Genomic DNA, 288358 nt, shown 5'->3' with positions numbered 1-288358 from the left:
AAAGTACCTTGCCCAGCCAAAAAAAAAGATAATTTCAGGATGGTCAAGTTATTGTGTCAAGTACAAAACACAATTGAACTTTAAAATGACTAGAACTGGGTTAAGAACTGTCCAACACATTATTGACCTGGATTAAAGACTACCTCACCAGGACTCCACAGTATATCAGAATGACACACTGCACTTCTGAGACCATGGTCAGCAAGCACAGAAGCTCCTCAGGGGACTGTACTTCCCCCGTTCCTGTTCACCCTGTACACTTCTGACTTCAAATACAGTTCGGAGTAATGTCACATGCAGAAGTTCTCTGATGACGCCATTGTGGCGTGCAAGGATTGACAGAAGAGGGAGTACAGGAGCCTTGTGGAGGATTTTGTGACCTGGTGCAGGTCAAATCACATCCAGCTGTACACCTCTGTGACCAAGGAGCTGGTGATACCTGTCACCATCTATCTGCAAAACTTCCTACAGATGTTCTACCAATTAGTGGTGGCTAGTATTCTTTTCTATCTTAAAGTGTGTTTTTTCCCCCTTAAATGCAGGGATGCCACTCTACTGAACAAGGTGGAATTTGTGGTTGGCTTTAAGCTGGATTCACTGGAGCTGGTGCTGGAAAATGAAATGCATCATGTCCAACACCAGTCACTCACTGTATGGAACTTGTCAAGCAGAAATGCATGTTCAGTGGCAGACTTCCTTCACAGAGCTGCTCTATTCACAGATTCAGGAAATCCTTCATCAGCAGGGCTGATTTAACACCTCTTTATGGTGCATAGAGATGTCATTGAAATTCTTGGTCAGAGGGTCCTTCAACAACCAGTACTCATCCTCAGTTATACATGTTGCTTTCCTTCATAAGAGTTTTCTTTATGTACAGTCAGATTTATTTATCTATTCTTCATGTACCCTTATCTGCATTACCTCTTAGTAATACCCTGCTGGAGTCTTACACTATTCACTTCTGCACTGCTGCCACTTTTAACGGCCAACTCAGTGTACATCTCAAGTTGCACTAGTCTATCCACTAATATTTATATTCATTTACCTATATTTTACCATATTTTTAACTTGGTATTACTTTCATTCTTTTGATATATTTAGAAATATTTTATGTATCTATGCAATAATGGAAACTACAAAGCACTTTTGTAAGTCTCTCTGGATAAGAGCATCTGCCAATTGCCTAAATGTAAATGTAAATATATTTTATGTATATATTCTTTTTCTCTTAGTCATTTCTATTATAACATGGTAATTTTAGTGTTTTTGACTACACTTTACACGTTTGACAACCTACAATGCAACTACATGTTTATTGTCTACTATTGTTTAATGTTACTATCCTTTCTACTGGATGTTGAAAATTTCCTTCATGGTCAATGAAGTTTCTATCTATCTATCTATCTATCTATCTATCTATATATATATATATATATATATATATATATATATATATATCTATTGATCGATCGATACTGCTAAACCTTTAACTTTGTGGAGGAAATGTGGTCAGAAGAAAATCATGACTAAAGATAACTTAATACAGATGCATGGAAAAAATGACTGAAGAAATCACAGCTAGGTTTAACAGTAAAAGGAAGAACATTTACACACTTTTTTTTTTTTTGATCTGAGGGTTTGAAAGTTACATGTGAAGTTTGGTAAGAGGAGAGGTGAGAAAATGGCAGTGTTCCCTGAAAGTGTAAGTGTGAATGCAAATATTTGATAATATGCACCACAAGCATTGGAACCTAAGTGCTTAAGTGCTTTTGAGTTGGTGATCAGAAGATTTTTACGAGCTTCTTTTAAGATTATAACGAGGTTTAAATCCCATCGTTTGGCACGGAAACGAAAACCTTAACCTCACAAACCTTAACCTCACAAAGATTGTTGGTTTAAATTACGACACTTTAGTGCAAGACAATAATGTAGATGCCTCAGAAAAATGGATAAGCAGTCAAATTAGGTGGTCACCCTACTGTAACATAGTAGCCTGAATAAATGTTAAATCATTCACTGATATTATAATTAAATGTAACTTAAAAAAAAAATAATAATAATGATACCTCTTTGACTCCAGACATTTTATTACACCTCTAAGTTATAATACTTACATTGTGTATGGGTCCACTGGTAATCACTGTTTGCTTTGCATCATGGATGAATGGCATTAAATAAATAAATAAATAAATAAACCACCAAATCACCCACTTACACAAGCATACAATTTGCTCTGATTAGGATGAAGGGGTAATCCTTGTTACTCAGAATTTTCTTTCTTAAGTACAAGGTGAAAGTACAGCCAATACTACTACTACTACTGATAATAATAATAATAATAATAATAATAATAATAATAATAATAATAATAAAGTCTTCACTTTAGGAGACTCCAACTCAAATTATTAGTGTGCATTAAACAACTGAGATTTGAAATTGGAGCTCATTCAAATGCTTAGTAAAGACGCATTTATATAAACTGACAGTAGAAATCAGAGAAACCACACACTTAATGTGAAAAGAATTCATATGATTGAAATTAAACTGTTGTTTGTCCATTGGAAAAACATGTTAGTAAAACTAATCAGGAAAAAGAAAATGTATATTTGCTAGGGAGCATAAAAATTGGATTTTGGAGCAATGGAAAACTCTCACGTAGTCTGATAAGTCCAAATTGATCCTATTCCAGAGTGATGATTGCAGAGGGGAGGTCGTGCAAAACTCTGGGGGCAGTGATGAGATATGGGTCTGCTCCAGTTGGTCAGATCAAGGCACAGCAACATTTTGTGGCAATTGAATTAAGTCAGTTGAAGAATGTACTGAATGACCAGCCTATCACATATTTTTTCTTCCTGATGAAATGGCGTATTCCCGGATTCAGATTGGGAAAGAGTGGTTCTGGGAACATGAGGAATCATTACGACGACCTGGATTGTTCATCCTTGGCAGAATGTGATGGTAATCACCAACCACTAGTATGTTTTGGTTAAAAACTAGCAAATACTGATGACCAATACCAACCAGTGTGTTGGTGACAAGAACAAAGCAGCATGTGCTGGTCAAATGTGCAGGGGACAATCAAAAGAGAAAGCCTTATACATGTGTTTTTTTTAAATCCAGCATATATTGTTTTTTGATAAATTTATGCTTTGTTTTCTTGGTCACTAGAATAAATGCAGCTTCTGTTGATGATCAACAAGCCCTGTTCAAAACGTCTCCTAGTATCCCTGGCTGCAGTCTGAACTATCAGATCAAGCATGATTGAGCATGTCGGGATGTAGCTCCGCCCCCAATTGTAATTCTTGCTGCCACCGTGTGGTACAATCGAGAAATTACTTTAAAAGATGTTTTTTCGTCGAAAAAAGAACTAAACAAAGTGAATATAGAGTTTATTTTTGAAAATAAGAAAATTCTAGAAAATTAGTTAATTGCAAATATTCAGCATATTAAATAATATAAACATATAAAACTCCAGATTTTATTTTTTTTTTGTACAGCGTTTCTTGTCCTGATTTTTGGATGACGTGTTTTATACATTCATATTATTTAATATGCTGAATATTTACAATTAATTATTTTTCTGCGTAGTCACAATCAAAAAGAAACTTTATACCAACTTTCTGTAGTTTTCCCAATGAAAACCAGCATCTTTTGAAAATAATTACTCGATTACACCACATGGTGGCAGCAAAAAGCACAGTTGTGGTGGAGCTACAGTGCACATTACACATGTAGCCCCGCCCTGACATTCCCAAGCATGTCCGAAGTGTAGCCCCGCCCTAATACTGCTGCAGGCAGGTTCTAACACTAGTACTGTAAGTGAACACACCAAGCATGGGGCGAACATGCAAACTACATGCACACCAAGGCTGGAATCAAACCACAACCCTGGAGGTGCAAGGCCACAGTGCTAACCACTAAGCCATCAAGTTGCTGGATTTATATACCTATAATCATTATTATCGAGCATGACATCATATTAACATGATTTAATCTATACTATTTCATAGGTTAGTAATCTGTAATCTGTCCTTCTCGATGTTGTACATCTCCAGAGCCTGTGTAGCACACTCTCAACAGCATCTTCTCGGACATGTCAGCATCTTTTATTACCACCTTCCTGCCAAACATGAAAAAAAAAAAAGACGGTCAAACATGACTGCCCTGATATTGCTGAGTGTGCTCGACGAGAATAGAAAAGTAACAGGTATCCAAGGTGCTTATGTTACCATGGTAACGCACAGTAAAAATGACATCTGTCCTGCTGACGTTGCAGGGTGTTTCGAATGGTGAAATTTTGTCTAGAGAAGTTTCCTTAACTGACATTACCTGCACAGGGAGCAGGGAATAGAGAACACCTTTTAAAGTGCAATGTGGAATGGAATGCACCCAAGCACAAGGCACAACACATACTGGTTTCTAACTAATAAATCAGTAATCCGATTGGCTTGAAGTTCCCTGTGAAGTGTACTGCACAGGGTGTTTAGACATATTAAGTATGATGCCCAACTGCAGGAAGCTGGGAACTGTGAATGGTGTAGGGAACAAGTGAACAATGGGTCTTCGCTTCAACGGAAGTACATAAAAAAACGGCTCAATAATAAGTTCTCCATACATTTTGTACATAAATCAAATAATAGTATACAGTTAATAATGCTATCAGTTTTTGCTTCAATTAATATTCAATATTTAATTTCGGCGGTGTTAACTTTGGTGTTAGTTTGAAAGTTACAGCTCCGCAAGCTTATCTTACTCCAACACAAAACCTCCTGCTTTCCAGATTGGAACATTCATGTGAACACAGCAATCTAAACTTCACAATAAAACACATACACTAATACTACACTATACAATAATACACATATTGAATTCACTTATTTTTGACATCAATTATCCTGTACAGGGTCACAAGAACCCTAAAGCCTATCCCAGGAGACTTTGGGCAGGGGACAGCCTGGGCAGGGTGCCAATCCATCACAGGGCACACAGAGTGAGATATTGCTGAGTGCGCACGGCGAGAATAGAGCATGTTTACAGCTTCAGCAACAGGTATCCAAGGTGCTTATGTTACCATGGTTACGCAAAGGAATTGACGTCTGTCGTGCTATTGAAATTGATAAGTGAAATTTTGTCTAGAGATGTTCCCTTAACTGACATTACCTGCACAAGAAGTAGGGAGCACCCTTTATATTTTTACACTATGGAATGGAATGCACCCATGCACAAGGCACAACTCTAACTGGTTTCTGATAAATAAGTGCTGGCCTGTTTTTTACAGATCAGTAATCCCTGTTTTTTTCTGAAACATAATTTGTCTTTTTTGCCGCATAGCATCACATGCTGTTTGTCCAAAAAGCTATTCGGTTATATGTTGAAGCATAAGTAACTGTGAGAAAAATAGTTCATAAGCTATTAATTGCAGCAATTGTTAGTACAGGTTTTTCTTTTAAAAATCTTTAGCTGAAATGTTATACAATATCTGATGTGCAAGTATATAATATGTGCATTTGAAGATGAAATCACTTACATGGGGAAATTATCTCAATGTCATAAAAAAACTATCACCACAGCAGATTGAATTTATTTCATGCTTAACAATTGTGAAGTGTGGAATTTAATGCATCTCACAGCTTGACATGCCGACACAAGAGAGAAGAAATGCAGCATGTAAAACAAGCACAACAGGATATAACGGCTCATCGAACGGCTTATTTAAAGGGTGTACAGTATTGTGTGAGATGCTTGTCTTAGGTGTGATGAAAAAAATATTTCAGAAGTTAGCTGTACTTTCTATACACCAGTATATTATGTATTAGTATTTGCTGTGTAATATACTCACAACTTTGTAGTCCTGTACTAGAGGTAGAGCCTCTATTTTTCTGCACAGGGGCATGCAATAGTTTAATTTTAAAAATAATTTTTAAAATGGCCAAGAATCATCCACTTTCGTGGCAAAAGCAAATTTTATTGAAATTGCAAGTCACTAATTAATAAATCTTTGCACAAATTGACAAGTTCCCTAGTGTGTCATGTGTGTCTCCACTAACTGCTTCAAAACTTCTAAAATCACTTTAAAACCTGGTTCTGTGTTCTATAATAAAAATTAATTAAACATTCAGAAACAACTTTTTTTCCCTACCAAATGAAAGTCATGAGTTATATACAGTATACAGTATCTACTTTTACACAAATGTGGACACTGAAGAATATTGCAGACTTCAAAAATGTGAAATGTTTGTTTTGTCATTAGATATGCAATCAAGGATATTTAAATTTTTTTATTTATTTATATATTTTTTTATTGTAGGGTCATGTTAGACTTGAAACCTACTTGCATAACAGAGAAGTCAGGATACACCCTGCAAGGGTGCCACTGGATTGTAAAGCAAAGACACACACCCAATCATACTCTATTAACAAAATCTGGAAAAGCCAATTAGACAACAACTCATGAAAAATCTGAAAACCCAGATGAAACTCACATAGACTAAAGGCAGCCTCCGCATCTGTAGGTATGAGGCAACAGTGCTAACCACTGAGCCTCTGGTGTCCCTTATTAAATAATATAAAACCAAATAAGTTTTGGGTAACTTAAAATAAATATAAATATTAAATTCATTTATTTTATTATTTTATTTAAATGACACATGTGTCATTTACTTACTGTAAATTACAGCAAAAAACATGCATATCTTTGGACCGTGGGAGGAAACCGGAGTTCCCTGAGGAAACCCACCAAGCACGGGGAGAAGACGCAAACTCCATGCACACAGAGTCAGGAATTGAGCCTGTCTGGGAATCGAACCCAGACTCAGGAGGTGCAAGGCGACAGTGCTAACCACTACACCACCATGCCACCCAGTGCAATTCAATGCAGTTTAAAATTAATGTAACCGATATCCTCCTACTCACTTACAATTAGTTCTTTTAAAAAATATATATAATTATCACTTCTTATTTACTTTACCATCTATTGTCATTTTAACTGTCACTTTCGCAAACCTATTACACTAATGTATGCAGAGGCCAGAGAGACTTTATTACTACATGCACAGAATTTCCATTAACAGGTTCTTCCTGTCAGACTGGAACAATGTGATAGTAATTAAGACAGATAAAATACCTGAGTATTGCACCACCCAGCACCATCCTGCATCTAATACGATTTCTTTGGCAGTATACGGCAACTCTTCTTCTGAAAGGTTTCAACTTTATTTATTTTTTTTATTCGAAAATAAGTGCAAACTCAGCTGATGTGTCATAGGGATGTGTCTTGAGAAACTTGTGGCCTTTAATGTCTAATATTGCCTCATGTGCTTCCAAAAATCAGGCTGATGGACAGCTGAACTGATTAATTCAGTTCCCAACTTTCACACACACACACACACACACACACACTATATATATATATTCTCAGAACAATAGTTCAAAACTAAATGATGACTGGTGATTTCCTGCATTTCCTTAGAGATCGATCCAGTTATATCATACTCAGCTTCTATAACTGACATAGTGCTTTTCCAGTGAGGGGAAAAACTAAAATATCTACAATATAAGGACAAAAGTATTTGGCCAAACCTGTTAATTATTGAATTCAGGAGTTTATTTTGCTGTTATAATGCAAAATATGAAGTCATGCTTGAAACAGAAAATTATTATTTTTTCAGTTTGGCATATAAGTATAATCTAACACAATTTATTTTAATTAGCCTAGAACTAAATAAAGACACCGGTCCGAGGTCAGATTACACAGACACCAGGCACTTAAAGTGAAAGCGCGTGCGTCAGACAAGTCTGGTCTGAGATCAGCTACTGTAAGCGTTCTGTGACATCGACTAGCGCTTTGAAGCGCGACACTTCCGGTTATGAGTCAGCCTGCTTTACGGCAGTTTCAACAAACCGAAATGTCAAGTTTGGTGGGTTGATAGATCAGCTGGCTGTCATGGTGCTTTATATGGAGTTTCCATGGATTTACGTAAGGAAGAAAACTGGATAAAGCCAAAGACTCTTCAGATAAACAGCGTTTGTTGGAACCACGCGAGTTTTTTTTTAAAGGTTATCTCAAATAGACAACGTTAGCTCTTATGCTAGCTGCCCAAATAATTCCCAAGTCGGTCAGCTGACTCATAAGGCAGATAGGAAAGTTTGAAATGTTTCAGTGATAAATGTTGCAGCAGTGAAGTGAAGTGTTGTAGGTTGTACAACGTTTAGGACTTAACTTCATCCATAAAGCACGCTGTCGAAACGGTATATATCTTCCTAGCTGTGAAATATGACTTGTTTACTTGGTTGCATAACTGGTGAGGACTAGACTTATCTGTAAGTAATAATCTGCTAATCGCCTTGCTATAGTTAAGACTCTATTGTTGAATTAAATAATTCAACAGAGGCATTTAAGCGTTGTGCCGCTCCCACTTATATTCCTCAGGAAGTCATTTTATGACTTGGATATATTGTTTTATAGCTCACCAGTTGCTCTATACGTAGAGTAAAAAAATAACCACCGATGTGTGATTATTCAAAGGATATCCGATCTAAATCAGAAACTATGTGGCTTCAGCAGAGACTAAAGGGGCTCCCTGGTTTGCTCTCAAGTAGCTGGGCCAGGCGAGTCTTGGTTGTTCTGCTTATTTTCCTTATATTTTACTGGTACCTGAGCGCTGACACCATTTTCAAGCTCCCCAAGATATTCGGGGAGGCCGGAGGAGCCGCCGGAGTCTGCTTACAGACTGATATCAACAGATGGACGGCGCAGGTCGAGCGTGGCGAGGGCGTCATGAGCACGCCACAGATAAAAGTCTCAGTACCGTTCGTGACAGGTAACGGACACCTACTGGTGGATGTGGATTCTAACAAACTCTGGGTGACGTCGTCGTCTCAGCCGGGTTTTGCCCCGGTCCACCAGACTGAATATTCTCCCATAGTGCGATGGAAGGTTTCTGGAAAGCAGTCTGAGGCGCAGGCTAAGATGCTGTGGTACAGGAAAGGCTCAGTACTCTCTTCTCGGTGCATCCTGCTCGATACGTTCCAGTCCCCTCGTGATTGCGTGATCATTCGAGAGGAACACATCGCACACCGGAGCCGACCCAATGTCTACATTCAGCGGGTTCATATAAACAACCCAACGGATAAAGTGATATCAGTCGAGGCTTCTGTGGAATCACCGTCGTTTAGGGGCGTCACGGAGAAGGTGGAGGATAAGGAGTTTATGTTGTCCACTGGAAAAGTTCTAACAGAAAAGAAGGAAACGGTGTTGATGGCTGTTGGGACGAAGCGACTAACTGTACACTTTCAGGTCCCTGCGAAATCTGAACATACCGAAAACATAGTGAATGTAATTCACACATCGGAGCCTGTTGAGCCCTCTAAGACGGACGAGACCTTCAGCAAGCTTCGAGAGGATGCCAAAAGAGAGATGGTGGACTTGCTACGAGCCAAATTGGAAGATTTGGTGCAGGAGCACCAGCAGGCATGGGCGGATCTTTTCCTATCTGGCAAGTCTATTTAAATATTCATCTTTCTATTGTAATTTTTTTTTACTGAAAAGGTAAAGAATAAGGATGCATACTGTATACATGTTGGTAATTTTGTTACACAGGATAGTTTGCCTGAAACATGTACATTCCATCAGTTTTTTGGTGTAAGTTGAACCATTATAGCACAAGACGAGATATCACTGTTCCATACTGGTTATTTTGCGCTTTTTTGTCGCACCACAAAAAAACGTTTAAAATAGTATGCTGATCCACGCTACTGCACTAATACAAAAATACCCCTTCTGTTTTCTTTTTATAGGTATAGAGATTAGGAAAATCACAGATACACACACACCGTCGAGCCAGACGGTGAACACGACGCTGTACTACATCCTGTCCTCCTCCACAGCACCTTTGCTAGAGAGTACTCTCAGCGTAGAGGAACGTGATAAGCTTGAGTCAAGCCTGAACTACGCCGATCACTGCTTCAGCGGCCATGCCACCATGCACGCCGAGAACCTGTGGCCCGAGCGCCTGAGAACCACCGCTTCACTCCTGCAACTAGTTAATCTCTGGACATTAACCCTCCAAAAACGTGCCTGCAAGGCTCTGGTTTCAGCGGGTGCTCATGGCATGATGCAAGCCATGACGCTCAGTTTTGGTGGCCTCCAATTCACAGAGAACCACCTGCAGTTCCAGGCCGAGCCGAGCGTCCTGCATAATAGCTACTCGCTGCGTGGCTTGCGCTATCACCGTGACCGAATCAGCCTCTCTGTGGTGGCCGACTCGGAGGGCCGGCCCTCGCTGCACGTCTCTGTAAAACCGCAGGATGAAGAGAAGCCTGTGAAGCTGTACGCCTGCGAAGCGGGGTGCATCAACGAACCTGTGGAGCTCACATCTGAGCCTAGAGGTCACGTTTTCCCCGTTTTAGTGACACAGCCCCTGACACCGCTGCTCTACATCTCGACGGACCTGCAGCACCTGCAGGACCTAAGGCACACTCTGCATGTCAAGGCCATCTTAGCGCACGACGAGCACATGGCCAAGCAGGACCCAGGTCTCCCCTTCCTCTTCTGGTTCAGTGTAGCATCCCTGGTTGCCCTCTTCCATCTCTTCCTCTTCAAGCTCATTTACAACGAGTACTGCGGCCCCGGCGCCAAGCCGCTCTTCAGGAGCAAGGTATAAATCCATGAAGGATTGCTGATCAACTCTGGGCTTGTGTAGGAGCTTCTTTTTTTTCCTCTCCTTCATTTTCTTTCTCCTTCAAAAATTACTTTATTCCTTTTAATCAGAATGATCGGTGTTGGTACCCTGTCACTCTCAAAAATCTTGTTGAGGAGTCAAGAGATGGGAAAGAATCTCTCTGTCTGATAATTCGCCTGGGTGTGTCCCCAAACAAACTTCTTGCTAACTGAAAGCACCAGTTCATTTGTAGCTGGCACTGCTGTATGAAGTTCTTCAGGCTCTTGCTGAAAGTTTTTTTTTTTTTTTTAATTCTTTGATTATTGTTAATGCTATTAATAATTATTTGTGAGTCATAAAGTAACAAATATTTATTTTTTATACAAATGCATCTTAGTTGGTGACATTCATTTTTGTCACCAAAATGTTTAATTAATGTGACTTTCATTTCCAGGCGACTTCTTCCTTATCATTTAATCCAATCAAATAGAGTTTGGGTTTGTTAAAAAATTTCTGCTTAAATTCTTCACTGGTGCCTTCAAGTTTTTCTTCTTCCAAGCTGGTGGACTGGGTGGGGGCTCTGTCTGTGAGCCCCACCTTTTTCCCTTTGGCTTAGGTGTTCTTGTCTTTTTTTTTGTTTAGACGATTGTTTTTACCACCAATGAAGTGTAAGAGCTCAAGCTGAACCAAACCCCCAGCACTGCCTTGGGTTGTATGACTAATCCAATAGGCAGAAAAGCAAACATGCTTTAGTGGTCGTCAGTTAGAGTCAGTTTTCTTATCCGTCTTAAACGTTGATGCAAATAAACTGTGGGTTAATAGACAAACCATGTCAACCATGTATCTGATTCTGAAACTCTAATTTCATCATCAGAATGTAAATATGTTAAACGTAAACCTTATCATACATCTTAAAATCAGTTTTCAATTAAAGAAAATATGGACTTCATTAAAACCAAGCCAAGAATTACGTGGTGGTACAAACCAATTGAAAAATAAAAAATGAAAAATAGCTTTCACTTTGTTCTATCTGTTCCAGGTTATAAATGTGAAACTGCATCGTTAAAAACTTTTTTTTTCTGTGAAATTACAGGGTGTAATTGTTTTTCTCTTTGTTTATTTGCTTTGTTTTCCTTCTTTAAGTATCAGCTTGGAAATCATTGGGTGCATTTTTTTTCTGTGATTGTTGCATTTGTTTGCGTCTTGATTTCTGTTTTTATATTGACTCACTATGATTAAATTAATGAATCCAAGGTGATGGTCATCTTTCTTGATGCATCTGTTGAGACTAACTTACACACAAACGTGATTATCATGACCTAGAGCTGGGCAATTGATATACAGCTTATATATAGTGGTTAGCTCTGTCGCCTCGCATCTCTAGGGTTAAGAATTCAATTTCCGCCTTGGGGTCATTGTGGGTAGAGTTTGTATTTTCTCCCTGTGCTTTTTGGTTTTCCTCTGGGTACTCTGGTTTCTTCACACAATTCAAAGACATGTAGATTAGACTAATTGGCATTCCCAAATTGCCTGTAGTGTGTGAATGAGTGTGTGTGTGTGTGTTTATGCCCTGCAATGGATTGGCACCCTGTCCTGGGTGTACCCTGCCTTACCCGAAGTCCCCTGGAATAGGCTCCAGGCTTTCTGCGGTATAGACATAGAATACATGCTGTGTTATACAAATATAGGTGATATTTAGGCAGATACCATACAGGTATATGATTTAATTTTTCTTTATAGTGTCCCTGGTAACCACAGATTGCATTTTTAAGGTTCTCTGGGTGCCTATAGGTTCCAGCTTTCTAAACATACTCCACATGAAAGCTGTAGAACTTCCTCCAAAGGCACAAAAGAATCCTCAAGTGTGCTGTTTGTCCCCTAGAGTTCAAGATTTAAACATCTGATTCTACTTTGAAAGAGCCATTGCTATAAATACTTAGTTATGAATATGAGCTAGTTGTATTAAAAATTTAGAAAAACAGCGAGGGTGAACATGACATTCAGATATACAGTATATTTCAGCTCCTTATATGACAAATTCCTATTAGGAGCTGAAATATACTGTATATAAATAGTCCTACAGATTTAGATACTTGATGCTTTCTACACTACTGTATATCGGAATCATGCTCTAATGTAAGCTGTTATTAATTACTAGAGCTTACTTGCAGCTCCGCCCGTTTACATCCACCTAATGATGATCTGGTAAAAGAAAAAAGAAGTCAAATTAAGTGTTATTATTATCATCTCACAGTATGCCATCAAAGTTTATGACGCTGCCTACTGTTATATTCTTTGAGAAACGCTTGAGACACGCCTGTGACACGCCTGTGACACACACACAAAAACAAGCAGCGGGCCAAACAGAATTCTGTTTTGTATAGATAGATAGATGTATATTTGTATTACATGCATTATTAGGAAACCTGCACACTGCACATTTATGCAATTATTCAGTCAGCTAATCATGTGGCAACAGCACAATTCATAGAATCATGCAGATACAGTTTAGGATGTTTAGGTAATTTTTTACATCATACATCAGAATGTGATCTCTGTCATTTTAATGTGCTATGACTGTTTATGCATGATGGGATTTTTATGCACGATACAAAGTGGTGTGGAAAAAAACAATTCATCCAAGTGCTTGAAACACCGATTGATGAGGAAGATGTTCTACAACGGCACAACTGCATCCAGTTCCAATGTTGTTGTTTAAACTGCCTGCCTTTAGTCGAAGTTGCTCAACATGCTTGTATAAAGTGCTTATTTAAGTTCCTGTCCTCTTAAACCAATCTATATATTCTTCTTCATCTCTCGCTCCTCAACAAGGCCTTCCTGTCTGCAGAACTCGCACTCTGAGAATGTGTTTTTCTTTTCACACCATCTTGTGTAAACTTCACAGACTCTTGTTTGATCCAAGGAGATCTACATATTCTCAGTCCATCTGGTACCAACAACCATGACACATGCAAAGTCAAAGAAATCAGGATTTATCTTCTTTATCATATGTTTATCATTTCATCAAGCCCCTTAACCTGTAGCTGCAGGATTTTATTCTGGGTACTTGTGCTGCTGCCACCTGATGGTTAGATTGGATAACTCTATGAATTAGTAGGCATACAGGTGTTCTTGTTAAAGTTGTTATCCATAATGCACTGACACGATGAAAGCCACATGTTATTTCTGATTTCTCCCTGTTGAATGTCTGTCTACAGTATGATGGTGAACTCTGACCCCCATCAGGTAACATTTCTTCAGCGGATCTTTAAGATGAAGCCTTTCCCGGAGTCCTGAGGACAGCGAGTCAAATTCTCATAGTCGCTTCATTCGACAACTCAGTGAATTTACGATGGAATCACTTAATAAATAGTATTATTATTTACTTAATTTAGTCATAAAAATAAATTTTGGTGATATAAAGCTGGCATTAATATATTTGGAATAAATAATTCAGTATGCAGACAATGTGAATTGAAGAATAATCATACAACAAAAATGTTTTATATTTTATAGAGGGGGACTGTTAATAGTTTTAGTTGTTTAATATAGTCTCCTGTCTGCAATTTCATACCATTCGGGATTAGATTTGTATATAAGTATGTAGTTGAACACAGGGCTTACTGTTCCACCTTTTTAAAAATAGCTTAATTTGTATGAAATCAAGTGATGGCAAATCATACTTCCCATTCCTTATTTGGGGCGATATAAATGTTCTTACTCCTACATTGTGTTTATGATTTTTAAAATTTTTTTTATTCAAGGTGATTTATAAATCCGCGACCCTGAATACAGGATAAAGCGGTATAGAAGATGAGTGGGTGAGTGGGTGAGTGATTTATAAATGAAGCAGAAGATAAAGTTAAAAGAGCTGCCACAAAACTAATTATCTAACTAGAGACTACACTGTAAAAGAATGAACAGACAGGACAGTAACTACATGTTAAGAGTTGTAGTAAATCTCCTAAATCAAGATAGATTAAGTTAGATTCTGTAATCCAGCGTTAACTCATTGTGGCACTAATCACTGACATAACACCATGTATTTCTCTGGGATATGTACATTTTAAAGAATGTTTTAAATCTAGGTTTAGTTTAAAGTAGGTCATGCTGTTGGGAATGTAAATGCATGCAAAAATGTAGGCTGACAACATTCAGGTAAAGTAATGTGGATTTTTTATGCAAATAAGCTTAGTAAATCGGCTGCATGGCTTGTGCACACTGAACAAATTCTTACAAATGAAGCCAGGTGAAAGAAAAGACTAAGTTGTGGGTGGGGAGGGATTTGTTTATATGATAATTATTTTATGCAACACTGGATGTTTTGTTTTGTTGACATTTTGTTTTGTAGGAATAAAGCTTTTTTCATGTTTCAAGTGATTCTGTGCAGCATCTAACAACACAAATTATTGTCCCTACATATCATTGTACATTAATGTTTTATATATCAATTTTATATATATCACACATACTGTAACAATTGCTATTGAGATGTGTCTGCTACCTATGCTCTGTAAAGCCTTCATAAGAGCTCGAACCTGAGGTGCTGTTTGTTAATTAGAGATTAATTAATTAATTCATTTATTTATTTATTCATTTTTGGTAACAGCAATATATTCTAATACACCATACAATGAGGAATTTGACTACTAAATACTAGTCATGCCTCATTTTTGACTGAATATGCTTATCCACTAAGTATAAAATAAATATACTATTATTAATAAATAACTAACAATTAATAAGAATAAATAAAATTTATGTTTGTGTGTGTTTAACAATAAATTGAATACCTACTATACAGTGTGATGACTCTTTGAACATCTGGAGTCACAGACATTTTGTTCCTTATGAAATGCAATATTTTTCAATAGTCTTACTTTAGACCCAAGAGGGCTTTAAAACTAACATTAAACAGACCCAGACCTAACACCACTTAAAAAAAAAAAAAAAATCTTAAGTCAGTAGTCTACCAGAACAATCAGTGCACTTAAGGAGGAAGTCTTCTTTGCATGGAACATCATTGTGCCTCATTAAGAAAGATTCAATGTTATTGTATTCAGTGTATATGCACAAGTGCCATTCAGTGTCAGGAGCTGAGCATTTGCTGTAATATTGGGTCACCATGTGTGTGTAACTATTTAATACCTCAGACCACTGAAATGTTCTGTGACCTTGAAAGGAAAAAAAAATCTGTTTAGTGTGTCCAAAATTCCAACTGAATGTGAAAGGTGAAACATTAATATAGTATAGTTTGTATACAATTACCTTTTATGTAAAAAAAAAAAAAAAAAAAGTAATTAAAACATAGGCAGCTTGTTATTAGCAGCACCATTTATTGTTTCCACAAACAAGGAAAATACTTACTAGACAATTCAACCTGTGAAACAAACCAATGGAAAGTTTTATCCTTATTGTGGCAAAAATGACCAAAATATTTTAAAGCCAACTAATTAATTCTAAATGAAAACGCGAGTTTTAACGAAATGAATACACTTTGAATTTAACGCTGAACTTGAAAACCGGTTTAAACCAGAAGCGCGGGATTAACCCGAAGCGCGCGCATCCTCCAATCACAACGCAGCGTCGCGCAATTACTCGATGACGTCACGCCTTGAGTACCGTTAACGTCCAGAAAAGGAGAGGAAGATGCACGAATGGTTGTTATATTTATGAAAAAAACGGCATATTTCCAAAAATATTTAGAATATTCCCGAAGCCGCGTTTGAAAACTTTGACCATCCCAGTCAGAGTAACGCAGGAGAGGTGTCTCATGTCCTCACTGGAGTCCATGAAGAAGGACTGTTTGGCATCCAGCACCTTGTCATCCACCTCTTTAAAAGGCACTTTAACCAAAATTCACAGCAGGAAACATGAAGCCCGGGAGAAGCTCTTAGCAGACAGCTCAGAGGACACGGAGGGAGACTGTAATACTTGCAGGTAACGTTTTAATACTTCATTCATGTCATTTCTGGAAAACACTTTATTTGCTGATTGTGTTCTGCTCATACATTATTTGCAACTTATTTATGATCACTTGCTTTTTTGGCCACTAAGTGCATTGAGAAACCTTGTGCTATTGACACACTGTTGATTAAATCTAGCACTGCCCATGATATAAGGTAATATATTGCATTAACGTTACTTTATGTCACATTGCCCCACATGATCTCTCTCCCCAGGTGCAGTTGCATCAGTTGCAGTCGCACGGTCCGCAGGATCCTGGTTGCCTGCGTCATCTCTTTCCTGGCTTTGCTTTGCTCCGTGGCCATGGACTTCAGTTCCTCCTTGGATCAGTGGCAGATTACTGAGATCTGCCTCACCGAACTGACCTCCTGCAGGCTTCAAGCGACACTCCGAATCATTACTCAACTCCAAATGATGAGAAACTCATGCTCGTTGAGAGAGACCAACCGTGAGGTTCGAGAGATTTTTCCAATGCCTGAACTTCCTGAATTGTCGACCATCAGCCACACGTGTGCAGGTGTAAAAATGGACGGTTTAGGGCAGCCTTGCGGTGCAGAGCTCACTGAATTTTGTGATGGAATTCAATCAGAGTTTTTTGGATTTGTTAGCGTGATGCAGGGAAATGATTCAGCATGCAGCAACGGGTCCTGGATTTTCACTCCTGCAATTGAAAAGATATTAGACTTATCAGGTATAAGAAGTGTGAACATTGGCCTTCTGAAGCACAGTGCAGACTGGACAGAATTGATCATTCTGAGATATCTAGTTATATTCCAAGAGCTGAGTTATCAATGGCTCTTAAATGAAGGAGGACCTGACATACAGTATAAATGGTTACAGACTTTAGACACACTTATAGTCCTCCAAGACATATCTGAGAATTTCCAAAGCTGCTGGATAGAGAACGTTGACCAGGAGCTCAACCTGAAAAACTTTTACCTCTATAGGTCTGGTTCCTCTTTGGAAGGAGCCCAAATGTTTATTCTTGCCTTGGGGAGCATCCAGAACTGCTTTCTTACAAGGAGCACGTCAACCTTAAAACTAAAATCCAGAGACGTCTCATCCGGCATGAGCCTGAAGATCTGCCTGCTCACCATTGCATGCCTCATTTACCCCATTGTGCTGCTCTCCTTCAAGCAGATGACAGGGTGGATCCAGGACTATGCGCAAACTCTGAAGGAGAAAACGGATGATTTGAAAATTCAGAGGCAGCTGGCTGAGGACCTCCTGCATCAGATGCTGCCCAAGTCCGTGGCTAGGCAGCTTCGCAAAAACAGACATGTTGAGGCTGAGAGCTATGACAGCGTAAGCGGCAGTTAAATTCGAAAATTGTCACAATGAGTTTTAACACTTATGTATTTTTTTTAACAAATCAAGCTGATGTTAGAAAAGCAGTCCATATTTATTAGACATGTTGGCAAGATTGGCGTATGCAGAAGGAGCACATGCTCCCATTTTGTTTGTTCTTATTGTTGTAGTAATTGCCTATAATTATGGTATTAAATATTCATTAGGAGATAAAACAGCTTATGGTGGAGAGCAGCAAATTGTGTGTCTCTCATAGAGGACAAATGTGGCAGATGATTTCCTCTCTGTTAAAGCATATAGGTTGTTCATACTTGTAGGATGGCTACGACATAAAAACAGACAAACAAACAGAAAGAAACAGACAAAACAATTCTTTGTAGAAATTTTTTGCTCATTTATTCTTCTTTTCTTTTTCTGTATTTAATTATTTCTAAACATACATTTTAAATTAGGTTTATTTTAAACAATAAATTTATACAAAGTTACCACTAATACACTCTGTCATTTCAGGTTACCATTTTCTTCTCAGACATTGTGGGCTTCACTGCAATATCGGCCTCATGCACACCTCTGCAAGTCGTCGAGATGCTCAACAATCTGTACATGTGCTTTGATACGCGCATCGACTCTTACGACGTCTACAAGGTAACCTACAGCAAAGAAGTAAACTAGAAAGTAAGCTTATATAGACATGATCTTCCAGTGTGGAGTTTTCTGTAACAGGTGGAGACTATAGGTGATGCCTACATGGTAGTGAGTGGGCTTCCTGAGAGAAATGGAGATAAACATGCCGATGAGATTGCCAAGATGTCTCTGGACCTGGTGGCTGCAGTGAGGCAGGTTTTGATTCCTCACATGCCCAACAAACGTCTTCAGCTCCGAGCAGGGATACACACAGGTGTGCGTTTTTATCTGCTCATTTTTCCATGTGCTTTGATATCGTGTAATCCTTTTGTTCTGTGCTTTTTATAATGTTTGATAGTGATCTTCTTCTTTGTCTTTCGGCTGTTCCCTTTCAGGGGTCGCCACAGCGAATCATCTGCCTCCATCTAACCCTATCCTCTGCATCCTCTTCTCTCACACCAACTAACTTCATGTCCTCTCTCACTGCATCCATAAATCTCCTCTTTGGTCTTCCTCTAGACCTCCTGCCTGGCAGTTCCAACCTCAGCATCCTTCTACCGATATATTCACAATCTCTCCTCTGAACATGTCCAAACCACCTCAATCTGGCCTCTCTGACTTTATCTCCAAAACATCTAACGTGGGTTGTCCCTCTGATAAACTCATTCTTAATCCTATCCATCCTTGTTACTCCCAAAGAGAACCTCAACATCTTCAGCTCTGCTACCTCCAACTCTGCCTCCTGTCTTTTCTTCAGCGCCACTGTCTCTAAGCCGTAGAGCATCGCTGGTCTCACCACTGTCCTGTACACCTTTCCTTTCATTCTCGCTGATACTCTTTTATCGCACAACACACCTGACACTTTTCTCCACCCATTCCAACCTGCCTGTACCCGCCTCTTCACCTCCTTTCCACACTCATAATGTTTGATAGTGATATAACTATTAAATACCAAATATATGATAACCTCAGAGTAGTGTATGGAACTAGGTGTATTGTGTGCATAGCTTTGTGTCTATATTGGAAGAGGGATTGAATATAACTAGAATAATAATAATAATAATACAGAAAAAAGTTGAGCCGAATGAGCCATTCTTACCTTATTTTAAGACAATGAAAGGCAAGGCATATGAGCTATAATAACAGGGAGTTATTTTATATTACATGCAAAATTTCTTTACTAAACATGTTTTGAGATTTTACCTGCACAAAAAAAAGAGAATTAAAAAGAAAATTAATTTGTGGTTCATGTGCTGCTACAGGACCATGTGTGGCTGGAATTGTAGGCTACAAGATGCCCAGGTACTGCCTTTTTGGAGACACAGTAAACACAGCCTCGCGAATGGAATCCACCAGCCTGCGTATGTGTCCTTACACTTTACACACTTTTACACACTGCCATTTTTATTTAAATGGCGCAAATGTGCTTGTTTGTTATATTGATTATATATAAACGGTAATCTCACTTAGTGACAGACACATACAGTACATACATACATACATACATACATACATACATACATACATACATTTATACTGGTCAGCCATAATGTAAGCACCTAACATTTATTATGAATTGTGTACCAGTAAACTGGTGACAGGATCATGGGCACCTAAGGCTCACCCATGCTTTTGTGGGTTATAGGCCAGCCTGTCTGGTCCGATTCTGATTATAGCATAAAATAAATAAATGCTAACTATGATAAAAAAGCACCAGAACACCTAATGCTCCTCAGCCCTCTGCACATAGGGACCTGCAGGCAAAGAGCCCAAGGCCACCAACACAGTCTCCAAGATCCCATGAGATCCGCTTTTATTGTTAATAAAATGTTGACACTATTAATGTAAGATTATTATAAGTGTAAATATTACATAACATGTACAATTGTAAATTTTTTTCTTTTATTGATACAGCTCAGAAGATCCATGCCAGCTCTGCAACCTACCTGGCTTTGATGAAAGACAATGCATATGAGCTTCAATTACGGGGAGAAATCGAGGTGAAGGTGAGAATCCATTTCGCAATATGCTGTATGCTCTAACGGTTAGTTTGAATTAAAACTCACGCGGCACAGATACGTTTCGGCAACACAGCATAGGTCAGTAATGTTAAAAAAATTGCTTACGTATATGAAAGCCGGGCTGGTGTGTGTTACCGGGGAGGCTTCAGACTTGTGTATTTGGGTTACCGATGGTAACACCAATGACAATTTAGAGAAAAATCACAACTATTTACAAAATATCTTCCATGTGTAAGACTACTGTACACGGTTTTGAAATCAATTAATTATTAGATGTGGTCAGTTTTTGTGCCCAATTTTGACCGTTATAATTATAACATAGATAAGATCAATGGTGGCTTAATGGTTAGCATCGTGGCCTTGCACCACTATGGTCTGCGTTTGATTCCCACCTCAGGTCTATGTGCATGGAGTTCGCGTGCACACACACACACGTCAGGTAGAACAAAAGTTATTAACACTTTTATAAAGGGTAAATTTTAACACTACCAAAATATGGGCCGCAAAAAAGTAGAACTCGCAAAATGAGTATATTATTATTATTTTTTGGTAAAAAAAAACGAAAACAACAATTAAAACGTTATCATGTGGATCTGTGCTATTTCTTTGCCTAATTTATTGCTTAGTCATGTTTGGGTAGTTTATCTAAATTAATCTATATTTAGTTAATTATATTGCCTATTTTGTGCACAATAAAGCACGTCACTCTATACTGCACAATCCTGAGTCCTATATATCTTTATTAAAAATAAAACAGCAAAAGAAATAATGACTAAAATGCTTCTAGCTGAGACTATAATCCGGAGAAAGCTACTGTATAGGAAACAGCAGCACAACAACAGACAGACACCGAGAAACTTTTGTAATGGATCACAATTATGTAAATTACCTTAGAAGTGTTTTGCATGACAAAGCTTAGATTCTCTGATTTCTTTTTCAGGGGAAAGGAAAAATGAACACCTACTGGTTAATCGGCAACAAAAACTACAGTGTCCAGAATGACAGCCTTGTGTGCCACTGGAATCCGAACCTCCCCAGAAAGAAAAAGACCCCCATAGGAAGTAACGTCTCAGTGGCAAATGTGAGTATGTGTATATCATTGAACATTATGAATCCTATGTTGTTTTATAGTTTTCCACATGATCAATATTGCATAATTGTAGATTGCAGTTATACCCTTGTATGCATTGTACCCTGAACTGGTGTCCCATTCAGGATGTATTCCCACATCATGCCCTGGTTTTTAGTGATAGATTTTGGATCCATTACCTTGACTAGGATAAAGCAATATAATGTAATATGATATAGTCTTGAATATCAAAAATCAACAAATATTAAATGAAATCAGTTATTTTTTTCAGGACTGCCACACCTTCTGATTTATCTTTATTTTCTCTTCTGTATGTGAAATTTTTCAGTCCACTATCACAGTACAGAGTGTGAGTGACAGAACCACGCCGGTTTCCCAGCCTGAGTCTTCTTATGTACCCGAGCCATCAGAGGTTACAATGTGTGTGTCAGCTCAGGTGGAGAATACTGTGGGTGACAACAGGGCGCTCGGTTCTAAGACGGGGGCTCTTCAGGATGAGGAGAACGCCGCCAACACGCAAATGAACAGAGAAACCTTGCTACCAGGCCTCGTGCCACACTGCTAGAGGGAATTTCCATAATTATATTTAATGCTTTTAATGATTTAAATACAATAGTACATCACAACAAAGCAAGAAAACACTTTACAGACTCTCACTATAGCATCGTTCTCTCGATAACCAAAATTAATCAGTTTTCTCTTCCTTCATTCTCTGGAATATTTTCAGGAAATATTTACAGAATGCACTAGATCTACATCCACAGGAATAGCACTTTTTATAAGCTTTGACAATTACAGGAATTTCTTACTAAAATATCTGAATTTTCTTACCCTTCTATGGTTAATCAACAGTATACCTTCACTTCTTCATTATTACATTTCATACAGCTGTCTGGGGTTAAATTTATATAGTTTTACAGAAGTAATATACCTTCTGAGTAGTCATTTATACTGCAACACAATGAACCTAGTGTTAATAGACTGGGTTTGAGCTAGATTGCATGCCCTTTGCCAGGCCTATGCTGATACAGTATGTCTATTTGCAGATAATTTTTACATGCAGATAGATATTATATATAGATAAAACTATATACAATTGACAGTTGACATGTTGAGATTTTAAAAAATCCTATACAGATATTTAATAATTTAGAGCCATCATGCTGGTGTCTCTTCATAGACAAGACATGGACAGGTATATGAGTGAACATTTGTTGTACACTGTCTGGGCGAGAAAAAAAAAGTCTCACTAATATTTAATTGGACCAGCTTTTTCTTTAATTATGGCCGTGGCATAATTTCAATAAGCTTATGCAACATTTATTTTCGTCCAGAGTCACAACAGTCTCTCGCCAAGAGCTTGTATTATGGATTAGAGAGTCAGACCATTGCGTAAAGTCTTCTCCAACATATCTGAAACATTCTCAATAGGTATAAGATCTGGACTCTGGACTGTGGTGTCCAAAGTACAGTATGTGTTAATGTCTCATCCTCCCTGAACCACTCTCCACAATTTGAGCCTGATAATTCCTTGCATTGGCATCTTGAAATATAACCATGCCATTAGAAAAGAAAAAAATCTTTTCATGGGAAAAACCTGGTGATTTAGTAGTCATTAAGGATTATTATGAGCATCCATCCATTTTGTGGGCATCCATTTAATCCATATTGTCATGTTGGCTGAAAGAGTACCATCTAATTTATTTCAGAAATAGACATGAGTTCGGATGCAAGTTCACAGAGGCAAAAAGGAGAGACAAAAATAAAAGTGGCAAATTAAAACCAAAACTGACAAAAAAGCAATGTTTCAGTAGTTCAACAACTACATTTATGCGACTAAGAATGACTGAATAGCAAAAAGAAACATAGGAACAAAAAGTTAGTGGAATGATAAGAGCAAGACTGTACAAAGATACACTGAGGTCTAGGTTGATTATGGGGAGTACATATTTGGTAACTGATGAATGAGGTAGTGGATTGATGGGGCACATATGTTGTTAGGCTGAGGATGTGTAAACCATAATTTGTGTTTGGAAGTAAATATCTTTAGCCTTTCCGACTATATTTAATTGTATTCAGGACTGTACAGATGGATGTCTTTATCTCTTGCTTGTCAGTGTGTATTTTTCCTCTTCATTCTTCTGTTTTTATTTGAATCAAATGTTTGTCATACTACATGATGGTGAGAGATTGTAGATAGGATTTCCTTACACTGTACATAACAAATACCTTAGTGGTTAACAAATTAAACACACAGCTTCAATCTCCCAGCAGTCCTGGTTTTCTGTAATAGTGTTTAATTGCCTCAGTCATTATGATCTTATGCTCCAGGTTCTCAGCGCCTCTCATCAAAGAGCATGAAATAATCTTCATTAGGAGAAGTGGAGTGTAATCCCATGGATAAATCCCAGCTCTTACACTGAGGGGATTTGGAAAGACATACCCCCTTATTTAGGTGCTATAAAAAGCTAGAGGCCTGTGCCCAAAAGGAGTCTTTTAATTTTAGTCAGATGAAGGGTGGGGATAATTGCCGGGCTGAAGCACACTTCACACAACAGCAGGCACGTACACAGCCATCTGGCCCAAGCCGAAAGCACCTGAACAGGAGGATTGTTAACGCGTAAAGGGAAGAGAAGTTTGTGTTGTTAACTAGATGTTATTGTATTCGTTTTCAACAAATTTTAAGTTCTTTATGATTATGACTGGAATCTTGCTGAGACAGGGTACATTAAAAGTGGTAGGCTCATCACTAGCAGAAGTTATACTGGTTTTACATTTAGATAAGAGCTTTAAAACATTTTTTTACATTTAGATAAGAGCTTTGTCTAATGCCAAAACTAACATTAAAGAATTAATTACTCCTACTAGTCTTGCTCGTTTAATCCTAAACTTAATTAATAGTTAAAATAGGTAAGAATATACAGTAATCATACTGCTTTCTATTTTATTATGATCTAGTGTTGTGCTCTAAAGGTGTTTTTTTTCATTTTTTTTAAGTCCCTCTGAAGATTTTGATCCTAAATTTATTAAAAAAGCATATTGCGGAGTACACACACACACACACACACACACACTATTTCTCAAGACTACATAAAAAAAAACAAGGAAGCCCAGCTCTTTGGAAGCACAATATAAAGAACTGAGGTTATATAATTCTACAGTACAGTATCTATACTGTAGATATTTAATATTTCAAATAATTATAAGATAAGAAATGAAATTGTTTGGTAGCTCTCAGAGACCAACAGCAATATAAAATCTAAGAATAAACAAAAGATAATTGCAGTAAAATATAAAAATATAAGTATAACTTAGCTTCTGTTTATTACAATAATCGAAATAAGCAATGTATTATCAGATCAGAAACATATTATATTTTCATATTTATTTAGGCATGGGTGATATATCTAGCTAAATAGAATTTCCTCCCAGTTCCCAGCAAGTCCTCTCTCTGTACACTAGAGTGCAATGTTGGTTAATTCTGTGCTGGGGCATGCAGAAAGACACTGAGGAAAGTATTGCAATGTCAGGATCAACATTTGGTTTTGTAAATCCTCTCAGAGTATGAAATATTTCCTCCTTTTAGGTATTAAACAATGGCATTATGGCATAATATAGAGAAAGTAATTATTAATGATTAGACAATATGTGGAAATTCAGACTGAAAAGTTTCTAGGTATTCCAGGAACTGTACAAAGCCAATAATAAAAAAAGCATCTAATCTAATCTAATCGCATCTAATCTAATCTAATCCAATCTAATTGAATATAACATAATATGATATAATATAATATAATATAATAACACTTATTAATGTTACAAACATTAAATTTATAATATCCATCCATCTACTGTCTATACCGCTTATCCTGTGTAGGTTCATGGGGCCTGGAGCCTATCTCCTGGAACTTAAGATGTAAAATGTTAGTGCAAATCTTTGGACTCTGGGGGAAAACGAGAGTGCCTGCATAAAACCCACCAAGCATGGAGAGACCATGCACATCAACACAAAACACAAGACAAAGGGGTAAAAGTTTACCATCAACCCTGGAGGTGTGAGGCAACAGTGAGTGCACCAAGAAACCATGCTGCGAAAAATTTCCAATATTTAGTATTTTGTAAGAATCGAATATACATTTTTATCATTGTATAATAAAGCAATTAACAAATTTATGTTCATCCCTGGGAGCATATCCGTGCATTTAAGCTTTCACTTGGTGACGTCAGAGGTAACATTAATAAATGTAAAATAAAATGATACAGGCCAACAATTACCCTCTGCAGCCCATCTTATTAAATGAGGGCCTGGAAGTCAAATGAAAAGTCTCTCTCTCTCTCTCTCTCTCTCTCGTTCCATCCATCCCCCTCCCCTCTCCCTCCATGTCAGTCACACTCACTTGTCTGGAGGTGTGGAAACTGCAGGGATCATTATTGGAAATGACTGGCTGCACATTCCAAAAGATAATACAGCTGTCACGGGGACATGCACCACTTTCTTTCCTCTCCACATCGATACAGTCTTTAGAAAACCCCAAATCATAAAGCTAAAAAGTCAAAAAAGTCTATGTTTGATTAGACATTCATTAAAACACATCTGGCAGTATTGATGTAGGGATGGTAATATTGCTATTAAGATAAAGAAACAAAGGCATGGTCCCTTTTAATCAGATATCACTAGGGTCAGGGGTAGCTCAGTGGTTAAGGCATTGGACTACGGTTCGGAAGATCCCAGGTTCAAACCCCACAACCACCAAGTTGCCACTGTTGGGCCCTTGAGCAAGGCCCTTAACCCTCAACTGCTCAGATGTGAAATGAGATATAAATGTAAGTCGCTCTGGATAAGAGCGTCTGCCAAATGACTAAATGTAAATGTAAATGTAAATATCATGTGTTTCAGTGTTTTACAATGCATTTAAATAGTCATAAAACCAGCTTGTATATTACCAAAACAATGGTCAGAGCGTCACCTTGAAACAGATTAAATATATAATGATTTATTTTACGGAATACAATGACAATAAGGATGATATAGTGTTCAAGCTAGTAATGGTTCTATCCTGTAACCCATGACTTTTATGTGTGACCATGCTGAAGGTGTCCACAGCATTCCACCCCAAAAATGGCAGTGGTGTGGGTTGGACAGCGCCATTGGTCTTGCCATAAGGTGACAAACACCAGATAGGCAGATCCCACCCTCTGACTTTTATTCATGTTTATTCTGTTCAGCTTTGCGTTTGAATGGCACGGCTGGCTAGGTTTCAAAAGAACCCCAGTCATAGTTTATACATCAAAAGAACAATACACAGCCATTAATTATGAGCCCACTATTTTGTACGCTTGTAAAATCTGTATGTACACGACTAATAGTGAGGGCCTGCCGTGGAGCTGGGAAACACCTAGATGAAAAAATTCCAATGTAAGTGTTTTACCACCAATAGATGCATGAATATGCAGATTATTCTGTACTCTTGTCACAGTAGAAGTTCAAAAGCGCAGTGTCGGAGAATAAAAGAACACGTGGTTGTGAACACATTTGCTGCTCCAACATGAGCCACGGTGGGGAGGCTCGAGCCCCACGGTCAGCCATTCATATCTGTCACTGCATTCATGGGGAGCACTAAAGACAGTTTAACGACTCTTAAAGAAACACTAATGGATTTATGTAGCATTGGAATATATAACCGAAGCAACAAAGAGGATGTATGATTTATAGAAATAGTAAATAATATCAAAAAACAGCCCCGCAATTTTATTAATAATATAATTGTATTTTTTACAGAAATGTAATTCCAAAATAATCTACATGCCTGTCATGTTTTATTGTTTGGAGGGTGTTCGAGTCAAACTGGGACTTTTGGCATCATAGACCTCAAACACAATACGTTGATGAGACTATTAGAAAAAGAAACATTTAAAAAGGGCAAACATTTTAAATGACGATCCCAGACGAGATTTCTCCAAACCCACTGCAGTCATTCCTGTTAATTCAGCAGGTATTCAGCAGGCGGAATACTTGATCCTAGAAAATCAACAAATAGCTTATCACCAACTTGCGGCTGAGATGCATCTGTCTATGGGAACTATGCCCACAATCATTCCCGAACACCACCTGTGTATTACAAGAAATCATATGGGAGTTATTTCCATATCCTCGGTACAGTTTACCCAGGAAGTTTTTACTCTCATTACTGTGTTAATTAAAAATCCTGGTTTGACTTGTACACCCCTCAAACATCAAAAGGGGACAATTAAAAACATCAACCTACAAGGAAAAATACATAAGAAAATCTGAAAACAATCCCCTCTTTTTACAAACAAATAAACAAAAAAGAAAACAATAAATAAATTAATAAATTTATTAATTTTTACCACAAGGTTTTTTGGAATACAACTTAGTCAATAATTATTATCTGAAAATCTACTGTTCTAAGGTTCTACATACCTTTAGATCTTAAATTAAAATATTTTTTCAAGACTGTACTCCAACCACAGGTATATGACATACTGTACAAAATGTAGCTACAAACAGTAAGCAAAAATTTTCATACCAAACATGCGCTACCATATGCCATAAAAAATGATGATGTCTTAAAATGCAAAGATATATTCTGTGAAAGCTATGAAGCGGTCTTGAAAATAGAACAGCACCATTCCTGAGTCATTCAAACTCCCGGAAGATGTTATCTGTCCCTGCTCTTGTGGAGTATTTCCCACATTAGCCCAGTTTAGTGTGTGGGAATGGAACATGCATTGACACTCACTTGAATGCATTAGTGTGTTGATGCTGAATGTGGAAATGAACCATACACATACAGTATCACAGTTTATAACTGGCCAAGCAGGTTTACATTTTCCTGAAACTATTTACATCATAGAATTAACAAGGTTCTTTACAAGGTTACAGTATACTTACTGTCCACTTTATAAGGAACACCTATACACCCGCACATTAATCGAATGATCTACAGTAATAAGCAAGTCATGTGGCAGCGGCATAATGCATAAAGTGTTCTGCATACAGTGATATGTGAATCTATTTTGCTTTTTAAAAATGCTAGGAGATCAGCAGGCCATCTGGCACCAAAAAGCACGCCAAGTCACACAGAGATTTACAGGTGTACTGTACATTTGTTCTCAATAACATGCATGGTGAGTGCATATACAGTATGAGATAAAACTGAGTCATTTTCGTTCCAAATGGACAATGATTAATCACAAACCATCTCTGTGCTGTATGCAATGACGAAAGGAACTTTTCCTGGTCCAATTTGGACACTCAAAGTTAAAAATAGGCATTAGAGAGGCTAAATATATCTAATTAGGTCTTAGTTCCGGTAAAATAGTGTTATCTCTGTAAGAGTTGTAGAGGTTATAGCACTCATGTCAAATGAAGGCCTTTCAGCAGGATGGAATGCAGGCAGATGGATAGTGTCTGACCCACGAGTTATGATGTAATTGAGGATCTGTGTAAGTGATATAAGTGGAGATGGGACGAGAGACTTTTTGACAAATCTGCTTTTTTACAATAATAAATAAAAACATTTAAAGGTGAATAAAACTTTTTTATAAAGCTGCTTGACACTCCATCACAACTCAAAAAAATTTTTTATTATTATTTTTACACTTCCAGTCCAGTCATCCATGCTTAATGTATATGAGGATTAAATTCTACACAGAAACTTTGAGTAAAGTTTTTTTTTTCTTATTTTCATGCTTTCATTGAAACCTGACCGTAACCAGTTCTCCGAAGCCCTGTTGTATATACCTGGTAGTGATTTAATTTTTCACCAGTAATTACCAAAGCAATTGCTTTTCTTGCCAGACCTTTTTCCTGGTACATACCAAGAACAGAGGAAATAAAATCAGATAAAATCGCTATGTGCATTTGCTAGATCATAATAGCATGCATGCCTGACTACGATATAATTAGATCAATTAAAAAGATAGATGTAATTAGAGTTACAAAGTTTGAAGATCATGAACAGGTTGTGACTGCCATTAAATTGGTCATTACACACATGTCATGACTGCTACACTTCAGCGAAACCTAAAATAAGCTTTTGGCTGATGATTAAACATCATCCAGACGGTCCAGGTTACATTCAGGAAGGAGCTTCCTGGACAATTTTAGCCACAGTCATTAATGATTTCTGGGTTGGACATTAAATACCAGCAAAGGGGTTTGTACGTCAGCTGCCAAGCATTTTTGTTGAGCCGCAGCCTTAACGATAAGTGTTCACCGGTGTCACCCGGCAGTGTGAGAAGACGCTGATGACATATTCAAGTCTGAAAAGACTTGTAACTTTTATCAGCTGTGAGATTCCTCTGAGAGACATAGATATGTGTGAGTAATGCAGAGAGTCAAAGTTCTCATTTTTTAGATTAGGAATGCCATTGAATTTTTATTAGTTAGTCAATTCTCTCCAGAAGAAATATAAAATAAAGTTCATAGACTTTTGTTTTTGAAAAGCAAACATACATTTTAATAAAATCACATAAGAACTCTTATAAGAATAATAATTAAAAGATGTTGCTGAAGTGGAATTCAGATCCTGTAGAATAAACACAGCAGTGAATTTCATAATGACCTTAAAAATTGGATTTGCTTTTGGATTCGCTAGGTAGACTGTATGGTCAAATGTTTGTGAACATTTTAAGATCATGCACATGTAATTTTTGCGCATCCAATCCCATATTTAACCTCCTTTGTTTGAACAGAGGCAGCACAGTGGTGTAGTGGTTAGCACTGTTGCCTTGCACCTCAAGGGTCTGGGTTCGATTCCCATCTCTGTGTGCATGGAGTTTGCATGTTTTCCCCGTGCTTGGTGTGTTTCCTCCCACAGTCCAAAGATATGCAGGTTAAGCTATTTTGCGTTTCCAAATTGACTGTAGTGTGTGAATGAGTGTGTGTGTGTGCCCTGCGATGGATTGGCACCTTTTCCAGGGTGTACCCTGCCTCATGCCCTAAACCTCCTGGGATAGGCTCCAGGTCCCCGCGACCCTGCCTACACGATACATTGGTATAGAAGATGAGTGAGTGAGTGTTGGAACAGGTTTGGGTCACTTAGTTCCAGTAAAGGGAAACTGTAATGGAACAGCAGACAAGGACATACCTATAGACCTGTGAGCTTCCAAATTTGGTTTAATAAAATGGTTTATTAAAGACTTACATATGGGTGTGATTGCAAGGCGTCTAAATACTTTCGGCCAAACAATCTATCTTAACTGGAACCAAAACGGTACAGAATAACACTTACACCAGGCTATGAGCCACCACAAAACAATGCACAACAATGCCAGTCAATTTGGATTTAAAACATACAATAGACACATCATGTTAAACAGAAACAAAATTAAAGGAAAGGTTTAAGACTAAGACTTGTCATAAGTCAACTATTCCTCTCATCACATGCACATGTAACATTAGGAATGAAATATAGCTCTATAGTAAAGGATGTGCAATACGGCAATACTGCAAAGTCAATAAATGCAATAAAAAAAGAAAAAACTCCCTTTAACTTTTGTAAAATAATGGATTGCAGTGACAGTAACAAAATGAAACAATATTCAATGAGATAAGATGACCAGATATTGGACCAATATAATAAAGAATCTAAAGGTCTGTGGGAATTAATTGTTTTTGAATCTGCTCAATGCAACCCGGATGGTCTTTAGCCTTCGTCCAGAAATGAGAAGTATTAACAGCAGAGTACTCACTACATTCTTTTCATGACAATCCTGTACTTTTACTCCCTACATGTAAAATGGAAACTTGTTACTTTTTAGCTGACAATCACACAAAAGTGCATGGATTTTCAAATCTAAATATCAGCATTTATTCTGTAACTCATACCATATCATGACATGACTCATCTACACCCCATGTAGAAAGAACAGAAACAAACCAATTCCACCATTCCAAATAGTCCAAGCTTTAACCAGAATTCACAGACATGAAAGAGCAGATTGGTAGTTGTCAAAATTGACAAATTGACCGTTGTCTCGACAGCAAATCCCGCCCACTTGGAATCAATTTTCCTGCCCACTTGGAATGTTTTGGCTGGTTTTTCAAGTCTCTTGAATCAGTGCATTTGTCAAGGAAAGACTAGAAACGATCTCGCTAACTATCTTATACACTAAGCAAAATGGTTTGTGTTTAACACCAAAACCAATGTTTTTTTTGTTTTTTAACAAGCTTGGTGCATCCCTTAACTGTAATGTATTGTCTATGCTTGCAGTTATGCCCATATTTAATAGCACTGTATACTCGCATTATACAGCGTTGAAATAATAGCAACGAGCTGGCTAAGCTACCAAAGTAATGTGCGATGCTAACAATGCTATCCGCCATTTGGTTTATTAATATCAAATTTTCACTCAATTAATCACTACTAGACTTGCACTTTCATGTGATCAACAACATTAGTTCAAAATACTTTAAAATACTGTTGGTAAATCTGTTTCTCTGTGGAGTTAATATACTTTTGTACTTAAAGAGTACACTTCAACCTAAAGTTGCAAGCTTGTCAACTCATCTATTCATTTCCATGTTTCATGTTTAATTAATAAGGATTGGCTTTATTTGTTGTCTATCCTCTCCCTTCTAAATACATTTTGGTTCTACTACGGTATATATATATATATATATATATATATATATATATATATATATATATATATAATTGCTTTTCACTTACAGAAACTTTTCTGTTTATGTGAAATAAAAAAAAAAAAACTTCCACATTGTTGGGGTTTGTTCAAATTTATAAGAATTATTAATGCGATCAGGTGCAGGAAAATGATAGGCTTTATGATCAAATTCCTGTTTCTTAGCTGTTTATGGCTTACTAGAATTTTCTTTTTTTTCTTTTATTTTGCCTTTTTTTTGTTGCTGTGTACAAAGTGTGAGAGTCTCAGCCTTAGCATTCATGCCCTGAGGCCCATTGCCATCCAGCCTGAGAGAGGCAGCTAGAGAAAGTCAGCATGAGCGATGATCTCCTGCTAGCTCTGAACTAAAGCGCAATGTGGAGGCAGACAGCGACTGATTAGTTTTTTAGTGTCTGTTGGCACCTACAGAACAACTATTAGTGAAATGGCTTAGAGCCCATCTGGCACATTTCTTCTTGTACCAAAGATTATAATAGAGAGTATGTTCTAGAAATGATAAAGTATTTTTCATTTTCTGCAAGTGTTTGTTTTATTTTCCCCACGATGGGGTAGATTGGACCATAATTCCTTTCACATGTATAAAACCTCTCATCTGGATTGATTAATCATGTGACATTTCAAATGAGAGGTCCTTTGGATAAAAGGATATGTGACGTGGTTTGGGATACTCTGGCCTGCCATTAAAATCTTAATTAGCTCTATGACTCTAAATACTGACAATGAGTGGTGCTCAGTGATCTGTACCAGGGGAGGACAGAGGTGAACAGGTGAAATGTGTATGCTTGAAATAGATTCAGGAAAGCCCTCGGAGAAAACACGCCATGCACGCCTCACACAGACACAACTTGATGAACAGAGCTAACCACAGCTTATGTGGGCTTTTGTTGATGGGTGGTGCTCTCTTATTGTTCGTGGTTTAGTAGCATTAATGGCTTTAATGGAACCACTAAAGATGCCCATAATGATTTGCCCTTTTTTAATGAAAATGACGCATAAGGTTTAGAATGAATACAGCAACATTTCATCTGTATTTCTACATACTGGTACCAAAATGACCAAACAGGAGCATCATAGAGCATTTGTTTTAGTTCTGTTTATATTGGTTGCCACTTCATGCTGCTGAGTTTTATGTTTAAGAAGTTATGAATTTTAAATAGTATGTTTGACAGACTGAGCTGCTCTGTGGGGCGTTCAAGTCAAACCAGGACTTGAAATGGACGTGTAAAAACAGCACAGTACAGTGATGTCAGAGACTGGAGTCTCTGAGCTTCAGTAAAACATTGGAATGTTGCATTTCTTTAAAAGAAGGCTATATGTTCATGAAAAATCCCAGCAAGTGGAATATCTGATCCTTGCAAAATGATGAACAACTTGTCGTCAGCTTGCAGAAGAGACGCATCTCTTTGTGAGAATTGTATATCATTCACAAACACCACTTGCACATTACAGGAATGCAGCTGGGAGTAATTGCCACATCCCCTGTACAGTCCTGACCACCCTCCAAGACATTTTCACATGTGTATGCAATTGAAGGAGTTCCTGGGAGGCCAGGGTTTCAAACCATGGCTCTGGTGTACTGAGAAAACTTGATTGTATCCAAGCACTGGTAAAACACTGGGATCAGTGCGTTAGTGTAGCAGGGGATTATATAGAGACATTAAGGTAGTTTTTTTTCTTCTCATAACCGTTTTCTGTTTTTCTGGACATTTGAAAATCCCATTTTAACTTGAATGCCCCTTGTGCAAGCAACATGTATCTCAGTGTTCAGTGCTTGCTTTATTGCAGTGGTCTCTTTTTTTGTGACAGTTTCTCTTTACTGCTGCATGTGTATATGCGGTCAATTCACAGCACATTGCCTTTTATATATATTTTCAATCATCAACCAGCTCTCAGGTTAGAAAATGTCCAGGTACAGTACCTTTTCCTGATGTTTTGGTACTGTATCTCAGCATAGATACAATAGTGATAAGATTGTTTTTGTAATCTTGTGTATTGCATTAAAGGACAAGTGCACTGGTCCAGCTTGTCTAGAAATCTTTTCGAAATCACTTCCAGCTAAGAATTCATCGCAATCCAAAAAATCAGTTGCAGAGCAAAACGCAAATATGTTTGATGGGAAACTGATGTGGAAAGTTGCGCCAACTGGAACAATCTATGACATGGCAAAAAAAACAACATCCAAAATAAAGAGATTTACGTGTTCATAGCTGGATTTCATACTTACAATGAGCATGCTGCAAATCAACTGGTTTCACATCCTATAGGATCAGATACACTTTGCTTGCACAGCTGATGGATACATTTGATTAAAATTGTGGCATTTTGGAGACCATCTGTCTAGAAATGAACTCTGGCTTCAGTCTGACATTCACACTGTAGTGTTACCAAATGTACTGAGCTGGTCTGATTCTACAAGGTTGGGAAAATATGAATTCCAATGTGTTGTGTTGCTTTGTGTCAAAGATTCAGTCTATTGCTGCAACTCTTGTCATTCGTTTGGATAATTCGTCTCTTCGCGCCCACACAGTGGAGGTGGGTTTAGGATGAAAACGAATTGAAATTTGCCCTGCTACACCCCCTTCTTTACTTTACAGCTGGTTTGGTTTCTTTGGCAGCCCGTGACGAAATCCGTGCGTATATATAGTGCGCACCTGGAGACTGCGCTCGGGCAGCGGACGTGAGGAGGAGCGTTTAGAAACCGGACACGCAGCCACTGCAAACGCAACATGACCGCCAACTTCTGCGTGTTCTGCCTCTCCTCGCTCCTGCTTCTCAACCTGATCGGAGCCAAACCGCTCTCCGAGCTACAGGTGAGCAAACACGGTGTGTGTGGTGCGCGTTCTGTGCCGTTTGTCATTGGGGGGTGTTTTTGGGGATTATGTAACGAATATCCATTAAAAATATATTTTTTAATCTATTAAAAATAAATAATATGGTCAGCGGAAACGTGTTTTGCTTTGTAGGAGACCCTTAAAGAGCTCCTGGAGGAGGAACAAACTGCGAACGCGCCTTTCCCCGGCGCGGGGGAGTCGGAGGCGGCGTCCGAGTTGGAGTCGGAGCGGGGAGGCGGGACGGCGGAGCGGCGCGCGGTCAGCGGAAGCGCGTGGACCGTCGGCGAGATCAGCGGCGCGCTCGCGGCTAAAGAGAACGCGCTGGATCGCCTCATCGGGGACATCCTGTCCGTGTCCAAACGCAGCCGCTTCAAGAAGGGCGGGCTGAGGAGCTGCTTCGGCGTTAGACTAGAGCGCATCGGCTCCTTCAGTGGTCTCGGGTGCTAGACGCGTCAGGTACAGTATTTGGCACTCCACTGTGTGTGTGTGTGTGTGCGTGTGTGTGTGGGAAACATCACTAATGTGTTTACATCCGTGTCTTACAGGAGCGGGTTGTACTGGAACAGGGCACTGAAACTCCTTACTTGAACTCTTCGGACTGGGCACATGTCTTATTATTATTGTTGTTTTTGTTTTTATTTACATTCATTCGGAAGTATTGCAATGTTTACAGTTGTGCGCAGAGCCTCGTTTGCTGAGTGTTATTTGTTCTGTGGTAAATTGTTTAGAATTGTAAATAGGGTGGTTTTTTTTGTTTGTTTTTTTGTAAGCCTTCTAAATCTTAGAAGTATATTCTAAAGCTTTTTTTTGCTGCTTCTGTGTGTGTGTGTGTGTGTGTGTGTATTTATTTCTTGTCTAAATTGATGTCATAGACTGAATGGTGGGGAATCATGAATAAATATTTTGCATAATAAGTGTGTCGAGTTTGTCTAATTCCCACACACTGGGTGCAGATGCAATAATATGAGGCGGAAAAAAAAGGCATGTGGTGGGAAAAACAAAACAAAAACAACAACAAGAATAATAGCCTGAAGTATTTCAACATGTAGATGACAATTTAAAAACCTTGGAAAAAGAAATCACACATACACACATAAAACAAATTGACACATGATGTAGTTTTCGTACCTCAAGGTTACAGGTGGAAAGTCTTCACACTACTGAGTATTCTGCTTCTATTTTAAAATGCTCATCTATGAATTAAATATGTATTAAAACATGTTTTTTTTATTTTGCTCATTTAATATAAAGATATCAAAAGAGATTTGCAGCTTAATAGGCCAGAATTTATAACAGTTCAGAAAAATGTTGATTTATAAAGTAATTTATTAACTACTCAAACCCTATTTATTATTTAATTATCCACAGAAAGACAACAGATGTTTGAAGATTAGGCTAGGGAAATTAAAAGTGAGAAAGAAGAGTAAATGCCAGTGGGGTTACTCTGCAAAGAGAGAATCCATCAAAACTGAAGTCAGACATAATTAGGTCTGGGGTATAGATGAATGCCAAAAGTTGATCACTTGATTGCCATTTTTTTCACATGTAAAAAAAAAATCACTCTTGAAAAAACATGTAATGTACTGTATATTATGCACATAACTCAATTCATCCATGTAAAATGTTGCAATCTGATTGGGATTATGGGTAAAATAATTATTTGTGTAAGATAACTGAAAAAGGAAACATGTACAGTACAGTATGATACAGTGGTCGCAAAACGATATTAAGACAAAATTCTATGTTTTAAGAAAACTCTTAAATGTTTAAAACAAGAACAATTAAGATAATAGGAATAATTTGTTGTTTTTATGCAGTAAAATTGCTATACAGCAATTAATATTTAATATGAAGTGCATAGACTCAAAAAGACGTCTGCAGTACTCTGGTGTGACTCGCTCAATTCATGTCTGCTTAATTGCTTCCTGAAGATCATGTACAGCAGACAGTTTCTTAACTGCTACTGCTTTCTTCATCATAGTTTAACAATTTTCTATTGGGTTAAGGTCTGGAGATGACGCAGGTCATGTCTCAAAAAGCTAAATATTATTGTCACATAGCCAGTTTTTCATTAGTTTTTTAGTTAATTAGAACAACTCTTTAGCCAGAAAGGCTACATCTTATGAGTTACATCATCTGTTTTGTAACCAGGGAGAACTATAATACATGCCATGTGTTGCCAGATGTAATATTAATATTGATGCGCTTGGTGAGTTTTCCCTCCCGGTGCAAAGACATACTCAGGCTGATTTGCATTTCCAATTTGAGTATTGTGTGTGTGTGTGTTGTGGGTTGATACTGGGTGGTACTGGTTAGTTCCCTGGCTTGTGCCCTAAGTTCCCTGGCATGGGCTCAAGGGCCCCAAAGGCTCTAGACAAGATAGAGGTAAATACAATAAATGGCTGGCTGGCTGGCTGGATGAATAGACGAATAGTTTTAATATCCAGAAATATTCATAAAAGGTTACATACTTTTATTTTGTAAAAATAAAAGTAAAAACGTATTATATGTAATCTCAAATATGAGTGAAATAATTGCTTTAATCAATGTACACAAAAAAGTGCACATCACAATTACTGGCACACCAGCATTTACTGCTTTTATGCATCCTTCTTTTGTAAACATAAGAGCTTCTAAGCTGAGGCTTCTGGTATATTACTGGTAAATTCTCAAATACAGAATCCTCCATGGTCTTCTCCTCTACAGCTTACCTCACAGATCTTTTTAAAATGGTGTATAGGTCAGGAGATGGAAAAGGTCATGTCTAAAGCTTGACTGTGTCATTGTTGAACCATTTTTATTGTGTGCATTTGAACCCATGTTTTGGATAATTGTCCTGCTGGAAGAACAGCTCTTTCAGTTCTTGGCATCAACAGTCAGATTATAATTTAAAAGCTCCTGGTTTGCCATGGACTCCATCCAATGGGCTTTTTCAGTATAAACAGCCCCACATTACAACTCATTCACCATATTTAACAATGAAAATTAATTTTTGTCTATAATTGGGCTTCTTTCTTTTTTTTTGCCAACATCACCTTAAGTATTTGTTGTGAAAAACTGTTCTGTTCTGTTTTTGTCTCATCTGACTATAGAACCATGTTCCAGTCAAATCCCCTGTATACATCTACTGTGCTCATATTTGTGGTTAAAAGAAAATAAAAAGTTGACTGCTGAGACACTTTCCACAGTTTGCTTGGTATGGGAGCCCAATTGCAGATTTGGAAATAACATTTTCTGTACACCTCTTACAGCAATAGAGGCAAAGTACACTTCCCTTAACCCTAGGTTCATTACAGAGAATTGTTTTACCTATTGATACCAACATGTTTATATTATTCCTATAGCCATTTACAGTAAATACACTGCTGTCTCATAAAATAAGTGTGTTCTACAATCTTTCCAACATTGATGATGAGTGACTAAAAGAATTTGGTCTCATATTTACACTGCAGCAAAACAGGAAGTCATGAATGACCTCTTACCTCTGACTTCAATCAATTAAAAAAAGTGAAATCTAAATGAAAACAGTTACTATTTCCTTAAGTTAAATGAAGCTGGAGCTGACTGATGACACCATAATGCTATAATGTCTATGTATAGGCTACACAGGTCTATATGTGCTACATTATATCACTAAAATAAATGTGTGTAAACGGTGCATAATTTCAGGGAAACACTTTCCCAAGCTCAGTATCTAAACAGAGCACATGGCAGTAGATGTCATAGGGCTTGTATCTGCTACATTAAAGCTTTAAAAGGAGTTATTTCCGACAGACTGCTTTATCACTGGAGGTGTTGGAATGCTGCCTCTAATTCCTCACATAACTTTTGTGAGTCAGACCTTATAGTATAAAAGAGCTCCATCTCCCAGCTTGAAGCTATGATACACAGACAACGGACACAGCTTAAAGAGACTAAGGGATCGAGTCCTATTCAAGCAATTCTTAAGGGAAAAAATGTCCCCGTTTTACATTCCATCTGTTAGCTTTGTACTGCTTGTAAGTCTGGCACTCACAAGTGCACTACCGCTACAAAACACGGCCTTGACTAGTGAAGACTTGGATGTCTTGAAGGTAAGTCTAGACTTGTACTACTGTATGACAATATTAATTCAGCACTGGAAAAATGTCTTTTTATTAAGTGTACATTATTATTTTCCTCCAGCAACTGCTTAGCCAACTGGAAGAATCAGTTGCTGCTCAAACCCTGGAACAGGAAGTAGAAAAAATTGCATTTGAGGAAGATGTACCTCAGCCTGAGGTGCTTGCAAGGGACTTCCTCTCTGCTCGAGATCTGAAGACGGTTCGCCAGGACTCTGGTTCCAAGAAGTACTCGGGTTGTTTTGGCCGCCGGTTGGATCGGATCGGCTCCACGTCCAATCTGGGCTGCAATACTGTTGGTCGCCAAAGTAAGTTAACTTCATTAGTCTATATGTTTATATTTATCAGGAATTTGCAGAATTTTACAAACTCATACTCCAGCTCATAATAAATATTCATGTAGTATGTACATATTCACTGTAGCTCATACTACATACATATTCATTAAAAATAAATACAGTAAATACTCGATTATCTTTTGTGTTACTTATCCGTTTCTTTTTTCCTTTATGTATTTTTCAGGTCCGAAAAGAAAATGAAGTCTTACAGTAAAACTGTTACAGCATTGCCTGTGATGACGCCAGAGTGAATTTTTAAAAGTGCATTTATTTATTAGAATATTTATTGATCTGCCTACATATATGTTCAATATTTATATTTGTATGCATTCTTTATTTATGCTCAATAGTCAGTTGTATATCTAATTGAAATATTTAATAAATGATTTTGGGAAAAGTCGTTGTTATGCCTCATAATTAACACATTCATTCATTAAACCTGAAGCATTTTAAAACTATTTTTCTCCTCCATGATTATAAGTTCTGGGCACATTTTATTAAAAATGTGGATGGTTGGCTCTATATGATGTTTTCAGTTCACATCCCCACCTGTGTTACCTGAAATGAAACAGGAACTTTACACTTTCCAAGCATTACACTGCACTAGGCGCTGCATGATATCGTTCAGCACCATGGAGAGCGAAATGTATCTACAGGTGGACAGTGCTACAAGATATTAAAGTCTCTCTCTCTTAATAGGTTAAAATAATAGATATAAAACATCTACTTACCTCATCTTACAAGGATAAATAAAACATTTTGCCTTACCCAATATTTTTAGGGTTCAGTTGTGTCTGAACATGGGTTTTCAATGTGTCTTAGTAAAACAGACCTTTTTGCATTTTTAGAAGTAGTAAGAGAAATAGTCCTAGAACAATTGGATGTTTAATTTAAAATTGAGATGATGGCATTTAGTTAACCCCACTAAATTGTAATGAACAAAGACATTTAATCATAGTGCTTGGAAATCAGATCACAATATACAGTATAAACAAATGAGATTTTAATTTCAGGATGTTCCTGGCGTTCAATTACTAATGTCAATCCAATGGGCAATCCAAGTGCTTCCAGTAGAAACAATCTACTTTATTTTCTTGGTAAAAAGACAAGATTTAGACAAAAAATATATTATTATTATGAAGAATATTTTTATTAATTCTATAAATGACAGTTTTAAGAGTCAGCAACATACAGTACATGTCTCAAAGCACTAAATGGTCTTAAAACGTTAGGAGATTAACATCAAAATTTGCTTAGATGGCATAACATGCAGACAATGTTAATGACTGATGGTGCCACCAGTGGAAACACATTGAATCCCTTGGTTTAAATTGGACAATCCATTGTGTTTTTCTGTTAACAAGAATTACAGGCTTAGTCTTAATATGGTTATCAGCAGCTACAGTAACTGGTAAGAGCAGATCTAACAAACCCTTACACACCTTTATTCATGCTAGCATAGATTTAACTTCTTAAATTCTCCATTTATTTTTCAGTAAAGGAAATTATTTATAAACTGCTATGGATTATTTGGTTACTACAATAATCCACTCTACTAAAGAAGAGTACAATATTAAGAAGTCTGCACTAAAGAGCTAAAGCTCTTGTGTACAAAACTTATAATTCAAATATCTGGGTCATTTTAGAGAGGTGATTTCCTGTTTATCTTTAGGTTTACCCACTACAGCTACATTTTTACCAGGATCCTTTCAGGTGTTTTTGCAAGATATTACACTTTAAAAAAACAAACAAACAGAAATGTTAAAGGATTTCATAACATATTACTGCGCTAAGGATTTCTCAGTCTAAATATGGAATGTCCATGGACTTACCATTCAAAAAGTATATTTAGTATAGGTTGAAGTTATCAGTTCTGACCTGATGCTTCAGCAATGCAAGTCATGTGTAGTGGACGAATGCCTGATGATGGATGTCATGTCTTCCTTCTGCCCTCAAAAAACTGTTCCTGAGGTCACTGACTGTTTATGTCTGACTTGTTGCCCACCATAACCTCTCCCTCAAAGGCACATCATGTAGCACCAAACAGCCACTTAAAAGGAAATCTACGACAAGAACCTATCGGAGGCGAGGTGTTGGAATGCACTTCACGTGGCTTGTGAATGGATGATTACTGGATGGTCGAGTGTCCCAATAAAAGAAGGAGCCAAGCATGCAGCTATCACAGAAAGTTACAGGCTAGCCTAAAAGGACATCAGGGATGGTTAAAGGACTTATTCTAGCAGGACTCCTGGTCCTGTTCTGTCAAGAGCTGACTGTACAAGCTCATGTGTTGAGTAGGCACAACTCTGCTAACAGCATTGGCAAAATCAAGGTAAGTTTAAAACTTGACAAATGCATTTAAAATAATGGTAGTTAATCTGAGTAATGCTTAACTAAACATCTGGTGGTCGAATAGATGTGAAGAAAATATGTGATCTTGGTTTTGGTATGTTCAGAAGAACTTGCTAACTTAATAAAAACTAGTTATCAGAGTTACCCATCCAGTCGATTTGGTCTAATACCTGCTGTAACAAAAATTATAACTTATATAAAAAAATGCGTTGGTATCTGATAGACCCCTCTGCAACAACAGGATATCCATCAGAGACGCACTTATTTTGTATAATACATCAGGATGACCTTAAGAATACAGGAAACTTTTGACCCACCAGCCACTAAACCATTAAATCTAACACTGAATTTTCCTCATGATATGCCCCTCAGAACTTGCTCCAGCAGCTTGAAGAAGCTTTGGTAGCTGAAGAGGACACAGAAGGTCCTGTGGATTATGAGGAAAGGAACATAGCACAAAGTCAAAACCAAGCTTCTCTAGGAAGGGAGGACCAGGCGGCTGCTCCAGATGTGGATGGCAACCCTGATGAGGGACTCGAGATGCAGAGGAAGCACCTTATGGATCTTCTGCTGTCCACAAGAAGCAAGAGCTTCTCAGGCTGCTTTGGTGGAAGGCTGGATCGCATCGGCTCCTCCAGCGGCCTCGGCTGCAACTCCATGAAAGGTTAAAACTTCTCCCAAGCTCTGCTGAGAGACTGGATCTGTTTGAGGACAGCATGAACAAATGTAACAGTCCTTCAAAAGCCCTGTTGAAAAACTGCTGAACTGGGCAAGCATAAATTTAGAAGGTTGGTGTGAAAATGTGAATGTTATCCGATGATTTATAGTTCTAATTTTGCTGAAGAATTTTTCTGCCTTATTTGATTTATTTAAATTGATTTGAGCACAGCTTGTGTCTGGAGATCCTTTAATTAACACGTAGAACTGAGAGCTTATTGATACATCATTGATTTTCTTTTTATAGAAAAGAGTGATATACATCTATCTATGTATTCACATTTTATTTTATTTTATTTTATTTTATTCATATGTATTTACCTGGTGAGTTTTTTCTCTGTTAGAATCTAGAACATTCTTCTGTTTTGAGTCTTTTCTTTGTATTGCACATCATAATCTACTTTATATGTATGTTCTTCTGTTTCCAGTCAGACCAAAATGACTGTGAATTATGTCAGTGTAAATGAAGAAATAAATACTTTCTACTGTGTTAGTATGAATAAACCTTTGTGATGAACAATTTTCTGTTTCTGAGATTTTATTTCACATTTTGAAATATTTCCTCAGTGTACAGTAGGTAGCACCATGTGCACTATATGGTAGCTATACAGTATATTAAATGATAAAAAACATTGGACTCAAATACAGCTACTTTAGCATAGCACGTTAGAAACTTATTATAAATATGTACACATTAGAAACTTCCACCTACTCATCCAAAATATCGAATGAAGTCTTGGCTAATGGATCGGGCTTATTAGTGGGTATATCGCTAAAATATGACTAATGATATCCTGCCTAATGGATGTAGGTTATTAAAGGATGCAAAGCTACAACGGAATAAGGACTTGTGCTACAGCAGGGGGTCATTAGCATTGAGCTTGTTGACATCTGCGCTAACCTTTACTGAAAGCCCGAGCTGCATCGCATTTAATCCTATTACCCTACCCTCCAAGGGGCCCATTCCTGATTACATTAATAATGCTCTGGTTCTCAGGCTACGCCGTGTCAGACAGCTCTGATTAGAAAACCGCCACGTTTCAGTCCGCCTCATCAAATTCTAACAGACTGTCAATGGCTCATCACAAGGAACTTTTCCCGCTTCTCAAATTACCTCAGGTCCCCAGAAGCACACCGAGGAGAGTGCTGTGAGCTGTCTTGTCCAATTACATAATAGAAGACAGAAGAAGACTCAGGTTTTGGCACGCTAGCCCAACACCTGTTGAAGATGAAGCTTGGTGTAATGTGTGCAATTAGTAAGCTCTGTGGTGGCCTTGACAAAAGAGTCCAGAGAGATGTTGAACCACCTGCTTTTGATACTGAAGTCATGGTGTAGTTGTCAGTGCTGAGAAAGTGCCCTTGTTTGTTATTGATAGACTCACTCGGTATGTTAATTTGGTTTCCGACTTGAGTAATAGTTCTCCTATTGCAGTAAAAATTCAATTAAGCAAAAGTGGAAAAAAAAAAAGAAAAGAAGAAGGGCGTTCAAGTCAAACCAGGACTTGTGATGAAATTTCTCATGGACAATAGCGTAACACCGATTGACATTTACAGAACACAGAAGCACAGTACACTGGTGAGACTCTTAGTCCTAGTAAAACATTTGAATGGTGCAAAAGTTTTGAAGAAGTCTGTACGTCCGTGAATGACAATCCCAGCCAAGGTAGCTCAGAACCATTGCAGTCGTTCCTTTGAACATTCAGTCAGTGGAAGAGGCGTGTTTATCTGTGTGAACTGCATCCCTGGTACAGTCCTGACCTCACTCCAAGCCATATCTACTGTACATGTTTGAGCCATTAAAGGAGTTCCTGGGAGGCCAGTGTTTGAGATGTAAAGCAGGCGGTCTAGTGCACTGAGAAAACTTTCTACCTTGATGGTATCCACGCATTAGTGAAACACTGCGATAAGAGCATTAGTGTAACCGGGGATAATCTAGAGAAATTAAGGTCGTTTTTATTCTCATAACTGTGTTTTTTCATTCTGTACAATTAAAATTCCCGGATTGACTTCAAAGCTCCTCGTATGTACTAGAATACATATATTGTCCAAGTTAGAAATACTCCAGTCAATATTTTACATACATTTCTATACACTGCCTTTTTTTACGTATATACTGTATTTAATATGCACTGCCTGATTTAAAAAAGATTCCTCATGCTGCCAAAAGCACTCTCTAACAATCTGAGTCCTGGAATATACCTGTTCCATCAGGGAGGAAAACAGCCATAGATGTGATAACCTGGTCATTCAGTACATTCAGGTCATCAGCTGACTGCATTTTATTGCCACATAATGTTAAAGAGTCTTATTGGATTTTCAGTAGCTTGGTAAGATCTTTAGCTAGCTCAGGCTAAATTATTAAATCATTAAATCAACTTTTTTATAGCAAATTTCTACCTTATACACTAGCACTTGGATATATGTATATTTAACACTACAAATGTTAACACACATTCGAATGACTTTAAGTTTAATACAGAGCTTTCTTACTGTACATCTGACTAGTCAGGTTAGACGTTGGCATATTTTCACATGTCTCTTAAAAAGCAGAGACATTTTATCATGCTGTACAATTTCCAGGAAATTGTTCATGTAAATGAGTTTCTTACACAGTGACATACCCATTGCTTGAATACATGATGACAGCATGAATAAATTAGACCTCTCCACAAGATTGTGTTTGCTAGACACTCGGTCTTGATTGTCCAGTCAGTTTTATCTATATCAATTAACACCTCCTACCCAAACATCAACCATGATTACAAGCTCCCAGTTAAAACACATGACGCAAATCTAACATAGATTCACTCTGGAAGTTCATTACTTCTACATCTTCTGCAGGCAGAGTTTTTAATGGCAAAACAGACCATGGTTGAATAACTGATGGGATGTCTGATTACTGACTGGCATGTCATTAATCTCATCTCCGAAACGTCACCGTAGTCTGACACATCAGCACCGTTAAGGGACGGCACAACAATTGGCCAGCTGCTGCTGGCAGTATCATCTTCATTACTAGCACAGTTAAAAAAAACTTAATAAAAGACAATAGAAAAAAACAACAACATATACATAATACACACTTGATAAAGTTAAATGGTAAAGCAATAATTTGATTTCATTCTTCAAATGCAAGTTCCTTTTATTTCTTTTATTTTTTGGATCAGTTAAATATTTTTTACATTTTATTAATCAACTAACATCTTATCTTATTTTTTGTCATGTTATTTCTTATACTTCTACAGCCCACGTGAGCTGTACTGTAAGTAAGTGGTTGGTGTTCTGCTTCATTGGACTGGAGGTTGTAACTTTAAATTTCCTTTGACATGGAAAAGTCTAAAAGAACACTTTCTAAACTCAGAATTCCTACTGAAGAATTGTACAGTTTAAAATCCAAAGGTTGCCAAGTGACGTCAAATCAGCAGGACTGCCCACTGGGACTAAACAAATGAGCACTTCTTATATTTAAAGGCGTTATGCTCATAGACTGTATATGAACTGGACAGACCCTCTGCGACATGACCCATGGGTTTTAAAGTTCAACTGTGGGAGCTCCAGTCCTTGCCATCTTGGCAAGAGCCGACTCTTCCTAAACCCTGGTTAATCCATAAATGAGCTAATGAATGGAACAAATTGAGTCTGACTGTTGTTTGGAACACACCTACTTACCTGTTACCACAACCTACAGTAGCTGGCTAGCTAAGCTAAACTGCTAAGGTGGCTAGCGTTAATTTATATAGTAATGTTACTTTGCATTTGATTGAATTCGATCCACACTACAAATTTTCCTGTCAACTCCATTTCTTGTGGTAAGTTAATGGACACTATTAAACTACATCCATTTAGTCATCACGCAATGTGGCCATGCCCCTGAATATCTACACTACCGTTCAAAAGATATAGAACACTTTCTAACTCCATAATAGTTCCTGATTTTTATTTCTTTCTACAATGTAAAGGAATGCTGAAGGCGTCCAAAAAATGCATTAATTTCCTTTGAACAGTTAATGGTGAGATGTTTCTGCTACTTCTGCTCTGTAAAGACTTCATAACGCCTCTAATCTGTGGTGCTGTTAATTGGTCATTTTTCAGGCTGATAACTTTAAATGAACTTCTTGTCTGTGGCAGAGGTAGGTTTTGGTCTCGCCCTCCTGGGATGGCCTTCATGAAAGCCAGTTTCATTATGGTGCTTAACGGATTTTGCAAATGCACTTGACAATACTGTTCTTGCAAGAACTATTACAGAAAGGCTGACCTCTGTGTCTTACAATAACAACTAACTGTTGTTTTTTTTGTCGTTATGTAATTACCTAATCTCATATGTGTTACTTTATAGTTTTGAAATCCCCAGTATTGTTGCAGAATGTAGAAAATAAATAACTAAACAAAAAAAAAAAAAGAAATTTGCAAGTGTTCTAAAACATTTGAATGGGAGTGTATGTCTTAATGCAATTTTAGCTGATGAGTTACATTAATTCACCTTATAAAGTAAACTACGGTGGCCCTGAAGCGCAAAACAAATTAACAAAACTGAAAACAAAATAACAAAACCCAAAACAAAATAACAAATTCAAAATCAAATAAACAAATCCGAAAACAAAATAACAAAATCAAAAACAAAACAACAAAACTCCCCCCCTTTAAAAAGAAAAATAGTTTTGGGTTTTGTTATTTGGTTTTTAATTTGTTTTCCGTTTTGTTAATTTGCATTGCACTTCTCGGCCAGTCAGATATTAGTTATTTTGTTTTCCGTTTTGTAAATTTGGTTTTGAATTTGTTATTTTGTTTTGGGTTTTGTTATTTTGTTTTCAGTTTTGTTAATTTGTTTTGCACTTCACGGCCACCGTAGTAAACCTAGCTAAGGAGACCAAAACATCATTTTTGTACCAGACTGCAAACATGCTTATCTGTTGTGTTTTTTTGACATAGGGGTCTGTGGGGATTGGCTCACTTTTGTGGCCTCCTAGTGGTCATTCAAGGAATTCAAAGAACTGCAGGTTTTGTCACTTTATGAATTCCAAAGGAAAATTGTATAATTGGGCTTATGCTTTAGATCAGTTAAGATACAGACATATTTACTAGTTAATTCAAGAACATACTGGCAATAGTGTTTGCTGTAATGTGTAAAACTGCTGGCTAGTTTGTTGCTAATAAGACACAAGCACAAAGGCATGGCATGTCATTGTAGTTCAATAATACATTGTCAAAAGTGCTCACCATTATGAGACCTATACATTTAATTCCAAAGATCCGATCTCTTCACACCAAATTTGTGTTCACTATAGGACTTTAAGAGTAGCAGTTTTGAACAGTATTATACATCCATCTACTATTCTGTAACTGGCTGGCTATCGATTACTTAAATGGATGAAATGCATCAACCATCAGATTACCGCAGACATTTATTAAACATTAAAATGACATGCAATCACCGGTGAGTCTTCATTCAGGAGTTTGCACTAATGTTTATTATAAGTCAGGTAAAGGCACAGGACTTCGCATCACTCTCAATGCGTTTCAGTTACAGAGAAATCAAGGCAGGACAACTGGAACATAAAATCATATCAACCAACTGAAGCAAAATCACATATCCTCCTTCAGGAGGAACTGGTCAAAAGGTCAGTGAGCTGACTCATCAATTACTGTATTTTCCACATAAAATGTACCTTGGTTATATACTGTAGTACTGTGCAAGTTTTGAGCCATACCCAATTGCTTTATATTAAAATGATTTCAATTAGGTAGATAAAATGTTTATGTTTTACATCAAAAGGTTAAAAAGATAATTCTCACCGGTTCATGCTTTAAGTTAGACTTTTTCTTATTCTTATATGATTCATAGCTCTGTGTGGCTTAACAAACAAAAAGAGTCCTCTGAAACTGGTCAGGGACTGGACTGAAAATAAAAGCCAAAAAGTCCTTCGGGAAGCCTGGAGGATTATTCCTCAAGACTAAGACGAAAATTCCTAAAATAAAAACAACAACAATATTGATAAATAATAATAAAGTGCAGCTCTTTGGAAATAAAATGTGAAGAAATGAGGTGTGGCTGGAGACTTGTGCACAGTACTGTAGATATGCTTTTATTTCTAATGGTTAGGGCCAGGGATTCATTACTACATTACTAATGTTTGGACATATGAACTTGATGCAGTTCTGCGTAGGTCTGTGCAGGTTTATTTAGTTCTGTGTATTCTCTTGTAAATCTGTGTTGTTTTATGTAGCACAATGGTCCGGGAGGAAACGTTCTGTATATTGTACCAGGTGCATATGGTCGAAATGACAGCAACACCACTGGACTTGACTCATTTAAGAGACAGAGGACTCCATGGGTTCAGAAATTTGCTTGCGAATCTCAGAAATAGATTAGCTGTAGCTGACTAAAATGCAGAAAGAAATATAAATACTGAAACTTTATATGTATAAACCAAATAAACAAACCCTAAATCATTTAATATTGGAAATGTTAACAGGACACACTGGCTAACATTTTGTTTTGAACAATTTTACAAATAACACAAACAAATTGAAATCCAGTGTGTAATGGAATAAGAAGGAAAGGAAAAATTATAGTCAACATGCTTATGTTAGTACATGATAAAAGTTTGGTAACAAAAGAATTGCAGGAAAGGTCCTTTAACAACTTTTACAGTGTACTTGGTTTACATTATCTGCTTCAGGAAAATACAACATTTGAAACATAATCAATGGAATAATGCATTAAAAAGCAGGGATTGCACTTTTTCAATCTGTAGCTTTTCACATACTCACATTGCCAATAATACTGATTGGTTTGATCCATATTCAAGCATTAAAAAAAAAAAATCATTAAGCAAGGATATTTCACAGAACCTTCATCTTAAATACAGAATGTAATAATAAAAACAATGCTGATAAAAAAAAAAAGAAATGCTTAGTGTAGTTCCACTTCACTATGTACATCACAACATCATGAATGTGAATAAATGATGATATGCCTAAGCAGCTTTTCCATTTTTATCACAGTATTAGACATATCATTAGTAACCTGTCCTTTAGTGGTGGTTTGATCAGTTTAGAAATACAGGCACACCCTGAGCAAGTGTTTATTTGCCACCATTTAATTATTTGTTTCTTTTGTAAGAAGTGTAAGGGTTACCAGAACAAAAATTTGTCCAAAAATTCCTTCCAGTATGATGACAAATTCTATTCAAAATTGGAAATCTTAGCATCCAGTTCCTCGAGGAATGCTTAGATTTAAGCTGTTCCCTCCAAGTGTTTAGAAAATGTCTTATAATTTCTTGCTACAAGTTTAAATGGAAAGATTCACCTAGGAAGAATTACTTCAGTGTTTTTCAATCTAATCAATAGAGATGAAATGGATAGAATAATGGAGAGAAAAGAGCAAATTATAATAGAAGTCGAAGAACAGTTGTTCGGGCAAACACTTCTTTATTTTACAATGGGGATGATTTTATCAAAGAAAACTATTCAAAAATATGCCTTGCTAATGCTTAGGTTGCTCAAGGAGTTTAAAAAGATGTTGTTTAAACTCCTGCTCACAACTGAACAAACTTAAAATAAAATAAAATAAAATAAATACATTTAAAAAAATCTGTCTGCATATGTGAGCTCACAAATGACTGGCTAGTAATTGGCAAATAGGGCTCTGACACGCATGCAGTGACCTTGCCAGAAGCTTTGAATCTTAAATTTAGTTAAAAGAAATTTCACTTATGGATGAAAAAGAGCAAGCCAAATAACCTAATAACATAATAAGTCATGACATTGTGGTATGCTATAATAAAGATTTTATAAGCATAAACATGAAAATGTGATGCCAAAAATTACAGTCAGTTATTACGGCTTTATAATGTATGTTGGCTTGGATAGTGTCATAACTTTACATAAAAACCTCTTGATTTTGACAACTAGTCAAAACCTAGTCCCCTGACTTTTCTCCTTCTACATTTTAGAAGGTATGCCCGAAGGTTTGCAATGTTTTTGCCTTGCGTTCCGTACCGCCCTCGTGACAGCTTATGCTTGATGGAGTAAGCCATGGAGTAAGTGTTTATTTAGGTGTGGGTCAGTTTTCATGATGTGATCACGTAGTGCTAGGAAAAGCGTGGCCCCATCAGCTGTGGTAAAATTGTTCTCGGATGGCCATCTTAACTTAAAATTTGTATTATTTTATGGTTGTAATCTTAAAAATGAGATTAAGCTGAAAAACACTGGAGTATTCGTTTACTACTTAAAAACCATTTTAACAATCTACTAGAGAAACCGCCCTTCTTGCGAGATGAGGTGTTTAACATCTGAAAATGAACATTTATCAATGAGTTAAATCGTAAACAGGTTTATCGAAATTTACTGCAATGATCTGATACGGTATATTGTAATAATGCCATACTTTCAGTAACCTTTCCTTCTGACTTTGTTTCTGACATACCATTCTTTCTGAACTTCACCTTTAGTGCAAGAACATATTAACACAAACACAAAAAAATGTCAAAAACTGAAACAGAAATACAAAAACATATGTCAAAAAAAGTGCGACACTGCGGTCCATAAAGCAAGGCGAAAGTTCTGTTCACGTCTCACAAGAGAATGTGGATAAGGTTTCAGCATGAGTTTGCGTTCAGTTAGCATGATAAATGCTGCCCGTGTGTGTGTTTCTGCGTCAGTCAGTACGAACATGCTTTACCATGTTACGGTGGTCCAGGAAGTAGCCGGAAATGGCTTAACAGTGAGAGATACAGCTGGGACTGTCTGCGCAGGAGCCGATAACAGATGATGCGAATGCTTCCTTTCAGATGGTGATGGAATGCTGTCTGAGCTTAGCCATTAAGAACTCATGGGTCAAGTTATGTCTTGTGATTATGCCTACAATCTGAAAAAGAAACAAAAAAAACATAAATGCAGACTATTCATTTGTATGTTTGTAAACATGAGAACAAAATGATAATCTGACACACATGCATTTTAATAGGAACACCTGTACAACTGCTTATTCATAAATATCCAAGCACCCAATCATGTGGCAGCGGTGCAATGCATAAATTATGCAAATCCAGGTCAAGTGCTTCAGCTTCAGTTAATGTTCACATTAAACAGCAGGAAAAGAAACCATGTGATCTTAATGACTTCCATAGTACTATTCTTGTCAAAGTCAAAGAGTGAAAAAAACCCAGCAAATGACACCTTATTAATAAGAGAGGTCAGGGGACAACGGCTAGACTGGTTGGAGCTGACTGGAAGGTTAGAGTAACTCCTATTATATAACCCGTCTTCACAAAAATAAAATAATCTTAGAATACTTTTGTCATTCAACACTCAAGCGAACGGGCTACAAAAGCAGAAGGCCACATCCGGTACAACTTTTCTCAGCTAAGAACATAAATCTGAGAATACACTGGGCTTAGGCTGACTTAACCCTTTAATCTTGAGCAGGACAGATCCCGGCAACACACTCTCGGTCAATGACCACTTAAAAAAAAAATTTGATTTTTTAAAATGGAATTCCTATCGGTGTGTGTCGACCGGAAACGCTTTAGATGTCAAGCTATTTGTCTGAGTTCTTACATGAGTTATACATCATGTATAACAAAAGTTATTTTAAAATGGGTCATTTTGGGTAACCTGTAAAAATATAGAACTTACAAAATGCTCATATTACTATTTTGGGTCACAGAAAAATGACAATACGGTGAAACCTCAATTTGCGAGTGTTCCGCAGGACAAACAGAGATTTTTAATAAATTTTGACTTGGAAAACGAACAAGTCTTCGTTTACGAGTACCAACTATCATGTTTCACGCATGCGCTTCTTGTTTTGATGCTGAGTGATCACAACTAAGCCAATGTTTTTTCTCTCTCTTGCGCTGTGGAATTGTGGATAATCATCTCCCCTGCTGGGTCTTAGTGCGCGACTCTCACTGGTAGAATTAACATCCATGCACGCTTGTACGGTTTACTATAACACTGTGAGCACGTGTGTGGGCGTAAAACATATTTTATTTTGTGTCTCTGTATGTGTGTGTGTGTGTGTGTGTGTGTGTGTACAGCGCACGCGTAAAGCAAAAGCAAGTTTCACTAGAGACATTAAAGATTCATTTTCTCTCCCGGCTCAAGGCTTAGCCTGCTCTTGTGTCTGTGAGCGTGCATCATTGGACACCGTGCATTTTTTTTAAAAAGGTAAAGTGCAGGTTAATCTGTTTTTTTTTTACTTTATATTTTGTTAATTATATTTATGTATTAATTTTTTTGGCCTGTGAAATTAATAATTTGAGTTTCCATCATTTCTTATGGGACAATTAAATTTGGTTTATGGTTTATGAGTGTTTTGGAATACGAGCCTGCAAATACAATAATCCCTTACTGCTTCAACAGAATTTAAGAAGGTAAATTGCAGCTTGGCGCTGCTAATCATCAGCCCTTAATTAACCATTAATTGATCATCAGCAGTTGTGCAGACCTCTATTAAAGCAGAGGTTTCAGCAGTTCACTGGTCTGGAACATTCAGGTGTGTGTTAACACAATGTCAAGAGGGAACGAAAAAGGTCTTAGAGAAGCAATTGGTGCTGCACATCAATGTGGAAAATTTTATAAAACCATTTACTAACAATTTGGAGTTCAACATTCTGCAATGAGAAAGATTATTCACAACTGGAAAGCATTAAAGACAGTTGTCTTCCTGGAGTGGACGCTGCTGGACATTCACTGCAAGGTCAGACAGTGCAATGCTCAGAGAAATACAAACAATCCAGAGTAACATCCTCTACATGCCTCATTGAGCATATTAAATGTTAAAGTCCATGACAGCACAACTAGAAGAAGACTGAACGTGTATGGTTTGCTGGAAGGGCTGCCATGAGAATCCTCTTCTTTCTAAATAGAAGTTCGAAGCACAAGTAAGAACACTGTCCTGGAACACTATCCTATGGACAGATGTGACTAAAGAGTTGTTTGACTGATGTTCAGTACCATGTTTGGCGAAAACCAAACAGCATTTCAGGAGAAACACCTCATACTCAGTGACAAGGACAGTGGTGGAGGGGTGAGGACCTGGGCTTGTTTTTGCAGCCACAGGACCTGAGCACATTTCAGTCATTGAGACATTCATGACATCCATCTGTATATCAGAGTTTGGAGGCAAACTGTCTGACAGCTAAAACTTGGCCAAAATTGGGTCATGCAACAGAACAATAATTCAAAGCACATCAGTAAATCTACATCAAAATGGCAGAAAAATAAAAAAAGAATCAAGGTTTTGGTCCAGAGCTCAACCCAAATAAAATGCTGAGGCAGTGTCTTAGCTGTGCACAAGCAAATGCCCAAAAACCTCAATGAACTGAAGCAATGTTCTAAAAAAAGAATGGACCAAAATGATGTTTTGAGTCCATTAAGACTGATAACGTCATACAGGAAATTATTACTTCAAGTCATTGCTGCTAAAGGTGGAATCATACAGTACAGTATTACCTGTATGATTTTTGTTGCTTTTTGGTTTTAATTTTTTGTTTACCTCAGTCTAGCATGTGTCTTCAACCTATCTCTGTCAGGTCTCACAGACCAAGATGCTTTTACTCACACAGCAGAGGCAGATCTCCCAGAAACCTCATCTACCCTCCAGTACTGTCACATTGCCCTGCACTGGTGGTAGGTGGGCTCTGGAACTGCCAATCTGCTCTGAAGAAAGCAGATTTTATCTCTGCCCTGGCTACCCATTACTCTTTTGACTTTCTAGCACTAACTGAGACTAGATAGACTTGGATATCTCCTCAGAACTCAGCTACACCGGCTGCCCTATCCTCTGCCTATGTATTCTCTCACTCCACGAGAAACTGGCAGAGGTGGTGGTACGGGTCTCCTGTTGTCCAAGAGATGAGGGAGCACTAACTTTAACATTTGACTGTATATATCCGTTAGAACAGAACTGCAAAAAAAAAAAAAAACATCTACAGTACTGTAAAATGCTGTGGTTTAGAGAGTTAAACGGTAGAATTAAAGATAAAAAAGACCAGGCAATGTTTGTCCAATCTTTATCCATCCAGTTCATGTACTGTACCACTCCAACATTGATTACTGCATGAATGCACAAAAAAAAACAAAAAAACAGCAAAACAAAACACCAGGATACTGAAACTGCTTTATATTCACACACCCTTAAAACCTTGTATATACAGGTACATACCACACTTTATATTTATGTTAAATACAATAGTTAGTGCTTGGAGTTATGTACCTCTCCTACTGCATTGACCACAGGCAGGTGCCGGAGCCCCATGGTCCTGAACAAGTTAAAGACCTGAGAGACGTGCGTGTTTGGAGAGACCGTGTACGGACATGGGTTCATGTATGGAGTCACATCCTGCAGTAGAAGAGAGACAAGCATGAGCAACCTACAAGAAAAGAGCTTGCGTGGAATTAATTAGGCTAATTAGTTCTCAGAGTTTAAGGGACATACTACAATGAAAGCAAACCCACTTCAGTGAAAAGGTACTCAAAAACTAATTTATAACTAATTAGTTACCAATCACCATTGGCCAAAACTTGTGCATCCCCTTTTCGCTCTCTATTCCTGCTCTTCATCTCTGATCCTCCTTTGAGTTTATTAAAGGCGACACCTTTTCCAAAAAAAGTCTTACCACTATCATACGTGGGTTTAGGAGGGCGAGGTCAAGATCGTGAATATCAGGGAATCGTGGATAATCCTCCGTCATCTCTGCATAGGAGAGCCGTGGTTGAGATGCACTCTGGAGGAAAAAAATTAAAATGTTAAAAAAAAAAAAAAAAAAAAAAAAAAGAGTTAGCGTTAGAGAGGGAGGGGAGTAAATCACAAGCTTTGTGGCCTGGAGTCAAGTGTACAGTATGTAAATCATCAGGTTTGTGCAAGCGGGACATCGGGAGAGGTCGAAATTCAAATTCCAGGAGTCTAAGCTGACTCAGCTTTTGTTTTTAAATGGAATACACTCTCTCCCCTGTCAATCACAGCACTGCACAACATAATTATAAAACAATAATAATAATATAATATAATAATATAATAATAATAATATAATAAAACAATTTTTATGTATACAGAATAGAGCAATTTTAATTGTAATTATGTAATTATGATTGCAATTATGGAGGAAATGATGTTTGTGCTTATAGTTAAGACTGAAACTCTCTGCTGATGTTGAGAATATGCTAAAAAATATGTAATTATAAAGAATATGATGGACATTGTGATGAGATGTAAACACTCACCGACTGGCTTTCAGCATAACACACTCCACGGATGAGCAGGTTAACAAGCTGCGAGCGCAAGATGAGGCCATGAAAGGTGAGTGGGCGGAACCTCTCCTCCATACTCCACTCCTCACTTGGGGATTGATCCGGGTATAGACTTGGGTATGGGGCGTGTCTGAGCAAGACAACACAGATATCTTAGCTAAAGTACTGCATGGGTTTTACTGTACTGTATACTGCATTCTGTCATTTTCCAGTATAAAAAAATAACAATAGTTAAACACTGACATCATGCTCACACTCTCTGTGTACGGTTGAAAACCCATCACAAACTATTTTATGATTTATAACAGCAAACAGAAACCATCACTGTTTTACCATTATGAGTTCAAATGAGGTTTTTCTGCTATTTACAGATGCGAGCTTGCTGCAGGAGGCAGACAATATGAATGTCAAACTAGCAGTACGTGAAAGCTGGGTTGCAGACCCTGAAGGCAGAGCACTATTTAACGAGCCGTAACAAACTGCACACTCTAGTGAAACATTATGCCTCTACTAGACTTTGCTTCTAGAATTTGCAGACTTTCAGATCAAGCCCTTGCACCAGCAAATGCCTTCATACATCAAGGACAGGTACTCATGTTCTTCAGGTCTTATATGAAATGACTTTGGACGTTTACCACTTATGTGAAACACTTGTTAGCTTCGCAACACTTCCTACTGAGCAGACTCACAGATTATTTGCCTCTTGCTGATTTCACTCTCTAGCTTAAAGACTGAACTCCTAGAAATAACGCATTTCTTTTCCAAAACCACCTGCCATGAGGGTTTGTTTTGCTTCTAATCATGTTAACTCCTTTTTAGGGCTTTGTGAGGAGGATTATTTTAATCATAATAACTACAGATAGATAAAATGGTTGGGGCAGTATATTGATAATATCTGGTGGTCTAGTATCTATATTTCTGTAAAATAGAATTGTAGTCTGGTGCATATGTTACCGCATACTGTACTACAATATATTGTTAATGTTTTCTGTATATCCATTTTGTTTTATTTAATTCACTTTGTTCTAGACAGTCTTCTCAATGACATTCTGGACATTAATGGACACTTATGGACACTGCACACCTGCACATTCATGCACATTTACATAATTCTATTTCTTTGCTCGTTGCACATAAGTCACTTTCAATAAAACACTTTCATGCATATTTCACTTTTATCATCTATGCTTTGAAAAAAATAAAACAGCCATCTGAAGCAAGACTTTTTATTTTTCGTAGAGGATCAGTTTAGTGTTTTCCCCTGATTCATCGCACTCACTCAATTCAGAAAAAGCTGTTAATTAGCTGCTTAGTTGCATCATGTATGCTGGGAGATGAGAAAACACTAAAATGTGCACGACAGGTGGTTCTCCAGGACCAGGGTTAGGAACCACTGTGCTAAATCACAAGGGCAGTGGTGGCCTTGGCCCAAGTTTATGACTCAGTGACTGGAATTGTAGAGCACTCGTAGTGTCGGATGAATTTTTTTAAATCAGCCCCTTTTAAAATCAGACGAAAAGAGAATTTTTTTTTCTTCTAAAAGACTGTATTTTTCTTTGTTTACTAAACATGTTTGAATTTCTGAGCATCCATACTTTTATGATAAAAAAAACCCATATTTCAGAATATGCTATTTCTCTCAAAGCTCAGACTGCAATATGCTACTTATCAGATACCTTAGAGTAGCTGGGTACAAACTGTTTCTTGTCAGATTATGCAATTTATTACCTCTGTACACACATATAAGGTGAATAATAAAAAAAAAATTATTAGAATGTTTATTCTCTATATCACATTTCACCTGCTATTATTTCCACACCATAATGCATATTTAGTTACCTTCTCTCTCTCCAAACGTTAGTCCACATATTTAATTCCATTTAAACAGATATCCTTGACTCTACAACTGCATTAGAATTAAAACTCAGCGTTGCTTTAATAATGAAACTGATACTTTTAGGCAGTGGGAAAAAGTCTTATATGAAGCATAAAAAATTTATAAAGACGTATCAATACTCAAATTTGTTGATCTAAATTTTTTTATAACCTTCAGCCTTTTCTTGAACTCTTAATGCCATTTTAAACCCACCAGAGACTCCATACTTTGCAGAAACCCATGTAACTTGCACATTTATTTTTGATAAAGTTAAAGCCATTAGATCTGGCATTCTTCCACCAGTGTTTGTATCTTCTGATTTCACTGATCAGATGATAGAAACAATTCTCTGACTTAGTCTGTGCATTCTCAGCAGTCCTACAGTATGTTTTAGAGAGAAAAAAAAAATGCACAAAAGAAAGAAAATAAAATCTACAAATATAATTTATATGTAACAAATAGAACTACTAACAAATTAAAATTTTTAATTTGTTGTGGATTTTTTTTTTTCTTCTATTATTGCATGGGAAATCTTTCTTTCTACCTTCTTATGCTATCACATCTTTCCTATTTTAGTGGTATAAACATTTCACTGCACATCATATTTTGTATAGTTGTTTAAGAGACCCAGCTTGTCTCTTTGGTACATAAATATTTAATTTCCTGATATTGTTAATCATGTATCTATTCAATCATTTAACAGGGACATTTATGCTTTGTTTATCTTATTTTAATTTAGTGTGTCCTACACCAATACATTTACCCTTAAAAGTGATTCTGTAAAACAACAAGTGCAATATTTCACAAGGTGTAGCAGACTGCAGAACTGACTTCATCTAGTTGGATTTATTCCCACAACACCTAGCCTGCATTCTTTACCATCTGCCTCACTATTCCACTATGGCAAAAACAGGGGAAGTAAGGGAAGATTTAGAGATTCAAGTACACTGTGCATACAATGTCTGGTACGAAGTGGCAGTAGAAGTAGTAAATTATTAAAATAAGGCTGCTTGATTTTACAGAAAGTGTGTCACAGTGTTACAGAAACACTGCTTACCTCCTGTCCAGCATCTGCTGCAGCATGTCCTGTCCTTCCTCAGCTAGTTCCACTCCCACCTGCTCATCACATACGTTACGCAGTTCACTGGAAGGGTACGATTTCATCGATTGGCACCTCCGTCTCTGCTCCCCTGCCCGTGTCAACACGCTCATTTTCTACACAGGGGGGGCAACATGATTTATTCCCATATATATTCATAAACCATATTTAATTCATGTGTTTATATTAAAGTGAGAATTGCCATATAGTTCAAACTATTTCGTAACATATCGACTTTTATAAACTGAAATGAAAAATACTGTCAATGCTTTGCATGTACTTGTGATTATCTTACTTGCTTTTATAGTCATTGGTTTATCTACAGCTTATGCTACAGTTTACAAAAATTACTCATTTGTTAATACCTTCTAATGTCCACTGTTTATATAATCCTCCTAAAGAAAAAAATAAATCCATACAAAAACAACAATCTCCATACAACCAATGTATGAAAAGAAGGTCACTTGCTCCATCATGTGGAGAAAAATGGCACTGTATGGATGCAACAGGTTCTTTAGAACTAATTAAAAATGTATTAAACCAATTATCATTATTAATAATATATTCCTGTGAATTTATTCAGACATAAAAAAATAATCATCATTTATCACTATTTTGCAACCTATTAATCTTTCTCTAGTTGCAAGTCTATATAAGTCTATATACCTGTCTATAAAAAAAAGGGAGAAATTATTGGGCTGCATCAACCACTCGCTTTCACTCACTCATCTTCTATACCGCTTTATCCTGTATTCAAGATCGCGGGTACCTGGGGCCTATACCAGGAGACTTGGGGCACGAGGCAGGGTACACCCTCGACAGAGTGCCAATCCATCGCAGGTCACACACACACTACAGGCAATTTGGGAACTAGCCTAACCTGCATATCTTTGGATTGTGAAAGAAAACCGAGCCGTGAATCGAGCCGTTTATCAAATTCTGGAAAGATAGTACTAACCCGGCAACTTTGTGGAAGAAAAAAAAAAATGCCTGGGGATATCTTTTTGAAGTTGCATGGAAAAAGAATCAACAGTAAAAACCATAGCATTTACACACACACATGCGCACACACAATGTGAAAAGAACTGTCGGGATTGGAGCTAAACACCTGTGAGCCCATAAGAAAACCACTTGTTAGTGAGACTAATCCCCAAAAAAAAAGCTTCAATGTGTTATGGAGCAAAAGACTGAACTTTGGATCAATGGAAAAATGTCATGTGGTTTGATGAGTTTCAGATTTCAGATTGACCCTATTCCAGAGTGTTGGATGCAGTGTTAGAAGGCGCATGAAGCTTTTGGTGTTATAATCTGGGGTTGTTTCAACTGGTAAGGTCTAGGCTCAGCAAGATTATGTAGCAATCAAATACAATAATTTTACACAAATGAACTCACCACTACATTGTGTGCTGTAATCAAAGTTAAAGGTGACCAAATTAAATCTGAGACACTTTACCATTTACTGAACTAAACTTAAAGAAAATAATCCATTTCTGTATTGTTGATAATTATACTAAAACAGCACTTCCTGTAGTTTTTTTTCATTACACGGCTGATGAAAAAATTACAATAAGCACATTTAAAGTATGATTTGAAGGACTTACTTGCACAATAAAAAACATAAATAAAAAGAAGACAAGCAATCTGTAATCATTACTTCGCTAAATACCTTAAATCTGATGTTGTTGCTGACGAGAATGTTCCCCTTCATGAACTCTTTTTCATTATCCCGGTTCTCTGTGACCACGGGGAAGGCGTGATACACGGTGGTCCTCAGGATGCTGACCAGAGACTGGATCCGTGTATGGGGATACACATAGGTCAGGTTAGGCTCCATGATGTCACTGGCGGTGAGTCTGAGAGTGGGAGTAAAAGTAATGAAAATAATTCTAGATCAAGGCTACACCTTTTGTCCATTTCATTTTCTGTATTGTTTCAAACAACCATTGTGCTTTCAAGTAAAATTGTCTAAAGAACAAATATGTTCGTACAGTACTAGACTACAGTACGTTTTTTGTGAAATAAATGGGAAAACATTAACAAAAACAATATAGAGAAACTTTATCTCACTTATCCATTTCTACTTCAGTCTCCCATTCCAGCAGCGGCACTCCTTTGAGATGAATATGAATATCATAAATTCCCCTATTAAACAAATCTCCTGTCCATTTAGCCACCTGAAAAAAACAAGATGAAATAGAATCTGCATGTCTTCGCTAAAGCACTACTAGATTTTTATTATTGTACTGTATTATTCTCTAAAATCTGACTCTGTCTATATGGTTAATGCCATGAGAAATAGTTTAACCATGTAAAGGTTTGTGCATACCATTAGTGTAATCATGATGGGAAGGCCGTATGTGATCTCATTGGTTGATTCGATGAGAATGACGGTCAGACTGATGGTCATGCGTACCACGCCTCCAAGAAAGGCAGCTGCCCCAATCAGAGCAAATGTCCCTGAGTATATTTGCATACCAAGATTCCTGACCCATAAAAGAGAAAATAGTCACTTCTAAAAGTACAAAAAGTTGGAACAAAGTAAAAAAATTGATGTGAAAGTGAAGAGCCACACCGAAAAATGCTTGCGAGTGAAATACATTTTTTATCTATATCTATCTTTAAAATATCTCAAGATGTACACAGCTAGTCATGGCTGTCCTAAAAGAAATACTGTAGAAGACTTCCCCTCAGGTCTATAGTATACACACACACAAAGATTGGACATTGAAACTGAAACGCCTGGTTTTAGGCCACAATGATTAATTAGTATGGTGTAGGGCCTCCATAGAAATTTTGAGCCATCCTTCTTGTGGAATAGTGGCCAGGTCACTATGTGATGCTGATGGAGGAAAACGTTTCCTGACTCGCTCCTCCAAAACACCCCAAAGTGGCTTAATAATATTTAGATCTGGTGACTGTGCAGGCCATGGGCGATGTTAAAAATGTTCATCAAACCACTCTGTATTAGTGCATCATCACCCTGATACATGGCACTGCCTTCAGGATACAATGTTTGACCCATTGGGTGCACATGGTCCTCCAGAATGGTTGGGTCGTGGCAGTGACGCGCCCATCTAGCATAAGTATAGGCCCTAGGGAATGGCATGATATTGCAGCGCAAACCATCACTGAGCCACTCCCAAGCTTCAAACTGAGCATGCAACAGTCTGGGTGGTTCTTTGGGGCTTCTTCACATCATAACTCTCCCGGATGTGGGAAAGACAGTGAAGGTGGACTCATCAGAGAACAAAACTTAATTGGCCAGTGTTTCAGTTTCATTGTCTAACCCCCTGTATGTGTGTGTGTATGTATTATTTATTTATACACTCTCTGGCCACTACTATTAGGACCTACTGCTACATAATAGCCCAATAGCACTAACTCTTCACCACACTCTTCACATATTGCTGGAAACGTGTTGTTTCCTTGAGCTGCCGCTCCATATTTAAATGACTGTCACATAATTGAGATATGTGTATGCACGTATTACAGATCCGCAACAAAGACGCTCTGTTGGATTCAGATCTGTTGACTATCGCCACTAAAGGACACTGAACCTGCCTGAGATAACACAGTGTATTATCACATTAAAAGCAGGCACTATAACCTGGGTAAAAGGTTGTAATAAAGATAGAATGATTACTAAGTATAGAGGGGTCTAAAGCATACCCAGACAACCTTTTCTTAAACCATTACACCAACACACACTTGTAGGTTGACAGAAGACACTGTATGCTAAAGCAGAAATCAAGATTTATCAGAGCATTTTTTCCAATTGATAAATCGGTCAGTTTTAGTGAGTCTGTGCCCACTGTTGTCTTAGATTCCTCTTATTGGCTGTCCAGATGTGGTCTCCTGCTGTTGTAGCCCATCCACCTAAACGTTTGGTGTGCTGCGCAAATAAGTGTCTTTATTTGAGTTACCCTTCTCCTCTGACCGCTCTCACCTACAAGGCAATTCCACCTACTGAAATTCCCCCGAAACTGAATGTTTTCCTTTGTTTTTCACACCATTATTTGCAAACAACAGAGTGTTGTGTGTGAAAATTCCAAGAGAACAGCAGTTTCTGAAACATTCAAACCAACCCGTCTGGCATCAGCTACTGTGAGACTGTGGGGGAGGTCACATTTTTCCCCTATTCTTGATGAATGATGTGAACATTAGCCTACTGCCCTTGACCTGTATCTGCATGATCTCATGCACCTGCACTGCTGCCACACACTTGGCTGGTTTTGTTCCTAATAAAACGTGTATGTTCCCAGAAAATCGGTTAATACCGTATACGTACATTTTGAGGATGTTGGCGACTAGACGTCCAAGAGAGGCTCCACAGAGTAATGAGGGGACAAAGAGTCCACTAGGGACAGAGACACCGTATGTCCAACAGCTCAGCAAGAAGTAGAGTACAAAGAACAGAGAGAGGGTGACTGGACTAAAGGTGGCTGGTGAAAGAAAGAGAGGTAAATAGACTGTAAGTGACACAATATATTTAAAAAAAAAAAAAAAAAAACGAATAACCAGACATTCTTAATTTCATATACATCATAGTCAGTTATGGGTTTCGATGCTAAACATATAGACAATAGTTCTACCTTTTATTTTATCAACTTACATTATTATCATCACCGCAGCAGGTACTATGAAGTTTACATGTGATTATGGGTTAATTGATAAGGAAGGCAAAACACCCGGGACGACGCGGCCTGACACGCAATTCCTTTGAACATTGCACTTATGTCACCACAGTTAATCTTTCTCGCTCAAGGCTAGACCGTGTGTGTGTGTGAACAGTCAATGTGTGTCTCACCATCTTGGTGGAACAGCTGATGTATTGCAGTCTCCTGAGGGTTGAAGAAAAGTGTGGCCATGTCATTGTAGGTCTTATTCGAGCAGAAGAACCGCCGTATTGTTGAGTTTACCTCATCACTTGCTGACATCTACAAGAGGAAGATAAGGTTAGGGTTGGGCAATATGACCTTAGGAAAGTCACAACTCCTAATACAAACTATATTATATATTAGTTTTATATACTGTATATACTATATATTATAGATTAGTTAAACTCTGTCATAATTTATCACGATATTCATAATACCTATATCACCATAACACCCAGCTCCAACAAAAGAAATAGATAATAAATGAAAACATGATTTCTTTGTATAATCTTACAATAACTGGAGCTGTTGTGTTGTTAGCTGCTACGGAGACTAAGTCCCTGCACTCTCCCAAGGTCATGGAGGACATAAAAATCACCACGGTAGTGACCAGACACACCAGTAGACTCTCCAGCACCCTAAACATGAAGAAAAAAAAAACATTACCAAAAAGATATACTGTTTCTTTTTATGAATTATTAATAACCGCTGAAACGGATATGACAAGCCAACCAACCAGCTTTATATATTAGTATGTGTACCTAATGAATTTGGCTTTGGGGTGGACGTTCTTCATGCGGTACTTGGCGAGTCGCTTGTTGATGCAGTTAAACATGGCGCCGAGCAGGCCCCCCACTAAGCCCATCAGCACGAAGAAGGCCAAGTCCACCGCTGTCCATAAATGACAATTCTTATCAACATCAGAACACTGCAGAGAGAAAACATCCACAAGAGGGGTTCTACTTAGACCAAATGTAAAAACTTAAAAGGAAAACTTTTTTTTTTTTTAATGGCTAGGCTTGTGAGGACTGAGTGGCGCAAAAGAAAAGTGTTTGCCTCAATGAGATCTTGAGGAAGATTGAACCTGAGTGCCTTCACAGGCCAAGTCCAAGAGGGCAAAACTGGCCATGATTTTAGGGAGCAATTGCAATCTTGAAATGAATTTTCTCCAATTGCATTACAGACCCAATAGCAATTTAAAAAGATGCATCTGACTTCACATGTTTCAGAGGAAGGAAACCGCTACCCTCCTGGATTGAATTAAGGATAATGAATAAAGAACAATCCAAAAGGACATCCAATGGTTCTTAAATGTGTAGGATTATTTTGATTATAGAATATCTTTTTCCCCAGAAATGTTTAGCCAAGGACTAGAATTAAACTCTAAAAATACTCAGTAGTCACTCTTTGTACGAAAATTAATGGACTTTAAAGGGAGCCATAACTAATTATCTTATTTAATCTACTCGTACCTTGAACTCTCCAAAGTTGAGCAGGCCAGGGAGCTGGAAGGAACCCCATTTACCATAGTTGATTCCGGAGCGAAAAAAGTTGAGAGTGAAGGTGGCCGACATGGAGCAGAACAGCTACACACAGATAAGGAGTTATTTATTTTTTATTCTGCTGTTTTTTTTGTTTTTTTTTATACAAGTTTGCCAATTCTTGCCTGTCCTATCATTAACACAAAACACCACTGTATACATTCTAGGGTTTGTGCCTCTCTTTTAATGTGTACTACTTCCTCACCACTTTCCATGTCAGCGCTTGGTTCCAAAAAGATGATCCTTCTTCCAGACTGAAGAGAGTACCTCCGATGGGAGCCCCGAACGCTGCAGCCACTCCGGCAGCTGCTCCTGCAGATACAAAATCCCTCTTATCCCTAAGAGTAAAATTAAATAAAAATTAATTAACACAGCAGTATTAGTCGATAGAAATTAAGGAAATAGTTTCTCACCTGTCGCTACGGAAGTAGGGAAACTGAAAGCGGATTTTCTTGAAGGTGATGCTCTGAAACTAAATTCAAGGGCATTTTTTGACACACATACACACACACAAAAAAAATCAATATCACATTTAAAAATCACGTTAACAGTGGCTCTGACAAAAGATCTGTGTTTAAGATTTATATTAATGAACTAGTTCTCTAACTAATACTTTTTAAAAAACTGTTGTAAGATGCACACTCCCCTTAAACAGATAACAATGTGTGTAATTGTTAATACGAGGGGCGTTATAAATAGGACTAATGATGAAATTTCTGTTGAATGAAACATTTTAAAGAAGTTGATGACAAACCCAGTTGATGAGCCCATAGCAGTTCCTGTAAACATTCAGCGTGTGCAACACACGATCCTTAAAAATCAACAGATAACTTGTGGAAGAGATACATCTGTCTGTGGGAACTGTACACATAATCATTCCTGAACACCACTTGCATGTTACAGGAACCCGGCTGGGAGTTACTTTCTTAAACACCCACCGTATATACTAGAGTACATACATTGTCCAGTGAAAAACTATTTATGTTGGGTTTAACAGCCCTCATGTGTTGAGGTTTTGTTTTTTAAAGGAGTCTCCAGTTTAAGGAAAATCTTCAGGACAGTGGTGTCTTGGTAACATGTCAAGCAGCAATTTTTATTTACTTCGAGAGACGGGTAAGGAAATAATTGGTTAAAGCTGCTGTAACATACCATAAGTGATATCGTGAACTTATTTCACACTGTTAAATGTTGTTCATTCCCAAGTTAAAATAAGCTGGGGCTTGAACCACAGACTTTCTGAACAGTAACTATTTCCTATTGCATGACCAAATGATATAATCAATGCTGACGTTAAGTATTAAAATCTATGATATTTAGACTGATGCTCTATAAGGTTTATTGGAATATATGTACAGTATATAAATTATATGTACCTGGGGGAGTCCAGCTCCTACAATGGCGCCACTGTGGATCATGGGTCCCTCTTTCCCCACAAACAAACCTGAAAGCAAAGACGGCTTACATTAACCCTGTATAATCAATCCACGTCAATCTATATACAGTAAATATATAAATCATTTATGAATGGGTAGGGATCTAGAAAAACTTTTCAACAATATAAATTACAGCTTTAGCTCCATCACACTACCTCCAGCTACAGCAAACAGAACCCCCATGGCTTTGCAGATGAAGGTGCGCAATCGCACGATTCCCGGAATCTTCACACCATTCAGATAACTTTTGATTTCTGGAATACCTGATCCAGCAGCCACAGGCTGAAAAAACACATTAATGTCGTTAAAAACAAACTATATCCATTTGGTTTTTCAACAAGTGGAACAAAGTATGAACACTGTACCATATGTTAAGAATAAGAAATACGATACTGATCTTTGGTGCATGATTAGATTACTCTTAATTATTTAATTCTGGCTCTAAGGTTATCATGGTGATGTCATACAGTTCCCAACATTTCCCAACCTCATGATGCCGACGTGGTGAGTAATATAATAAATTCTCATCGAACACATGTGTAATGGCGGTGTTACCTCGATCAGGACCATGACGCTGGCAATAAACACAAATGCCATATTGAATGCTAGCAGTTCAAGCAATGACAAAGCAAGGCAGCCATTTTCACTGCACTCCTCCACAGCTAAAAGATATGTTAAGGAAACTGCCTGGCCAAAAGCTAACAAGGACAGAAGAATCAAGACAGCATAAAAAAAAATAATACAGAATGTTAATTCAGTATAAAGGATACATTTTACCACCAGACTGAACTTCAGCTGCGTGAAAAGGTGCACGAAGAAATCGACAAAAATACCAATCTGAAAAAGACAGAAACCTTCATTTAAAACCATTTAAAGATTTATACTTTTATCACTGAACCTACTCTGACACACCTGGTTCTGTTTGACCTCATGATATTGGGCTCTAAAAAAACATTTACAATCTTATTAGAGTGCTTATTTAAGGGTGTGTATAATTCACAGCTTGTTCTGACCGAGCAATCTGATTGGATGAGAGACAGTAGCATCACTGAGACATATAATTATAAACATAACTCCATGTCCCAAGTGCTTTACAATCGTTAATTACTCACTGTTGCCCAAAGCTCATGTGCATGTAGGTTGGTATGTAGAGGGCAGCTACCTGACAAAACCTAAATCCGTCACAGATGCATTGTAGCAAAGAAAACACATCTGATAACATTATGTCATCTTAAACAACACTTTGTCTGTTAATGACATCAAACTGTCGGTTGCCACCTTAACAAGCAAATCATAATCTGTTGACAATAAATAATGTTTGTAAAGCTGTCGTGCAAAAGCAATATCAATAAAGAGGGAATGCTGTGGTGCTGGTTATCAGCGCAGTTGTGATGTGGCTGTCCAGCAGTACAGCATGACCTCAAGTATGAACTGCTTCATATATAATTTATCATACCAGGCCTGTAGATACTCCAATAGCAAACACCAACATCCACTTGACAGCTTCAAACTTTTTGGCTTTCTAAAAATGAACAAGCATGGGAGGGGAGAAGGCATTTTTTTTTTTTTTTTAAATCACACAAAAAATCAAACAACAACTCAAAAAAAAATTAATAACCAGAAAAACACCACATAGCAATCAGATATTAACAGGTACCTTATTGTCCATCCCCTCCAACACCTCCACATACGGTTCGTTAATACACCGGTCATAATCCAAACTCTGCAAATATAGGAAGCATTACATTTGTCTCCATTTAAAGGATAAATGAGCGGAGTAAAAAAATAAACAGTCTCACCTCGTAGTCTTTCCGTGGGAGTATTTCATCTTCGTCTTCCCTAGTTTCACCCAGAATTGTCTGGCAATGTAAATGTGAAACAGAGAACAAGATATAACCTCGTAATTGAACTTATCCCAAATGAATAAGTAGAATGCTTGCATAAAATAAACATTGTTAATTAACTAAGAAAATCTAACAGTTAGTGACATTAGAAATAGGAAAAAAGAGAGATTCTTTTGTATGGTGAAATCATACATCAACTCCAAAAATTATTAAATAATTCATTCATTCATTCATTCATACATCATCTGTACTGTTTATCTTGTACAGGGTTAGAGGAGCATGTGACCAGAAAACTTTGAAACAGAGTACACCCTGGACAGGGTGCCAATCCATCACAGGGCACACACACATAAATATAGTATAAGTAATTTGGAAAAACCTATTAACCTAATCTGCAATCTTTGGACTGTGAGTTAAAACCCATGGGGAGAGCATACAAACTCCACACACAGACCCAAATCGGGAATCCAACCCTTGACCCTGGAGAGCCGAGGTCACAGTGCTCATCACTTAATCTATTTTTAAAAAATGTATGCATGTTTGAATTTGAGGTGGTAAAATGCTGCCTTTCCTCTAAAATCCTACAGGTGGTGGTATGCTCTAAACTATTCACACTTTTTTTTGTGAAAAATTATTTGTGAAGTGTGTTTAGAATTGTAACAAAATCTAATAATAATAATAATAACAATAATAACAATAATAATAAGAATATTAACTCTGGATATTTATAAAATTATGACACTTATAGAATCGCAATAGAAATTAAATCTGCACCTAAATATTGTGATGAAATCGTATGTCCCTGCTATATGATTCCTATCCCAAGTTGATATAGTACTCGGCTTTGTATCAGGCTGCATCGCACCACTCTGGTGTAGATCATTCTCCAAGAACTGCATGCCAACATATGTTCTGATAGAAATTCACCCATACTGTATTCTGTAATGATCTTATCTAATTAATTAATATGTGAACCGTGACATCATACATGACATCATTTTTCACCCAGACCTTTAAAAAATGGCTTAAAATTAGAAAGTCAGGGTTTTTTTTTTTTTTTTTTTTTTTGGTGATACTGAGAAAATCCTCAGTCGTTTGGATGATAATCGTCAACCTCTTTTAAGTGAAAAAGCTATCATATTGTTGACTATGTTGACTGGTTCATATGTGAGGTAGTGCACATGTGTATGGAATGAGAAGTCATTTGGGATTCAGCCCTAAAACAGCTTGAGTTATTGATGTGGGCTAAAGTCAGAGAGCCAGATGGTCAGTTATTCCTAAACAAAGGACTCACCCTTCCACAACACAGAGTGACATTTCTATTTGTCCCCTAAACACTGGTTTAAACACAGAAACACTGCAGTTCTTTTTGATTACATTTACAGATTTGTTTATCCTGGTGTTATATCAGGTAGTAATTAACTGTCTAACTCTTAAACAAGCAGGTCTGAGAGCTGAGTAATAACATCATTTAAAAGTCAGACACCCTGATCACTTCTCTTGGCATCATTCCTGTTAGAGATAAAGAGCCATGATGTTGTTCCGTTGTGCAGAATGAAAACAGAGGGTGGAGCCTGGAGAGGAAGCTCTGCTAACTAGCACTGAGACAAACACACAAGCTGTGGACACATTTATAGACGCTAAAAAACGCACACACAAATAAACCGACATATTATTTCAGAATAAAGTGAACATGAAGCCTACCAGCTCTTCTGGTGTTCTGGTTTCCCCCTCTCTGCAGCAGCACTGACAGCACAAACAGCTCCCACAACACGCCATCTTCAGCATCACACACTGGTGGGCGTGCCATACGTATCACGTGGCATGCAGGGACGCCAAAAAGGGTTATTCAAGAGCCCTGTGTCTGCGCACAGTTTGCGCAAAAGTTCTTGAAATTCATATTTGCTGGTGAAATTACACATAATAAACCCAAACATTTTTTTTTGTCTAACTTATTTATGTACAAGTAAATTATGATGGGTACATACATGTTTTTAATTAATAAACAGTGATTAAAACCCAAAACCAAAGAGAAAAATATTTACATTAATAAATATCTTCTTTGAAATCAGTATATTCTTTAGCACATAACTTTATAACACAGAAACATCTGTTTGCTGTCAATGTACAGTGACAGAAAGGGGTCGTCCTTATTACTTATTGTTAATACAAATAGTCACATAAATAATAATCCTATTATTTTTAATATTATTATTAATCACTAATATTAGTGATTAATTATTATTATTATTAATATTATTAATTATATTTAATATTATTAATAAGCACATCCTCAGCTTTAACTAAATACATATTTTAATAAGGTTTATAAAATGAGTAAAAAATTATATAAATGAACAATAAATGATATAATTTTCAATTACAAATTGCATAAACACATACAGATATAATTTTAGGTCAGAGACACCAAATCAAAATAAATGCGTAAAAAAAATGATACTTTTTTCCATTAATGACCCAGAAGGCTGTTACGTGACTAGGGCTCATTATTATCTAAATAACATATTTACTAAACATCATAGAATTGGCTGTCCAGGCTTTCTGTGATCCTGTACATAGGATTAGCAGAATAGAAGAATATGTGATGTAATTAATTAATGCATGAATAAAATACAGTTATATTTTAATACCCCGATGTGATCGCTATGAAATTTTATTTTATTAATAATTATACTCGTCTATCTTTCTTATGATCCGCGCACCACCGCTAACTAATCTGCGCGGTCTGATAGAACAATATTTCTGCGTAACACGCTTACCCATAATCCTCCTCTCACACGCGTGCATCCGCCCGCAGGCCTTAACGGGGCTGTCCTCCTGTACTCCGAGGCTCCGCCCACTCTAATCTAATTATAGTACGCTCTGCCTGCGCGTTACGCGGAGGCTGGACCGTCCAGTGGAACACGTCGCTCCTGTTCTTGTATATTTATTTATTTAAATACCCAGTGTGTTGATTGAGGTAAACACACCGCTTGCGAAGTTTTTCTTTTGGATCTATTGTTAGAGTAAGCCATAGGGGAAGCGAGTTTGCGTGTTAACTTTTTCAAGCTAGCTGGCTAACACACCGACGCGCCGGCGAGCGCACGTGCTCCTAAAGATGCTGGTGTTAGTCATAGTGTAGAGATGTTTCTAAAAAAAAAAAAAATCTTTTATTAGGTTATTTGTTTGTTAATAATCATTATAAAACCGTGTTAATCCGGATAATGCTGTCCTTTAAATAATACCAAGCTTATTATGGAGCACTTGTGTATCGCACAGGTGTTCTTAAGCAGTTTTGTAGCTGAGTTTATGTCGTTGTCTCATTAGTAATCATGGTGAACCAGCGGGAGGAAAACGGCTGGCAGCCGTGTAAAAACGACTCGAGCGGGGCGAGTAACAGCGGCGAGAGCTCGAAGGAGAGCTCCAGGTGCTCGACCCCTGTCGGGGAGGCGGACCGCGGACACAGGCTGAGGGACAAGATGAGGCGACGCATCGAGTCCGGTGACCGCTGGTTCTCCCTCGAGTTTTTCCCTCCACGCACAGCCGGCGGTGCCGTCAACCTCATCTCCAGGTGAGCTCCTCGGCTTTCACTGTTTCGCCTGCGCTTCCGGGTTGCCTGGTATTCCCCCAGCTCGAACAAGCCCATTGACAGCTGTCCAAATTATAAATTACAAAGTATAGTGTTTTTCAGTAAGATTAAGGGGACCCTGTGCAGAGTGACACCATGTGGCATGCAGTGACCTTCATGTCTATAAGTGGGTCATCTCGCAAACTTGGCAGCATTTGAACAATTGCATAGGATAAAAGTCTTTTGTGTGCTGTCTAAACTAAATCTAAACTGAGATCCATGGAGACATGGTTTGCCAGATTGGGTTGGGGGATAGGGTCTGTCCACGTGCCATCAGACGACACATGCTTCCCACCCTGGAGATGTATGTGTCGGTTCTGTGGCAGTTACTTCTGGGATCGGGTTGCCAGATCGACACCTGATTATGGTTGTATCTGAGCCCTTGGGGGTGATGGATCTTGCTCAGTGGCAGCCCGGCAGTGCTGGGGCTCGAAGTGGGGACATTCTGGTCAGCAATCTGTCTTCTTGCATGACAGACGTTAGCAGTAGTAGGTTATTATAACAGCAAAGAGAAACTACAAACAAGACATTCATAAAGAGCTCCTAAGTGTAATGGTAATATTTAGGTGTCCACTAACGTTTGGCCATATACCATATGAAAATCCGGGACCGTTTTCCAGTTCTAGGCTGTTGAGCGTTTTTGAAAATCTTAATGCACTTGCCCTTGGAAAAACAGCGCTAAGCAGCTGAAGGGATAATCATTTTTAAGCCTTATGTAATGTACAGAGTCATATCGGCTTGTTCCTTAAATAGCAGTCAGAAAAACAAAACAAAACCAGTTTGGCCTATAGTTTAATTACTGTCATTGTTAACTGGATGTTAAAGCAGTATTAATGTGCTTTCTGTTTTAGATTCGATCGCATGGGATCCGGTGGGCCTCTTTTCATCGACATCACTTGGCATCCAGCAGGAGATCCTGGCTCTGACAAAGAGACCTCATCCATGATGATCGCTAGCACGGCAGTCAACTACTGTGGCCTGGAGAGTGTGCTGCACCTGACTTGCTGCAAGCAAACAAAAGATAAGCTCACGGCCCATCTGAGCAAGGCCAAGCACCTGGGACTAAAAAACATCATGGCACTTAGGGGAGGTTAGATACTCGGTTGCACCTGAATTTTTTGGTCAGAATTATGTGCGTATAATATCGTGTTAGACTGTGCATCACAAACATCGTTTCTGTGCAGATCCAGTGGGAGCAGACTGGGAAGAAGAAGAAGGAGTGTTCAATTATGCTGTAGACCTGGTGAAGCACATCCGCAGTGAATTTGATGACTACTTTGATATTTGTGTTGCTGGTAAGTGTTTTAGTAGTCAGCAATCACAGTGGTTCACAGATCAAATTTTGTACAGCGTCATGTGTTCCCTGATTTTAAACCACCTGATCCAGCCTATCAGCTATTTTTCAAACCCTTTTATATGTTGGATCAGAACTAGGATTTGGGAAAGTATAAAAATGTTTTCAATCAGTTTTATTTTTTTAATTGAGTCAAAAGCTCTCTTTCTGTGATAACTATAGGCTACCCGACTGGGCACCCAGAGGCCGAGAGCTATGAAGAGGACCTGAAGCACTTAAAAGAGAAAGTGGATGCAGGAGCACACTTTGTTGTGACTCAGCTCTTTTTCAGAGCTGAAACATTTTTGAAATTCCTTAAGGATTGCAGAGCTATTGGCATCACCTGTCCCATTCTTCCTGGAATTTTCCCCCTACAGGTACTTAAAACCAGTCAAACACAATGTTAATTTGAATAATAATAAAAAAAAAAAACAGCAACTGTTCATTCACAAATTATCAGTCTCAGTATCTTTGACTATAAAGCAAGGTACAATTATAATCTGAATTGATTAACACATTATTGAGTCATATAAATGTAACTGTAGAAGTCTTTGAGTCCAATATGTGAAAATGTTTGCGATTGATGCAGGTTTATGGCCCAATTCCTCCTCCCTATCGGAAAACTACTATTAGGAAAACTAAGAAATTCCAGTTATACCAATTTGGAATTAGGAGGCCCTATCTTCTTAGTTTTGCACGTGTCCCCACGTAACTTGTATTAAAAACGATCATCCAGGCCTCCATAGTGCAATAGAACGATTTTAACCTCGGCACAGAACGCAGAATTTTCGACTTTTGAGGATCTGCTTGGTACGTGTGCTGAACCATTTTGCTTCTCTGGCTCCTAGCTTGCTTGTTTTTGGTTCAATCAATAATAATATACTCCTTTAAAAATCACTGCAAAAATGTTTGCAGTGATTTTGCACTCAATTTTGCACACACTCCCACACAACTTGTATCCAAATGGGATACCAGGTTTCCTGCCAAGATCAGTCAAATTGTTTGTTTTGGAGCAATCAAGCATTGTTTAGGACTTGACTAAACTTTTTCCATTGTGAAGGCTGATTTTTAGGGAAAACACTATCAGATATTTCTTACACCCCAGTGCTGTTGAGTTCTCTAATCTGGTTGGTCAGAAGGTGTTAAATAATGTTTCATATTGTATGTTCTTACACTGCTCTTGATTTACTGCAATTCAGATGAATTCGACATATTTCCTTGTTCACAGGGCTATCATTCACTACGTCAACTGGTCAAACTATCAAAGCTGGAGGTGCCAGAGGAAATCATGAAGGTCATCGAGTCCATCAAAGACAACGATGATGCCATTCGCAGCTATGGAATCCAGCAGGCCGTGGAGATGTGCAAGGTGCTACTAAACAGCGGCGATGTGCACGGTCTGCACTTTTATACACTTAATAGAGAGGTGGCTACAACTGAAGTGCTCCGGCAACTCGGCTTATGGATTGAGGACCCTCGGTGAGTAAATCATTTTAGTTTCATACTGCGTTCATGTTGAAAATAACAGTTGAAATTTCTTGGTATCATATTTAATATAACATTAAATGTGTATCAGCTGAGTATGTGGTTTAGTATTTGTCTCTGGCAAAATTGTTGACTCGTATGTAATCTTTTTAATAAAAGACGACCTCTGCCCTGGACTGTGAGTGCTCATCCCAAACGACAAATGGAGGACGTCAGGCCAATTTTCTGGTCCACAAGGTCCAAAAGCTATATCTATAGAACACAGGACTGGGATGATTTCCCCAATGGAAGATGGTACCTACATCATTTTAATATTTATGATGTATTCTAAATATTTTTGCGCTTTTTTTTAAATTTTTTTTATTTTTTACTTAAATACATTTCTTAAAATGACATCAAGATTTTTCATTTAAACACGTATGTAATGCACTATACACCATACTTCCTTTTTAGGGGCAATTCTTCATCTCCAGCCTTTGGTGAGTTGACTGATTACTATTTGTTCTACCTGAAGAGCAAGTCGCCTAAAGAAGCTTTGTTAAAGATGTGGGGAGAGGAGCTCACAAGTGAGCAGAGTGTGTACGAAGTCTTTACTAATTATATTACAGCGCAGCCCAACCAAAATGGACACAAGGTAGATGTATAGTGATGTATGTTTTTTTTAAGCTATATTCTATTCTAAATTCCATTTAATTTATTGCTATTAACTAGTTCTAATGGTCCTATTGCACTGCTAAAATTACATATGCTAATATAAAAATATGTTTATAAAATGTAGTGTACGTATCTTATTAACAATGACATGAAAGTGCAATCAAATACGAAAACTTGCATGGCATGCTGCAGCGGGATATTTTAAGCTGAAAAAAAGTAGAGAAGATTTTGATTACATGTCATATTTTGTAAAAATATTTATAAAATATTAAATAGTTTATTTTAATTAGGTGATATGTCTGCCATGGAATGATGACCCCCTGGCTCCAGAAACGAACATGCTAAAAGAAGAGCTGGAAAAAATAAATCGCAGAGGAATCCTCACCATCAACTCGCAGCCCAACATCAATGGCAAGCCTTCCTCTGACCCCGTTGTAGGTTGGGGACCCCCAGGAGGATACGTCTTCCAAAAGGTAGGGGGCGGGGAAGGAAATTAAGCATTATTGTGGACACATGTATTAAATATATAAAAAAAAAAGTATAATTAATTACTGTTTATTAAAACATTATCCATTTACAATGCTATAGCATGACGGTTCTATTTTATTATGAAGTAGTAAGTTACATTATTGTAAATGGTAAACATGGACAACAGGCCCATAAAAACACATTCTCTTTTTGAATTTAAAGGCTTATCTGGAGTTTTTCACATCAAGCGAAAATGCAAACGCACTTCTTAAAGTGCTGAAGAAATATGAACCTCGCGTGAACTATCACATTGTCAATGTCAAGGTAAATAACGCTTCCTGTTCTCTCTGCTTTTTAAACACAGTTTGTTTCAACACTACAGTTTATTTCAACACTACAGTTTATTTTCTTTATTTGTAATCATTTCTACATGACCTTTAATTTTTTCTGTAGGGTAAGAATATTACAAATGCCCCTGATATGAAACCCAATGCTGTAACCTGGGGGATTTTCCCTGGCAGGGAGATTGTACAGCCCACAGTGGTGGATCCAGTCAGCTTTATGTATTGGAAGGTGAGAAACTTTTCTAGTAGTATAGTAGTAGTAGTTTTTAGCTGACAATTTTTTGTGAGCCTGTGCCCTCTGTAGAGTTTGAGCTTGGCTGATGTTAATGGAATCAGTTTAGTCATCATCAGTTGTAAACCATCAGTCTCGAGGTTTGACGTGTCCTCCCATTAGCAATTTCTGAAAATTTTTAAATGAGTGACAACCAGTGTCACTGGGATCTAGGGATATAACGGTATTGTAAATATCGTCGTACCGCAATAACAAATTTTTTTTGATACTACCGTGGTCGCATGACTCGATAAAACGATAGGTCTTCTGAGAAAATGGCGAATGGAGCGAACGGGAGGTAGCGGGAACTACAATTCCCATCGGCCCAGGCGTGGCCATCATTTTTTGCGGTTTGTTGTCGCTACAGATCCAGTAATACGCACATCCGGTTTTAAAACCTGCTTACTCCGTAATGGATAATTATCCCATCTCTTTTCCTTCGCCGCTAATAGCAGCACCTGCCATTTCCGCATAACTGGATCTGTAGCGACAACAGACGCCTGGGCTGATGGTAAGTGTAGTTCCCGCTACCTCCCGTTGCTCCATTCGCCTGAGCAAACTTTTCTCAGAAGACCTTTTTGTTTTATCGAGTCATTTCGGTTTCTCTCTGAAAAGAAATAAGAAAGGGAAAAAAAAATCCTGTCTCTGTCTGAATAAGTCAGTGAATGAGGTGAGTGTTCTCAAATACTCACACAGCACATTTACATTTACATTTAGGCATTTGGCAGACGCTCTTATCCAGAGCGACTTACATTTTTACCTCATTATACATCTGAGCAGTTGAGGGTTAAGGGCCTTACTCAAGGGCCCAACAGTGGCAACTTGGTGGTTGTGGGGTTTGAACCTGGGATCTTCCGAACTGTAGTCCAATGCCTTAACCACTGAGCTACCCCTGCACATGGGCTAGCTGCAATAAGTAGGCTGCTATAAAGCAGTATATTTTGTTATTTTAAAGGGAATTAGTTATCCACCTTCATCCAGTTTAAACATTTTTCTTTCCATAGACTTATCTTAATTGTATAGTAAGAAAGCAAAGGTTGCTTGTTGCTCTGCATATAATCTGAAAGGGAAATCACTTTGCCAGTGGTAATAATACTGATTAATAATAATAATAATAATATTTTTTTTTCCACAGGATGAGGCATTTGCACTGTGGATTGAGCAGTGGGCGAAGCTGTACGAGGATGAATCCCCCTCCAGAATGATTATTCAGTACATTCATGATAACTACTTTCTGGTCAACTTGGTGGACAATGAATTCCCCCTGGATAATTGTCTGTGGCAGGTCATCAACGACATGTTCGAATTGCTAAACGCACCTCCGGAACCTTTGGAACAAAACCTTGACTAGGCAGATCTGCTGCTGTTTCATTTTAGGACTTTATTAAACACCCTATATAAGCAGTTATAATAATGCCACTAACCTTTCAGTTGTTACATATCGTACTGTGATATATCAGTAATATTCAAATCAGTACCGAGTGGATTATTCATGTTGAGTGGGTTATTTTAAAAATACCATATTATTAAGACATATGGTTGTTAACCATTGTATATTACTATAGTTCAAGCACTTATTTTACTATTATGACTCTAACTTAACTGATTTTAAAGCTATTTATCAACAGGTTTCAGCAATTGCACAAGACTTTTGGGAACTTATGCAAGCTGGAATACAAATGCACACAAAGCAAGTGTGTTGTTTTTAAAGAGACTGAATCAGAGGTGAATGCACATCATCCAAGGCTGTGGAGGCTGACGCTGATCAAGATTAGTTATAATCTGACAAAAAAGGTGCTTGCCCATAGCCTTGGATAATTTCATCTTTTATTTTTTTATGCAAGTTTTTTATTTTGCCAGTTTTTCATGGATTGCTGATAAATATCAAAATAAAAACCGCACACTAAGACTGTTTATCTTACTTGAGTTACCTTTGTGTTATATTTCCCAAGTAATTGTATTTATCCTCTGTATTATTTATCAGCCATGCGACTTTATAACAGCTGTAGATTATTGTATAGAATGAGAGTAAAGGTGAAACCATATCTATGTAGAATGATTGGACTTTCTCTCATCAGCAGATGTGATGTCATGCATGATTAGTCACAGACATTTATTCATCAAGTGAAAATGTAGCTAAGCCAGAAACATGAAAAGATGACAATTAACAAATAACTTTAAAATAATCAAAGATTGAATCAAGCATCAAAATATTTAAATAAATTTTTGTTAGTTACAATTTGTTGCATTTTACAATTTCTTAGGGCAATTCTGCTTTCATATGCATCTGGCTGATGCAACATTATATATATCCAATCAGCCATAACATTATGTGTAATATTAAGTAGGTCCCCTATTTTGCCACTATAATAGTGGTGCACTGTGTGTTCTGACAGCTTTATCATAACCAGCATTTTCATCATTTTGACCCACAATCTAGCTTTTGGGTATTGGATCGGACTACACAGGCTGCCTCCATTCTACTCTATTTAAATTGAATCAATTTGTTCTGCTTCCAAAACATCAACTTCCAGAAAAATTTCAAGACAATAACCTGTAAAACACAATAATATGAAGAGATACAATGATACAAGCTGACGTGATTCCGATGATGTCATTCTTGTCTTTAAATCTGTTGGCTGAGAGATTCTTGCGTCTCTTCTACGTTTAAATAAAAGAAAATATACCTTTTCACTAACAAAAATGTCTGTCCTATTCGTTAGAATCAATAATATTTGTGAGGAATTCTTTTTACATCAGTAATACTTGTGAGGAATGTAACGCTGTCGGATAAGTGGTTAGCGTTAGGCTTAACTACTGTACACTAACCGTCTGCTGTCTAGGGTCTAGTTTCTTTAGGGGACACCATGTACCTGATGGGTGCTGTACCAAGCCCAACACCAGTTTCCCCTGCTTTAGTGTACACCACAGACCAGGGGATCAGCTATTTTTCACCAAACCTGTGCAAACTGTCTGAATTATGTTTTTATTACCTTCAGACACTATTCAAAAAAGAAAACAAAGGTAGAGAAGAATTCAGATGCTGGCAGACATCCATTATAAAGCATAAGCTGCTCAGAATGTATACAGTGCATCTTTCACTATGGTCTTTTATAATCTGTGGAGCATGGTGGCCTTGCACCTCCATAGTTAAGGGTTCAAATCCCATCATAGTTCTGTGTGCATGGAGGTTTCTCCATGTGTTTAGTGCGTTTCCTCTGGGTACTCCAGTACCCAGAGATACAAGACATACAAAGTTGGCTGATTCTCAATCAAATTGCCTGTAGTGTATGCATGTAAGTGTATGCTTGTATGCCTTGCGGTGGATTGGCACCTTGTTCGTAATGTGTCCTGCCTCATACCTCCTATAGCCTCCCGTGATCCTGAACAGGTTAAGCTGTATACAGAAAGAGTAAATGAGTGAGAGTGCTGCGTTACAAATAAACACAGATACACACATACTGTATGTAGTGATATTTCTGAATATTGATATGTATCAATAATGCAATATTTTAATGGAAGTTTCTAATATGTGTTATTCATGATCTGTTATGTAATGACATATTTCCATTGTACCATTATTTATTGCTATGTTTAAGTTAAAATACCACAAATTAAATGGAGGATGGCATGGTCTGTCGGCACAAAGACAAAATCTGTAAACAAATATCTGAGCTGATAGAATATTTACTCCACACCTACTATCACTCATATATTATTACATTATTTTAGATGAAATATGTGTCAGAATAACTTCTGTATTTTAGATTAAATAACTTTAGACGTTACCCTGATCATTTATTTTGTTGCTAATAATTGTCGGCACACTGGCTTTGTGGGTCACATGAGATGCCAATGAGTCGTGTTGGAAATGCACTTTGGTCGATCTCTCTCTCTCTCTCTCTCTCTCTCCTTCTACCTGCTGAGATTATTTTCTGTTGCCGCGGACAGTCCCACATGGGTAGCCTAAAAATAAAAATTTTAGCATACTTTAAATGAGTTTTAATTGCAATCCCTTTCTCAGGGCTACAATTGTGCTTCATTCAATTACAAGTTATTGGCACATGTTTTTCTGCTGCAAGCCACCCATTTCTCCAGATTTGGGACTGGCACCGAGGATGCCCTGCTCAGCCTATAGCTTGGTGTTTTATATGGGCATAGGGTTAAAGGTCTTGCCCAAGGGGCCTCAACCGCCTGAGACACCACTGCCCACTTTAAATATTTACATTAGTTAAAAGGATTTGTGTTATTAAAATATTTATCTAAAAAATATCCTACTTCATCTATATTCCCATAAAATTGTTTTAAATTAAATATACATATTGTTATTTTTTTTAAACATGATTTTTTTGCCTTCTAGGTCCGACAAAAGGTGGAAAAAAACATGACATGATCTATTATGGTTGTGCAATTTTAATAGGAGTGTGTATCTGCTGTTGGCTGTTGTGAAGAACCTTTGACCTAGATTTAACTCTACTTTGCATACTTATTTGTTAATGTAATATGGCTTAGACATAAATGGTATCTCAAATCACGGAATCACCCTGGCATTACTACCTGTGCACGGATTGTGTATACCCCTTATCAATGCTGTGAAATCTGAAATCTGTGCATCGAGGTAAGGGTTAAAGGCTCCGTGACTTTCAGGAAGTTTGGCATGGACAGGGTGTCAGGTTAACCTTCATCTGCAAAGTTCTCCTGCTCCGTGTCACTTAGCACTTTGGTTACAGCTACAGAGTTATACTGAGCTTTCCGTACTTTGTTTTTTAGGTGAGCAGTTAAAAGAATTTGCTGTTGGTTTTAGATACCAGTGCTGTTATGATGTTTACATTAGCAAAAAAAATAAGACAGGCTTATTGTAATTTTTTCTTATGCTCGGTCCCTTTTATCATGGGGTTCGACCCCCCCACCTTCTAATAAGCAGCTCAGAGCCACAACTGACACACAGCTACAAAATTCATTCCATTTTCCAGAGTTACTAACAAACACCTTAAAGGACTGCCACAAGGGTTTAGTTGTCTAGGGGGGAAAACTAACACTTGCACCTCCAGAAAAAGGGAGCTTGACTGATAGATCTTTACCCATTTTCATTAGTGCCAAAGAGAAATAATAATAATAATAATAATAATAATAATAATAATGACCCACCATAAATACTTTTGTGTAACAACAATAAACCACGGTAAAGAATCCTAGAACAAAAGGAAATCGAAAAAGGCTCTCTGATATTATTATTATTATTATTATTATTATTATTGATGCTGCTCTCTTACTAACATCAATCCATATGAAAAGTCTTTTTCTTTCTTGTGTCTGTATCCGGGAACCTAAATGTTATCTTTAACAAAAGAAAAAAATAACATTGTCCTACTTTCTGTTCCCTCAATCCTCTATGTCACACTTGATGTTTATATTCCAGCGTATCTTTCACAGGAACATGTTGCAACCCTCAGTTTTAAATAGATCTTTTGTTCTTATGCTTTGTATATAATGTTCTGTCTGTACAACAATCAAATGACAAGGTGCTTCTCGTTGCTTCTGAGTGGGTGATTTGTCTATCGCAGAACACCATGAATGACCACAAACATGCTCACACACACTGATTCACAGTCTACCTACGCAATCAAGCTCAATAATGCTCGCTTAAACAAGGGGAAAGAGTGTATAACAGGGAAAACAGTTAAAAAATACTGTAAAATGCATAAAAGAAATTCTTATGATGAAATTTTCTGTGAATGAAGATGTATAACCAGTAGCTGCAATCAAAATTTCAATTGTGCAAATGTAAAAGAAAACTAGTTAAATGATGAACATGATGAATGATGATTCCAGACAAGGTGGAACAACGCCTACCGCAGTCATTCCCGTGAATATTCATTGGCTGGAACTCCTGATCCTTGAAAATCAACGGTCAACTTGCCGAAGAGACACATCACTGTCTGTAGGAACAGCACACACACTGGGTCACCAGCACCGCTTGCACATTACAAGAACTCGGCTGGGATTTATCGCCACATCCCCTGTACAGGCCTGACCTCACTCCAAGCCATTTCCACATACTTGCGTCATTAAAGGAGTTCCTGGGAGGCCAGCGCGTTTTAGACGTGACACAGGCAGTCCCATCATGGCTCCAGTCTACTGAGAAAAATTTATGTTAGAAATCTTGATGTTATCCGAACACTAGTGAAACACTTGTTAGTTCATCAGTGTAGCAGGAGATTATATAGAGAAATAAAGGGAGTTTTTACTCTCATAACTGTCTTCTGTTATTCTGCACAATCAAAAATTTGTCTTTTTGAACACAAGACAAAGATACAGGTTGTGCAATGTATGTGTGTGTGTGTGTGTGTGTGTCTTGATTGGCAAGTTAAGGTTTATTTTAAGATATAAACACACACACACACACACACACACACACACACACAGCTGTGTTCATATTTGTTTAAAGTTGTCTATTTACTTATCCAATTCTGTTAATAATTATTCAATATTACATTGCATTATTTACAATGCTGGTTTGTTTGGCTGATTCTGTGTGTGTGTGTGTGTGTGTGTGTGTGAGAGAGAGAGAGAGAGAGAGAGAGAGAGAGAGAAAGAGCGCGTGGGTGTGTGTGTGTCTATTTTATTTGACTTTGTGTGCCATTGTTTTGTTGTCAGCCTGAGGTTCACTTCTGCTGGTGTGTGTATCTTATACACTGGGTGGCACCAGGTTTCTGTGTGGCACTCCACACTCTGATCAGAGATAACCAACTCCTGCGCAATCGAGTCAGGACAATTAAGAAAAACACACTAAATTGCTGAAGAGAAAATACTTTTTTCATGAAATGTTTAAACTAGTAACCTAGTGGATTCAAAAAGTGCAACATTTAAATAAAATATGCAACAATATAAAACAAAGATGTTTAGAAGTGAAAGAAAATCAATCATATAAGTGACTTATGACTTCTTCATAATATAACTGAGATGGTTCAATACATAAAACATAAAATATTATTTCTATTATTATATAATAAATATTATGATCCAAATAATTATTATAAATGTCACCCATGCAGCAGTGCTTCAGAAAGCATGTTTTTGATTGTTTGGCATGAGCGCCCTCTACTGGTTCTAATCAGATCAGTCTAAGAAAAAGTATTACAATACAGGTTTTCTAATTAATGAGAGTTCACCTACAGCCACAAACAACAAAATATGACAAATATTAAAATTAATAATTACCCTAGAAATGCTTCTGAACAAAATTACTAGAGGATGTCCTCATTTTTGTTAATTTGTTCCTCATTACGAGTTCCCACAGACATTCATTAATTTGGGAAAGGGTAGAAAATAAAGAAATTAAATGAGGCTCCAATGAATAAAAACTTGGCTATAAATATAGATCTGAAATTGCACATATTTTATTTGTTCAAACCGTCCGCCAAGATGTCTGGGTTTAAATCCCGCCTCAGGGTCTGTGTGCAAGGAGTTTGCATGTCGTTGGCATTTTTAAATTGCCTGTAGTGTGTGATTGAATGATCTATCTGTCTGTCTGTCTGTCTGTCTGTCTGTCTATCTATCTATCTATCTATCTATCTATCTATAAAAGCATTTATAATTCCATATGAGATGAGCTAATGATCAGAGTGTACTATTAACTAAATAAGAATGGTGGACATTTGCTTGCTAGTAACTGACTAGGTCTGTTTTTCTTAAATAAAAAAATGCATTTAATGCATTAACTAATTTACAGTTTTTCTCAGTGGCTTTGGTGCGTTTCTCAGAACACTTTTAACATTTGTACAGCAGTTAGTGCATTTCTCAAAACAATTAGTGCAAACTGCAAAACCTAGTGGATAGCCTGCAAAAGCACGTCACATGCTCAAAATTGATAATCCATTCCTCAAAATCAAGTATTCATGTCAATGAAACTGTCAGTGCCATCAAAATGAAAAGTCTTGACACCATCTTTATGAACAAGTTAGTCAAATGGCTTTGTCATGTTTTCACTATGACAGTTTATAATTTCAGTGTTTTCCATTGCAAAAATATTTGGTGACACCTGAAAATGCTCAAGACAGCACTATGCCCTACTGCACACTTCCATTTAAAATGTGCAGTGTAGATGTTATGGGAGTTTTGGGAGTAACTGAGACACTGAATACGTACGTTTGACATTTTTACTGTATAGAAGTGTTTGTAATTCTACAGCATTGTGCAAAAGAAAAATATGCTACAGTCACTTGTTTACTGTAGAATACATGAAAACATAAAATCACCCTTTTGGTAGAGCTGTGCACAAATGTGAACAATATACAGTACATGTAACAGTACATACAGTATTGTACAGTACTGTAACATACAGGTACAGTAAATCATTCTGGCACATCCAGACGTTCCTGTCTGTCTGGCCACATATTTTCATCTACATCACAACGGATGTTATCCCTCGCAATGCAGCGAGGAAAGTATCTCTTGGAGTGGCGAATCCATCCTCTGCAGGACTCTGCTGTGATGTTGTCACATGCTGCATCCATGGCTGCTAGCAGGGCCATTTGCTCATGTGGATGCCGGTCAATTCACCTGAGATCAAATCAAGGTGAAATTCACCTGAGATCAATTGTTCAATTTAGGAGACATTTCCAGGAAAAATGATAAAGAAAGGTATAGAATTTGCTTGACAGATGACTAATATTTGACATTTGATAACTAGTTCAACAATTTTGTGTGTAATGACTCAAGCAATGAAAGTAAGACTATTAGTTTTATTGAGAACGACTATTCAGCATCCATAAGTATAATTAATTTTGACCGACATGACATAAGCAAATGGAAATGTCAAAAAACAGCAGAGAAATGTATGAAAGCAACTGATACATGTCCAAAATCATTTGCAGTTTGTTCAGAGAAAGGAGAAATTGCTACTATGATGTGCACAAATGACTAAATGTTGTGGAGGTTGAACTAATAGTTATGAGAATTTTAATTCTGATCTGAGAAACGCACCAAAGCGACTGAGAAAAACTGTAAATACCAGTTATAATAATAAGCTAAATTTATACAACTGTGGGGAACAGGATAATAACAACAGATTACAGAGCCAGGATCCCTTTTAACACTGACAAAAATCTAAAGCAAAAATAAAAACCAAAAGCACTGTCGCCTTGCACCTCCAGAGTCCGGGCTCGATTCCCGGCCAGGCTCGATTCCCATCACTGTGTGCATGGGGTTTGCATGTTCTCCCCGTGCTTGGTGGGTTTCCTCCGGATACTCTGGTTTCCTCCTGCATTCCAAAGATATGCAGGTTAGGCTAATTGCCGTTAGTGTGTGAATGGGTGTGTGAGTAGGTGTGTGTGCGCCCTGCGATGGATTGGCACCCTGTCCAGGGTGTACCCTGCCCTGTGCCCTCCTGGAATAGGCTCCAGGTCCCTGCAACCCTGAATACAGAATAAAGCGGTATAGAAGATGAGTGAGTGAGTGATGAGTGTGTGTGTGTGTGTATGTGTGCGAGCAGCAAAGAAAAAAAAAAAAAAAAAAAATTTATATATATATAAAAAATACAAAAGTAGGACTTGTCAAGTAGATGAAGTGTTGAAAAGATACATTTTTGATAATGATAGAAAAATCATTATACGTAACTATACGCATAATTACTATATGTATATTAACTATACAGTTTATAATAGTCAATCTGTGTAAAAACGCCTGGCTGGTCAAGGCTGATGGAAAACATGAGCAGATATGTATGGGTGTATTTGAATGTATATGTATGCGTATATGTATGGGTGAACTAAATATCAATTAAATTAATAATAAAAATTCAAATTCAAAATAAAAAACAGTTCTTTTGCAGAGAACCCACAATACAACTTGCTCTTGGACATCTTCCATGCGAACATTAATCCGAACATTTTGCCCATCCCACATAGACCATAGAATCAAACTTTTGACATGGTCAGCTCAGTCCCCTGACTGAGGGACGAAAAGGAGAAAAAGTCCACAAGAGATCACCCTAGAAGATGTGGAGAGATTCTGTATTGATTTCTTGCTCTGGAGTCTCAAACATCAAACATTAGTCCATGACTGATCAGTCTAACTAGAGCTCCGAGAGTGCTGTGGCCTTCAGGGTCACGGAGAAGGACGAAGCTGCAAAAAGAATGTTAGATTAGCAGAGTGAGACTGAGAGTGAAATCTCAAGCCCTGTGTGTTTAAGGCGTGAGTAGGACAGAAAGCATTTCATGAATTAAACTGTATTATCAGTTATAAATTATATACCAGTATACAACTGGTAACAGGATCATGGGCACCCAAGGCTCATCTATGTCCCGTCTGATCCCACAGAAAAGCCAAAGCTGCACAAATTGGTGAAAAATGCTGTTAATGCTGACTATGATAGAAAGGGATCAGACCACCCAGTACATCACAGCCTGGTATGTATGAGGCTTAGTTGGCCAGGAGCTCATGGTTTTTGATCCGACCTTCAAATTCTTCAGATCTCAATCTGACTGAGCACCCTGGGATGTGCCGGACAAACAAATCCGCTCCATGGAGACGTCACTCCGCCAACCACAGCACCCAAAGGATCCGTGGCATCTAAATATAAACTGGTTTCAGCTTCAGTTAGACGTGATGTTCAGAACATCCTATTTCTCTGAAGCTTTGTGTAATACAGTTATGCTGAGTTAAAAGACTCAGATTTATACCATGACTCATTTTATAACATAGACAGATATGTCATGTGCCTGTCCAGTGATGCTGAGGCCAGTAGGGGGCAGTATTACTCTCTCTCACTGTCTCTCTCATTGTGTGTGTGTGTGTGTGTGTATTAAATTGTTACTGGAGCCTTCAGCTCTTCCTCTACAAGGTTAGTGCATTGCTCTGTTGCAGTGTTCATCAACGCGCCTCATGAACCAGCTCCAATAAGCAGAGAATGTTTGATAAGTACTCGTTATACAAGTTCATGGTTTAACATCAAAATAAACCGGATCAATTTAAAGCTTAACAATTCCATTAAATCATTATTGTCATTTATTATCATAACCATATACACGTGGGTTGGTCAAACCTGAACTTGTGATTGAAGGCGTAAAATCACATAACATTTACAAAAGATGATGTGATGAAGCTACAGTAAAACATTTGAAACATTTGAATGGTGCAAACGTTTTGAAGACGCCTATACATCCGTGAATGACAATCTCAGGAACCTTGAACCAGTCCTCATGATCATTTAGCTGATTGATCTGATGATTTGTAACTTGTGTGGATTATTCACCAACACCACTTGCACGTTCCAGGAACTCAGCTGGGAGTTATTGGCACATCCTCTATACAGTTCTGACGTCTCTCTAAGCCATTTCCACTTTGTTTCGAAATAAAGGGAGTTTTCTGTCTCATAACTGTGTTCTGGTAAAAAGTCCTGAAGAAACTCAAATAAATAGTGATATTAGTGATCGAGTAAAAAACAGTTATACTTTTAATACAGCTATATGGTAACATAGAAGGAGAAGAGGTTTCGAGCCATCCCAGTCTCTACCTAAAGCTTAGGATCCTGTCAGGAGTGAGCGTGTGTGTGTCACACCCTTGTCTAACCCACACAATGGAGAACAACCTGGAGGGGAGAGAGAGAGAGACAGAGCGAGAGAGAGACAGAGCGAGAGAGAGAGAGACAGAGAGAGAGAAAGAGAGTAGAGGAGTAAAAAAACAACCCACATGGAAAGCACGGTGAAAGAAGAGATAAAGATAAACAGAACGATGAAGATCTGTGTGATTGTGTGTGTATGCATGTGTATAAAGTGTGTGTGTGTGTGTGTATAAAGTATAAAGTGCACACATGCATGCACTAATTCAATGATGTTCTCTGACCGTCTCTTGTTTTTTTTTAATGCGCTAGACAACATGATCTACTATTATGCATCATGCACTAATTGTACATTAAATATTGAGGAGTAAAAAAGGGGATTATACTGTATTAATAGACAACAAACCAGAAATGATGTGGTGATGTTGCTGTTGCTGTTGTTAAAAGATACAAGTAGGAACATGTTCGCAAGTGACTTTGATGGATCTGAGGCTCTGAAGTGGAAACACACACACACACACACACACACACACATTCTTATAGTTAAGATGTATTGACATTTTTAAGGACACTGAGTGGTTTAGAAATGTATAAATTTATCCAGTTACAACCTGAGCAAAATTGATCACCAAGGGCTCATGGGTGGGTATAAACTTTACAAGTGAGTGGCCGACAGGTAGTGAGTCTTACACTGAGGACAAGTGGTTGTACATTAAATGCTCCTTCCAAAACAGATGTGACAACACTCTGCTAATAAGGAAATTCTATCATCCAGGAGAGAGAGAGATCTAAAATTCGAGCCTGTGTCAGTGGACCTGCCTGCTCCATGCTGACAGCATCAACGATACTGTATTTTGACCTCCAGGTCCTGAGTTTGATTTCCGCATCGGGTCTGTGTGCACTGAGTTTTCATGTTCTCCCCGTGCATGGTGGGTTTCCTCCAGGTTCTCCGGTTTTCTCCCACAGTCCACAAACATGCAGATTAGGCTAATTGGTGTTTCCAAATTGCCTGTAGTGTGGGAATGTTAATGGTCGTACAAATAAGAATAAATACAATGGTCACCACAGGCCTCCACGTTCCCTAGTTGGACTACAGAGGTTCCTGGATGGATGGATGGATGGATGGAATATATGATTTAAGAGATGCAACAGTTGATCAGTCAATGACTGTTTTTCAGCTTGATCAGCCATGACCGATCAGCTTTGGACAAAGTGCACGAGCTTTTGCGTGGTAGCACAGAACCTCATTTTTATGGCACTACATTATCAAAAATTAAAAGCCTCTGATCTGCTTTTTTTCTCCAAAATCTGCAAAAAAATTGCTCTCAAAACTGACTCATTACACACTCTTACACTGGTCTCAAAACACTGCATGCACTGTGCTCAGTTCATTTAAAGTTACATGCTAAACTTTAGTATATTAAGTAGTTTTATTGTGTTCTCCCAATGTGTGAGAGTGTATTAGGCGACACGGGAGGGAGGCGCAACTTTACTGGAGCTCCAGCCTCAGGTTTACATAATCACATTAAAGAAGAAAAATACCAACAGGTAACAGGTCTATCCCAGACTCACCGCTTTTGCCCCATCAATAATGAAACCTCATACTTGTGTCCTGCTGTCTTATTTTTTTCCATCTTCTTGCTTTTTGGCTATTTGGGGTTATTTGGGTATACAGTTCGCACTTTCTCCACAGATGGAGAGGAAAAGAAATTTAGTAAAAATGTGTTACTGATTCATTCAGTCCATGCTACAGACTAGCTCTTTCTTGACACACAGCGACACACTCTATAATTACTTGGTATACATGCTTGGAAGTGTATTTGGATTGATTTTCCCCTCTGGTCCCCCGGAGAGATCGTTAGTGCCTGTTTGTACTATGGGTTACTGGTGGCAGTAAGGTTAGTGCAAAGCTTAATGAATTGTACAAATAAAACCACACATGCGTTCTCAAAGACCACAGTCTTCTTTATTTTCATTTTGTCTTTTTGGGGGGGTAGGTAGGGGATCATTGGGGGTTTTTGGCTTCATAGCTACAGTATTCATATGGAGCAATAAAGGTGAGCAGGAGACACTTCCTACAAATTTGATATTGATTCTTTCAACGCATACTGGTGACTCTTTCATACACAGGGATACACGTCATAACCACTTGTGCCGCTTCGGACTATTGGTTGTTGGTGTCAGTAAGGTTACTGCAAAACGTAATGGATTATGCAAATGAAACAACACATGCATTCCCAAAAATAAGACCCCAATTTAATCTATTTTTCAAGTATAAAACTTTTTATGTGTCCAACCCAGAGCATTATATGGAAAAAGCAATGCCTGTTTGGCTGACAAAACCAGTAATACAAATAAACTAAAGTGCTTATTAAATCGTAGTATTAGTATTAGTATTAGACCTTAATATTGCGTCCACAACCTACTGTATGTCGATGTTATAAACGTCTTCGCACAGCCCTAAAGTCATTTTTCATTTCCTCTCCTCCCAGTTCAGTGGCTTTCTGTCAGCTCCGGTGTGCTCATGCCCTCGAGCATGGTTGCTGTCAGAAGCTACAGCTGACAGCCACCTACAGCTACACTGTCAGGCACTGTTACAGAACACTGCCAGTCAATTGAGGTGAGAGAAAAGGGAAATTGTTTTGGATGTGCCAGTCTCACTGGACAGAATACAAATAGATAGAAGCTGCTCGTTTGCCTGGGTACTCTCCCTCGGTACGGGAACGCATAAAAGAAAAAGAAATACTCTCTATATACTGAGAGAACTGTCACTTAAGGTTGAATAAGTCCTCAATTGCCTCTACTCGGCCTTGAATCAAGACTGTATTGTCAGTAATATCAAAAGCTTTGAGACAAACTAAATGGTTTGCACAGGTAACTCAATTGCGCATTCATCTTCACCATATACTTGATTGTGGTGAGGGTCGTGGTGGGTTGGGATCACATGACTGCATATCCTTCTGCGTCTGGTGGAATTAGTGCTGAGCTGGCGACTGACAGTTGGCGTGAAAGTGGTTTTAAATTCTAAAAGGGAGGCGAATAAACCATGGAGGTGGCCGATAGTCCTGAGATTTACTTTATATTTCCAATAATTCCAGTTTCAATATCAGACAAATATCAAAATCTAGAATTGAACCCCAAATAGCGTTAAATGGAAAGCTATTGCATTATGTATATGTAAGAGGTACAATCCTTCGTTCCACACACCAAGTAGTGCCATTGATCAAGAGGTAGCGCTCGCCCTATCATCACGAGGTCTAGAGAGAGCTGATTGGCCGAGCTCTCTCAGAGAGGAGAGATGAGAGGTACTCCGTGCTCCCACATTAATCACAGCTAATCAGGGGCGTCTATGAGCTCACGCAAGCGGAAGGAGTTAATAGCGCTGTCCTCCGAGTGTATTGCGGCTGTTTGTTTCTGAATATGAATTATTATTAGGCTATATAAACGTGGTTATTATTAATTAATTTGACCTAATAAAGTATTTTTATACTGAGTTTACACACTTAATGGTAAAAGCCAGTAAACTTAAATCTGTTATAACTGGATAACTCACGGCTAATGGGTTTTAGAAAATTCACTGTAACGTTAAAGTTGTGTAGCCTGTTGAAGCTGAATACAGTCCACTGATTTCTTTCGGGTCAGTATTTTTAGCCTTATTATATTTTATTATATATTTTTTGAAGTTTAAAACCCCAAATCCCCAGAGTTTAACTAAGTCTTTCTAACCTTGAGCAGAACATCTGCACCGTCTGCACAGTGCTGCAGACTAACTGGGTCAGATGTAATTTCAGCACAGATTTTTATTCAAATTTGCTCTAATTATGTGAAAACTAAGGACTTACAAAGACAAAAAATCCCAAGAGCTCTAACAAGTTCAAATCTGGCAGGGAAAAAAGTTTTGCAAGGTGCAAAAAAAAAAAAACAAAATATGCAATTAGCTTAAGAAAAACGTGTTCTTATCCATACATAACCACAAATAGGAAATGTGTGTGTTTGTCTTTTTTGCATAAGAGCCAGTACGAAAAAAAAATAAGTAAACACCAGTCAAAGATCTTTATAGAAAAGCAGACAAAAATGAAGCTTTATGATGGATGAACAGATGGCGGTGAAAAGGAAGATTGTGCTGCCTGAGGACAAACACCATAACATTCATATTTTTTTTTCTTAGTATGACCAAACATCGACCTCACAGGTCTTAATATACAGGATAACCTCATAGACCTGTGTGTGTTTGCTGGAAGGCAATGACCTTGACATACATGCACTGCAATAGTCTGACAGAGATATATACAGCACGGACGTATACTGTATATATGTGCATATACTGTATGGAAGCTGCTATCTTTATTTATTGATAAATGCTTTACAGAGCTCAAATTTCCCTTAGGAGAAACCAAAAGAATTTACTAATAAAACATTTAGTAGGTTAGATTTTACATATTTTTTCTTTATTATCTCAAGCAAGAAAAACTTATATGTTTAACAATATAAAATTTAATAAAGTCTAAAGGTTTGATTCTCCTTTATAAAGAAAAAAAGGACACATAATTATGTTTCTTCACATTTGGTTTGACTGAAAAGGCCACGGTAGAAACCCTGCTGCAGAATCTTTCTTTTCCCAAATGTCTTAATTGGGTGATGTCATAGTTTTGCATGCAGTCATAAATTTTATTATATAGAGTATTTATTCTTACTTGTGTGCTGTAAATTTACAAGCAAGCAACCTAGGCAGTTCTCAGCATAGACAGGCACAAGGCAGGACTAACATTGCCCAAGCATCTGGCTCGTTTGAACAAACATATCCACAGCAGTCTGAGGTGAGAGGGTGTAAAATACCTGAACTGAGAGCCCAGTATGACAGAGCACCCAGAGTCCTTTAACAATCATCCACAGCCCAGCAGCGTGCAAATGAAGATGTTCATACCAACACAAGGAAATATACAGTACAAGGCCTTTAAAGTTTAAACTGTCCATGTTAAACATAGTTACTGAAAACTGGCAATAAATATTATTGGAATGCTATTGAAATTTTAAACTTAATTTTTTATAAACTTACAATAACTGCATATAAAGAGAGATGAATTCTAATATAAACATAAAATCCGGAACTCGGGTCGAAAAAAAAGTTTGCATATAGAACATATTGAAGAAAATAAAGATTTTGCTTATAAATTAACAAAATAGGTTATGTTATAGCACTTACATTGATTTTCCAAATTAGGTAAAATGATGGGCTCAGAGGGTCACAGAAAACTTTATTATAATAGAAAACTCTATTATTTTATTTAACAAATTATTTTTTTTTTTTGTAAAAGCATGTTCTTTTTTCTACTTTCAGGTTACACACTTGACCTAATCTAATGCTAACGGCATTCCAAGGTTATATATCAAGCTGAATATAGCAGTAGCTGTACTTTTCTGTGTAATTTCTATGGCATTTAACAGTCGTGTGCGATAGCCTACCAGGCTGAAAGATCACATTATGATAATGCTGTGCCCCTTAAGATGCCACCTAAGACCCTTTTATGCTCAGCTGGTGTGAAAACTATCCAAGTATTAGTGCACTCCATCTCCTTTCTGCAGCGTCTGCCTGAGAACAATGATGCAGAACAGCTCGCTGGAGACCGAACGGAGCCGAGGATGGTTCTGCTGTGATGATTCTGCTGAGCTGCAGTGGGAGGACTGAGCCCAGCACTGCATGTTGTAATTATGCAGCACAACAGCTAATGGATGCCTGAAACCTGTGAACACATTTCATGTATATTTATTTATTCATTCATTCAGCAGATGCTTTTATCCAAAGCCTCTTTAACCTGTAGCACGTTACTCCTGACACCCATCACAAGCCATTATCATTATCAAGACACATTCTTAGCCCTGAACACATGCAGCAACTTCATTGGAATTAATCCTTTTTCACCTTTTGAACCTGACCAGCTTTATTACGGGGGTGTTTATACACGCCATGGTTTCCTCCCAGTAAGCACAGAACATTTTTCCTTCAATGGACATGCACACAACACTAGGAACCCCTGCCTCCAGCAAAGTGATGGATCCTGAGACCATCGTGACTGTGCTCACTTCACTTAACAAGTATAATGATAGAGCGACATTACCAAGTTTCCTACAAGTGTGCTCAAATATAAAGTCTGACAAAGTATACCTATTCCTCTGACTGCTCACCAGGAAAGCACCTGGGAGAGCCACTGCCATGCCTGGGTCACTGAGCTGCTTTTTAATGTAGCAAAAGAAGTTTGATATCTCATGTCCCTAAAAAGGCCTGCACTTATTCCTGCTTACCGTGGAAGAGATAGTTGGCTTGCGGAAAGCAAGGGTCTTATCCAGAGCGACTTACAAAAAGTGCTTTGAAGTTTACATCACTGGATAGATTCTTACACTGGATTACTAACCAAGTGCCATCAGTCAAACACAACTGGGAAGAGGGTTTTTTTTGGTGTTTGGGGGGTATTGAAGAAACAGATGCGTCTTGAGTCGTTGTTTAAAGACCGTCAAAGACTCTGCTGTACGGATCAGACGTTCCACTCACTGAGCACCTTCCACAGGATCATCGTTCATGAATAAACAGACCTCTTTAAAATGTTTGTACCATTCGAATGTTTTACTGTGGGTAAAAGTCTCATAACCGCACTGTGCTTAGAGTCTTCTGTTAATGTCAATTACTTTCATGCCATCATCCTTCTGCTCATCTGACAAGTCCCAGATTGACTTGAATGCCCCCCCCCCGTATACGAATCAACATTGTTCAGTGCACAGATTACCACTGTTTGAACCAGACAACACAGCCTCTGGTGTCTTCAGTAATAGACTGGGGATAATAATAAGCAACACTGCAGTGTCTGCGGCAATTCCTATACTGTAGCTTTCTATACCTTTTCCTACATCCTGTACACACTGCAGGTCATCTACACTAATATAATTCGAGAAGATAAACGATGCCAGAAAGTGCCCCGCCAAGACGAACTTATTATTGCACAAACATCTCATTTGCAAAGATCAATGATCGAGAAGAGGTGACAATATTAAAATTATCTCTGTAGAGGACAATTACTGGCTCAAATTCTGTGTGGCTCGGATATTTATTTTATATTAGAGGAATGAAAATCACCTTGGGGCAACACTTTTGGGATTATGTTTAATAAAAGAAAATATATCCATTTTGGTCATGGAGTTCTTTAAGGAAATAAAAAAAACAGTTTAGAGGACCATCTATATTAATATGCTCAATTACTGATTAAGCCTACTTGTGAAGTCACAAAGTATGTGGTCTGTACAGTGGTTCATTATTAGTATTCCACATAGTCAGGTGTACAGTTTATCCGGTAGATCTACTGTATTTGGTGGGAAAACCCTAAAATGTTATGTACTTATGAAAATATACTTCTATATTTAAAAACCTGTGATGAAGTAACATTGTTAAAGGGGAAATATTTAACAAAATGCAAAATGTGCACACAAAATTTTTATTATTTGCATTGCAGCCCCTCGGATGAGTGGTGAAATGTTTCAAAACCAGCAGAAGAAAGTCTAGTTGCCATGACTAGACTTCCAGGTTATCTGAAGTCTTCCAGGTGGAAACTTGCAATAGCAATACAATGCTGTAAAAAAGTATTTGCTGACTTATTGTTAGATTTTCACAGTTAAGTGATTGAGATCATCAAACAAATATTAATAATAAAATTCTCCTAATTATATCTCGGGATACAGTATTACCACCTGACTTCTGTTGATGGGAGAGAAATAACTAGGCCTGTATAATCAGATACCTTGATTTGTTGTGTTTTCAGATTATGTTAAGCCTTTATTTATCACGCACTCACTCACTCATCATCTATATCGTTTTGTCTTGTATTCAGGGTCGTGGGAGCCTGAAGCCTATCCCAGGAGGCAGGGGTTACATGCCGGACAGGGTGCCAATCCATCGTAGGGCACACCCATTAGCCTCCTTGCCATATCTTTGGACTATAGGAGGAAACCCACCAAGCATGGGGAGAACATGCAATGTCCATGCACACAGAGACTGGAATCAAACCTGGGCCCTGGAGGTTCAAGGCTAACCACTGTACCACTGTCACATATCATTTTGTACAAAATAAACTTGCTTACAATGCTTGCGTAAAAGCTCACAGATGCTTAATTAAATTGTATTTAATTTTTCATCATACCAGGAATAAAAAAAAAATTAAAGGGTGTGAACATATTATCACCCAACCCTTATCTGTTTATAATTTTTATTTTATTTTAAAAGACTCACTTTTCATGTCATCTCGTAGATATGACAAACAATCCTAGCTGGGCACCAGTGAGAAAAGTGCTATTATGCTAATAGTAATTAAGACACAGAGATATCTTCAAAAGCATTAAGATTATATTTCAAATGAGAAATAATCATCCTTTAATGGGACAAACTCAATTAAACGTTATAATTAAATTCTAAAGTCATTTGCAAATATCAACACCACCAGCCAGATGAAGCTGTTTATGAATGCAAACATGATCAATAAATTATTTAATACTTCTCATTTCATTTCTTACAGCTGCACTCCTAGACATCCGTAGCTCTTTACTTTATTCCCATACTCAATCAGTAATCAAACCAATGGGCCATCAGTTCAGAGGAAACAAACAATACAAATTCCAAAGTAATCCGTTTGTCTGTGCGGTTTGTCAAGTGCAAGTGTGGTCCACACACACACACACACACTCGCATCTCTGGCTTCATCGGAAGGAAGACTTTGTTCTGGTTCTTGTGAAAAATCCCGTCATCTATTTGTAACTTCTCAGATAAACCAGGCGATGAGGCTGAAATTTCTCACGACACAGCGGGCACTCAGTCTGCAATCACCAAAAAAAAATTATAAATAAAGTTTTTTTTTATATATATTCTCTTAATCCTGCTAATCTTTTTAACAAGATTAAACAATTTAAACATCTAATTATTTTACCAGTTAACCGTCTATCCGTTCCGATAATTTTGTTAACCGATAATTGAGTGGTCCCTCACTAACGGGGTCATGTTCTGAAGTGTGAGGTTAACACAATTGCAATCACATGTAAATATTAAGCAATAAAAGCAAAAGTTCAGATCCATTGTCTGAGCTTCATCCTTTGATCCTACAGTTGAAAGATATTCTACAGGCCGAGTTTAGAGAGACAAACATGTTACCTTAGTGTTACACCATTCCGTAATACACTCCCAGCAGAAAAGATGTCCACAGGGGGTTGTTGTAGAGTGTCTCCGCTCCTCTAAACACAGGATACAGCGAGAAGCTCGAGAGGATGAAGTATTCTGTGGGCTAAGGAATGAAAAAAAAAAAAGTTGCAATTGTGGAGAAAAAAAAGAGAGAAAGAAATCAGGGTCATTTTATCATCTTCCACCAGTGTTACAAGCTAATTCATTACACTACTTTCCAAAAAAAAAAAAAAAAAGTACTATGCAAAATCATTACACAAGTCATTTGTTTTATTCCATAAGATTTATATTAATGCACTCTTTTTGTTTTTACAGAAAAGGATGAAAAATTAATTACTTGTGTAATTGATATTGTGATTTCTGTGGGAAGTATGAACATACAGTGTGTGATGTACAAAATATTAAAAAGTTTAATTTAAGTAATAGCATTTATGAAAGGAGTCTCTAATGGCATTGCTTTTTTTTTTTTTATATTTAATGCAAATTTAACTCTTAGATGTATGGATACTGTATATGGTTAGTTCCCGGTTTGCCCCACTAGTTCCGATTAGTCATACACTTCCGAGTCTGCGCTGTTATCAGCATTATTTTTCTGGTTTGTAACGCTAAGGGAAAAAATGTACAATTAAAATTGGTTGGCATTTTTCAAAATCAACTTCTTAAAATGCAAATAAAATCAATGATCATCTTCTTCTCTAACTTTTTATTAATATTTCAACTTGCTGGTTTATTCCATGCATGGGTACATAGAAACAGTATATTCGTATTATCTGACAGCATTTTTACATAATTAATACACCTTCAATTTAAATTTTTATTGTTACTTTTACTTCACCTTTACCTCACTGTAATTCTTGCTTGTTCCTTACATGTTGTATATTGTTGAAGATTGTATTTAAAAACCTCAAGGGACTCGCAATACTTTCGGGTCATTGTTCAACAGAATAGGCAAAATAATCCTCATAATTAATAACAAACTTACCCAAAAATACCTAAAACTGATAATGGGTTTTAAACTGGCAATGAGATTTAATGATTTTTATGTATAAATGATGAGATGCTAATCATTTCCTCTACTGCCAGGTCCTGTCTAGTTGAGTGTGCGGTGTTTCTGCTTCATACCATTTATTCGATGATTGTTTGCTCTACACTCATTGCTCCCGCCTCCTGCTTTTGCGATTAGACAGCTAGAGAAACTTCTGCCTATTTAAACCGTATCCATCTACACTGCTAGAGACCTGTGCCTTTTTTTTCCATTTAGATATATCTACTGACTAGGTTCGTGATTTGCCCTGCATCTTACATATTCTGTGTATGTTTCTGACTACATTGTGTTTTGCCCTTTGAACGTGCTTAAGCCGTCCTGTAAATAGAAACTTTGTGTAACTTGTTACTGGTTAGTGGAAAGTTGGTGCTATTTGATTTCTATACCTTTTATTCTTGGATTTGGTTAGTCTCGGAGTAATGGAAGAGCTGTACTGTATATTTTTTATTTATTCAAGTTTTTTGGTAATTTTAGTTATTTCACTTTGGAATTAGCTGAAGGGAATTGTTGTTTATTGTGTTCCCCTTGTCAGTTCTGAAGCTCACAACCACTTTTGAAAAACTTTACAAACACACTATAAACAATTTTTGTATTGTATTTGCATAAAATGTCTTGCATAAAGCTTTCATAATGGCTCTAATCTGAGGTGTTGTTATTTGGTGATTTCTGAGGCTGGTAACGCTAAATGAACTTCTCCTCTGCAGAGGTAAGTTTGGTCTTGCTTTTCCGGGATGGTCTTTATGAGAACCAGTTTCGTCATGGTGCTTGATGAGTTTTGCAAATACACTTGACAGTACTCTTCTTGCAGGAATTATTCCAGAACAGCTGACCTTGTTGTTGCTGTTACTTAATTACATAATGCCATATGTGTTGTTTCATAGTTTTGAAATCTCCAGAATTGTTTTAAAATGTAGACAATAAATCGTAAAAAAAAAAATCACAAACAAACATTGAATCAGAAAGGTGTGGCCGAACCTTTGACTGATTCCGTGTACACACACTAAAACTGCTTTTTTAGTGGAGAAGTGAAATAAAGGGCATTTGAGGTGTTAAAAAAATGCATTGTTTACATGAGATATATGCTAACTTGATTAAAACAAACAAAAATAAAAACTGAAATATGGGACCTTTAAATCTCAGGAGGTTTGCACATTGTTGGACACCAATATAAATTTGAGGCGTTTATTGTTTATCCTATACCTATAAATATCAACTAAAGAAAAAAATCAATAAATAATAATATAAAAAAAAGATTTTAAAAAATGAAATAAAAGAAGTAGTTCTTGTCTTACATTTATATTAGCTGCTAATATAACTCACTCCTCAATATATATTTGTATTAAATTCAATGTTGCTTCCTTTTGTGCATTAACATTTGATATAGCGGCAGTGATCCTACCTACCTTGTGGGCAGATTTCTGTGCTGTGTCCACTCCTGCCTGGCACGCTGTCTCTGTCTCAGGTTGTTGAACTGCAGAGCGAGTGTGATGGCCAGTTGCACCAGTGACACACACCCTAAAATTCGGTAGCTGGTCCGGATGCCTTTATCATCCATTGCCATGCCCTGTACTCGGAGCTGAAAGAGAGACATAATCTGTAGGGTTCATTCCAAAATCCCAACTGAGGGTTGTTCTGCTTGGATTGTTGGATATTTTATGTGGGTTTTTTTTTCAGGCAGTAAATGTTTATCATGTTTGAAGATCTTTAATGGAATTTATCTCCCTGCATCAAAGTGTCCATTATCAGAAAACTACCAAATGATTTCCCTAGCTGTATTGTGAACTTTGGATAATAGTGCATGGTGTAAAGGGGGAAATAAATTGAGAATCTGCCTGACTATAAACCAGTTACTTATATTATTACCAACTTAGAAGTGTAACTCACATAGCTAATCCCTGATGTCCTTTTGGCCAGATGATAAAAAACACCATTGATGTAGAATAGAGCCACATGGACCCTGTGCAAGATGGTGATTCCTTGCTGTACCGCAAACACCACAGGCTTTAAGGATTTCCTCTGCTGGCTATTTAGCATCCTGACCATCCTCTGGATCCATGCCTTAATATACGACATCGGGTTCCAGGTTAACACCATGTCTCGCTGGGCGTCCCGGGAATCCCATTCCTCCATCTCCAACTCATGTTCTAGACAGACCAGGACTTTATCCAGGAGATATGGGACAACAGTGTGAAGCAGAACAAGAGCCAGCCTGCGTGTCCGGGAAGGAATCCTGCGTTTGGTGGGGTCGACCTGGATGACATCAACATATTCTTCGCCTAATGTCTGATATCCTGCAACGACATGCTATAAGTTATTCCTGTAGGAGCTTCACAGGGAGGCTATTTTACAGTACGGTGATGTGTTGATACCTGAGATGGTGGTTAGGGCATAATAGGCAAGATCTGATAGGAGTTCCACTTCTTTCCTCCACTGCAGCCATAGTCTTGATCCTACATTAAAAGGAAAATGCACAGTCTTAGATCACATGTTCACAACTCTGGAGGATTTCTCTGCTCGAAACTTTACAGTAGTTCAAGCAGGGAAACCTCTCTACTGTAGAGGACAGAGAGAAGTCTTCTGCACCTAGAGCTAAAAAAAACTCACACACACACTACCCAAGATCCGCGTGTAACTCACCGGCAAGTGTTTGGAAAGCCTCGTTAGCGTGATTTCTAAGACTGCTTTGATAAAACTCGTCCTTCTGAGAGGAGCGGATGAGCTGCGGCTGGTTAGCTGGGACGAGCGGCATAATGAAGTCTGATAAACTTTAGCATGCTTTATTTAACAAATACCGTCGTGAGAGCCTAAAAGGCTTATTTAAATATCCAGATAAAAATAGAGCTTTTTTTGTAAAAACCTAGGTAAACATTGTAGACCATGACATATGCTGCACACCTTTCACTTCCGTGTTAGTCACGTGACTTCATGATCGCCTTTTTATTGGATGTTTAGACACTCCATACCAACGCGACTCGGACTTTTTGTGCCAAACAGGGTTGCCGGGTCTTTTTTTTTTACCCTCGCATTAGCATCGATTAAATGTTGGAAGTTTACATTCTTTTGTTGTTTAGTACTAAATGTCTTCGTTAGACATGATGTTTGTAAATATTGCATGTAATAAGTAAGCAATCAGTTTATCATACAAAATAGCAGGATTTTCAATGCGTTTTGTGCCTCATACGAATGCAAATAAGTCGCCACCCGGATTTAACTAAGCAAACAGGTAAGAGCTTTTAACTGGATAATTACTGCAGTGATTAATATGGGTCACCTGGCAACAAGCTCCTGTATTTAACCCTGACTAATGCACTGAGTAGCTTCTCATTTCTTAAACAACCATGATAGAGGACATATCCTATGGTCATGGCAAAGTTGTGGTCTGTAACAGAAGTGTACAAAACAAGAAAATGACTGCTGACACGACTAAACATTGGTTACATCCATCATACTGTACATTATAACAGGATCCATCCATCTAGGAACATCCATCCATCTAGGCACATCTGTCCATCTGGGAATATCTTTAGTCCAACCATGGAGGCCAATAGTGACCATTGTATTTTTTCTTATTTTTACGACCGTGGTAGGGTCTCTGGTCAACATTCACACGCAATTGCAATTTAGGACTGCCAATTAGCCTAATCTGCATGTCTTTATACTGTGGGAGAAAACTCAGAGTACCCAGAGTAAACCCACCAAGCACGAAGAACATGCAAAATCCACGCACACAGACCACAAGGCGGGAATCGAACCTGGACCCTGGAAGTGCAAGGTGACAGTTCTAACCACTAAGCCACAATACACTGCAAAACACTTTCATTAAAACCTGGAATGATACTAATGAATCATCATCTTTGAGGAAGTAATGTGGTCAGAAAAACTTCCTGAATTAGTGTGATGGAGTTCAATTAAATGCTTAGTGAAATCAAATCATTAAAAAAAAAACAACAGTTTAACTCAAGGCTCTGTTTAATATGCAAAGTAAGAGCATTTCCTCATACACAATGTGACAACAACTCAAGGAAATGGGACTAAACAGCTGTGTAGCATTAATCACACCACTTATCAATGAGGCTAGTCTGAAAAAATAGCCCTAATTTGTTAAGGAACATAAAAAAATGGCCAGTTCCAAAATAATGGCTGCATCAAGGTAAGAAGACAGGCAGATGATGTGATCATGCCGGGTGCCTACAGTACAACCCAGTGAAGGCAGTGATATGATCTGGGATTGCTCCTGTTGGTCAGGTCTACATTCAGCAACGTTATGGTGCTGAGAAAATGAGGTGAGCTAATGACCTGAGTATACTGAATGACCAGGTTTTTTTTTTTTTTCCATCAATGGATTTCTTCTTAAATTATGACACGGCCAATTCCCAAGACGATGATGCCAGGATTCATCGGGCTCAAATTGTAAAAGAGAGGCTCACGGAGCAGGAGACATCATGTGATCTTTCCTATTTAATTTATTTTTTTATTTATAGGATATAATATTATGGAATGTCTGCCAGACCAAAAAAAAAAGAGGTTTCTGACGCAACTTTCCCATTCTATCTGGGCTTGGGACTGGCACTGCATCCAGTGGCTGGTTTGGGCACAGGGTGGGAATTAAACTTGGGCCATCCGCATGGAGCATTTTTGAGCATTTGAAACATTTCAAAGCAAAAATTTTAACTTCTATATGTCTTCATTGTATTTATTTTGGGCCTTTACAGTATGTGTTATGTGAAATAAGATATATCGAGAAGAAATCTCACAGCCTCATAAAATTCAATAAGCTAAACGAAATACAGCTTTAATAAGACAAAAACATATAAGACATTGTAACATCCTTACAATAACCTTACCAGACCAACAATAAATCTAAATGTCTTTAATCCTTATTACACTTAGAATATTTGGGTTTGTCCACTATTCAGGTCCCTGTGAATGACTTATTACTATAAAAACAATAAAGAGTTAGAACAAGCACATTCCTATACATCATCCGTCACTGTAAAGTTGCCTGGAAGTACAAATTAGCACTCAAAAGTTGAGTTAAAACCTGTCTGGAGGGTCTGTTCGGATAGACCCCGGAGCTATCTACTGTAGCTTCCGTTCTTTCACAGCAGGCTCAGGGTTTTTTTCTTTCTTTTTTTGTCATTTCATCCATTTACAGTACCACTCACTTCTAACACTTTTTATCTCCTACCCCCAAGCATAAGTGGCAGAACCGGTTTGTTCTCCCTCTTTCTCTCTCTCTTTTCAGATCCACCCAGATCAAGAAGCACTATTAAAATTCATACATAAATACATTTGAAAAAATCCCTTTTTTACATTGATGGTTAAAAACGCCTCCACATGACTTGTCTTCAGATTTTGACTATGCTGAGGCAAGTCTTGTTTGATTAAAGGCTTGTAGCGTCTTATTGGCTCTTTGTGGCAGCCGAGGAAGTGTGGCCAATGTTTACACATGAGGAGGGGCAGAGGTTTTTTTTTTCTCTTTAAACTGGAAGATACATGTGAGTTCTTGCAATGTGAGATTAAATGGTGTACAAGCCAGACAAGATGGATTCCTATTGATACAAATTACAGGCATGATAAGGTATGGGTGCTTTTTATTTAAATTTTTTTGTTTGAAAGAATGTGTTTTTGTTTTTTAGTTTAATTTTGCGTAGGATGATTATCGCTTGGGACAAATCCTACTTTATCTACAGGGTTTTTTATTCATTTGAAAACTTCAATATAGTTATATTTAGCTGCAGTGCTTGCAAAGGAAGTAAAACTGGTTTGACCGTTTATGAACTTTGGTAAGTCTATCATAACTTTTTTTTTTTTCTTTTTTTTTATTCATGAGTTTCTACGCGAAGTGTAATTTTGTAGGCCAAGGAGCATGTGGCAAAGTGAATCATTCTGTATCGTGCATGATTCATGGGCAAAATTCGTTTTAATTAGAAGCAAAGTGCAAAGTCTTTCTTTACACTTATTTGTTTGTATGACTGCAGTAAAATCAGAACGGTATAAAGAAGGACTTTGCCCTCTGGACTGACACTGTGAGCTTTGAAAAGACAGAAAACTAAACTTTAATGAATTTTTGATCCATTTCCCATTAGACTTCATTAAATTTATGGCGGTACGAACTGCTTGATCGTCTTATCCTGATTTGAGTGTGTACTGTAAATCAGTGTTCTCTAGAAAGGCTGAAGAATCTGGTAGGAAAGTGTGTACATACTGGATGACAAGTGGGTGTGAAATACTGGAGTCGGAAGCCTGCTTGACGGAGACTTGGGTGAAAAGTGGAGCTGTTATAATATCTGATTTGTTCGAGGTTTTCTCCAGCGATCTCTCACACACACCGGATTTTTCAGTACATTTTCCATGTGCTCCTGTTCTCTGCACCCCACCCCATTGCCCGCCCCCTCTTGTGAAGACTCTTTTGCCTTTACTTGTCCGATGTTGACACAGTTGTTACCCCATACGGCAACACCCACTGTGGACAAAGAACTTTCAGATGACATCAGTTTCCATTACCTGAAACATGGAGCTGTACATTTCAGAGGTATGAAAATCTAAAAGTATATTCAGTCCGAAAGGAGTGGAGTAGCCTGAGGAGTGTGTGTGTGTGTGTGTGTGTGTTTCACTATCACAACTCCACCTTCGCTCTGGGATTTACCGGCACCCGTCTCAGGAAGGTTGCTTTTTTGGATTGTGTCTCACAAAGGTAAAATAATACCCGACGATTTATTAAAAATGTATCTTAAGACACTGTGAAGTGATGACATGAACACCAGGTGTATCTGTGAAGCTGGATGGCTGATTTCGTACTCTGGGTTTTTCGCTGTTAAGGCTTTACTGCTCTGAAACTCTATACTCCTTACCTGTGAGAGCAGAGAGAGAACAAGGGGAGCTTTCAGGTGAGCGATCTGACTAGGGATCAGAAGTTTTTTTGTCTTTCGGTGTCTTCCATGCTGTCATGAATTCAACAGCGATCATTTCTGACAGGTACAGCACTTCGGGCCAAACTGTGAACCAGGCACCCATTTCAGAGAGGAACGGCACTTCGGGCCAAACTGTGAAATCAGGCATCCATAAATTATTCGTTAACTCGTGTATCTCGACATGAAACACCCCCACGACTATGTTGTTAAAAATCTTTTACAGCATGTCCCATTGTTTATTTAAATTTTACTTAAATCCTCACCTGTTGGACCAAAGTGGGGTTTCTATGGACTCTCTTTTTGTGAGTACGTAAAAAAAAAAAAAAGAGGAAAAAACCCCAGAAAGAATCTAGCTCTGAATGAACCTACGCTTGAAATCGTCTTGCATTGTGAGGTGCAACATAAACCGGTCGGCTGAAGGGATAATGAAAAGACTGATTGTGTCGGGCAGCTCCGTGTGCCAAAGAGTGACTCGGAGTTCTAGAACTGCAGGTTGCCAGCTGGTGGCCCACAGCACTAATGCGCTGGCAACTCTCTGTGAATGAGAATGAGATATTTCTTAAAATGTAGGAATGTATTCGATATGTAAATTAACCAACCGGCACCTTTAAGTGTTCTCGCGTATTGAGTAATCTCTTATCTCAATCTCTTATTAGAGCTCATGCATGGTGTGATCTTGCCACTGAACGACAATGACATTGGGTGGTTGAGAAGTACTACATGCTTTGAGCTGAACGAGACAAATTGTGGAAAAGTAATATGATATACATAAACGGCAGATATCATACAAACATAAGAGTAATTTAAGAATCCCGAAATGAGACATTGTGCTACTTCCATCTTACAAAAATGATCTTTTTGTTACTAATAGAAATATAGTAAAGGAAGGCATATTCATTCTTTGAATAGCCACTGATTTTTAATTATACGCAATAAACATGAGTATGAAATTAAGGGTTATTTATTGTCCCCCTGGGCACTTTTCTCATGACTACTATTATAATGAGTGTTCTAAAAGAGTATTATGTGGTTGGTAGTTTATGGCAAGACTAATATATTCAAGAGGATATGCATTAACAAGATGTTCCCAGAGGTGTTTTTAAAGGATTTTTCAAAACACTGTCGTGAAAAATCATATAGTGTGATATTAGCTGAATTTGTAGGTATGAGGGGCATTTACTGTAAGTTAAACCAGGGCCAGGACTGAATGAAGGGGCAAATCTGACTAACGTTTACAATAGACTTTGAGTCCTCTATAGTGATGGGACTGACGTTCGTTGTACGGCTGTACGATCCTGTTGCCGACTTGCAGATGAGGCACATCTGTTTGTGTGAACTGTACACACACTCATTCACCAACATCACTTGTGCATTACAGAAACTTTTACAGTAAGTCAGAAACAGAGACTTACTGTACATTTTATCTCATTACACATCTGAGCATTGATGGATAAGGGCCTTGCTCAAGGGCTCCAAAGGTGGCAACTCGGTTTTGCTGGGGCAGTTAAAAGAGTTCCTGGGAAGCCAGCGTTTCAGATGTGAAGCAGGCAGAACGATCATGGCAACATTTTATGTACAAGCGCATTAGTGTAGCAGTGGATTATATAGAGAAATAAAGGGAGCTTTTATTCTCCATAACTGTGTTCTTCTATTCTGCGCAATCATAAGTCCCAGTTTGATTCGAACGTCGCTCATAGTTAATCTGGAAATTTGTTTGTATTTAAATGTCCATATCATGTTTTGAGTGTGACCACCAGAGCAGATAAAGTTGTGTACAGTGTCTTCTGTCATATGGAAATTCCACGGTTAACTGCATGAGGATGAGGAATTCAATCCCAACTTTTGCATATTCGCTTAATCTACAGTACCAGCAGTGGATGAGTTAAACACACAAAAGGCTTTGGAAGATTGCATACAAAGACAATTGAGTGCAAGGGTCAAACTGGGATCATTGTGTTTTCATCTGGCCAGATCATCTTACCTCAAAACACAATGCTGTGCGGTTTAACAATCTCCGTTTCACACTTTCTGTTAAGGAATCTAGCACCTTGTAAAAGATTAGTTTTCAATTTGTATTGTTTTTGTTCTGATCCGCTTCTTATTAATGGTGTAAAATATCTGCTTGTTTTCTTTACTGCTCAGTGGACCATTAAATGAGTTTTTCGAAACAGCTTGTCTTTAGTGCATGCTTTAAATAATTAGCATGATGTGAAAGCCTTCGAGTTGCAAATAGGATTAAAATTTTTTTTTTAATTGTGCAATATTAGTACATAATTCCCATCCTGTATTCTGATTAGACATCAGACATATTTGTCATGCTTTTAACTTCAGGCCCCATGCGTCTGGGTTGGGGGGAAGGTTAGGATTGTTGGTTTTTCTCTCTGGTGAGTATCCAGGTGTTGTGTTTGCTAACATGTCTCCTCATGTGGCCTTCAGGCCTAAACTTGTCCCATCACAACACTGTCCCATTGTTCGGCAGGGTGGCCGAGTTTATGTTTTGACTAAGCCATAACCTCTCGCTGTACGTCATTTGTTGTTTTATCTGATAAGATAGGACGTTTATCAGTGAGGTGATGTGTAACTTGATACAGGAGATAAGAATTTGCGTACTAGTTGTGCTGGTGCATGTGCATTATTATTATTGTTATTGATTCACTAGCAAAACTGTGCCTGTTACATGCATGTATGTGTGTATGTATGTATGTATGTATGTATGTATATATGTGTGTACTACTGTATGTATGTTTGTGTGTGTGTTTGGTGCTGAAGGTGAAGGTGTGTGTCTTTCTAAGCTTTTCTCTCGAGACACTAAAATCCCCAACCTGTGAAGAAGAGAGAAGGGTTCTATTAAATTGTCACTTACATATCAAATTTTACAATGCTCTGTGCACACTCTCTAATCTTCTCCGGGGATGGGAGAAGGAATTCCCCTTAAAGACAGGGACAAGTGTGCTATTTAGGGAAGACAAACTACTATACACTACTGCATACTGTTATTCAGGTATGGACAATAGAAAAGAGAGTGCAACAGAAAAGAATAATAATAGAGTTGTCGTTCTCAAGGGTTTGCCGATCAGTTCTTACACTGGCGTAAAAAGAAAAAAGAAATAGGAATAGATCTATTATTAAAGACATTTAAATCTAAATCATAGACTGTATAATTAACAAACCCCCCATGACGTCACCCCTAGGTTTTCTAAACAATGGTTTTGAAGCTTATATACATAGGGAGCACTGGTCGCCATCTTGGCAGGAGATGACTCCATTTAAATCCTGGTTAATGTGTCTAACAAACATCTAATGGGATCAGGAGCCCGTAGATGCCAGGATAGAAGTATGACCTTTTAGGCTTAAGCATGGATGCCTGTATTTTGAATAGTGGGAAAATGAGAGACAAAGTCTTTAATAGTGATGCCAGAAACACAGCAGAGCCTCATTTGATTTGAAGTTCATTTGAAATAAACAGTTTTGTAAGTTTGATTGCTTTATGATTAACACATACAGTCCCTCGTATCACTTTTGAAGTGTTGCCACCTGGAACTGAATTGTAATTAAATGGGATGATATGTTTCTTCGACCATTGTCCCCAAAAGCGATGGCTTAATCAAACAGCATTATAAAGTTTATTATATACGCCCCTAATCATGCATAACTTTATGGCCTAATGTAATTTTAACTGATGCGTTAAATCAAAATTCACCCCCGTACAGGTGTCATGAATAGGAAATCCTGCTAAGGAGGTTTAAACTTAGCTGCAAACATTAATTTCTGTTGGGCATATTGAAAGTTGGACATTTTAATGTGGGGATCTTTGTGGATTTTCTCACTTTTAGAGCCAGCTTCTTGTGTTCATTTTAGGAACTTCATGTTTCGGAATCCACTTTGATCTCATTTTTCAAAACTGTAGGTTGCCCATGTGGGTAGCGTAGAGGTTATGTACAGTATGGATCAGAAGGTAATGGGTTTAAACCCCATCACCAGCAAGCTACTACTGTTGGGCCAGTCAGCAAGGCCCTGAGTGGTGGCAGCATCATGGTGTAGACATGCTTTTTATTAGCATGCATGGGAAACTGGTTGAGGTTAAGATGGATAGTGCAGGGTAATTCTTGTCTTACATGAGACTTAAATCTGGTGCAAAGATTTGCTTTACAACAGTCCATCAATCCTACTTAAAACTTGAATGTGTTGGAATAGCCCAGTCATAACATAGACTTCAATTGAATTGAAAATCTGTAGCAAGAATTTAAGAGATGCTTTTCATTAAACAGTTTGCATGCCATCTTATATAGATTGAGACATTTAGCAGCAAAGAAAAGACTGAAATAGCATGATACAGATGCATGAAGCTGCCAGAGACATATCCCAGATCCAAGGTTTGCACAAGTACAGCCAAATTACAGAGGTTCTAACTGATACTGGCCTAGTGGATAAATCTTATGAAATAGAAAATATAGTTTTTATATTTGGTTAGTTATTTATTGTATAATAATAATAATAATAATAATAATAATAATAAAAACTTCTATTTCAAGAGAAATTGTGTAAATCAGATCTTAAAAGTTAATTTCAGGGTGTACCACTACATACATGTAAGCGTGTTAAGCATGATATTGCATGCTTTATATATTAATTACATGCATAAATGTTGGTTGGCATTGATGATATTTTAAGCAGCATGAGTACAGATAAATTTTCATGCTATTGTCAAAAACTAAACTACTTATATTTTTTTTAGGTACCTTCTTGCTCCAGCTTGTCCTAGCCTTGGCGATCTGCCTAGGAACTGAAATGCAGTGGAAACAGCTGCAAAGGATTTCCAGATAACCTCGCCCTATAACTGTTATCAGCCCATCAACCCCAACCAGACATCCTGCTATCTCCAGACATTTAACCACTATAGGCTCCATAAGAACATCTGCTGAAAATCTGCTACCTATCAGCTTCAGTCAGACTAAGTGTCACTGGAGATTTCGGCAAGGTCCGTCCTGTGTACAGTGCGACAACTTATGGAGCTCTTGAGTTGACGGTTTCTGATACGTGGCGATACCAGATCATATGTTATTTTGATGCATACTGTAGTCCGGCACCTGTGCCTTTAAAATCCCTGCTTCAAGGAGTGATTATTTATATGAAAATGGATACGGACTCTCTTAATACATCCCTGCAGTCTGGAGGTTACAGCATGGGCACGGAATCTCCAAATCTATCGATGAAATCATGGGGTTTCACAAATAACAGCGATACTGGACGGAGCCAACACTGGAACTTCTTCTTGGCTGCAAACTTCCTCGACGTTGGTAAGTCAAAATGGCTAAATGCTGTTGCTGTTTTACATGGCAAAATTCCTGGCCTTTTGTTCGGTATAATAAAATCTAGTTGATTTATGAGTTCTAAACTCTGCTTCAACCTCATGGCATAATTTGAGGTCAGTTTTCATAAGCAGAGTTTAAAGGATTGAAAGGATTCAAACACTGGTGTTTACACAGTTGTGGTTGAAACCTGATTGTTGATTGTTGTAATGTCTCAGTACTCCGTGATATTTACTTTGAAAGTCTGCTGTCTTTTTGAAGCCTACAGAGCCTGTACAGATACCTACACTCAAATTGTTCTATGTTTTCACAGATCTTTATAATTTTTTTTATGCTTATGACTCACGGATAATCGAAATAAATGTAATGAAGATCTGTCTGGCTAATGTCACATTTAAACTCACAGCAATTACAGAGGGCAATTACTGTTAATGGTTTGTTGGCATTCTGTTACAAATGCTTGTCTGACAGGGTATCCTGGTTTTCAAAACTGGTGTATATGCTGTAAAACATGGTGTTTGTGTGTGTGTGTGTGTGTGTGTGAGATTACATGGATTCAGATCACATGCACATCTTTACTTTAAACAACTTCAATTCATGCATTCAGTCTCAGCAAACAAGAAAATGTCCAGTCAATAGTAGACTATGGCAGCACGGTAGCTTAGTAATTAGCACTGACGCCTTGCACCTCCAGGATCCGGGTTTGATTTCTGCCATTGGGTTTTGTGTGCATGGAGTTTGCATGGCCTGCCCGTGCTTGGTGGGTTTCTTAAATGTTTCTCTGATTTCCACAGTCCAAAGACGTGGCGTTCCCAAATTGCTTGAGTGTGTACTGTAAATGCGTGTGAATGTTGACCAATGGTTCTAACATTGTTCTAAACAAAATGGGAATAAATACCAAGGTCACCAAGGTCCCTAGTTGGACTACTGAGGTTCCTAGATGGACGTATGGATATAGTAGGGTGAATTGTGGTAATTGAGCAATTATTCAATCCCCTGGACTGTCTGGAAATGCGTTAGTTATGGCACCACTACAAAGGCAAATTACTTGAACGGTTGTGTGCTTATGTTCTCTCATCGCACAGTTACAGTAAATAAGATTCCCTGAAGGTCATTTTGCTGATGTTGGATGATGAAATTCCACTCGTCGACACTTATTAAAAACGGAGCAGATTTGTAATAAGCAGTAGAATGTTACCTTGAGAATCTATGTGCCTTTATGGCAGCAATACTGTATGTTCATGCAATTCAAATACTGAGTCAATAAACATTCAACAGGTTTCCAGTGCACTGCCCCAGAATACGTCCTGTGGTTTGAATAGTAGCCGAATGCTCAAGTAGTCTTTGCAGTCTCTTAGTACCTTGAAAATAAATGTCAGAAAAGGAATGAATACAGCATAAAAAATGCTTCACAATAATAGCTAGTTAGGTGTAGCAATTATAATCTGTATTTAAGCAGCAATTGCAGGATCTGAGAAATAAGCATTTTAAACTCTGTTTAACAAAATACCGGTACTACTGCAAGATATTTGTGGGGAAAGAATCAGCACATGAGCTGTGCTGTTCTTCAATGCACAGATGCAGTAATACTAATACACTAATATTATTGTCACGTCGTGCACCAGTGATGTGCCAGTGCACCTCAATCTGTTGTCGCTCTTTGCTCACACTTTGGTGGACACCAAAAATGTTGAAGAGTGGCATGCGAGCAGGGTGATGTAATAAGCCCCAGGGACTTCAAAGGCCGTAGAACTAATTGCAGCCGTTTGATCCTCATGTTGAGGACGGCCGGGAAAAGACTGCTCGAGCTCCCGTGGCACAGCCTTTAGGATCCTGCCCAAAAGAGAGGGAAAGGCCACATTATGCTTCACATTAAGGCTTACGTTCCCAGTCGAGAAAGCTGCTCAACCACTTTCCTGTCAAAAGGCCGCACCCAAAGGAGAGTTGGGAAGGTCTGGTTGGCCAAGTCAGCAGGAAGAGTTGCTTCAGGAGCATGCAGGAGCCGCTGCCCATTGGGCACTGCCTCCAGACCTGCACATTCACTATTTTCCATCGCCATTATTCCTAATAAAATTACTCCTTTTCCGTAAGACCTCGCCCCGTGTCCATGTTTGTGGTGCCACCCGGGTGTCAAACCCGTTACAATTATATTTAATATAATTATACAATAATAATAATTATTATTTCCTTTGGGCGCACAGCCTTCTCAGCATTTTCCATTCAAGACTGCTGTCTTTCCAGGCACTGCTGTGTAGTTTCCTCTGAACCACTTGACACCAGCTAACCGCATCTTTTCGAGCTGCATGCTCACGGCCCATTCGGCCGGCGTTACACACTTGAAGTACAGAGCTATCCGCTACTTCCACTTGCGTAAACTCATAAAGACCAAATAAAAGGCAAATTGACTTTTTATATACCAGTACAGTGGTGGTACCTTTGCAGCACCAACTCACGATTTTTCACCTTAAGAATAAAAAGCAAACGAAGCAAACTGAATGCTGGCTAAGGTGCGCGTACGTCTGCGGAGCCATTCAAAACTCATTTGTGTTAGTGGAATGCCATGCGAAGCGAGTTGTCATATTATTTCATAGTTTTTTGCATTTTGTGCAAGATTTTGTGAGGATATACGACCATGTTTCCCAAGAGCAAGAAAAAAAGGCAGTCACTTTCACTTCCGTTTTTTTTTATAGAAAAAATTCCTTTCGCCGGTTTAAAGAAAGTGAGGTTTATTTATTTCTTATTTTATTTTATTCATGTTTTTTCTAATTGTTTTGTTTGTTATTATATGCAAAAATATGGTTACAGTGTTTGGAATTTATAATATTAGTAATATTTTTGAGAGGGTGGAACGGATTATCTGCATTTACATCTTTTCCTATGGGAAAATACGTTTTGCAATACAAAATTTCACCTTTAGAGCTCGTTTCTGAAATGGATTTAATCCGTGTGCTGAGGTACCAATGTATTTTTCAAAAGGGGGATTATAAGGGTCACTAGGGGTCCTTACAGGTGCTATAAGACTTGATTTAAAGTACCTGTATTATATGTATTAAACATATAATCAAGCCTGTTTGTGTTTAAGGAAGACAGCTTAGCTCTTTAACCCCGACATGGCATTTACCAAGCTAGCATGTATACGAATTAAATTTTCTACTTTTGGAATTTGCTAATTCTCCTGACGACATGTGTAATATTGCAATTAAACTTATCTCCAGTACGGTTTTACCCTCCAGAATCTTCACTTTAGGTTACAAGCATGGCTGCTGAAGATACAAAGGGATAATACTCTGTGTACACTTTCTGTGTGTACGTGTGATTTTTGATCTTATCTTTCTTCCTGGTTTTTGCATTCGCCATGTGTTCTTGTGTTGCTGTTGGCTCATTGCCTGACCTCATGCATGCTCTTGTTTACCTTTCCTCCATGTTGGAATTGTTTGCTATTTTTAATTCATTCTAAACTGCGTTTGCATCCGTCTCCAACACCGTCTCATGACAGGCGAGAGCAATACAATATTGGTTCTGCTCAGAGTGAACTGTTTTTGAGCCCTGATCTATCCACTGACTTGTGATTTTTTTGTCACATTCACATTGCACTGTTGACTTAGTAGTTTATTTTTTAATAGGCGGCTGTGTGTGTTCATAAATTTGGTTTCATCACACTTTGTTCCTGCTCTATCTCAAAATATTAATAATAAAATGGAATTGTATTGGAATATATCAATAATTTCTGACATGTACATACACATATGTATACTTTATGCTACAAAACCACGAGGGCAAAAGCTAACATGCTTCCTCTGAGGCATTTAAAGCCAGCTGCCTCCATCCTTTTAAATTGCTGCTGATGCAACATTAGGGCGGTGTAACAGTCAATCCACCCACTTCTGCTTCTGCACTAGCCCACGATTGCTAATGCCCTGAGAGCATGGCCGATTTCGCTTCCTTGGACTCCTGGCCACAGAACGGGATTCATACTCATGATCTCCAGATGCACCACTCAGGAGCCTCATTAGTACATTCTAGTAGGCTTCATCACCACGGAAAGATCTTCTGACACCCGTTTAATCTCCCATCTGCTGTGCTGGCGGGCTTTTTCTGTTTGATTTCCAAGCCGTAATTGTATAACTTGCATTAATCTGAGACACACACACAGCATGGCTCAGCAGCTCTTGATCAGACGTGGCCAAAAGACAAGCTGTAGCTGTGTCTAAAACTACATGCTACCGTCATATCTGCTTGGTCACAATTACTAAACGTCCGAACCAACGAGTGTGGTTTTATAGACTCTTCATAAGTGACGTATTGTCGCATTAATTTCTTAAAATGGAGCAACGGCTACGCTACAAGTGTATGTTCCTGTACTGTATGTCTTGTACTTTCTACGTAAATGCATGCCAAGACAAGAGTTCTGACTCCTTGTAAAGGCAGGATATACAGTATGTTTTACATTTACTCTTATGAGTTTATGGTTACAGTAGTTTGAGTAGGTGGTTGATTATGAGCACTTACTTATACTGTTAAAGGTGTACAGTAGTAAGCATTTGTGAAACGCACAGGCCTCATTCCTCTGTAGCAGCCAAGGGAGTAATTATAGCCCATCTGTTTGTTACACACTTGTAGGAACTCTGAGACATTGCTGTTCGCAAGCAACCCATGGCTGAATCCCAAATGGTTCCCAATTGGACTAGAAGTGCACTACACTGCTACATCTACTGTATGATGTAATGCACTAATATGCTGAGTCGGGCATCACCAGGGATTTGCTTACTTGAAATTTTTGGTATGGGTATGGGCAAAGTTGGGAAAAGGGCTATGATTGGTTTAGGGGGAGTCATGTAAGGATCAGAACAGTTGTCTAGACGATCCATTTGTAGGCATCTGCGTGTTGAGCTGCTATTAACGGAACAGTTGGCTGTGGAGTTAATGTGATTTGCGAAGCTGTATCACACCTTTTAGTGCAGCTTTGCCCTCAGTAGACTGTGAACCTACACCTCATCTGCTTTATGAATTATACTTCCCGGGAATAAATATGATATTCTTTGACAGTTTGCACCATGCAAATAATCTTTTGATACTTTATAAAAAAAATAAAAAAAAAAAGAAATTCACAGTCCAAAAACATGCAGATTACGCTAACTGGCATTACAATTACATTAATCCAATTTATTCCCAGTAGAGGGCAGAATTTGTTTTATTTCCTGTACAGTGCAGTTTTTCACCCTTATGATGACTAACAATTATAACATCATTCATTTTAGAGCATATATATATATATATATATATATATATATATATATATATATATATATATATATATAGCTGAGTAGTCCTAATATACCCCACACACTTTCAGTTACACTCCATTTCTTCTTTTCTGCAGTATTTTTTTTTCTTCTTCAATATAAATAGGGCAGCAATCCTTATGGGAGGATCTGAAGCTTTAAAGCTATTAAAATATAGTATATCAATTCTGAGAATCTTTTTTTCCCTCCTCATAACAAAAAGAACAAATAGAGAATAATTTGCATGTCTTCCAGGGAATTTTGAAACCATTATACTCCACCTCATTCTTTCATCTCCCTGCACATCTGTTAGTTTCTGCTGAAATCTCCTAACACCATTCGGTTTGGCTTTACATTGGGAACCTCTATGGAGCATCTGCCTCCAGAAATCCAATTTAAAAAAAATAAAATCTTTGACAGTTATTCATGCCCCGGAGAACTGAAACAACGTCTGTTCTAAAATTACATAGCTAATTTTTCTCCTCATCCAAAGTTAGCTTGCTTTATGTCCCAGAGGACTGGATATTTATCCAGATAAAGCTCATGTGCTGCTGGGCATTCTTGTGTAAAAATCGTGTATTACGACACGCTGACATGGCCTTGACCACTTCTTCTCCCGTGTAATATTTTATATAGTTCCATTTAGGGGTACAACTAACTTTCCAAGGGCAGGAGACGTCGCAAAATTGCGACAATGCATTTCTATCCAAGGGTACAGTATATACAGTACAATATATTGCTCTTACCAATGTAGGAAAGCTATTTATTTTAGTAATAATAAAACATATTCCACAGACTTATACCATTTTGTATTTTTATATTTTCTTGATGCCTGTGTTTATATTTTGATTTTATTGATTATTTTCATATCCTCAGATTTCAGTCCAAAAGCTGTAGAAGGAGACAGAATCAGCTCTGAGCGGTGTTCAAGTCAAACCGGGACTCTGCACTTGATCGTGCAAAATAACAGAACACAATTGTGAGAGTAAAATCGAATAGTATTTCTCTACAGTATACAATCCCCTACTATACTAATGCATCCTAAAATGTCTTAAACTCTAGCCTCCCAGGAACTCCTTAAAAGGCTCAAAGATGTAAATGGTTTGGAGCGAGGTCAGGATGGATACGGAATGTCGAAATAACTTTAATGTGCCTGAGTCGTTCATTAATGATTGTGTGCACAGTTCCTACAGATACATGCGTCTCATCTGCAAGCTGGCACCAAATTATTCGTCAGTTTTTATTTATGGGCATACAACCTTCTTTGAATCATTTACACCATTCAAGTGTTTCAAGAGTCTCTTTAAGTTTAATCAGTTTTATGTCTACCTTCATGAAAAATTTCATCACAGCATGACAAAACTGTTCCATGCTTGAATTAACATGTTGCACACCCTTTTGCTTAACACATGACTCCCATGCTGACACATTAGCGCCACCATGCGTTAATAGGAGACATGTGTCACTTACTAGCATGACTAACAGGATGCTCTAACAGATCTCCTTTTCTGCTCAAGAGACAACAAGTCCTGGTTTGACTTGAACGCCCCTCATAGATTATGAAATGAAAAGTTTCTGCTTCAAGCTGTTTCACTCGGGTCTATTAGGCAGAAATGTGCTTTTTCTATAAAGAGTAATGGGTTTAGGAATGTCGAATGCATTCGAAAGTGACTGGCTTTCATGCATTTGCACTTCATTTCCATCTTCACTGACACTAGCCCGATCAAGTTTCTGTTATATTGTTTGAATGCTCATAGCTATTTTTTTCAAGGATTTCCGTTAAAGTGGCATCTGAATATTCATGTACCGGTTAATTTGGAAGTAAAAGAAAGTGCTTTAAACATAAAAATAGATTTAAGTTGCATAAAATATATGAATTCATTGGCATGCATGTGTGGACTGAATAAAATATAAATGTATGAACGCTGCTAAAAATCATAAAATAGGACAGATTTACATTCGTCATTGCTAAAACAGATTTGAGGTGAAATATAAGAAGGTCAGAGTTGTAGTATTGAGTTTTAGTATAATTTGTAGGTCCTCATGCTATTTTCTAGACTGTGTGATAAAATGTTCAGTCCCACTGTCTCCATTCATCATCTCCACTGAACGTTCTATAATATTGACCCAAAGCCTTTGTTTGTCAGAAATTCTAAAAAAAAAAAAAAAGGTTCAGGTTTTGTTTTTTGTAAAGCTGAAAGTAATGTAAATAGTGACTTTGAATAATGAGCACCTTCTGACCAGATTGTAAAATAAATAAACGATTATAATTAATTTTATCCTGTTTGTTCTGATTTTCTCGTTTAGATAATAACATGAGACAGAACGTCATGTGACATATGACCACACCGGTTTAGAGCGTCTCATAAAGCATCCACTCTAATAAAAAACATGAGAAAAAAATCAATATTGATATCAAGAGCTAGAAATGGAACTCATATTTCATAATTCCACATCAATATATAGTACATTTAGGCAAATTGTTCAATCAGTGGCTAAATATGGTTTAGCAAGTACAAAACGTCCTGTGGCCCTTTTTTATTTTTTATAGGCGATTTCATCATTAGTTCTAGCCTATCTGAATGAAGAGTTGTGCTAAATAGCTAAAAAACTATTGAAGAGCCGGTTATGTGACAGTATAGTAAGTATTCAGCTTCTGGAGCCATGGCCCGGGTCGTCTCCAAACCTACTGTAAACCCAGTAAAAAACTCTCGGACAAGAGTGAAGAAGTTCAAGAAAGGCTTCTGTACATGATCTTCAGGAAGCGATCAATTAGGCATGGATTGAGCGAGTGACCTCAGAGTAGTGCAGACGTCTTTATGACCCTGTCTGACTCTGGTTTCAAAGAATAAAGGACTTCATTTGTATTATCTTGTTTGTCATTATTGGAAAAACAGTACTTTTGTATCCCTATATGTTTAGGGCTTTTTCATTTACTCCCGTTACTGTAATTGAGTAGTTATTTGTGTACTTCTACTTTTTAAAGTAGTTTTTAAAATCTGTAATTTTACTTTTACCTGTTTTGATTGAAATATTGTAATTTGCTACATTTTAAATCATATTCGTTACTGAGTGAAAAAAAAAGGACGAAAATTAAAATAATAAAAATAATGCAACGAGAAGAAAAAAAAATTGCACCCCGGAAACCACTACACTGATTGATGATGGGCGTGGCTAAACTCACAAGAATGATGGAGACGGACAAAACAGATGCCAATGATGCAGACCCAGCTGAAAGTGAAATGCCTTCAAATTTTTATGAAGCAAACCCCAGCTCATATATATATAAGCAAAAATCATATATATAAGCAAACATTTCTAGAAAGGCAACATCTTTATTATACAAAGGTGTTCCTCCAATTAAAAGCAACTAGTTTGAGATTTATATCCCCTTGTCTTTTTTTATTACACTAGAATTCCCCATCCCACCCTTGCTGTTAAAAAAAGTAACTCGGTAACTTTTACTCTAAATAAATTTTTAATGAGCTACTTTTTACTTTTACTTGAGTAGATTTTTATACTGGTACCTTTACTTGTACTTCAGTAAAATTTCACTGAAGTAACAGTACTTTTACTTGAGTACAAAATGTAATTACTTTTACCCCCTCTAAGATATATATATATATTGTATATATATATGTGTCATTCTGCTGTGGGCATATATCTGTGTGACTTGTTTATTTTTTATGCACTGATGAGTGTTGGGAAACGGAAAGACCCAAATTGTTAGGTCTTATCAGTGAAAGCAGATGTTGCTGTAAATATCCGTGGTTAGTGCACTGCTTGTGGCCTCAGCAGGCTTTAATGTTGCATTTAGGTTCCTATCAGACAGCCTCATCAGGGCAACGCGAGCGACCATCAATGGAAATTCACGACCATTTCGCTCTGAAACTGTAAGCGTCGACTGGTTATTCGCCACAGAGATGTGAGTGCATGCTGAATTGAAGATGCTCTTCTTACAGTTATTGGCTGTTTTGGCTCAATACCATGCTTTCGCAAAGATACTATGGCCTGTTGGGAGCATTTACCCCTCCCCCTCCCCAAGACTTAAGCATGTTTTTAGCTGACTTACTGTATAGATGGGTTCTGTAATAGGATGATATTGACAGATTTATGATGAACCTTACAGTATATACCGTCTAAGCAATAAAGTAAATTACTGAGACGCACACATCATAAAAAATTTGCAGAGTTGAGCAAAAAAGACATGTAAAATATTGTTCGTTTTTAATTCTTTCATATTATTTTCGATTTTGCTACAGTACCAGTGTTGTAATAAAGTGCCACATTTAGGGCTACACAAAGCTTATACAATACAATACAAATGCATAATACACACTTAAAACAAACCTTTGAAAGAAAATCCTTTTTTTTTTTACATGGTGGTCGAAAGGGTGGGAGATTTTTGACCTGGTTAAGGATTGACTAAATGAATCAATGTGTGTGTTTACGTTCTTGTTGACCTCTGCTAATTGGGAGCATGGAAAAGGAGAGTTATGAGATTAAAATATTAAAATTGAAATGTTCAATTCTGATTGTTCAGAAAAGTAGTTAATGAACAACTTCTAATTAAACTGATTAAGAACACAACAACTCTGTAGTATTGAAAATTTATATAAAATAAGAAGAAAAGACAAATACACGAATGAAATCAACTGAAGAAGAAATGTACTGTTCCAATTTATACATCTATCCATTAAAGCCATACTGTATAGATGTTTAAAAGCTTTTCTGAAAAATATCACTTTCAGTTTGAATTTTTGACCGTTCACATGTAGATTGTTTTACATTTAGGCACTGAAATGAATTTAACAGTGCCATGTCCAGAGGCTATAATAAATAAGGAGAATTACTGTACAGAATGTCACTTTCCGCGGCTCCAGTTTAACAGTGCAACAGTGGATACCTGGGTTTGCATATTTGATATGTCTGGCACAGCTCTCCCGAATTTATCCTACTTTGTGGTTGGATTGATTATAGAATCTCACTATTTCTCTTAAATAATATTGCTAAAATAATTCTATTATAGTTCTTTCGGTTGCTCTTATCAAGTGGTTGCCACAGAGTTGGCACAGGTTTTATACCTTCCTGACAAAACCATCCCAGGGCACTAAAAATGATCTGCATACAGTGGCCAGGTTTGGGCATTGAACCCAGGCCCTCCACATACAGTAGCAGACAAGAAGACTAATGCTGAGCCACCAATGCCTGTACTGCTGTACATGTATATGTGTTTAAAAAAAAACCCTCAGATTTTACATTCTCTTGTTTTGCACTAGTCACAGGGCTAAAATGACTAATTACACAGCCATCAGTCATACTGGGAATGATGCCATATTACAAGAGAGGGCGAGCTAATTAACAATAGACTGCAGCTATTTCACAGATCTGATCGCTGTCGTAATCAATGTTTCATTTTAAGTACTGCTGCTGTACAAGAACAAGGCATTTAACCCCCAACCGCTTTGCACAACTTAATCTGTTGTTAAAAAAAATTGAATGGTAATGTGCTCTGTGGGAAACTGGGATATACAAAAAGAACTCATTTTTTTGAATGTTAAATGAGAGTTTTATGACCAGGCCTACAGGTGTCCAATTTTGAGTGAACGCAATACTTTTTCAATTTGAAACTTGCTTATAGCGGGAGTCGAAGGGCGGCTGTTGAAATATGACTTAGCAAAGATTTAGTTATAGAACTTTTCAGCACTGAAGCAATACAGTACTCTTTACTGTAGGTTTTTTTTTTTTTTGTGGTGCAATCCGGATGTCATTTCATACATATGTGGATCAGGATTAATAGATTATTGGATTAATAGAAGTGTTTTCCAAAAATGTTTAGCATGACACACTTAGACAATACAAGTGAGTTTTAATTGAACACAAATTTTGTACAGATCCAGATCTGAATTGATGCATAAGAAGCATTAGTAATTAGATTTAACTGCTGCTGTAGAGACTTAAAAAAATAATACTTTTAGAGGTTTGTATGGTGCATTTGACTGAAACTTGCTCTCTTACTGGAATTTGGAATTCCGAGTCGGACCCTCAGGACAGTTCAAAAGTGTCTGCTTACAGCATCAACGGTAAACAAAGCAGCACTTCTTTTTTTTTTTATTATTGTTTACCCGATCCTTTAGATCAATGGAAAATTGCTATATATTAACAAGTTCTGACCGTCATTAATTGATAAAAATCAATAAAACATAATAAGTGGTGGAATTATGAATCACACTTATAGTGTATGCTACTACAATATTTGTTCCTCCTTTAACACCTGCTGTTGGAGTGGCAGCCCATGAAGGTATACGTTCCAGGGATTCATATCATATTTTTTCTGATGCCCAGCAATGAAGCAGTGTTTAATTTAGGCATTATTCTCTCCTTCCAAGCCGCTCACTGACTCGCTTCAAACAATAGAAAGGCTCAAGGCAGACGCTGAATCGCTCATTTGTCACAGAAAAAGGAACCCGTGCAACGAATAAAGTCTCGAACGAAACTGTTTTGAACAAATTCAGTGGATATAATGTGATATTGTAAAGGATTATTATCAAGTAAGACTCATTTTATATGGAATTGAAGCACAGAAATGAAAAACTGCATAGTGTACTTCTATGCATAAGCTATATTCCACTGTCTTTAATAAAGACATCCATATATATTTAAACCCTTTAATCATTGTATTTCTGTATATTTCACATTCCACATTCTATGTGCATATCATTATTTGGGGAAAGGTCCGCTAATAGTCTTCCAGGCTTGCTGCAGTAGTTATACAGCATGCACATGTGGTTTCCTTCTTGTGGCAGCAGGTTATCAAGATCTAGGAAATGTTATTGGAAGGCATGCTGACTCAGCACACCTAAGTGGGCTTTTTTAGAGAGGGGTAATGACAGCTTATGTTACTCCTCCCAAGAGACAGTGATTTAGCTCCATTTGAGTTTGTTCCCTCCATTATTGTAAATGCTTCTCTCCTTTTTTTGCTGATGGAAAAAAAGCTTTTTCCAACATTAGCTAAGTTACTTTACTTATTATGTACTGAAAAGGCCTATCGACAGCACACCATGGTGATCATGAGGCTACAGGGCTGGCCAGTGAGAAATATATGAAGGTTCTCTCTCTCTCTCTCTTTATATATACATATATACACACACACACACACACACCACTTTGCCAGACAGCACTTCGGTTCATACAAATGAACAGGTTGATAACAGAATGTGATAAGCCCCAATTTCTGATTTGTTCTGAAACTTCCACTTCCGCAGTTTCCGCAAAGTACAACACATACTGTAGTGGCCAGATATTTTTAAGCAAAAGCCGTCCCATTACGATGGTTGCCAGTTGCTTCAGTTCTTTCTGCCACGTCATCACTGAAGCAAGGATCTAAACAGCGGCTGCCGGGAATGATTTAAATGTGTTCACTTGGTTTTTGGAGAATATTGAAGCCAAGAAAAAAACATTTACACTCTGCCGCTACTGTTGCCCTCACTTCAGTGCTAGCAAATAATATGCATGCACAGCTTATTGTCCTGATATGTTGTGAGAAACAGGACAGTGTGATTTGTGTATAAGTGACATGAGATGCACACGCTAGTCTTGGGAAGCTGTGGGTCAACGAGTGCATACTTGTACTATGATAAAAAACCATAACATGTTTTTTTTTAATCAAAACTCAACCAACATATTATTAATATTAAATTGCATACTTAAATAACCACAAACACAACTTTAATCTGAGTTATCCCTTGTGGAAGATGGAGTTATCGCTTTTTAAAAAAACACACGACATTTACACAACCCAAACAACTGTGATAAAACATTTAGCTATTTCTGAACATCCTTCCGATTAAAAGAAATAATGCACAAAATATTAATTAGAAATAAGAAGTTCTCATTCTGCTCTTAAACGGTTGTTTTATTTACACAATTTTTCCAATGTTTCAGTGTTTCCACACAGTTTTCAGTGTTTTATTTCAGTTTTTATTTTTATTTTCATCCTTTTTGCTTATACATACATTGTATTTTATTACATTTATTCTTTTTTTCTCCCTTTTTGCTTTATTTAGTTTTTTTCCCTGTTATTATTATTTTTTTTCTTCGTTAATAAATAAATTTGTTGTAGTCTGAAACTCGTGCTCTATATGGACTTACCATCGCTTACATGGTATTTTCTAAGTCATGTGACAGAAGGTATTTTTTATTTCTAACTGTAATTGACTTACCTGAATATAAAGATCACCGATGTGAAAAACAGTGGTCAGTGAGTATACAGCACCTAGTAAGCGCTCTTATCATATATGCACATAATAATCTGAAAAACAATAAACTTCAATAGTTATCATAAACCTTACATGGGTAAACGAAAACAAATGGATGTCCACCATATACATGCTGGGCTTTGCATTTGTCAGAAGTGGCAGTCACCACAGACATTTAATGAGCGAGGGCAAATATGAGCCAGGCACTGACCACGACTTCAAACCAGGCTGAATCGCTCTATCTAGGCCATCAGGGTACACATTGTTGTCGGCTGAACTGAATTCGTAACGCACTTTCTTTCCCTCGATCCAGCCCAGCATACCTGCATTGTGCTGCCATAATAGGGACGGCTGGCTTTTGTAGCTCGCTGAGGTCGGAGTGATTGGAGGAAAGGGGACAACACAGACGAGGTGCCTTTTGAAGTGCTGCTAAGCTGGCCACGGGAGAACAGCAAGGTCTCTCTGTCATTAAACCCTTAGCACAAAGTACAGACAGTGATAAAGTAGATTTAGCACGGAACCATTACCGTAGTGCCAGACACCACTTCGGCACAAATGTAGTGTCTCTTTTTTACACAATGAGCCCGATCTTTAATAATTCATACTCACCAGTGCTGGACCATAGAAACTATGGAATCTTTTAAATGATTCAGATGTGAAAAGTGAATGTTAAAACATGCTTTTACAAATGAATAAGTTATTTCTGACTGTAAATAATATGCGTACAGGATTATATACAGTAAGCGATTCCAAAAAAACCTTTATGCCTTTAAGCATTAAAAAATATTAATATTTTCGTATAAATATTAAGCAAATACTAAAATAATGTTAGCACTCAACATAAGACTCTAATTATTTACTAAAAATTTATTGTTTTTATTAATTATTTCAATCTAGAAGTAAATGTATTTGTAAGTCAGGACGAAAAATATCATTTAAAAAAGAAAACAGAATAAAAGTCTTTTTATTTCTTCCTATGATCTATTAAAAGTCTGTACATTTCCAATGTCAGATAAAACTGATTTGTGGGATATTACAAATATTTCTTATTGCTGAATATGGTTAGGTATTAGAGTGAATAATGAAGAGCGAACATGTAAATACTTATATAATATAACCTCTATAATCAATGATGCATTTAAAAGCATGTTTTAAGCATAATGTGAAAAACAATATTTATGAAGTACTTCAGCACTTAACCCTTTATGGGGCTCTCAGTGAAATAGTTGACAATGTAATTTTTTGTAACAATTGCTTTTATGTTTTTTTTTTTTATTATTGTTTCATTTTTCTGTTGCAAATCAAGGTCAGTAAGTTAGTTACTGTAAAGTAAGTTACACTTACAGTGTATGGCTCCACACCCATCGAGTGTACTAATTAATCCAAAACATGTACATATATACAAATGTTATTATTATTATTATTATTTTTTTTTCTTAAATAAAGTTTAATGCACACATTAAAACATAAAAATGTGAAAAATTAAAAGTACTTATTTTCTACGAATACGTTTTTTTTCCTTCTTACGGTATTGATGTTGTAAGTTACCAAAAGTCGTTCTTCATCTGATTAAGGATGAAATGTCAAAGTAAATGTAGTTCAGGAGGCTGTAATGGGCAGCATGCTAGAGTTGTAAAATGTAATGTGAAAACTCCCCATGGGTTGTATAGGATATGTCATTCATTCTTCTTGTATTTCAATCTTAAACTAGTAAACATTACATTTTCAGGCACTGTTATTATTATTATTATTATCATTATTTTTATTTGCAGGATCACCTGGAAGATTTAATACTTTGAACAAAAGAAATGTCTTCATGTTCTTCAGTCATTAAGTCAATAAGTCATCCATTGCTTATTTTAATCACTTCCTCCCTTAAATTATTCCTTCTTTCCAACACTGTGAATAAAACACCACAACAGCTGTGTCGCACACTGGGCCAGCCTGGGCCATCCAGCTACACATTTATAAGAAGGATAAATAAATGATTTCCCCCTGTGTGCTGACTTCCAGAGATCAAGGCTAATCAAAGCTAATTTGCACGACGGCATGAATACAACGCTGCATATAAACCAGCCGCTAGTGCCTCTAGCCTACATGAGCGTTCTAGATGCCTGGCCGTGACGATCTGGGTGCAGATTCATCTGACTCATAACCAAGTGGAAAATATCTGCAGATTTGTGCAACCCTGACCTCATTGCGCTGAATTTTAAAAGAGGCTCGAGATCAGGCTTCGAGAGAAGAGATGCAAGGAAAGCTGAGATAGCTTTGCCCACATGCATTAGAATTAATGGCAAGATGAGAAGACACGAGGAGTGTGAAGATATACCGGCCATGATGCATCACAATGGCATTAACTTTCACAATAAATACATTTTCAAAAATGAAAGGAAAATACTGCATGAATCACATCCATATGGAAGGAAATGATATAATATATAGAAATTGTCCTCAGCAAGCTCTGAAGAGATTTATATTTCACATATGATGTGCAGGTATTTATAAAAAAGGTTGCTTTAGATAATAAATATCAATTTTCCGAACAAAATGGCCAAAATATGGAACGATTTAGATCAGTTCGAACCTTTTGTTTTAAGGTGTATCTGCAGTAGAACACGGTGTAGAAGCCATGCTGTGAAAATCACACCTTCCATTCTAGTAGGGCAGAGCCACCAACCTACTGAGAAACACCTGGTTCAAATTGGTGTCATTTCAACGATGCTTGACGATCAAGTTGAAACTGTCTGAAAGAACAGTTCAAAAACAGCTCCAGTGGACATGCAGACTCACACCTCCCAGGTCATCTGTAAAAGTTCTTGAGATCTCAAGACTCCTTAAAAAGTCTTTAGTCCGTCTTCTGGATTCTCAAAGACATCTGGAGTATTAATATTTGTAGGGCGTTAATGGGTCCTTAAGATGTTCCCCATTACGTCTTTAGTCTAAAAGTGAGTTCAAATCCCAGCACTTCTAAACCACCCATGCTGGGCCCTTAACCATTAAATGCAATGAAATGAAAGTTGCTCTGGACAAGCGTGTTTGCCAAATGCCGCAAATGTACTCCCCAAGACGTCCTACAGTTCCGGCGCCTGCTGGACGATTACAACATAAAATAAAGAAAACAGGATAAAAATGTTATTCCTCCCTCAAGGGCAATGACATTTCTAATAAAAATCACACAGCATCAAAACAACCCACAATATACATAAAACCAGAGATTAACCAAGTCAGTATGTAAATACCTGAAAGAAATACACTGAAAAGATCTGATTAAACAAAATGAAAGAGGAAACAAAAGAATATTTTCTCCAAATGTGTTCTTAAGAGAGCTGTTCTTTATTCGTTGAAAAAAAAAAAAAAAAAAATATATATATATATATATATATATATATATATATATAAAACACGTCCCCATCTCATCCATCCTCTCCCACTGTTTCTGCCTCGTTCACAGCACTTTTTTTTCTGCAGATGTCCAAACTGCAAACGTGTAAAAATTGCGTGCGCTGTTCTTTAGGGTCACCTGGTGCATTCTGCAGCTCGAGGATGCAGGATCTCCAGCTCAGTTTATTTCTGCGGTCGCTATGGAAATAAGGTTGGGGTTCTAGTGTTGCATGACAAGCAGTTTAGCCTGGAAATGTGTCTGAACTTCAGCAGCAACAGCATCAGCATGGAGTTTTGTGCTGGAGAGACACTGATGTTGAGGCATCTGCAAACAATAATCTACGGGTCATTGTGGTAATTGTGGTGCAGGCATGATTAGGAGGCGTGAGAAGAAAGTGATTGCACAGCAAAGATACACCTGCACATGTGGGTGATGGAAGACAGAGAGAGAGAGAGAGAGAGAGAGAGAGAAAATCTCATTTGTTTAAATCATTCTTCCTCACAGCCTGTTTTTGCTAATAAAAGCAAACTGCTGCAGCATTTTAGTTCCTTCTACTTTTATTTTGCTCTTTCACTTTGCTTTTCCTTTTAATTTTTTTTCCTCCACAAAAATACTTTTAGCTTTATTCCTACACTGTATTGTATACTCCTTTTAAGTATCTGAATTATTCTGCATAGCTGTACTTCCAACCTGCTTTCTCTTTCTCTCCCCACACACACACACACACACACACTTATTCATACACACACAGACACGTGCACACTCACTATCGCTCACCCCTTCCCCCTTCACAAGCACACTACCATCATTTGGTTTCAGCTGCAGAAGAGCAGATAGGTGTCTCACACACGCTTGCACACACTCTCACAGATGCGCGCACACACTCTCTCTCTCTCCACGACCAACTTACAGAAGAAGCAGGAGCATGGAGCTGGGAGCGCTGCCAGAGAAACACAGTAGGCTTCTTTCTCTTGTGCGCTAATTGCTTGCTTTGGCTGCGTGCGACATCGTGCTTGCCTTGGTATCACTTTTAGTTTTAATTGCCACTTTGTTTCTCGGATTCGCCGTAACCATGCGTCCCTGGTGGAGGTGTAGCTGCGGGCATCTCCAGTAAAGCGTATGCTTGGCACAGTTGTGCAATCACATGTTAGTTGTGCTGTGGCGTGCTGGTACTGTGCATTCCTATACAGGGCTTGTCCGTGATTCTGACTTCTCTTACCTTGGCATACTTTTTCGTCTTCAATCCTTGACACTTGTTTCATCTTGAATTTTGTTGTCTTGTGCAATATGCCTGGCGCAGACAGTTCAGGCATTGTAGACTTTTCTAATGAGCTTAGATGAGTTTACAGCAGGAAGAAGAGACATCTAGCCCAGAGCAATGCAACTAATAAGAATTTCGGAGGGAATCTATAGAGTAAGTCTTAATTAGACTTTGTTGGAAGAGGGGGAAAAAAAAGCTTGGTGCGTTAATGCACACCAGATGCTGACACATTCGCCTGGGTTTAATAACCGACTCTTAAAATTTATATTTTTTCAGTTTCCTTCTCTTTTTTTCCCCCCACTTAGCATAGAGTTATTGCAGATTGATGGTGATAATTTTGTATAGCCAAAGAAAGCGGAAAAAAGGCAGCTTCTGCCAATACTTCAATACTGTAATGTTTGTTGGTGTTGTTTTTATTTTTAGACTTGCTTCTGAGAAAGAAGCTCTAATGCCAAATAATACACTGTTTCTCTAGTGTTTTATTGTTTTTCTTTTTTAATCTTTCATCAAAAAACTGTTAGTGAGAATTGTCATTATGCCAGAGCCAGAAGCAGCAACCTCCTCAGTGTTATTGCTTATGGGTTTTGAAAACTGCAAACTCTGGATGCTGTAGATTTATTTTTTCTTACATTTTCAATCCACTATTTACGAAAAAAAAAGTGGGAAAAAAACTACTGGGATGCAAAAAAAAAGAGCTTTAGCTGAGGTGCATAGAATTCAGCACCAGAGTGTGTGGATAGCTCCTCATGGTCACAGGAAAAAAAAAAGACTTTCCTTCTTTTTTTCCTGCCTGACTAGAAGTGCTCTAGTCTATGTACAAACACCCATCACCTGAAGATTGAAAATAAAACATCGCCTGGCCCTTTTCCAATCTTTATCTGTCCAGTTTTAGCGAGCTTGTGCACTCTGTAGCTTCTGATTCGTGTTCTTGGCTGACAGAAGTGGAACCAGATTTGGTTTTGTGCTGTTTTATCCTGTCCATCTCATCAGTTTATGTGCTTTGTGTTAACATTCACCTCATCTCCTGTCCTAAACCTGCACAATTTCATGCATTGTTCTGCTGATCTAAATTAATAATGACATGAATGAGCAGGTGACCGGTGACTGTTAATATCATTGCGCTGAATTAATTCTCAGATTTTATTGCAGCCGAGGAAGTCTTCCACACTGAATGTGATTCATGATCCCTTTTTATAAATGTAGAACGATTATTCAATTATTCATCATATCATTAGTTAAAGGTGTACAATAATATCTTGGCTGTTTGTTTAATCCACTTTGTCAGCACCAACAGAACTGAGTTATTGAGGTTCGTATTAAAACCTATTTAATTCACGCATGCTGTCGGATTTAGCTAATAACTCTAAGAACTTAAACAAAATAACCTGGATCATTTTCAGCTGTAATTTCACCTAATATAGCATTTAAAAGGAATTCAGGGCAATCTTAGTTATGCTTCGCAAACCCAAATTTGAGAACATCTGCCCTTAATTACTGAGGATTATAAAGAACTATAGAGAGCATACAGAGCTGAAGGCAAATTGGTGCACTCACTGGAATATGAAAATGAAAAATAAATCTGCGCATCACAGAATAGCACTTCTTACAGATAGACAGTTCATCTTGACTCAAAGTGTGAGTTAATTGAATGTTCTAACATTCTTATATTACTGTATATCCTGCATGTTACAGTTTTGGTTTTCTCATTGTGTCTTTCTGCATGAAAACATACTGTAGCTGGCACCTGAAAAAAAAGAGGAAGAATATTTGCTTTAGGCTTTATACCTGGATGTGAGAAAACCACCAGGATAAAAGCAAGACTTCACCATCGGAAGCTCCTTCCAATATTTATGGTGTTTCAGGAGTCTTAAAGTACACAAAGAATAGCTGTAGCTCTCAGTCGGGTGTGTAAAGATTCACCAGAATGACCAAAAACCTGTATCTTGCTTTAATAATATAAACAAACCATGCCTTTCTACATGTCTATGCAGAATCATGTGACCTTTTTTTTTTTTTTTTTAAAAGTGTATCATACCATCATTTCTTTACATAAGTGTCTGTCAGCGTGATATTGTTCTGAGTTTTTCAGTGGGAGAGTTATAAAGAGCTGCTTACTAGAAATGTTTTGCTGAAACATGTTACTATTGCCAGGAGGCTTTCCCAGTTAACGGTGGTGTCCAGATGTTCTCAGTTATCTGGAGTCATCTAACAACGGGCCACTGAGCTGCATCATCACGTCCACCATCTGGCCTGCTCTTGGACTCGGTTCAGATACTATGGCTGACTTGTAATTGTTTTTACTGTCGTTCCCATTAAGCGTAGAGATCATCCATGTCATTTCGTCCAAATGTGAATGATCATTGTGCAGGGCTGATTGGCACCGATAGGAAAAATAATCGACACATACTGGAAGGAAGACAATCGGATTTCGATTCAAATGTCTAACAGATTGTGTTATTTTTAAACAAGCATGGCTAATAGTTAAAATTATGTGAATTGTTTATTTATTTATTTTTTTACTAATGTGTTGTTGTAATTGTTGTTTTCCCCCAAAGCCCTTAGATCATAAAGTTCATTTCATTCATGATGCACAACATTAAACTTGGACTTAAAAGGATTTTCTCTAAGCAGTTAATTTACGCAGAAACAAAGCTTAATCGTAGCTTGGAAAACAGGCCCTTAGATATGATCATTTAAAAGATTTACGAAGCACTAAAACTACACACAAGCCGATCAGGAACATCTTGACAAGCATCTTGGTTTGCGCCTTTTCATTCTGTTGTTCTTTTTTTTTTGTCCTCACATGCCTTAGGTGTCTAGGATATAATCCATATGCTTGATTAAAAAAATAATAAAAGACACATAGTGTCAAAAAACCCAGCAATTAAAAAGATCAAGAATAAGATCCTCATCGTGAAGCTACATTAAAGTAAAGAAGTCTCTCATCTTTTCATTTTTGTTTCTCAGAATATTGCAAAACAAATTAAGTGTGCGGTTTAGGGGTTCTCATAGACTCAGTGTGCAAACTGATAAATAATGACCTGTTCTAGGCGATATTTCTTCAGTTGAAGTTAAAAAATAAAAACAAAACACAGAGACAGAGAGCGAAGTCAGAGCCCCGTGTAGCTTTCTCCGTTTTCCGAAGGCTGATGTTTATTCCTGTGCAAACCCAAGTAACACTAAATGTTTCATGAGACCATTGGCATAGTCTGAGCTGTGGACATTTAAGATGGGTTTATCGTTTCTGGGTGGACGGCGGAATGATTTCCTAAACAGAATAAACTATCTTAGTGTCGACGTTGGAAAATCGGCGCAGCACATTTGGATGGATGTGAAACATAACGTTAATAATACAAACTAACTGTGGTTATTTAATGGCGCCCCTACATTATTTAACTGAAAGGCTGGGTAGAATCCTTGCTGATGCCTCGTCATTCATTATTGCTAACGCTTAGTGCCCAGAGTGCTGAACTACAGAGCATTTACAAATACTATTACTGTCTAATTACTGCAGCGAGTACTGTATGTGCAATCACTGTACCTCGCTCAAGATAACATACACTCCTCCTGCTTCACTGCCGAGGCTTTGGCTAATTATCGTGACATCTCTGACAGTTTGAGGTTGCAGTTTAATTTCTGCTTTTAAAAAATATTGTGACACGCTCGCACCTTCTGAAGGAGGTGAGAAAAAGAGCCTATTAACAGCCAGCACCTGTCTCTAATAACGGCTTTATACTGTACATACTGTATGCATTTTTAGCCTTTTAGAATATAAAAACGGTGACGATCATAACAATAGGTTTAATTATGTGTACTATGCTTTTTTGTTTATGTGCACAGTCTGTGCAAATGTAATTTATTATTTATTTTAAGGAACAAGCAAGGGCGCGACGGCGTAGTGGTTAGCACCGTGGCCTCGCACCTCCAGGGTCGGGGTTCGATTCCCGCCTCGGGTCTGTGTGCGTTGAGTTTGCGTGTTTTTCTAGTGCTTGATGGGTTTCCTCTAAGTACTCTTAAGTACTCTAGTGTTCCCAAATTGTCTATTGTGTGTGTGTGTGTGTGTGTGTACATGTGTACTTTGTGTAACCTGCCTTGTGGCATAATTCCCCTGGGATAGGCAACACTGCACAGAATCAGCGGTATAGAAGATGTTAATATGAATGTAAACATACTGTATGTCTACAAATTGATTAAAGTCCTACTCTCACTGACTAATTCATTACCTACACCTTGCTAGTACTGGGTTGGACCCCCTTCTGCCCTTACAACTGCCTTAATTCCTTGTGGCATGGATCCAACAAGGTGCTGGGAAATCCTTTAGAGATTTTGGTGCATATTGGTCTGATAGCATCACGCAGTTGCTGCAGATTTCTCGGCTGCACATCCATAATGCGAATCTCTCGTTCCACCACATCACTAAGGTGTTCTATTGGATTGAGCTCCTGTGGTCATAAAAAGAGGTACAATACTCAGGTACCATGCTGTGGTATTTAAATGATGCTGAACTCTCAAAGTGTCCCAAGAAAATATACCCTACACCATTAAATCACCACCAGCAGCCTGAATTGTTGATGCAAGGCAGGATGGATCAATGCTTTTATGCTGTAGACACATGTTTATATAATTGCATTGAGTTGCTGCCATGCCATGTGATTGGCTGATGATGTTGAGAAATGCATTTGATAACTTTTTCATGATCTCATGATCGAGACTGATGATATACTGATATTAGGCGGTGGTTAGCACTGTCGCTTTGCACCTCCAGGGTCTGGGTTCGATTCCCGGCCAGGTTCGCTTCCTGCCTCTGGTTATTGAGTACATTGAGTTGGGTTTTCTCCGAGTACTCTGGTTTCCTCCTACATTCCAAAGACATGCAAATTAGGTTAATTGTTGTTACCAAATTGCCTGTAGTGTGGGGGCGATGGTTTGGCGCCCTGTAAAGGTGGACCATGCCTCATGCTGGATAGGCTCCAGTCCCCCTGCGACCCTGAATACAGGATAAAGCGGTATAGACACTGAGTGAGTGAGTGATATACTGATACTGTAATACAATGTATTCATACAGTATTTTTTGGAATGAACTATTCTGTAACCATTGTGGACCCATTCCATTTATTGGAAAGCTTCCTACAGTACGCAGGCAACGATATTGGGCAAATAATTGAGAATAAATGTACCATTCTGAAAAAAGATGAGTTTAAAGTTTGGGAAAAATAAATATTAGGTGTTCATCTATTTTAAATAGGTATGTAAATTATGGAAAAAATGTGTTATTTATAACAGTTTTTGTAATGAAAAAGAAACATCAAGTGGTCAGAACCTAAAGCATAATAAATAATTAAGCATAATAAACAGTTATTGTAATTTAAGGTTGTATATCATTGCCACTGTATGCACGGGAGAAGTTTAGTGTTCCACTTATCTGTATCTGATTTAAACCTGATGTAGCTGTGGTCCAAAAGTAAAAATGCCGGCAGCATCAGTGTGAATTCTGACTCTGTCGATTCCTCAACCTCAGCTACATCCCTTAAGTTGATGACTAGAGATAGGCTCTGGTCTGTTCAAATCTCGCTCATGCAACTCTTTTTGTGAACTGCACCAGTTTCTGATATGCAGTCCTACTGCAATCCTGAGCAGGCAGTTACTAAGGATGAATGAATGCGATGCTGTAAATGCAATGTGCATTGCTGCCTGCTTTTGTTAATAACCATGGTGTTTCTTTCTCCTGTGAGCTTAATTTTCTGACTCCTCATAAATGTGTTCACAAGATGTTTTCATTGTGATCCCAGTCCAGGTACAAACCTCCATCGTCACCCATTTGCCTTGAGAAACACTCGAGCATGTATCCATAACATACACGGGTAAAAAAAAAAAAAAAAAGGCACACACTCTATCAATCATTTTGATAAGCATATGCAATGTCACAACATTAATCTCTGTCCAAAGTCACATTATAGATTCTCAGTGGGGTTCATGTCTGGACTCTGTGGTGGCCAATCCATGTGTTACCATGTTCTCATGCTCCCTGAGCCACTCGCTCACAATTTGAGTCAAATGAATCCTGGCGTTGTCATCTAGAAATTATGGCCGTGCCATCATGGAAGAAAAAAAATCCAATTCTTGGTCATTTAGTATCTTTAGATGGCATTATCACATCACATTCACTTCTCTTCTCACATATTAATCACTGCAGTAATTATCTTTTGGAAAGCTTTTATCTATTTTCTTGGGTGGTGACTTTTTTTTGGCAGGGTAGCATATGACCCGGAATTTATTCTCACAACTTGTCTAATCAAACCAAATGGTTTAGTAGCTTCACATTATACCGTATATGCGAAACAAATCAAATTGCAATGATGGATGTTGTCTAGGAAACCGCCGCTACCATTGTGGCACCGCCATCACCTCTATTGACTGCGTTCACTCAAACTCATCGACTAATTAACACATTTTCCAACACGTGCACCACATGTGGAAAGCCTAAAAAGTTAGAATAAATGAATAATTAAAGTTTTGTCAGCCGAACTCCGATCCACAGGGAGGGTTGTTCGACAGTGGCTTCGTTTAAGATTCTGTGCTCATAACTGGAAGGTTAAGTTCAAGTCCCAGGAATGTCAGAGACACCCGTGTTGGGTTTTTAAGCAAAATCCTCATCTCATCTGTTCAGCATTGCTCCTTACCCAGAGATCATCACGGAGAGCGTCTCTCTGCAGATGTCGAGGCAATCTATTTATTATTCCGGAGAGTTTTGTGTCTGATGTTTGCTTTCATCTGTGCTGTTCGATCAGACAATGCCTGTATGGGAGATTTAATGTTTTAACGCATCTCTAAATTCCTCTGCTTGAATTCACAGTTCCTATTGCATTAGCTTCCTGGTGGACGTTTGCCCTGTATTAGCCAATTTGAAATAACCTTTATATTATATTACAGAATAAATCAAGGGCCATGAACTCAATTCGAGCTGGGGAGAAATAAGAAAATACTGTTCGGGCCACAACCTCATGATATTCAGCCAGAGGGGGGAAATGTGGCGGAAATGCAGAGCAAATGTAATGTAATAAAAATGCATCTCTATCTCCATGTCTTATTAGGAATATCTATACCTGCACATTCATGTCATTATTCAAGCAGCCAATATGTGGCAGCAGCACAGTGCATATAGTTATACAGCTGAGGGTCAAGCGCTTCGGTTCATGCTCACATCCCACACCAGAATGTGTGGCGTGATCTTGGCATGTGTGTTGGTATCAGGAGAGCTGAATTTTTTAGAAAGTGCTGATCTCCTTTGATTTTTATGCTTTACAATCTTAAAGAATGTCCATTGAGAGGCTGTTCTGGAGGCAGACACTTCCTGTTGATGAGAGAAATAGGGAAAAGGTTTACAACACAAGAAAAAAAAATACTGTATTTTAAGATTTCTCAAATACTGCGGCGCTGTGGCTTAGTGACTGGCACTGTCGCCATGCTCCTCCAGAGTCTGGGTTCGATTCCCGCCTTGGGTCCCACCGATCCCACCGGGTACTCCGGTTCCCTCCCACAGTCCAAAGACATGTAGGTTTGATTAATTGGCGTAACCAATCTGCCTATAGTGTGCGAATGAGCATGCATGTGAGCGAGAATAAAGCGGTATAGATAATGAGTGAGTGAGCGAGTGATCACATTGGGTTTCTCTCCTATCAGCCAATAACAGGAATCTCAGGCTACAGTGGGTACAGGCTTCCCAAAACTGAACAATTGATCATTAGAAAAACAAGTACAATAAGTACAATTGACTTAAAAAAAGCAAAACAAATCTTCTTTAATCTACTATTTTAAAGTTTGAAAAAAGTGCACGTTTTCAGATACTCACCCTAATATATATATATATATATATATATATATATATATATATATATATATATATATATATTTTTTTTTTTTTTGCACAAACACAAAACCACGTTTACAGTGCATCCTGGGACGATATTTTTAACTGGCACTGTTTTCCCCATGCACTTTTAGCATACAGTAGTTGTGTATTTGTTGGAGGGTTTATTGTGACAGCATATTATTGTGGGTCACCTGTTTGATGATCCTTAAAGCACTTAATGTAATTAAATTCAATTTTCAAGCAGTGCTCAGTGACCCCTGAAATTAAAACTTCATCGGCTTTCATTTCAACATCTGCAATCTCTGTGACCAATTAAACGACTATAATATCTCCTCTTTATTTTATTCCACAGTCATGGCCCCTAAACAAATCCACCTGTAATAAGGCTCGGAGGCAGCCATGTCCAGCTTCTAAATACGATACATGCCAATCAGTTCCCCTGTGCTGGTTTTCTGACTTCTTAAGTGCATATTACAGCATGCAGTCCGACTAATCACGGCTTATCAGCAGTGAGCAAATTCTATTGGTGCTGATAGATGGCCACTTAAAGGAGCTATTGGCAGACAGTCTGCATTACACTGGTGGAAGCGGTTTAGTGCATTAATTTAACGGTCCATCCGGTTCCTAAAGAAGAGACTATACAGTAGACTACGGCGAGAAGTTCTACTAAAGAAGTCTTCCGTGAAATACCATAGCCTCCAGCACTAAATAAAGCTATTGCATTTTTCATCTTAATCCATTTTTAAAGTGTTGTTTCATACCATACAGTAATTGTTGATATGGATATACAAACTGTTACAACATGGAGTTTGCAAATAACTATCAGGGTCCATGCCTCCGGCCCAGTCTTTCTATGATATGATTTAAAACCCTAATCAGGAAAAAAAAAACACTTACTGAGTCCATGAACATGATAGCCTGAAGATCTGTTTAGAAAGCGGCAGATTACAGGAGATGCACTGTAACATAGAGAACAGGCCGTGCTGATCAATCTTTTAGTGAAGTTGTGTGTAAATGTTTAAATAGGCAAAACTTGCAGTAACTAAGAATTCTCGACAGATTTACTGTACAAAAAAAGTTTCAGTGATATACACTAGTGATCCATTTATATACTCATTTTTTTTTTCAACAAAGTGAACCTATAAATCATTCAAGCTTTAAAAAAAACATCTAACTTTATGCATGAACCATTGAAAAACATGTATAGGTGGCAGATGATCAGGCGGGTGATTAGTATCCTGGTGAGAGGTTGGAGCAGACGAGAGGGGAAATGAGGTTGCTGCTGAGGTTGTTCAATTAACAACCAATTTTTTTTTAGCTACTGTATATATTATTCATGCACAGCGTAGCCTTTCATAGTAAAACATTTGTTTGTTTAATATTAAGAAGAGAGGGTGGGTCAAGATGTTTGTACTGAGCATTTCCAGGCAGACAAAACAATGTTGAAAGTGTATCTCATAAATACACTGTCTGTTCCATCTTCTAGTAATTGCATTAGGGAATAAAAACTGTCTCGTAAAGTGATTTAATCTTGTCAGAGTGATCCGTGTATAAATTTGAGCAAACCATCACCAATTATATAATTTGCTCTCACAAGCCTTCATAGAACAAACCTTTTTTTTCCCTGAATTAATGTTAACGAATGCCTCGTTCATTGGATAAATCCTATGAATTAATGTCTTTGTATCCAGTTTGATAAATAACGTGGGCAAAAATGTGTTAAAGTTGGAAAAAAGCCATAATACATATCAAATACTATGGCATCCTGATATTCTCTCCTATCCTCATATTCTCTTACTATCCATTAACATTAGCAGCAGAAGTACTGTATCTCCGGTCAGTTTGTGTAGGTCATGGTAATTATTCATTCGTTCAAGCACAGGTGAACCCAGAGCGTTCGAAGCTTAATGAAAACCCGTTTTTTTTTCCCTCCGAGCTCTGCATCTTAATCTGTCTCTGCCCTTTCTGACCAGAGCAATGTCTCTTCAGTTCTCCTGCTTTGTACGCATGTGAACCTGCTTTTACTTTATTGAAAGGTCAAGGCCTGTGCTGCTCTTACAAAGGTCAGGAAGCCCTTTGAAGGTTGAAGCTTTGAGCCGAGATGAATGTGGCCTCCAGGAAACGAGGGACCAGCGTGTGCTGCTTGCAGATCTTTTGGGATGGTGAAGAAAAGCCAGGGTTAATGCTGTAAAGGCTGTTTAAAAACATGTGAATAAAGTGTTGCAAGAATGTTAATCCCTCTATGATATCTACCAACTGGAGAGACATGAAGTTGGTAGGAATCGACCAAATTAATAATAATAATAATAATAATAATAATAAGAATAATAAGAATATTGCACAAGGGTCTAGCCATCCAACTGCATCTTTTCAAATTGCCGCTCATGCTGCGGCACAGGGCAGCCCGACACACACTGAGGAAATCTGTCTTCAGACAGATGCATACGACTAGTGTCTAGTGTCACTGTAATTGGAAATACTAGGAAAGTATGCCAGACCTATGTACCACCCTTTGGTTCTTTGGCCCCACAAATATCTGTGTCATTGTAGGGATTTCTTGCCATTAGTGCAAACGTTTTTTTGTTACGCCTCTTGTGAGCCTTGTGCAAAAATCTTCACCCTCAAATTTTCTACTTCAAGTTGGCTAAAAAAAAATGCCATATTGCAATTCTCATATTCTGCCAAATGAGCAGCACTGGCTAGAACAAATGTCCTCGAAGAACAAAGCTGTTCTGCTCTTTTACGAAAGAAATCATCTATATTTGTGGCACCCACACCGTCTTACAGTATGTGGCATAAAATGGAATATTTTAACAAAACCAACCATCATGAGTAAAAATACATGGAACGATATGTAGTATATTCACCAAGCCTATCATCAAAATCATGTCAAGTGATTAGACGGAGTAGAATACAATCTAGGTTTTGTGTATTTACGCTTGCTACGCTGACCCTTCCTCAAAACCCTTCCTCATCAGCAGTGACTGAGAATTGCATTCTTTATGATAAGAATTCCTTTAGAGAAAAAGCTGGAAGTAAACAGACTCAGGTTGAGGCCACATTATATGACTTTAGACAGGATTTTGCATAGGAGTCAAAATGCCACCCTGTCCTAGTCTGTCCTAGTCTGTACCAGTCAGTCGCAGCCAGTTGGCGAGGCAGGTTGGCCTAGATATCTGTGCGGAGAACAGACTGAGAACAGACTCCTCTGTCAGTAGCCAATGAATATGGAGGAGTCGGGATCATGGACAAGAAAATTCATATACTGTATAATGTCATGCCAGTTTTGCTTTGTGCCTTCACTTCAGCTACAAGTTGTGTAGTCTATGATCTCACATCTGGGGCAGGCCTTAAATGTATCTTAAATGTATGATCTGCGTTTTTTTTTAAATAAAAATAAAAAATTAGCAAAAGCCAGTCAGTTCACGTATGCTCCCAGAATCTTTCAAGATTGTAAAAGTCATGTAGTGTATCCTCAGCTCAAGCAAGCATTTTATGAAGGTGCAAATTACGAGGAAGAGTTATGGCCTGAGTCATGGCATAGTTTTCTGTCTCTTCTGTCACATGCTGGATATGATGTATTATGGGAAAAGGCTCGAACTGAACATCAGTCAACTAGTCATCAGCTTTCATGATATTACTGCAGACATATTTGGCTTTAGAAGTGAAAAAGAAAAACTGCACTGGGGACATTTCAGGACCTATTTGGTTTATTGCTGCAATGCAAAGAAGAACTTCTATTCTGTGACCAAAGCCAATTTAAATCTCATGGGGAATATTGTCACATCAATGGCATGGAGCTCAGCGTTTTTTAAAACTCATCCAAACCTTTAATTGCATCAATCTCCTTTTATGGATTGTCAAGTCAAATGAATAACGTTACTAGTTTAATCGTGACCTACAGTGTGATGCAGAGGTATATTTGAGTCTGACATTTGTACTAGTGAGAAGCTAAAGCCTTGTTCATTAAACCTGTGCACTGCTGGAAGCTGGGACGGGGAAGAGCAGATCAAGACCGCATTTTAGAGGATTTTTAGCCCTAGGAAATCCTCCTCGGGCTGAAACGGATTTTCGGCTCTACCTCCCCGAGGTTATGCTAATGCCTCCCCGAATAAGCGCTCTTCTTTTTGTAATGATAGAAATTTATCAGCCTCATCGCGAGCTCAATCTTCCATGTGTTGTGCTATTCATCACCTTGGGTTAGACCCAGATATTTCATTATAGTGTGACTGGCAGATTATGAGGTTTGAGTCAGAGCAGGGCCATAAATCATGCTTGCACAACAAAGGAGTGCGTGTGTGTGTGTGTGTGTGTGTGTGTGTGGTTAGTAAACTCAAAACCTAAAAACTGTATGTGTTTAAAAAAATTCCTTGTGTTTAAAAGTGTTCAATAATAAGGTGTAAAAGCAACCAATGTATGATTTGTGACTATCCTTTGCCTTTTAAAACTGCTGGTTCTTTTTTGGCATCCTGTAGTGCGGTATTGTAAGGAAAATGAAGCAGTACATGCTTCAAAGTGCCACACGTTTGCAGATCTGTTTGTTTTTCCTGTCCACATGGTAGTTTGTCTTAAATATACCATTCAGACATATCATTAAAACCAATAACATTAAAACCATCTACTGTAGTGTAGGCTTTGGGTTGTCACCCTTGTGTCACAGAATGGGATCTGGCCCCCTGGGGCGTGGCCTCGCATTGCCTCTGGGGGAGTAGTGTGGAGTCTGGCACCAGGACGTTGGCGACAGATCCTTTGGGTACGGTTGGTTGCATGGTTGCAGGCCTCTATGGATTGGGCTTGTTTGTTCGGTGCATCCCCTGGGTGCTTGTTCAGATTAGAATCTGGCAAGTTTGGAGGCCAGGTTGAAGGGAATTAACTTTTTGCGCTGGCTGGGCCCCATGCACAGCTGGCTGCGATGTACTGGGTGTTCTGGTGCCTTTCTGTCGTAGCCAGCATGTTTTGGTCAATTTGTGCTGCATTCGCATGCCAACTTTTGGTCTCTGCAGGCCTTGGGTGCCCTTGATCCTGTTACGTTTGCTGTAGTCTAGTTCTCAACTGGTGGATGAGGGCTGATATTTAGTGCATAATCAGTCTATTTCTATACCATATTCCATAATTTAAGGATATAATAGTTCTCAAAATGTTCGTTTGTTAAAGATCTGGCTGCTCAGCAATACAAAACACACTCCTGGGTACACCTCCACACTTTCCACAAAGTGTTAAATAAAAAAAAAAATTCCAGTGTAGTCTGGTGCATTTGACTGTAGAATTGGCTTCATCTAGTCTGCAATATTTTCACACTAACTGCTTTCTTTACCGTCTGCCTGAATCTGCTTACCATCTGCCTCACTGTTTTATCTCCTGCCCAACTACTTGACAACGTGCCATGAGTGAAATGGAGAGGATGGAAGAAATTAGGAACGAGTTAAATTGAAAAACAAAAATGATGAAACGCAAAATCAAACGTTAAGCAGTGTTGAACAATCTCTCTCTCTCTCTCTCTCTCTCTCTCGCTCCTTCCTTTCTTTCATCCTGTCACACTGATGTATCATTAGTAAAAGAGGGTCATGTCAGGACAAGTCCTAGAGCTAGAAAGCAAATAAGAAGGTGGGTGCTGTATAAATAGCGAACCTTACAGGTTGTCGCCCACAGTGTTATCCAAAGTAGAAATTTATTGTTTTATCATGATCTCTGGTATTGTGTTGGCAGGAAATCTGCAAAAATCTCACGAATACCTCCTACCAGCCTTGTTGATTGTCAGTCAGAGAGTAGGATTAGCATATTAAATGTACTTTACCTGAAATTGAGTTTTCGTAGGGGAAGCGCATAATGCTAATACGTAGGACAAATGTGCGTTTCTTTGCATTTCCTGCACTTTCTTCAAGATATTTTGCTTTTATTTTTATCAGCTTGTGATGGCGGTTGGTTAGCACTGTCCCCTCACACCTCCAGGATCTGGGTTTGATTCCCCCGTCGGGTCTGTGTGTCTGGAGTTTGCATGTTCTCCCAGTGCTTAAGGAGTTTCCTCTGTCCAAAGACATGTAGCGTAGGCTAATTGGCGTCCCAAATTGGCTGTAGTGTGTAGATGGTGTGAGTGAATGTTGACTAGAGGTCCAACCACAAGCATAAAAATGGGGATAAATACAGTTGGTGGTCACAATTTGGTCTCCATGGTCACTATTTGGACTAAAGAGGTTCCTAGATGGATGGATGGATGGATATCTATTTATAATCATAATGCAGGAACATTTTTCCAAAGTAAACATACAAACCTTTATTCTATATTACTATATGTTGGCTTAATAAGGAGATTCCTGTAAAAGAGCGCAGGCACTGTATTTTAAGAAAGGCTGCACCCAAATCACGCTAACGACATGCCGAAGATAAAAAGCTGAGAGTGAAGAAAAATGCACGAATCCCTCTAAGCGCTCCTGGAAATGATGTGGCTTCGCTGCAATCTGGACCCATTTCTTGTTCATTCCCACGAGTGAGCCGTCATTCATCAAATAAACAGCAGTCTGCCATCCAGCAGTGAGTTAGCCTGCTACTTAATTAGCTTGGTAATTTAATGGAGATTATACATGCGCAGCTGGAAGATTCTCTAAGTGCGCAAAACTTCAGTTCAAGCATCACCCATGATGTTGTTGTTGTATTTTTCTTTTCTTTTCTTTTCTTTTTTGGGAGATAAGAGAATTTTTGTACAGTGTAACTAAGTAGCAATGTGTGAATGGTCTGCTAGTCAGTGCATGCTTTGCCCACACGATTGTGTTATACTACAGTACTTTGGTTTTATGCAGGTTTCCACCCCGAATGCATTAAAATGACGTAGATAAAGCGTGCATATTTCAGCGAGCTGGATTTCATAAAGTCAAAATTTCCTATTAGCCATTTTGGTACAGGTGAGGAATATAAATACAGAAATGAACAGATCATTTTTGTTTATTAATGCGTTTGTATTCCACTAACAATACAGCAAATTAGAATTTAGCAGACCATCACACTATTTAGATGTTCTTATTGTTTTTTCTATATATATTATTATTAGTTCATTTACAAAAATATTATATTACAAAAACACCAATGGGTGTAAAATTAAGGGCACGTAATGTGTGTTAGTAAGGTAAGAAAGATTCAGTGCACCTTTCCGTCAAAAGTTTTCGGAACTCTACTGGAGGGATGAATGCCAGGGACCGTTTTGCAAAACGTAATGATGGTGGTAGTAATGCTGTGTAACTCACTCTTCCGGAAATTCCCGAAGGTGTTCATTAGGTGACTGTGAAGGAATAACATTTACCTCAATTTTATTCTTATTTACAGTACAGTGAGCTCTCATGCCTTCATTTGTACAGCACAACAGAGACCACGGAGTGTGACCTTTGTAAATTGTTTTGGTTACTTTCAACATTTATTTGTATAAAATATAAGCGTACTACAAAATAACTTTGGCATTTACATCGATCAGCCATGGTGTTAGAATGCAAATCATTATGCCCATTATTGTGCAGGTCCCCTTGTGCCACCTGGGCGACTCTGGCCCACCGAGCCATGACTCCACAGGACCTCTGGGGCGTGCTGTGGGGTCTGACACCCGGGCATTAGAGAAGCATCATTTGGATGCTGTGGATTGCGGGGTGGAGGCTCTTGTTTGGCTAGCACTGGGATATTCTGATACGCTTCTATCGAGGCTAGCATTGACCTTTTTAGGCGAGTTGTGCTGCATTTTTTTTTCCTGTGGGATCAGAATGGACAGCCTGGCCTTTGGTCTCCACTGGCATATTTAAGCCTTGGGTTCCCACGATCCTGCCATCAGATTACTGGTAAATAATTGGTAATCAATGTTGACGTGTTAGTTATCTGGTGTAATGTTATAGCGTTTGGTGTATGGTCAGTTAGTGTTATATAAGTATTTTGAAAATGATCTGTCTTTCACTAAAAAAAAATTCACATGCTGTGTACAGGGTTGGACAAATCAGAGATTCACAAATTAAAGCTCTTACTTTTGGTGGATTTGGTTGCCTTGAAACCTTATTGACTAGGCTAAATCATGGTAGCTAATGCACCTACAGGGGTTAGACAATGAAACTGAAACACTGGTCAATTTAGTGTTGGAGGTTTCATGGCTATATTTGACTAGCCTGGTGGCCGATCTTCATTGATTGCACATTCCACCAGTAAGAGCAAGGTGTGAAGGTTTAATTAGCACAGTAAGAGCACAGTTTTGCTTAAAATATTGCAATGCACACAACATTATGGGTGACATACCAGAGTTCAAAAGAGGACAAATTGTTGGTGCACGTCTCACTGGCGCATCTGTGACCAAGACAACAAGTCAAGTCTTTGTGATGCATCAAGAGCCACGGTATCCATGGTAATGTCAGCATACCACCAAGAAGAATGAACAACATCCAACAGGAGTAACTGTGGACGCAAGAGGAAGCTGTCTGAAAGGGATGTCCGGGTGCTAACCCAGATATGACCAAAAAAAAAACATAAAACCACATCTGCCCAACTTACTGCAGAATTAAATGTGCACCCCAACTGTCCTGTTTTCACCAAATCTGTTCATCGGGAGCTCCACAGGTTCAATGTACTGTACATGGCCGGGCTGCAATAGCCAAACCTTTGGTCACTCGTGCCAATGCCAAATGACGGTTTTAATGATGCCAGCAGTGGAAATCTTGGGCTGTGGACAATGTGAAACATGTATTGTTCCCTGATGAGTCCACCTTCACTGTCTTTTCCACATTCGGGAGAGTTACGGTGTGGAGAAGCCACAAAGAAGGGTATCACCCAGACTGTTGCATTCAGAGTGAAGCATAGGGGTGGATCAGTGATGGGTTGGGCTGCAGTATCATGGCATTCCCAAGGTCCAATACTTGTGCTAGATGGGCGCGTCACTGCTACTACCGAACCATTCTGGAGAACCATGTGCATCCAATGGTTCAAACATTGTATCCTGAAGGCGGTGCCGTGTATCAGGATAATAATGCACCAATACACACAGCAAGACTGGTGACAGACTGGTTTGATGAACATAAAAGTGAAGTCAAACATGAAGAATGGCTTAAAATCCCTCTGGCCACTGCGCAGGACTTGTACCTGTCATTCTCAAGACGAATTAATGCTGTATTGGCCGCAACACCATACTAATGAATTATTGTGGTCTAAAAGCAGGCGTTTCTGTTTCATTGTCCAACCTGATAGATTAATATGAATTATTATCCTCACACTAAATACATATATTTAACTAGAAACTGTTATGAATGTTATTTATCGCAGTCGGCTTACAGTATCTGGTATCTTGTGCTGGAATTTTGGGATTCAGAAGAAATAAATTGTCCTGTAGCTGCAGCATCCCAGCAGTGATGTGTCCCAAATTGCAAATGTCAATAGGAAGTGTTTGTTTTGTACTTATCTGCTGGGAAACGGAATGAAATGCTCAAGGATTAGACAAGAAATCTGCTTGCCTCAGGTGGCTGGACACCCAATTTATTCTTTCCTGTACACATTCTGCATTCAACCAGAGGATTGTAACTTTTGACCAGAAACACCTGAAGAAAACTATATTTTGTGGCTCTGATATATGTACATTACCAACGTCCATTGAGTCCATACCAACGTTACCAACGAGTCCATTGCAGCATTTGTGCAGACTTTTCTGGTTTAGAAAAACGAGAAGGTTTTTCTTCTTATCGGCAAAAATAAGAAAAAAAACCTTCTTCTACTCCAAAGTATTTTTATTTATTTATTTTTTTTAAACTGCTCTCATTATACTGATATCTTGTCTGAATATACGCTGTATGTAGAACAAGCTGGCACTGAGACAGCACTCATGTCTCATCAGACCTTTATACAGTTTAGCGAATTTAGAGAGTGTGATTTCAGGCAATCATCAGCGAAGAGGATATAAAACAGGCTGACGCTGAGCGATTATTCACATGCCACTCTGTGTTTCACGAGCCTAGTAAGCCATAAATGTGTAGTCAGGCTCCTTTCCAATGTTAAGGTCTTCAAATGTGTACTTGTACAACACATTCCCTATGTTAATAGCACACCAGAGCTTGTTTAGACCGTATTGTTGTAGATTTTTACAAGGAGGAACATATGGGTGTCCGTATGTGAATAGACGCTCAGCTTGCTTTAAAGACATTATCTAACGATCCATGCTCTTTGTTCATACTGTACTACATTTTGCTAAGGTATATGGTTGTGTTTGTGATGTAATCTGCATCCCTGTGTGCTGTCCCGGTGTCATCACCTCTGCTTGTTCCAGCTCCTCTAAGTCTCTTCGTCTTCCTTCCCAACTTCCTCTGCTGTCCCCTGGATCGTGATCCTATATACAGACTAACGCAATAAGGCCAGGAATAGCATCGACACTATGTTTAGCCATATCAGAGATCATAGTCCCTCCACCGGATAGAAGACTGAAGGAGAGGAAGAATGACATGGGGAAGAGCGGAAAGACGAAGGACTGGAGATCATGTGTCTGTCTTTAATTAGTTTCTGTAGATACAGTCAGTACCTGGCTCACGCTGATACACTGTATTTCATCAGCCAAACACATGGCAGCAGGAAATTATACAGATACAGGTGAAGAGCTTCAGTTAATGTTTACATCAAGCGTTCAACGGGCCAGGTTGGCTGAGCATGTGCTCAGATTCCCGCTTGTGGATGACACGATTGAAATCTGATGAGGTCTCCTGCACATTCGCCCCAGCGCTGAGATGCTCAGCATGGTTACCCCTCCTGTAAGCTCGAACCCTCTGGCCCTTCCTCCGACCTCTCGCAGCAAAGAAGCACAGGGACTTGTTTTTTTTTTTTTTGGTCCATTCTGTGTAAACTCTGGAGAAGTGTATTGTGTGTGCAAATCCCAGGATGTCAGCAGTTTCCAAAACACTTTAACTAGTCTGTCTTTTAAACTGCAACTCCCTTAGCACTATGCCTTATCCTTCCTGGGTTTATCTAGCTCAAATAAATATCACATCTCATTGAAACCCGGCTGCGTTTTGAGACGAACACGCCATCCAACCACTGTTAGATGCAGTCTGTTAGGGAAAAGGTCTCTAGATTATAAAAGCGCTTTGTTCATGAGTCAATATGATTCACCGCAGTGCTTTAAGGTGTCATGGGAGCTAAATGCACTCTTCGCTCTTGAAGGTGTAAATCAAGGGCTGGGCTGTGAGTATCAGCACTTCATCATCGACTGCTCTTTTCTTAGCCATGGTCTCTGTAGGACACAAAAAAAAAGGAGTCTTGGGGCTGTATTCAGAGTTGAGCTGTATGGGAAGTGAAGATTAGATCTGGATTTGAGGCTTATTATACCTATTTACCTACAGGATGAACTAGACCACATTTGATGTGATGACTACCATTAAGACTATTCATGAAGAAATATCTTGGCAGTATACTGTAGTATTATAGTCCTATTAGATGTCTGTTCCAATGCTTTTCATTCCATATACGAGGGGGGTTCAAGTCCGGAAATGGACGTGCACGAAAAGCAGACATACAGTATTTTGGATGCATAAAAAGACTAAATTATTAATAAAGTCAAACAGGGACTTGAATAAAGGGGTAAGATTGATTGACATTTGAGCGAGTCCTATGAACACCTGATTTACACACAATCATTTAGGCACACCGTTTGCATGTTACAGGAACTATATCCCCACCCTAGTTCTGACCTCACTAACACATGTTTGGGCCATTAAAGGAGTCCAGCGTACTGAGAAAACTCTAAGCACTGGGATGAGTGCAATAGTGTAGCATGGGATTATATAGTGAAATAAAGGTCGTTTTTAATCCTCTTCTATTATTACATGTACGTCCCGGCTTGACTTGAATGCACTTCACATCAGCTTTTTTTTTTTTTTTTTTTTTGTATTAAATGTATTTATCCTCATTCCACATCAACTATTTATATTTGCTTATAGGGTAAGTGGTTGTGTTAAAAGGTGATTGTCTACTGTAGGTCCACTTTCAGTGAGAGTTCTACTCAAGGAAATCATTTCTTGATCTGAACTAAACGCGGATGATTTGCATCACCTGAAGCTGGACCTATAGATTTTAAACAGCTCCGTCTTCGATCATGCATAACGGTCCTATTTGGTAGCATTGCAGATCTGCTATATTGTGATCACTGTATGATTTGTCCATTTGTCTGTGACAGAATGATAAGATGCATGCACACACAGTGTAGTGTTTTGTATGTGAATCAGAGGGAAAAGAAGAAGGGAGCGTGCTGTGGTGTGGGGTCCATGGAGAGGAGTAAGTTAGAGGGCTGCAAGCAAGAGACTCACCATGCTGGAGTAATTGTCTTTCACATCCTTTTTGTCTGGTGCTGAATAAAATGCCAGCTTCAGTGATTTGGCCTGGCCTTCAGGAGCACACGCTGCTGCTGCTGTTATTGTTGTTCTGGCGTCACGACGTGTCATTTTTCATACTTTACATGAAAAGTACTTAGTGCGTTTTTGCTTCTAGTCAAACTAGCTCCGGCAATTCAACATTTCATTCCCTGTCAGCGAAAAGCCTTGCATTTGGCATGTCGTTGTACACAATCTATCTTTTATCGCACTTTGAGGAAGACAAGCGATTACTGCCCTTTCTATCTCTCTCGCTCTCTCTCTCTCTCTCTCTCGCGTGCGCTAAAATCCGGTGACAGCACACAACAACAGCAAATTGCTTTTTCACACTGTTCAGCAAAAAAAAAAATCTTTATTAAATAAATCTTATAATTCTCCACATGATTTTTTTACTGCTGTTTTTTACTACAGCCAGGGAGCTCTTAACTGTAAAATAAATTTCTTAGTACGGATTTATTTTGTGAACCCAATAGAGCTATTCCAGTGTTCGAATCCTTATTCAAAACTGTACAAAGATGTTGTTTTTTTTTTATAGAAGGTTACACTGTATAAAACCTTCTACTGAGGGGACAATATATACGATATACTGTATACCATCTATATGTCGTCTTTTTTTGATCAAAGAAGAACATCCTTTGGTTTAAATAAAAATTGAGTGCTTGTAGTCATGACATTAATTTCGACTCACCTCTCCTTCTTAAAATAATTGCAGTGATGTGAAATTAAAAGAAACAATGTGTAATGCAGTCTATTGAATATTAAATAAAGGTAACAGTTCTACCCTGGGACAATAGGTGGTTAATAATGACTTAATGACCCAATGCATGAAGAGCATTAGGAATAAAATAATGAAATGAAATTATGAATAAAATTAATTTTTTCCCACCTGCTATGACGATCTCAACTCTATTCCCATTTGCAAGATTCAAATTGTAGTCATTATAGCATTGTAATTCCTGTATTTAAATGCACATTGAATCCTTGTACAGATCAGCTTTCACCTTGTCACATTGGATTTGCATTGTTCAAGGCGAGAGTGCGTCTTTTATCATGCAGCGTCCCTGAATGCGGGCTGCCGAGGAGAGAGAGCGCTGTTTAATCAGAATACACATTAACACTGCTGTGACACTCGGTCCATATGTGAAGTGAACTCTGCGTCCACTTTACACATTTTCATAATACACGTATTTGTCTCTTGTGGTCACAATATGGAACGCACATACTGTATAGTATGCAGCGTGTTGAATGTGCATCGTTAAGTCATGGGAATGAGAGAACTAAGCCATGGTCATATTTACAGTAAGTAACGTGAAGGAATGAGATCAAGTCATGGTCATGATGTCTTAATGTACAGTTGTGAATAACATTACCAAGCCATGGCCATAAAAACGAGATAACTAAGCCATAACTATTAGACCTACAGTAGTAGTGTGATAAAACTAGATAACTACAGTACATTAGGACATGACCTAGTAATTTACATAAACCATCATGCATTATTTAGATATGGCTGCAGTAAAGAATCTTGTTCCGCCTGTGCCTCCAAATCATGGCCATGCAATATATTTCTTTATTTAACATAATTACCTAAACAACTTTGTAGAACTTACAGTATAAGCACTCAAGGCTGTTCCAACATTCCCTTCACTTTTCCTACACAATCACAAGTGAGCTGTCTCAGTGTTATGTAATGCATCAGCTGCGGTGTTTGTCTCCGAATTATTTCTCTGTTTATGTGGCAGATAAAAAAAGGGAGACTATAATCCTGATCAGTGCATCACGTAAAACTGTAGATGACAGCAGGAGAAACCGTGTCGAAAAGCAAAAAAGTGATAGATTTCACCTGCAGTGGTTGTGTTAAACATTAGTGACACTTTCTGTGAAGCCCATAAAACTGTTAGAATGCATTATTAGCCATTGACTCATATTCATATATTTATTGACTTTATTTAACACTAAAGAGACTTGTCTACGGACTGTAAAAAAGACCCAAAGAAAGATGCCCAGGGTCCCTGCTCATCTGCGTGAACGTGCATTGGGCGTGCTGCAGGGAGGCATGAGGACTGCTGATGTGGCTAGGGCAATAAATCGCCATGTCCGCACTGTGAGACGCCTAAGACAGCGCTCCAGGGAGACAGGAAGGACAGCTGATCATCCTCGCAGTGGAAGACCACGTGTAACAACACCTGCACAGGATCGGTACATCCGAATATCACACGTGCGTGACAGGTACAGGATGGCCACAACAACTGCCCGAGTCACACCAGGAACACCAAGTTTCATTATAAAAAGCTTCAGGTGGAAGTTTGGGTCAAACCAAAATCGTTTGCTCGAGGTTCCTTTAAGGGAAACTATTTATTATATAAGAATACACTTAATGCAAGATGTGGGAGTAGTGGTTCAGGTGGCTCAGGTGGTTCATGCTCTAGGTTATTGATTTTTGGATCTGAGGATCTGCGTTCGAGCTCCGCCGTCGGAGCTGATTGGCCGAGCTCTCTCAGAGGCGAGTGAAGAGAGGTACTTGGTGCTTCCACATTAATCACGGCTCTACAGCCAATCAAGGGCTTCTGTGAGCTCACACCAGCAGAAGGAGCGGATAGCGCTGTCCTCCGAGTGTGTTACGCCACTCCCAGCGGTGCATGAGCGAGCAGTTCGAAAAGATGCGGTCGGCTGACGTCATGTGGTTCGGAGGAAACACGTGAAAGTCTTCGACACTGAAGGCTGATAGTTAGTAGCAGCCTTAATGTGGGGGCCCCCTAGTGACGGGGAGGAATTAGACAATTGGATTGGAGAAAATCTGGGAAAATTCCAAAAAATGCAAGCAAAAAAAACAACAACAACTGCATACTGTAATTTGTTTCCACTAAGCAGTTTGTCAGGCATTTCTTTATTCCAATATTGCGCGTTTGTAATACAAGTAAATCTGAGTATTTTAAAATTGTGATTAATCGTGATGTGATTTTATTCAAAAGATTTTATTCAATTGACAGCACTCGTTCATATCAGATATTAGAATGGGGGGTAATGTGATCTCAGTAACCACTGCTTGGCCCTCTTAATTGCTCCTAGTAGTTTTGTTTATGCCATCCGGATGTGATAAAGAATATTTATTTATTCATTCATTCATTCATTCATTCAGATTCATTAAAGGGGTCGCATTTAAGAGTGACTGGATCAGCAGTAATAAAGAACTAATTGTCTGTTGGTGTGACTGGCATGGTTTTCTTCTGAACTAGAAGCATACTTTAATCATGGGAAAGTCTATTTAATCATGGAAATGATTTTTGGAAAGCGGTATGGTAATATGACAATATGCTGCGAGTATAGCTGTTGGCTTTAAACACCAGCTGGCAGCAGATCTCAAGATAATTCTTGGGAAGCATTTTTCATGTTCTTACTCTGTCTGGAGAGAGAAAGAGAGAGAGAGAGAGAGAGAGAGAGAACTAGGAGTTAGCTGTGAAATCAGAGATTAGAGGAGCCGATCAATGACCATTGTAAAAAAAAATACTAATAATAAACTCCACAAAGAGCTTAAGATTCAAAATACCAGACTTATGCAAGACGTAAACAAGACTTTTGCAAGATTAGTGTACGTACCGTGATTATGAATTAGAACGTTATGGGATTTAGCCTGGCTAGGTAACCAGACGTTAGTTCATCCTCAGGTGATTGGGACCTCTGGTGGTGTGGAGTGAGACTGTCAAGTGAGACCTTGATAATGCAAGTAGCGTCTTGCTACTAGAGTCTTAAAAGTGGTCATACTGCAAGCCTTTTTTAAGCATTTTATTAAATTATATGCACTGTCCTTAGGTGCCCTGCTGGCCCCTTATAGCAACAATGGTTATGGAGTTAAAAAAAAAATTAATTATAGTCAGTATAAATATAAAAGCTTTCATATAGAAGGTTCAAGTAACATAGCCAGTGCAGCAATGTACAGGGCAGCAGAGATAAAATACTTAGAATAGCATAAGGATTAGTGAGATAAGTAAATAGAAAAAGATATATGACTCTGCAAATCCTGCTTGATTTTCAGGGTGGCAGGCTGGTGCAGATTTATCCAGAGTTCAGGTTGTTTATTTGGATATTCTCATGATCCCCGTAAAATCCTCCTGGATTCTTTTCTATTCTCCCAAAAGCATGTTGGTGGACTAGTAATAGGTGTGAATGAAGGCGTCCGCCCCGCAGTGTACTCCTGCCTTGGGCCCTGTGCTCCCTGAAAGATACTCTGAATCTGCATCAGGTTAAAGTGGCAATGCGTGAATACAATCTGTCAGAAAAAGCATACAGTATATCATCATATGGACCAAATAATTAGAATTATGGATGTACGAGTCGCAAAAACCTACTGTATGTCTAAAACTCCCTCTTGCCGCATGATGAGGTAAGATCTGGACCTGCTGCTCTATTACTCCACACAACCACTCGTGACAAATCTCTTTACACTCTATTTCTTCACTCTGTGAACTTTGAGATTTCTTTTTTCCTATTGCTCTTGTTCAAACTGGTGTAAACAGGGGGGCGGGGGGGGGGGGGGGGGGGGGTATGTATTACAGTATTATTATTATTATTATTATTATTATTTTATAATATAATGGGGGGGAGCAAAAACAACACCTATTTTCTAATTGTATTAGATAATCATTTACACTGATGTATTACAGTATTATTATTATTATTATTATTATTATTATTATTTGATTTTTACCTGGCACAGACGGACATGTAATTGCTAAACAAATTCTAAAATCTAATCCTAAAAAATAATTGTTTTTTTTTTCTTCATCATTTCAAATAACTGGTCCATGAACCCAACTGTCCTGCATAGCTCCATTTATCAACACTGGATTTCAGGTCATTGAATCAGTTTTACACCCTTTTACACTGGTGAGGTACTAACAAGATGTATGCTGTCCTTAATTGACTGAAAATGCACACTGTGTGTGTGTGTGTGTGTGTGTGTGTGTGTGTGTGTGTGTGTGTGTGTGTGTGTGTGAGGGAGAGAAAGAGAAAGAGAGAGAGGGAGAAAGAGAGAAAGAGTGGATTTACTGTAAATTGGCCCCAGTGTCACTGAGAATGAGCAATTACTGACAATACACAGTGGTGCCTGACTACAGGAAGGCCATAGGGACTTTGACTAATCTCCAAGCAGTGTTTATGCGGCTTAAAGACCTGTTTCTTTGCTTCTGCTGTGAGATTTCTAAAAAAAAAAATCCATTTATGCATACATTTAGATATAGCGAACCCAAATGTACTGCATTGCTTTAACACGAACAAAGGATGAGGATATTGAACAATAAATCAAATAAGACAATAAAAAGCGCCTGCTACAACTACGGTGCTTGGATCTTTGAATTAAACAGTATATTCAAAATGTATATTTTTGAATGTTTATTTAATACATTTTTATTCTGAACTTGCATGTGGTGAGGTTTGCTTTTAAAAAAAGATTTTGAATAATCAGCAGCATAAATCCATCCATCTAGGAACTTCTGTGGTCTAATTACCATGGTATTTATTCCCATTTTTCGACCAAGGCAGGGCCTTCGTTCAACATTCACACTGTACAGGTAATTCAGAACGCCAGTTAGCCTAACATGCATGTCTTTTAAACTGTCCATGGAAACCCAGCAAGTACAGGGAGAACATGCAAAGTCTACACACAAAGAACCCGGGGTGGGACTCGAACCTGCGACCCAGGAGGTGCGAGGCAACAGCAGCTAGTACAGTTACAGTAGCTAGTAGCAGCTAGTACTGCGGTGCAAGGCAACAGTAGCACGGTAGCTAACCACTAAGCCACCATGCCACCTAGATATATGGATACAAAAAAAAACAAATTCAAATTTAGTGTAAATTGGGCTAACTATAAAGGAAGCCATGAATAGCACATGCTTGCAAATCAACTGAATTATTGTTCAACAACCTTTTATGTTGTATTCAAATAGCAAGTTCTGTGCAGTGATAGTAAACATTTCAAGCTTGGTAAATCAATTATTATTAATTATTTATTAACATTATTAAAGTAACATTCTTACAAGTTATGCTACTGTAATGTTCAGCTCACAAAATTAGCCAAGAGAAAAAGAGCTAAAATTAGCCGCGTAATAGGAAATTAGTTATTAAAACACACCTCAGTGTAACTGATTTCTTCCATTTGGACCCCACTTAAATCTAGTTCACTTCACTTAATGGACTTAAGCCAAACTCTAAGGCATAATTTCCACCCTTATGTTTTAAAGGCAAACCTTACCCTCGGCATGCAATCTTACCCATGCATGGCATGCAACTAACTTACTTATTAACTACATAAATAAATATACCTTGCATGCAGAGAAATAGCTTTTCAGCTTTTCTTAGAGTCTTCTTGGAACATCTTTACCAAATGCCATAACTGCTACATTTATAAAGAATCCTGAAATTGAAATCTTTCTAAATTCTTTTACATAACTACCATATTTAATGAATCGCACAAGTTCCCTATTCTGTAATGAATACTGACAGTATGCCTGGTTTAATTTCCCTTTATAGGCATTCGCAATTTGCACCAATTAAATAAGTATTACGGACCAAGAAACAGACGACGCACTACCAAGCTTGAAATTTATTTGCACTTCAGTTAATCTCCTCTGCTCTCATCTTTCTCTACCTTTTCCATCTTCGCTCAGCAAATTCAGCCATGCCTTCATTAAGCTTTTCTCTCTCAATTTCGCTTCACTTCTCTTGTTATTCTCGATAAGACCAGGACCAGGTATTATATTCTACTGCAGTTTACTCGCGCAGCACTTGTCCTTAGAATGGAGTCAAGCGAGTGCACCAGCGAGAAGCGAGTTCTTCTGAAAAACGAGACTCGGCTCTTCATCTCGTGTTCGATTTCAGGCCTGAGATCACCTGCACTTAAACCGGGAGAGTGAAACCAGGCCTGGCTTCCACACGACTTGGGTTCGGAGAAAGTCAACTCAGGCGAATATCCAGAGAGAAGGCTAGGGCCATCAGTGTCCTTAAAGAGATATGCCACAGGTCTTATTTTCCACATGCACCCACTTCTCATGACCTTATTTACATTTGCTTATTTACTTATTTACAGAAGTATTTTATGTACAATGCCTGACAAAAAAGGTCCCTATTTCAGAAGGGTCAACTTATTAGCCTGCATCAAGTACTGAAACTAATTAAGGACATTTGAAATGGTTGCAGTTGGGTTAAGAACTGTCCAATGCATTAATTAAACCTGTTATGACTTTGCTGAACCTTTATGAATAGGGATTGTTTAAATGCTTAGTAAAGACGGAAGGTAACAACTGACAGTAGCAATCACAGTGAAAGTACAAGCATTTCCATATGCACAATGTGACGAAAACTCACAGGATTGGGAGAAAACTACTTGTTAGTAAGACTAATCAGGAAAAAAGAAACATAAATTTGTTAGGGATCATAAAGATTGGGTTTGGGCAATGGAAAAGGGTCATGTTGCTTAGCAAGTTCAGATTGACCCGATTCCAGGGCGATGGATACGTCAGGGGAAGAAGGGTAACGATGCACATCATGCGTAGCGGGCAATATACAGTACAAGCCTCTGGAGTTAGTGTTATGATCTGGTGGAGCTGGGGATCGAACCGCCGATCTTCCGATCAATAACTCAGTGCCTTAACCCACTGAGCCACCACTGCCAATATAATTGCTGCTCTGACCCAAGACTTCTTCCCTTTTTGTCATTGACCTGGTAAGTCCGGAATAACAAAATAAAGGCGTTCGTGCCAGATGTGTACCTTTCTCAAGTATGATTGTATTTGGTCGATTAGACAGACGCTTATTGGTGGTTACTGCCAGATAACATTGACTTCAAATTCTTAGCTGTACTGTAGGTGTAATTAATGAAGTGGCCAGTGAATGTACGTATACTAAAACGAAGCATCAGCAAAAATGCTTAATCCTTAATAATGTAGCCCTTATTCTGTATAACCTAATGATACAAACCCAATTCCAAGGGCAGTAATTCACTGTTAGTCATGTAAGCACATGGTCTATTTCCTTTATTTTTGTATGCATGATCAGCGGTTTCCGGTGTAAAGTTCATGAAGACAAATAAGCACCAGGAATAAGGAAAAAAAAACATTCCCAGGATTCTAAGCAGTATGTGCACTCTTTTCCTCATCCCACATGTACTGTTTGTGTGTTATGAGAGCCAGAGAGAGAAAATGATCTTGAACATCCCCCTGAGTTTCAATTACTTTTCACCTCTGTTGGGGCTGGGAGTATTTTGCCCTGGGGGTAGGGGTGAGATCTTAATGGTAATGAGGCCCAGGAGCTGTTGGATGACACACACTACTGTATGTCAATGGGCAAAAAAATTCTATATGAAATATAGGAAAGCAAAAAGAATTCAGAATGTGTGCTCCGAATTACGTCAAGGAAATTTTAAGACTTCAGCCGTTTCTAATTTTAACTTCCTTCCTTCCCCCCCTTTAAAAAAACAAACAAACAAACAAAAAAACCTAGATATTCTGAGTGTGCATGCGTGTAAATCCAGGATACCTGAAACACCCAGTTGAGGCAAAAATGCTGAAACAGCACCTCAGTGTTTTTGCGCTTCAGCTGTAATAATTGCATCTTCCCACTTGTGTTCCTTTATACCACCATATGCTTTCGTGTCAATAACTGCAATAATTAAAATTATGACCTGTTATGTGGGTGGAAACCAAATCGCTAAGATGAGACAAATTTGCAGATTTTGAGATGGCTCATTATTGTAGTAATCACTAGTTTCTGTCCTTACAATTTTCTTGCAATTTTGATCATAGGAATTCATATTTTAAAGTATGGATATTTTTAAAGTATCTACTGATCTGTTGGAATTTTCATTGTGGGTATAATACTAAAACTAGTTTGTTCGCAGAAAAAATAAACACAATGATCTATCTATACATCTTTACAAGTTTCAGTTTTCAGTGTCCACTTGCTTTTTTTGGAGTACTCCATGCTGTGTCGCTGTGTGGTTCAATTACTAGAAATAACATTTATTTCTTTTATCAACTTTTTTTGTGTCACCCTGTACTTTGTTGATTGGTTCTGTTGAGTGACGCATATGACTACGCGTTAAGCGCTATATTTGTCTCTTTCTCTTGGCTAAAAGTTTCATTAAATTCCATCCAGCCAGTTTAATGTGATGCTGTGACAAAATCGACTAGACAGACAAACAGACATACAGACTTATAGAAAATTTTTTTGAAAGACTGGTTTCTGGTCCCCAATGTAAGAAACAAAGATATCATAGAAAGACACAAGCTTTCTTTTATTTATACAGTGGAACCTCGGATTGCAAGTAACGCGGTTTGCGAGTGTTCCGCAAGTCTCATTAGAGAGGTTAAAGATCCATTTTCTCTCTCTGGCCTGCTCTTTGTGTCTGTGTGCGCGCGTCATTGGACACACACACAGACCCCACCTACTTTTGCCTTCACGGACACACACAGACACTCTTTCTCTCTGCTCTACACAGAAACACTGCTCTGTTGCAGTGTGTAAAGTGCAAGGTAAAGTGCAGGTAAATTTGTTTTATTTTTACTTTACAGCAGTGATTCCGTTAGTGTGTCGCTTAATCGAGTGTCATTAAAGAGATTTTTTTTTTCCAATAAAACAGTGTTTTCGTTGGTTGCGCACATGTATGTGAAAAGAGTGGAGAAAGGGTAACTGTGTAAGACGAGAAGGGGGAGGGGCTCCTTACTTTAGCGTCTCACACACACACATACACACAGCGTCCGAGCGCACAAACAGAAACACTTATTTGTCTGGATTTATTTTTACTTTTTTTTTTTTTAAGGTAAAGTGCAGGTTAATTTGTTTTATTTTTACTTTATATTTTGTGTTAATTATTTCTATGTATTTATTTTTGGGTGCTGGGGAATGAATAATTAGAGTTCTATTATTTCTTATGGGAAAATTCGATTTGGTTTACGAGTGTTTTAAAATACCAGCCCACTTCCGGAACAAATTATGCTTGTAATCCAATGCATGGTTAAACACCAACCATTTTGCAGGTAAAATTGCAGTTTGTCATGTTAAGAAAAAAAAACATTAATCTCTTTTTCTCACAGTGAAGTCTCCTTCCCACATAAAACATATCACATGTTTTAAATTTGTTGTTGTGTAGTCTTTGTGTAATTAACTACAGAATATTTTATCAAGTGCTTTAATATAAACCTGTGACATCCTTGAAGCCAAACTACTGTAAGACCCATGGTTTAAACTGTAATATGGTTTATGGTATCTTATATAAGGATAAAGGTGTACTGTTTACTCTCTATGCATTGAAAATGGGTACTGTGGAAGAACATCGCTATTTATAACCTGTAGGGGGTTTATTCCAATCCTAAGACCTCCTTGCAAGGTTGGATTTCTTGTCACTTAAGAATCTCTTTAAATAAAAGTGGCTAGTAAATAAGGAGGCAAATATTCTAAGATTCTATCAGGATATACTGTTTTAAAAGTAGGTTTAAATTCTCTGAAATTCAAGACGGTACAGTTTGGTCATTTCTTTTTAGTCATTGAACAGTGTGTTGTTTTCCACAGTTACTGTAGGCAATGCTATCATTTTCACAGTTCCTGCTTCCTGTTTCTGCATGGTGTTAAAGGACATGGCACGTACAGGCAGCATATGGCATGTTCAGGCGAAATATAATAAATACATCACCTATCACCATGAACAAAAAAAAAAAAAAAATACAGCATGTGTGAGTCGTAGAAGGAAAATAGAATGAAGATCCATTGTGCATTGTAAATGTTGATCTGAACTACAAAATTGCAAGGTAACAACTCACCAAACTTTAACGCTAGCTAATATCTGTTCCAGATCTTAAACACTATGTAATACAGTATATGCCCGAATGGTGTACTAGTAAATGTAGCTTGGAAAAAAAGGTATTTAGTTGAGCGATATCTCACAAAAGTGATTGGTGTATTGATGGATACAGTATAGCACGGCTGTCATAGCATCACACCCATACTATATCCGCTAATATAGCACAACCTTAAATGTGAAATTGCTTTTATACCACAGTCCTGCCATTTATTATTAGCAGATTATAATTTGTTTCTTTAGGGCACTGGTGGCTCAAATGCCAGGGTTGCGTCAGGAAGGACATTTGGCGTAAAACCTGTGCCAAGCTTGTATGTGCAGACCGGATGGTCAGCTGTAGCGTCCACTTCCCGGCAGCAGCTGAAAGACCAGCATAATTTGTTTCTTTATTTAAACAGTTATTTTCACCAACACATATCCTTCCATGACTGGGGGAGCTAACTACTGTAACAGCGACTGATGGAGCTGATGACGAACAATTAGCAACCAATAGTTAGTGTAATTTAAATTAACTTTAAATTCTAAGCAGTACTAAGTAGCCAAATGATGAGGAGAATAAAACATGGAGTTGGTGGACAGTCCTCTAAATTTCGTGATTTCTCTTTATATTTCTACTTTACTTAACATTTGGGTTTAGGGATTAAATCCCAAATAGCATTAAATGCAAAGCTAGTAGGGTGTACAATCTATTGTCCCACAAACACCAAGTAGTGCCCTTGATCAGGGGTTGGAGAGCAATTTTGAATTCAGCGTTCTCTTAGGATCTAGTTAGCTAGGTTCAGATGCACTAGTGTTTTAGAAGCAATTAATGTTTATTTATTAAGATGACAAGATTATCAAATAAAATTTCTCTCTTTAGTATGTTGGACAATACGGACCAACTTTCACCAATGCAATTATCATCAGTAAGTGTTTTATTAGAATACCTCGGACGCACAGTAACACACATACAGTATGGACATATAAACATTCCAGTAGTGTCGTCATTTGTTATCACCACTTGTGGAATGCCTCGCGTCCAATCAGATTGCCTGTTAAGAACTAACATTAAGAATTATATGTTGTATAATCCATGTTTTCTATCACCATTAAAAAAAAAAAACCAAATTTGCAGCATATGTAGGGCAAAGAGGAACAAATCACATATCTATCTGTTTGTATTTGCTTCATTTAAAAAAAAATCATAAAATCTTTAAAAACACATCGTCTTAAAGAAATAGCATACATGAATTAACTGAGCATGGATGAAATTAAAACCATTTTGCAGGTGTGTGAAGGGTATGTATTTTATTTCTTTCATAACACTGGATTCCTAGTGTCGTTTGAGTGCTCCCTTCTGTGTTATGTAAAAAGATGCATTTACTGAGTTGAGTTACGTAAGTTTTTCCCTAGAGAAGAATGGACAACACCATTGTGCGCACAGTTCAGGTGCATGACAAAAAGGATTAACTTTGTGGTGAATGTTGTCCTGGAGAAACGTCAACATGGATATCTTAATATTCAATATTATTTTAATGTTGGTGAATTCATCAGTTTGATGACTCATGTTGATTGCATATAAGAAAATGCATTTCCCTTTGTTCTCGGTAGTATTTGATGGGACTATTGTAATTCAGACTCAAATTGAGGTCAGTGCTCAACTCTGGGTCACTTTCGGGACATGCCGGTCTTAGAACTACAAAAAGAGTTTTGTTATGTAAGTAATAAAACACTTGCTGTTAAAGGAGAATCAACAGTGATACTGAGATAAAGTGGAGTTTGTTTTAATGCATAAATTAATCCTTTAACATTCTCCTCAACATTTTTGGTAGAGCACATTCAAGTCATTGTACGTTATTGAAAAATGTTCTGAACTTAACCTGTTTAAGACCTCTCTACCGTTTGGTAGAGGTTACCTTTTAATCTTTTAATATACATTTTTTTCAATTGCTTTGTAACATAGCATGAAAACTAAAGTATTCTTAAAAAATTGGTGGCATTGTTTTTTACTAATTTGTTTTTATTAATTTACTTGCTATTTGTAAATATATTGATACTTTCATCGTGAAGCTACATCTCAAACATTTGGATGATGCCATACACTTGGGCCTGTAAAAATAAACATTGTTGTTATTATTGCCCCAAGCAAAAAAAAAAAGCAGCTATAAACAGTCATTTCCCTTAACAACCCCTCTTTATTCATAGATAGGTGATTAGATAAAAGGGAAAGCACAATGTCCTTTATTACAGCAGTGTTGACCGTGGAGGCTTCTTCCAACTTCTTCCATGATTATTAAATAATCATCTCCAATAATCATTTCCATGGAGACAATGCCAATATATTAATGATTTTTGATTGGCTATTTATTGACCTTAATTATGTAACCGTCCACCATTCATGTCTTTCAGCTCTGTATTATAACAGACAAGCCCTAAAATATACTATATACGGTATATATATACTGTATACTATACTGTAATACTTAATGTTTAAGGCTTTCCCAAAAGGTAAAAAAGGCAAACCCAAAAGAAAGTAAGCAATTAAAATGGGTTTTAAACTAAATGCTATTCTCTTTTCACAATATAACAAAGTGGTCTCTGTGGTCTGTCCCTAGTGTAGTATCCCACTAGGCTTTGCTGAAAACTCGTAAAAAGTTTCATGTGTGTTTTATAGTTAGTGTCTGCCACTTTGCCATCAATTTGGCCGTTTGGACCCATGCAACCCTGTGCCACATAAAGACTAACCCAGCCTCATTTTCTCTCAGCTATGAACTACAGTCTCACTTTTTTCATTTTATATGTATTTTTCTTCCCTTTCTCTCCCTGGATTTCATTCTTGCTGACCATTTATCATCCAGAAAACCCTATTAGGCTGAAAGAAGACAAGGTGGTGCCTCTATGTATTTCTCTCTCTATTTCTCATTGTCCCTGAAGATGTCCAGCACTGATTCTAACATCGAAGCAGTTGGGATCAGAAACAGCTGTCCAAATCGGTTCTTCCTCTATTCCTTTCCTGATAATTGTACCATGTGCTTACTGAGCTTGCAGCATGGTGGTATGCGGTAATGCTGCTATGGTACAAGACATTGTTACAGTGCAGGTTGTTTTGTATTAAGTAAGATTTTGATCAGGTGTGATTTTAACAGGGAATAAAATAGATGTTAGATGGTAAAATATTTTTGTTGTGTTATTTTCCTTCTTTACCCCATTACCTATTTACTGTCCATACTGTATGTCACACTTTACCACTTTGTTTCTCACACCACACTTATTTCATTACTTAATAGGATGTTTACTTACTGCATTTCTTATTTACTTATGTCGATCTCTTCCATATTTTTTTACTTATCATGCTTCATTACTACTGATATAAATCCACATCTTAATAAATTATTTCAATACTTAGGCCAAGATTTTCTTACTTCATTGATTACTCAGTCACTGTATTTATTCCAAACTTGACTACATTATTTCAAAAGTCTACTGTTTTGCAATTTTACAATTTACTTTATTTTACTTACTTACTGTACTACATACTAACACTATTATTTGCTTTTATACTCCATGATTTACTTCTTCATCCATTACTTGATGACTTAATTACCTGCTCTGTTTGGTATTCTTTTTCTTACTTTTTATCTTAATTACATAGTTCCCAAAACAATTATTTACTCATTGCATTACTTATTCAATATGATTTAATACTTCATTACTTGCCATTACATGACATTATGCTCTATCTTAGTTTACTTAGTCCATAGGTTAATTTCATACACCACTAAATCCACATTTAACCACTTTTTACCAAATAATTTTATTAATCCATTACATACTGTACATACTCAATCATTGTCTTATAAACTGAGCCTACTATTTATGGCCTTTATTCTCTATTACTTACTGTACTTACCCAATGCCATTTACGTAATAAATATATCCAATTGCGGAGGGGCCTGGAGCCTATCCATTGCAGGGCACACACATACAGTACAGGACAGTACACACATTTACACGCTCATTCAATTTGGGAATGCCAGTTAACCTAATCTGCATGTCGTTGGACTGTGGGTGGAGACCAGAGTACACAAAGAAAACCCACCAAGCACGGGGAGAACATACAAACACCATGCACACCGACCCGATACGGGAATCGACCCTGGACCCTGGAGGTGCAAGGCGACAGTGATAACCACGAAGACACCACTCACTTATTCTGTCACATAATAACATTATTTATTACCTGCTTACTTACAATTCCTCTGTTGCTAGCAGCTTCATATGGATTTACTCCATCAACTATCCATTACAACTGTATGTATCCTCCATGACCTATAAACTTAATGACCTACGGATTCACTCCTTTACTCACATACTTCATAAATTCCTTTCCTTTGATTGACCATGTTGAGGCAATGAGTTTTAGATGCGCTTGTAGATTGGATTTAAACTGCACATAGAGAGGTGCTAGGCCCCTTTCAAGGCCCCTACTAAGATAGATTGCATACTTAGTAGGTGCCAAATACATAAATAATTAAAATTCAGTGGAGCACTTCCAAAATCCTATTATTCACATTTTACAAAGAAACCCATCGAGAATGCAACGCATATGGCATCCGAGAGCGGCTGATTAAAACCTTTTAATGGTTGAATTCAGATACATTCATCTCTGAAGATTCCGAGTACAATGACATTTGCAAAAAGAGATAAGATGTTTGGTGTGAAATAAACCTGATCATTGATTTTCATTCTCTTTTTTCCCGTCTATTTCTTACAAAATCATTTGACCCCCCCCACCCAATCTATATCCCTGACTAACTTTGTATATAGAGTTGAAGGTTTGCATACACCCTAGCCAGATACATTTAAACTCCTGAACATTTCCTGTCTTAGGTCAGTTAGGATCACTGTTTTAAAAACAGAAGAGAGGAGGATTTATTTCTGCTTTTATTTCTTTCATCCCATTCCTAGTGGGTCAGAATTTATGAAGGATTCATTCTTTTTGAACGGGTTTTTAACATGACTCAGAAGAACGAGTAGTCTCTGAGAGTGATTTGTTGATTTCCTACTGGGCACGCCTGCGCAAAGCATTGCAAAACCTCCATAGGTTATTAACAGGAAACAGAAATGAGTAGTTACTATTAAGTCTTTTGGTTCGAGTCGTTCGTTCTTTTGTCACATGACTCCCATAGACGCTATGCAGTGCAATAAATTCAAAAGAACAAACGATTCGGACCAGAAGATATGAGAGGTGAGCTGCTCCTTCTGTTTATAATACGTCTTTAGCAGCATTGTAATATTTTCATTACTGAAACTACAGCCAAAATTTGTGTATGTGTGTTTATTTTAAATTTACCAAAATTCATTCCTTCTGACAGAACCGATATAACTGGATCAAATGTATGTTTCTTTGCTTAGTTTTTCCCTTTCGTGGGCCTTGTTGACACTGGGATTGTAGGTGCTGTACTGTCTTCGGCCACAGTGAGTTTAGGCACCAGAGCTGTCCATGGTGCTGAATATGTGCTTGATTTTCCTCTGCTTGGCTGAGTGGGAGGGTGGCAGATTGTAAGAGAGAGAGGTTTTTTAGGGATATCAGAGGTAAAATGTTCATGAGAATTTTGAGGATGCACTTCATGTCTCTCTTAGGCCATTGCAAGTACAGGTACTTTAAAGATCACCTGACGCTATGCTTGATTCATGTATTTAATTGCTGCCCTGATAAATGTCCTGGTTCTGGTTCTGGTGTACCTGTACCAAGAGATCACTGGGTTTTGTTCAGATACATATGCCTGAAGTCATAAGAAAATGCACATCCACTAGCCCTGTCTATAACCCCAACTTTTGGCCCTATACAGTACTGTATTGTATTTATTCTAATTTAGTTTACAGACTGGTTGATGATGGTAATCTGGCAGGATGTTAATAGGTTTATGGACAGTCTAGAGTGAATGAGCTCTAGCACTGATGTCAGAACTGTTACAAACACATTTTATTCACTAGTTGTCAGAACAGCGACATTTCGAGCATCTAAATCAAATCAAACCCTGAGCATGATGTTAGGGTATATTGCAACTGAAACACTTTAAAAGGGGGAATCCAGCAGAGGTTCCTTGCTACAACGTTACTCGCCAACAGCATTGTTAATGTTGTCAGTTAAATCCTTGCCAGATGGAGGAACTCCAGATTGAGCTCTTACCACACACCAGCAACAAAACACCTGATTAATATGGGAAACCAGTAGTTGCAGAATGATGTGCCAAATGAAAAAAAAAGCTGTTTTTTCCTCTCTGCTGGATCTTTGTTTAGCAGAAATGTCAAAATAGAAATTCAATTAGTGATTTATGAAGAATGGCTAACGCAGAAGGCGCATGCAATTAGACTGAAGGTCCTTCAGGGTCCAAGAAAGAAGGGCAAGCTCAATTCATGTCATGATTGCTGGAGGGCCATCAGACATTGAGAAAATAATACATTTTCAAGAAGGATAGATGATAGAAGTTGCTTTGCTACATAGCACGTTGAAACATGTGTCACTATGACATACAGCAGTGATGTGATACTAGCTCGTTCCATTTTTCAAAATGCCTTTGTGCATGCTCCGAATGTATGTGCTGTTGAATACGCTTTCAGGAAACCTACTAGAGATAACGTTCTGGCTGATCTTTGTGTTATGGCATTGACTACATCTTTAATCACAATTCAATCTGTTCTGTCAGAACCCTGCCATTCACCTGGATTATCAGCTCCTGTCTTTCCTCTCACTGACACCTAACCTTCTTTTATCTGTGGCAGAACAGTCAAAGCCATGCAGATTCCCTGCAGAGCTAACTCCCAGACAGCTTCATCACAGACCAGAGTCTTGTACGATATGGCACAGAGGGGTTCCTAATAAATTAAGAAAAAAACGGAGTACAGAAAAGAAAAGATCTTTATGATGCTTTAGTATTTTTTAAATCTTTTTTTTATTTCATTTTTGATAAAGAAACCTTTAGGATCACAGTTGAGCAAAACATTTGTTAATTACACATCTTACTCACAGACAAATTGATGCATTATTCAGTCTCATTTTCTTTGTGTGTTGGTGCATGGAAGTGCCGAATGTGTGTGCGTGTGTGTATTTCAGAGCATTCAGTACAGGTTGTTCAGTTTGCTTCTTTTTTTTTGTAATCCAGTTTGTGCTAAATATAACCCAGTTCCCAAATCTGCAAGCAACCCCACCCCCCCTTACAAAAAGTAACCACCACTGCTTATTACCGTAATTAAATTCATATTGTAAAACCTTGCATAACCTCATACACAGCTTTTTTTCACCCCCTCTCTCTGTAAATTACATTCATAATCAGCACATAAAAATCTGGCTATATTCAGGATGGCTCTCCTGCACTGTTCTTCTCATCTGTCTCCTCTGACCTACTTTCTTTCATCTGAAGGAGGTTCCCCGAGGCTGTTTCAGAACCACGGACAGTTCCCGAACCGTCGGTCTTCTCCGATACAGTTTGTTCTCCTCCCAGGTTTCCGAGCCGAACATCCGTCCATCCCGCTCCGCTTCAGAACAAGGACTCGTGCTAGCGTGTCTCGCCAACTGGGAGCCTGTGTGTAGATTTCCCAATTTAAATCCTGTAGATGGACTCTGTGGCAGAAAAAGGCTCAGGGTGCTCATATCTTACCCATCCTTATTTTCGATAACACAAATCAGTAGTGATGGTTCTGAGATCCATATGTTTTAATGGACAGTAATTAATCTCCCTGTTCCTCATCAAACTGATTCGGACCATCCAAAGTTAGTTTTTTGACATCGTTATTTATACCTGGGACTTCTTTAAAGTTTCATCGTCACCACGGCTGAAAGCTTTTTTTTTTCTGAGGGAAGCTAATGCTCCGCATCCTGGTGTGTTTAGCACACAATAGAGAAATACATTAACACATGTCAGAGTGTTTCTGCATATGGAAGTGCTTTTTTTTGCAAATTCATTGAGCAGTTTTTCTCAAATCATGCACAGACACACGCACACACACACACACACGCTGGTGCACTTGATTCTTCCAGTTGCAGTGGCTCACCAATTTGCTCCCCTATAAGCAAGATAAGTCTGAATAAAACATGAGAGACAGCCCTTGTTAAGACTCACACAAATGTAGCCATGCTTTTTGTCCCCCCACCCTCTCTCTCTCTCTCTCTCTCTCTCTCTCTCTCCTCCCCTACTCATCTCTGCTCACTCTCAGTTCCCTCAGCTTCTCCCTTCCTCCCTTTCCCTTGTTGGTAAAAAAAAGAAAAGAAAAAAAAGTAAGCGGCCAATTGCGAATTGTGCACGTGAATGCAAAGCTTTCCCCAGAGTGTGGACCACATCATACAAAGAGACAGAGAGAAAGAGAAATAGAGCAAGAGCCTCCCAGACTGAGAAGCAAGATACGGAGAAAATAAGGAAGAACTATATAAGAGAGAAGGAGGGACAAAGCAGAAAGGTAGTAGTTGGTCTCAACCAGGTGGCTCAGCTTTGACATGACTCTCCGGCGCACCACACGGCCACTCGTCGGCTCATCTCTGAGATGCGCTCCCATTAAAGTGGCTCTGGAGTGCCATGCGCCTCCATCCCCCTCCCACTAGCACATGGAGAGCCCTCTTCCTGGAATATGGAGGATTTTAGCAATATTAGGAGTCTCAGCCAAGAGGAAGGTAAGCATCCTTGACAATTTACCAGTTTTATGGACGCAACCCCAAGAGGAAAAGATAAAAATAAAGAGAGAAGATAACATGGATTGTTGATTGTTCTTGAGTTCACGTGGGTAGATAATGCCTAGACATCCGCTTTTTCAACATTTCACTCTTTTCTTTAAGAAATATGATTTCTTTTTTTTTCCTGCTTCTGGCATTGTTGTGCTTCTCTAATTCATCTCCTCGTGTGATAGTTTTGTGTGCATAAGGGCTATTCTGCATACAGTGCGGAGGAGAAAGTATTGTCTTGGCTTTGTTTGCGGAGGGAAGCTTAGCACCATCCCACTCGGAGTGTGAGTGAGACAGGCTGCTCGTTAAAGTAGTTATTAACGGAGTTTCCTATAGAATTAGGATGCACTGATGTGAAGTAGATTTAAATGAAGTGCTGGGGTTAATGCAAGTAAAATATGTTCTCATGCAGAGAAATTACTAGGAAAATGAAGTTTATACATGTAGTTTGTTCCACTTTTATTTTTGTTACAGTTTTGGAAATCACAATTCACATTAACAAAACTATTTACTATTTAGTTGCAAGAGTTATTAGCATATTTGCCTGTTCACTTGAATTGAATGTGTTTAATCCGAACTTAATATAAACAAGCAAGCTTATAAATAAGGTCAATTTGAATTTACTGACGATTTTAATTAAAATGTGGCAAAAAATTTAAGCAATAATAAAAATCTTGTATCAAAAGGAGTCGCTGTCTAAAATAAAAAATAAGAACTGTATTTAAATACCTATACTCACTCACTCACTTATTTACTCAATCATCGTTTATACCGCTTTATCCTGTGTAGAGGGTCGGGGGGGCCTGGAGCCTATCCCAGGAAACTTAGGGCACGAGGCGGGGTACACCCTGGCTAGGATACCAATTCATCGCATGGCACGAATTTGGGAACGCCAATCCATTGCATGGCACAAATTTGGGAACGCCAATCCATCGCATGGCACGAATTTGGGAACACCAATCCATCGCATGGCACAAATTTGGGAACGCCAATTAGCCTAATCTGCATGACTGTGGGAGGAACCCGGAGTACACGGAGGAAACCTTCTGTACAAAGCACAAGAAAGAATCTCAAGACAACTACTGTATATTAAGACTTTTCCTTAAGAGTTTGTTTTAATTCACTTATCAAGAAAAGATGATGAGACACGGCACTTGATGTGTAATCTCAACATGGTCTCAAAAAGACCCTAACCCCTAAAAAAATCACTCACCATTAAGTGTTGTCACGCTTTTATAAAATTGTGAGAGGAAAAAAACAAAAACACCAGTCCAATCCATTTACAGCTATAGACTTTAGTTGCTTCGAAACATAATGGTAATACTGTATTTTACACTATAGATAGAGCAAAAGCTTATGTTTAATGATTTTATTGGTTTAAAACCTGGAATATGAATGATGCCATCATATGAAGAGGATTCTAAAACAGCTTTGCATGCAACTCAGCCAATCATATTTTAAAAATTAAACTTTTATAATAAGTCAGTTAGACTCTGCTGAATAATTGAATAGCCAGAAAACAGTCCACCAGCACAACAGCAATACCACAAGCAATGGGAGACAACCGTGCATTTCAGAACATTGAGGGATGTTGAGGGTTTTTTTTCCACCAATGATCCTTTCTCAGCACCTGACAGGATTACCCAGCATGCTGTTTTCATGTCTGGCATTACAGCCTAGCATCAGCCAGTGAAGGCAAAATGGTATTGATTTGATGTTCTCATCCCTGTCTTTCAAGATAACTAAGTGCAGGTAAGGCAGCCCACTCATAAAGGAAATATGATGCTTCGTGGCTGAGGATGCGGGTAGATTTATCTGAGATTCATCTATTGATTACTACAAGCTACTGGTTACCCCAGGCAAAAACAAATTCTGCAAGTTAAATAGGCCCTTAAGATTCAGCATAGGGGAAGATGTCGATATTTGATTTTTTTTTTTTTTTTTTTAAAGTTTATAGGTTATAGGTTTAAACTCATTTCTACAAATGCAGGATTTGATGGTTTCTTTCTGTATCTTTTTTTTTATATATACAGGGTATATAAATGAATCTGATGAATGTTTCCTGATTGCCTGTCTGAATGGAATGTATTTCAATTATCTGCAGGGCTGATTTGCAGTTCAGGAGAAACAGCGCAAAAAGATAATTAACCACAGTTGATTATTGCAATGGCTACACCGATCCTTGGTCTAATACAGATTTTTTCTTTTATGTAACACTTTTTTTCCTTTATAATCACTCATCTTGTGTCTTCATACTTTGTGTCAAGTCTGTCTATACTCCTTCTTCGAGTAGGGTTGTGGCGGGCCAGGGGCCTGTTCCAGGGTACACCATAGATGAGGTGCCAGCTCATTGCAGGGCACAAGCACATGCATACACACAAACTCAGTACCCGGAGAAAACCCACCATCATGAGAAGATTCCTCTGGGTCCCCAATCCTGGAGGGGCAACAGTGCAAACCACTAATCCACCGTGCTGCTGTTTTTAACCAGTGTGGCCACAATTAGTCCTGACAAAATGACAAATATGGCAAACCAGTTGAATATAAATCTCGCATACATTTACTTCCCTAAAAGTAACTTAATCAAAACTCAATCAGCATCACTCTATCCTACATGATGCTCACTTACGTTAGTGTCTTTCCAAGTTCCTGTCACCATGTGCGTCCAGTCAAATTTAACCTCGACTGCCTCCAACACAAAATTATTCTGATTATAACCCTCACTGGACACTATTATTCATTTCCAAGGACTGCTTTTTTTTTTTTGGCTTCAAGTGAGGTGTGAAACCTTCAGCTCAGACACTTCACACTGTGAGACAGAGACTTTAAGACATTACGCAGAAGGCAAACAATTATTCACATTACAGTAAGCCTGCCTTTTGATCACTTCCTCTTTTTTGTTGCCTTCCCAGAAAACGATGATGAATAATTTTCTGCAGTGAATGGAAGTGTCCGCAGATTTGATCGGCTTTATAATCACATTTCAGCATTCAGTCGGTTTTATAGTTCAGCTTAGTCCAAGCTAAAGCGCGCTCACAATTTAAGAAGAGAGAAATGGTCTTGTGTTGAAAATCCACAGTGCACAAATTCATGCTAGTAAGGTTTATCTTTCTTGTAATTGAGTACAAATAGTACATACTATTTACTGCTGTATATACCAACTGAATTCATCGTAAAATCTCTTTTTTTAAAGGATATGCTGAAGGCAAAAGCAGTAAATTATTTGTCTATTGAAACACATACAGTATAGTATGAAACCATTATGTAATCTTAAACAACATTTTGCTTCTAAGTTGTTCTGAGCTACAGAGCTAACGAACTTCTAACACAAGGCTGAGTCCCAAATTCCTCTCTAACCCCTAATCAAGCATACTACTTGGTGTGAGGAACAAGGGATTGTTCACCCTACACTGTGCACTAGCTTACCAGTTAACAGTATTTGCGATTCAACCACAGATCCCCAGAAGATAGCTAATATCCTAAAGTGGAAATATAAAAAGAAACTTATAAAAGTTATTGGAATGTCCAACACATCTGTGATTTATTCTCCTCGCCATTTGGCTAGATAGTAGAATAAGAATTTAAAACTATTTTCCCCCCTGATGTTTACACTAATTATCGGCTTAACGCTAGTTTCCATCATTCGCGGAATGATATGTGTCGTTGGAGCAAAATAGCTGGTTAAATAAACAAATCATGTTGATTATCTGTTGATAATGTGCTGATATTCAGTACAACAGCACTCCCTCTGATTCCCAAATGCATAATTATGTTTTATTCCTCACCGCCACATCTCGTCCTCATTTATAATGTTTAAAACAAAAAGGTAAGATGTCAACTGTGGACTTGACAATCACCACGTTAGCATTTCAAATGTTTTTCCGAAGTGGGCACCCCCCAGCCATCTCAGTTACATAAAACATAATATTCGATTATACAATCTGAAGGAATGGGCCTGACTTAACCCTGCTGTTTCTGCTCTGTTTTTATTGACAAGACCTGGAAAGTCTGAAGTTCACCTCATCTAAAATTCATTTCCCGAAGCATATCTGAGACCAGGGATGATACAGAATACTAATGTGCAGCTTGACAGCTCTGTTGCGTTGCGGGACAATCTGCACTTCACCAAGTCAAGGAGAGCTTCCTCACTTGTGGCCAGCACCACACAGCGCTGTAGAAGAGGGTGTGATAAAGTGAGTGTAATCATAAGAATTAAAGTGGAAGGAACAGGAAAACTTGACAGCTCACTTCCAGTCAGATGCAAATTTCCTCAAGTGGCAGCTGCACATTCGGTCAGCGCAGTTCAATTACAATATGAAATGAGTTCAGTTTCAAAGGTGCTAGTTTTTTTTTTTTTTTTTTCATTTAGCACTCCTCATTGCACACCAAGCTAAATCATTTAAAAAATGGGAGAGTTTCTACAGAAAAAAAAAATTGCAATACAAAGTTTATATAAAAAATAAAAAACTCATTTTATTCTAGCTTATACTAGCTTAGTTTAAATTAAACAACTAAGGTTTTTTTTTTTTTTTACGTTTCTTTTCTATAAATAGTAACAGAACAAGCAATCTTTATAGCATAATCTATGCGTATTAGACTTATATTTCATCATCTACAATACTGTGTACAGGGTACGCTGGGGGTGGGAGGCTATCCCAGGAGACTTAGGGCACTAGGCAGGGTACACCCTAGATAGGGTGCCAATCCATCACAGAGCACACACACACACACACACACACCAAGTGTGGGAACACCAAGTAGCCTAATCTACAAGTCTTTGGTCTGCAGCAGGAAACTCACCAACTACAGGGATGAGATTTAAACTCCATAGAGCAACACAAGGCGAGAATCAAACCCTCGACCCTGGAGGTGCAAGGCCACAGTGCTAACCATTATGCCGCCATGCTGCCTCCTCAGAATATGTTGTTTACTATTTGTACATATACTCATTTTTTAAAAATGTGTCTCTATATAAGAATTTTAAATATGTTATGTGTCAGGGCAAATTATTCACTTTATTATATTTACTATATTATAACACTTTTTTTTCCTTTACAATCACCCATCTTGTGTCTTCACACTTTATTTACTCCCCTAAAAGTAACTAAGAAACTTAATCAGCATCACTCTATCCTATATGATGCTCACTTACGTTAGTGTCTTTCCAAGTTCCTGTCACCATGTGCGTCCAGTCAAATTTAACCTCGACTGCCTCCAACACAAAATTATTCTGATTATAACCCTCACTGGACGCTATTATTCATTTCCAAGGACTGCGTTTTTTTTTTTTTTTTTGGGCTTCAAGTGAGGTGTGAAACCTTCAGCTCAGACACTTCACACTGTGAGACAGAGACTTTAAGACATTACGCAGAAGGCAAACAATTATTCACATTACAGTAAGCCTGCCTTTTGATCACTTTTTTGTTGCCTTCCCAGAAAACGATGATGAATAATTTTCTGCAGTGAATGGAAGTGTCCGCAGATTTGATCGGCTTTATAATCACATTTTAGCATTCAGTCGGTTTTATAGTTCAGCTTAGTCCAAGCTAAAGCGCGCTCACAATTTAAGATTTCTGACAAGACGAGAGAAATGGTCTTGTGTTGAAAATCCACAGTGCACAAATTCATGCTAGTAAGGTTTATCTCTCTTGTAATTGAGTACAAATAGTTATTTTCAGGTGTGAATGTGCCCAAATAATGCTATACTAAGCAAAGTGTCAAAATTGTATTATCATTATTGTGATACTATACTGCTGTATATACCAACTGAATTCATTGTAATTTCTCTCTTTTTAAAAAAAAAAATAAAAAAAGGATACCATTAAGTGCTGATTTAACCACAGATCCACAGATAGCTGATATCCTAAACTGTAATTAGTGGAAATCTAAAGAGAAACTTGTGAAATTTACGGTAATGTCCGTGAATAAGAATTTTAAACTACAATACTTTCAACCCTGATAATTACACTGATTGTCGGTCGATAACTTCCGGTCACCAGCTTAACGCTAGTTCCAGTATTTGCTGAATGATACAGTATGTGTCATTGGAGCAAAATAGCTGGTTTAATAAACAAACAAATCATGTTGATCATCTGTTGATAATGTGCTGATATTCAGTACAACAGCACTCGGATATAAAAACAATCAAAACATTTCGAAAAGACAAGTAAATGAGAAGTAAAATGTAATATAAATAGACATTAAACTCCATCTAACCTTAAATCAGGATTCCTCTTGGCAAAGGCTGCTTTAAAAATGTAACTGAAAGTGTCTCCCTTTTTTCTTCTTTCTACCGTCCTTGCTGGTAAATTTTGCACATAATGAAAAAAAAAAGAAAGAAACTCACTTCACTTGACTTTTTACTGATGCAAACAAGTTTTGAACGGACAACGCACAACTTCGGTCCGGTCACTCAAATGCAAAAAAATGCTTTGAGACAAATTTCTTGCAAAATTTAAGTTCTTAAGGCAAAGATTCTTAAGGTGGGGCATTTAGTATGCCGAGGTACTAGTGCAGTATGTAAATTGAAATGTCAAATTGGCTGTGATGTAAATGGCTCAAGATGTCTGACTTGCTTGAGAAAAATTAGTTGTGCAGTTGTGCTGTGCAGTTTTTCATGATTTTGCAACTTTTGCTACTTGCTAGCTGCTTTAGCCTTGTAGTGTTAGCATAAATTTGAAGAAGCACACTAAAAGCGTTGAACCACTCGGTTTTTTCGTGTGCATTTCAAATAGAAACCATTCCTAAACTGTGTCACGTTCCCTCAGAACCACTGCTGTAAGTGTCAGAACCTGACCCGTTAATGCTAATCTGGTGCTCCAAGGCAGCCTCTTCACTATGTTAAAACATACAGTACAAGTAGCTGTAATAGCTTTTGAGGGCTGAGGGCCTCTCTCTCTCTCTCTCTCTCTCTCTCTGGTATTTCATTAGCAAGACAGTGAAGGCAATTTGTCATGGACACTAAAGGTTAGTCACACCACATTCAGGATGCAACAGGATAACCTGAAGGAGTGAATTTAACCAGGGGATTATGCATCCAGACACGTAAACTCTGGCCTTCTGGAAATACTTTCGATGGCTTTTTGTAAGACTGTCTGGCTCTTAATTACCTCGTGTAGACGCTCTGTTTTCACAGCAACTTTAAGAGCTCTTGTCTTTGGCTTAGGGTTCTACTCAATCCCCGCGTAACATGGTGCCCGGCTCAGGTACGTGAATTGTGGCGGGCGTGACTCATTAAGATCGCCTTCCTAGTGAGAACATTCCATTCGTTTGGACACATCCGCCATTTGTTTTCTAACCGAGAGACTCCGGCTTAAAAGATGTTCTTTTTCCCTCAGTCGTTCTTGTTCGTGCTTTATTCTCGCAACTCAACGCAGCACATGTAGCTTCCGAATCTCCCGTCTGTGTCAGCAAAAATGAGTGTTCTGCAAAGGAAAACCTGCGCTAGAATATTCCTAGGCGTACACCATGTTGCTGAGGATTGCTTTAAAAGTAACAGTAAGGTGGAGATGCTTTTCGTAAAAAAGTCCAAGGCGTAATTAGATTTAAAGCAGCTTTTTTTCTGGCAGTTGAGAAGGTGTGAATGTAACAGGCAGCTCTAAATTAGGAATAAGATCACACTTTAGAGTGTGTTTATCTTGTATATTTAATCATTTAGGCACGAAGACAAACTGTGAATGTAGATCTGTGTTTAAGTGAATATTACTGTCCAACACACACACACACATACACATACTGTACACACACAGCCTCACTAATAACACACTGTACAAATCACAATGGATATTTGTTTCTCCGCTGTTTATTTAGAGTACGGAAAAAACAAATTATGAGTTATGAGCAAGGAAAAGATTAATGAGGGAGATACGGCTCCTGTAAGTCTCTATGAAAGTGTGGGTGTGGGTGAGAGAGTATGCAGGCAAGCCTGGCTGCTGAGAGTTCTAGTGACAATGAGGCTTGTTCTGTGTGACATCCTGGTACATTTTGACAGTCCACACAGCTTCCTCATGTTCCTGTGTATCACACACACACACACACACACACACACAAGCAGGCACACACAGCTTTTCTGCACCAGTGTTAAACTTACCCCTGCAGAGTCAGCGGACCCGTGGGGTTAAATTAGATCAATCCACTCTCTTCAGGACTTTCATAAATACCAGGCGTTTTGCTGTGCCCTGGTCACGACAATACAAAGATGGTGCATTAGTCATCTTATTACACCGGGAGCATGTTTGTGTGACAGCCTGGACACAATAGTGAGTCAGTGTGCTAAAATGATTCATAGGCAGGGTTTTGTCTCAAGTTGTATGTAAGGTTTGGCATAGTACGCCCATACCTTGCAGGGGTTTTTTCAACTAGTTACATGGCAAACTAATTAGTGATGCACTTTTAAACCCGTTCTGTGTTTTTGTATTGTACAGTACTGTGTATGGTTCTGCAGTGCCAAGGAGAATCTCCTTATAACTACATTCCCATGTCTATTAGGAGACAGGCCTACTACAGTAGGAACATGCCAAGAGGTCCTGAAAACCACCAGGGGGTGTTTGACAAGCATGGCTTTAAACTGAAAGATCAGATCACTTGACCATTACCATCACAACTGTTTTTTTAATCCGTCACTTTGAAAAAGGCTAAAATCCTAAAACTATCCACTTGTACAGTACGTAGAACAGCATATACACACTATAGAACCATCACACGTACATGAAAGGCTCCGCCAAGAACAAAGTTAGAAACAAACAAACGTCTTTGTATGGTGTAGCTTCAAGATTTTTATTTAAGTCTTCCTACCCAAACCTTTTCTAGCATGACAGTAGCTGTGCACGAAGCCGGATCCATAAAGATACAGTATGGTTTGCCAAAGTTAAGTGGCCTGCACACTACCCGAACCTTAACCCAAGTTAACACCTTTGGGACAAATTACAGTAGAACACAAACTTTCCATCGTTTTGGAATGGTGTGTCTGCATCATTTTGCATTCTATTTAGTATTCTATAATAGGTATGCCTATTTTTTATTAATTATTTTGTATTAGGATTTGTTAAAACCATTATTCAAAAACCTGGAACAAAAAAATTCCTTTGAAAACTGAATGACAGGGTGTGACTCTCTCTCTCTCTCTCTCTCTCTCTCTCTCTCTCTCATATGTGCGTGCATGTGTTTGAAAATTGGGATTGGACTGATTGTTTCAAATGTTATTGAAGATGAATAACCAAGTGAATGAAGGATGGTACCTTTGAAATTAAGAGCTTATTGTTGGTATAGTATCTACTGTATTGAATACAAGCTCTCTTGTTGAACAGACCAAATAAAAGGTCACACCTCTGACACCTGTAGAACTGGCCTTACTGTCACATTGCTTCGATTTTTTTGGGCCAGACTAAGAGTCGACTTGTCAGAGGCACATCGTTAGCTATATCAGAAATGTGTGTGCTCCCCTCCCTCCGCAACCATCCACATGGGGAAAGTGTAGCAGCAGGACTCCCAATCCTTTCCTCTGTGCCACCATCTGTTCCCTCAGCCTTCCGTTCACTCTGTACCGGAGGCTGCCCTCTCGGCACCGCTCCTGACGTCTATGAACCAACAGGAACCTTTGCTGTGAGCTCTCCCCCTGAGCGTGTGTATGTGTGAAATATTTGTGTGTGGTTGTGAATGTGTGTGTGGGGCTTGTTAGCATGTCTGCTTCAGAGCAAAATGCCATGTAGCTTGTAGTCTCTGACATGCAAGAAAAATCTATAATATACTGTGTATAGGTACGATTTACAGTACTGTACAGACGGTATACATTTTTTGGCATTTGGTCTTTGTATACCACCACATTGAATTTGGAATGAAACATTCAATATGTGGGCGAAGTCAAGCCTTTAATTCAAGTGGTTTGACAGAAGTGTGACATTAACCATTCAGGCACTCCAGCCATTTTCATACACACCACCATTCCAGGAGGCTCATAAATAATAGAACACATGGCCGACAAACATGTTCAGATTTGGCTTGTTCCCTCATTACTCCATGGCTATCAAGGATAAAGGCCCTGAAGGTGGTTCTGAGTGTATTCCGTAGCTGTTCACTCGAACTTTCCACATGAGGTCCAAAGAGGTGTCCATCTAACTCAAGAAGACTTTGCTTAGGCTAAAATCCATCAGAGAGATACAGTAGCATAAACATTGGTAGGAGCCGTTTGGAACATTCGTAAAAAGAAGAAATCGGCAACAGCAAAAAGCCTGGAAGACCATGAAAACTAGAGTGGATGATCTCAGAACCCTAGAAGTAGAACACTTTCATGTAGGCAAGATCTTGTAGGAAAATGGAGAACACTCTTAGGGAGGTAGGCGTGTCATTGTCAAAGTCTGCAGTCAAGAAACAGCTTTATGAAGTAAACAGCTGCAAACCACTGGTACAGTAACACTCAAGAACATCCAGGCTGCCAAAACACTTTGCCAGATTCTTTGGACTGATGAAACCAAAATTAGTTTGTATGATGGGATTAAGTTATGGGAAAAGAGAAGTCAGGGGGGAAAAAAGAACTACTCATGACTTACAGCATACCACATCATCTATCAAACAGTGTTATGTCATAGGCGTGTATGGCTGCCAATGGACCTGCCATAAACTGCGACAAAGGAGATTTTCAAATAGGATTTAAGAGGTGGAGTCAACAATGATGCAAATGCATATGTTCTGATGGAAACTATACTACCGTTGTACCGCTGTGTGTGTAATTAGTATAACCCAAATAATAAGAATAAAAAGTTATGCCTCTTTTGGCATATATGATAACATGGTATAAACATGGTATACTCTTTCCAAGTGACCCGTCCAGATGATATTTTTTCATCTTTAAATGGTAAATAAACAAGAAGTAAACAGTTAATTGAAGTAAGTAATAAATATAATCGAGTAAAACATTACACATTTAACAAATAATAAATCTCACTAATTGACATAATGGAAAAACTGAGACACAGTATAACCCGTTATCCCAGTATAACCCCTTATCCCAGTATAACGTGTGTATGTGAGTTTTTTTCACGTTTATCATTGATAAAAGTCAAGCACATGTTTGACAATTTAGCATTCATTGCACTCAGTGCCAAGTACGGATCCAAAAGATAAGCACAGCATTTTATTATAACACTGTGATTCAGTTTGAGAATGGAATTAAAGAGTATCATTTTTTTTTTTACTTGTTTAAAGAGTATATTTCTTTTCAGCAACAACACTGACAAAGGATTTATATTAATTAGGCACTGAATACCCAAGCCAGATGTGCTACTGGTGAACTTTCACTGTCTTTATAAGCAGATGATAATTACACATACAGGAGTAGCTCAAGAAGACATTTGAAAATCGCACCATGCTGACACATTGTCAGACATTTTAATTTTATAATAAGGTTACTGTTGAGAAATAAACAGCCTGTCAGACTGGACTCTGTGGAAAATGGCCAATTTGAGGGCATCAAGTGCAGCAGGAGATTTGCATCTGCATCTTATAGATCGTAGGCAGGGTGATAGTCTTATTTTGTATTGCACAGGTAGCTATGATCATATATTTTTATTGTGATATTAAAATAATGATTGTTTGATTTAATCAAACAGTTTAAGTCAGAGTGTTCTATGTTGCATTTCTATAAAAATATACTGTATATGGTTCGGTCTCTAATTAATAAACGTACTTGAAGAGTTTTGATTCATAAACATACAGTTATTAGTGTTGGCAAATTAGTGTTGGTTTAAAAGGAATTGAACACTGTGGGACAATGTTGCATCACCCTGTTCTCTGATTATCTTCCAATGTCAGCACATGCTGAAATGTATTATTCATCTTTTAGCTTCATCTTTACCTCTGTCTGTTACAAAGCACTGAGACTTGATGACCATCCATCCATCCATCCATCCAGAGCTGCTGTATGAGACATCCTTTATTAGATTGGTTCCTGTATATCTTTATTAGTTTCCCTACCTTTAACCCAGTTCATCAGGTCCAATAGGACCAAACTTTTGCAATACAAATGAGTTTCAAGCTACCTGCGGTCTCATCACAGTTCCTAAAATGCATCCAGTAAGAGCTCCCTATCCAGAACACTTTCAACTAAAGCCTGAAATGTCAACCATGAAGTTTCAGTTTCAGAACCTCTGCGTACTGGCCACAGCTTCTCAAATGGAACATGAATTCCATGTCAGCTAACAGTCTCCCTTTAAAAACTAAAATCAAACTTTTATTCATTTGCTTTTTAAATGTATTTTTTAGGGTTTCCTTTCAGCCTTCAGTCTTACCAGGTGGACAAAGAAAACATACTTTTGCTCCGTTTAAGGAAACTGAATTAGGAAAATCAAGGATTTGATCTCACGATGGGCGTTAAAGTCAAACTGGGATTTTTGAGTGTGCGGAATAACAGAACCCAGTTATGAGAGTAGAATCTCTCCTTATTTCTCAATATAATCCCCTGTTCTTCTAATGCACTCATCCCAGTGTTTCACTAGTGCTTGGATACCATCAAGATAGAAAGTCCTCCCAGTACGATAGAACCATAATTAGACATCATGCTTCACATCTTAATGGACCAAACATGTGGAAATGGCTTAGATCGAGGACAGGATGGTACAGGGGATGTGCCAATAACGTCCCAATGAATGTTTGTGTGTTCAGTTCAAACAGACAGATGTGTCTCTTCTACAGCACGTTATCTGTTGATTTTCAAGGATTAGTCATTGCACTCGCTGAATGTTTACAGGAACGACTCCATGGGCTCCATTCTGTTTTACTGTGGAGTTTCATCACTTTACTGCACTTGAAGTCTTCTGTAAATGTCTATTGGTTTTACATCTTCATTCACCGGAGATTTTATCCCTGTCCTGGTTTAACTTGAATACCTTTCATACTTTCTTTATAATTATTTAGTAATAATTTGCTTTTTATGCAACCAACATACCATACTGTCTGCTTTTTCTAAGCCCATTCCTGCAAAGCCAGCCGCAAAGTCATCATCCGATTTTCTTAGGTAGGTGAAGGAGTGAGCTACAGAAAAGCACACTCGACCTAAAGTTGCAAGCAATTTAATTACTGGACCATGCCGCTAGTTGAACCCCTAATGTCTCATTACTCCTTAATTGCTTTGGGTTGGGGTTGGGGTTGTCAAAGCTTTTGTAACCACAGACCCCTTTAACTGTAAAAGAAATTCCTTAGACTCCTTCACTTCAAATTTATATAATCTATATACTGTATAGAGCTGTATAGCTTTTTTCCTGAACTTTCCACCTACAGAAGCTACTCGGTTCAAGTTGACGTTGATTATAGCCTGTTGGAATTAAACCCCACTCAATTCAAGGAACAACCATAAACAATCAATATGCGATAAATGCTGTAACAAACAAACAAAAAAAGTCGATCTCTTATGGAACCCCACATTGAGAACCACTGCTATAAAGGTATGAAAATTTTTTGAATAAACTTTTATTAGTGGTGTACTGTACATGTCCAGTAGACAAACATTGAGGGTTAAGATCTGTATCCGAATGAGAAAAATTAAAAATTCACCCGTACGAACACAGAAAACAGTTACAGTAGAATAATATTTGTTATGATTTTTATGGCATTGGACATCATTAACAAAGAGTTTATACGTGTTTAACTCTCTAATGTATTCCAAGCTAGGTTTCTTTTGATTTAATTTAATTTATAAGGAATTCATCTCTTTATTGGTTACAGTCATGGCAGATCTAGCTCACGTCTCATTTATATTTCCCCCTAAAACCATATAGGATAGAAATCTTTTATTGTAAAATTGAAAGTAGTTACAGAAGATGAATGAATGAACGATTTAATTAATGTTCGCGACCAAAACAATCCCTATGTGTTATTATTCTTAGTTTTAAAAAAAGCCCAGACTGCAGCACTCATTTCACACCACAGCAAAGATAATTTTCTCCAACAGCAGTAATTATTTTTGTACAAAGCCACCCACAAGTGCAGAACCTGAGTCAAGTGTTCACTCGTGGGTGGCTTTGTAGTTTCAGTCCAGTACACCAAGAAAATTGTATAACCGTCTTAGGATTTGTTTAGTCTTGTGCTTAGTGCACACAAAACACTCTGTTCTGCTGACAAAATGTTACACCTCATTTGAACCAACTTCTGTAGTCCAGTGGTTCAGCCTTACCCAACCTGTCTGATACAGGATGAAAAAGATTGTTAATAAGGATACAACAGAAGAAACAATAACTAAATCCGGGCTTGGGTTAGATGTTTAGCGTTAAACAGACGGACATCATTTGAAACTCATGTATGAGCCGTTAAGATTTGAATATTTAATAGATACAGTAATAGCTACGTGCTGTGATCTAAATGCCAATTGGTACCACTTTTTAGTGATTCAATCCTTGCTGAGTTTGGTGCCAGTGGGATTTGGCCCTTGTTTCTTTTCCAACTAAAGAGACGGATGCAGCAGGGATTTAATCCCTTAGTCTGTCCAGTCCAGCTCTCTTGCCTCCTTATCTGCACTTCCTGCTCAAATAGATCAGCTTCCAAAGCTTTAACTAGCTGAGCTGGAGCCTCTGTTGTAACTCATCATGACTGTTCAATAATAAGGGATACATACACTGAACATTAATGGAACATAAACAAGTAAATGGGCCTTATTAAGGACCAAAAAAGCAAAACATTACTTACTCACTCACTCATCGTCGTCTATACCGCTTTATCCTGAACAGGGTCGCAGGGAGGCTGGAGCCCATCCCAGGAAATTTAGGGCAGAAGGATAATCTGCATGTCTGCAGAATGTGGGAGGAAAACCGGAGTACCCGAAGGAAACCCACCAGGCACGGAGAGAACATTCAAACTCCATGCACACAGACCTGATGTGGGAATCGAACCCGGATCCAGGAGGTGTATAAGGCGACAGTGCTAACCACTGAGCCACTCCCAAAGCAAAACATGTCTGTTAATATTTCTATTAAAATATTTATATTTAAAAGAGACCAGATTCATGTTTTAATAAGTTTTAAATGTACGGATGCATCTTAAGGGTCGATTCCTGTCTTGGAGTTTGCATGTTCTCCCTGTGCTTGGTGGATTTCTTCCACAAACTCTCACAGTCCAAAGTCACGCAGATTGTATTAAATAAAGCTTTAAAAGACATACCTTTTGGGAGCTCTGAGGCATATGTTAACTTTTTAAAGAAATAATATAAAAACCGACCTATTCAATTGTTAAGATATATGGAATGTGTTTTACTTTTCCTTCAATACGCCACAATGCTTTTGTTGGTCGCTTCCTTCTAGTAACGATTAGATTAAGTTCCATTGGATTGGTTCTTGCAAATTATTAGTATATAACATTCGGTGCATAGCAAAAGTATATTTCATTAGAGGGCTGTGTGATGTACGGTAGACTGCGATCTAGAGATCAGCCGAAAAGTCCTTGTTGATGTCAAATAAATCATCGTTCTTGTATGCAAAGCTGACCTGCTTGTTCACGACGTGCCGAGAACCTTTGATGAAACCACCGTTTAATGTGGAGGGGATGGAGAAGATTTGTGTTCTTCAAGAAAATGTCAGGTGAAATGTTTATTCATAATCATCATCAGTCTGGATGGACAGAGTAGAGCCTGGAGTAAGGGGGGAAAAAATCTATTTCCGTGGCAGCGCGACTCTAATGAACAAACTTTGCAAATTGATCTTCGTCTTAAATCATCTCCCCCGGTATATGAAGTCCGTTTGGCTATTAAATTGATTTCCGCAATAAAACGAAGACAAATTTAGTTGAGAAATAATGAGAAAACTGGATGCTGTGCTCCAGAGCGACGTGATTCTTTTTCGGCAGAATTAATTTAGGTTTTTTTTTTTTTTTTTTTCGCGAGCTGACAAAAAGACATCGAGTACTACACAAGCTATTTCTGGCATTGTTTCAATTAATGCCACCGCAGCCTCCTCCTCCTCCTCCTCCTTGCTAAGGCTTCTTTTCGCTGTTCCTCTCAGCGGGCCGCGGGGTGAGCCGCACTTACCTGCTCTCACTTCAGCCAGATGTTGAGACTGATAGAAGGCATTGTGGCATAAGAAGCCCTCTCTGAGCCTTTTATCTCTGTCCTTTGTACACCAGCAGACAGGCTCCAGCTATGTCACATCTTTGATTATTTTTTTTTCCTTTTCTTTTTCAGAATTACTTAGCTAGATACAGAATCTTAGATCCTTAGTTTCCTTTGTATGTAGGAACTTCCAAAGCCTCCGTCTTATATTTTATGAGCTATTGGTCTTTCTCTTGCAGGTCCCTTCGTGATACATCTCTTTGTTTTTTTGTTTTGTTGTTGTTTTTTTATATCCCTCCCCCTTGCAATAGTTCCTCTATTTGCTGAGATAAAGTACAAGTTTAAAAACCTGTCCAGACATGCCAATAAAAATATTCTCCGATAAAGTTTTTATACCTTGGCTGAGATGGAAATATTGATCTATTCATAAAGAAGAGATGAGCAGGTGTGATGGAAAGTGATATTTCTGCTTTATTGGAGAATTTCTGAGCAGGAAAAATATTCCGTCAGTACAGTAAGTTTGCCTATAAAAATGTTCACATGATCTTCAGTAAACTCCAATAACGTCGTGTCTCGAAGTTCCTTTTTCACCACAGCAGTTCATATATACAGTAACAAAATTGGTACAGCATATAATATGGTACCTAAGACTTTTGCACAGTACTATATATTTCATTTAAAGCTTAAATAGAAAACCAGGCCATGTTTTCCCCCCAATCACCCACTTCACCCCACCCCCACCCCCCTTGGGCTCCTATACACAGTAGTCCACATAAATCCCCTAAACCTGGATTACACTTGAGAGAGGATTTAGGATCTCTGACACATGTCACACAGTTACTTGTTAACACCACTGCACCAAATCACCTCAACGATACGATCAGTGAGCTGCACCAAACCGTCTGGATCAACTGAACAGTGTTATGTTACGCTCAGCCTCTCTCTTTTTCTTTTGTTCTTTTTTATTCTTGCATTCTTTCTAGACGTTAAATCTACTCTAGAAGATTTCCTCTGGTAGCTTCACTCGTCTTTCAGATGCCCATGTTCTTTTAAAACCATCCCCAACAACGGTTTGTAGGAAGAAGGCGGGACACACCCGGTCCGGAGTCTCTGAAAGCGTGAGTGCACTTCTCTGTACCAGCATGGTGGTGGAACCTGTTCCTTCTGTCGTTATGCCTATGTGCAAACCAGGGGCAGAACCAGAGCAGGCATCCTCACGGTTCCAGGAACCAACTGGCAGATTGCCTTTCTCACAGAGTCTAAACAAACGCAGCCTTTCTCGCTTTCTAGAGTTCTTCTGTGTAAATGGTGGATTCATGGTGAGCGCCAACTGGATGCTAGGAGCATTCGGTAAGAGCTGCAAACGTGCTCATTTATTTATATTGACATTTGATCTGCGAGTTATCTCTGGAAATGAATGGCCGTTATTCATCTCAGTGCTGTGAAAGTCTCAAATCTGATAATAAGGTGTTTATTATTAATGTCATATTCATCAAAAGCACTGACTGAAGTGTAATTCAAATCACACATTTAGATGAATGTACATATTCTGTTATTCCATTTTTACTGTAAATCTTTCATATGGAATTATATGGTGGACAGTCCACTTACAGTAACCAAGATACATTGTAAAAGCATTTAAAAACAACATTCTATTATCTAACAAAGAAAAACACATAATCGGTAATATACAGTACAGTAGTGTAGATTTATGGAAGGAGTCTTCCGTGTCAGCACTGAACATTAGTGGTTGTGGCTCGACTGATTAAGGCTCTGGGTTACTGGTCAAGAGGTTGGTGGTTCAAGCTCATACTACTATTAAACCCTTGAGCAAGGCCCTTAATCCTATCTGCTTCAGGGACACTGACCCAGCTTCTATAAAGTGCATGTGACAAAAAATTGCATCTTAATTTTCAACCATATCAAAGTTTTTTATTTATTTAGGCATTTGGCAGACACCCTAATCCAGAGCGACTTACATTTTTATCTCATTTTATCTCATTATAGGGACAGGGACAACTTGGTGGTTGTGGGATTTGAACTTGGGACATTTCGACCGCTAGTCCAATGCCTTACCCAACAAGCTACCCCTGACTCATTCATTACATATTTCTAGTAAGGGGGTGTAGGGGTTAGCACCGCTGCCTTGCACCTTCAGGTTCAGGGTTCGATACCCGCCTCAACGTAGGATGTTGTTTTGCATAGAGTTTGTATTTTTTACATGACTGAATCACGTCAATCCATGTGTGTAAATAAGGAGGAATCAAATAAAACAGATGTAGAAGAACTGATGATGTTTAGAGCCATCGCTAAACAAACATTTCATATAAATGTGTAAGCTTTGTTCTGATTTGCTTTGTGGTTAAGTCGTTCACCCTTGTCTGAAGATCAGTTCCGTAACATGTAATAACACCTTACAGTCTACCTGACATATGGACGTACAGCAAGACGACCCCTTTAAGCTTAAGACTCGCCAAACCCGCGTGACACAGATTGAGTAGACGTCCAGAAGGCACGTGAGATCAAACCTCATTTCCCCCAGAACAAGCTTAAACAGCGGCATCACACATTCGTTTGACCTGCTTTGTGATTTCATCCATTGCTCATCTCTGGAAGCCTCTAGACAGCTGCATCCCCCACAATATTGAGCTCCTGCTTAAAGAAGTATGAAAGCTTGCCAGGATTTATGTGTGTAGAAGGATCCATAAGTCTTGCAACTGTTTTTATATCATCTGTTATATCAAGACAGTTTTATCAAACTGTATTTCATAAGTACATGAAATGCCACTGCATATACAGTATGTCAGCCAAGGTTTATTCTTAGTTCTTGTTGCATCATACTAATGCATAATACATCAGGATTTAAGGTGATTATTTTAATAATGGAGGTCTCATTAGTATAATCTTATATTGCTTATATTACTTTTGAAAGAATCTTGTTTGGGAATTGAAAATGTTGCACACTATCTCTAAATCTTCTCGCAAGCAGGAGGAGACAATTCCATAACAGTGTTTTACTGTGTCATTAACTCATCTAATGGAACTCTTAAATATGCAAGAGATTGTTGTAAAACAAGATTAGGTGCCCTTTCATTTTTTTCGGATTTATTGGAATCTGATTTGCTGCTAATCTGAACCTGGTTTCCACAGCAACCAAAATGGACCTAGTGGCGGAAATACAGAGTATTTGGATCTGTTTATATATACTATACTGTACATATACTGTATATATATTATAGTGTATATATTCTAAGATTATTTCAATTGTTTTATTTTTTTCTTCAGTGGCTGGCAAAAAAAAAAAAAAACCCTCATAGCCGGTTTGTCTTGGAGTCCCTGAACACCTCGATGGACCATATTACAAAAACCACATTTCATTTTAATGAGTGACTAGTTTCGACCCACAGGACTATATCACTGCTAAGGAATTATCTTAAGTCAGATTTGAGACGGAAGTGTGTTTCCTCTGAGTACTATTTGTATGTGACATTCTCGTTCTAGCTGCTGGTGTAAACAGATTGTCTGGTGTAATTAAAATCTATCGAGCTCACCACTTTTTGAGGCTCTAGACAAACTGTGAGAGAGTGAACCACTTTTTAATAAACGACCATCATATTTTATTGCATAATATGTCTGCTAATTTGGTCCTGCGAAGCTACAGTAGCATTTTCGCTTCTAGTGACAAAACATGTCTACAGTTCTGTTCTTTATTGAGTGCTGTGAAGCTTGAACTCATGTTAGGGGACATCTGCATTCCCTGTTATCCTCCATCGTACTGTACATTATGGGTATCTTTATAATATACAGTGCTGTTTAAATGTCTTGAGCCATCCCACTTTTCTTCATAGGCTCCCAAAGAGCCAGACTTTTTAGGATTTTTAGTGTAGAAAGTGGAAGTGATATAGTTCTCCGGGCTTCCTGAAGGACTTTTTAGCTAACATTCATTTGGCCGGTTTTTACCTCTCACTTGCAGTCTAGTCCCCTGTACCTGAGCAGTTTCACAGTGGCATATGAATCTTTCAAGCAGAAAAAACATTTACCCTAAGGTATGACCCAGTGTGAAACAGGTGCAGAAGACGACAGATGATCAAATGGTTTATTTGACTCTCCTGTTCTGAAATAAGAACAGCTCATTCACTCTAACATATTGAATTAAGTATTTAAAGGGTAAGATGGTTCTCTAGTAGACCCAACATAACCCGCAGGCTTGACCTCATTACTAGCAGCGAACCATTTATACATTTAATATATCAAACTCACGGTAAAGGCCTGAGACATGTCCCCTGGCTATCTTCCTTCTTCTGCATATGAAAGGTCTGTATTCCTGCTGAGCACAGCTTCTAATACAGCAGCTGAAAAATCGCCTACATCCGCTGTATGGTAACCTTAGTAACAGGAACAGGTCTTTTCCCTTTTGACAGTGTTTCCATGGTGATGAGTGCCATGTGTTTGTCTTTGTTTCGGTTTCTGGTGCATTCTAGTAACAGGCCTGTTGCCTGACTGTGTGCAGCTGTTCTGTGTTTAGTTTAGGTTGGCTTGTCCCGTTATATCCTGTCCATTATGTTTGGTTGCATAAATGTAAAAAGTTTTTAAAGTTTTTTTAAGCACGGTTGTCTTTAGGCCCAAGCCGTGATTTACCGTAAGTGTATCAAAGTATTTTCAAGTGGCATTTTGTCCTGCATTTTCCTGCCTGTCTGACTTTGCATAGTTGAATCCTGAATCCTGAAGTTCATGGTACAGTATAGAAAACAAAAAAGAAAACCTTTGAATGCCTTTACATGTTTTTTTTTTTGTTTTTTTTACACCATACTACATCACAATGTCTATAGTGCAATGAAAAACAGAATGGAATAGAATGGATTGGAGGCTCTTTCTATTTAATGGGATGTAACAAACTGTACTGTAGTAAACACAAATAAAAAAAATATTCAATTTGCATTATGGATTTACAGTAAGTGTTTGAAAAACTGTCCTTGCTCTTCCCATATAAATAAGCTTTCTGTTCTTTTCTCTGTAGTATGATGTATGTCAGTGACTGTCTGTAGTAACCACTCATTCATTCCATATGCTTTAGAAGGAAAGAATAAAAAAAAAAACATAGCTGGAGTAATCCTTTAAAACATTTAGGATTTGCTGCCTGTCCTTATATTTTAACCTACTAGTTTACTCCTTCAGATTTCCACCATGCATGTACTGAATGTAGGATTGCATGCGCTGAGCTAAATTTCCTCATGGTTTTCACAAGTGACTGTTTTATTGCAGCATGTTTACCTTTACCCGTTCTCGCTGGGCATCATTTCAATCACAAGTTGATCCTCGGGAGCATCTCATTAGTCTGGGAGGATACAGTATGAAGTGCTGCCCTTCGGAATTTGGCCAAAACAAGGAGCTGCTTTCTAATGGCAGCAGCTTTGGCATGGCATTTATTGAATAATGCGGATTGTATAACCAACCGCTTGACACATTTGAGTTTAAGAACATGGATGTCTGACCGGACTAGGAAGTTAGCAAGAGGTTTCCTCTGCACTGTGGGCACAAGTTGCCATCTGTGAGTTTTTAATAGTACAGGAGACACAATGTCACTCACCCGTAAGCCCACACAACAAGGATTAATTTTAGAATACGCTGCTGTTTTTGGCGGCTTTTGCATATTGGAAAACATGTCTTTATTCAGTCTTTATTATAATAATTCTATTTGTTTTATAAAACATTAACGGAGCAGTGTTAACCATTTTTGGGAGACCGATAACGTAGCGAATTCACAGACATATGTTTATGTATAAAATATGATTTTTATCTTTAACTATAATACTTCTTATAACAGGACTCGGTTATTTTCCTGTACAAATGTGTAAAGTTACAATAATTGGTAATACAATTATGAGAATCATATAAATAGCATTTTTTATCCTTATCCCTGTTTATAGTTTTTGCTGTATTTACTCAGTGGAACTTATATGTGAACGATACAATAAAACACAGACATAGAAAAATAATAGAAAAAAAGCAAAAAACTGAATCTCTGATTTGGAAAAGGATCACCCCCTTCAGTGAAATGACTTGAATACACTTAATGAAACAAAAACTTGTGTCTGTCCTTATTTCTGGCTTTACACTTTAAACAAAATATGATTAATTTAAATAATATTTAAGGCGGTATACCTTAAGTTGGTTGTTTGGTAGTTGAACTGCGGTTGTTGAATGCGCATGACAACCGCATTTTTTGCGACAATTTTTTTTTAATATATATTCTTGCACACTATAACTGTACTTATTCATATGCATATTTATTTTCATGCATATCTATTCTTATAATTATATACCACTATTGCTTGTGTAGCTTGCACACAAGAATTTCACTCACATGTACTGTACCAGTGTACCAGTAACGTAATGTGACAATAAAAGTGATTTGATTTTTTTTTTATTTTACTTCTTGTTAAAAAAACAGTCTAGAAACAAATTATGCTTGTTCCACGCACCCTGGATACTGATTTGTTCTCCGCTGCACGCACGCTTTGGCTTTAATATAGCTTTTTGCATTATCCTGGGAACTGGCATTGCAAGTGACTGGAGGTCCTTTAGCCATGTACAAATCATTCTACCATGTATTTTTAATTTGTGAGCTCCGTAACGCACCTTCTCGATCTATCATTTTTATCGGCGATGGTTGTATCTGGAGTTCACAGTACGGCCAGGCCAGTTTCATTTGCTACATTGTACCTGTCAGAAGGGCAGTCCTCAATTATTAATGGTCGAGTGCTGCTTGAACATGGCACAGTGCTGGAGGAGATGGTAGATAATTGACTGATCAAGTGGAGTGTGAGAGAATGTACGACTTTGAACAGCGTGGTCAGCTCGACACTGGGGATCAACAAGCAATGATTGCAATTTTCCTCCCAAGTGCCTGTAACTTTATTTCGTACCTAAATATGAACGATCTTAGCAGCCTAGGCAGTGTTTTCAAGAATGTTATCTCCAAAATTTAGGGATTCCAAACATTTTCGGAATGCACAACATGGAGTAAATACCACAGAATCAGAATGCAAATAATACAACAAGCATAAGTTAACAATGTACTAAATTAAGTTTCTTTGGTAATGCATTGGCAAAGGCATTTGGAACAATTGTAAGTAAATAATTCATTAAGGCCAAGCATCAATGGATTTTTGCTGCATGACAAATTTGTCTAAAAATCTATCCTTCTTCTTCTTTTCTCCTTGTTGCTGTCAGTGGAGAAATGCATGAGTTTGATGCAGTCAGGCACTCAGATGGTGAAACTCAGAGGTGGTTCGAAGGGCCTGGTACGGTACTTTTACGTGGACGAGCACAAGTCCTGCATCCGCTGGAGGCCCTCCAGGAAGAACGAGAGGGCGAAAAGTAAGTCCTTGTTTCCTCTTTCACAGGAATGCATTTATTTACCTGCTCTGACAGCTCAATCATGTTTATATAATTACATGCTATAAGTCATCTCTACCTCAACACTGAGCTTCTACGACTGGCTATTACCGACATGACATACATATATCATAGTATTAATGTTTGCAATTTACTTTATACACTGTCCTTGTAGCAGTTCTATATTTGACTAAACTGAGTTGACACTAAGAACCTTTTTTATCCTTTTAATTTAAATGAAGAATCAAATTTTATCTCAAGTCACCTATATTTATATAGGACCTTTAAAATGTAAAGATTTTGGGCGTACCTTATGTAATATATGTTTAAATGAAACAACCGAGAAATCTGATTGGATGAGAGGCATTCAACAAGTGTTGATAATAGAGCATAACAGCACTGGGGTGTTTAACTACCTGTTGTTCACCCCTGTTAATAAAAATTAATTGTTGGACATTAACTGTCGCTCGGCAACTTCTCCTCGTTAGTTTTGCCGCTCGTGGAAGGATACTTGTGGACGGAGCAAAATAACTGTTTAAATAAACAAACACATCATAATCTTTTGATAATAAATGATGTTTGTGGAACGGTTCTAAATCACACTCGAGGTCATGCTGTATTGCTGAATATTAGTACAGCTAGCCCTGATATCTTCAGTACTTGCCCTGCACTGTCATGTCTACAACTGCATCACAGTCATGCTGATATTCAGCACAACAGCATGACCTTTAGTGCGATATTGTTTAAATAAATATATTAGAACAGTTTACTATAATATGCAACTAATATAATAATATGCTATAAATCAATCAACAACAGTGGGGTGTAATGCTGTTACCACTCTGTAATTTATTACGTTCCAGTAACTAAACATCCCAAAATATACTGAATGTACTAGACAAAAAAACTTCAAAAATATCGTTTTAGCAATTTATACGGTATTTATATTTACATTTTATCAATTGATATTTTTTTGACACATTTATCTAGTGTTTTCCATTGTAAAGTGAATCCAAATAAATTATAAATAAACATATTTCTGGTAAATTTTTTTTTAACTTAAGATTTTCTTATTAAATAGAGCCTCTTTAAAAAAAAAGAAAAATAGCAATTTTATCTGACTAATGAAAATTTTCAAGCTTGGGGATTTCTAAAAATAAGTTTAAATAAAAAAAAAATGAAAATGTATTAAAAAAAATTTATACCTTACAGTATAATAAGAAATGTTAGCTAAAGGATAACATGAGATGTTTATAGTTATAATATTATATTTTTTTATAGTCTATAGTCTATTATATTTGTTAAGTATTATGGAATCTCTACAAAACAAAGTCATTCCTGTTATCACTTATATAAACAGTATAAACAGTCATTTCCTCACCAGCTGCTCTTCTTTCTCTCTTGATGCAAAAAAATACTTAGTATGAAGAATGAAGTATGATCAAAAAATTCTAATTCAAAATTTATTTTCATACACAAAATCGTACTGTGTCATACACAGTACGATATGCAGTGAAATGCTTATACTGTACAACTGCTCGTGAGCTTAAAATCAAGATAATCAAAGATTAAAAATTGAAATAAAAAAAAATATATAAAAAACTTAGCTGCAGAAAAAATAGAAGAACAAAATATAAAATATAGGATATGAAAAATATTTTTTAAACTAGCTGTATAAAATGGCGGCACAGTGGTGTAGTGGTTAGCACTGTTGCTTTGCACCTCCAAGGTCCGGGTTCGATTCCCGGCCAGGCTCGATTCCCGTCTCTGTGTGCATGGAGTTTGCATGTTTTCCCCGTGCTTGGTGGTTTTTTTTCCGGGTACTCTGGTTTCCTTCTACAGTCCAAAGATATGCAGGTTAGGCTAATTGGCGTTCCCAAATTGCCCGTAGTGTGTGAATGAGTGTGTAAGTGTGTATATGTGTGTGTGCCCTGTGATGGATTGGCACCCTGTCCAGGGTGTTCCCTGCCTTGTGCCCTAAGCCTCCTGGGATAGGCTCCAGATCCTGCGACCCAGAATACAGGATAAAGCGGTATAGAAGATGAGTAAGTGATTGAGCTGTATAAAATATAGACAATATTGGCTGTACAAATATGGAAAATATGGAAAAGTGTGCGAAATGAAATAAAATAAATATGTCCAGAAATGTCCAGGGTGAATAAATGGACCATAAATGTCTTGGGTGTGAGCAATGTCCAATGTCCATAAAGTGCAAGTAAATGTTTTTATTCGAGTGGTGTTTTGATTGAGAAACAGGTTATAAAACACCAGACAAACAGTATAACTCAAAGAAGACCAGACATACAGTCTAACTCACATAAGACCAGACACACAGTACAGTATAACTCACAGACGACCAGACATACAGTATAACTCAAAGACAATCAGACATACAGTATAACTCACAGAAGACCAGACATACAGTATAACTCACAGACGACCAGACATACTGTACAGTATAACTTACAGACGACCAGACATACAGTATAACTCACATAAGACCAGACATACAGTATAACTCACAGACGACCAGACATACAGTATAACTCACATAAGACCAGACATACAGTATAACTCACAGAAGACCAGACATACTGTACAGTATAACTTACAGACGACCAGACATACAGTATAACTCACATAAGACCAGACATACAGTATAACTCACAGACGACCAGACATACAGTATAACTCACATAAGACCAGACATACAGTATAACTCACAGAAGACCAGACATACTGTACAGTATAACTTACAGACGACCAGACATACAGTATAACTCACATAAGACCAGACATACAGTATAACTCACAGAAGACCAGACATACAGTATAACTCACAGAAGACCAGACATACAGTATAACTCACATAAGACCAGACATACAGTATAACTCAAAGAAGACCAGACATACAGTATAACTCACAGACACCAGACATACAGTATAACTCACAGACGACCAGACATACAGTATAACTCACATAAGACCAGACATACAGTATAACTCACATAAGACCAGACATACAGTATAACTCACAGAAGACCAGACATACAGTATAACTCAAGGAAGACCAGACATACAGTATAACTCACAGACGACCAGACATACAGTATAACTCACATAAGACCAGACATACAGTATAACTCACATAAGACCAGACATACAGTATAACTCACAGACGACCAGACATACAGTATAACTCACAGACGACCAGACATACAGTATAACTCACATAAGACCAGACATACAGTATAACTCACATAAGACCAGACATACAGTATAACTCACATAAGACCAGACATACAGTATAACTCACAGAAGACCAGACATACAGTATAACTCACAGACGACCAGACATACAGTATAACTCAAAGAAGACCAGACATACAGTATAACTCAAAGAAGACCAGACATACAGTATAACTCACAGACGACCAGACATACATTATAACTCACAGACGACCAGACATACATTATAACTCACAGACGACCAGACATACAGTATAACTCACAGACGACCAGACATACATTATAACTCACAGACGACCAGACATACAGTATAACTCACAGACGACCAGACATACAGTATAACTCACAGACGACCAGACATACAGTATAACTCACAGACACCAGACATACACTATAACTCACAGACGACCAGACATACAGTATAACTCACAGACGACCAGACATACATTATAACTCACAGACGACCAGACATACAGTATAACTCACAGACGACCAGACATACAGTATAACTTACAGACGACCAGACATACATTATAACTCACAGACGACCAGACATACAGTATAACTCACAGAAGACCAGACATACAGTATAACTCACAGAAGACCAGACATACTGTACAGTATAACTCCTCGTGTACTGTGCTACAACAGAAATGATTCTGTGTTAGAACCGACACGAGGGTATAAAAGAGCGATTTGCCTTGCTGCCACAGCTGCCAAGTTATGCTGTTACAGAAACTGAATCAACACCTTCCAACCACCAGAATTAAGAATTCAGTGCTGTGGTGTAATAAAATATTACTCAACTGCCATGCGTTCGCTAATCATGGGCATTTTTCAGAGCAAGTGCTGTTCCCGAGTTCTTGCCAAGCACTGACTGCATGATTGGAGCAGCGCAGGGAATTGCTGAGTACTGATGATGGCTTTAAAACAACATGTAAAGATTCATGTCTAAGTGAAGGAGCTCATGGTGAGGAAGAGCTCAGTGCACCGATTTCCAAAGCTGTCGGGAGAATTAATCAGCTCCTTAAGTTGCCTCAATAATTCATCAGCTTTAACCGGGAAGGTTTCAGCCGCTACAGTGAACTAAACTGTATCTCCTACTGTAGCTAACCTGTGTGTGAATTACAACAGGTGTTCAACTCAATCTGGGACTTCGGGCCATTAAAGGAGTTCCTGGTAGGCCAACGTTTCAGCTGTCACGCACACGGTCCAATCAAAACTTTTTACCATGATGATATCCAAGCACCAGCGAAACACTGGATAAGTGCATCAGTGTAGCAGGGGATTATAATGAGAAATAAAGTGCATGAAGTGGGGTTTGAAGAGTTATTCAGCCGGCAGTTGTGTGCATCTGCGCTATTCCTGTGTACAGTGGAGCACTTCGGGGTCACTTACTGAACAGGATGTACAGTATGTTTTGATCTGAGCGTGACAGTGTGCTGAGCTCATTATCACACTACACACCTCTTTATATCACACACACACACACACACACTGTACACTCACAGGATTCACCTCGTTAGGATTCGGTATTCTGAGTGACAGAATGTTCTGCGATGTGTTTCAGTCAGGATTATTGTAACTGAGCGTCTCAGAAGCACCATCTGTGGACGCCGCTTGTCATTTAGAACAGGCAGCTTTCCGTTTTCAACTATAACTGAGGAAAGAAACTTAGTGAGCGCTCAGGCTGTGTGAGAGTGTAATGTGAGAGTGTAACACTCAGCTGGTTTGGTGCCACAGCGTTTCACAGCATTACCACATCATAATCACACGTTCATGTTCATTTACACACCGCACTCACCTCGGCTTGGTTCTCTGCTGTATTAGAATGGAGACTTCTTTCTTTCTTTCTTTCTTTCTTTCCTTTTTTTATTCCTTCTTTTTCCATTCCTTTCCTTTTTTTCTCTTCCTATTTTCCTTTAAAAAAGAAACCTTCTTTCTTTTTTCTTTCTTTCTTTCTTTCTTTTTTTCTTTCTTTCATTTGCAATATTTATTTATTTATTTATTTATTAAGAAGACATTTTCTTTCTTTCTCCTTCTCCCTTCTTTCCTATCTTTAAAATAAGATATTTCCTTTTATTCTTCCCTTCATCTTTCAATCCTTTATAAAACAAAAACTTTTTATTTCACTTTCTTTCTTTCATTGGTGACATATTTCTTTCTGTCTTTCTTTTTGAAGAAGACATTTCTTTCTTTCTTTTTTCTTTCTCCTTCCTCCATAATTTTTTTTTATAAATAAGACATTTTTCTTCTAGTCTTCCTTCCTTCCTTCCTGTATAAGAGATTATAAAAATATAAATATTCTTTTTTTCTTTCTTTCTTTCTTTGATTTACTTATCTCAGCACCACCACTCACACCAGACTTGTCACATCCCCTGCCCTCTCTCGTTTGCAGTCTCCATTGACTTGATCCGGGAGGTGTGCGAGGGGAAGCAGTCAGAGATCTTCCAGCGGTATGCAGACAGCAGCTTCGACCCCAACTGCTGCTTCAGCATCTACTATGGTGAGCACATGCAGTCGCTGGACTTGGTGTCAGGTACAGGAGAGGAGGCACGCACCTGGATTACTGGTCTTAAGTACCTTATGGCGGGCATCAGCGATGAGGACAGCCTGGCCAAACGTCAGCGCACTCGTGACCAATATCCTTCCTTATGGACAGCTGCTGCAGCAACAATGCTGCAATATGATGGGTTTGTTATTTATATATATATATATATATATATATATATATATATATATATATACTGTATATATATATATATATATATATATATATATATATATATATATATACTGTATATAAATACACTCACCTAAAGGATCATTAGGGACACCATACTTATACGGTGCTTGACCCCCTTTCGCCTTCAGAACTGCCTTATTCTACGTGGCATTGATTCAACAAGCATTCTTTAAAAATGTTTGCCCATATTAATAGGATAGCATCTTGCAGTTGATGGAGATTTGTGGGATGCACATCCAGGGCACGAAGCTCCCGTTCCACCACATCCCAAAGATGCTCTATTGGGTTGAGATCTGGTGACTGTGGGGCCATTTTAGTACAGTGAACTCATTGTCATGTTCAAGAAACCAATTTGAAATGATTCGAGCTGTGTGACATGGTGCATTATCCTGCTGGAAGTAGCCATCAGAGGATGAGTACATGGTGGTCATAAAGGGATGGACATGGTCAGAAACAATGCTCAGGTAGCCTGTGGCATTTAAACGATGCCCAATTGGCACTAAAGTGTGACAAAAAAACATCCCCCACACCATTACACCACCACCACCAGCCTGAACAGTGGTAACAAGGCATGATGGATCCATGTTCTCATTCTGTTCACAGCAAGTTCTGACTCTATCATTTGAATATCTCAACAGAAATCGAGACTCATCAGACCAGGCAACATTTTTCCAGTCTTCAACTGTCCAATTTTGGTGAGCTTGTGCAAATTGTAGCCTCTTTTTCCCTATTTGTAGTGGAGATGAGTGGTACCCGGTGGGGTCTTCTGCTGTTGTAGCCCATCCGCCTCAATGTTGTGCGTGTTGTGGCTTCACAAATGCTTTGCTGCATACCTCGGTTGTAACGAGTGGTTATTATAGTCAAATAATTGGTCATTTTATAAGATACTACTACCATAAACTGTAGGTGCCATACTATAGCTGTTGTTTATTGTAAATAGAAATGCTACATTTTGCGATGTATACTCAGTTTAAACAGCATTTCACAGCCATACTTTCAGACTCTCGTCTTGTAGAAGATCCAAGTATAAAAATCGAATTAGTTATACAACTATTGCAGGAGAGCTACTCCAGAATACTCAATAAAATGTGCATTAGTCGTACAGTATACCCCGTCAGCACAGTATGGATAACTAGGGATGATATAAATCAACTGGGGACATCTTCACCTTGCGTAGTGTATTGTAGTATATACATTTTGTGTTTGCGATGTTCATCTCCTTAACTGCCTGTATCACATGGCTGAAGCAGACGTTCACAGAAGCTGACAAGAACGGAGATGGCAGCCTGAGCATCAGCGAGGTTCTCCAGCTCCTGCATAAACTCAATGTCAATTTGCCCAGGCAGAAAGTAAAGCAGATGTTCAAGGTAAAGCAAATCTATGCAAGAACGAGTCGTGTGTGTTTGTGTGTGTCTGTGCGAAGCAGCCGCTCACCACTCATCAATCGAAGATTTTTGTGTTGCATTGTGTTGTATTTATGTATGCAGTTTATTTCTCTTGGTAACAAATTTGAATTTTGCTCTGTTTAGGGCTCCACGATTTGATTGAAAAAAATGCAATTATTTTTACACATATTGCATTTGTGATTCAAGCTGTGATATGTAACTATTAAATGCACCATTTTGAATTTAAATGTACTTATCTAGTCTAATGGCACATGGCACAAATAATGGCACACCTCAAAATCATTAAAAAAAAAATAAGTCACACTTATAAAATTATTGGCTAGGCCATGTCTATAAAAATACTTTCGACTTTATAATCATTTATAGGCAACTTGCGTTTTACACCGCAACAAGTTTGCATTAATTCAGTTACTTCAAACACTTCTCTATTCACCCAAAGCTTGTATTAAATCCCCTCAAGATACATGTTTCATGTAAATTTAACAGGTTTGCATGACAATTTATACATATAATCTTACTATTTGTATTACACCTCTTATGTACCTTTATACAGGGTGGGTGAAAATGAACTAGGCATTATTTAATGGCTATAGAGCTTGTAGCAGCACCCCATGGTGCACCACCCCATTTTGCTAGTGCGTTGCTACAGTAGACCAGCATTTCACAGGACATTGGCTGGGACGACACAGACCTCATAAATGGCTTCCAAGAAGTCCAGATCTCTTGCCATGAGATTTTTTCCTGTGGGGTTATGAAAAAGGAGGAGGTGTACAGGACAAAGCCTCGCACATTGGACGATTTGGAGGCACGAGTTCAAGAGATCCCAAACCACTTCCTTCAGAAGACATGTGCATTCCATCCCCAGCTGTTTAAGAGAACTGGTTGACTCCACCGGTGCCTACGTTGAAATTTGCTTTCATTTTCCTATGTAATAAAGTACATCTACAATTTGTTTTCATAAATTTGTATTAGAAATATGCACTTTATTACCGATTTTTAAAGCCTAGTTACATTTCACCCACCATGTAGGTCAAATGCCTGGTCAGCCGGAAAAAGCTTGTCTGCGCTAGTATTTCTGTTTTTCCATGGTGTCCTGCTGTTACCAAAAGCCATTTTCCAGTGTGTGTGTGTGTGTGTGTGTGTTTGTGCGCACACACAGTACAGTACATGGGTGAAATCTCACCTCAGTCGTTTGTAGGTCGCTAAGCTTCACAGTCCATCAGGACCCACCCCATCTGCTGTAAATGAACACAGATGGCCATCATTGTAAGACAGAATAAAGCACACCAATCTGGCCTTGTGAGTGTGTGTGTGTGTGTGTGAGACAGGGAGAGAAATAAGATTTAGCCTTGGTCTCTTTTAATTGAAGTTCCCTGCTACTTCTACACAAGCCTGAACAGTTTATATTTCATTTTCTCAGAATAATGCAAGATGGTGCTAGATGTTTTATCCTGGTATACATTGTCCAAAGATTCCTGAATGCTAAAAGGTCATTGCTTCGTCCTATGGGATTAGGTCGCATCCCAACTTGAAAGTTTTACATTGAAGAAGATCGGTGATCAATAGATTAAGGTCTAACTAACACTTTTAGTTTTTTTTTTTACAGAATTACTGCTTGCTAAAGAACCACTCTTCTGTAATCTGACTTATAAAACCTTATGGAACAAGGATTCTTCAAACAAGAACTAGTGTGAATGTTTCCCTCCTGCTCTGGTATTTAGAGTGTTGGTGACCTGTTTTCACACTCTGATGCTCATCATGTTCTCATCCCCTTGTTCTCTCTCTCTCTGCTTGGGTTTTCTTCTGACGATTTGGCAAGATGCAAAACATGATGTAAAATCCCACACTTTTCATCATTATTGGTAAAAATTAAGGTCATAGCATGTTTTAGCACCTTTAATTAAAGCACTCAAGGATAGCGGCAGGTTGTTAATTAGATGTTAATAAAGACTTAAAATATCAAACAAGGAGGTATGAGATGCTCTCCTTCGTTCTGTTCAAGTTATACATACTGTTGCTCAATGTCATCCACAGAAATCCAGGTTTGACTTATAGCTCTGTACCTTTAACAGAGACAATTTGGTACAATGCCAAATAAATGCCACAATTATCAATTACAGTTATATGCCATTAATCAATGCCACAGTCAGCTTTTAGGGATAGAATTAGCCGGTTCAGTGTTTTAATTGAATGGATTACGAATTATCACGCCATCTGATATTAAAAATCAATCAGAATGTATTTGCTTTGAAATTTCATTTTGAAATATAGATATGTAATTATTGTAACCTAATTAAAATGTACTGTATTAACTTTTGCAAGTTGGAAAGCTGATATTTCTTCCTTCCTTCATTGAGAAAGCAGATTTTTGCCATTTGCTGTTAATTGCTGGATTCGAGTGTGTTAAGTGAAGTGCTCTGGAAATCTCATGAGTAAATTATACATGTGCAGTTCATGTAATGGATGTCTCGTGTAGCCTTCCTCCATCTGGACTTTTATGGTATTAAATATACAAATCCTAACAGCAAAATTCAACTCAAATGAATATCATCAAAACGTATTTCACCCAATTAACAGCTATAAATGAATCATCGTTGAGCGGTGTCTGATACAGAAGGTGTGTTTCCCACCTTCAGCAATGCACACACTGAAGAGCTGATATTATTAACCAGGGGTGCCAAGTTTTAACAAAATTTCCAGTCCAACTACATCCCACACGAAATACCTTAACCGAGCCGTACAAAATTCAGGCACTGGAAAAATGAAGCACATTTTAGACATTACATGGGAAACAAGGTGGTGCACATTTCTGATGTACAGAGATGATCCAGTGGATCACAAACCCTCTTTAAAGAAGAGCTTCTGTACATCATGAGCACACTGTTTATACTTAGTGTTTAACTTGGTTTGCAGATATTAAGCCGACTTCATTCTGATTGTAAAAAGATTTTTGACCACTTGACACAATACTAACTCTGTATAACTGGAAATACAAGTTAACAGGACATCTTTGTTTCAGTTTCACCATTCACATCAAATTAGGTATTTAATCACATTTTGAGTGATTTAAGTTATGAATATTTCCAGATTCCTGCATCAGTAAGCTCCATATTTTTACCAAGTTTATTACTGTATAATGTCCGGTTGCTGAGATATGGTCAGTGCGAGTTTATTTACCAGTAGGACCTTGGAAAAAAAGGTCAAAATCCCTATTTTTGTGATGATTCCAGTGATGTATAGGAAAGAGGGAACCGTCAAACTCAATTTACACCAAGTTTTCCCTGCTACCTCTAAAACTAACTTCTACTAACTACACTTCTATGTTTTTTATAGTGAAACATGCATGTTGTTATATGACAGCTGGAGCAAACAGCTTGGATAGTGTTCATTAAAGTGTTTTTGGGTTAGAGATAAACTTTACCAATTCTGTTAAAAAATCAAGAAGATAAATCATGTATCAACTGATTTTGGCTGAAATTGTAAATTTGATACATTTGATACATTTGATACATTTGATACATTTTACACACTGTATAGCACTACCTGTAGTTCAACTTTATACCTGACTTGATATGATGGGTCACATATTGTGTATTTTTGTGCATTGTGCATCGTTTCTTGTAGGAAGCAGACACAGATGATAACCAGGGCACTTTGGACTTTGATGAGTTCTGCTCCTTTTACAAGATGATGTCGACCCGGCGAGACCTGTACCTGCTGATGCTCACCTACAGCAACCATAAAGACCACCTGGATGCAGACGACCTGACACGCTTCCTTGAAAATGAGCAAAAGGTGACACATTACGGGTTTTCAGCTTTGGAAAATGTGCTTTCAGGAGAGGCAAACATGTGGATAGCATTGAAGTGTAGAAGGAGCACTAGAAGGTCTTTGTATTTCCAGAGATTTCCCTCTACTGTGAAGCTCTTTGGCTTTTTTTTCCACACGCAGCCGTGACTCTTGATTGCTGATGGCTCAGGAGGAGTTTTTTAAAATGAGATTTCTGTTTGATTCCCTCCTTTGCTTTCTTGTTCTCTGGCTTACTCACACACAAAAACCCAGAGATCCTCTATGTTACAGCAGCCACACACTATAAACTCATCCAACATATTTTTATTATTATTTAGACTTTTGCATGGGTGTTATTTATACTGGTGACATTCCCCACGGTCGATATTGTCCCGACTATTTACTGAACGTGTAGACTCTTGAAACATTTTCCTCCAACATCACTAGGTGCATACTGAAAAGTGACTTTTCCTATTCCTTAACGCATAAAACAGAGAAACTGGATTTTTACATATCATCCCCTTGGAGTTATAAGGTTCTAAACTCAATATCTTAAAACTGCTCAGAATGCAGAACTTCCCAGAGGATTTCCAATTTCAGTCAAACCACAGTTTTCACCTTGCTGCAGTGTGTTTAGGCTGAAGCGAACACAGCATTCACACCACTGAGGCAAGCCCGAGAAGCTGAGCCGTTTCTTAATTCCAATGGATAGTTTTATTTGCAGTAAGAAACAGTTCATCCCTGAATGAACACATTGAAATGATTGCAAGTTGCAGAATTTTTATGTAGTTTATGAAGTTTTTCTGTCTCTGTAGTACTGTTTTTCCCCTTTAATTATGTGTCTTGGGAGAACTAAACCAAAACCTAGCAAACACTAGACTCGGCAATGGAATAATGCATGTGAATGCAGACAGACCGGATGGCTATGTGTCTCTGTGTCTCCATGGGGTTTGCATGGTTCTCCCCGTGCTTGGGGGGTTTCCTCCAGGTACTGTAGTTTTCTCCCACAGTCCAAAGACATGCAGATTATGCTAGTTGGCATTCCCAAATTGCCCGTAGTGTGTGAACAAGTGTGTGCCCTGCGATGGATTGGCACCTCGCTGAAGGTGTACCCTGCCTTGTGCCCTAAGTTTCCTGGGATAGTCTCCAGGTTAAGCGGTATAGATGAGTGGGTGGGTGGTTGGGTAAGTGAGTGAGTGAGTGAGTGGGTGGGTGGATGGGTGGGTGGGTGGGTGAGTGAGTTTAAGTGAGTGGGTGGATGGGTGGGTGAGTGGGTGAGTGAGTGAGTGGGTGGGTGAGTGGGTGGGTGGGTGGGTGGGTGAGTGAGTAAGTGGGTGGATGGGTGGGTGGGTGGGTGAGTGAGTGGGTGGGTGGATGGGTGGCTGGGTGGATTGGGTGAGTGAGTGGGTGGATGGGTGGGTGGGTGGTTGAGTGAGTGGGTGGATGGGTGGGTGAGTGAGTGAGTGAGTGAGTGGGTGGGTGGGTGGGTGAGTGAGTGGGTGGGTGAGTGAGTGGGTGGGTGAGTGAGTGGGTGGGTTTGAGTGAGTGAGTGGGTGGGTGAGTGAGTGAGTGGGTGGCTGGGTGGGTGGCTTGTGAGTGAGTTAAATGAGTGAGTGAGTGGGTGGATGGGTGAGTGAGTGAGTGGGTGGCTGGGTGGGTGGCTTGTGAGTGAGTTGAGTGAGTGAGTGAGTGGGTGGATGGGTGAGTGAGTGAGTGAGTGGGTGAGTGAGTGAGTGAGTGGGTGGCTGGGTGGGTGGGTGGGTGAGTGAGTTGAGTGAGTGAGTGGGTGGATGGGTGGGTGGGTGGTTGAGTGAGTGGGTGGGTGAGTGAGTGAGTGAGTAATAATATTAGACACACACAAAATCTGTTTAGAGATCAATTTTATTTGATACATACAAGTCGCAATCTGCATAAATATATTTGGACGTAGGCTATAATAAATTGAAAGAATAGTTTAAACATCATATACTGAAGGGGATTTCTATTGGTTTTGTGTTCAAACATTTCTTCAAACCTTCCCAGACATCAACATCAGTGTCACGCTTAGTGTTAGTCCCCATTCTGACTCAGTATTTTGGTCAACTGGTCCCCTTTCATGAAGCGAATGGAGAACTAAATTGGCCAAATCCTGTCTGAGGCCACAAGCTTGCAAACAACACACAGTGTTTCAGTAAATTAACACTCATCCCTGCTGTGTTGGACATGGCCAGATGTTGACAGGATGGAATGGAAATCTGATTGACTAATACAACCAATTTAGGGCCCAGCTGCTGGCCTGACCAACCTGATTCCAGAGCCATTTGCATGTGATGGTGTTTCTCAGTAGGATTATGTGCATTTATTTATTTTTGTTTGTTTTTCACACTTTGATCAAACGAAGCACAAACTTACAGTTGTATAGCGTGATTATGTCCTGTGTATGTGTCTTTCAGATGTCAAATGTCACAAAAGAGCATTGCCTTGAAATCATCGCCAAGTTCGAACCATGTCCTGAAAACCAGAAGCAGGGGGTTCTGGGAATTGATGGTAAGATGAGATCTGTTTTTCCTTAGAGAATATTTTAATAACTTTGATAAACAGAAAGTTGGTTAAAGATGTAAGTGAGATGTTCAATAAGTCCAAATTGAATTTAGATTTTTAAATCAGGCTGCTGTAACCTAAACTGCCTCGTCCGGTCCAGCGCTAATTTAAAAACTTTATTTGGCAAATCCCCTAGTCTGCAGTGAGGGGTTTGTAAATGATAAAGTGTTACTTTCTAAACGTGATTTAATTGAAAACTTCACAGACTTAGTCCTCTTGGACCTAACATCTACCTACCCTAGATACTACTGTAGTATGCAGATGCAGTAGATAATATATAGTAGATAATGTACAATCTGTAATTTATCAGCCTTCTCTGAGGTTAAAATGTTTATGCAAGAAATAGAAAAAAGTGCATGCATTTATTCTGCAGCATAATAGATACGTAACTGAATAAATTGTTCAGATTAAACAGATAATGTATTCTAAATAGATAGAATAAGAGAGAGAAAAGTTGTGCTATTAGTGGGTTTCTTCTGCATCTCCACCAAGTAATGGCCTGAAATATAAAATGTGTTTTTTTTTTTTTATTATTAACATTTACATTGCACATTTGTTGCCCTTTTTGCCCTTGCAGGCTTTTTAATGTAAAACTGAAATGAAGTGATAGACCCTAGTTTGACTCACCGCAGCACTGCATCCCAGCTTCATAAAAGACTCTGTTAGCATGTCTATGAATCGCTTTGCTATTTATATAAAAGGAAGCCACACACTATAAACTCTATAATCCATAATTCCCTAATCTTGGAAAGACATACTGCCTTTGAAATATAGTTACTTACTTACCTAGCAGGAATTTTTGTTTGTCAAAAATATTGTGACAAAGTTCATTTGGCAGTGTTAAAGATGTTAGGGCATTGCTGAGATTTGCTTGCTTTGGATAGGTAGAATTATCTAGAATAATGTCAAATCAACAGTAACAACATGAACAACCCCAATACCATTGTTTGCATTCCTTTATATTTACTGTACATACCATTTATTTTTAATATTTGACCTGAAATACATCCATATTTTCATCATTTTACCGGTATTTTTTTTCTTTTTAATAACCTTTTGCTTCACTTCTAAATCAATACTTCTACTGCAATCACTAGCAATGTTTTTTCTGCGTTTGGGAGCCATGATGCACTTCACTGTAATAAATCCTACGGAAAATTATACAGAGAAATAACACTGCTCGGCTAAACAAGAGACACAAGATACTCATGTTATGGTGTTCAATTTTCAATTAGTGTTTAACAGTTTAAGGGAGCACGGATGCAATGCTGTCAAACGTTGTGCCAATGGAATATTCATAAAAACAATGCTGTCCTAATGTGTTTTGGCTGAACAACATTGTAAACTCATTATAATTACATGACAACGTCGTATAATGTTAGGGTTCCTGCTGGGCAACCACAAAAGATTTGTATCCAAGGAACTATACAGAAAGTTCAGTTGAATAAATGTTTTGTTCTTTTTTTGTTTGTTTAAACAAATTTTAAAAACAAAACATTTATTCAACTGAACATTTTGTATAGTTCCTTGGATACACATCTTTTGTAATCAGCATTTAACCTGAATGCTGATTTTCTAGACCACACCCACATTTGTTGTAAATACAGACCCAAATGGAAATTCACAGGTGGTTCTATTAACAACTTTAGGATTTGTCTTGATGGGACAAATTCACACCTAACCTTTTACATATGATCGTGTGAATCAGCTCACGGCTAAATCCTCCACCTTAGGTTTTACAAATTACATGCGAAGTCCAGCTGGAGACATCTTTAAACCCGAACACCATGAAGTCAACCAGGACATGACTCAGCCTCTGTGCAAGTACTTTATTGCTTCCTCACACAACACCTACCTGATGGGGGACCAGCTGATGTCTCAGTCCAGAGTGGACATGTATGCATGGGTACTGCAAGCAGGCTGCAGATGTGTGGAAGGTCAGTTTAAGTTAGAGAATGAGCGGTAAGAATTCAGAGCATAAATTAAACATAAATAGTAAATGCATTTTATTATAATATTCAACCGCCTTTGACTTTTTCTGTGTTTTTGTGAACTTGGATTGAACTGTGATTATACAGTATGTCATGGATCTTAAAACAAATAGCACAGTAAAAGGTTTTTATATATTTGATAAAATTATGTACAAATTAGTCAGATTGTAACAAGACAATATATGGAAAAGTTCAAAGGGGGTCAACACCTGTACATTACGGTGGAATGATAAAGATTGGTCATTTAAAGATTTTAACCTGAATGCTGATTGGACTGAAAACTACGGTATGTTATCTTCCAGTGGACTGTTGGGATGGACAAGATGGAGAGCCAATCGTACATCACGGCTACACTCTAACATCCAAAATACTTTTTAAGGACGTCATTGAAACCATCAACAAATATGCATTTGTTAAGAACCCGTAAGTCTAAGCACAGTTCCCTATCTTTATAATGGTGTGTAGAAAATCAGTGTTTGCTTGCCTAATTCATACCGTAGTGTAAACAGTGTGCATGTGTGTGCGTGTATACGGTATATACTACATCTTGAGATTTCATTAGCACCAGCACTGCTAAAGGTGATAATCCCATCTAGATGCATGCAGTCAGGGCTCCTGGAGGGTGTTGTAAACAGAACACTATTTTTAGACGTCTCTCAACATCTTTTTACTGCATGTCAATTTCAACTCATGGCTTACTGTTACGGATCTGCTTCAGTGCCTTATTTTGGTGGGACTGCTAAACATACAGTAGCTTAACAGTTTATTATATCACAACAAGATTTAATTCATGCAAAATGTTAAAAAGAATTGATTATTTTTAGGGGTGGGAGATAACAGAGTGCATGTACAGTACTCTGATACTGTATCTAATGTAAGCACATATTCACATATTTTTATCTTTATTCGAATAATTTTATTGGAGGATACTTTTTTTTTACTTTTATTCTACTTAAAATCGCAGCTTTTTCTATCTGTACTTTTACTTAACTGTGCGTTCCGTTGCCTAACCACATTGGGGTGTAATCGCGTGACTTTTACTCAAGTACACAAGTAAATGGAGGACTTCTAATTTTGCCTTAGTAATATTTGCCATAGGGTATCTACTTTTTTGTACACAATTTTCTACTTTGCCCACCTCTGATCATTTGCTAAAACCAGAAGCTTTTTCTTTTGTTTAGTTGTCCTATCCTGGTATGTAAGAACTGCATGACAGTTAGCAGCTAACACACAAATGTGTTCCTGTCTTTGTTTTCCCTTTACAGGTATCCAGTGATCTTGTCTATAGAGAACCACTGTAGTGTTCCCCAGCAGAAGAAGATGGCTGAGTATCTGGTGGAAATCCTGGGGGAGAAGTTGGACCTTTTATCAGTCAAAGCTGACGAGTCCGGACTCCTGCCTTCACCAGATTCCCTCAAGGGCAAAATTCTTGTCAAGGTCAATTTCAGTTTTTTTCTCAAAAAAAAGTGATAATTTTCCAGTAAAAAGAAATGCATGAAAGTATGACATGACAGCAAAAAAAAGAATAATAGGAGATATTCGAGAGGGTACAGTAGGTGTCTTCATTTGAGCTGAGTTTTTGAGATCAACTTCTTTGACATTTCTGGAGGACCATTGTAGTGTACAAATGTACGTTCACATGATATGTGGAATGATACAGTATGTAACATTAACAGCATGTAAAATCCTCCTGTTTGTGCACCTTTTTGTTGCTTTTATGCACTAAGCAAAAATGGCAAAAAAGGATTTCCTTTTTTATCTCATTATACATCAGAGCAATTGAGGGTTAAGTGCCTTGCTTAAGGGCCCAACAGGGGGAACTTGGTGGTCGTGGGGTTTGAATCTGGGACCTACAAACCGTAGTCCAGTGCCTCAACCACTAAGCCACCCCTGACCCATTGCCCTGCTCTGTGGTGCAACTGCAGCTGCATTGATTCATCCTTACTTCCAATTCTAAAATATACAAATACACACCAATCAGCCCTAAAATTAACAAATTAACATTTATATTTACCAGTAAACTGGTGACTAGGTCATGGGCACCCAAAGGTTTATTTATGCATGTGGAATCTAAAGGCCAGTCCGTCTAGTCTGATCCCACAGAAAACAATGCATCACAACGTGCCAAAAAAGGCACCAGAACATTCAGGGAAACACATAAGGATCAAGGCCACTGACCCATGGGATAGGACACAGCACCCAATGGATCCGCTGCTGACATCCTGGTGCCAATCACTACAGCATACCCTAAGAGCTGGCTTTGAGCTACAAACAAGTACAACTTACATAATATGCGGCATGTAATGTTTTGTGTTGTGATGTTATGACACACACACACACATCACTTGTTCAGGCCAATTATGAACTGAAGTGACGTACAGTACAGGTAGCTGAGTCTGAAGAGCTGTCAGAGGTAGGACTCACAGACCATATTTCTACCTCTGGGGATTTCCCATTGTTTGTCAGTGTTTAGTGGTATGTTATCTCATTAAAAAAATAAAATAACAATATTAAAAAAAAACACACATACACATTCGAATACATGTGTATATAAACACATATACAAATATATATAATTCGAGCCTTTTTGAGCCTCCCCGTGTTATTATCCTTCAGTAGTATCTATAATGAGACTCTTTCATTATAAAGCTTCTTTCATCTTTTCCTACAACTGCATGCCTTCACATGGCAGCTGATCCCAGACCAGTAAGAAATCAGGCCACAGGAGTGATGTGTATAGTTTAACATGGAGCCGGTACTATAATTGGAAGCTGGCCGGCACTGGCCAAAGGAGAGTTGGCCGAAAACTGGGCCAGTGAACAGTATTGACAAATTGCTCGGTGCTGGCACTGGGTCAATGAGCCGACACTCTCCAGCTGCCTTCTAAAAGCCACAGCTCTTTTTCTCTCTGTTGCTTGCCAGAGGCCTCAGCACAAGCCCAGGTTTGCATATCGCTGCCTTTTCATGCATATGCATGTATTATGACGCTAATTACCTTGCTTATGTTCTACTATATATAATAACAATCTTTATTTCCGCCAGATTAGACAACCAGTAGATACTTAGCCTGCCAAGAAGCCAGAACGGCTAGGAACGTTTATGTAATATTATCCACACCATTTATTAACCATATACTTGGCATACAGTACCATAAATCAGGAATTGGACTTTGCACAGATTTCCTGTTTCATCATAGTAGGAAGGAGCCACAAAACAATCCAGAATAACTGAGAATGATTAACACACTTTGTTGAATCTAAATACAGTTAAAATGAATAGTACAGTCGCATGCAAAATGGTGGGGGGAAAAAATCATGCACAGTTATCACTCTGACGTGGCAAGCCTTGTTAAAGATTTTAAAATCGATTGCTTTTGACACAAGCAGCGCTCCAGACTCTTTGCCGAATTGATTGTTGCTCTTTATTACTGGTATCCATCACCTACCTGTCCTTTTGTTAAACTCTCCACAGACCAGCGCTCAGTCTCACCAGGCAGTACGGAGCAGCGCTTTTATGGGTCTGTCAATCAAATGATTACTGATAAGTAAGTCAGAGTGGAGACAAGCCCCCTGGGGTTTATTCCCCAGACTTTGAGACAGCAGGCCTGCTCAGATTTCTCAAGTCAAAGAAATTGTACCATATTACATAACACTGTTAGTATCAAAGCCCATGCTGATGTTTTTTTTTTTCTTTCTTCAATTATTAATTGACACAATGGCGTTGAGATTAACAGATGTTGTATGGGAAAAAAGTAAAATTTTTCCAATCTTTCCTTCTTCAAACAATCCCAAACTTATGGTTGTGTGTACTTTGTGATGTTCAGTAGAGGCCAGACCCTTGATATCGAACTTGTATCAAATTGTATGTTTTTTTGTTTTTTATTTTGTTCTTTATTTTGCAGGGCAAGAAGTTGCCCCCGAACATTGATGAGAATGCAGAGGAGGGTGACGTGTCGGATGAAGACAGCGCTGATGAGATGGAGGACGACTGCAAGCTAATGAACGGAGATGTAAGTTCCATGGTTCCTAAAGCGGGTTTTGTTCTTCCCAGGGTTTCATTATTTGTTGGCAAAGCATGCCATTTGCTCCAACAGGGTGCCTGCAGGTTTATCAATCATGTTGAAATGCGCATTTCTAATACATTTTAAGAACATACAGTACTGTGCAAAAGTCTCTAGTGTGACAAAGTTACCAGAAGAACTCATATTCTCCAGCAAGCTCAGTAAAACCTAACAGCTGTTTTCTTATAAAACTGCACAAAATCTGTGTCTTAAACTCCTGATTTGAAGCAAATTTGAGTTTTCACTCCGAATATTGCCTGTTTATTTTATTACTCTTTATTGCTCTTTATAGAAGTTTTTTTTATGCAGAAATGTTTTCAAAAGCATCTTTTGCTTATTCCATATTTTTGTATGTGCCCAAGACTTTTGCACAGTACTATGAGTAAAACAGCTGTTAGGTTTTACTGAGCTTGTTGGATAATACGAGTTCTTCTGGTAACTTGGTCACACTCGCTCCTTTCTATTTTTATGCAAATCCCAGGATCATACATTAGGTTTTTTGTTTCCATCTGAAAACTGATTTTTCTTGTACTATATATTTTTTTTCTCTACAGCCATGCATATATTCTCCTGTAATGTTATATATTCATTAATTTTTAAGTTATATATGGAAATACTGAATGATTTTTGTACCCAATTATGCAGACATAATAGACATATATAACAAAATTGGTACAGCATATAATATGGTGCCTAAGACTTTTGCACAGTTCTGTATGTACTCTTGTTGGTTATATAAAGTAATAGCAAGACACTCTGCTAACTTTTTTTCACATAATCCATATTCCATCAGGCAACTGTTTAGAAACAGCTGATAGTCAGCAGTGTTCTCTGTGGATGATTAAATTAGCTATAAAATGCGCTGGCCAAGACCCTGGACCTCCTACTGACCATCTTTTTTAAACATCCTCTGTAGACATTACATGCACATACACGATATGTTACATTTACATGGCATGTTGCAGACTTTGCACAATACACACCCCTCTGTACAACCTTTGCTTTGTTGCGTTCAGCATAGGCTTAATGAAACATATTTTATTTTTTTACTCTTAATGTGTGTGTGTATTTTTTTTTGTACTTCCCGCTTACTTTTATGTCTACATTCTAACAGTTTGCACCACATTACCCAAACAAATTCCTTGAATGTAAAGTGCCATTTTAAATTATTTTCCCCCTTTCCGATTTTTTTTTGCATATTTGTCACACTTGAATGTTTCGAGCATCAAGAAATTTTAATATTACACAACTATAAACTGTGTAAATACAACCTTTTTAAATGATGATTTCATTTATAAAGGAAAAAAAGCAGTCTAAACCTACATGGCCCTATGTGAAAAAGTAATTGCACCCTTACTAAATCATGAATGAACTGTGACTACGTGATTGACATGTAAAGGGTTAAACTTTACTTTGGGAGAAACTTGGGACAGTGTTGCCTCTTCCCAGGAGTGGGCGGCCTACCAAAATTACTCCAAGAGCACAATAACAACCCTTCACAGAACGAGTTATTTGGTTTAGGGGCAATTACTTTTAAAAAAACTGCATTTGAGCATTTGAATTATTTAAGCATGAAAAATATACACAAAATAAAAAAAATTAGGCATTGCACATGACAGGATAGCACGAACTCACAGCTGAAAAATCTTAATTCAATTTTCGAAACAAATAGTAAATGGGAACTAATTCAGGTAGGACTTGTTGCCACATGGTCATTTGATAGAAGTGATAGGGATCATTTGATCCAGTCATTTGTATTTGTGTCATACCTAATTAGCATAGAAATGAAAACATTTCTATTCATATGACAATGATTAGATGATGTATCAGTCTGTCAAAGGAATGAGAGGAAATATCATACAAGGGAAAATTTACCCAAAATAAAGATATGTTTAGTGACCGAGAAATGAAATGAAAGTTGCAGAAACAGAAAAATCTGACAAATTGTGTAAGAAGCATATATATATATATATATATATATATATATATACACACACACATATTCCTGTACATACAGTACATACTATACATACTATATATATATATATATATATATATATATATATATATATATATATATATATATATATATACACACACTGTATATATATTTTATATATATATTTTTTTAATGATTTATAAAAAAAAATTTGAGGAGGTGTGAAATAGGAGGGACAAGTCAAAACATGATCAAAGCTGTCAGATATTTCTATCTATACTCTTTGTTTCTTTCTTTCTCTCTTTCTCTGTCCCTCTCTCACACTCACACATACACACACACACACAGACACACACATACACACACACACTTGAGCTGTACTTCTCCATTCTTGTAACCATACGAGGAGCATTCAAATCAAACCGGGACTTTTGATTGTGCACAGTAACAGAACACAGTTATAAGAGTAAAAACTCCCCTTATTTCTCTATATAATCCCCAGTTATAGTAATGTACTTATTCTAGTGTTTCATTAGTGCTTAGATACCATTATCATAAAAAGTTTTCTGAGTATTCCAAAGCCATGATCAGATTACCTGCTTCATGTCTGAAACTCTGGCCTCCCAGGAACTCAGGTCAGGAGGTCAGGACTGTAGGAGGGATGTGGTAATAACTCTCAACTAAGTTAATGTAATGTGCAAGTGGTGTTCGTGAAAGTTCCCCCAAAAAATGTCAATCAGTTCACGAGATGGTTCATTTCAAGTCCCGGTTTGACTTGAAATCCCCTTATCCATAATTGCACAATTAATGATTTTTTTTATAGCTAGTTGAGCATGTATATTTAAGGGACTTTGTATAAGCAAAGACATTATTTAGGCTTAGACCTCAAAAGCTGGATAATAATGCATGACGCAGTGGCTTTGCATGTTCAGATCCATAATTTTTTGCTATCTTTAGGGTCCTATTACTCAACACTAAAAAAAAGCCATACACATATAATTAAAATGATTTAGGCTTTATTACCTTTTTAATACCGTTAATGCTTCAGAATGTTTAGTTTGATGTCGTATTTTGACAAACAGTGTTTACAGTGTTGTACTTTCAGTCTAAAGCTTTGTTGATCCTAATCTCTTTGAACTGTTGTTTTTTAGTATGTAACTCAATTGGAACGCTCGTTTCATGCAGCTTGTTGCGGTACAGACTGGAAACAGTACCGTCTTTCTACATGCGTGTCATTTTATTTAAAGAAATATCACTTCAGTGCTTCTACTTTTGTCTTTATTTTCAATTCTCTTTGAAACACAGCTCAAAGTGAACTGTCTGGCGTGGAGCCCTCTTGCCTCATTTTTCCCCCCTTCACTGCTTCTCACAGTTATGAGCTGAAACACATTTATATGATAAATATTTCAAAAGGAAGCACTACTCCTCCTGACAGCTGAGAGAATCTTTTCTGAGGTGTTGGAAAGACGTGCGATAAAAAAAAAACTCTGCAGGTACCAATAGCATTGTTTCCCGTTTCCGTGTGTTTTTCTGCATTGAGCTTGAGCTTAAAGTTCAGATTAATGCTTTTTAGTTTTATAGACAGTATACAGTAAGTAGGCACTTGGAGGAAAAAAAAATCTGCTCCATTTTTTTTAATTATAGTTTACAGTTAATATGTTTTTAGCCCAGCATGTAAAATGTAGACGTTTTGGGCGCACATGGTTTGTCTGCACTTTTGGAGGAAGCACTTCAGTGTCTATTGGCTGTGACTCTTTCTGTGTTTTGTAAATCACAACGTGTAGAGCTCTAGGAATTTGGACAGGTGGTGCTGTTTGGGTGGGGAAAAAAAGAAAAAAGCACCCAAGCAAAACAGACAGCGAATGCTGCACATGATTCTATTTGTGCAAGCGATAAAGCACACTTGTTCTAAAAGTAGCAGCTCGCAGAAACAGGTCGCTCGTCAGCCGAGTCTGCCACCGGGGCCAATTCAGCTGTAAATCTGCCAGCTTGGAGAACATCTCAGAGGGGATTCTTATATTCATTCATACATAAATTCACTGCCAAGTTGTCAAGGAAATAACTAATCTTCCGCCAGATCGGATCTTCTCAGGCTGCTGAATACAATTAATATTCAAATAATATTGAATATGCCAGGTCTATTCGGTTAGAGGAACGATTTTCTATCTACTGTTTAAGCCAGGGAGAAAACAAATATGATTGCAGTGGACCCGGAGCCCTGTCCAGAAACACTGGGTATGAAGTGGGAAATCATTGTGGCACATGTATTCACACTTTCGTTCACACTTATAGGCAATTTGGTGTATCTCATCCACCTTCCTGCATGCTTTTTGACAGTGGGAGTAAACAAGCGACTCAAAAGAAATGTAATTTATAACCACAATAAACTGTATAAATGCTTATAAGGACTAAACACTTACTTGTCAATGAAACAGTCCAGTGCAGTAAACAGTACAATGCTGTGCAATGCTGAGCATCAAAAAAGCACACAGAGAAAAAAAAAGGGGGAAATGAATGACACAGAGAAAAGAATCAGAAAAGATCTGTGTGTACTGCGTGCTTGGTGGGTTTCCTCCGAGTAATCTGGTTTCCTAACAATACATTTCAAAGATATGCAGATCAGGCTAACTGGCGTTTAAAGATTGGCCGTTGTGTGTGAGTGAGTGTGTGTGTGTCCAGGCTTGTACCCTGTAATAGATTGGCACCTTGCTCATGGTGTACCCACCTTTTGTGCCAAGTCCCCTGGCATGGGCTCTAGGCCTCTCGGGACCCAGTACAGAATAAGTGGTAGTAATAATGTCGTGTTCTTTATATAGTTTGTAAAGGAACGATTCAGACACGTCACATCAATACCGTAGAAATCCATAATTCTAATTAAATTTTGATTATAAAGATAATTATATCTGATCATTTTGATTCGTAAATTTTTGATTCGACACATTTCATACTCATTTCAATAATTTACCCCTGATCCTGTAAATCTGCTTTTTGGCAATAACTACTGGTAAAAGCACTATACAAATAAAATTGAATTGAATGATCATAATTAAATTTAAAGTCACATCCATAATTCTGATAAAATGTTATATATTTTGGGATGTAAATAGTTATATTGTATAAATTGTAGTTCACCCACATGATACCAAGTGGTACACCTACAGTATAATGCTGAAACCGCCCACATACTCTAGGTAGCACTGAATCTTTGACATGAATTAATTAGTTAATATACCGTTCCTATCTACTGTACAAGTGCAAAATCCAGTTCAAATAAATAGATTTTGCAGCCAGCTTGTGATGCATGGAAGTGATGTGTGGAAGTCAAGTCATCCTAGGAACAGTGATTGTGTGCAAAAGTTAATATCCTGAGAGAGACTTAACTTACATGTTTGCACAATTGATGCCAACTGAGCCAGTAAAAAGGTCATTATTAACATAATGCACACTTAATATCTTTACTAAAAGTCTTTAATTAGTGTTATGCACACTTTTTGAAGTCTCTAGCCATGCCTGTGTAATTATTCTTCATAAATTACATGCAACATGCCTAGTATTAAAAAAAAAATAAATGTTCCATTCAAGCATATTCATAGTCTGTATGACCGAAATGGATGCTTTTGGTCTTATTGACTATGGCACACATAAACGAAAGTAGTTCTAATGATAATGCAGATCAACAAATACATTATTTAGCTTTTTCCATTGTGAAGGATGGCAAAAGAGATTTTACTTACGTGTCAGTAAATTTGCCAAGAAAATATTGTTATTTAAAAAGGAATTTTATTAAAATTGCGCTTTCTTTTACACAAGATTGCCACGCTTGACGAAACAAATTTTATTTATTTTTATTATTTATAATAATAAGCCATCTTTGCTTATTATTATAAAGGGGTTCCAATAATTCTAGATAGAGCTGTATGTTGTTTTCTTTATATCGCCACTCGGCACAGGCAGAGTGTGAACCTAATCTGTCATTTCTCCCTCTGTGTTTATAATCTAGACATCCATGAATAGGAAGCAGGTGGAGAACGTTGCAAAGAAAAAGCTGGATAGCCTGATGAAGGAGTCGAAGATCCGTGACCGAGAAGACCCGGACAGCTTCACGATAGCAGCGCTGCCTCCTTCAGGAAAGCGTGATGAAAAGCCCACAATGAAGGTGAAAGAGTTTAGGCTTTTATTTACCTGCTCTTCATTCTGCTTTTCCTTTCAGGGTCTTTGTGCTTCCCTAATTCATTGAGCACCTCTTAATCTTCAAGCTTCATAAAAAAAAGACACATCCTGCTGAATAGACGATTACAGAAAATAGCATTCATGCCTAAACAAGGAAGGAGTCTTTTGTTTTCTCCTCAGGGAATTTACTGACCCCCAGCCAATATGCCTTGGCCCCTCTCCAGCAGATCAGTAACCATCTTGCTCTGCCTGAGGAGATAATTACTGCATTAGCTCAAACGTGTTATAGTGGGACTAACAATCCAACATTCACAAGTGGCTCACACAGTTTGCTCTACATTCATTTACAGTCAAGTTAAGATGCAGAGGTAATTCACAAGGATGTACCATAACATTTTAATATGAGTCTAAAGAGGAACTGAAGACATCTCAAACTATGAGGGATGTTCAGGTCAAATCTAATTTTTTTTTTTGGTTGGAGGTCACCTCGGACGTTTCTGTGAACATTAAGCATGTCAATGCCTGATCCTTGAAAAAAACTTTTTAACCATATAATTATTCATAAGCAAAACTTGCACATTACATGAACTCAGTTGGGAGTTACTGCCACATCCCACGTAAAATCACTCCAAGCTATTTCCACATATTTGGACCATTAAAGGAGTTCCTGGGAGGCCAGCGTTTCAGAGGCATCCAGTCCCATCATGGCTCAGGTGTACTGAGAAAACATTCAGCCTTGATGGTATCCAAGCACTAGTGAAATGCTAGGAAAAGTGTGTTAGTGTAGAGGGATTATATAAATAAATTAAGGGAGTTTTCACTCTCATAACTCTTTTGTCTTATATTGCACAAAAGTCCTGGTTTGACTTGAACACCTTAAAAATACCACTTGGGGATTAATTTCTGGCTTGCATAAGTGATTCAAAGTGTCAGAAATACTATGAAATGGTCTATATTGGTGTATATTAAATCATTAAAATTAAAATAATTAATAAAATTGTTTATTCAGAATATATCACTAAACGCTCATGTGAAGCATCTAAACCACATTCATCGTGTGTTATTAGCAAGGGCAATAGTGCCACTATGGCAACACCCTTTCACTCACATGCTCCATTAGTCACAGCACAACTCACAATTAGCTAATACTCAGCTAATATAAAGCGCATGCAAATGATCGTTAAATTATCGTTTTTTTTTTTTCCTAACCCGTTTATTCTAAGCTGCTTACAATTGAAAATCATAGATTTAAGTGCTGGAATGTGTAGCTACTGTATAGTGGGTATGAAAAGAAAAATCGTGAGGTGACGGATAAACACTAACCTGGAGATATAGCCATAATTTCTGTGACAGTTACGTAGTCAGGTCGAGTTGCCAGCTCAACACCTGATTGTAACTGATCACTTGGGGTGAAGGAGCTTGTTCGGGGGTAGCAGTCCAGTGGCATTGGGGCTCGACCTGGTGACTTCCTGATCAGCATTCCAACACCATAACCACCGAGCTACCCCAGTCCCCCAAAATGCGCATGGGCTTATCAAACTGAAAAATTAAATATTATAATAATTAAATATTAACTGGACAGTTAATGTTAAAATCTGTTTAAACCAGTTATACATGCCATCCTGCACAGCATTTTGTGTAAAAGGCATACCACTTGAACTATACTATACACTTCTATAGATATTTACTTATAACTATGGCACAAGTAGTAAAACAGATCCTACTGTAGATCCTAAAATTAAAAAATCATACAATTCCATGGTTTCTTGCAACTTTTGTGCCCCATAGGCTGGTTTTTGGTCTAGATGCTGTGTAATAACACGGATCTGAAGCAACACAAGCTAAGAGTGACCTCAAAATGTAATTTTTAGCACAGTCAGTAAGCGGAAAAGGTGAACATACTGATTTATTGAACACATCCTTCTCTGCAGCTGTAGCCGCACATTTCTGGGCATCTGGTTGAAGCTCTTAGTTATGCCTCTCTTATTCATAAATCTCGAACTTAACTTATTAATGTCAAACTTTAGTAAAAAAACACTTAATCAATCCTTTAATCAGTCCAATCGTGTATCTTCGCTAACTGTGAGTGATGATGTGTGTGGTTTACTAAATGACTTCCCATCCCTCAGGTTAATGAGTCAGCCTTATTTGGATTGTTGAGTTTTTCCGACACAGTGGCAGATTAAATCTGGAGTTTCCAGACCACTGAGGCCACCTTGAGGCTGAAAGGTTTAGTACCAGATTTTTTAAATGTAATCTCAAGATTATCTGCTTTGTTCCAAAGCCTTATTGTATGATAGATAGTGCATTCAACAAAACATCACATGTGCACTTCCATTTTCTTTACTTAACTTCTTCAACCTGGCCATGTTATACCGAAAAAAAGGCAACATAACCTGTTTTGTCATATTTTTAGGCAAAAATTGGATTTAAATGGAAACCACATTGTATATTATTTATGTAACACTGAGCTAATGATTTATTTCATAAAAGAGATAACACAGTATATTATTTACATGATACTGAGCTGATGGTGTATTTTATGTGTCATAAAGGGATAATTCACTGTAATTTATTTGCATATTAATAACGGGAAAATGGATTATAATTGTCATTAAGAGATAATGCATTTAGTTTCATTTATGTAATACTGAAGAGGTATTTATTTTATGTATTTCATAAATAGATAATACACTTATTCAATAATAATACAATACACTTATTATTAGCATAGATGTGTTAAAGAACTCATGCACTATGTTACCAGAATACACTCACCTAAAGGATTATTAGGAACACCTGTTCAATTTCTCATTATTGCAATTATCTAATCAACCAATCACATGGCAGTTGCTTAAATGCATTTAGGGGTGTGGTCCTGGTCAAAACAATCTCCTGAACTCCAGTCAGAATGGGAAAGAAAGGTGATTTAAGCGATTTTGAGCGTGGCATGGTTGTTGGTGCCAGACGGGCCGGTCTGAGTATTTCACAATCTGCTCAGTTACTGGGATTTTCACGCACAACCATTTCTAGGGTTTACAAAGAATGGTGTGAAAAGGGAAAAACATCCAACTGATTCAAGCTGATAGAAGAGCAACTTTGACTGTAATAACCACTCGTTACAACCGAGGTATGCAGCAAAGCATTTGTGAAGCCACAACACGCACAACCTTGAGGCAGATGGGCTACAACAGCAGAAGACCCCACCGGGTACCACTCATCTCCACTACAAATAGGAAAAAGAGGCTACAATTTGCACAAGCTCACCAAAACTGGACAGTTGAAGACTGGAAAAATGTTGCCTGGTCTGATGAGTCTCGATCTCTGTTGAGATATTCAAATGATAGAGTCAGAATTTGGCGTAAACAGAATGAGAACATGGATCCATCATGCCTTGTTACCACTGTGCAGGCTGGTGTTGGTGGTGTAATGGTGTGGGGGATGTTTTCTCAGCACACTTTAGGCCCCTTAGTGCCAATTGGGCATCGTTTAAATGCCACGGGCTACCTGAGCATTGTTTCTGACCATGTCCATCCCTTTATGACCACCATGTACCCATCCTCTGATGGCTACTTCCAGCAGGATAATGCACCATGTCACACAGCTCGAATCATTTTAAATTGGTTTCTTGAACATGACAATGAGTTCACTGTACTAAAATGGCCCCCACAGTCACCAGATCTCAACCCAATAGAGCATCTTTGGGATGTGGTGGAACGGGAGCTTCGTGCCCTGGATGTGCATCTCTCAAATTTCTATCAACTGCAAGATGCTATCCTATCAATATGGGCCAACATTTTTAAAGAATGCTTTCAGCACCTTGTTGAATCAATGCCACGTAGAATTAAGGCAGTTCTGAAGGCGAAATGGGGTCAAACACCGTATTAGTATGGTGTTCCTAATAATCCTTTGGGTGAGTGTGCATAATGTAGTACTGATCGTTTATGATAATGTAAGTCACAAGGTTTCATCACATTGTCTCTGCCCTGTTTTCAGGGGAAGGGAGACGAGACCACAGACACAGGAGACGAGTCCAGCCCCAGCACCAATAAACGTCCGGCCAGGTCTTTCATGGGCAGTTTCTCCAGACGGAAGGTCAGTTTAGGTTCACAAACGTACACTTTTCCACATTTTTTTCGGTCATGGTGCTGATGAGAGGGATTGACCAGTTCGTTCTTTGTTTTGTAGAAGAAGACGAGCAAAATCAAAAAGACGTCCAGTTTTGAGGACACAGACACAGACCAGGAGAGCTCCAGCAGTGCATCGAAAGCCCCATTACATCACAGCAGGTGGGTCTAAAATCCCTTCTAGTGTCTATACACCTGTCTGTGTGCGTACTAACAGACTATTGATTTTTTGCTGCGATTTTTCTTTTCCCTCAGAAGGAAGAAAACGATGAAGTTGTCCAGGGCTCTGTCTGATTTGGTGAAATACACTAAGTCTGTGGCCATGCAGGATCTTGAAACACAAGGTACACAAGGCAGGAATACATTGTACTTTAAGAAGAGGTTTTTATTCTTTATTCTGAAGGCTTATTTTTTTTTACAGTGTTTTGATATGGCACAGATCATATTTAATATCCTAATGTCCCATACATACACATACACATACACTGTTCATCATTATTTGGCTTTCAATTAAAAAATACCTAAAAGCTTATAGTTGGATTTTTCCTGCAGTCATTAATATGTTTGAGCTGGCAACAATTAGCTCAAGGGGGGGCATCAATTTATTGGCATACGTCAAGCAAAGAAAACAACTAAGGAGATTGTTGAAATTACTGGAAATGCGATTAAAAAAAACACTTTGCAGAATAAATGTAGTTGGAAAAGAAATCATAAATAACCATGTTCGGAGATTACTTAAGTTTACACATGAAACGTCTTTGGGATGTGCTGGAAGTCACCAGTACATGATCTCGGCCAAATTATTGCAACTTTATTATAGAAAATAATTTTGTAGCATTGCATAAGGTTGTCGAGACAGTGCTATGGTGAATGCATGCTCTAATTAAAGCTAAAATCATTATAATTGTACAGTATATCTGACTGACACACATGCCACCTTTTTTTTTTTTTTTTTTTTCCTGGAATTGCCTTCTATGTGATGGAAAATGCATTGATACTTTATTGTATTGTGGTGTCAGGAGGCAGCAGCTGGTTGGTATCATCTCTAAGCGAGACCAAGGCTCACCAGCTGATACAGCAGAAGCCAGGCCATTTCGTGCACTTCAACCAGCGGCAACTTTCACGAATTTATCCCTCTTCCTACCGTGTGGACTCAAGCAACTTTAACCCGCAGCCATTCTGGAACATTGGATGCCACCTGGGTATGCATGCAAGTAGGCCAGGGTCAAAGCTGAGGTTTGGAAAAAAACTGCAAGATGACTGTTGTATACGAATGGATGTAAAGTACATCGCAGTATTTTTAGCTAATAAGATCAGCAGAAACACTATACATAAGATTTTGAAAAATAACAGCATTGACTTACAAGTAAAAGTGAACAAAGGACATTTTTAAAGGCCAACAAATATTATGTAATCTGATCACATTCACAACAGTTGAATCACATAACTCAGCATGACTCATTGAATCATGTAACTCAGCTAATAATTTTCTAGAATAATTTCCCATCAGCTCATATACACTAATTGTGTACTTCCGAGCAATGTTCCAATTACCATGTCTCAGGATGCTGAGCTGCCTAATCATCTCCAAAATTAAACTCCATGCTACTGTATAGTATGATGTCCTCATGGAGCCTCTATTCATATCTACTTCTCACAAATGATAATCAGGATTAGATGCAGTGTAGAGATTTACTGTCTCTATATCAGCTGGCGGTATCTATATCAGCAGCAATAATGCTCAATTACTGTTGGGCTGGAGGCATTTAAAGGACAACCATGATATAAGACATGTGCATGTTTAACCAAGCCAAGGACAGAGACACACCTAAAGAGGGAAATGCAGTGCATCCACAATGGGATTTCAGGTATTAATCAAACCTGCCTCCAGCTGCATACTAAGTTGTTGTCAAAGTATAGTTTATAAGAACATTGGATCAAATATTACATTTGTCCCAATTTTGGCATAAATTGTATGATGTAATTGCATATTGTTTAATATAGTTCCTGTCTATGCTGTTCCTATGTTAATATGCTGTGTACATTTTGGCTAAACAGTGCCCCCTGGTGGACATTGTAGTATAATTTAAAACAAACCCACTAAATAACTAACTAAAAGCACTACCTTAATCTCCCTGTCTATACAGTGAAGTCCATAAATATTGGGACACTGACAGTTTATTATTTTATCTGTCTACCACAGTAAATACACGACTTAAATACACATCTTTTAAACAGTGTAGGAATTACAAGACAATGAGTAACTTGTCGCAGAATGCTAGGAAGAGAAAGGTATGGAGAAAAGAGGGAACTGCTTATGATCAGAAACACGGTACCTCTTATCCTATGAGGTGAGCATGTAGAGCTATGAATGGAATGATTTCTTGTACGTATTTATTGATACAAGTTGATGCAACTGCTGACAAAAATTCAGTCGTTAGCATAAAGACTCAAACCATAATTTGTAAGATACGCAGGAAATTTTCAAGGCAAAGAAGTGGAATATTCTACAATGACAAGTAGATTCATCCAGTTAAGTATGTATAACTATATAAACCAAGACAACTGCTAGAAAGATTTGGTCGGAGGATCATCAGAGAAGAACGTGTCTGGTGGTATCTATGGGTTCTAGGCTTTAGATTTGCAACCTTGTTTTTAAATAAGAACTGTACCTTGAGCTTGTATTCCTTATTTAATTTCATCTCATGTATACTGTTGTAAACAGATAAAGTAAAAAAAAAACAAATAAAGTTTATTAATGTACAAATGGTATGAATCTGACTGTCCTATATTATAAAACAGTCTTGCACTTTTTAAAATTAAATTTTAGCTTTGTAAAACTTTTTGCTTTTTGCTAGGCTTTTGCTCAGCATTTATTGAGCAGATGATACAATGAAGAAAATCCTGAAAAACATTTAAATAGAATAACATAATGCAAAGTGCATGGTATGTGCATAGTATTGTGATGACTGCCTAACGTGTGTGTGTGTGTGTGTGTGTGTGTGTGTGTGTGTGTAGTGGCTCTGAACTACCAGTCCGAGGGCAGAGTCCTACAGTTGAACAGAGCCAAGTTCTACAGCAATGGCAACTGTGGCTACGTTCTTAAGCCAGAGTGCATGTGTGACGGTGAGGTTGTGTGCTTCCACTATGCTTTGACATTATGGGGTGGGTACATTTCTCCTTAAAAAAAGTAGCAGCAACAATATCAAGCCTTTTGATAATTGTATATTTTACAATGGAACATCATACTGCAGAAAATATTGGTCATGCAATAATCAGTATAGTATGTCATAAAAGTATTTATACAGTGCACCCATGCATGGAATATTGCATTTCAAGTGTTTAAAAGGGGAAGAAATTTAAAGAATTTTTTTTAAGCCATTTATTTAAAAAAAGAAAAGAAAAAAAGAAAAAGAAAAACCCTTTATTATGTTCTTGTAACGAGTTTTCTAATTGCAGGCTCTTTTAATCCAATGTTGGAGGACCCACTCCCAGGACAGATGAGGAAACAGCTGGTGCTAAAGATTATTAGTGGCCAGCAGTTGCCCAAACCCAAAGACTCCATGCTTGGTGACCGAGGCGAGGTGAAGACTACACCAAAAATCAGACTTTATGTCCATGTCTTTATTTTTACCGTCTATTTTACCTTCCATTGTATTCTATCTTTTTGACATTTTTACTTCACTTTGTATTTTTTTTTTACTCTACTGTTTTTTTTCATAAGTCACTTTTAAAACAAACTTTTTTTTCTTCTCCTTTTTTTTATTAAATGACTTTGTGTTTTTCAGATCATTGACCCTTTTGTGGAAGTGGAGATCATTGGCTTGCCAATAGATTGCTGTAAGGAGCAAACCAGAGTAGTGGATGATAACGGTTAGTGAAAGTCAACAGACATATATACATAATCAGCTCATTGTTTTTTTTTTTATTATGGGTTTTAAATTTATTGACTGTTTAAATTTAATTTCAAAGCTATAAATTGTGGTAGGGTTATAGTAAAGTTGGTTGAAATGTAAAATGTAAATTCAATTTGTCTGAGCAATGCGGAAAAACAACATATCAATGAGTGCTGTCTTCTTTCTCTTCTGTCTCAGGGTTCAACCCCATGTGGGAGGAGACCCTGGTTTTCACTGTCCACTTGCCAGAAATCACACTGGTGCGCTTCCTGGTTTGGGATCATGATCCTATTGGCCAGGACTTTATTGGTCAGAGGACCATCGCCTTTAACAGCATGATGCCAGGTATCTTCATTAATTTCTTTACAAAGTATTTTTTTTTTCTTGCTCGTATCAGATCTGGAGTGCTTGATTCGGGTCATAATTATCTGATTTTGATTACACAGGTTACCGCCACGTGTATTTAGAAGGGATGGAGGAGGCATCCATTTTTGTTCATGTGGCAGTGAATGACATCACTGGTAAGGTAGGTACCTACAGGGAAATGCCAGAACTTGTGGTTGTAGTTCTGCTTGTGAGAGAGATTAGTGTTGGGTTTGTAAACTTTTATCATGACTAGTGCCTTTTTTCTTTTTCTTTTTTCTGTGTTTAGATTGCATTTGTGTTATAATGCATGGGTCCCTTGACTTTTTTATCTTTCAGAAAAAAATGTCTTTATTAGTGCATCAATTAGACGTAAAATTAGTTTTAGCCATGGGTTTTACAGTCAAATGTTTTGAAAATGATACAAACAATCATTTTCACGAAGTCTGCTGCTTTTAGATTTAGTGTTTTAGATCTTTTTAGCAGATGTTACTATGGTATTACTAAAGTATAATTACAAGCATTTCATAAGTCTCAAAGGATTTTATTGACAATAACGTTACATTTATGCACAGGGTCAATATTTGCGAAACTGTTCTTGGAAGGTTGGGAGAAGTTGCTCTCCGACACTTATGAAAGGCTTGTAATTATATTTCAGTATGCTATCTGAACATCTGTCAAAAAGATCTAAAAACACTGAAGCAGCAGACTTTGGGAAAAGTAATACTTGTGTTATTCTCCAAACCTTTGGCCACAGCTATACAGCTAAGCAACAACAAACACATGCATTTTTGCTGTTGAGAAATGTATGTGTATTTAGTATTATTAAGTTTGATCACTTTCTTAATGAGGTTGTTAATCATGTTTTATAAATTGTTTCAGTTTTTCTTCGGAATACAGATGTTTGTCTATACATAGTTCTCTCTTTCTCCTTCTCGATCATTGTATGGTATTTCTCCTTCCTTTCTTTCTTTCGTTCTTTCTTTCTCCTTCTCTCTCACACTCCTCTTTCTTTCTCTTTTTCTCTCTTTGTGCTTTCAGTGCAACAACCTTAGCCCAAAAGCTGTCTTTAAAGGCAGGAAATTGTTAGGAGCCCTGATGCTGTCGCTCAAACTTTCAGGTGTAGTGAGATGCAATCAGCACCTTGCATGTGCCCCATGACCCCTCCCTCCTGCCCCACCTTCCCCCCTCTCGAGCGAGCGACCGAGCCTGTGCTAGCATTCAGCCTTGCCAACTCATGAAAAAAATGAGTTGTGACATAACTGTGACTGCCTTTACCTCACCGGCATTCTCATTCGACCCCTAAGCAGATCCAATGTCACCATCCACTGCTGCAGGCACTTTTGGGGTGGGGGGGATGGGGGGGGTGTTTGCATCAGGCTCTGCATTCCAGGGATGACAAAGCCTCCTCTTATTTCACTTAACTCAGGAAATTCTCAAACTGTAAAAGGCTCTGAAATGCCCCGTGAGCATTATCTGGGAATTTCATCTGACAAAGGGTACGGCCACATTGTTCCCATATACTGTAGCTGTAGGACATTGGACCATGCTTATTCACTCCCAGTTTGTTGTTTTCTTGTGACAATGAAGAGCCCGAGGTTGCCAGGTACTGTTTATGATCATCTGTTATGCTAGATGAGAATTGGGTTATCTGTAGTGTGTCAGATGTTCAGATGGCATAGAGAAATATAATTATTGTTGTTAAGCCTTACCAACGTCATATTTTATTGTGCAAATGACTAACATTTTATGCAAATTTTATATCTTAAGTCAACTGTTATATTACAATACAAGGATGATTTGTTATTGTTCTCTTTGACACTTGTATCTACTGATGTGTCTTTAAGCAGCATTTGTAGATAACATTTCACGTGGATCTACTTTGACATGTTTCATGAAATGAAACTGGGTTCATTGCTTTGAGGAAGGTAGAGCACAGGGAATATACAGTACTCGTACAGTTCCATGCAATTTCACATATGAATAATCAATAAAGTCTTTTGCTCAAGCTCAAATAATAACATAATATTTTGCTTCAAGTTAAATAAATCACTTTTTTTGGTGTGGATCAGAGCTCAAAACCCAGTGTCATTTGTAAATTAATGTCTTCATTACATTTACACACAAACCGTGCATCTTCATTTCACTAGAGCTTGTTCTGTGTTCACATTCAGTTAATAGTGTATCTTGTTTTAAGAGGCATTTACATATGTCTTATGTCCAGTGTCTGTGCTAACTCACAGTTGTGAAGTGAAAAAAAAAAAGAGATAAAAGAAGAATTTTAATGCAAAACGGATGGATGAGTTAAAGGAAAAGAAGCGGTGATGCAAACTAGAACCTAGCTTTAACCCTTTGTATCTAACATTGTTAATGTTGTAGATGCTATATATTACTAAAGGTTATGTTCCTTTAAATAAACTGATGGAAGTGGTTAATGATTTATGTGTTTCAACTAGTTTATGTTTTTACTGGCATTTGACTTGATATGTGGTTTTGTTTTGCGCCTTTGTACATTCAGGAACCTTCATATAAAACTTAGATTGTTTTATCTTGAATACATCAAAGTTAATATATCTAAATAAGTTGTCCATTTTGAGATCTTTAAAGGAAAGAAATGGTTTAGTGTAATAAGTAGAATTATGTAACATGACTCAAACACTTCAGATGTTACCAACGTTTCAGAATTGCACAAAAATATTGCCTGCTTATTTTTTCCCCCTTCTTTTTAGTTTTACACAAAAAGCCTTCTCGAGACTTATTATTCCCCTTAGTTTCATTAGATTCATGCTATTCTTTCCATTGTTTTTTTTGTAGGCACGGCCAGCCAGCGGCATAAAAGGGCTGTTTCACAGAAATCCAAAGCAGGCTTCTCTGGACAGCCATGCTGCTGCGCTGCACAGCCGTAAACCCGCATTTGGAGCCCACCTGCTTCGCCGCACGGCCAGCGCGCCCACCAAGGGCCAGCCCAAAGTCAAGCGTGGCTTTCCTGAGATCTCCATTGACACCAAAGACTGTAGCTCAGAGGGAGCAAGCTCAGAGCGTGAGTCTGAGGAGGGCCCAGCTGCCCATCCCAACGGGGACACGGCAGCATCAGCGCGACCGTGGGAGCATGGCACAAATGGGCAGCTCCACCCAGATGATGGTACAGGTAAGATCAAGTTTGTCAATCCTGATCCTATGGCCAAACCATTGCATAATAGGAGAGGCACGAGTGAACCCCTACGAAGAGCCGACAGGCTAAAGTTGCTGGATTTATTGGAGAACCAGGATGTTTTCACCTGTGTCACAGTGAACAGCACTGGCCGGATAGGAATGACATCCAGTTGCATGAAGTGCATCATTGGGACAAAGGAGAGTCCAGACCTTGAGAGGAAAATAGTGACAAACCTTAAGCAGGGAAGATCGGCTCCTGTTCCAGAGAGGGTATTTTGTTCACCCAAAGTTATACGTAAGGTCTCCCCAGAACCAGGCCCAAGACCTAAAGTCTTGGCCTTAACAAAGCAGCCAGAGCAACCCCAATCTAAACCTGAGCCTGAAGTCCAGTTCTTCAAACCTATACCAATGCCAAGGGTACAATCAAAACCTAGACGGACACTGGTATTTTCAGACAGCCATGCATCCGGGAATGGCTACGCCAGGAAGGCAATACCCCACAGACACCTTCAGTCACCTGAAGGTCCAGTTCTCTTAACATTAGATAGCAAAACTGGCTTGAATAGGCAGCATTTTGCACCAGCGAATTATGGCAGAAACCATAGGGACTGCCTTTCAAAAAGCAACTGGAGCAGCTGCAGTAGTCTGGAAAGTTTGGAACTGTTTCCCGTAATTCCAACACAGGCAATGGACAAGCAAAAGCGGGTTGTAGGGACCCTACAGCGGGAGATGAACACTTTGTTTGCCCAGAAAATGGAAGAAATCCGCAGTAAATCACCATTGTTCTTTACTGGTAAGGCCATGGTACAGTAGTTCCCTGAAATAAACTAGTTGACCCCAAGGCTGTAGTGGATCCCCTAGATTCCAGATGACTACCATAAACAGCTTAAGATTAAGTTGTGACATTTATGGATAACAGACATGAACAATCAACAATGAACAATTTTTCACCACGTGCAATGTCTTTTGCAAAGATGATCAATATTAATGTACATGTAGTGAAAAAATCATTAGAGAATTAGGTGTAACTAAAAAAAGTGAAATTTGATAGTAGCTTTTTTAATGTGATTAGAATTTAATGTCACTGAGACGGAATTCTGTTTAAACTATGGGGAAGGACTTACTGTATTCACCCTGATTTGCATTTACAGTACATTAGAGAACTTGCCAATGAAATGCAAACAGAAAGATTTGCTTTCTCATTTCTACTCCATAAGTGTAGCAAACTCAGTACAGTAGACCCACTTACAGTAGTAGTAGTATCAAGGTAAGTAGATCTAGATGCGTGTCATAAGTGTAAGTGAGTTAATCTTGCCTTTCTTCTTACCTGAGTGGTCTTGGTCTTGAGTCTGCAAACTTGTAACGTGACTTCTTTCTATTCAATTTACTTTCTTCACTATTGTTCCTGTAAAAATGGTAAAATTTTAAATCCACTATCTATCGATATAGCAAATGCATTTCCAAAATCGAAAACATGCCTATGCTCAAAAGTTTCCTTCTCAGTTAGGGGCTCTTCTGTATATATTAATGATTCCGTCTTTTTTAGGTTTCTCATGCTTTTACTAAACTGCCTGTTTGTTCCTTCCTTCTTGCATGCTATCTTTCCTTAGTGCAAAACTGAGGGGCTGATCAAAGTCAGGTAAAATCACCTACCACATGTATGTGTTTCCACTGCTAGGTTATGTCTTTTGTCTTTTTCTACTATGGACAATGCAGAAATTGCTTTCGGGGGGAAAAAATCAGCTTAATAAGTGAAATGTTCTTATACAGTACATGAATCCCATATGACTGCATGATGATCTGAGATGCAGAGGTGTATTTCTATGTGCCAGCTTGTCATTGTGCATATGTTGCATCAATATCAGTCGAATACAGGTGCATTTCAGTAAATTAGAATATCTTTGAAAAGTTTTTTTTTTTCAGTATTTCAATTGAAAAAGTGAAACTCGTATATTATATAAATTCATTACATACAGATTGATATATTTCAAGTGTGTATTTCTTTTAATTTTGATGAACCCTTTGCATTAATTACTTTAGCAATGAGGCATGGCATGGAGACAATCAGTCTGTGGAACTGCTGAGGTGTTACAGCAGCCCAAGTTGCTCTTATAACAGCCTTCAGCTCTTTCTCTTTACAATTCCCACAGATTCTCTATTTGAGTATCAAGATTAGTAGATCAGGATTTTATTTTGCAATAAAATTATGATTTGTAAAGTGTTATGTTTTATCATGTTATGCCATTGGGAACATTTTACCAATGAGAGTTGCTTTATTCACATTACACAATGTGTTACACAATTGGGTTGGGTGAGTTTTCTGGCCACTCAAGCACTGGGATACCATGGTCCTTAAACAAGGTATTAGTACTTTTGGCAGTGTGGGCAGGTGCCAAGTGCTGAAAAATAAAATCAACATCTCCATTGAGCTAGTCAGAAGAGGGGAGCATGTAGTGCTATAAAACTTCCTGGTAGACGGCTGCACTGATTTCGGACCTGATAAAACACAGTGGGCCAACACCAGCAGATGACATGGCTCCCAAAATCACCACTGACTGTTCAAACCCTACACTGGACTTCAAGCAACTTGAATTCTGTGCCCTCCCGTCTTTTTCAGACTCTGTGACCTTGTTTTTCAAATTGAATGCAAAATTTACTTTAATCTGCAAAGAGGACTTTGGCCCACTGAGCAACAGTCCAGTCCTTTTGTCCTTAGCCCAGGTAAGACACCTCTGACATTGTCACTGGTTTAAGAGTGGATTGACACAAGAAATGTGACAGTTGTAGCCCATATCCTCTGGGTACGTCTGTGCCTGATGGATCTTGAAACACTGACTCCAGCTGCAGTCCACTACTTGTAGATCTTTTCCAAATTCTTAAATGGGCTTTGTTTCACAATCCTCTCAAGGCTGCAGTAAGCAATGACCTTTTGTTTCTTACCCTCCAGACCAGGGTGTCAATGATCATCTTCTGGACAACTGTCAAGTCAGCAATCTTCCCCATGATTGTGTAGCCTATTGAAACAAACTAAGAGAACATTTAAAGGATCAGGAAACCTTTGCAGGTGTTTTGGGTTAATTAGCTGATTAGATGTGACACCATTGGAGTAGATACTAATTTCTGGGTTTTCATTAGCTGTAAGCCATAATCATCAAAATTAATAAGAAATAAACCCTTAACATATATCAGTCTGTGTGTAATAAATCTATATAATATATAAGTTTCACTTTTTGAATTAAATTACTGGAAATAAATCAACTTTTCGATGATATTCTAATTTATTGAGATGCACCTGTACAAGTGCAAATTAGCCTTGTGCTAAATACAGGCATGCTGCATGTTTTCTACACATTTATGTATATGACATTGACATCTGTCTTTGTTCTTTTTTTTTGCATTAATGTGAACTGTGTAGGAGATTTAGTAGAAACCAAACATCTGTTATGCAAAACCTTTAAAGCATATTGATGAGATTTTGTTTGCTTATCCTTTTAGATCATTCCACAGTGCAGAGACCCATTCCTTATCTGCATGTCTTGGAATCCATTGTGGAAGAATATCAGCAGAAATCCCCCTTGACATCCATAACCCATACCTCAGAACATTCCCCCAGTGATGTGCTTTGTTTGTCTCCACCATCCATAGCAATAACAACTTCCAAGGAAGACAACCATGACCCTGTCAAGACAAATGAGGAAAAGATACCTGTTCCTAATCAGTGTCCAATCCAAAATGTCAGTAGTGGGGACGATCATATCAGTACTTCCCTGTCCATGAATTACCTTGACATTGGAGGCAATAAGCCCCTTGCACAAGAGCCGTCAGTAAGTGAAGGGAGGAGTTTTGGTAGAAATGTTTTACCAGATGCAACTGAGATTGGACAAACTTCAGAGACGAACACTGTAACTGAGCTGGCAACATTCAAGAGTTCCCAGAAGGTTTCAGGTAAAAAGACTTCAATTGACAAGGACATAGAGCGAAGGTTGTATCCTGGGGCTAAGACACCAATTCGAAGGACCAAAAGTGATGGCCAGGTACGGGCAGTGTGCCCTGTTGATGAGCAGTCAACGGTGCCTCAGGTCTCCATCAATGCAACCATCAATGACCGCCTCTGGTCCAAGCTTGACCCAAACACCCATCGTGACAGTGTGTCATCCTCATCTAGCATTTCCTCAAATGACACTGTGATTGACCTCTCTCTGCCCAACCTGGCCAGAAAGAGTTTGACCTGTCTCCGAGCTACTCAGGACTGTCATGAAGGTGAGGATTCAGTAGTCAACTGGAGTTGCTCATCTCAGTCATCCACTACTCCTAGCATGCTTTGTGTCAGTAAGAGCAAATCCAATCCCAACTTGCGGGATGGTCAGATGTGTGACCCAGTGGATGAACTTCTCCCAAGGCAACTGGGCAGTGAGCATGACAACAAACGTCTTATGCAACGGCGTCACACCTGGAACAGGCTGTATATAGAAGGCTTAAAGCAGTCATCATCTGCTTCTAGCAAGCGAGCCCCAACTCCTGCACCAAAGGACATAAATTCTGGCTCCAAATCTAAGAGTTTGGGTGACCTCACCTCTGAGGACATTGTATGCAACTTTGATAGCAAGTATCGCAGCATCAGTCGTAGTTTTGTGGTCAGGCCTAGTCGCCAACAGAGGTCCCCAAGGAAGCCCCAGGATGACCTGATGGAGCGGCTTAAGAAACTCACTGATGTAGAACCGCTGACAAGCAGCGATTTTACATCCCACCTCCATGATTCAGAGGCTGAGGAAAAAGAGGAGGTGCAAGATGAGGCACCACCACTGAGAAGAAGCTCGTCACGCAGCCAGAGTCGGGTCCGCTATATTGCCAACCGCGCTAGGCAGGCCCAGGAGAGGCAGCGGCTGCAAAACCTCCTTATGGGATCCAACAGCCCCATTGAAGAGCGTGGAATCCCAGAGGGAGCCTGCAGCATCACACGCAGCCCCTGTGCAAGTCTGGACCTGCTGAGTCAGCTTCCTCCAGGACCACCCCAACAGACCCCACATAACCTAGATAATGATGTTTTTTTTATGCTCCGCCTCTAAGGAAGTATGGGTGGACAGAAAGTATATAATAATAAAGACAAAATAATAATAATAATAATTATATATATATATATATATATATATATATATATATATATATATATACAGTATATATATATATATATATATATAGGCACCATATATATACATGATACATGCACCTCCAGGGTCCGGGTTCGATTCCTGGGCAGGCGCGATTCCCGTCCCTTTGTGCATGGAGTTTGTATGTTTTTCCTGTGCTTGGGGGCTTCCTCTGGGTACTCCAGTTTCCTCCCACAGTATCCAAAGATATGCTGGTTAGGCTAATTGACGTTCCTTAATTGCCCATAGTGTGTGAATGAGTGTGTGTATGTGTGTGTGCCCTGCGATGGATTGGCACCCAGGGTGTACCTTGCCTCATGCCCTAAGCCTTCTGGGATAGGCTCTAGAACCCCGTGACCCTGAATACAGGATAAAGTGGTAAAGAAGATGAGTGAGTGATATATATATATATATATATATATATATATATATATATATATATATATTTGTTTTTTGTTTTTTTTTAGTTCACTTACTAAATGAGACACTGGAATATCAGATATGAAGTCTGTTTCATGCACTACTGTTTGTTAAGATTGGCTTAAGCTGCTAACAAGATGGTCGTACATCTGATCCAACAATGAGCATGAAAGTGGTAGATTCTAAAGTTTCTGCACCTATAGAGAGGGATACTGCAATTTTTTTATAACATGTTTATTGTAAATGAAAAGATTTTTGGTGCAAAGTCACATTAAAACCCTTGTCAGTATATTGTCCTGAAAGCACTCATTACTTTTAAACACTGGAATGTCAAACAGAATCCAACATTCTTAAGCTAATATCTGTCTTGAATCTTGTCTTTTTTCTTTTCTTTTTTTTTATTAAAAGGCCTGCTGTAGCAATAGAGGATTACATGTTGATCTGTATGAAATATTACTTCTTTCACTTTAAATCAAATTACATGTTTAATGTACTCATTGAAATACCAATGCATCTTGTTGTTGTTTATAGTGGTAAAAAAGTTTTGTTTGTTTGTTTTTTACAACAAATGCATGGAATGTATTTGCAACAGTAATTTATTATTTTCTGTATTTTCTTTTCTTATGTGCTCCTTTTTAAAAAAAAATGCATTAAGCAAAATGACAACCACCTCTTCTCCTTTATCTACTTTCAGCTTTGTTAAAAATAAATATATATATATTATTATTTTAGTTCATTTGGCACAATGCAGTTTTTGCCATTTGACTTAAATTTTTGATATTTCCATCTATGTACTGTAAAAAGTATTATCAGAAGATTTATACTGAAATTGGCTCTTTTTTTGCATTACAGTGATATTGCAATATTTTTAGTGTTTCTCAGTTAAGGTTTGACATTTTCCACCACTCAGCATGAACACTGGTTTACAGTACATATCAGTCAGTGTTTAAGAATTATGGAATCACATTGAATATGAGTACTGTACAGTTATTGAACGGCACGCAAGAATGGTGAAAGAGCACATCTCTCACTTTGTACTGTCATGTTTGCACTGTCATGTCAGCTAACTTTGCAGGAGTCTGGAAGAATTTTTAGTAAAAGCATATGTACATACAGATTGCGGGTGTCTGTTTTTTCTTCATAAACTTGAGATAACCTACTCTGCGGTTCACAGTCCTGTGTGTTAAAATGCAAATGAGCACAAGTAAAAATGAACGATTCTTCGATGAATTTTACATTTAAAGACAATTAAAAATGCGATTCCTTTTGTGCTTACTATTGTCAGGTGATTACCAAATATATACTTTAGTGTGTTCTTCTCTTTCTGTTCTGTTGCTTGATTTAACAAAAAGGTTAGAAACTCCTATTCAAGAAGTTTCACCCTCTCAGCACTATTATGTACTCTTTTAAGTGGCCCCCTTTTTCTCAGTGCTCACACTGCAGAACCTCTCCAATCTTTCACAGAGAGCACCCATTGGGAAAAATGTCGCTTCCCACTTGGTGGCTCATCACATCTTCGACCCAAACCGAAATAAAAGTTCCTCTGTTTCAATCTTTTCAACATTCCAACTGCTGGGATCAACCCAAAGTGCACACAGTCATGCCCTGTGTTGTTGTGAGTATTAACTCATTGCTTTGTACCCCTATGCCTCTTCATGCATGATACCCATAAAATCCTAAAGGATTCGTCTCCGCTTATGACTGGCACATGGGACAAAAGCACAGGAATGCCTGGGTCTGCAGTTGCTTTGGTGACGGTTTCTAGTGGGACGTGAGAGACCGGGGCCCTTCTGAGCTCCCAAAAACTGCCCTGGGACTCGCACGGCTCACTGAGTGACAGAGATTGTACACTCTTGTCACTCATACAAAAGTCTACTTCTTTAGCATTCAGGAGGTGTTGCAACTCTGGCCTTTCGATTCGTATTTATCACAGTGATTTTTGTTTCTGTCTCCAGGGTCTATCACGAAGCCAACTTGGGTTTTAGGGAGAATTGTTGGGCTTTGCAGAGTCTCTTGCTTTGCAAAATGTTGTATATTTAGCTTATGTTCTAAATAATCAATAGTTTCTGACCCAGTGTAAACAGTAGTTTAGAAATGTATTTCTCATGAACAACACCCTGTATATTGTAACCAGACTAAGACAAATATATAGCACTGGTAAGGTATGGTGTAATGCAGCTGTAATCCTATACGATCTTAAAAGTTTTTAATCTTATTAATCTTAGAAGATCAAAAGTACTTTTTGTCTTTACAGCAAACTTCATATTATGGCTGTTTTTTCTAAATCTTTGAGGCCGAAAGTTTTTAATTTTTTACATATGTCTTAAACGTTCTCATAAGATCATGGGAAGTTTTTCCTGGAATCCAACTTCTTACTCGTCCATGTTCCACCTCCCCTGTACACAAATCATTATCGTGGTCTCCGTCCCTCACCCCTTTTCCTGCACTTTCTAGAACGTCCCACTCTTTCCTATTGGCTATTATCTAATCTTGGGGTATTTGTTCATGGTTTATATTTTGGGACGTGTGGTGTGCTGGACACAGAAAGAAGCTGTTTGTAAAGCAGTGGTAAGTAGGATGTGGGTTTTTTTTTTTTCGTTCTTTGATCTTTTGGTTTGGATGTTATGCCTGCTTTTCATCTTGTGTTTATTAAGTTCTTCAGTAGAACAGACTAAACCGTGAACCATAAAATAACCATTTTAGAAATCATGGGTTGATGTGGATTTTCTTTAAAGAGGCAATTAGTGCTTTGTTTTTCTGTTTGTTTTTGTTTGCAAAGAGTTGCAAATAAATGGTTACATGGTTTTGTTTCAGTACCATGGCATCTCTGGGACTTCTCTGGCTTCTTGTAGCAGTGGTTCACATCTGCACTGCAGGTAACTTTATGTTACAATCAAATCACACACTTAATTTTAATGTATCTGGTGGTCGAACTGTTTTGCACATTTTTGTGTTCGGTGAAAACTTCGTACACTAACTTCATCACAGTCATTGGATTTGCGTTCTCAAAGCATTGCAAATGCATACATTTGCAATATAGAGCCATTGTTATTTAATGACGGATTGCTATAGATATACATTAGATGTTCTAGTTATAAGATGTAAAAAAAAAAAAGTGTGTTTGGTGTATTTTTCTTTATCATGAATGTTTAAAAAGAACACATACTTATGCGCATGAATAGAGGTGAGTAAGAAATCTTGCAGTAAGAGCTACTCCAGCGGAGGTGGCATTAGACCAATACTGACTTTACTCCATCCCCTTTCTTTAGCTTGGCTTTCCTCTAGTGAGTCCTCCAGCAGGATGCAGGAAGGGCCAATTCTAGTCCTGACATCTTATTGACTCTGTCAATGGTCACAGCAGCCTTCTGGCGCTTTGTCTGTGTGCCCCATTGCTCTGAGTGATTTGCATTTAAAATAATGGAAAGAGCCTGCCATGGTCAACAATGACTGTGAGCAATCAATTAGCCCCCTCTAACCAAGCAGTCATCAGGACAAGGCCATGACACATCTGTGGCTTTGACGGCATGTTGGCTTTTCATATTTTAGTGGGGAAAAGATTATGTGATTGACGGACTCCTGTAGGGTTTTCCATCTCAGTGGAACTGCCTCAGTTATACATGACATTTTTAGGATAAACATGCTGAAAAAAATTTAATTTTTGACACTTAATTTGTAAACGTGTCAGTTCCCAGCCTCAAAGAAGAAAATACGAATAAGGTTCCCTTATTTTCAACATACGGTTTTCTCACCAAGAGTCTTAACAACATTTTCAGTGAAAGAAGTATTCATTTAAGTTTACTTTTGTTTTTAATTCTTTTGACTTATTATTGCATTACGGATTAGTAATCCCGAGCTCCTTTTTACTACATCATATTTCTCTATAATCGTATCGTTATAAAGTCATTAGGTGCATTTTGCATTAGACTTCTAAATTCCTGACAAATTTTAACTTTAGTAATGGCCACAGCCAGGTGAAAAAAAGTGAATTTTTAGATAGGATCATACCGTATAACACAATTTTTCATAATACTTAATGCTTCTAATCTCCTGATCCAAGCTAATGAAAATAAATGCAAATAAAGTATATTGTTCTAAAATGCGAGCTTTTTATGCTTTTACCAATTTAAGCAACAATTTTTACAGGTTATATGATTCCAGACATGTACACCAATTTCAGTGTCAATACTCATAATAAATATGAATATTTAGCATTTAAAATTATTATTGTTTGAAGTGAGACAGTGTAATGCTGAATTTTTTTTTATTATTGGAGCACATATAAATCATCTCTCCAAAATCTTTACATTTTAAGGGAAGCAAGATTGGTCACTTCCATGTTGCATAAACTTTAGAAGAAGTTTGTTTGGCACACACTTTTTTTGAATATATAGGCCTATCTATAACAAAAAAATAATAATAATAAAATCAGCAACGATACTGTTTTGGCTGTAAGCATGACAGCTAGTTTGAGACCTCATACAAACACGCACAAAGTCTTATTTTTAAGGTTTTTTTTCCAAACAATTAGTACTAAATAAACTATACTATATAGACAGAAGTTAGACTTAGAGTGTGCAATGGGAGGGCACTTTCCCAGCACTTGGGGCATCTCTTTCTCAGGGGTTGGAATACTCAGAAGTTTGGACTCTGTATCTGCTCCACCACAGGGGTTACCATAGGCTGCACAACAACAACCCGCTGTTTATCTCCCTCTGTGTCCTTCTGAGCAGTTTATTTCCTTAAAGGACGATTAGTGGCCGTGAAGCTTGGGACCACACGAAAGGGGGCGGCAGAACAACAGGAACATTGTCCTTGTCTAGTAAATTTGGGAATATTTGCCTCGATGTGAAAAGCAGTACAAAGTACGGCACAGCATGGTGAAACGCTTCATTAACTGCCAAGAATGTCTTGCAAGAGTTCAAGTTCAGACTAAGACAAAGAGTGTTTTTCCCCCCCTCTTCTTTCTTTCTTTTTTTCTTTGGTCCTTAACCAATTTAACATATTCATAATACCCATGTACAGTAGAAATACTGTTTATCTTGATCCTAATTAAATATTAAATAACTCTTTTAATGATTAAGAATATAACATTTAAAAATAGAATGAATGCATACCTCTTACTTTTATTCTGACAGAAACTTTCATTTTAAGCTCACGAGTTACATATTTATTTTATAATTGTAACATGCAGTTTCAATACATAACATGATAGAAGTAAATATGTTTTTACGCCTTTTAATCACCAGAACCACAGCCACTAAAAGTGACCTCCATCAAGGTAGGCAATAAGCACTAAACAGAACAGTTTTATAATTTAGATTTGGATGCCTGTTTTTAAATAATACGTGAATACTTACTATCTTAATGACTTCTTCTTTAGCAAGAACCATACACAATGTCAAAAGGCTCAGAGTTTGAAGGATTCTGCATGGACTTGCTGTCTGAACTCGCAAAGAAACTTGGCTTCAAGTACAATGTTCACCTGGTGAAAGATGGAAAATACGGGACCAAGGACGAGCGTGGTAACTGGTTTGGGATGATTGGAGAGGTTGTGAGAGGGGTGAGCTCAAATTAAAACATACGATTTAAAAGAATACATGTTTTTCATTTTAGAACATACATCCTTTAGCATGTTCTCCAAACCTGGAGCAATCTGTCAAAAATGTCACTTATTTAGTCTACTTCATTTTGGAATGATTATATGTCTCTAATAGGATATATGGTTGGTTTATGTAAATAATGTTTATCTATTGCAAAGCTAAAGATGTTTACTAGAACAACCAAATTAGTTAGCTTTGAGTCAGATAAAGAAATGTATACACAAAAGTTTTTCTTTTCCTGAAGTGTGTATAATTTTTTTTGCCTGATTCTGTATTTCACTAGTTTTAAAATGTTTAACATGGTTAGCTGTTCAAACAATTACAAACATTTATAACTTTTTTATAAATAAGAATTTAAGACTAAAATAATTATTTTTTCGTTCAAACTTATAACTCTAACACAATTTAACATAACATAATCCAGCATTTTTGGATATTAAGTCCATATTAAGTTATTTTATTAAAAACTTTACATACTTCTTTATTTTATTTATATTTTTTTGGCATTTACGGCTGTTGTGCTTAATAAATTTACCCTATAATATTTGTTAGCGTAAATAATCCAATGTGCAATGCCAAAAGTGGCATGTTTTGAACTTTTTGTATGTAGAAATAATGCACATGGTGTGTACTTTAAATAATGTATCTTAAATTCTTTTACATTATTGCAAGGACATTGATCTTGATGGTTGGTCTCAAGAAGAGACAAAAAGGGAACAATCAGAACAATGTTGACTTTTATGTCTGAGAGTGTCTGTGGCCCTGTTAGCCCACAGCAACCAACCCAATGATAATCCATTTCTATGCTGACACCATTAGAAATGTCTAAAAAATAACTTTACAGTACATGCCTTTTGTTTAAGTAAGTATGTATGCATGTATGTGCAAACATTTTCATTAGGAAGCAGATCTGGCCATGGCTCCGCTTACCGTCACTGCCAGTCGGGAGGAAGCTGTGGACATGACCAAACCGTTCATGCAGACAGGACTTAGTTTTATCATGAGCAAAGACATTGCGTCAGCTGATTCACAGTACCTCAGCTTTTTTAACCTTTTCTCCAGTGAGATGTGGATCAGCCTGCTGGTTGCTTACTTGCTTACCTCCTTCTGTCTCTTTTTGGTGGCTCGGTAAGACCCTCATCTTCAATCAGATCATCGAATAGAGCACATTATTCAAATAAGAGTTAAACTTGTTACTAAGGATAGTAGAATCTAGTATGACTGGGAATGCATGAATTGTGTGTGGTGTGTTGTATAAAGAATTAGCCCGTCTGAATGGAGCCAGCCTCAGAGGGAGGAAAATCACTTTACCATCGCACACAGCTTCTGGTACACTGTAGGAGCTTTAACACTTCAAGGTGGACACTAAGTTCTACTGTTATATACTAAAGAACATTAATGTCTTGTCATTTTTAATATATCTTAGCAAACAGTTCCACTTAAGAGAGGTTTAAATCTTTTTTTTTTCCCCATTATGTTAGGTGCTGGTCCACACCCCAAGTCCTTCTCAGGACGGGTGATAACTGCCATCTGGTGGTTATTTTCATTAGTTGTCTTGGCCTGCTACTTTGCCAACCTCAGTTCTTGGTTGCAAATGGATAACAAGCAGCTCTCAATTCAAAGCTTTGAAGATCTGGCACACCAAAATGTAATTGACTATGGGACAATTAAGGGCTCCTCCTCACAAGCTTTCTTTAAGGTAAGGCAGATTGGCCAACATCCATGCTTCCATGCATCAGATGCTACTATGGTACATTTAAGTGTACCACAAGTATACACACAAGTATAATTAGAAGCATTTAATAAGTGTTACAGGCTTTTTTTTGAAAATTACAGTAAGTTTATGCAAAGAATCAGTATTTGCAGTGCTGGCCCTTTTGCAATTTGCCCTGGCCCAGCACATCAATAGGATTCTGGGCCACATCCTTACTGATGACAGCCCATTCGTATATAATCAAAGCTTGGAGTTTGGAATTTATAGTTTTTTTTTGTCCACCCGTTTCCTAAATGTTTTTCTGTCAAAGAAAATGTGAGTACTACCATCAGTCCTGTGTCAAGCACCAGGCCATAATTCAAAAGTGATAACCAAAAGTGAAGTGGCTTGGGGACCAAAGCCACTTATCGGAGACCAAAACATCAAACTTTTGGGTCCATGCCCAGGAAACTCGCCAGACCTTAATCTCATTGAAAACTTGTGGTTGATCTTCAAGAGGCGAGTGGACAAACAAAACGCCACAAATTCTGACAAACGCCAAGCATTGATTATACAAGAATGGGCTGCAATCAGTCAAGATGTGACCCAGAAGTTGATTGACAGCATGCCAGAACAAACTGCAGAGGTTGTGAATCATATGAAAATAAATGTTATGACATCATAAAAGTTGCCCATAACATTGCCACAGTGACTGTGCGCCATAACCAAACCTAAAGGCAGTCCAATTAATTATTAGTTTGGGTCTTTTTACTAGGAAGTGTGTTTGATGCTTACTTCTCATGCTACCAGAAATTAATGGGATTCTTTCTGATATGCTATTTTATTGTCCAAGTAGAACTCCAACAATCCTACCTACCGACACATTTATGAAAACATGGAAAGAATGCAGTCCTATGCCCTTACAATGGAAGAAGGCATCAACTTGGCTCTGGAGGGAAAGTATGCCTTCATTGGAGAGTCTGTGTCTCTGGATTTAGCTGCGGCACATTACTGCAACCTAACGCGCTGTCCTGAGATCGTCGGCATGAGAGGCTACAGCATTGCAGTTCCTTTGGGTTAGTGCACATCAAACCAACACTTAACACCATCAGTCCCATGTTGCTCTTAGGTCAAAACTATCTTTAGTTTATCCAGGTCAGGTGGACCAGTGGTGACAGTTCCAGAAGCACTATCCATCTGTGAAAGAAAACCATGGCAAATATCATCCATCCTTGGAGCAATTTAGCATAGCCAGTCCATGTACAGTACTGGCAGGCTTTTGGGTAGTGGAAGGAAACCTGGCAACTTGGAGGAAACATTAAAAAAAAAAAATGCACTTTGAGAGCATGCATCTGACACAGAACTTAAACAGTGTTAAAACACAAAGGGTCAAAATAAACTTTGTGATCGTGTTATGCAACTATATTATACGCTCAGTGGGACTGGTCCCTTAATATTCTATTTACAGTTTCATCTCATTCATATTTTTGCACTGTGTGTGTGTGTGTGTGTGTGTGTGTGTGTGTGTGTGTGTGTGTGTGTTCCAAGGCTTTCCCCTTCTGAAAAACCTGAGTGTGGCCATTCTCCAGCTGAGTGAGACTGGAGTACTGGATTATCTGCGTAATAAATGGTGGGCAAGCAGCTGTGTGGCAAAAGATGCACAGGCCTCATCACTGAAGCCAAGCAGCCTGAAGGGTGTCTTCCTGCTTTTGGCTCTCGGCTTAGGACTGGGACTCGTTCTTGCCCTTATGGAGTTGACTGCTAAATCACGCAACATTGCTAATCTACAGCAGGTGGGGGTTGAGATGGATATAGCATTAACATTTTGTGGTGCAATTTGGCCATAAAAATACACTACCTAAAACCACACTGTACAATTTCTACAATGTGGGCCAAACACAATAAACACCATTTTGTGCTTCACTCAATCTAGCAAATTCGTTTGGGTTTTTTTCATGATTTTTTTCAAATCCTTGTCATTAAAAAGATTTTGGGAACAACAAACCTGATTTTTTTTCCCTTGTTTGCTGGCAGTATGACACACTACAAAAAGTAACTACAGCTGACTGATGATTTGCTATATTTTGATTGATATTTTGATATAATTCAAACTATAAAAGCAAAATATCATGGTCCTATATTGCCTTTTTTGATAGGCACTACAGGCTGATGTGTTGGCTGACAATTTTGCCAAACTAAATAGGTGGATTCCTATTGTTTTGCACAATCAATAAAAAAATATGATTATGAAACAAAAATATTTTTTTTGGATGCATTCATCTAAAAATTCTAAACTAAACTTTCAGGTTGTGCATACTCCTTTTAGCATACAGTTATGTATCATAAAAGTATAATAGCAATACACTAGATATGTTTTTTGTGCATATGAGTAAAATGGTATGATATTATCTACTTTCTTTGTTGCATTATTAAATCCTTCTCCAATATGTCCCGGTACAGTACATATGTAACTGTTCAGGCCACTTTCAGGTCTTCCTGCAACTCTTTTCAAGTGACAGCTGGCTTCTTTCTTACCTTGCTTGTTATCATTTTTCTGAATATATTTACTTGGTAGATATTAGCCGTACATACTGTACAGCATTAAATAGGAAAATTAAAAAGTTTTTGAAAACTTTTTTTTTTTAAGCTTTATTTGTGTTGTTATTGTTTTCAGAAATCCTGTTGTTCCGTCTTGACTAATGATCTCGGCCAGCGGTTTGGAAAAAGGGAGGAGACTCAGGCAGAAACCACTGACAAATGCAAAGCTTAAACCCACTCACCGTTATTAGGAGAACATTTCCGCTCATGCAATCAGCTTGAAAGATTCTTGCTTTCAATATAGGAATCATTTGGTTTAACTGATCATGAAATTCACTGCTATCTGTATTTATCATCATGCCAACTTTTTAATAATATACAAAGGTTAAGTTCGGATCATGTAAACTTTTATGTTTATTAACTGGTTTTAGATTATAAAAGTTACACTCCATTTAGTCATTCATTTATGCATGAAAAGAGGCAGAGTAACGTTTATTTACAGGTTCTAGTTATGTGAGTTAAGTTTTGTTTTGTTATATATGCCATCTGAAATAATAACATTTGATTTAGAATTTATTAGAAGTGAGAAAAGTAAAGGCATAAAGAATATTTAATGACTTGTTATTGCTTTTATACTATAAATGTTGTATTAAATGGCTAATTAAAATAAACATTACTATTTCTTATGTATGTTTTATTTGTAAAAACAAAAATTTGTGACATTTTTTTAAGAATAAATAGGGAAAAAGACTTTTTATTAGATTGATGAAACATAGGAAATTAAAAGAGTCTCCAGGCAGCATCGCTATTGGAAATACTTGAAATACTTGACATTCTAACCCGCTTATTATCCATCTATTTACTACTTATTACTTTCTAATTAGTTTCAGTCTGAAGTTGCTGCATCTTAAGTTAAGACTATTAAGTTTAATCAGAATTTGATTAAAACATTTCAAATTTCTAGAATTTTTAGATTAGAGTTGGTTTCCTCCTGGTACTCTGGTTTCCTTCCACAGAAATGCATATTAAGTTATTTGGCATTTCCAAATCACATTTGGCATGTCCAGGGTGTACCTATATGCCCCAATACTCTTCTACAAAAATACAAGTGCACTTTCAATTTCATTCACAGATATTTAAAATGCCAAATGAGACAAAAAGACGCTCATCTGACAATGGGATTTTTTTATTATAGGTAGTTATTCTTTATTCTTATGAAGGGTTTTATGAGCATGCAAAATTTCATCTGAACATTTTAAAGATCATCCGTGTGAACTGAGTGTGACCCTTGAGGTAATTTTGAACATGAGACATTTGAAAATCAGATCCACATGTGCTTTTTGAGGAAGTATATTCAAATCCAGTAAGGGAAGTAGGGTTTTGACACAGTAACACCGTGTGGATATCTTTAGGGCTCCAAGTGTTCGTATTTGTGTCTGTATTTGCATTTAAACCCAAAATGGTCTCTACTTTACTGCTGCTAAATCTAACTAGCAGCCGCTACTCTTCTGACAACACTTAACCTCAGATTGCGAATTGCTCACATGGCAATTTTTCTTCCTTTAAGTCACAAGAGAATTACAGAAAAAAAGAGCATGGTGTTATAGGATAAGGCCTGGCTTGCAGTCAGTAATTCAATACATCCCAGCGGTATACTACAGTACAGCTGCATGACAGCTTCAGAATCTTAGGTTCGAACCTGTGCTTTGGGTTAGTGTCTCCGTGGAGATTTGTATGTTTTCCCCATGTTTTTTTGGATTTCCTCTAACATATCAATGTCATAAAGTGAAATAAATATTGCTCCTTGGTGGGAAGGTGTGTATGGTGCACTGTGATGAATGGGTGTCCTATGCAGGGTTGCCAAAATAATTTTTAAATCCACTGGGCCCCTGACCAGGATAAAAGCACTCACAATTGTATAGGACATCTTGGTATGTTGTAGTGTTGGAATTTTCCCTCCACTGGAACCAGGGACCCGAGCATCACACTGCACTAATGCAGTCCAAATCTAATCCAAAGATATGGATTTTCAGGTTTTTTAGTAAAAATTAAAACAAAACTGCTTGAAAAACTGACTAAAGTTCATAATTCTGTTTACACATGCCACATTCTGAATTCTAAATCTGATTTTTTATTATTATTTAATCCCTATAACCGCACATACAGTACAATTTGTTTGATATTTCCTGGGTGCATAATTAAAAATTGCGATTTGTGACAATTTATAAAAAAATGTAACTATTATGATGACATAATAACACATATGACCGATATAGAATAATAAAAATCCAGCTCATTATTTTGTCTGACTTTCAGAACATTGGTTTCTATATAGTACTTGATATATTATAAAGAACATTAGTTATTCCCAAAATATGTTGGCAAACCTAACCATTTTTTTATCATAACATATTTTAATTATTTTTATATTTTATTTTAAGAAATGTCTGTCTTTTGATTACATTCTTTAACCGCATACGACATAACAACATACAGATAAAATGCACAACTCACAAATAAGTACTAGTGAAAAAGATACAAGGACACAATAAAGAAGATTGAAATTAATTGAAGTATATTTGCAGTTGAATTCACAGACTCTATGTAGTGAACAACAATTAGTGTCTCACTGGATTCTAACGGCCTGAGGGAATAAGCTATCTTTGAGCCAGAAGGAGTGTTCAATGATGCATCAGAAGTGTTCGCTGGAGGAGACTGGGGAGAACAGGGTGAGAGAGACTGCTAAAGAACTTGCTCTGCATTTCTATGAGCAATGGAGCAAAATCTGTGCTGGTATATTTGTTGCATTTTTTTTTGCAGTTTCTGCTAGTTGTAGAGGTGTTTTAAAGGTCCTGTGTGGTCAGATTACTAAACCACACTCTGATGCACCCAGTCAGGCCACTGTTGTGATGAACACAAAGTCTCCACTGATATTCAGGATGCTGCTTGTGTTTAGGGACCACAACAGATAGTCTGAGAACTGACTGCCCAGGAGACACCTTAAGGAGAACATGCAAACCCCATTTACACACTGGCAGGAGTCAAACCCTCAACCCTGGACCATGCACCATGGACAGGGTGCCAATCCATCGCAGGGCAAGATCCAAAACCAGTCTCAGAAAATTTTCTGTCTGCATCAACTGTCTTAAATCGACTGCTGGACAGAATTGTATTTAACTTTTGGAGTACTTAGATATCTGAAAAAAAAAAAAAAAAAAAGTGAAATCCGAATGTTGAGTAAAAGCGATGCCACTTATGTGGCAGATTTTATAATCTACTTTTAAAAAAGCTACAATTAAGCTACTTGCTCAATGTAAACACACATCTGCACCAATAGATATTAATTATAAAATCTTAACTGAATGTTTTTACTGGGATTAGTTAATATTTTCACAGCTGAAATAACAGCACTGAAGCGGTATAAGTGAATTTCTATGCGCTAATGTTGTTTTTTTTATCTGATCCACTTTCTTAATTTCTCATCTGATTTACTTTCCAGGAATTCTATTTGACTGTTGACGAAAGAAGTACAGCTTACCGTAAACAAGATGTAGGATACTCAACCTTACCAAATTCAACCTAAAATATTATTGTTATTATTATTACTGTAGGGACAAATCACTATAACATCAGCCCTATGTCGTCATAGTTTGTAAAGGGACTTATTGTTTTTCTAAGGATTATTAGGACCCAAGCACTATGACATCAGCCCTAAGTCGTTATAGTATATGAAGGGCCCTATTGTTTTTCACACCATTCAGGAGACACATTGGAATCTGGTGTCATTAGGATGCCTTAGAGTCTGGGCCTGGGCGTGGCTCAGGTCCCTCACACGAGATTTTGTTGCATAGCTTATACACACTTACACATATGCATGTGAAACCCGGTACTCATTTAGAGCTCGTTGAGCTGAACAACTTTCACATTGCATGTCATGGGCTCAACTCAACAGGAGGTCATTTATTTTGGGTCATTATAACGGGTCGCCGTGATGTCACCTTAAACTAATGCTGGTGGTGTAAAGTGTTAACTGGGTTAAACTGGTTAATAACTTTCTGTGTGACATCATATTGAGTGACATCATAGTATGCTGCTTTTTGGATTTCTTAATGTATAAAATTCCCCTATTCTACACACTCACACATCACAAATGTTAACATTCACTCACACACACACACACACACACACAAAAACAGGTCACATCTCTCTCTCTCACTTACACACACACACGTTACATGTCTCTCTCTCTCTCACACACACACACACTAACTGACATGTTGACATGTTTAAAAGTCCAGATTAAAAAATATATTTTTTAATATTTCGATGTATTTTCCCCGTTAATAAAGGACAGCAGGTACAGTAATAGCTACCCGTGTTATTTCACTACAAACGGAACGCACTCGGTTCTACTTACTGATAAATATCGCCATCTAGTGATCACATGTGGTAAAACATTTTTGTTTAAAACGCCAGGAACTGACTGAGTGAATCTGTCTCCAACTGCGGTGCCCACAAGTACATAAGCAATAAAAAGCTATTTAAAATACGAAGGCTGCTTTGCACAGACGGTGAAAGGAAATCAGTCGAATGCAGTAGTGTTCCTAGCTATTTAAAAGATCAGGAGATAAGTGCAGTTTTTATTTTACTTTTTGTTGCGACAACTTCAGCATCAGTGTGATGGAGAGGATGTCCACTAGAGGGCAGCAGAGATCCAAGAGGACAGATACAACAACTTACTGCTTTTTAAAAAAAAAAAAAATTCTGGAAAGTATCATATCAGATGCAAAACCTCTGTGTTTTTAAGGGATTCTTGAATTGTTTTCATAGTTTGACTGCTTGTGACTGTTTTTTTAAAAGCACTTAGTGAGTAGCTTAGTGTCAGAGGACATATCCTGCGCTCTGTTCCAGAAGCCTTAAAATATTGTTCTGCATCAAGCAAAGAGAAAACAGCTACGGAGCTGTATATATATATATATATATATATATATATATATATATATATATATATACTGTATAAATATATTTAAATATATATATATATATATATATATATATATATATATATACACTCACCTAAAGGATTATTAGGAACACCAGGTTAATTTCTCATAAATGCAATTATCTAAATATGAATGGGTCGACTGATTCAAGCTGATAGAAGAGCAACTTTGACTGTAATAACCACTCGTTACAACCGAGGTATGCAGCAAAGCATTTGTGAAGCCACAACACGCACAAACTTGAGGCGGATGGGCTACAACAGCAGAAGACCCCACCGGGTACCACTCATCTCCACTACAAATAGGAAAAAGAGGCTACAATTTGCACAAGCTCACCAAAATTGGACAGCTAAAGACTGGAAAAATGTTGGATCCATCATGCCTTGTTACCACTGTGCAGGCTGCTCGTGGTGGTGTAATGGTGTGGGGGATGTTTTCTTGGCACACTTTAGTGCCAATTGGGCATCGTTTAAATGCCACGGGCTACCTGAGCATTGTTTCTGACCATGTCCATCCCTTTATGACCACCATGTACCCATCCTCTGATGGCTACTTCCAGCAGGATAATGCATCATGTCACACAGCTCGAATCATTTCAAATTGGTTTCTTGAACATGACAATGAGTTCACTGTACTAAAATGGCCCCCACAGTCACCAGATCTCAACCCAATAGAGCATCTTTGGGATGTGGTGGAACAGGAGCTTCGTGCCCTGGATGTGCATCCCACAAATCTCCATCAACTGCAAGATGCTATCCTATCAATATGGGCCAACATTTCTAAAGAATGCTTTCAGCACCTTGTTGAATCAATGCCACGCAGAATTAAGGCAGTTCTGAAGGCGAAAGGGTGTCAAGCACCGTAATAGTATGGTGTTCCTAATAATCCTTTGGGCAAGTATATATATACTGTATATATATATATATATATATATATATATATATATATATATATATATAGAGAGAGAGAGAGAGATAGATAGATGTGTGTGTGTATGTGTGTGTGTGTGTGTGTGTGTGTGTGTGTGTGTACAGTCAGGTGTAAAAGTCATTGTCAACTCTTATAATTCTATGTTGTAATTTAATTCTAATTCTGGTAAAAACTTCATGATTGTATAAGGCTCAGTATTAGACAAATACAACATATACTGTATATTAAAACAACATTTTTTTTTTTACATTTACATTTAGGCTTTTGGCAGACGCTCTTATCCTCTTATCCTGTGCCATTATTTATTTAACAAAAAAAATGAAGCCAAAACTACCCCTTTGCTATTCATCAGCCTTTGATTAAGTTTGCCAGCCTGGACCATTTAGATGTGTGTTGACATTGACATGATGAAGAAACATAAGCAATCGTTTTAGAGAAGCAATTGGTGCTGCACATCAATCTGAAAATTTTTATAAAACCATTTACAAACAATTTGGAGTTTAACATTCAAGCATTTAAGCCTTGTGCCAATCATCCCAGCACATTCACCACCAAAGTCAGACGGAACATGGAATATAGCTAAGGTTCACAAAACTGCATCTGAGCAAACCACAAGGCTTCTAGAACATTGTCCTATAGACAAATGATACCAAAGTTGAGCCGTATTGGCCTTAATGCCCAGCACCATGTTTAGCGAAAATCAAACAGTATTTCATCAGAAACACCTCAGGCCCAGTGTCAAGCACAGGGGTGGAAGGGTGATCATTTTGGCATGTTTTTGCAGCCACAATACCTGGGCATCTTGCAGTCATTAAGTTGGCCTCATCCTAAACTCCTCTGTACATCAGAGTATTCTAAAGGCAAATTTTATGGTTTTGAAATGGCCTAATTAACATCCAGACATCACCCCAACTGAAATGCTGTGTCAGGACTTTAACAGAGCTCTGGTGGCCGTAGCTTCAGGGCCACCGTAATTAAGTATCCATGAAAGATTAAAAACATCACATATTAAAAATCTGGCAAATAGAATATGTCAAACATAATTTATATTAATGCAAAGGAATCGCCTTATAATTTTCACTTTAAAACAAAGACGAAATGGATTGAACCGTTTGTCATGGGAATTTTTCATTGCGATATTGATTTAAATCTTGACTGCCCATTTTAAAACATCTGACAAGGTACATGATTGCAGAAACCATCATTCACTGTTCAATTTGTTTTCCATCCATCTAGGAACCTCTGTAGTCCAACAAGGGACCATGAAGGCCAGTCGTGACCATTGTATTTATTTGCATTTTTACGACTGTGGTAGGACCTCCAGTCAATATTCACACCTGCATTTACACTCCACAGGCAATTTGGGAACGCCAATTAGACTAATCTGCTTGTCTTTGGACTATATTAGTCTCCTCCTAAAAGATCATTTTTAAGACTCAACACCTTGGGCCTGAGCTTTCGCTTTTTATTTGTTTATTTTATGCTTTTAAGTTTTGCTTTATTTTGAATTTTTTCACTTTCGTCATCTGTATCACTTACAGTTTGAACCTTTATTTCAAAGCTTTTTTTTAATGGACCTCTTATTTAAGATTACGTTCTTTTTAGCAGTTTTATAAACTATTAAAATGTTAACAGCAACATTTTAAACCTGTAACTATAACCTAAATAATATCCAAGCAGCAGAAGTGATCAAACATTTGACAGAAATGTAAATCACTAGAACAATCAAGCTCCAAAAACAGCAAAGCAGTTCATAGCTCTACAAACTTTTTTTTTTCTTTTTATGCATGTAGAAATAAATGTACTTACATCCCACACCTTCAGATTTCCATCCTTCCATCAGAGTCATCCTAATGTAGATATGCAGGGAGGACATGCAGAACAACAGCACTTCTGACATACACATTACACACCATCTGGAGCATTAAGGAGTCCGTGAGGGCAGTAAAATAGTATTATTCGCGAGGAAAATACATGTGAATATTTACTGTGACAAATTATATGCCGTACCGCTTCTTGATTAAGAGAGAAAGAGAGATTCACAATCATACATGCAGCACAATCCCACTTTATTTGGTATCATTTCCCTTTTCTTTTTCCCTTCTTTTGTATCAATAAAGATTATTCTATGACTGTACTTTCTCCATTTATTATTATTATTAATATTATTATTATATACATTTCCTTTTCTTTTTCCATTCTTCTGTATTAATAATTATTCTTCTTTGAGATGGCTGTCCTGACTGTACTTTCTCACATATAAAGTGATTTGTCACTTTATAATATATATTATTATTATTATATATTATAGCCAATTTATACACATCAGGAAATGAAAAACTTGTAAAAACATTTTAATACTATAAAATATATTAACTATATTACTATAATAACTATAAATATTAACAATGTAATAACATAATTAATGTTATATTAATATAACATACATCAAACTCCTTTTTCTTTTCCTGGAGTGTGTATAAATCTGTCTCTCTACACTACTGATGCGTTTTTGTTCTTCCTTCTCAAATGTGTGTTTAGCACATTTTGTCTGTCGTTACTTGCTATTTACTACTCTTTTTATCCTCCCTGCCGATGTTGTTTGGGATGTTTTGATGTTTTGTTCGAAGAAAAAAAAATCACATTTTATTTAAAAGATGAAGGTAATCCGCTTTATCACAAACTATGACACATCTAGGAGTAACAGTAAGCCTAACATACACGTGTACACTGAACCGTGTGACCCATCATGCAATGCACGTAAGTCATTCTTATTATTTATTTATTTATTTTACTCTGGTGTTCTTGATATTTAGTTTAAAAATGTCACAGAAACACGCTTTACATATTGTTCTACATATTTTTGTTCTGTTTTGATCCTGCTCGCGCAAACAGGAAGTGTGGTTTCGTAAAGCCGTCCGACCGGAAGCGAGGATGCTCTTGGATGTCTGTCCGTTCCTGTTTTTGTGAGTTCCTGTGCTTTGTGTTGTTCACAGGCTATGGAGACTGAAATTATCCGGAAAATCGCTTAAAGAGCCAGAGGGTCACAGATGAGAGAGACTTTTTAAAGGGTATCCCTGTAAGTAGCTCTTTGCACAATGATTGAGAGATAATCCGACATTTAATTAAATCAGTAATTTCATTTTCATTTATTTATTTATTTTCCGTTGGGGCCGACGATAGCAAGCAGCTCTGTAAGGGTAATGTAGCTAACGTTCTGTCCTGTGCGCCAGTCATTCATAAACCCACAACACATGAATTAAGAGAAAAGAAGAAAATGGGTTGTTTGTACAGCCGTAATCCTAGCTGTCTGTAACTGATCGCCTCGCTTTAACCACAGCACATTGGAGTAAGTCCGTTACACTCGCTGTCTGTTGTTATATTAACCTTACCTAGCTATAAAGCTAATACTAGCTAGCTTGTTAACTGTCATTGTTAGCTAGGTATTTTAACTAGTCATGTGATTAGCACGGTTACGGACATTTAGCTATTAATATATTGTAATAACACGTCAAAGATGGCTGAGACAGCATTTTTATTTTTTATTGTCTTTGTTTCCACAACTAACGCTAACACTTGTGTTGTCATAGCTAGCGTATTATTAAAATCGTTATAGTACTTCTAATTCGTTTCAGTGTTATTCATTTGCTTTTGTCATTTTTTTTAATTGAAGAAAATAAAACGAACACTAAACAATCCATCCAAACCCGAATCACATATCAGTGCTTTTGTGTAACTCAGTCCACAGTTCCACCCTTTTCGCCACTTAGCGTTGGGTTAGTTAGCTTCCCCGGTTAGCCGGTTTATGGCCTGCCTAGTCATCCCCTGTAGCTTGGTAACTGGCTAGTACTAGTTCCCCAGCGTTTAAAAGCTCTTAATGCTTAAACATATAAGCAGTTTAACTTGGTGTTAGTGAATGCACTCGACCGTCAATGGCAGGATTCTATATAGGTAGGTTGGGCAGCTAAGCTAGATTTTAAGCTAACTTCAATTATCATAGATAGCACGTTCAAACGGTGTCCGCCTTCTTTATTTAGTTGTGATTTTTTAAATTTACGATGTAGTTAATTTACATTTATGTTAATAAATTTTATGAGGTAGAATTGTTGTAGGAGCAGTGTATTAGAGTAGTTTCCCCTTAAACCGGTCGGACTAGCTTGCTAACAGTATCCGGTGTGACAGTCACTTTAGCTTGGTTTATTTAAAGCAACAAACCTACTGTCTAATTAGGTTTAAATTCTGTATAAAATTGATAAATTGTGTGAATTATGCAATATTGTTTGTCATTTTATTCCTTGTTTGTAACTGCAGCCTACATACAACTAACAGACAGTTGTTGTTTTTTGTGAAGCACAGTTGTGAAAAATAATTTAAAAAATCACAACCTTGCAAATGATTTGGTTGTAGACTTTCTAGCCACCTTCCTTCATGCCTGTGTGATGTTTGTAAGAGGCCTCACTGGTTGCTTTTCAGTAACTGTGCCTTCACAGAGCTATAGTCATCAAACCGAGCTTCAGGATGTTTAATTAGTGAGGCTGCCATGGTCTTGACGGCATCAATTTTTTAATTTTTTAAGTATCACATGAAACATGTGGAGATTGCTATCAACCGGTATAAAGGTGCTTATGATTATCAAGAATGCTTCCATGCTGTTTTATTTTTAGACAGAGAATGTGTCAAGTTTTCAACTTGTGTAATAAGCAAACACAGTTGTGCAGATGTGAACGTGTTAGATCAGTTTATTTATAACTGTAGCATTAGAAAAAAAAATGGGAGCTCCACTTGTGATTTGCGTGAAAGAAGAGATAATTTCTTTTGTGATCTAAGGCTGTAGCTGGTGCCATAACAACTTATGGAAGAGCATAAACAGAAGCATTCGCAAATATGCAAACAAAATTTGGAAATTCGATATTCTAAGGATGGTAAAGATTTCTTAAGTACAATCATTACAAGACATGGATTCATTACTAAGAGCCTAAAAGTAAATGGCAGAAAATGGAAAAGTCGCCGACCGAGAAAAAGGTCGCCGACCGAGAAAAAGTCGGTCAATCGCCGACCGAGAAAAAGTAAAACAGCTCAACCTGCTCAGCTGGAAAATTTATGTTTAAATTTTTCTGAGATTCTCAAGGGTCAGTTTTGAAACATTAACAGTAAAAAATTTAACAATCAAGAGTGCTCGACATCTCAACAGTGAGATGTTGATCAATGAGCTACGCCTACACTACAAGGGGTTGTGATCCTGCATGACAATGCATCTCTGCGCACATCTGCCCACAGTCAACCTTATGCAACAGTTTAGTTTTGAGATGGTAAAGTATCCTGCCTATAGTCCTGATTATGGCCCATCTTGTTTGGACACCTGAAAGCAGCCCTACAAGAATGAAGATTCACTTCTGATGAAGAAGTGAAGACAGCGGTGCATTTGTGGCTTGCAGCTCAGCCTAAAACATTTTTAATGAAGGAATGCGAAAGCTTATGGACAGGTGGGCAAAGTGTATTGAAATGCAAGAAGATTATGTCAAATAGTTATGTATTTGTCTTTACTTAGTTGAGTTAATTAAAATAAATTCTACTGCCAGAGTGTGGATGATTTTTGACTTACCCTCATACAACTGTGCAGTTGAGAGTTAGGGGCCTCAAGGGTCCGACAGGGGCAACTTGATGGTGGTGGGCTTTGAACCTGGAACTTTCCAATCATTAGATACCTTAACCACTGAGCTACCCCTGCTCGCATTTTTATCAGTTGTCTCCATGTGCTGCTAGCAGGGAACAACTTGTTTCCAAGCATTATTGACCTTTCTGAAAGGCAGCCCACATGCCTCAGTGCCTGCAAGCTCGGCAGATTTTTCATAGGATGTTCACGAATTCCCTTATGTCATGACACCTTGCTGTCATGTTTTAATGCCCTTACTTGCTCGTACGGTTCAACAGCTATAAAGATGTTTAACCAGGTTATGTGTATTGTGGCAAGGTGCTGTGGTACCTCCTCAGGGCTACTTAGTTTAGTACAACTGCTCAGAATACAGGTTTGCATTCATTGTCATCATTAATCCAGAAATGTGTCCAGATCTCTATTGTTTTATGGCGTCTGTTCGGGTATGAGTATAGGAACTTGGTTTCAGACTGATAACGGTATCGTGCCAGTGCATACCTGATTAATTATTACATTTTCGTAATTGTAAGACTAATTGACTGCGCATTTGAAATAATAAATGTTAATCTAAAAAGCAGGAAGAAGGTTAATGTTAATCTTAAAGCAATAAAAAAAAAAATGATATAGTGTAATACATTTCTATTTCATATCTGTAGAAATAAAAAGTTCAGAAATGTAAAGGCTTTAATAGTGTAAAGAAATTAGTGATGGCACAGGTTTGCCACATTGTTTTTAACATTAAATCTGATTTGTAATTGTAACGGAGAAAAGTCCTTGAAGCTCCTGGAAAGGGTTCCTGGCTGCAGAAACTCTGGTCATGGCGCTTTCTAGGAAAAACAATTTGTTTCCAGAAACATTAAAGAGGAAGGAACAACATTTTGCTAGCCGTGCATTTATACAAATACTACTACAGATGGTGGTAATAATAATAATAATAATAGTAATAATAAGTGGATTAATGTGGTCAAATGAAGTGCTGCACAGTATGTAAATTGATAATTATATCACAGTGTCTTGTCTATAAAGTACTCTTATAGCTATGTACAAATGTAACCTGTCTTTAGTAATTACATACACAGTACATAACCTATTTTCTTGTAAAAAAAAAAAAAAAGCCAGACTGTGTCTTTTAATATGTTTAATATGTTCTACTAAAGCCCTTTCGTGTCCTCAAATCTGATTTACAAAGGTGTATTATCGTTTAACATAATATTTATTTTGACTAAGTTCTAGTTCTTAACAAGTGCTTGGTGCAGCATCTGGAATTAAAGATTTCATTTGACACACCCTTGTATGGTGTATTAATTGTGTCATTATTAGTGTTTATTCAAAACACTTTGTTATTTACTCCGGTCCCCCCCTTATTTCTCTGCAGGTTGCCAGATCTTGTGGAGGCTCGTGTGCCGGTTAATGTATAGAGTAAAAAGGGTGAAACTTGAAGACGAAAACGAAGGAAGTTGGAAAAGGTATTAAGTAAAAAATAAATAAATAAATAAACACATTTTGAGTGGTAGTTTTAGCAAAAAGGATAACTGACGAATTGTTCACGTGTCCAGTTTTGCAGCTGTCAAGATGACCGCAGTAGATGACCTTTCGGACAGCACGGAAGTGGTGGAGATGGAAGACGTACCCTCACAGTTTTTTGTGGAAAAGCACTCGTGGGATGGCCTTCGCGAGATCATCCACGGAAGTCGTAAATACTCTGGAATGATCATTAACAAGGCACCCCACGACTTCCAGTTTGTACAGAAAAACGACGAGTTGAGCCCTCATTCTCATCGGCTGTACTATCTTGGTAATGTTTTTCTCATGAAAGAAATAGGGTGTTGTTGTTTTTTTAAAAATGCCTCCATCATTAACGGTCGCTTGCTGATCCAGTTGGCATTATGTAAATTTGCAGCGTGCTAACAGGTCCTGAAGGAGTTATTCATTGATGACTGCAAGATTCTTTATATAAATTTTTCATTACTGTTTTCTATCTATCAAATTTTTATAAAAATTTTAACTAATTATTGCGAAAGAATGTCTAATTTCACTATGACTGACTAAATAATATAATGTTCTGCTTTGTTTGTCTGTGTTTGTTGGTTTAGGTATGCCATATGGGAGCAGGGAAAACTCATTACTGTACTCTGAAATTCCAAAGAAGATCAGAAAAGAAGCCCTTCTGGTTTTATCCTGGAAACAGATGTTGGATCATTTTCAGGTAAATTACTTTGTTAAAGCTGCTGGAATCAACTTTCAAAAACACTTTGGCCTAATTGCACAGACTCACTAAAGGTCTAACACTACAAGATAATGCTTTACATTTATTTATTTTTACATGTGAATAGTTAGGTGAGATTAAAATTAACTGATCTTCACCCAAGTATAAAGTTAAAGATGCAACATTGTGTTTAGAATAATTTAATTAATTTTAATTTAAAATGTAATTATTTTATTTATAAAATTTTTATTTATGGAATTACTATTTTGATTTTCATATTTTACACATGTTTTAAAATAATGAAAACGTTTGGCACCCTGCATGTATCAAAGCTTGGACAGAGGTTTTTTTTTTTTTTTTGCTAACTAAGAGTCTTTCACTTCTTGTTTGAGGGATTTTTTTTTTTTCCATTCTATGTTGCAACTGGTTTTTAGTTCTGTTAGATTACTGGGACATCTTGCTTTGACTGCTCTTTTAAATTTGAAGGCCAGGCCCAAACTTTCAGCTTGTGCTGAAAGAGATGTCCTTACATCTTCAGTCATTTTTCCCCCTGGTATCTAATTGATCCCATTCTTTCTTCTGCAAATAATTACTTTTTAATATATTTTGTTTTTTTTGTACTAAATCTGTTGGGGTGCCCAAACTTTTTTAAATTATACATTTAAAAGAATGTTTTAGCTTCAACATAACGGCTTTAGAGATCAGTTCATCTTCCACTGATTTATTTATAAGGTTTCCTCTGTGTACTCCAGTAGACCAATTGGCATTTTCCAAATTGCCTGTAGTGTTTGTGTAAATGCTTGTTCCCTGCAATGGACCTGTACCCTGCTTTATGCCATGAGTCTCCTGCCCTGAGGCTTCAGGCCTCCTGTGACAGGACCATGTACAGGAAAAGCATTATGGAGAATTGGCAAGAGAGTTTTATAAAAGATGACTCCAATAATGTTTGAACTATGTGCCTCCTAGAATGGATAAATAGTCATAAATATGAATGGCCTACAGGTGAGGCTGGTTTAATAATTTATCCAGTTTTGGTCTTAAAAACGTTCATAACAAATTTCATAGTTGTCTGTGTTTACCCACATTATACCGTAACCTTCAGACAAATCTGTCTTTTTTTCAGTATAAACTTAATTTGATCTTATTTAAGCTTTTTATGTTGTTTTTCACTTATTGCTGGTCTTTTTTTAGCATCAGCCTTAAGCACCTCTAAATGAGCATCACAGAAGTTTGTCTTATTCCTCCTACAGCATCACAGTTATTTGTGATGCGCATCACAGAAGTTTGTCTTTTTCCTTCTACAGCTATCCCTTTATATTTATTCTTCCATCTTTGAGTGTAACTTGATTAATGCCTTCTTTTTTAACGTCTCCACATCCGTACAAATGAGAACATTATTATAAACTGAATGTGTATATAATGTTAAAATAATAAATGGTTTTAAACGGCAAGAAAGGATGAGTAGGCAGGAGCGTGTTTTCCACACAGCCGAGACTGATCAGCGTTTGCCACAGTATCAGGAATGATTAACGACCTTAGCCATTCGGTCTTGTTTATTCTTAGGCAACTCCCCAACATGGTGTGTACTCCCGGGAGGAGGAGCTCCTTCGCGAGAGGAAACGTCTCGGTGTGTTTGGCATCACATCCTACGACTACCATGCGCAAAGCGGCCTTTTCCTTTTCCAAGCTAGTAACAGCCTTTTCTATTGTCACGATGGTGGACGTAATGGCTTCATTGTGAGTCAATTTTATTATTTTCTCTTCCAATTTTTACCCAAAAATATATATTTTTTTAAATCATGTTGTTACAGTGTAAATTTTTTTCTACTTTCTTAAAAAATGGCGTCCTGTTCAGCAGTCGGCACCCATGAAGCCAGTAGAGATTAAGACCCAGTGCTCAGGGATTCGAATGGACCCCAAGATCTGCCCTGGTGACCCCAGTTTCATTGCGTTCATCAACAACAATGACCTGTGGGTGACTAATATTGAAACCAGAGAGGAGCGAAGACTGACTTTTTGCCATAAAGGTGACATTTTGCACAGCACATAGTCCCATGTAATAATCTAAATGTGACAGACATGAACATTGTGCAAATGAATTTGCTAAAGAAAAGAGTGTTAAAGCTTTCCAATCAACCAAACCTACTTCATGATTATCATATATCTATAATCATTTTGTGTGTTCTCATGAATTGCTGTATTTTTGGTGCAGGCTTAAATAATGTAAAGGATGACCCAAAGTCAGCTGGGGTCGCGACCTTTGTGATTCAGGAGGAGTTTGATCGTTTTACTGGTTACTGGTGGTGTCCAGCTGTCTCTGAAGGTTTGTTCAATAATTCACTCTTACAAAGATGTTTTAAAAAAGTGCAGGTGTGCTTCATTTTGCCCCCACTTTCCCAGTTTATTTTTTTTAAAAAGGTAAATGTGTTGTCTTCCTGAAAGCCTTTTCAGTTAATGCTCTCTCTTAACTCGATTTAGATGCAGATGGTTGTAAAACAATGCAGCTGCTGTATGAGGAGGTGGATGAATCTGAGGTAGAGATCATACATGTACCTTCCCCAGCTCTGGAGGAACGCAAAGCAGATGTCTATAGATACCCCCGAACTGGTAAGTCTACCATTCTTACACCTGAAAATAATAGAGAGGAATACAGATTGTTTATCACGTCAACACTATAAATTAGGTGCAATTCCAGTGCCACATTCCCGTAGGGACCAAAGGCTAGTCCGTCTGGTCCGATCCCACAGAAAAGCCAGTGCAGCACAAATTGGCAAAAATATCAATGTAGGCCTTGGTAGAAAGGCACCAGAGCCAAACGAGAGGTCGTGCTCGCAACAAATGGGGCCAGACTTGCCCAGGTGGCACTAAGGAACCTAGACAATACTGGGCATAACGTTTTGTGTTGCAATCCTATGGCTGATCTGTGTGTGTGTTTGTGCGTATCTCTAATGACTTTGTATTCAATAACTCGTCCATCTGCATTTACTGTCTTATCTTAACTAATTTGAACTGGTACTATTATAAGGTACTGATTTTTTTTTTCTTTTTTCAATTGTAGGGAGTAAAAACCCTCAGATCAGTTTAAAACTGATAGAGATTCGAACTGATGCAAATGGTCAGGTAGGTATCCAGCACTCTTATTTGACAACTTAAACATCTCATTTCTCCCTCGTGTGCATGCATAATCTTGTGTGCTGGAACAAACAGTATTTATATTTACAGAAAAGTGATTGCCATTCAAACAGAGAATTATTAAACCAATTTCCGTTTGGTTCTCAGATTGTGACCGCACAAAACAAGGAGCTCGTGCTGCCTTTCAATACACTTTTTCCTGGGGCTGAGTACATTGCACGGGCTGGTTGGACAAAAGATGGCAAATAGTATGTTGCAAACACAACATTTTTCATGTATTAAAACTAATTCGAACCTAGCCAGTGTGGCATTCTTTTCTTCCTCTGTTTTGACATTTGAACTGAATCGTGATTTGTGTCATGGCAGTGCGTGGGCAGTGTTGCTGGATCGCAGTCAGCAGAAGCTCCAGCTGGTTTTACTGCCTCCTGCTCTGTTTCTGTCTGTGAGCCCAGAAGACCCACAGTGGGAGGAGCATGTGGCAGCCATGCCTGAAGGAGTACAACCCCTTGTCATATACGAGGAGGTGACGGATATATGGATCAATGTAAGCACCGTTATGTTTAAGTGGTAATATGGGCGGGTTTTGTTTCACTAATGCTGAACATGGAGAATTTAATAGTTTATTTGGTGCACACTGTTACTTTTGTACAATTTCTTAAAAAATGTGACATACTGGATGTGTTACTGCACAAGTAAGAGATAATTTCAATTTTATTTCTGGATGCACCACTTTTTCTCCATGTCTGGACAGAGCGGTGTCATAGCTAGTAAAGCAAGCCGTCCCAGGGCTAAAAACAGACGACACTTTATATGGCTTTCAATTTTTCTAGACTTCACTATAAAATAAAATGATGTAATTTACTTAAATCGTATTTTAATGAGCATATCAAATTTATTGGTGTTTTTCCCCCTTATTTTTTGGTCAGTTGTTAAAGATGCATTATTTAACTTTAAGAGGTCATACTCTACTTGGTTCTTTGTTTTTTTTTGCCATAGGATCACTCTCAGTTTAGTTAATAACTCAACCGGATCAACTGTCATGTGGTCATCTCAAGACTCTTATTCACAAGAGCCTTTCAACACACTTGGTCCTTTTTTTTACTTTACAGTATACAATTATAGAAGAGTAATGATTTGTAATCACATGATCTTGTGTCATCAAGCAAGTCCTTATTATCCTTATAAGTCCGTATTTTTCCATCGTCAACTGGATTTCTGTAAAGGCACTTTGCTACAAATAAAATGCCATAGAGTATTCACTGAATGTATTTCAGTACAGTCTGGTTAAGGAACGATATGTCTGACGATGCATTTGCCAGGATGGCATTTTTAGGTTTTGTAGTGTTGACATGGGTGCTAAAGACATTACCAGATGTAAGGACATTCTATGAGCAACAGCTGTTAAGCATATAAGTCACAGAAGATGTTTTGGAAAAAGAAAACAGACAGGAACTTGCCGTGATGCCACCCTGTTGTAGTTACTGTCTGGCTCTGTACATTGTATCTGTCCTGCCTGGAAATACACTTTTTTTTTCTTTTTTTTTTATTATTGAAAACAGGTGCACGATATATTCTATCCTTTCGTTCAAACAAGTAACGATGAGATCACCTTCCTGTGGGTGAACGAGTCGAAAACAGGATTTTGCCATCTGTACAAAATAACAAGCCTTCTCCAGCCGGGGTGCCACCAGTGGAATAGAGACTATTGTCCCACTGAAGGTTAAATTTACAACCACACTCTCATGCACATTTTCTATTTATTTATTTTTATTATTTAGCCATAACACCAATGCGTTTTTTCCCCTAGATGATTTTAAATGTCAAATAAAAGAAGAGGTCACCATAACCAGTGGAGAGTGGGAGGTTCTTGCCAGACATGGGTCAAAGGTCAGTTGCATTGCCTTAAATGCTATAGCTATATTTGACCTACTACATGATAAATTGTTTTATTTGCTCCTGCTTTAATGTCCTTTAGATCTGGGTAAATGAAGAGACAAAGTTGGTGTACTTCCAAGGCACCAAAGACACACCACTGGAACACCATTTATACGTAGTAAGCTATGAATCTCCGGGAGACATTGTCCGACTCACCAAGCCTGGTTTCTCACACAGTTGTTCGGTTAGCCAGGTAAGTTTAACCTGAATAAGCATTCAGTATTGCTGTGCAACAAGTGGATTGTCTATTAATCTGCTATGTTTTAAGCCAATAATACCACAGCATATTACGATGTTGTAGCGGCTAACGCCTATACCTCGAGTCCCGCCTCAGGTCGGTGTGCGTGGAAATTGCATGTTTTCCCTGTGCTTGGTGGGTTTCTTCTGGGTACTCCAGAGTCCAAAAACATACTGAGTAGGGTGAGTGTGTGTACGGCTTCCCACGCCCTTGTGCCGGATAAGCGCTATAGAGAGCGATTGAATGAATGTGAGTGATGTTGGATCTGCCAACCTTTATGTATTCTTTATATAAATCTTAACATCATTTGCCATTAAAGATGGATAAAAAAAAGCATACAAGCTGAATATTTTCCATGATAGTAGTTTGTTGTTTGTGTGGTAAAGTGAGAGCTAATATATGTAAGGCTACTAATGTAGCCTTAGTTATAAATGTAGCCTTAGTTATCTTCAAACAGGCCTGCCCTTTTGTTTTTGGATTCATGCTGTTGACTCAAACAGAGATTCTCAGTATAGATTCTAGTCAGCTGCTCGATCTGTGATAAGATTCCATTCACCGTCACTTCAATTAGTCATTTGGAAGGTAGATGCCATAAAATCCTCCATAAACATGAATATGACTTTCCACATAATTTATTTTTACCACCTCCTTGTTTGTTTGTTTTTTTTTTATTGCAGAATTTTGACATGTTCATCAGCCACTATAGCAATGTGAGCACCCCTCCCTGTGTTCATGTCTACAAGATGGTTGGTTCAGACAGCGACCCTTTACACAAAGAGCCTGAGTTTTGGGCCAGCATGATGGAGGCAGCAGGTACGGTGAACAGGGAAGGAAAGCGTAAAATGTCTTGCAACAAATTGTTTTTATTTAGTTTTGTTTTACTTTAAAATCCTTTTTTAGCAGCAATAATACAGCATTAGCAGACTGTACTTGCTCTTTATTTTAGTTTTTTTTTCTTTATTATTTTTCCAGGATGCCCAGCGGATTACGTTCCACCCGAGATATTTAGTTTCCCTGCAAAGTCTGGCTTTGAGCTCTACGGAATGTTGTACAAACCACACAACTTGAAGCCTGGCAAAAAACACCCAGCAATCCTGTTTGTGTATGGTGGCCCTCAGGTTGGTTTGATATTATGCAATCTTTAAACCGGCAGGTTGTTTTGTTTTTTCCCCTGAACCTGGAGAAGTGATGTAATTTTTAAAGATGACTAAGAAGAACTGACAGTTTTGCCATGCCTTGGCTGTTGACAGTTTTTCGTAAAACAGCAACCTGAAAATTTTTGGCCTCCACACTGTTTAACTCTCCTCATACTTTCCATTTCAGTTTGCCACATTACAACCTGCTTTTTTAGGACCGTTAAAGTTACTGTTTATAATTCAGACAAAAGATTATACAATAACCCTGATGTGTGGGGAAAATGTTTTTTTTTTTTTTTTTGTAATTCTCAGGTGCAGTTAGTGAACAACTCCTACAAGGGGGTGAAGTATTTGCGTCTCAACACTTTAGCATCTCTAGGTTATGCGGTGGTTGTTATTGACGGAAGAGGCTCGTGCCAGAGGGGACTGAAATTTGAAGGTGCTTTAAAAAACAAAATGGTACGTATGAATCTCTTAAAGGGAAATCTGAAGACAAACTCTATGTATCTATAGATGTTAATTTATGTTAACAGTTTGTTGGCGGTATCATCCAAAGTCAGCGCAGTACTGAGGGGAAATAAAAACTCACTTTTTTGGTTTTCAGGGCCAGGTGGAGATTGAGGACCAGGTGGAGGGTCTTCAGTATGTAGCTGACAAGTACAAATTTATAGATTTAAGTCGCGTGGCAATACACGGCTGGTCTTATGGAGGATTCCTGTCCCTTATGGGCCTCATTCTCCGGCCTAATGTGTTCAAGGTGAGTGCCATGTCATTGTTATTAAAGCCATACATCAGTCAGATGTATTGGATGCTATTAGTAAACCTTTAAGGTGCAATGATTTATTACATTATATTTTATTTTATTACATCCACCTCTTTTACAAGGCATAAAATGTCAATAAAGTAGTTAGGATTATATGTTCATTTGTAAGCTTAAAAAGGAGTGTTCTTACTTTAGGTGGCCATAGCTGGAGCTCCAGTGACGGTGTGGATGGCGTATGATACCGGATACACAGAGCGCTACATGGACGTGCCGGAAAACAACCAGCAGGGCTATGAAGCAGGCTCTGTGGCTCTGCATGTGAATAAGCTTCCAAATGAGTGAGTTCTGACTATGAAAGCAGCACTTCACCCCTGCAGTTTTAAAAATAAACAAGTTTTAATAAAAAATATATATTTTTTGTTTTTGTTTTTTTAAACATGAGACATTCCCAAGAAAACTGTTATCTATTCCCTTCTACATGCATAAGCTCACAGACCAGACAACTGCCTAGTGTTACTGTGATTTTTAATGCTATTAGTAGTAAATAAAAAAAAACACTTTTACTTCCACACCCAGGAATTTTAATTGCTTTTATTCATGGTTTATTTCCTTTTAACAGGCCAAACCGATTACTAATCTTACATGGATTCCTTGACGAGAATGTGCACTTTTTCCACACCAACTTCCTGGTGTCTCAGCTTATCCGTGCAGGGAAGCCATATCAGTTACAGGTTTGCTTACTTCATTTCAGTTATTTATTGCATGTCATATTTTTTTGCAAAAGATGAAAGGCAAATCTTGCTATGGGGTAAATGTTTTGTTCTGGTAGTAGTGCTGGCTGTTTCAATCACAGGTTTTTATCATAATTATAGTGCTTGTTCAAATACATTCTTGTTTCTGTAGTAAAACACACACCCACAGGGGCTTGTACGGTGATCCAATTAGATAATATTTATCAATACATACATTATTTAAATTAAATGCATCAATATTATAAGGTTTTCTTTAGTGTTCGGAACTGTCTAACATGATGATGCCCAAAAAAGTATTAGAGAAGAATTGTGCTGTTACTAAAAAATATTGAACTTTTTATGTTTGTGATTTGTACTTGCCAAATTAATGACTGTTGTTTACTAGGTATGCTGCTCCGTACACTCCAACTTATACAGAATTCATAATCATGCATCACATAACCCCCACCCTTTAAAAACTCCATAAGTTTCCATCCTAACCTTTTAACCACTCCATAATTTTCCTTCTCCTTATCAACTTGAACTTGTACAGTTTTACACCTCTCTCGCAAGCTTCACTCTTTCTCAAGACCTCCCCTTTACACCTCCTGCCTGCTCGATCACCACAGGCTCTAGAGCCTTTAACCGTACTGCTCCTCGCCTATGAAACACACTTTTAGAAAGCATTCATGATATAGACTCTCCAATCACATTCACATCATGTCTTAAAACCCATTTACACAGAAACACTTCTCCTATATGATGTAAGGCTGCATTTAAAACATTATCTGTTTTTTAGCCAATACTATGTCAGTTTGTTTTATTTAATATTATTTTACTGTAATTTACTATGTGATGGTACTTATTAATTCCCTGGATATATAAAAAGCATTATTATTGTTATTATTACCAGTAGCAGTGTTCAGTATATCAAACTCATTGTTCAAAATTCCACTGTAACTGTTGCCTTCCTCAGATCTATCCCAATGAGAGACACAGCATCCGCTGCCCAGAGTCCGGTGAGCACTACGAGATCATGCTGCTACACTTCCTTCAGCAACACCTCTGATGAGAACTGCAGTTTGCTGGGACATTCTCCAGTCTTCTCCCACTTCCACTCGACTAATCACAGTCCACCACCTTCGAATCGCTATAAAATAATACCTGAGGGTGGAACTTTTTAAAAAAGGTTTTTTTCCCCCTCTGAATTTTCATTGATCCATTTTCCTTCTGGAAACTCTTTCCCAGGAACATTATTATTTTCTCCCCAAATTTGAGCATGTCAGCAGTTTTAGCAGATTTGAAGACACCATTTGAGGGCAAAGGGTGACATCATCCCTTCAACAAAAGGAACCGTGTAGCTCATGAACCCCGCAGCAACTTTTTAAAAATCATTATTTTCCTTTTTTCTTTTTTTGCCACATCTAGGTGATCAATTTTTCCTCCTTTCAGTCCTGTTCTAAAATTGAAGAAGTTGCCAACCGTTTTTTTATTATATTATTATTATTATTATTGTTATTTCATTCCTAGTGGCCTAACAGACTTTTTTTTTTTCTCCCATCACATACGGAGAAACCTCTTATCGCCTGGTTAACACATCATTTTAACTTAAAGCTCTTCTGTTGTACAAATACACTTGTGGTTATGTGCAACCTGGGGTATGACGTGGCTCTTGCGTAAAAAGACACCTCACACTACTACCTGCGATTCGTATTTTAAGTGTGTATTATTAAAGGAACATATTTTTTATGAAGTGTTGTGATTATGTACAACCTCATTAAATAGCAGCGTTCCAGTCGTGTTTTTATCCAGGTGCCCGAATAGACATTTGCTTCAGTGTTTGATATTTGTACAGATGCACGCATACAATTATTTCTAAATCTGAGGACACAAACTGTTTTAAGGAATGCAGAAAAAATTAGGCAAAGTCAAGTTTGCTAGCACACAGACATGCAAGAAGTAAATTATGTATGTACCAAAATTATGTATGTACTTTGTTTCCGTCTTTTGGAATAACCTTTTTAAATCTTTGAGCATGCCTAGAAGTGAAAAAATGGCAAAAAAAAAATGTGATGTATAGTAAAAAAGTGGCCAAATATCAGTTGTCAGAGAAAAATAGCTAGGAATCTTGAAATATTCCTTTCTACTGTTAACATAACTATAGTTCAATGAAAGAAAAGTATGATGGGTGTTCAAGTGAATCTGGGACTTTTGACTGAATTTATTTGCAGGACAATCGAACACAGTTTTGAGAGTAAAAACTAGCTTTTTCTTTATATAATCCTCTCCTATACTAATTCACTTATCCCAGTGTTTGACTTGTGCTTTGATACCAGATACTATCTGCATCACATCTGAAACACTGGCATCCCAGGAACTCCGAAATGGCCGAAACATGTGGAAATGGCTTGGAGTGAGGTCAGGACTGTACAGGGGATATGGCAATAACGCTTCATCTGTAATGTGCAAATGGTGTTTGTGAATGATTTATTGTGTACAGTTCCCACAGAGAAATGCGTCTCTGGCAACAAATTATCTGCCGATTTTTAAGGCTCAGGAAAAGGAAACAACTGCAGCTGTAGCTAAACCTTACTTAAGCAAAATCTACAAAATTTGGTGCATACATTAACATAAAACTATGAATGTCTATTTCTTGCATGTCTGTCCATGTACAGAAAACAAAAGGCCACCCTTATATAATAAACTTTATTCTTATATTTTAAAGTGGCTGAGTATCCCAATGCACAAAATGAAACATAAAAATAGCAATTGTATATTACAGTGAAAGGTAGCAGTGCTGGGTTAGGCACAAATCAGGAACATGAAACAATTAGTATTAAAAAAATTAACATTTAGTACATTGTTGCATAGGAATATGAACTGTTACTGTCTGGACTTATAGTACGGTGATACTATAATATGATATAAGCAGCGAAAACAGTAAAATTTTTTACTGTAAACAAAAGAAATGTGGAAAATCAAGCATGGTCCATCTGTCCCATGCACAAGGTTAAATTATCAAAATACCCTACAGAGTTATGTCAGATTTTCTTTGGTACAACCTTTAACATAAAAACATAAAGGTGCAGTATCTTTTACTGCTGTCAACATATCCAGATGAACTTTTAGCTAAATTAGACGCGAGTGTAGTTTGAGTAAATAATACGCAACACTTTTTCAAGGAAAGGTTACCAAGTTTTTCTACATTCCACATCTCCCCATATCCATGTGCATGTTCACCTCTAGGTGGCGCAAACTAGCCAAGAGAACTGACGATTATCTCTGCTCATAGATTATGATTTGATCACCTGAAAACCATCCATAACTCAGTTCCTGCAATGCTCAGATGTGCATTTTAAGCATACTTTTCTTCAGGCATGATTGGCCATAATTTAGCTAAATAGTCTGGTGTTAGTGTTGATATGGGGTCTGTGCCCTAAACAAATCTATATGGCAAACATAATACCAGTTGGATATAAAACCCCTCATTCAACAAGACATCAATACTGTTGGGGGAAAAAGGTTTGGTGTTTGTGGCCTGTTTTTCTTTATAATATTTATTTTTCTTTCTTCAGCTTGCATTTAAACCATGTATCTGTTACTATGACTTTTCTGGAGAAAGAAAAAAAATATTTACAAGCACAAAGTCTAAGAAAAGAATTTGCAAACCACCCTTACTCTGTCTTTACAGTTCAGTTGTAAATATAAAGTTTGGTGTGGTTTCACCATAAGAAATCTCAGAACAGTCTGAGTTACTCAAATGAACGTGATGTGATCTCACTTGCACTCAGATTTAAAGCTACAGTCTGCTGTGAGCTCTAAATGGACAATGGCCATGCTCTGTCTAAACAAATGTAAGCTCTCTTTGGCCTGTAATCCATGTGAGAACCTGATGAACCCCAAATCATCCACTGAAGGTCTTAGCAAAGACATTCTTTGCTCCTCAAATCAGTGACTCTTTACGTCTCTACACGTCTTTAAAATGAGCTACAGGAGTCTACTTGATTGTCCTCTTTGCACAAGGCTAAAATCCATGGGTGCCTTTCATATGCAATAAAACAAAAAAATATAGTAACTGTAACATCATTCATTTAATGACATAACACTGAGTGTAAATGGAATATCTGAAACAAACATTATTACATATAAACCTGTAACGTGAGCCATGTTAGATTTCAGTAAAGGTAGTTAATGCTGCTAATATTTACTTCTTGCCAGTAGTCCCTCACTCAGAAGGCCAAGTCTTTCTAGGACTGGATGGACTCCGAGGACTTGCTCTGGGGGACACCTAAAACATAAAAACAAGATATATAACTAATTTCACGCAACACAAGAACCTAATTAGAAGCTTTAACTGTATACTTTTTAGCAGTATTTTGAGGCATTTGTGGTAGTGTTTGTCTGAGCAGCATACAGCCTTGAGTCTAGGTTTGCAAAATAAACTCAAGATTAGGTTGGACTTAAAATGCCTGGTTGAATTAAGGATCGCAAATGTTATCCCTAATTAATAAGCAGCTTATCAACCAGACTAATTAACCATACAGTGAGTGTCAGGTTTGCAGATGTCCCCAACAATAAACATACAATAATTATAAATTGCATTATATTGTATTAATTAAAAGAATTGTAATTAAGGTCTAAATGCTGGGGTGTAAGCCAAGGAATAAAATGCTTTAAGTTGTGCTGTTGCTGATCAAAAATAATCAGCCTTACAGTAGCAAGTGTCCCTGAAAAGTCCACTTTTTGTTAGGCCCACCACACCACCCCATAACAGCATGTGCCAATGTGTTCAATTCCTTAACTATTGAACAGATCATTTTAATAACAGATAGATTACCTTTAAAGGCATAGTTTAAGGTTTTGAAGTCTGTCATCAATCAAAATTGGGTTGCATAGAAGTACATTACAATCGGGCTTGGTTATTATAAATGCATCTGCTCTTTACAGTTCAGTTGTAACTCGTGAAGATTGTCAACCGGAACGCAGGTATAACATAAGTTACTGAAGCCAAATTCTACAACCTCTATTCTGGGCAAAAATGAAAGAGTTAAGTTTTTACTAAATACACCTTAAGATACCTAAAGATTGGTTTTCTAAAGATACAAACTTTGTTTAGCTCAGTGGGACTGCAGAGGCATCATATGAGTCTTAGCGGAATTTTGGAGTGCATTTTTGCAGGGAATGAGGATTGTTGAGTTTGCCCCACATTACTTACGTTGTAGTTGTGATCCAAATGACAAACTTTACAGTCGGTGTGCAGAACAGGAAAATTTATAACAACCGAGACCTATTGCATCGTACTTCGGGGTTTAAAAAAAAAAAAAAAAAACTATCCCTTTAAAGTGTCCATTGTACAATTATGAAATTTGAGACATGAGTAAAACATGATCATGTGCAGGTGTGATAGACTACTTACATCAGCTTGAGCTTTAGAGTAGTTCATGTGGGCATAAAGTAACACTGCAATGTCATTGTGGGATGCCTCCAGGGCAATGGACAGGGCATTGCTTCCATCCTAAAATCAAGAAGCAAGAAAGATTAAATTTCTTCTAATTTGCTCAAAATGTATAAACAGAAATCAAACGAACAACAACTAGACATATTTTACACGACACTGCTGCTCCTGAACACAAACTTTAATGTAAGCCTGATTTCAATAAACAAATAAGACTTGAGCTCTTGCAGTACAGTCATCCTGCACAGCAAGCAGTGCACTTACGTTGTCTACAATAGCAATGTCGCATCCAGGCTGCTCAAGCAGAAGAGATACGATCTCGGCACGCCCGTGCTCGCTGGCACACATGAGGGCTGTCGAGCCCTCGTCATCTTGTATGTTCACATTGGCACCGCACTCGAGTAGTGCTCGCACCATCTCCTGCCTTCCATGGCTCACTGCCAGCATAAGCGCAGTCTGACCAGCCTAGACAAAAACAAGCCACAAAAGATGCAGCACAAAAAAAAATAAAACGTAGCTTGTGTAAGTGATAAGCAGTGGATCTTATTTGGATAGTGATGAGAGGTTTTAAGCCACAGTAAGGAGACAGATTTTAAACAAGCCTTGAGTAGAGACTCACCTGACTTGCCTTGGCATTGACATTGCCCAGACTGAATAGCTTCTTGACTACCAGAAAGTCTTTCTCTTCTTTCACTGCTGATAATGCTGCTAGCATCACAGCAGTATATCCTGCCTTGTTCTGTTTATCCACACTGCATACACCTAGAAAACACATAATATAAAAATTAATAAACAGAAAACGTCCACTAGAATAATCTAGAACTATGCGGTGTTTAAAAGCACAAGAACCTGTGTCAAGTAGGAGTCCCACTATGGTGAAGTTGGAATGGGAGACACTGTAATGCAAAGCTGTGTTTCCATTGCCATCGGTCATGTTGACTATGTGCCGCACCAGGCCAGGGGAAAGCTCAGAGAAAGCCATTAGGTAGTTGGAAACTCGGGACGGTTGTGCCGTCTTAGCGCTGGACACTCTGAACCATTCCAGCTGCACAGTGTGCGTGCTGGAGAGCTGCAAGAGTTACATCACTTCTTTAATATTTTGACACTTAGAAACAGAAACCAAGTGGTATTTCCATGTAACTTTATAGACAGTTGGCCTACCAGTTCTTTACTTTGTGGTGCTTTGGCATCGTCATTCAGGTGGTTCTTTAAAATCAGGCAAGCCTCGCGCATTTTTGAACTCAGTTCAAACCTGCAAGAAAGTGCCTGGCATGTTTAAAGCGAAGATAACAAGCAAAGCATTTTGAGCATTCACTGGTGTTACATGTGGATTACAGAATAAAACAGAACAACACAAGAGGGTCCTTATCTAACTCCACAGGCCTGAACAGATAGCTTTCATTTCTATCACACATTAGTCACAGGAACAGCATGGTGTTCCAAGGGCAACATTTTTGGGTCGCTCCTTATCCACTTATAAAATGTAAGAGGTGCACAGTAAAAATAGCTCTTTATAAATAGGGAAAATATTTAGCTATGGCTGTGTGGCTTATAAATCTGCTTAAAAATTAAATTGCTTTCCTCTTGCTTTCATTTGATCAGATTTACTGTCATTTTTAAAATATATATTTAAATTAAGTATTTTTTTCTCTCTTTTTTGTTCTCAATACTAACACATTAGGAAAACTAAAGAAAGAGAAAAGAAAACTTACATAATTCTTATGATTGTGTAAAGCTGCTTTGCGAAAATGACAATTGTTAAAAGCGCTATACAAATAAAATTGAATTGAAATTAAATTGAAATTAAAAGATGTTCCAACCTGTTGAACAAATTTTGGAAGGGTTAAATAGGTTGCATCACTAACTGGTATGTCACATTTATATGTTACATTCTTAAGCAAAATAATTATCTATAATAAACCTACTTTTCCTTCAGTACTTCAGCCTGGTCCTTAACATCGTCTTTTATAGCTGCTACATTTTCATCACTATCGCTGTCCTCCAAATTAATGTTCCTTTCTTCATCAGAGGTATCCACTAGAGCTGCACCCTCTTCCTCACTGCTGTCTGAGCCCCCGCCAGCCTCACTTTCATCAGAGGAGCTGCCATCATCCTCCTCCTCTTCCTCCTCGCTAGATGTTGACTCGTACCTAAACCAAATAGCAAATTATACAAGAAATCTTTATGCAGTTGTAGGTATTGTCAATACCTTTATGCTAACTAGTAGAAAATCAACTTACCCTCCATTAAGAATTCCTACAAATTTTAAGCTTTTCTTGCCACCGCTGCAAGCAGTACTTGAGCCACTCCCATCCTTTCTCTTCATGATGGATTTCAGGGGGCCGGTAGCTTTCATTGGAAACATTGAATTCAAATCATCCATCTCTCATAAATCAACCACTTGACACAAGATGCTTTGCTTATACTCACCATCAGCAGAGACAGACTGTTCCTGATTATCATTTTTGTCAGCGTTTAAAAGATCTTCCCACTGAATGCCTGTGTCGACCTGGATTACGGCCATCTTTTTATCTGATGATTCCACAAAGTCCGTTTGAATGCTTTGATCCATTTTTATTGCTGGAAAGTCAGCACTGGAAACCCCAACCCCAACAGAGGTTTTGGAACAAAGTTCAGTTTCCACTAGCACATCAACTGTCTCTGGTTTAACAAGTGTCTCTTTTTCTAACATGATCTTTGACGTTCTTGCCATCTCCAGAGCCTTTAGCTCCTCGAGGTCCTGATTGGCCTGGGATAACCTTCTCTCAAGGAGATGGACAGACTCTTGCTGACACTTAATGGTCTCTTGAAGGTTTTCTATTTCTTGTTCGGTCTCACTTGACAACCCAAGTAACGATTCCATTACCCAGACCGCCACTTCTTTTGTTGAGATCTCAGCCTGAACAACTTCATCACAGACAGGCACTGGCTCAGTTTCCATGCCTCTGTGACAGACATCCACAGCAGCTTCAACAGCTGCATCTTTCAAATCCTGAACAATTTTAAATGGAAGGTCATTACCTACAGCTATAGATCTTTTCTCTATCACCATTACATTTTCACAAGACCTCCTGTCCTGACTTGTACAACTAGGTTCTAAAGATGATGACAAGGGTGCAGGTTCTACCAGAGCACAGTTTTTTGCATTAACAAGAGCAGTAACTTCTTCTGTTTTCTTTTGAAGGGCTATGAGCAACCTATCCTTTTCATCACGCAGCATGGACACTTCTCTTTCAAGTGCTGGTACCCCCTTAACTTTTTCTTCCATCTCCCTGAGCTGTCTAAGGGCGAAAGCCATCTGTTCTCGTACTGTCTGTAGCTGCCCAGGGGGAAATGAAGACGTTCCAGAGATGGAGGCTGGGGTGCTCCTTCCAGAATTCTGAGGACTAAATCTGGTCCAGCTACCAATAGAGGGATTCTGCACAACTGGGGAGATCTGTAATATGTGACTATCTGTAGCGATCTGGGAAGGCATTGAAATGCTGCAATTTGATCCCAATTCTTTTACACTTTCCTTTGGTAGGTCTGAAAGAGGAGACCCTAAACCATTTGGGCAAAGACTCTGCTCTTGCTGTAGGCGACGACTTGTCTCTAGTAACGTTCTCTCCACCCTGGGGTTACGTGGTGGTGGGGGAGGAGGCATTTTTGAACAAGATGTTAGTGTGGGACTGATTGCCAAAGATGGTGACAGTGATTGTGACCTGCTGGCTGAAGTAACATGGCCTCGAGGAACAGCTTGGGGAAGAGACCGACCATCTTCGCTGGTTGTTGATGCCAATGATTCAGTTGAAGTCCAGCCACTGGTGCGACCCCCAACACTCCTTTGAGAGACTCTGTCACTACGCGATCCTCTCCGAGGGCTCATGTTTGTGCGTCGTAAAGTCTGACCACTTTCTATTTCTTCCACATATTTAAGAAAATCGAGGTCCAGCTGAAATCCATATGGGGTCTGTACGGAATAGGATGCACCATGATCCATTTCTTCTTGAGTTGCGCAGTGAAAAGGGGAACCCAGATCTGCGGTAAAATCAGGTTTGCTATTACTTTTGTGATACACGACCAAGCAGATAGATATCTGTAATGATTACTAATAAAGGTTTAATAAAGGTCTAAAAAAAGCTTAGCTATACCAGCTATGTCAATATGCCTTTACTCAAGTAAAAGCTACATGGCTGGCTGGCAGTGGTTGAGTAACAGTTAATGAATGGCAGTAAATAAACACTGCCATTATTAGGTTAATATTGTGACCCTACTTAGGCCCTACTTTTTTTTTTTTCAGTGAAGGCTATAAAACCAGAACAAGGCTTAAGTATTGAACAATAAGCTGTAAAATAAAGCCTGGGTTTGATTTTTTTTTTTATGAAACTCTCATATATTATAGATTTATTACATATAAAATGAAATCTTTTCAGACATTTTTTGGTTTTAATTTCTATGATTTCGCTACTGGATGCAGTGCCAGTCCCAAGCCTGATAAAATTGGATAAAATGGGAGGGTTGCGTCAGAAAGGCCGCCCGGCGTAAAACCTGTGCCAAGCTTATTTGTGGCAACCCCTTGCTGGGAGAAGCCAAAAGACCAACAACAACTATTTATACAGTATAAATATCGTGTAACTCAGTACATAATTGAGAAAGACTGCAGACCGTCTCTGACACCCTCTTCAAGAATAAGCCATAGGAGACGCTGTGTTAAAGCATATTGATAGAAAGTTGAGTCGAAGTGAAGAGTGTGTTAGGAAAAGGTGCACAAGTGACAGGGATGACCGCAGCCTTAAAGAAATGGTCAAGAAAAGCTGATTCAAAACCTTGGGAGAGCTTTACAAGGAGAGGGGTGAGGCTGAAGCCAGTATTGCTGTATTGTAAATACTTATTTGATTGATATTAAGAACTATTTTATTATTTGCAGAATTTTGATTTTCATAATCAAGTTCAAACAAGATTATATAGTATATGTGGCAGACCACTTTAAATTTAATCTCAAAACCATATACCTCCTACCTTTCTAAAAGGCAATAGGAATGCCTTAACTGCTAATCAATCATAATTTCCTTAACAAGTTAACAAGAAAAACACCTACCCACTTTGGGGCTTATGTGCACAGACTGTGTCATCTTTTGGAATTTTCTGGTGCCCCTCCAGAAGTCACTTCAGGACCTGTGAAAAGCAAGGACAGATAAATTACACATTGAAGGTAAACACCCAGGGGGGAAAATGTTCAGGCTGAGGTGTGAGAAAACGCTGTGTCTAACATCTGTAAGTAACTGACTGAGTAACATAAACAATATTTTAGTTAAATTGGCACCTTTGGTCTAAAATTATCTGTATGTATATACTGTGGTCATTTGTCTGTACAGTACAAGCAACATCCGAAAGGAATCATGAAAGCAGGTTGGCTGTACTGAAAAAATATTCCCCTAGAGTATCACATAATTCTAAATCATATCACTGATTAATAAGGACTGTCATTTCATTATCATTCACCTGGTTAAACAGCATCTACTCTCACATAAACATCAATCAAATTAATAATAACTAGTGCTCCACAATTTATCACATTAAAAATATCTAATTCTCAGTATAGACCTGCACAATTATTTAGTTACAAATGGCTGCAAGTTATTACAGGTGATATACATATAGTCAGGAATGTGCAGTATGTAGAATAAAATACTTTTAGGTTGATTAAAACATCATTGGTAAACATCCTCTTAATGACATCATTTGTGCCTTCAGTAACATATCACAGTTTAAATCTCAATGTGTCAAAATAATCACAATTTGATTGTGTTTTTTTATCAAAGTGTGATTTAACAATCATCGATTTAAAATTTATTCTGGTTGGTTTATATATTTTTATACATATTATATATTTTTTATATATTATTAATGTTTTTCAATAATTTTTTTATTAAAGCCTAATTGAAATGATGGAAAGCATTTTTTCTCCTGATGATTTATTTTTTTACTTTAAATATGGGACCTCATCAGACACAGTCCACTCTGAAAGCGTGTCTGCAATAGGCATGCCATAGAGTAAAGCAAGACTTGTTACAAATTTAGCCTAGATAGTTAATGTTAAGCATAATAGAATTAGTTTATCGCACCAGGACTGATTTCTGTCAAGTCATCTCCTGCCAGTCAGTATTTCAGTTTAAGGAGGTTTGAGACAAAACAGCAACAGCGCAATGCACACCACATAAACCTGGTGTTGTCCTAGAGGACAACGCGGAAAAAAAGACATCCATTTTTCACCACTGTCAATTATTGAAAGGTAAGGATAAATATTTTACATGCACATGCATGCATATGAAAGCATTTTCACGTGTGAAGTGGCTGTCTTTTCCAAGCTAAGGTCTGCACACCGTTGCTTGTTGGCGCATATCAAACATAAAATAGACTAGAGAGAGATGTAGTGCAAGTTCATTTAACCTTAAAGAGGTGAAAACGCAAGCTGACCTGATGGCTGTTACCACAGTCCACTTTCATCATGTTTTTCCCACAACCAGAAAGATAGTACCACTTCATCCTGTCATCAACTTTATCAACACTGGGAGGAGGGGTTGACTATAAGCACTGCATAGTGAAAATTGTTTAAAGTGGTATCGATGCAAAAGTATCAGAGCTACAGTATTAATACAAGTATAATAAGTATGAGCAGATTGGAGCAGTAAGAGACCAAGACCCAATAGCAGTACATGCCTATTAATAGCTGATTTATGCTACTTAATTTTTCATCTCTCTCTAGTATTTTTGTGCTCACAAACACGAGAAATTGATAATCGGTGTAAGAGTGTGTGTTTGTGTATGTGTGCGCATGTGTCGCACTGGAAAAACTCCCAAACTTCCTGATGGCCAATTTGCCATGAAATCACTACATAAACAGTCATGCTCAGTTGCATCTCAGTCCTACAACAGATTAGAGTCCCATCCAGGATGTATTCATTCCCTGCACCCAGTGTTCCCGTATACACTCCAGATCCATCAAGATCCTGACCAAAAGTCAAAATCTTCCTGAAGACAAATGAATGAACATAATCCAAACCATTTTCCATGAGTCTGTGAATGAATGTTTTCCATGTACTGTTTCATTAAAATCCTTAATGAGACGAAAGAGAAAGCAAACATCAACCTTTTAAGTACAGCCCGAGATTTTTCTACTCCCAGCTGGAATGAAGTACGGTGGAACCTTGGATTACGAGCATAGTTCATTCCGGAAGTGGGCGCAAGAGAGAGAAAAAACATTGGCTCAGTCGGAATCACTTGACGCTCGCCGTTAAGACAAGAACTGCATGCGTGATACATGATACTCGGTACTCGTAACCAAGACTTGCTCGATTTTCAAGTCAAAATTTATTAAAAATCTTTGCTCGTCTTGCGGAACACTCGCAAACCGCATTACTCGTAATTCAAGGTTCCACTGTAATTAACAGATCCTTCTCTGAAGTTTTAGTTAAAAAAAAACTTTTTTTTAATCTATGAGGTCTTTATCACCGACTTTAAAATAACATGAAGGTGCATTTTTGCTTTTGCACTAATCCGCACTGCTTTAATATATTTTATATATATATATAAATATTCTTTTGGCAGATAAAAAAACTAATTCATCACAGCTTGCTGAGTTCTTTCACCTTTTCCTAATAAACACTACACTTTTTGCTTGTTTCAGAGGACTGGAAAGAGTCAGTCATGGAACCCCCCACCCACACAGTCAGAAAAAACACAGACGAGATGTAGAGGAAGGGGGGAAGCATGTTATGCAGGCAGGTCTGTTTTTGGACAGCCCTAGGCACATTCCAGCACTACTTCCCGCTCACATCCTGCTAATGTGACCAGGCTTCGACTTGTAACTTGTGCACAGACAGAGCGTAGGTGGCTGTAAAAAAATAATACAGAAAAAGATGAATGGGCAAACACTATTAAGCCTTTGGAGGTGGAGAGAATTAAGATGACTGCACTGCAAATAATCAGAATAATTCAGAACCGTACCTTTTCTTGTGCATCAATGCAGAATTATGCTTTGTTACTTAAGCAGACCTAGGTTCGTGACCTCCCTTGCTGCTCTAGATCTGGAGTCATTCACGCTTGACTACGCTACCCTGTGTCAGCTTGTTTCCTGAACTATCAGCTTGCCGAACACCCAATCTTGCTATCTTTGAGGAGACGTCTCACAGTGTTTACAAAGCCTGGTGATAAGTGCCTAATTACAGGGAAGAAAAAGGGAGAGAGAAAAAAAAATAAAAGAAAAAAAAAATCACATTCCTCACAGCCCCCTATTTAACATCACATGAGGGTGGAAGTTTCACACACAAAAAAAAAGTTTAGAAATACTCCGGATATCTGTGCTTCACAGGTTGCTGCAGATGATGCTGACCATTGTTAAAAACCCACCATTTTGAAATCAGGCTCTGCTCGTGACGTCACTCCATTACACATATTCGGCTTATTGGTTCATTGTGAGTCATGTTTTCAAAACATGACCTCATGGTACCCTCCCTCCCATTTCCCCTAGAGGGATGTTGTCAATCGGGCAGTACGAGTCGGGGCATGTATCAAACGTAACAGCTTAAAGTACTTAAGCAATGACTGACCACAAACAGTTTTAATCTGTGCTGTTGTACAAAGCCCAGAAACACGAGGATGGACATTTTATGGTATTATACACTCCATTTCAACCTTTCTCAACAACAAATCTGCAGTTTCCTGACGGGAAGTGGATTTGATAATGCCCCTGGGACGCCCCCCATTGTCTTAAAAGCTGTTACGGACAAGCAACTGATCACTGGACCACAAGATGTTTCCTTTAAACCACAGAGAGATATATAAACAAGGAAACGAAGCACACAAATCACAGTTGCATGCCGTCACAACCCAGGATCAGCTGATTTTTCCCGTAAAAAACACTGTATCTAATTACATTTCCACCACAGAGTATCCGAGTAATCCGACAGTGTGGGTTAATTTTCCGTAACAGCATGGTTTATATTAATGCCTCCCGTTTACTTTCATCCTATGGCACAGAATGCAACTACATAACCTACTTATGAATCTTTAATATTTTTCGCTTAATAAATCACAATAAGCATAGGAGTCCATTTCCTAACACATATTTCTCACAAGCCTGACAATCAAAAAGCAATGCCTTCAAGCATGTAGTCTTCATACAACGTCTTAAAAAAAAAATAATTTTCTATCCAACACAGCACAAGGACACATTGAACACCATATAATGAACCATTATGCTCCTTCCTTGACAAACATTCTGAAGTCTCCTTGTTCTGCCTTCTACAAAAAGAACTGAAAGTAGTACAGAAGATAAGGATGAAGAAAAAACTTCAGAATTCATAGAAAAGTCATACTTTATTATATTCCTCAGTCAATAAACACTTCGCACACAGAGATAAGCTTTAAGCACCAACATGAAATTATGCACAGAAGAATTCCTAAGTTATAAATGGTGGCATTAATAGAGAAAAGTGTTCAAAAGTTAAAAGTATACTAAATGCCACAGAGGCAAGACTCTAACGTGCGTGAAGTAAAAATGCACATTAACAGCACAATCACATGCCAAGATCCTCAGCAAGGGTAACCAAAGTAGGACTCGAAGGAGGAGAACATTCACTTTTGGGAGTAAGCATGCCATTAGATTGTACAGCCATACCGTACCATCCAGTAAATAGCACTGATCTAAAGCACTACATAAACTAACTCTAGCATATATATATATATATAAAAATTAGCCTTAGAGAATTTGGTGGGATCGCATTAAGGGTCTGATAAATTCTATGTTAAAATATTGCACATCTTATATCTTAAAATATTGCTGATTCTGTTGGGATAATGCTCTACCGAACATGTTCAAATGCAATTTATTTTTTACTAAACACAAATTCCTGCTTTAAAAGTGTGTCTCACACCAACATTTTGACTGACTGTTGTGGAGAATTCCATTAAGCACATTCTGTTGAGTGTTATCATAATGCAAGGTCGGTAAATTCAGAGCGAGACCTGTAGACACAACAGTAACAATCTTCCCAACACACAGTAGCAGGTGGCTGGGATTATTCTAGTTGTCTGGAGAAACCAGTTGTAATTCATTAGAGTAAGTAAGCAATAAAAGTTATCGATTGCCAATTAACAAGAGAATAACAACACTTTTTTTTTTCTTGCACTTAACAATGTGCAAGTTATTAGTGAAAAGAAAAAGTAACCACTGTTCCTCGAACTAGTGTTTGAGGAACAGCATTTACATTCAAACTCACATCTGAAACATGGATACAAAACCTTATTTTTGTTTCTTACATTGTTTCCTTTTCAACTGATTCATTGCTTTTTGCATTGTGCATCAATTACAGCCACACTCCTGTATTCTTCCAGCACCTCATTCAGAAACTTGAGGGAGGCCACGTGAGACTACATGACTCTTTATCCACCTTGGAGCTGCACCAGCTCGGTGTTCAAGATAAAAAAGTAGCTCATAAAAGCTTATAAATAAACCTGACCTATGCGAGTTCTAAAATTAATAATACTTTAACTCTTACATGCACATACAGTATACACATACATGCAGTGCCAGTTAAATTCATTGGATTTATTTTTCTACATTTAGTTGTTTTTAAAATACAAAGGTTTCGAGGAGAAGAGACATGTTCATTTAGAGTTACCAGCCTCAAAAATAACCAATTGACAGCACCTTAGGTTAGAGCCATTATGAAGGTTTTACAGAGCATAAGTAGCAGATACATCTCAATATCACCTTTTCTGGGGAGATTATTGCATATTTTGGATAGCGTTCAGCATTGTTTTACAAATACAGGAAAGACCATGGAATTAAAAGGTGTGTGCAAACTTGCAATTCGTAATGTATATATATATATATATATATATATATATATATATATATATATATAGACACAAGCGCCTTTAACTTGGCTTCCCTAAAATTATTATTTTTATTTTTTATTTTATTTCACTCTGTACAGTAGATCTTGATTCATTGTTCACTGCATGTTTAATTTAAATTTGATGCCTATGACAGGGAACTGAAGCGTATCTTATATGACACATAAATAAGTTTATGACCTATAAATAAGGGATAAGTGAGTGGGAACATGTTTCCCCTTGGCAGACTGATTATCTGCATTCATTCCACAGCTTTCCATTTTTGCACATTACAACACCCTGTTGCTGATTATTTCCCTTTAACAGTACAACAGTGAGTTATTTCTCACTTATTATGTTTCTAATATACTAAAATTAGATAAGTACTACAATTGTAATTGACACATACAGTATATGCAGTATTTTCACCGTGTATACTAGATATGATGCAATATATTAAATCCATTCTACAACACGCATCAAGATACAGACTGACATTATACTGAGAAATAGAATATTCCATTTTTAATATGTTTTACTTTGTAATAATGACATATTGAATGCAAAAATACTACATTGTACTGTAAGAATATCGCATTATGGATATCCTTCTGTGTCATGGATGTAATTCTTCACAACTTTACTAATACAAAAACACAGTGTGGTTAATTGTGCCTTCAAAGACTGAGAAACAAATGAATGTCATCACTGATCGTACTGCTGTCTGTGACGTCCACCTGAAAAGTGAACCGGCAATCAGGACTATACACCAGGTTTTAGGGCATAATTGAACCAGCCAGAGTGAAAGCTGAAGTGCACATAAAAATGCCAAGTTGTGGTAACAGCTTAGTGTATTAGAGAAGGCAGAGCTCAAAATTAATATTAAAACACTAAATATTAAAAATATTAAAAGTGAAACTCAAAGATGCTAAATTTCTTTCACCGGTGTTTCGTTACATAAATATTTAGCTGACTGTTGCTTTCTGTGTAAATGATTACATTAGAATAGGCGTTCCCAAAATAAACGTCAATTAATTGACAAATATGATCTTGAGGAAAAACTAACAATTCCTTCTTTTATATGATTCATTTATTTTACAAGTCGCTATTCTAATTATTTATTCTATGATGACAGATACAGTACTTTGAAATCTTGCTGTCAGTTACACTAACACAAACCACATTTAAAGGGAGGGGGTTTTGCTATTTTAGTCCTTTTCCATATCCTGATATGTCACACCAGCTTAGGAGTTCATCAGTTAAAATGGACAAATTCCATCTATTGTCTTCCCCTTGTTAGTTCCTCGATAACATCAAGTGACCCGGTGGTACAACGAAAGTCAAGCAAATTCACATTTCAAAAATACGCAGAAATGATCAGTTATCAAATATGCTACAAGTGACGACAATAAGTGTGAAAGTTATGCAAGTGTCCACTTATGTTTCTGACTTATAATTACATCTAAATATTCCAACAACAAAAATTGGGGCAGGATAGGAAAGATTTAGGGTTCCAAAAAAAAAGATAAGTTCTGCACTAGAATATTACACATTACATAGAGAACTTTTTTGTTCTCTACAGTCTCATCTTATATTAAAATATTACAAAGTAAACTTTGTTGACTGTTAAGTCCATTTGCTCGTTGTTAGATTCAGTCTCTTAATCTTCTGATCTGTAGCATAATGCCTTTACTGCACAGTAGCCTTGAAACTGAAAAGACTAGTCTACTTTCAGGAGCAACCATTCTTCCTACACAAATATCACAAGTATTTTTGCTTATTTCCAATTTCTTGGTCTTGTGAGTGGTGCTCTTTGTAATATTGTGCTACCAGAAACCACAGAATGCACCCAATGACACGTCAGACAACAGAATTTAAACATGCTTTAACTGTCTGTGGGCACAAACCAGACACATGCAATTCTAGAGTTATGGCTCTAAAACCTAGCATTACAGCTGTGAATCTTGAACTCAACGAATTGTAAAGTGTTTTTGGAATGACTAATCACTTGAAAGGACTAAAATAAGAATTTAAAAAATGAAAAAAAAAAAAAAGACAAAAACTGCCCCCCTCACCCATTCTGCAGCTGTTTTAAACGATATAGTACGACAGGCTAACACTGGTTTCATAAAAATGCAGTCACAGCAGTTAATACGCACACACTAATAGGCTTAAACATAACTACCATTTTTCCTACCTTTGCTATTTCCCCCTGAAAGCTTTTCTGACATAAGGTGGATGTTTGATGGGGGCAAAATCAGAATAAACATGTCCTTGTTTTACAAACCTGTACAACACATACTTCTTACTTTCACTAATATGCAGACACTGCTTGAGTAATGTACTTTATCAGAAAGCTGAAGTGAAATGTGTCTGATAGATAAGTTAATGCCAGGAAGTTAAAAATACAAACATTTAACTATGGGTAGGGCATGGGTAAAAATAGTTGTCCAAATGCCCAATATTTCACAATTACTTTTCCCATCAGTAAACATGGAAATTATTACTGCAAAAACTTTAAAAAAGCTTCTCCTGTAAAAGACGGGAGGTATACAGCCTGCTAAAGCAAGGAGAAAATATACAAGACCTGAGAGTATACCTTGCTCCATGTACACAGAAGCAGACATTTCAGTGACACTAATCAAGGTTACATAGCTACAAAATCAATAAAAGCAGTATGTTCCACTGCTCAATTGCATGAGCCCATGAGAATATCTGCAAAAGTAAAAAGAGTCAGCAAAGTCTATATTTCTTGTCTGAGATGTCACGTGTCCAACACTGCCTGAATGTGTTAATGACATGATTACTAGAATCGTGTGCATGTGTGTGTTTAGGCTTGCTCTCACTGTCACTGTGCCTTTTGCTGCTAAAGTGATTTATGAGCCTTTCTGCTCCAGGTTACATGTATTACTAGGTAGGATTTTGTTCTTTTTTCTTGTAAGATGGAATCAACAAACAGCTTCAGAATTACTGTGCGAATACCAACATTGAGGTCGAACACTCACTTTGTCCGCTTGGTCTGTCAGTGACTCTAGTGGTTTAGTAGGGAAAAATAAATTGGTGGAATCTCTTCTTGTATCAACTGTTGTCCGAAACATTTGAGTATGTTTCTGGCCCCAACACACCCACTTAAACACAGGAAGTGATGTTAATAAGCAGATTAGTTGGAGGGAAACACTAAAATGAGTAGTCTTGTGAGCTAGTGGTCCAGACTGTTATTTACTAGCCTACAGATGGAAGCCACTTTGCTTAAAAGTAGCTGGCATTTGGTGTAGTAGGTTAGAGAGGCCACCTTACAGCTCCATGGATCGATCCTGTCTGTGCATGTTGTCCACATGGGGTTCCTTTACCTCCCAAAAACATAGCAACAGGCGGATAATTGCACACTTAGGTGCTATGTGTGCACACAGTACACTGCAATCGCCTGGCGTCCCACCCAGTGGTGACACTGTGCTTAATGCAATGGAATACTCATCACAATGTTGTAAGTTTAAATCCCAGGCCTGCCCTAGTTATTCCCTTGAGCAAGATCCTTAACCTTCTACCCCTCACAATATCTCCTGTCTTCAATGCAGGTTGTAAATCACTTCATCGGCCAAATGCAAATGGAGATGTAATTAACTTACTGCAATTGAACCCTTGGGGACCTGAGATGACAGATCCGTCCTCCCCTGCCGAGGGGAAACGCAGGAGAAGGGCAGTGAACCAAGAAGGAACCATAAATAGAATCACAGGACATGAGCCATGTGAAAGATCACGGTTTTTACTTTATCCCTACTTCCAGTCAACATGTTAATCGTATTCATACAGATAATCAGCTTCTTTGTGTGACAAAAAAAATGCACAGCGTTCATCATTTGCTGGAACTTGCATTTGCATGCCAAGTGCACAGGTTTGAAACAGCTCATAATAAGTCAGTGTCCATTGTCTTATCCGGAGAAATGTCTTTCTCTCTCTCTCTCTCTTTGTTTTTAAGCTGTTTTTATGTTTTCCACTATGTGAGAAGACACTCTTGGAGTGCACAAGCTGACAGTAAATTATGGCGTGGTGTATGTGCAATGCCTCAGTGGCTTTTCTTATTTAATGTGTATTAAATGAGGGCGGGTCTCGTGTCTCGCGCACAAATATAACAAGGTCTCGAGACGTCCTTGTTTACTCACAACAACAAATAAATATGATTAAATAAACTATTTTAGTTTTCTACCATTTACTGTTTATAAATAAACAAATAATCTGTAGTCATTCGGTTATTAAACCAATTTACACCGTATTAATCTGAGAGTGTGTTCGGCTCGCTTTAGACTGTTAGAGACTTATTTTTGGAGTTTTTAAGTCCCGGGCAACTTGATAAGGTTTCCCTCCCTGTACGTGAGGAGGTGGCGGGACATTTTCTATTCCCCCGTTAGCTGAGAAGCCGAACCTAAAATAAATTACGTCGACCCATCTATTTCTTTAAAACTTATTTATCAACAGGAATGACCAATAATTCTCATTAGAATAACACGTAGGGATACATGCTCGCGCTCTCGGGCGGGTAAATGTTCCTGAAGTTAGCGACCAGCTAACACTCCGTCTGGTACAACAACTCTGAAAGGAATATTTAAAAATAATAATAATAATAATCTTACCCACAGGGTGAGTCGTGCCTCGTCGTTTAAAACCAGAATAATTGTGTGTTTCCAGCTCTTTCCAGACGGGAATTAGGCGTACAAGTGGGTTTGTGTTGATTGTGGGCTTCTGATAGACGGAAAGCAGATCCAATCGGGTGGAGCTGAGCTGAAGCGCTGGAGCAGGGAGTGGGATTGTGGCGGTCCATCCCACCGCATGCAGGCGGAGCTGTGGCAATATATCGCTCCCAACCGACACATCGACGATACCTACTCTACTGATACATCGATATCGATGTTTTGACTGATGATTCAAGGCTAGAAAATGTACCATACAAAATAAAAAACATATCTTAAAAGTAATAAATAAATAAATAAATAAATAAATGTAGGCTACTAACAATTATTATTTACATTAAATGTGGTATTTTAGTCAATATCATTAACATTCAAGGTTCAGTTAATGTCAAAGTATTCACCTGGTCCAAGCAATTTTACCTACTGTGACCATCCAGATGTTTTTGGTTGGAAATTACTGTTCAAAGTGACATCCAAGAAAACAAATTTATTTAATTTTCTAATTAGGACCAGTGGTGGCTCAATCGGTGAAGGCTGTGGATTTTCGGCTTACTGATCGGAAGGTTGGGCATCCAAGCTTCAGGACCACCAGGCTTCCACTGTTGAGCTCCTTGATCTATTCTGGGGTACTCTATCCTGGCTGACCCTGTGCTCTGACTCCAGCTTCCTAACTGGGATACAAGATATAAAAAATAATAATTTCACTGTGCTGTAAGGTACATGTGACAAATATTTGAATAATTCATTTTATTCTATTTACTTAAATT

General features: G+C 38.0%; 12 protein-coding genes across 15 annotated transcripts; 9 read left to right on the top strand and 3 right to left on the bottom strand.

Annotated features, from left to right (window-relative positions):
- Positions 1 to 7890: 7890 nt before the first annotated feature.
- On the top strand, positions 7891 to 15034 carry kiaa2013 (KIAA2013 ortholog). The gene is made up of 3 exons (XM_053504773.1): positions 7891 to 9494; positions 9796 to 10655; positions 13877 to 15034. Exons 1-3 carry the CDS (start codon positions 8507 to 8509, stop codon positions 13892 to 13894), a joined length of 1866 nt encoding a protein of 621 aa, XP_053360748.1. The 5' UTR covers positions 7891 to 8506; the 3' UTR covers positions 13895 to 15034.
- A 1322-nt stretch (positions 15035 to 16356) lies between these two features.
- On the top strand, positions 16357 to 22601 carry LOC128530532 (uncharacterized). Its single transcript, XM_053504534.1, has 8 exons — positions 16357 to 16598; positions 16841 to 17930; positions 18444 to 18578; positions 18657 to 18831; positions 19820 to 19918; positions 20472 to 20563; positions 21519 to 21659; positions 21997 to 22601. Exons 1-8 carry the CDS (start codon positions 16432 to 16434, stop codon positions 22231 to 22233), a joined length of 2136 nt encoding a protein of 711 aa, XP_053360509.1. The 5' UTR covers positions 16357 to 16431; the 3' UTR covers positions 22234 to 22601.
- A 12416-nt stretch (positions 22602 to 35017) lies between these two features.
- nppal (natriuretic peptide A-like) lies at positions 35018 to 36046 on the top strand. The gene is made up of 3 exons (XM_053504739.1): positions 35018 to 35146; positions 35300 to 35623; positions 35713 to 36046. Exons 1-2 carry the CDS (start codon positions 35063 to 35065, stop codon positions 35612 to 35614), a joined length of 399 nt encoding a protein of 132 aa, XP_053360714.1. The 5' UTR covers positions 35018 to 35062; the 3' UTR covers positions 35615 to 35623; positions 35713 to 36046.
- A 3022-nt stretch (positions 36047 to 39068) lies between these two features.
- nppb (natriuretic peptide B) lies at positions 39069 to 39981 on the top strand. The gene is made up of 3 exons (XM_053504721.1): positions 39069 to 39240; positions 39332 to 39575; positions 39790 to 39981. Exons 1-3 carry the CDS (start codon positions 39124 to 39126, stop codon positions 39804 to 39806), a joined length of 378 nt encoding a protein of 125 aa, XP_053360696.1. The 5' UTR covers positions 39069 to 39123; the 3' UTR covers positions 39807 to 39981.
- Positions 39982 to 41793: 1812 nt separating this feature from the next.
- On the top strand, positions 41794 to 42966 carry nppa (natriuretic peptide A). Its single transcript, XM_053504567.1, has 2 exons — positions 41794 to 41937; positions 42330 to 42966. Exons 1-2 carry the CDS (start codon positions 41824 to 41826, stop codon positions 42624 to 42626), a joined length of 411 nt encoding a protein of 136 aa, XP_053360542.1. The 5' UTR covers positions 41794 to 41823; the 3' UTR covers positions 42627 to 42966.
- Positions 42967 to 48137: 5171 nt separating this feature from the next.
- clcn6 (chloride channel 6) lies at positions 48138 to 70227 on the bottom strand. Its single transcript, XM_053504498.1, has 23 exons — positions 70087 to 70227; positions 68338 to 68397; positions 68196 to 68261; positions 67995 to 68060; positions 67309 to 67375; positions 67094 to 67200; positions 66694 to 66820; positions 66479 to 66546; positions 65519 to 65577; positions 65311 to 65443; positions 65037 to 65150; positions 64326 to 64492; positions 64079 to 64202; positions 63714 to 63843; positions 63195 to 63348; positions 61233 to 61389; positions 60974 to 61080; positions 60573 to 60759; positions 58865 to 59022; positions 55905 to 56061; positions 55301 to 55408; positions 54898 to 55023; positions 48138 to 51543 (listed from the first exon to the last, which is right to left on the bottom strand). Exons 1-23 carry the CDS (start codon positions 70168 to 70170, stop codon positions 51463 to 51465), a joined length of 2607 nt encoding a protein of 868 aa, XP_053360473.1. The 5' UTR covers positions 70171 to 70227; the 3' UTR covers positions 48138 to 51462.
- A 1013-nt stretch (positions 70228 to 71240) lies between these two features.
- On the top strand, positions 71241 to 78486 carry mthfr (methylenetetrahydrofolate reductase (NAD(P)H)). Its single transcript, XM_053503293.1, has 12 exons — positions 71241 to 71362; positions 71710 to 71953; positions 72862 to 73100; positions 73195 to 73305; positions 73527 to 73720; positions 74572 to 74822; positions 74988 to 75122; positions 75282 to 75462; positions 75773 to 75955; positions 76173 to 76274; positions 76404 to 76523; positions 77701 to 78486. Exons 2-12 carry the CDS (start codon positions 71715 to 71717, stop codon positions 77914 to 77916), a joined length of 1971 nt encoding a protein of 656 aa, XP_053359268.1. The 5' UTR covers positions 71241 to 71362; positions 71710 to 71714; the 3' UTR covers positions 77917 to 78486.
- An 18007-nt stretch (positions 78487 to 96493) lies between these two features.
- pex10 (peroxisomal biogenesis factor 10) lies at positions 96494 to 101282 on the bottom strand. The gene is made up of 6 exons (XM_053504311.1): positions 101019 to 101282; positions 100751 to 100831; positions 100266 to 100672; positions 99785 to 99957; positions 97310 to 97439; positions 96494 to 96978 (listed from the first exon to the last, which is right to left on the bottom strand). The coding sequence occupies exons 1-6, from the start codon at positions 101128 to 101130 to the stop codon at positions 96910 to 96912; spliced, it is 972 nt and encodes a 323-aa protein (XP_053360286.1). The 5' UTR covers positions 101131 to 101282; the 3' UTR covers positions 96494 to 96909.
- Positions 101283 to 105006: 3724 nt separating this feature from the next.
- On the top strand, positions 105007 to 234534 carry plch2a (phospholipase C, eta 2a). The gene is made up of 23 exons (XM_053504738.1): positions 105007 to 105078; positions 110031 to 110592; positions 191815 to 191961; positions 197627 to 197870; positions 199212 to 199341; positions 203005 to 203175; positions 205602 to 205695; positions 207483 to 207686; positions 208043 to 208163; positions 209006 to 209177; positions 211642 to 211749; positions 217740 to 217895; positions 221906 to 222004; positions 222098 to 222198; positions 222292 to 222380; positions 223056 to 223238; positions 225055 to 225162; positions 225496 to 225620; positions 225825 to 225909; positions 226131 to 226277; positions 226379 to 226458; positions 229110 to 229443; positions 232944 to 234534. Exons 2-23 carry the CDS (start codon positions 110424 to 110426, stop codon positions 234512 to 234514), a joined length of 4638 nt encoding a protein of 1545 aa, XP_053360713.1. The 5' UTR covers positions 105007 to 105078; positions 110031 to 110423; the 3' UTR covers positions 234515 to 234534.
- A 2990-nt stretch (positions 234535 to 237524) lies between these two features.
- Positions 237525 to 245532, top strand: si:ch211-251b21.1 (uncharacterized protein LOC571720 homolog). The gene is made up of 10 exons (XM_053504967.1): positions 237525 to 237583; positions 237830 to 237891; positions 240262 to 240293; positions 240396 to 240575; positions 241517 to 241743; positions 241876 to 241973; positions 242097 to 242314; positions 243165 to 243384; positions 243857 to 244101; positions 244983 to 245532. Exons 2-10 carry the CDS (start codon positions 237834 to 237836, stop codon positions 245076 to 245078), a joined length of 1374 nt encoding a protein of 457 aa, XP_053360942.1. The 5' UTR covers positions 237525 to 237583; positions 237830 to 237833; the 3' UTR covers positions 245079 to 245532.
- An 8182-nt stretch (positions 245533 to 253714) lies between these two features.
- Positions 253715 to 268326, top strand: dpp9 (dipeptidyl-peptidase 9). Of its 2 annotated transcripts, none has more exons than XM_053503570.1 (21): positions 253715 to 253858; positions 257808 to 257898; positions 257989 to 258227; positions 258526 to 258638; positions 260202 to 260375; positions 260497 to 260665; positions 260851 to 260961; positions 261117 to 261245; positions 261697 to 261758; positions 261918 to 262018; positions 262137 to 262314; positions 263330 to 263489; positions 263578 to 263657; positions 263746 to 263898; positions 264621 to 264756; positions 264916 to 265061; positions 265392 to 265538; positions 265684 to 265836; positions 266038 to 266180; positions 266462 to 266573; positions 267550 to 268326. In XM_053503570.1, exons 2-21 carry the CDS (start codon positions 257843 to 257845, stop codon positions 267640 to 267642), a joined length of 2655 nt encoding a protein of 884 aa, XP_053359545.1. In that variant the 5' UTR covers positions 253715 to 253858; positions 257808 to 257842; the 3' UTR covers positions 267643 to 268326. The 2 variants fall into 2 exon arrangements, with proteins under 2 accessions (XP_053359545.1, XP_053359544.1); XM_053503569.1 differs by having other exon boundaries at positions 260494 to 260665.
- A 2047-nt stretch (positions 268327 to 270373) lies between these two features.
- kank3 (KN motif and ankyrin repeat domains 3) lies at positions 270374 to 287691 on the bottom strand. Of its 3 annotated transcripts, none has more exons than XM_053503566.1 (11): positions 287535 to 287691; positions 277106 to 277182; positions 274459 to 276045; positions 274269 to 274377; positions 273954 to 274178; positions 273190 to 273280; positions 272878 to 273097; positions 272648 to 272790; positions 272293 to 272493; positions 271990 to 272088; positions 270374 to 270861 (listed from the first exon to the last, which is right to left on the bottom strand). In XM_053503566.1, exons 2-11 carry the CDS (start codon positions 277137 to 277139, stop codon positions 270799 to 270801), a joined length of 2772 nt encoding a protein of 923 aa, XP_053359541.1. In that variant the 5' UTR covers positions 277140 to 277182; positions 287535 to 287691; the 3' UTR covers positions 270374 to 270798. The 3 variants fall into 3 exon arrangements, with proteins under 3 accessions (XP_053359541.1, XP_053359542.1, XP_053359543.1); XM_053503567.1 differs by having other exon boundaries at positions 287539 to 287691; XM_053503568.1 differs by lacking the exon at positions 287535 to 287691 and having other exon boundaries at positions 277110 to 277182.
- Between the last annotated feature and the right edge of the window lie 667 nt (positions 287692 to 288358).

This window comes from Clarias gariepinus, chromosome 9, assembly GCF_024256425.1.
Source record: "Clarias gariepinus isolate MV-2021 ecotype Netherlands chromosome 9, CGAR_prim_01v2, whole genome shotgun sequence".
NCBI lineage: Eukaryota > Metazoa > Chordata > Actinopteri > Siluriformes > Clariidae > Clarias > Clarias gariepinus.
This window is presented reverse-complemented; position numbering and strand designations above follow the sequence as displayed.

Coding starts and splice junctions, on each gene's coding strand:
- kank3 (XM_053503566.1), bottom strand. CDS start 277,139: ATGACACAGTCTGTGCACATAAGCCCCAAAGTGG. Junction 273,281..273,953: donor GCTGAAGTACTGAAGGAAAA/GTAGGTTTATTA, acceptor ACTTTCTTGCAG/GTTTGAACTGAGTTCAAAAA. Junction 272,494..272,647: donor TCAATGCCAAGGCAAGTCAG/GTGAGTCTCTAC, acceptor GTTTTTGTCTAG/GCTGGTCAGACTGCGCTTAT.
- nppal (XM_053504739.1), top strand. CDS start 35,063: ATGACCGCCAACTTCTGCGTGTTCTGCCTCTCCTCGCTCCTGCTTCTC. Junction 35,147..35,299: donor AACCGCTCTCCGAGCTACAG/GTGAGCAAACAC, acceptor TTTGCTTTGTAG/GAGACCCTTAAAGAGCTCCT.
- plch2a (XM_053504738.1), top strand. CDS start 110,424: ATGAAAATGGATACGGACTCTCTTAATACATCCCTGCAGTCTGGAGGT. Junction 211,750..217,739: donor GCAAGCTAATGAACGGAGAT/GTAAGTTCCATG, acceptor TTTATAATCTAG/ACATCCATGAATAGGAAGCA. Junction 222,199..222,291: donor GCCCCATTACATCACAGCAG/GTGGGTCTAAAA, acceptor CTTTTCCCTCAG/AAGGAAGAAAACGATGAAGT.
- mthfr (XM_053503293.1), top strand. CDS start 71,715: ATGGTGAACCAGCGGGAGGAAAACGGCTGGCAGCCGTGTAAAAACGAC. Junction 73,721..74,571: donor CTGGAATTTTCCCCCTACAG/GTACTTAAAACC, acceptor CCTTGTTCACAG/GGCTATCATTCACTACGTCA. Junction 75,123..75,281: donor GATTTCCCCAATGGAAGATG/GTACCTACATCA, acceptor CTTCCTTTTTAG/GGGCAATTCTTCATCTCCAG.
- pex10 (XM_053504311.1), bottom strand. CDS start 101,130: ATGCCGCTCGTCCCAGCTAACCAGCCGCAGCTCATCCGCTCCTCTCAG. Junction 100,673..100,750: donor TGCCCTAACCACCATCTCAG/GTATCAACACAT, acceptor ATGTCGTTGCAG/GATATCAGACATTAGGCGAA. Junction 96,979..97,309: donor CGGAATGGTGTAACACTAAG/GTAACATGTTTG, acceptor TGGTGATTGCAG/ACTGAGTGCCCGCTGTGTCG.
- clcn6 (XM_053504498.1), bottom strand. CDS start 70,170: ATGCTGAAGATGGCGTGTTGTGGGAGCTGTTTGTGCTGTCAGTGCTGC. Junction 67,201..67,308: donor GTTCAGTCTGGTGGTAAAAT/GTATCCTTTATA, acceptor CATATCTTTTAG/CTGTGGAGGAGTGCAGTGAA. Junction 65,151..65,310: donor AAGCGCTGACATGGAAAGTG/GTGAGGAAGTAG, acceptor ATCTGTGTGTAG/CTGTTCTGCTCCATGTCGGC.
- si:ch211-251b21.1 (XM_053504967.1), top strand. CDS start 237,834: ATGGCATCTCTGGGACTTCTCTGGCTTCTTGTAGCAGTGGTTCACATC. Junction 237,892..240,261: donor GGTTCACATCTGCACTGCAG/GTAACTTTATGT, acceptor TTTAATCACCAG/AACCACAGCCACTAAAAGTG. Junction 241,974..242,096: donor AGGAGCTTTAACACTTCAAG/GTGGACACTAAG, acceptor CCATTATGTTAG/GTGCTGGTCCACACCCCAAG.
- dpp9 (XM_053503569.1), top strand. CDS start 257,843: ATGTATAGAGTAAAAAGGGTGAAACTTGAAGACGAAAACGAAGGAAGT. Junction 260,962..261,116: donor GTGTCCAGCTGTCTCTGAAG/GTTTGTTCAATA, acceptor AACTCGATTTAG/ATGCAGATGGTTGTAAAACA. Junction 261,246..261,696: donor CTATAGATACCCCCGAACTG/GTAAGTCTACCA, acceptor TTTCAATTGTAG/GGAGTAAAAACCCTCAGATC.
- kiaa2013 (XM_053504773.1), top strand. CDS start 8,507: ATGTGTGATTATTCAAAGGATATCCGATCTAAATCAGAAACTATGTGG. Junction 9,495..9,795: donor GGCGGATCTTTTCCTATCTG/GCAAGTCTATTT, acceptor TTCTTTTTATAG/GTATAGAGATTAGGAAAATC.
- nppb (XM_053504721.1), top strand. CDS start 39,124: ATGTCCCCGTTTTACATTCCATCTGTTAGCTTTGTACTGCTTGTAAGT. Junction 39,241..39,331: donor AAGACTTGGATGTCTTGAAG/GTAAGTCTAGAC, acceptor ATTTTCCTCCAG/CAACTGCTTAGCCAACTGGA.
- LOC128530532 (XM_053504534.1), top strand. CDS start 16,432: ATGTCCTCACTGGAGTCCATGAAGAAGGACTGTTTGGCATCCAGCACC. Junction 17,931..18,443: donor AGGCTGAGAGCTATGACAGC/GTAAGCGGCAGT, acceptor CTGTCATTTCAG/GTTACCATTTTCTTCTCAGA. Junction 19,919..20,471: donor AATGGAATCCACCAGCCTGC/GTATGTGTCCTT, acceptor TTATTGATACAG/CTCAGAAGATCCATGCCAGC.
- nppa (XM_053504567.1), top strand. CDS start 41,824: ATGGTTAAAGGACTTATTCTAGCAGGACTCCTGGTCCTGTTCTGTCAA. Junction 41,938..42,329: donor ACAGCATTGGCAAAATCAAG/GTAAGTTTAAAA, acceptor TATGCCCCTCAG/AACTTGCTCCAGCAGCTTGA.